At 41.2% G+C, this 229,468-nt stretch overlaps 2 protein-coding genes, 1 long non-coding RNA gene and 1 pseudogene across 8 annotated transcripts; 2 read left to right on the forward strand and 2 right to left on the reverse strand.

Moving 5' to 3' along the window:
* Positions 1-20,785: 20,785 nt before the first annotated feature.
* Positions 20,786-96,123, forward strand: IL1R1 (interleukin 1 receptor type 1). The gene is given in 8 exon segments (NM_001132407.1): positions 20,786-21,094; positions 70,175-70,251; positions 73,961-74,027; positions 81,004-81,238; positions 81,345-81,534; positions 93,456-93,457; positions 93,460-93,523; positions 93,526-96,123. Coding segments are annotated over 6 exon segments (561 nt in total). The 5' UTR covers positions 20,786-21,094; positions 70,175-70,251; positions 73,961-73,966; the 3' UTR covers positions 93,535-96,123.
* LOC129057521 (uncharacterized) lies at positions 88,658-98,372 on the reverse strand. The gene is made up of 3 exons (XR_008522100.2): positions 98,158-98,372; positions 96,170-96,259; positions 88,658-88,931 (listed from the first exon to the last, which is right to left on the reverse strand). It is a non-coding gene; the product is annotated as an uncharacterized LOC129057521 (long non-coding RNA).
* A 4,845-nt stretch (positions 98,373-103,217) lies between these two features.
* On the forward strand, positions 103,218-158,579 carry IL1RL2 (interleukin 1 receptor like 2). Of its 6 annotated transcripts, none has more exons than XM_024242013.3 (10): positions 104,018-104,164; positions 105,334-105,568; positions 108,034-108,229; positions 119,480-119,639; positions 130,016-130,090; positions 137,686-137,815; positions 138,611-138,747; positions 144,665-144,808; positions 151,719-151,880; positions 153,654-158,579. In XM_024242013.3, the coding sequence occupies exons 1-10, from the start codon at positions 104,107-104,109 to the stop codon at positions 154,142-154,144; spliced, it is 1,788 nt and encodes a 595-aa protein (XP_024097781.2). In that variant the 5' UTR covers positions 104,018-104,106; the 3' UTR covers positions 154,145-158,579. The 6 variants fall into 6 exon arrangements, with proteins under 6 accessions (XP_063569603.1, XP_054403376.1, XP_024097781.2 ...); XM_063713531.1 differs by having other exon boundaries at positions 130,019-130,090; XM_063713532.1 differs by lacking the exon at positions 104,018-104,164 and adding an exon at positions 104,329-104,371.
* A 9,966-nt stretch (positions 158,580-168,545) lies between these two features.
* On the reverse strand, positions 168,546-169,200 carry LOC129057515 (cilia- and flagella-associated protein 144-like; annotated as a pseudogene).
* Positions 169,201-229,468: the final 60,268 nt, after the last annotated feature.

Genomic DNA, 229,468 nt, shown 5'->3' on the forward strand with positions numbered 1-229,468 from the left:
AAATACAAAAATTAGCCAGGTGTGATGGCAGGTGCCTGTAATCCCAGCTACTCAGGAGGCTGAGGCAGTAGAATTGCTTGTACCTGGGAGGCAGAGGTTGCAGTGAGCTGAGATCATGCCACTGCACTCCAGCTTAAGCAACTGAGCGAGACTCCGCCTCAAAAAAAAAAAAAGTGGAAATAGCAACATGTGCTTTAGCTAAATATTAATTTTGTTTTTGCCCTGCCTTTTAGCTCTGTGGTCTTGACCAAGGCCTCATAGCGACTCTGAATCTCTCGTGACTCTGAATCTCTCGCAACTCTGAATCTCAATTTTCTTGTTTGCAAAACTAAGACATAGCAGTTATAACGTGAGGCACAAATGAGAAAGGCCATACAAAAACCCTAACTGAAAAATCCGTAAAATGAAGCTCAGTCAAACTAAAGACAGCCCGTTAACATCTTTTGTGCATTTCCTCCTTTGTTCCCAGGAATGCTGGAAAAAGAAGCATTTGTTCTAAACATGGAAATGCAGCAAAATAATGATTCTCATATGGCCTGGTGGTCTGGTTTGACACAATCAATAACTAAAATAAATACACACAGCATACAGCCCTGTAATAATAGAGGTTACTCAGAATCAACTGACGGTAGTAAAAATCCTGGTTGAGAAAGGATCCCCAAAGATGATATGATTTTATCACCCCGTACAAAGTTAACCAGTCTTATACATAACATGGATCCTTTCAAACTTTTAAATGAAGTATAATGTATACACAGAACAGTGAACTCATCATGGGCAACTAAATTAATTTTCACATAATCACGTTTTGTGAATATGCTATGATTTATTAATACGTTGTACTGCTGATGAACATTTGGGTAGTTTCTAGTTTTTGGCTAATAAATATAGGGCTGCTATGAGTATTTTTATATACATACTTTGGTTGACATTTCACTATTTTCTGTTGGTCTTGTACCTGCGAGTGAAATTACTGAGTCAAAAGATATGTATTTTTTCCTCAGCAGTAGTTACTGCCACACAGCATGGTTCTACTAATATATACTTCCAGTGGGAACGTTTGACAGTTCCAGTTGATGGAAATCTTTACCAACGTTTAATATTTTCTCTTATTCATTTTCACCATTCTGGTAAGAGTGTCCTGAAATTTCATTCTGGCTTTAATTGAATTTCTCCAATGGCTGATGAAATTGAACACTTTTTCAAATTATTTTTTGGCCATTTAAATATTTTCTTTTGTTAAGGATCGGTTCAACCTTTTGTTTATATTTCTATTGGGTTACCTAGATTTTTCTTATTGATTTGCAGTGGTTTTTAATGCATTCTGGGTAAGAACACTTTGTCAGCAGTATCTATTCCAAATACCTGCTTCAACTCTGTGGATTGCGTTTCATTTCCTTAATGGTGTCTTTGGATGAGCACACCTTGATTTATCAATAGTCTTTCTTTGATTATTAGAATATTTTGTGTCTGTTTTACAACTATTTGCCTACTCCAAAGTCATAAAAATTTTCTCCTGTGCGTTTCTTTAAAGGCTTTATTGTTTTACTTTTCACATTCAGATCTGCAGACCAACAATTAAGATTTGGATATGGTATTAAGCAGTGGCTCAAGGTTCAATTTTCATTTCTCCATTTGACTATCCAAATGATTCAGTGCCATTTAGAGAAATGAATACTCTTTTCTCTCTTCACTTCAGTGGCGTGTTGGGCATAAATCAGGTAATTATGTATGTGTGTATGAGTCTTTTTCTAGACTATTTATTCTATTGCATTGGCCAGTTTGTATAAATTTTCACTGAAATGCTGTCCTAATTACTATAGCCCTAATATAAAATGCTATCTGGTAGGGTAAGTCTTTACTATTCCTCAAGATTGCCATAGCTATTATTTGCATTTAATATTTTCATATGAATTTTAAAATCACCTGTCAATTCCCACAAAATACCAACAGGGATTTTTGATTGGGATTGCAATTAATTTATAAATCAATTTGGGAAGAACTGACATCTTTACAACATCAAATCTTTCAATTATTGAACATGCTACATTATATCTCTCCATTTATAAGATATTCTTTAACTTCTCTTGGCAATTTTTAAAAATTTTCAGTGTAGGGAACTTACATGTTTTTCATATTTTCAGAGGAATCACTGTCTGTGGAAACAATAGCTTTATTTTTAAGTGGTTACTATTTTTAGTGAGCTTGTACATGATGTAATTTTTGGAACATTTCATTTATGACTTGTTTGTTGATAGAAATAAAAGTGATTTTAATATTGACCTTTTATCCACTAGCACTGCTAAACTCGTTTACTGATTTTAATAATCTGTACGTGCTTGTGAATATTCCAGAAAAACAATCATGCCATCTGCAAATAACGGCATTAATTTTTGAAGGGTGGTTTCACTGGGTAAGATTTCTTAATTGACAGTTTAGTTTTCTTTAGATGCTTAGAGTATGTCGTTCCAATGCCTTTTGGCCTCCATACTTTCTCATGAGAATTCAGTTGCTAATCACTTCATTGTATTTCCTGTATGTGATGTGTCGTTTTTCTCTAGCTGCTCTCAGGATATTTTCTTTATCAATGGCTTTTAACAATTTGATTATGATGTGCTTTCTTTGTGATTATTCTTTGTTGGGTTGTATTGAGCTTGTTGAATATGTAAATTAATATTTTTCACTGTTTGAAAAGTTGTCAGTCATTATTCCTTTAAATATTGTCTATGCCTTTCTCCCTCTCTTTTCTTTTGGGGATTTTAATTACATATATTTTGGCAGAGCCAGGGGCTCTGTTTATTTTTCAACAGTCTTTTTTTCTTTGTGATCTTTCAACTGTGTAAAAAACTCAGTAGTTCTTTTTCTGTCACTAATCTGCTCTGGGAACCACCTCGTAAATTAAAAAATTCTAGTTACTGTTCTTTCCAGCTGTTTTTAAACGTTATCTAGCCTCCCTTTTTCTCTCAAAGATTTTATATTTGTTCACTCATCAATATCTTATTTAAAAATTATTTGAATATGTTTCTCTTTATTTTTTGGAGCATATTGATATACAACATGTGGACCTACTCAGAGTCACCTACATTTTTGAAGCCCATATTTTTTAAGATGTAGAATTCTAGTTTTGCAATTATTTTCCACTGACACATTAAATATATTATAGGTGTATCTCAGAGATATTGTGGATTTGCTTCCAAACCACTGCAGAAAAGTGAATATTGCAATAAAGCAAGTCACAATTTCTTTTTTTTGGTTACCCATTGCATGTAAAAGTTATGTTTACACTATACTGTAGTCTATTAAATGTATGGTAGCTTTATGTCTAAAAAACAACGTACATATCTTAATTAAAAATACTTTTTCACTTAAAAATGCTAACAATTATCTGAGGCTTCAGTAAGTTGTAATCTTTTTGCTAGTGGGAGGTCTAGCCTTGATGTTGATCGCTGCTGACTGACCAGAGTGGTGGTTGCCGAAGGTTGGGGTGGCTGTGGCAATTTCTAAAAATAAGACAACAATTAACCATGCCACAGCGATCAACTCTTCTCTTCTTGAAGGATTTCTCTGTAGCATGTGATGCTGTTTGACAGCATTTTACCCAAAGTAGAACTTCTTTCAAGATTGGAGTCAATCCTCTCAAATCCTGAGACTCCTTTCTCAATTCAGTTTAGGTAATATACATAATCCTTTTGATATGGTTTGGCTCTGTGTCCCCACCCAAATCTAATGTCAAATTGTAATTCTCATGCATCAGGGGAGGGACCTGGTGGGAGGTGATTGGATCATGGGAGCTGTTCTCATGATAGTGAGTGTGAGTTCTCTTGAGGTTTGATGGTTTAAAAGTGTGGCATGTTCCCCCTTGCTCTCTCTGTCTCTCCTGCCACCATGTAAGATGTGCCGTACTTCCTCTTCACCTTCTGCCATGATTGCAAGCTTCCTGAGGCTGCTCCAGCCATGTGGAACTGTGGGTCAATTAAACCTCTTTTCTTCGTAAATTATTCAGTTCTTTATAGCAGTGTGGAGATGGACTAATATACCCATGTTGTAATTTTGACAAATGTTCACAGCATCTTCACCAAGAGTGGATTCCATGTCAAGAAATCACTTTCTTTGCTCAACCATAAGAAACAACTCCTCATTCATCCAAATTTGGTCATGAGACTGCAGCAATTGATTCCACCTTCAGGCTCCACTTTCAATTCTAGTTCTCTTGCTATTTTCACCACATCTGCAGTTACTTCCTCTACTGAAGTCTTGAACCCCTTAAAGTCATCCATGAGGGTTGGAGTCAACTTCTAAACTCCTGTTAATGTTGATATGTTGACCTCCTCTCATTAACCATGAATGTTCTTAATGACATCTAGAATGGTGAATCCTTTCCAGAAAGTTTTCCATTTACTTTGCCAGTTCCATCAGAAAAATCACTATCTATGGCAGCTATAGCCTTACAAAATGTATTTCTTAAATAATAAGAATTGAAAGTCAAAATTACCTCTTGATCCGATGGAAATTGTGTTAGCAGGCATGAAAAAACATTAATCTTTTTTTACATCTTCATCAGAGCCCTTGGATGACCAGTTCCATTGCCAGTGAACAGTGATATTTTTACAGGAATCTTTTTTTTTTTTTTCCCCCGAGCACTAGCTCTCAAAAGTGGGCTTAAAATATTCAGTAAACCATGCTGTAAACAGATGTGCTGTCGTTCAGGCTTTGTTGTTAAGTTTATAGAGCATAGGTAGAGTAGATTTAGCCTAAGTTTTGAAATGAGAAATGGACGTTGGCTTCAACTTAAAGTCACCAGCTTTATTAGCTCCTAATAAGAAAGTCAGCTTGTCCCTTGGAGATTTGAAACCAGACATTGACTTCTTTTCTCCACTATAAAAGTCCTAGATGGCATATTCTTCCAACAGAAGGCTGTTTTGTCTACAATGCAAATCTGTTGTTTAGTGTAGCCACCTTCATCCATGATCTTACCTAGATCTGTGTAACTTGCTGCAGCTTCTACATTAACACTCGCTGCTTCATCTTGCACTTTTATGTTATGGAGATGGTGCCTTTCCTTCAACCTCATGAACCAACCTCTGCTAGCTTCCAACTTTTCTTCTGCAGCTTTCTCACCTCTCTCAGCCTTCCTAAAATTGAAGAGTTAGGGCCTTGCTCTGTGTTAGGCTTTGGATTAAGAGAATGTTGGGTCTGTTTTGATCTATTATTGACACTACTAAAACTTTCTCCATATCAACAATAAGGCTGTTTTGCTTTCTGATCATTTGTGTGTTCACTGGAGTAGCACTTTTAATGTCCTTCAAGTATTTTTACTTTGCACTCACAACTTTTCTAACCATCTGGTGCAAGAGGCCTAGCTTTCATCCCATCTTGGCTTTCAACATGCCTAAGCTTCATCATTTCTTGTTTTTTATTAAAGTGAGAGAATTTTAACTCTTCTTTGAATGCTTAGAGGTCTTTGTAGGGCTATTAATTGACCTAATTTCAATATTGTTGCATCTCAGAGAATAGGAAGGAGACAGAGAGATGGGGGAGTAGCTGGTCTGTGGGACAGTCAGAACACATACAACATTTACTAACTTTGCTGTCTTTTGAGTGTGGTTTGTGTCACCTCAAAACAATTACGATAGTAACATCAGATATTGCTGATTGCAGATCACCATAACATATAATAATAATAAAGTTTGAAATAGTGTGAGAATTACCAAAATGTGACACAGAGATATGAAGTTAGCACACGCTGTTGGAAAAATGGAGCTGATAGACCTGCCAGATGCAGGGTTGCCACAAACCTTCAATTTGTAAAACAAAACAAAAACCCCCACAATATCTGTGAGGCACAATAAAGCAAAGTGAAATAAAATGAGGTCTGTTTGTACCTCGTTGTCTTCTAGTTTTCACTGTTTCTATTAAGGAGGCAGTTGTAAGTCTTCCTCTGAATGCTTTCGTTTCTCTGACTGCTTTTAAATTGTTGTTATTTTGTCTGTGGTATTCAAGAGTTTGATTACGACGGGTTAAGGTGTAGTTATCTTTGGTTTATCTTTTTTTTTTTTTTTTTTTTTGAGACAGAGTCTCACTCTGTTGCCCAGGCTGCAGTGTAGTGGCGCGATCTCGGCTCACTGCTCCACCTCCAGGGTTCACGCCATTCTCCTGCCTCAGCCTCCTGAGTAGCTGGGACTACAGGTGCCTGCCACCAGGCCCAGCTAATTTTTTTGTATTTTTAGTAGAGACAGGGTTTCACTGTGTTAGCCAGGATGGTCTCGATCTCCTGACCTCATGATCCGCCTGCCTCAGCCTCCCGAAGGGCTGGGATTACAGGCATGAACCACTGTGCCCAGCCTATCCTTTTTTTTTCAATTTTTTTTTTTTTTTTTTGTAATTTGGCCTTCTAGTCATTTGTTCCCTCCTCATCACCACCACCACCTACCATGGGGAGTTTTGGGTGCAGGAACTTAAATGCCCACAAAGGTTCTATGTTGGGGGTATGTAATAACAAATAAGTCAATCACATCAAATATTATTTTCCCACCAACTTGGAAATTGCTAAGCCCCATGAAAATGTGGTTCACCAGTTTTGAAAAATGTTTGGCCACTATCTCTTCAGCTGTTGCTTCTGATTTGCTCTTTCTGTCTTCTTCTAAGATTAATTATACATATGTTAGACTTCTTGAGTATATCACACATAACTCTTATGCTCTTTTTATTATTTTTCTCTCTATGCATTGGTTTTGATATTTTCTGTTAAACTACCTCCACATTTGCTAAACCTGTGGTCTGCTGTGTTTAATCAGCTGTTAACCCATCAGCTGAATTTTCACTTCAGCTATTATATTTTTCAGTTCCAGATTGTCTATTAGATTCCTTTTTATAGATTTAAATCCATTGTTGGTATTTTTTATCCTTTTACCTATTTAGTTCACGTTTTTCTGCATCTTCTTGAGGGTATTAATCACAGTTATTTTACAGTCTTAGTTTGCTAACTATAATTTCTTGATTATATGTGAACTGCTTCCATATTCTGCTTTTTTTCTCTTAATTATTAGCCATATTTTCTCGTCTCTATGGTAAGTTTTTAATTTTGCCAAACAATGTGTATGAGAGGACAATAGAGGCTTCGGCTAATGTTATTAATGATCAGGGAGTTTCTTCTTTTCTGCTCAGCAGATGGAACGAGGTATTGGTAAACTCAATCCAACCAGAATTTTCCATTTTAGTAAAACACATTAGACCTTGGTTTACTTGTGTTTCTCGGTTGAGACTTTTCTGGGTTTTTCATAGAAAGCCTTGTGAGTCTCTGTTGCCTTAGTTCCAAAAAAATTGTGGGAGAACCAGATATACCCTCCAGAGATTCACAGCCCAGCTCTCAAGTGATCAGTCTCATAGAGATGAGAAATCTGGCAAATGTTTTGATGGAAAACAGGTTATGTGCTTGAGGCAGGGCTTCTTCTAGTAGTTTTTTTTTCTTTCTTTCTTTCTTTTTTTATCTATCAATCTTTAACAGCATCTTGGATAGCCTATGAGTGTATGTACTTGACAAACATTGCCTCTTTATGGTTCACAGTAGTTTCTAAAATACATTCACTTTATTGGCCATTATCCTTTGAAAGCTGATTTTGTAATCTTGATAAAGTGGAAGTGGATTTTATAGTCTTGATAAAGTGGAAATTAACAAAGCAGCTTCGTGGATAATGTATCCTTTTTTTCTTTCTGAAAATTATACATACTATTTTATATATTTATGGGGTACATGTGATATTTTGTTGCATTCATAGAATGTGTAATGATCAAGTCAGAGTATGTGGAGTATCTATCATTTTGAGTATTTACCATTTTTATACGTTGGGAATATTTCAAGTTCTGTCTTGTAACTACTTTGAAATAGACAACACACTGTTGCTAACTATAGTCACCCTACCTTGCTATCCAATAGAACTTATGCTTTCTATCTAACTGTATGTTTGTACCCATTGACCAAGCTCTCTTTATCCCTGTCTTTTACCCACACAGCCTTCCCAGCCTCTAGTATCTATTATTCTTCTCTCTACCTTCATGGGATTAACTTTTTAAGCTCCTATACAGAATAAGAACATGCAAAATTTGTCTTTCTGTGTCTGCCTTATTCCACTTAATGTAATGACTTCCAGTTCCATTCACGTTGCTGCAAATGACATAAAATCATTACTTTTTAATGGCTGAATAGAAGGTTTTTGATTTGTAATAACTTAAAGCTTCATGAGATTTTACTCTGCCATTTCCAAAGCTTCCACATCCGTTTCCAGTTACCTACACTATCCCAGAACTCAGGAAATCCCTATTTTGCAAACTCATCATTTGTTTGAGACCCCCTCAAGTTTCTGATTGTCAGAGTAGCCCCACATAACCATTAAAAACTTTGCTGCTTTCTCTTTTTCCAGCAGAGGTCCTCTGTGTGGGTCAAGCCAAGTCTTCAGCTTGCAGCCAAAATTGGTAATGTTTGCAGAGGGGCGGGAGGCTGGCAATCATCAATTCTCATCTTAATCATTGTCATTGTCTCTTTGAAAATTTTGTTTTTCCACTCCTAGTCATTTTCTTAGCTCTTTGATTCTTAAAAAAAATACAGCTTCTTCAATTTATCCATGTTTGTCCAATTATTGTAGCATTTTCTAGAATATCCTTTATCAATTAAATCCTCCCAAGAAGCAGAAGCTCTTGAAACTCTTATTTTGATATTCATTTCCTGACTAACTATAGAAATCTATGTTTCTTAAGTGCTCTTTAAACCAATTCTTTTTGGGATTTTTCCCTATTCATTTCCTCATTAATGAGCTAAATAACACTTGGGCCTGTTCTAAACATAACATTGAAAATTTTGCACACCTCATATAAACTCTGAGAACAGGGCAAAGGGAAGCATGTTTATGACACTAATTCTTCTAGCAGTGAACTCTTGCTGAATAGGTCTGGAATTTACTGGCAAAACAGGGGTGGTGGGAGGGCAGCAAGAGAAGAAAGGATGGGGGTGGAGCCGTGTCCAAAGGAAGATGCTTTTCCACTCTCTAGTTCCATGACTATGATTTTTTTTTTTTCCAGCCAGAGTAAGTGCATCTTGTCTATAGAGGTTTACTCAGGATTGAATGAAATTTTGCCAAGATGTACTTAGAGAAGAAAACTCAGAGGCCAGAAAGAGAGATTGCTCTACACCTAAACCAAAACTACATATAGACTTCTCCAAGACCTTGAGACCTGAAGGTGCTAATTAGCAGTTTTGGAATAAGAGGGTGATTATTAACTGGTTTCCACTTTTGTTCATAAAGAGTTGATAAGAAAATAATAGTTGCTTTAGTGGAATTGCCCGTTATTCAAGTAACTCATGTAGAACGTTTCTGGGGATTTAAGTTCCTATGGCCAAAACTCCCCAAGGTAGTTAGTGGTTGAAGTTGGTGAAGGAGAAAAAAAAGGGGTGGAGAATCAAATGAGGAGCAGTCATTTTAAGGGACAGAAAAGAAAATGTCATCAATCTAGCTCATGTTATTGAGAAAGCTAGCAAAAGTCCTTTCTGGAAAACCCTTGTGAGTCTTCATTTCTTTGGGGTATTTTGAAGTAGAATGTCTAGATTAGATAACAGGTATATGTTTAACTTTTGGGGAAAATGTAAAATTGTTTCCCAAAGCAGCTGTGCCATTTTACATTCCCTCCAGCAGTATTTGAGTTCCAGTTCCTCCACATCCTCCCTTGCACTTGGAATGGTTCAAACTTTTCATTATAGCCATCCTAACAGGTATGTAGTGGTACTGCATTCTGGATTAATTTGCATTTCCCCAAGGACTAGTGATATTGAGCATTTTTTCGTGTGCTTATTTGCCATCCATATATATCTTCCTTGGTGAAGGATCTGTTTATATTTCTTGCCCATTTTTCAATTCGCTTATTTATTTTCTTGTATTGCTTTTTAAGAGTTCTTTACATATTCTGGATACAAGTCTAGTGGTGTCAGCTGCCCCACTCCCCAGCACCTGGTCTGGCTCTACCTGCAGTGGGACCTCCGCGTGACCCTGGTCCCCTCCTCCTCTGAGTGTCCGAGGAGACACGCGCGGGGCAGCAGGCTCCCGGCAGCTGCAGTGGGGCATCCCCGCGGGACCAGTCCTCCTGCGGCAGTGTGGGGTCCAGCCACGCCCGGTCCCAGAACCTGCCTCCGTCCTGAGCTTCACCTGCAGCAGAAATACACCGTGATCTGCCCTGGGGAAAACAAAACAAAACAAAACAAACCAACCAACCAACCACACATATAAAACTTTAATAGGAAGTGGAATAGAAGTGACTACAAAATACTACCATTCAATTTTATCACGCAAATACTTCAATAGTTTCACTCACTGGCAAAATAAAGCACATGTAACTCTAAATGTGAAATAATTCTGAGTCTTTGACTAAATCTTCTAAAGAAAGAATAAAATGCTGGTGAAAACGTGAAATTGTGTAGTGAGGGATTTATGACCTTGTTTATTATTTTTCTATAGATGTTAAGATGATCATGATTAATACCAATTGAAGCATTTACAGAATACTATTTAGGCCCAATAATGATATATTAAATTACAGTATCAGAGAACCTGATAGATATGGGGTCTGGTTATAAAGAAACTTTATTCAAAATCATCTTTGTCAAAGTTTTAACACAGAAGCAAAAGTCAAATATGTTCCTACATGAGATACAAGCTATTCTTGCTAACAGTACAAATTCTGTCCTATGAGTATTAGTATTTTCAGGTTTTTTCCTTTCTATGAAATGGTTGAAAAGAAAACTTTAGTATGCTATAACTCACAGGCTACTGTGTGTATCTATCATTTTACAAACAAATGTCTTGACAATTAAGTTTTGTATGAAGGCCATAATCAAGTCATTATCTCTTATATCAAAACCTGTTATTATTCACTGATTTAGATAATTCAATTTATGTGTGTGTTACCAGGTTGCAGTCAGCCAACAGACACAGAACAGGTTAATAGAAATATATACATTTTTCTTATCAGGTTTTCTTTTATTGGAACAGGATGCATATATATACACACATATACACATATATGTGCATATATGTATGTATATTTCGATTGATATAATATTCTAGAAAATGCAGACTAATCACTAGTAACAGAAAAGCAGGTCAGTCGTGGCCTGGGGAGGGACAGGAGTGATGAATTACAAAGGGGTGTGAGAAAAATTTTAGGGTGGTGGACATATTCACTATTTTGGTGGTGATGGTTTCATGGGCTTATACATATGACAATACTTAACAAATACGCCACTTCACAGCTGTTTCCTAAGAGTTTAACCTTTCAGCTTTAGGCCCCTCCCCCAACACAGTGTCCTTTCTCATTGCCACATCATAAACCAGTCTTTCCCCTGAGTCACACACATACAATCCTTGCACAGCAAGTCATGATGGCGCCCTGTGTGTATGTGATAGTGATGGGAAAAGGATAAAACAAAACACTCAACTTGTGTTATGGCAAAAAGAGATTGCAGTGATGATAAAGAATGCAGGAAAGGAAGCCAATTTATCTGTTAGGAAAAAACTTCCACATGCTTATAAATTCTGTTTCCTCTGATGAAGTTTCACTATAAAGTGTTCTCTTTTTCTTTGAAAACAAGAAGATGAGAGGACATTGATTACTTAAAAATTTTTATGTTAAAGAATACTGGAAAGTTTCAAAGAGTAAATGTAAGGTATAAGGCCTGTATAAGGCCTTAGGTTGAAAACAACATGCACCCATGAACTTGCTAAGTAATTTGAGAAATAGAACATAATTGGCATCTTTGAAGTTTTCTGTATGCCTCTCATTCTACCTCCCTGCTTCCCCCCAGAGATAGCTACTCTCCCGAATGTCAGTGTTTCTGTAGTGTTAGCATTTATGTTTGCATGCAAAAAATACATTATTTTACTTCATTTAAAAATTTTTAGGCTGGGCGCGGTGGCTCACGCCTGAAATCTCAGCACTTTTGGAGGCCGAGGCGGGCGGATCACGAGGTTAGGAGATCGAGACCATCCTGGCCAACATGGTGAAACCCCATCTCTACTAAAAATACAAAAATTAGCTGGGCGTGGTGGTGCATGCCTGTAATCCCAGCTACTCGGGAGGCTGAGGCAGGAGAATCACTTGAACCCAGGAGGTGGAACTTGCAGTGAGCCGAGATGGCGCCACTGCACTCCAGCCTAGCGACATAGCCAGACTCTGTCTCAAAAAAAAAAAAGAAAAAAATTTATAAAAATAATGCACTATTCTTCCTTTTTCATTTTACGTTTTGTTTTTAAGCTATATTCCTGTCAATATATGTAGCACAACTTAGTTTTCACACTGTATCCTATTCAGCGTGTAAATATACTGTAATTGACGCATTCATTTTCCAATCAATGGATTTGGGGACTTTTACAGGATTTTTTGCTATTATGAAAAATGTTTCTCTGAGTGTTCCTCTGCTCGCCTCATAGGGTGTGTACTCGTGATATTCTTTAGACAAAGTATAAGCTGAATCTTCAGATAGGCACATGTTCAAATTGTTTTCCAAAGTGGTTGCAATGATTTATATCACATCAAGCAGAGTTTCTACTTGTTGCCAACATCTGGTTTGTTAGACTCTGAAAGTTTTTTGCCTACCTAGGAAATGTAAAATAGTTTCTCATTTGTGTTTCTAATTTCCTTGGGTTTTTAAGTTAGGTATCTTTTCATTTAGTTTTTTGGCCTTTCAGGTTTTCTCTTCCGTAAAATGCCTGTTTTTGTCTTTTTTGTCTATTTAATACTTTTTTTTCCTCTTCCTAACTGATTGTAGGCATTCTATATGTTTGTGTTACTAACTCTTTATAAGTTATTTGTGTTATAAATATCTTCCTCTTCTGGCTTGTCTTTTATTTTTTTAAATGATGTTTTTTGGTGAGTAGAAGTTTTTAATAATAATGTAGGCAAATATATTAATCTTTATATATTTTAAAGTCTTTTTAAAACTTTTAATTTTACCATCCTGATATTCTCTTAGATAAATATATTCTTTTGTATTTTATTCTTAAAGATGGGAAATTTTGCCTTAGTATGAGATTCATCTGAAGTGGATCTTTTTTTTTTTTTTTCCTGCATGGGATGAAATAAGGAACCAATTCTGTTTCCTCAGCATATGCTTTGCCAGTTGTCCCAGAAGTTGTTATTGAACAATGTGCATTGCCACCTCTGTCATGTACTAAATTTCCATACATATTTGTTAGGATAGGAAACATTACAACGAAGTTGCAAAGCTTGAAATCTCAGTGACTTAGCACAACAAAAGTTTACTTCTCAGAGTTGTTAAGTCTAAAGTTGGTCATTGGCTCTTTTTGGTGGTTCTTTTAGAATGGTGACTTTATCGGGGATCCGGGCTGCTTCCTTCCTGCAATCCTACAAGCTAGGAATTATTTTCTTCCATAGCTTCACATATAAGAGAAAGATAGGGATGATGGAACCTTACATGAGCTCTTAACTGCCTTGGACTAGTGGCTTGGTCTCAACCATAAACAAGGGAGGGTGTCAAATTTGGGGAGCATATATACATATTTAATGAGCATTAATTGTCTGTGCCATATCATCTAAGTGTGGACCTCTTTCTGGTTCCTCTATTCTGTTCCCGGTCTATTTGTATATCCTTGCAACAATCCCTTAGTTGCTAAAGCTTTGTAATAAGTTTTGATATTTGCTTGTACAAGTCCTTCATCTAGAAACATTGATGAAAGAAAAAAGACTATAAAATATTAGGAATGAACAGGGATGTATAACTATGGACATGGCAATATTTAAAGATAAGAGAATACCAAGAGTGACTTTAAGCCAAAACATTTGAAATTTTAGATAAAAAAACGAATTCCAGGAAAAACATAATGTATCAAAATTGACTAAAGAAAAAATAAAAAATCTGAATAGTCTCATATAATATTAAATATTTGATTCATATTATAACTATCCTACAAAGAATAGTTTGTATAAAGAAAATAGTATAGTTTCTACAAAGAAAATATTTTACCTAAATGATATTTGAGTGAGTCCTACCAAATATTCAAACAATAGATAATGTCAATCTCATACAAAATTTTTAGAGGACAAAAATTAAAAGAAACACATTCTAATATATTATATGATGCTGGAATACCATTGACACTAAAACTAGAAAATCCCAGTATAAGAAAATAAAATCTTATTTCAACTTAGAGGTACAAATCTTAAAATAAAATAAAATTATTAGTGTATAACCCGTGGAGATTTTAAAAAGATGAGAATCCATGACCATGTTACGATTATACCAGAAATATAAAGATGGCTTAATCTCAGGCAATCTATTAATATTATATATCATATATAGAGTAAGGGAAAAACTGATATTAATAGATGCAAAAGTAGTTTTTCATAGTATCCAATATCTATTCTTGATACTCTCTTGTGAAACCAGGAAGAGAGGAGGTCGTTCTTAACCTGATAAAAGATGTCTACTGAAAACCTAGAAGTAAATCTTGTACTCTATAAAACACTGGTTCTTTTTAAATCAGGAGCAATACAAGAATTACTATTATGAATTAGTTTATTTAATGTTTTGCTGGAGTTGCTGGCCAATGCAGCAAGATAAGAAAATAACAAAAGTAAAAAGCACTGTAATAAAATGAACAGAGCTATTATTATTTGAAGATAATATGACCTGTCCACATGGTAAACCAACAAAAAATGCTTGTTTTTTACTGTTGAGAAGCTGGGTCATATTCGACAGTCAAGAATTCTGGAATAAGTTGTGTTTCATCAAATCCCTATTTAATTGCATAGTACACCGCAGTGAAAGTATGATTATGAGAGCCATATAATAGCATAAAAACTATCTGTTAAGTCAAAAGAGATTACAAAGATGTATGTGCATAGGAAAAAAAAGAGTAGGTGGGAATATTGCTTAATGCTAAAGGGGGTTAGGTGGCAAGATCATGAATTAATTTTCCATCTATTCTTTATGTCCCACATCTTCTGTGCTTTGGCTATATTGTTTATAACAAAAGTATTTTTAAAATTTGTACTAATGAGAACCTTTGGAATCTTCCTGCACATTTAGTATTGCTTGTTGATTTGTATCAGAGAGCTGTTGAAGACAATACAGTTTCACCTAACATTTAACTGCACAATAAGTCAGATGCATTTATTGGGTTGTGACTCATACTTAGAACCTGACATATAATGAATACCAGTAAGACATCATCTTACCTTATTAAACACAATAACTTCCTTATTCACTAAAATAACTAAAAATGGCACCGTGCCCAAAGTTCACAGAAATGTACATCGAGGCATTGTGATAGAGTAAAAGAGAAGAAAAAGGAATTAAACAAAGTCTGTAGATCCAAATCCTAGTCTTGGCTTTCCCATACTAGGCTTGGTTTCCTATTTCAAAATGTGAATAGTGAGAAAGTGCCCTGTTTATCACATTGATTTGTCATGAGGGCAAAACAAAGAACCCCAAATTAGAGGGCCTAGAAGAGATGGTAGAAGCAGTTTCCACTGGATGTTCATACCCATCCAAGTGGCCTTTGTTTGAGTTCTTCCAGGGATGGGGCAAACACTGTCTCTGTATTGCTGAGTGCTTAGTCTATTGTTATGAAGATCTTTTTCACATTGGCCTCCTGGACATCTATCCCATTGCCTTTGTTCCATCTCTGGGTTAGGGTACCATGGCTCCTAGCATGGCCTGGTGGCTACCAGGTGTACAGATATCAATCCTCTTAGCCTAAGGGCCCGTGGGAGAGCCTAGCTTGTCTTCTTCGGCCACTAACAGCCTTTGTTATTGTTTTCTCCGCATGCCATGACAAGAGCGTGTCTGAGGGCATTCTCCAGTGATGACCTCCTTCGTATCAGAAGGTACACTTCCACCAGGGCAGCTACAGCCTCCTACCACACATCATTCACTGTGGACGTCTTAGTCAGTCAAGACTCTGGCATTTGTTTGGTTTTGTTTTCCACCAGTGCTTTGCTTTTTCATATGCCCTGTCCTGTACTTAATATGAGGTTAGGGAACTAGGAATGGGATTTTAGATTTGTCTGTGTTAAGTCTCACTATGTTAGATTTGGCCCATGGTTCTATCTTAATGGCGTCTTTTGGGACCCTGATTTGCTCTCTCAGTGAATTTGCAGTTCATTTTAACTCCAGGACTCCCAGAACGTGGTAAGCTTGCCTGCTCTGCTCTTCTGCTGTCGAAACCTGTTCTGCACCTCCCAGCTCCCTCCCCAACCCCTGGCTTGGCCTCAAGGCGTTCTCCTTTCCTGCGTTCAAGGCCTCCAGGAATATTACCACACACCATCTGCACATCATCTGGTTCTTTTGGCCAATGCTCATTTGATAACGTTTTTTTTGGCTTCAGTGTCCAGTTCTGCTTTCTAAACTTGTATTTGCTTCCTTTGGAAAATGTATTCCTTCTTTCTACCCTCCCTCCTTTCCTGCATTCCTCTGCTCTGTACTCTCCAAAATTGAAGAGTGCCACGACCATGTCCATGCCCAGCCTGGCTGCCTCTTTTCTGGGAGGAGAGGTCAGCTCCACACCTGAGAGCCAGGATGGAACCAAATACCTGGAACTGAGCTTGAGGCTTTCCAGTAGAGCACACTCTTCTGATTGACTCATTTACCATTGAGTATGGGTGTTTATACATGTATCCAACTCTACTAACCATATTCTTTGTTTTGCTCACAAGACAGATGTTTGCAGATACTTACATGAAATTCTGATTCACTAAGTTCACAGCATTTAACTGTGGTAATCTCACCATCTAACAACCCCATCAGACAAAAGACTGCATGAGCTTCACCAGACCTGGCCTGTTTTTAGTCATTTCATGCTTTCTCTTGGTGATCGTGGCTTCCTTAAGTGCTGAAAGGCTATCCCTGTAGTCATTCATCTAGAATCTTTCCCATTCCCTCATCTGTGCTTGCAAAATCCCTTAAACTAGGTAATGGATGTGGAAGCTGTCTGTCTGGAGGTATGAAGAATTAAGGGATGGCATTCTCCCCAGAGGTTTGATAGAAAGCTGAAGACACAGTGCAGTCTGGAAGAGTCATGGGGATGATATGAATTGTTCATGTATCATTGCCTGGAACAGGAGTATGATAAGTAGCCAGGCACTCAAGCCAGATCCTTAGGGCCTGACCACGAAGGTTACCAGTGGCCATCGGGTATGGCATGATTAATTCTCTAGTGTAAAGAGACAAAGGTTAAACTAACAGAATGTGTCACACTGGAAAGCATTTTGGAGATCAGGTCAATTAGCGCTCCCTGTGTTACTGTGCACACAAGTCACCCAGGAAGCTTAGTCAAATATAGGTTTGAAGTAAGTGGTTCTGGGGTGGGCCCTAATGTTCTGCATTTCCATCGTGCTCCTTGGTGATGCTCTTGGCTCGTGGGCCACACTTTGTGTCCCAAGAGTTTAGACTATACTGTTTTGTTTTGTTTTGTTTTGCTTTTTTTCAGATGTAGAAACTGAGATCCAGTGAGATGAAGTGATTTTTCCCAAAGATACCTAGATGAAGTTGAAGCTAACTCTTTAACCCAGGTCTGCTGGCGTCCAGGTTGGTGTCTCTCTAATTATAGAATTGCTGGACTTAGGAAAGCAGGTCTCCTGCCCTCTCTTAATGACCCGTAGCATGTTTTGAGGGGGAGCCAAGGTTAGATTCTAGGGTTGAACATACTTGCACACACATGCACACACATGCACACATGCTCATGCACACATGCACACACATACTGTACGTGCTTCTTCCTATTCTCCTTTTTCAATTGGGAGGTATAAGAAACACATGGATTACAGCCACATTAAAGATATTCATAAATGCAGATCAATTCTGAACGTGTAAACTTTTCCATAAGAATATTCTGGGAAAATACATGAGTTATTTCTGAACTTTTATGTATAAACACAGACATTCTTGAGTTCGGCAAAGACCATGTTACTGATAAAATTGTGTTAGAATGACGTCTTCTGATAGTTTAAATATTAAAAGCTCTGGGCTTGGCTCAGGGAATTCTATACTTTAGCATTCATAAAGGACCCTAGAGTTTGGGAGATTATCCATTAACTTCTGATATTGAATTTTTGTTGCCAACTATGACTATTTGTTCTCCCTGAACTCTGTAGGGGAACAACACAGCTGACAAAACCCAGGCAAAAGCGCTTGTGTGGGTGCGTGTGGGTGCATGTGTGTGACATGTGTGTGTTCACACACATTAACTAAACAGTGCAGATTCCTCCAATTTTTCTCCTTTTTGAGAAGTAGGAAGGAGGAAGAGAGAAGAAATCATCTGGAGTGGAAAAGAGGGCTGGAAAAGTCCTTGAATTAATAATCTGCCAGTTAATCCAGCTGCTTGGAAATAGCCTGGAATTGGAAGGTCTTTTGGGTGCTCTCTGGAAAGGGTGCCAGGAAGTATGAGACAATGGCTGCTAGGAACTTGCACTGTTCCTGAATAGATAAGACCTGTTGTCAAGTAAATTGCGGTGGATCCCTGGTAACACTTGAAGAGCAATGCAAGCCTGGGCTCCACCTGGGCTCTACCCCTGCCTGACTAAGGGAGCTTGGGGAAAGTACTTACATAATCTCAATCAGTTTCCTCACCTGTAAAATGGGCCTAAAGAATTTAAATTTCCATGCAAGTCAAAACCATAATGAGATATCATCTCGCACCAGTCAAAATGGCTATTACTAAAAAGTCAAAAAATAAGAGATGCCAACAAGGTTGCAGTGAAAAGGGAATGCTTATATTCTGCTAGTGGGAATGTAAATTAGTTCAGCCACTATGAAAAGCAGTTTGGTGATTTCTCAAAGAACTTAAAACACAATTACCATTCGACTCAGCCATCCCATTATTGGGTATATTCCCACAGGAATATTAATCATTCTACCGTAAGAACATGATGTTCATTACATCACTATTCTCAATAGCAAAGACATGGAATCAACCTAAATGTTCATCAGTAGTAGACTGGATAAAGAAAATGTGGTACATGTATACCACAGAATATTATGCAGCCATGAAAAAGAACAAGATCATGTCTTTTGCGGCAACATGGATATAACTGGAGGCCATTATTCTGAGAACTAACACAGAAACAGAAAATCAAATACTGCGTGGTCTCACTTATAAGTGAGAGTTAAACACTGAGTTCATATGGGCACGAAGAAAGGAACAACAGACACCAGGACCTACTTGAGGGTGGAGTGTGGGAGGAGGGTGAGGATTGAAACTACCTATAGGGTACCATACTTATTACCCGGGTTACAAAACAATCTGTAGACCAAGCCCCCTGAATACACAATTTGCCTATATAACAAAACTGCACAAGTACCCCTGAACCTAAAATAAAATTAAAGATAAATAAGTAAATGAATATATAATTTAAATTTCCTTGAAGAATGCCTGGCACCTGTAAGTGCTCACTTTTGCTATCTCCGTTATCATCACAGAGAGAAGGCACAGGTTCGGAGTCGGGAAAATCACCCCAGGATGCTTGAGTGGGGTCTGCTTGAGCGAATGGTGGTGAAAAATGGAAAGAAGGGGAAGGAGTAAAGAAGAGGTGGGCTGTGTGGTGCTGAGTGGTGTCAATTGACTAGGGTAAGGAGCGGCAGTGGCAGAATTGAGGCTGCAGAGCATTGAAGCAGAGGTTTGAGCAGTGCCTCTTAGGGTCAGCAGGCGGCCCATCCAGGTGAGCACAAAGCGTTCTTGGAAAGGGTAGTGGGAGCAATGGCAGGAAAGTGTGTGAGACCCAATGTCTGAAGGCCTTGAATGCTAGAATTGGAGGCTTGACTCTTTCTCCCTATGCTGAAAATTTTTGAGTAGCATTGTGATAGTCTGGACTCTGTGTCATGTTGAGAATGTTCATCTGAGTGCAGGGCGCAGGAGGGGCTATGAGAGAAATAGAAGAGGCAGGCCAGGTGTGGTGGCTCATGCCTGTAACCCCAGCACTTTGGGAGGCCAAGGGGGTGGATCATCTGAGGTCAGGAGTTTGAGACCAGCCTGACCAACATGGTGAAACCCCATGTCTACTAAAATTACAAACATTAGCCAGACATGGTGGCTCCGTAATCCCAGCTACTCAGGAGGCTGAGGCACGAGAATCGCTTGAACCTGGGAGGCAGAGGTTGCTGTGAGCCGAGATTGTGCCATTGCACTCCAGCCTGGGAGTCAGAGCAAGACTCTCTCTCAGAAAAAAAAAAAAAAAAAGAGGAGGCCTGGCAGCACCAGCTCTCCCAGGTGGATCTGGCTGCGTTTGTGGAAGCCGGAGGCTCCGGCTTTCATCTCCCTGAGCTGAGGGGTGATCAGTGGCCACCCCACCTCCAGGGTGTGATGAAGGGAGACTTCCAGAGTTCTCAGGGCACATGGCGGGGGTGGTGGCCACCATGAGAAGTGGGCCGGGATTTGGGACACGAACAGACCTGAATGAAGAGTCCTGCAGCACTGCCTGGGCTGCCTCTAGGGAGATTGCTGTAAGGATTGGGAGGTAGGCAGAGAGGGAAAGCTTAGGCCACCACAGGCCTGGGACTGACCGGTCAAGACTCTGATGATGGGAACATGATAATGAGCTTGATTCAGCCAGCAGGACTTGTCCAAGTTCAACACAAAGTCATGAGAGGAAAGCACCAGCTTCGGGAAACGTTAAAGATTACCGTGCAGTGGCGGGTGTTGGTGTTCCTTAAGGGTCTGGCACGTTTGCTGAGTGATTCTGGCTGTCTGCCTGGCTCTGAGCTTCCTGTTCATAGTTCCCCAGATGTGTCACGGCTGAGGGATTAAAGCCCTAAGAGGCTGTGACACAGCCATCTCCAAAACCCCACTTTCTCCTTCCTTTGAGCCTCCGTACCAGCTGGGGCGTCCGGCAAGATGTGAGCTGTCACTCTGCTGCGAGACAGACCTGAATTAACAACTCTAGCTAGGGCTGACTTCAAAACACGCTTTCGTTTTTAATAACCAACATCAGCTCAGCAGGCTTCATTTGGGAAAAGAAACCTTGTCAGGTTACCCTGACGTTCTCCACCTCCTGGGAGGCCAGCCATTCCCAAATGCCCCAAGGATGAAGAACGGAGACGGTAAGATGATTAATTGCACTGCAGGTTTTTTGTTTCTGTGTTTTTTTCCCTCCTTTTTTTGGGTTTACTTACACATTAATGAGGTATTTAGGAAAGACAAATGGAATCTGATAAAAGGTAATGTTATATTGTTTGTTGAAACAACAATTTAAGGATTCCTTGAAGTTATATGGCTCTGTAGGTGTGTTTAACTTTAAGATGTGTTTCTGAGTCATATTAAGAGATCAACTATGATTATCTATGGAAGATTAGCTATGAAATATATGGGAAATATACTTTTTAACTGTATATTACTTATAAACCATGAATAGTTACATCACTTTTGGTATGTGGTGAGAGATGTTAAGTGAAAGGTGGTGTAAATGAAGTTGTTTTATAAGACTGTTGTTACTGTAAGAATTGAGACTTATTTTATCACTTTCCATTAAACTTCTACAGTGTTAGAGAGGCATAACCTAATGTTTGAATGAAGGTGCTATGTTTTTTTTTAATTTATTTTTTATTTTGTTTGAGTTGGGGTCTCACTCTGTCACCCAGGCTGGAGTATAATGGCGTGATCTTAGCTCACTGCAACCTCCGCCTCCCAGGTTCAAGCGATTCTCCTGCCTCAGCCTCCGGAGTAGCTGGGACTATAGGCGCCCGCCACCACACCCAGCTAACTTTTTGTATTTTTAGTAGAGATGGGTTTTCACCGTGTTAGCCAGGATGGTCTCGATCTCCTGACCTCGTGATCCACCTGCCTGGGCCTCCCAAAGTGCTGGGATTACAGACGTGAGCCACCACGCCCGGCCTGAAGGTGCTATGTTATTAACAGCAGGCTCTATTGGTTTCATTTAAAGGTATAATGCATTGTATTGGCAAAACTTGTACACGCTTTCTTCAATAAGGACCTCAAAGGTAATCTTAAAAGCCTGATCATGTTTTTCTCCCCTTGCCAATGTTGCACCTATAGCTATAGGGAAGACCATGCACTCTCAGAGGGGGTTATAAACATTGTCTTGCATTTTTATCCTTGATCTCCATAATTTATCCTTGATCTCCATATATCCTTGATCCCCATAATTCCTACTGATAGTGTTGCTGTGCATAAGAGTGAGAAAATGGGACTGAACCTGAAAGATTAAGGAAAGAAAATAACAAAACAAAAAGGAAAACCAAATGAAGCTTATCATTCAATTCAATTTATAACTCCTTATTGCTTATGCAAAATGTGAATTTTTTGCTGTGTTGGTGAGGGTGTGAGGAGTGGATGGTGGGGAAGGATGCTTCAAAAAATACAGCTAAGGACCAACTGGTTTGGTGAGTCATGGGATTGACCCATGAGACAGCTGGAGAACAGTGACGTGTGCGTGTCTGTGTGTGTGTGTGTGTGTGTCTGTGTGTTTGTGCATTCGATGCCGGAGACTGGTGTTTACTGTAAATGTGTTGATTCATTAGGAAAAGGAAGAAGACAAAGTTGTCCAGAAAGAGCCAAGAAAACTTCTTGAGATGAATTTGATCTGCCTAATGGTAGTGATGAGTTTAAAAAGATTCTTACGGCCTTTCCTAACACTACATGCTGTTGTTAATCATTGAACTGACAAACCCGTTGGGCACAAGACGGTTAGTTTACTTAGAGGAAAACTTGACAGGAATGGTCAAAGAATAGCTAGGGTACACTTCTAAAATATGTCCTTGAAACATTTACACAAACAGCACAAGCTCACTGTTAAGAATAAAATTTTAAAAAATACATAGAGATAATAGTAAAAGATGAGAATTAAAAACACACCACTGTGAGATAAACACTGTTAACATTTTGGTAGGTATATTTGTCTCTGTATACATTTACATTTTGAAGAAATATATTTGTACTCTACATGCTTTTCGGTTATCTGCTTTTACCTCACAGCAATGTATTACGAGCATCTTGTCATGAGAATGAATTTTCTTTTACAAAAGCTTTTCCATTTCATTGCATAGATAGTTTATTAAATCCTGTTGGCAAGTAGTTGATTGTTTTTCTCTTATTAACAGTACTAAAACTAACACCCTTGCAGCTAAACCTTTGCATCTCCTCATGAGTTTTCCTTGAGATAAATCCCCAGAGGTAGAATTGTAGGGGTCAAAGGGCATGGGCATTTTAAAAACTCTAGATCCCTGCTGCTAAATTAATCCTAGGAAAGTTTTATTAATTTACATGCCCACCAGCACTGTATGAACATTTTCCAACTCTCTCATCGGCATTGGGTTTTATAATTTTTTGAAAAGTGTGCTACTCTGCAGGCATACGTATGTTTATTGCGGCACTATTCACAATAGCAAAGACTTGGAACCAACCCAAATGTCCATCAATGATAGACTGGATTAAGAAAATGTGGCACATATACACCATGGAATACTATGCAGCCATAAAAAAGGATGAGTTCATGTCCTTTGTAGGGACATGAATGAAGCTGGAAACCATCATTCTGAGCAAACTATCACAAGGACAGAAAACCAAACACCGCATGTTCTCACTCATAGGTTGGAACTGAACAATGAGAACACTTGGATACAGGGTGGGGAACATCACACACCGGGGCCTGTCATGGGGTAGGGGGAGGGGGGAGAGATAGCATTAGGAGATATACCTAATGTAAATGACAAGTTAACAGGTGCAGCACACCAACATGGCACATGTATGCATATGTAACAAACCTGCACGTTGTGCACGTGTACCCTAGATCTTAAAGTATAATAATAAAAAAACGAAAATTGTGCTACTCTGATAATAGGCAAAGGTATATTTTGTTGTCTTAATTTACCTTAAGGAAACCCTTTGCAAAATCTGCTGGCTTCCAATTCTGCCCCTTTGGGTTCAGCCTCTCATCTTTTTTGGTTACTCATTGCCAAAGCAGTCACCTCTTACAGTAACTTCTGCCAACCTAATTTCTGAGGACTTTGACCTCGTTTGATGTCTCTCAGACAGTCTGCTGAGAGAGCGAGATAACTGGATGCTTTTGCTCTGAATTTTTACCGATTGAGTAACTTGGGGTAAACCTCAGTCTTTGTGATTTTGTCTCATTTTTAGCTATAAAATTTAGAGAGAAGGCCTGTGCTAGCCACCTCACAAAATTGTACTGGGAATATAAAGAGGCAAGATAGAGGCAAGCTTTTTGAATAGAGGAAAAGTAAAAATGCAAAATGGTATTATTATTATGGTTGTTACTCTAAAGTTTAGTGATAAGTCTTGCCTTCTAAAATATATAGTTTCTGGAGAGCTGCATGCCGAAATTTTGATGTCTTCTAATTCTAGACTTGGGAAGTGTGTGTGTGTTTGTGTGTGTGTGTGGTGTATAACATATTTCTATGTTTCTTGGTTCTTAGATTCAGTAGCAGTGTTTGGTGTGTTACAGCAGTGCATGGATACATTTTAGATTACAAAGATTTCTATTTTGTTGCTTATTTATTCCATTCCTGTACAGGAAAACCAGCCATCCTCCTCCTATTGCATTCTCATCATCCATGGGCTTTGCTCATCTCCCCAGTGGACTGAGAGCTCCTCAAAGACAGGGTCCGGTTTCATGTGTCTACCTCTCTCCAGGGCCTGCTTTGGGGTCTGACACCCAGAGGGCAGATCAATCAATGTTTCTCAAATGACTCAATGTAAGGGAAGTAGAAACATATTTACCCAGTTCTGTGGAGAAAAGAATATTCCAAAAAGGCATCCCAGAAGATTGAAAAAACAACCTAAATGGAGCTTTTCTAGAGGCAACTGGTTATTTATTTAGTTTAGTTTGGGTGAGTCTCAGTTTCTATTGAGTAAATATTTAAAGCTCTGAAAGGATACTAAACAAATGAATGCTAGCCAAGGATAGGACCAGGAAAATGGAGAACACTGTCTTTATAGGTACAAGTGTCATGGACTCGGCATGAATATCAAAAACTTTAAGGAGTCATTGATTTTCACTCTGACTCCCAGCTCAGTGCTGGGCTGCAAAAATCAGGACCAAACTGACATTTAGTAATGGTTTTAACTTGGTACTGAATAATCATAATCATAATCATAATCATAATAAAAGCTAATATGTAATACAGCACTTGCTAGGTAGGAGACCTGGTTTTAGGTACCTCTCATATGAGATGATCAGTACTATTATTTTACTTTGCAGATTAAGAAATGGAGGCACAGAGAAGTGATTTGCTAGGGTTATATCAGTAGTTAGTGCAGAGCTGGAATTATGATGCAGACAGGCTCACTCTGGAGCCCATGGGTCAGTGAGCATAGATCGGACTGAACTTTAGAGACAATGTCACATGGTTTTAGGCCACTGGTGATGTTTGTGCTGTTTATTTGGGTATATGACTACCATTTATTGAGTCACCTACTAAAGGAACATGTACTCTTCTGGGTTCTTTAAGTATATTATCTTGAATCTTTCTCACAACCGTGAAATATTATTCCAACTCTAGGTCCAGACAAGCTGAGAGCCTGAGAAGTTGAGTAAGTTTCCCAAAGCCACAGACTAGTGAGGAGAGATCCATCAGCCTGCACGAAGTCTATCTGCCTTCTGAGTCCATGTGCCACGCTGGCCTGGACAACTGAGTGCTGATGTACTTGGTTCTTCCATCCAAAGGTGCTGAGAGTCCAGTTCTACTGCATTTGGAGGTGTTGAACCTGGAAACTCAGCCACAACAACCCCTCAACTTGGGGAACAGGCAGGGCTCAGCTTCAGCTTCTCTGAACCCACATGGGCCAATGTGAAATGGATTTGATTTTTCAGACCAGATCCTCCCTGGTAGGACCATCCAATTTATCACACCAACCTAGACTTGATGGCCGTTTAAAATATTGAGAGATATGTCCTTATATTTCCTCTCTATTGACCCCCCAAATCTGCACCAAGAAACTCCAGGGAATGGGATGGAGTATGGTGAGTGCTAGCTTGGGGGCCAAGGGCAGCTTCGTTTCTCCTGGGCAACTTACCTCCCTTTTCTTTGCTTAGTGTTTCCAGTTATAACATGAGGGAAAAGACTATAATTTAAAATGGAATATTACTTTTTTTGGTTAAACTTTTCCATATGATTTTGAAACTCTTTAATTTTTTTTGAGTGAATGACACATGGTTTACTTGCTTTTGAAGTGGTAACACAATTTAAAAGGTTCTTCAGTGAAGTCTCCTTCTCTTCCCTTTCTGCAGACGCTTCTTTCCCTCTTCCTCACAAATAGGTGAGTCTTGTTAATAATTTCTAGTTCTTTCTTCCACCTCTTTCACACTCATAGTGCGCACCATTCCGTACCTTGATCCATAGCTGTATCAAAGGAGGTGCATTTTCTGCCTCTCAGTGGACAGTTAGATTGTTTGCAATCTTTTGTTATTTCAGCCAATGTTGCAATGAGTAACAGCCTGCCCTTGTAATTTTGCAGAAGTGTTTACAAGTTGTTGGTTAAATTCCTGGAAGAAGAATTGTGGGGTCAGAGGCTGTGTACACTTGTGATTTCGATATATATTTCAGAATTACCTGCCCCACACCCCACCAGGTTATACCAATTAACACCCCTACTGGGAATGTTTGAAAGAATGCTTCTCCATGTGCTTGCCAACAGTGCCTGCTAACAAGCTGGTTTTTATTAGACTTTGGCAGTCTCAAAGGAGAAAGCTGCAAACTTAGTAAGTTTTCTAAATTTTCCTATCTCATATCACGACCCATGCAGTGTCAGCCTCATCGTGATCTCTTGTGGCAAATACAAGAAAGTCTGACAGGTACTTCGTTGACTCAGGTTGGGCATCTATTCAATTGGCTTAAAACCATTTGCGATCACAACTTTTTTCATTTGGCGATTGTGTTTTGAGGCCTTGCTGTGTGTCCAGTCATGGGATGGCACAGGGGTGAGTGGACCCTGCCAGGGTTGCATGAAACAGCTAGGCAGCCGCAGGACTCGGCACGTGTGTGCTGAGCACTGTGAAAGAAACACAGAGACAGAAGGCTGCAGAGACAGCGACTAGGGAGCCACAGTCCACATTAGCCTGGTGATTGGGACTGCTCGAGGTGAAGTGATGAGGTCTGAGGCATGAGAAGGAGGCAGCCAGACAGAGGGCAGAGGAAGCAGGGCATAAAAACCCAGCATGAGGAGCAGAAAGCAGCTCTATGTATGGCCAGTGAAGAGAGTGGAAGGCAGGCCAAGGTGAGCTGGAGACAGAGGCAGAGGCCAGAGCATGGTGGGTGTTTAGGGCTGTGGTAAGGAGTTTGGCTTTTATTGTGAGTTTCAGGTTGACTTTAGTCATGGGCTAGGGAAGATGGTGCCAAGGTCTGTAAACTCTTACCTTGTAGATGTAAATGCTCACCTGAATGACACCGGGGAGGCATGGTTCTATACACAAGCACCTGTCAGACTGTGTTGTATTTGCCACAAGAAATCACAGTGGGGCTGCCACTGCATATAGGGCTGGTGACCAGAACACTGTATCTCTTGGCCAGTCTTGTCCTCCGTGTGAGACAAGTGGAGACATTTTACAAAAATACGTTCTACGTCTCTCTGAAGTACAACTCAGTTTACAAAGGGCTTTCTCATTCATTATCTCATGCATTAATAGACTGACTGATAATTTTGACAGATTATTATTGCATGTCCAACCTGTGCTAAGCCCTGTGCTAGGTGCTGGGGATGATGAGAGGAAGAAGGAGTGGAAGGGGAAATAGAAAGATGAAGAAAATTCAGAGCAACTTACAGTCCATTTGCGAGATAGAATCAAATGTCAACAATGAGAAGGAAAGCAGGAAAGGGACAGTGAAGAGGACCCAGCCACCTCTAGGTTCTGGACCAGAACATGGGTAAATCTGCCCCAGGGGCCTGCTTGGTGTCAGGGAGCCCTTCAGGGATGGGGTCTCAGGAGAGAGCTGCAAGTAGGGCTTCTCTGACATCCTTTTCTCCAGGTGTAGGTAGGATTATCTTTCTAACTTTAGAAAGATAGAGGTGACCAACTAAGAGCTTTCCTCAGGACTTGTGAGTGGGCAAAGAGTAGAACTGGAACTTTTCCTCCCACCCCTGAAATCTGAGGCCATGGCTCTCTGTGCTCAGAATGGAACAAAATTCCTGAAGCCCAACCACCTGGGGAAGGCATTGAGGAGAGTGTCCCTATTACGCATCATCTTTCATGCTGGCCACCCTGGTTCCATGATGACGAGGCTGCTTTGTTTATGAGTCTGTAGTGTTGTCAGGGCTCTGGGGAAGGGGTGGGCTCTCTGCCAGTCTTAGGGTCTTGGTGGCTGTAAGCCCAGAGGTGCTTCCATTGTGTGAAGAAACACAGGAGACCGAGACAAAATATTGTTGATCAGACACTCAGGCCCATTTCGAAGGCAAAACTGTCCTAAGTAGTCATTTGTGGCCAGCGCAGGGTGGGGATTAATGTGTGTGTGTGTGTGTGAGTGTGAGTGTGTGTGTTGTGGGAGGTGTTTGGGGGAGGTCTCAGGAACTGCTGGCCCTGAGGTGGTACTAGTGGATCAGGTTTCCATGGACCCAGGAACACCTGGGCAGGAAGTAGGAAGACTGCAAAGTCAGCTCATCCCCTTCAGTGAGCTTCACCTCCCAGTCCAGGGAAAGGAGGGCAGTGCTTACTTCTGAGAAGGGACACCTGGTGAATTCCAGGTATTCAGCGCAGACAAAATTGCCCCAATCAGATGTAACATGGGATGGGGGTTGTCAAGGGCTAATGCCAGGTAAAAGAGGAAGCAAAATGTGTGTTTACCATAGAAAAGTCTAGAAATGTAGTTATAAAACTTGAAATGTGTCTGTGTTAATTGTAATGGAAATAAATACTTTAGTAGTTTTTTTTAGGCTTTGGGTTTTCCTTTATCTGTGTACATAGATTGAATGTCTATGTGTCCCCCAAGCCCACCACTAAATTCCTATGTTGAAACCCTAATTCCAGTGATGGTGTTAGGAGGTGGCATGCTTGGGAGATGGTTAGGTCATGAGGGTGGAGCCCTCATAAATGGGATTAGTGCCCCTGTAAGAAGAGGCCAGAGAACTAGCTAGCTCTCTTTCTACCATATGCGGATACGATGAGAAGTCAGCTGTCTGCAAACCAGAAAGTGGGCCCTCACCAGGCACTGGATCTGTCAGAACCGTGATCTTACACTTCCAGCCTCAGGAACTGTGAGACACAAATATTTGTTGTTTAAGCCACCCAATCTATGATAATTTGTTACAGCAGCCCAGGCTAAGACACTGTGTTCAATCAGCCTGTGACAATGGTATGACTATCTTTAAAGACTTTCAGTAAGGATTTTAGTAAGTTTCAGGTCTATTTCCTGAATCAATGAACAAGTGAATGAGCCATTGCTATAGAATAGGCTCAAAGCACATTTGTGTCTTTTGTGGAAGTTTGCCTTCTTTTATCCTTTGGTGAGAAATTATTAGCGGTGAATGTGCTTGTAAGTTATCCATCTTTTCTCCGAAAATGCTGAACGTCTTAACCATGAGTCTCTTCTTGTCTGAGGGAGGCGGTGTTGCTTTTGGTGACCAGAGCTGCTCAGTCATGTACGCCAATAACATATTCCAACATGGGCCACAAAACCAAAGCATTCCAAAGCCATGATTGTGCCCCCTGAATATTGATGTGGCTTCCCTCATTCTATTCCTGGAGTTAGTGAGAGGGTAGAACTTGACTGGAAATCCTGGAACAATTTTTTTAGACTTTTCATTACCTGCAATTTTATTTGCTGTCTCCTTGATCCTGCTTGCCCCGCTCTAGGCTGATTAGCAGCCAGTCTCAGAGGCTGCACCAATGATGCTCAGCCTCCTTGCCCTGGAGCCCGGGTACCCACCTCATCTGCTATTCTAGAACCAGCCAGGATCAGCAGCCATCCATCTCCTCCCCTTGATGTCTGGGAGCTTTTCACATTGCCTGTGTTCCTTACACAGGCTTTATGATTTTTGATTTGTCTCTAAGGAAACTGAGGCTTAAAAATAGCAGGTGAGTTTCTTCAGGTCGCGGCAGATCAATAACAGAGTCAGAATTTGAACATGGGTCTGTTGGATTCTCTCGGCTCTGTACACATCATTATGCTGAAATAGTAAGGAACATGAGGAAGGGAAACACTAGGTTATGGAAGAGCTCTTTCTCACGTGTCCTTCAAGCAGTCATATTTGGGCACTGGTTTTTGAGTCCATTCATATCAAGCATGCCATTCAGGCTCTCTTCTGCCACTTCTAAGAGTTATCCAAATTGGTGCATGGTACCCATAAACTAGTTTTTAAAAGAGATATGATTACTGAAATGATCAGTATATAATATTGAAGCCCAAATCAATACAAATGAAATGCATATCACAATAAAGTACAAATTCAAGTAAAGTAGGGACTTGGTAGATGTTTCTCTGGAATGGTTAAACACACTGCGTGGAGTGCATGGGGAAACCTGGTTTCACAAATAGTATCAGCTGTCTGCTAAAGAATCTGTAAAACCGCATGCGAAGGTTCACAGGGGTCCTTTCCTGTAGGGAAAATATGTGATTATTGTCAAGAGTGAAGGAATGTGTACTGGAACTTAATTGATTTAAAAAGTCTCATGTGAACCTGCCATGACAACGTCTTTGAATAAGTTTCCCTCAAGGTTTAAGCATTTCTCGAGATTAACATAGTGGGTTTCTGGGCTGACTCACAGGGAGAAGGGGAGGTTACATTTTTGCTATTGTGATAATGTGGGAAATTACACTCGGTATCACTCACTGTGGTTGAATCTTTATCATCAACCTCAAACTCTGGGATTTATGTAAGTGCAAGATCAGAACTCTAAGCTTCTGTTTTTCTCCAGTTGAAATTTATTTTAAGTTGGTAAGGAAATATGACATGTATCTGTAGAACCTAGGCTCATAGGAAGGTAAAAAATGCTTTGGATTGGAAGTAGAGGCAGACGTTTACTTTAGTCTGGAACTGATGTCCAGATTGTAAATTACTGTTCTAGGGAAACCCTAGTGTGTGTGAATATAAGCCCCTGGAGTTGAATCCCCTTTCTTGGCTGAGCCCCAGTCTGCCACGTCAGTGCTGAAAATGGACATTGCTGCTGCCTCGGTGACATACAAATAGGAGAAATGTCTCCTGAATGGAATTACTCTTTGTCATCTAGGCCAGTGGTTGTCAACCCCGGATGCATATTGGAATCACCTGGGAGCCTTTTAAACACTGATGCCTGGATCCTAACCCCAGAGGTTCTGATGTGATGGGACTGCATGTGGCCTGGCTTTTTAAACTCCTCAGGTGATCATACTGTGCAGTTAGTGTAATGTGGGTTGAGAACCACTGACCTGAGAAGTAGACAGTCACCGAGTCAGTAAATTACCCAAGTAAACAAGAAGCTGGTTAGACCAAGCCTGTCCATAGTGATTGCCAAATCCTGCCTGGTGGGGAAATTTAAGACCATTTCCTCAGAAAACTTTGTTACTGGAAGTTATCAAGGGCTCTCTACCTAGTAAGTGTGCTTTCAATTTTTTAAGGCACTGTGGATATAAGTTGTGTAAACACAGCCACTTTCGTTTATTTGGCAAATATTTAAACATCTGCTCTGTTCAAGCTATACTCAATCTCAGCCTACTTTTAAGCGTATTAACTGAGCAGCAGGGGAGAGAACTCAAACAATGCAAAGTAGGGGCTGCAAAGTGCCATCAGAGAGGGGGAGATGAAAAACCTGAAGGTTTCAGAGCAGGGAGAGATAGTTGCCTGTTTCTCCTGGTCGGAGGGATGGGAGAGCCCTAAAGAAGTGGTGCAGTGTTTGGGATAGGTCTTGGAGGGGGAGAAGAAGGAAGAAGAAGACTTGAGCTGGAGGAGAAAGAAGGGTTGTATTCTGGGTAGAGGAAACTGCACGAGCAAGAAAAGAGGCAGAGATTAGGGAAACTTGCAAGGAAACTGGTACATAGTAAACATGGGCACATCAAGGGCAAGGAGAGGAACACATTCCAAAAGGTAGGATCAAGGGAGATTGAGGAGCATTTGGAATGCTAGACTGAGTGGTCTGGGCTTTGTTTGGGAGGCAGTGGAGACTTGCATGGCAGGTTTTGACATCCAAGCTTGCAGCAAACGGCAGGTAGGAGCTTGCTCAGCAGTATTTATATGGCGAATCTGGATTATTTCAAAGGAAATTGTGTTTTTGTCTCACTGTGTGGCCCATGTAGGTTGCATAGTTGCAGTACCTCAACTTTGCATTGACAAGGTGGGTGCGTTGCACTGGGTTGGGATGGTTCAGATGTCCCCCAATGTATTGCTGCCTTCGACATCTCTCCATTTCTCTAGCTTCTAACACTTTGTTTGTCTCTCTTCAACCACCATGCTGAGAAAAAAGTTTAAGAGCTTTTCTTGTTCCCCCACATAATCTTGGCAAGTAATAACAGTGAACCCTGGAGATGGAAAGAAGTGTGGATGTTAGGAGACTGGATTGCTAGCATGGAATTAACAATTTTTGGCTGTGTTGACTCTCAAGTAAATATGGTAACTGCTTTTGCTTTTCCTTTTCAAAATACAAAGATAAAATTTAAGGGGAACCAGATTTTGGCATAAATGGCTGACTCTTCTGCAAATAGCATTTCTGGATTAATTTTATTACATCTAATTGCTCTTCCATGTATTCCAATAATTTTATTTGTAATAAAGTTCATAAGTGCTGTAGGTGATTAGCCAAAAAGAAGAGTAGAGGGAGGTCAACTTTCGTGTAGTTGAGATCACTTTTTCTAAGTCTGATTTTAAATTGGGTGGTTTGTACTGTGTTAGCAATGTTAGAGGATACAGACAACCATAACAACAAAACAGCAACAGCAGCAGGAAGGTCATCCACCTGTGCTGAAAACCTCCTTCCTCTTGGGTTCACTTTTCCTTCTAGCAGGGGAAATGGTGAAATCACGTTAGCACTTTCTACTCTTGGTCCTAGTGTCTTCTTTTTGACCTGGTAACATTTTCCTAGATAAAATTTGCATGTCTCTAACTTCTCAGTTCCACTTCTTACTGTTCTCATGTTCATTCATTATTCCATTGTGACGTGTTTGGCTGAGTTTGAAAGACTCTAATGATAAGTGGAGAAGGAAAAAATGACTTTTATAATAAAAGGTAACGCTTAATGACATGAATCTGAGACACATGACTAAGTAAGAAAATAAAATATTGACGTCTTAGTTTTAAATATTGGGCAACACCATCTCATGTTTATCCCTTTTCTCATCAAACCGCATGTCCAGTTTTGGATTAGGAAGACATTCTTACTCTACTTATGGTACGCCTGCAATCATGTTGCCTCCTCTGTCTATTTTTTGGTTGACCAAATAACAATGCAAAGCACTGAGTGCAAACCACCACAACAAGGACTTGGTCTGTATTCATCCATATGCTTGCACTTCCCCCAAGGTGGACATTGTCATCCCCATGAATGGATGAGGGAAGAGAAGCTGATAAAACACAGCTGGAAAGAGCAGGGTGAGAGGTCACCGTGGGCCTCTCCCATCAGTGATTTGGTGCTATTTGTGGCCTCTGCAGGCATGGACATATCCTGTTGACATTATAAAATAAAATGGATGCCAATATTATTGTTTAGTGTCTTCCAATTTCTTGGATCCTTAAATAGCTGCCAACATCGCTCTTCAGTTATTTATGTACACAAAGAGCTATTTCTGAATATCCGTCCTAACTTTCTTCTGGCCTGTTCCCTGCATATTTATTTATGCCGATGAATCCCACCCATTCCAAAGCGAACTGGAGCAAGCTTGTGGCTTGTTTAGATGTGGTCCAAGTCTGTGTGGTCCCCTCAGGGAGGTGTACTAAGGATTTCTCAGAAACGGTGTTTGCGTGTGAGGGAACCCTGCTGAGCAGAGAGCGTTTACATTGCCCGGTGTTCCGAGTGCTTGAGTTTCAATAGTCACCTTCGTTTATTGGGACCTTGGAAGAGTACCAAAGCTGTGAGTTCCTGGGAGTTTTCCGTCAAAATCAGTCCTCTGGCATGGTAAAGAATGTGTTTGTAAAGGAACAAGAAAAAAATATATAATTTTTCTAAATATATATATATAGGAAATATATATATAGGAAATGTATATATATATATACACATATAATATATATATAGACATAATAAAAATATATATTTGATCTCTGGCCCTGGTTCCCAGCACAGAACTCCTAACTTCTTGGAATTTCCTGGGTGATGGGAGTCTTTTGTTCTAATGAGGCTCTTGGGAGGAGACTGGTCACTAGAAAGAACAGATTAGAAGCTTGGGAATTTCAGTCCTACCCCCATCCTCTGGGAAGGCCTGGAGGCTGGAGGTTGAGTTAATGATCAGCGATGCTCAAGTAACAAAGTCTTGTAAGAATCCCTGGACTCTGGGGTTTGGGGAGCTCCAGGGCTGCTGAACATGTGGAGGGTAGCCCGTCCAGAGAGGGCAAGGAAGCACACTTCCCCTCCCATACAACTCGCCCTGCGTATCTCTTCATCTGGCTGTCTTCTGTATCCTTTATCATATTCTTTATTACATAATAAGCTGGGAAATGTGTTTCCCTGAGGTCTGTGAGCCATCCCAGCAAATTATCAAACCCAAGGAGGGGGTTGTAGGAACCCTGGTTTATAGCCGGTCGGTCAGACGTATAGGTGACAACCTGGCACTTGTATTTGCTATCTGAAATGGGGGGCAGTCTTGTGGGACTGAACCCTTAACCTGAGGTCTGTGCTAACTCCAGTTAGTATCAGAATTGAATTGAATTGTAGGACACACAGCTGGTGTCATTCAGCTGGTGTTAGAGTATTCCTTGACATCCCTTCAATCCCTGGTCACAGAAGTGTGTGGAGTGCAGGTATAGAAAAGGAAAAATAGGGCAGAGTGTGGTGGCTCACGCCTGTAATCAATACTTTGGGAGGCTGAGGTGGGCAGATCATGAGGTCAGGAGATCGAGACTATCCTGGCTAACACGGCGAAACTCTGTCTCTACTGAAAATAGAAAAAAATTAGCCGGGTGTGGTTATGGACACCTGTAGTCCTAGCTACTCGGGAGGCTGAGGCAGGAGAATGGTGTGAACCTGGGAGGCGGAGCTTGCAGTGAGCCGAGATTGCACCACTGCACTCCAGCCTGGGCAACAGAGTGAGACTCCATCTCAAAAAAAAAAAAAAAAGAAAAGGAAAAAAAGACAAGAAAAAATAGTTGGTTTTTATCTATCTCACATTTATTTTAGATTACTCAAAATAAGCACATCTGAGCTTATATCTGCTGTGCAGAGCAACAAAAACATTTATGGGAGGGTAATGATGGTAAACACTGTAACTTCATGCTGACGTTAAGTGGTAACTTCTCTTCGATAATTCAAGCTACCTAGTGATAATGTAAGTTCTTTATTGCACTTCAAAAATATTCCTCTGTCCATGGAGGGCATTTCTTCTCAAAACACTTTGTACTCCCTCATGAAGTTGGAATATTTGCTACGGAAACCAAATTGTACTTCCTTTGGCCTGCTGAAAATTAGAAAATAAATTTTGTGTGATCAGTAGGTTATTGCTTTAAACTTAACTATACGAGATTAACTTCCGGAACTGAGATGCCAATGATGCAATTTCAGAATGCAATTGTTGCACTCATTAAACACCACAGGTTGGGAAGGATCCCTGATCCACTTGGTGCTCAGTGGCTTTCTCAGCCTAACAGGGACATAGTTTGAAGAGACTTAAACGAAAGTTACATAAGAACTTCAGATGATTAGCTGTTGGTTCCATAGGTAGATTTTCTTTTATTATCTTAGTTTTTAGCTTTATTGAGGTACAACTGACAGACAGTAATTGTGTATATTTAAGGTATACAACATGAGGATTTGTTGTATGTACACATTATGGAATGATCACCACAATCAAGCTAACACATTCATCACCTTACATAGTTACCTGTTTTGTGTGTGCATGGTGAGAACAGCTAAAATCAACTCTCTTAGCAAACTTCAAGTGTACGATACAGTATTACTCACTATAGTCACCACATTGTCCATTAGGCCCTCAGAACTTATTCATTTCATGATGAAAAATGTATACATTTTGATACCATTTCCCCCTTCCCTCCTTGGCAGCCACCACTCTACTCTCTGTAAATCATTCTTGTGGTCATTAGTCTCCTGTTAGAACTCTGTCGTGGCGCCTTCCAAACCTCCCCCTGAGCTATCAAAGCTTTCATTTACTGCCTCGGTATAATTAACTTTCAGTGCTTATTTGGCCAGATCGGACCTACAGCCCGCAGTGGTCTTTAAAGTGAAAAAAGTGAAAAGTCTTTAGCGTGAAACCTTTGATGTGCGTGTTGTGTAAGTGTATGTGTTTGAGTGTGTGGGTGTTCATGTTTAGTTTTATGAATGTGTGTGTGGGTTTTCATGTGTGTTGAGTCAGTGTGTATCATATGTTGTATATGGGTGCTGTATGTATGGTGTGAATGTACGTGTTTGTTGTGTGTGTTTTTTGTGTGTTGCGTGTGCTCTGTGGGTGTGTGTTGCATGAATGTGTGTCGTGTGTGCATTGTGTGTGCATTGTGTGCACGTGCCAAGTACCTGGCATATATTTTACTAGGTGCTTAGTAAACATTTTTACATACAGGAAAGGCACAATTCCTGCCTCCATGAAGCTCACTGTGTAAACTCACAGGTGAATTGTCAATTCCTCAGGCACAGGGCCTGCGTTGTGTTCATTTTTCTGTCCTTCAGTGTCACACAGAGGCAGGCAACTCCGGCATAAAATGTGGGGCTCAGATGGGAAACAGGTATTGTATAACTAAACACAAATTTGCTGTCAATTCAGGTTTCCTGAAGCAGAAGCTTGTTTTCTTCAATTCACCTTTGCACACACTACACAATCCCATTTACTATTATGTTTGTCATGTATTATCCCTCCACGCTCTGCAGGTGGGTAGGGATTTGTTGGATTTATTCCTAGATACACCTCAAGTACCTGGAACACTGCCTAGTACATGGTGTGCGCACAATAAAATTGGTTTAATGATCAAATGTAAGAGTAAATGAGCTCCGGCACATTTGGTTCACATCCGGGTTTTTAGCAGAACATAGGTATTATGATGTCTGTCACAGTTCACTCTAAATCTCAGCTGGTCTTGGCAAGCAGCTGCTTGGGGACTCTTCCTCTTGCTCCTGTCAGGCCCTAGTGTTAATCTGCATCCTGCAGGGTTTCCCTCTTAGGCTGTCATCATGGAGCTGGCCTCCGGGAGATGGCTCATCCTGCTTGGTCAATGGCCATTCTGTGCCTTTGGGTCCTTGCTGTAGCCTGTGCACCGTATGCCATTGACCCAGGGGTCTGGGACATCCAGCCACCCGGTGCTGACCACCATGGACTTTGCTGTTGCCTGCAGATGTCCACCCCTCAAACCCCTGGTTTCTCTCCAGACATCTTCTGTTCCTCTGGTTTCTCTAGCAACTTCTATCCCCCTCCTCGGTGCCTAGGAATTCTTGTCAGCTTCCTCCGCTTTGCCAGAGGCAGCCCTTGCAGCTGTGGAGCCGGGTGTCACTGAGCACTGCCTTCTGGAAGGGGACTGCCGTTTCCAGGCTGCTCCTCCGCCAGCCCAGTGACTCAGTTTCTACTCCTTCTTCCAGAGTTGACCATCAGAGCTGAGCTCTTGCCTTCCTTCTTACTCATTCTGCAGATCTTCCCTCTAGCTCTACAGGAAGGGCCTCCCTGGCTGTGTGGTCAGAAGGTCTCCACTGTCCAAGTCCAGCCAGGCTTACTCTAGGGTTTATGGGTCCAGTCTTCCTCCATGACTCTTGAGATGTCAAGCCCAGTTTGGGGAGTTCAAAAAATACCCTTTTCTCTCTCTCAACAAAGCCTAGCACATTTTTTAAAACCACATTTTAACATTTCTGAAATTAGGATGCATCTTGCAATGGATAGTAGGTCCTAGTTATTCGGCAACATTTTTTTTCTTATTGTACATATTACAGCTAACGATATTTTTGCTTAGGCTATTGTCTTTCTATGGCTTTAAACTCTATACTGGAGTTTAAAGCCATGCAACACTTTTTTGTTCTCAGCCTTCATCTTCCTCACCTCAAGGTAATAGATGCCTCTCCTTTAAAGATGTGAAGCTGCCAGGCAACCAGAATCAAGAAAAGGGCAGCCCTGGAAGATATATGTTTGTTTCATACATTCAAAAATAGGATTCCCAGTACCTAAGATCACCCTTTGAATCAATACACATGGGGTTGGACCACCTCAAGGCTATGGACTGGTTTCCATGCTATACTTTGAAATAAGGTCAAAGAAAAAATGTGTCCATCTCACAGGGGCCTGGCCTTCCTGGAAGAAGAAAACATACTGGTCAGTAAATAAGAATAGCTGGGCCCTTTGGCAGGTATAGATGTAATTTTCCACGAATAAGGCAGAGTTGCATTCCACACCTCTGTCTCATGAGAACATTATGAGTGTGAGACATGCAGAGACTGCATTTCTGAGTCAGGCCTGCTGAGATCCAGGCCTAAAACTTTTATACTGAAGTCAGAGTTTTCTGTGTCAGTTCTCTCTCTCTCCCTGTCTCCTATGCACACATGCGCACAGAATAATGAATGAGTGGACATGAAATAAAGAAGTGCTGTACCTGGCAATAGCAACTGAATCTAAAAAAAAGTTTACTAACAGGTGTGAGTGAGGGGCGCTCAGTTATGAGTTGGTGATTTTAGGTACCAGGATCAGGTATGGGCCAGGTTTGTTCAAGCGAAAAATTGTAGTTAATGTTCAGAAGGGCCTCGCGAAACCCAAGAGCAAGGGCATAGCCATGTTTCTGGAAGAACTGGGACCAGCCAGGGAGGTTGTCTGCCAGGGTCTGAAGGAATCATTCTTCATTTCTTGTCTCCATTCCTTGCTTTTCTCTCTCTCTCTTTGAAAACCAGCTTTCCTTGTTTTCAGAAAACACAGTCACTCTGCATCTCCCAAGTGGTGTTCAGAGCTAAACACTTTGTTTTGACTCCATCTATAATACATAGGCATTAACTCCATGTATTTCCATTTCAATGTAAAATTCTTGGGGAGGGCATGTGAATTCTGTAGCTTTGGGTCTAGCAAATACTCTTGGCCCCATCAGTCATGGCCAAGGTGTCTTTTAGGCTCATGCCTGTAGACTGAAAGCAGGGATCGGGGAAATTGGTTTACTTTAGTAAGAAATATAGCCATGTTGAGCAGATATCAACTGAGTAAACATCAACCGAAAGACATAGAAATCATGAAAGATGGAATGCAGTGTACTCACTCTATTTCCTTAAGGTACTTCTGCATTCCGATGCAATGTTTGTTGATTTAAAGGATAATGTAATATAATGCCAAAGTTTTATCAATCAGAGACATTTTACTGCACATGTAATAATTCCATGCTATCTTTATTATCTGTGAAATTGTGTTTGTATCTTATGGGACAAGTGTCATGAAACTCATTTTGAGAAGCAAGCTGAGATTTTGTAATAAATACATTTAGCTTTTTTTTGGAATGCAGTACACCCAGAGGTCCATGTTTAAAACAAATTAGATAAATCAAAGCAGAATTTACCATAAATATTAATGGTAAATGAAAAGGCTAGGGGAAATCTTTTTAAATTATATCAAAATAATACTTTATTTATACATAGGGCAGCCACAGTAGCTTACGCTTGTAATCCCAGCACTTTGGGAGGCCAAGGCAGGCAGATCACCTGAGGTCAGGAGTTCCAGACCAGCTTGACCAACATGGCGAAACCCCGCCTCTACTAAAAATACAAAAATGTTAGTTGGTCGTGGTGGCGTGCACCTATAATCCCAGCTACTTGGGAGGCTGAGGCAGGAGAATCTCTTGAGCCCTAGAGGTGGAGTTTGCAGTTATCGAGATCACGCCACTGCACTCCAGCCTGGGTGACAGAGTGAGACTGTCTTAAAATAAAATAAAATAAAATAAAATAATGTAACATGAATTCAATTGTAAAAAAATTTAGAAATATGCCTACAGCTCCTCATATGGGTCTTTCTTGATTGATAGGAATGAGACTTGGCAGAGATTAGGAAGGAAATGGTGAACAAGAGGGAGAAGGAGAGAGGTGAAAGGGTTGGAAAGGGGAAGAGGGAAAGAAAAAGGGGTTTATCTGGTGAGATCACCTAAGTAAAGTACTCACACACTACCTCCTCTATTCTTGAGGCAGGGAAAGGTTAGACAAGGGTATTGTGGGAGCTGGCAGGGTGGCCACCTGTATTAGTCTGTTTCTGCACTGCTATAAAGAAATACCCGAGGCTAGGCACAGTGGCTCATACCTGTGGTCTCAGCATTTTGGGAGGCTGAGGTGGGCAGACTGCCCAAGGTCAGGAGTTCAGGACCAGCCTGGGCAACATGGTGAAACTCCATCTCTACTAAAAATAGAAAAATTAGCCAGGCATGGTGGCGCGCCTGTAATCCCAGCTACTCAGGAGGCTGAGGCAGGAGAATCGCTTGAACCCAGGAGGTGGAGGATGCAGTGAGCTGAGATTGCGCCACTGCACTCCAGCCTGGCTGACAGAACAAGACTCCATCTCCCCCCAAACAAAAAAAAAAAAAAAAAAAGAAAAAAAAAAGAAAAGAAATACCTGAGACTGGGTAATTTATAAGGAAAAGAGGTATAATTGGCTCACAGTTCCACATGGCTGGGGAAGCCTCAGGAAACTTATAATCATTGTGGAAGGGGAAGCAAGTGCATCTAACATGGTGGCAGGCGGGAGAAGTGAAGTGAGAGCACAGGAAAAACTGCCACTTTTAAAACCGTCAGATCTGGCCGGGTGTGGTGGCTCATGCCTGTAATCCCAGTACTTTGAGAGGCAGAGGCAAGTGAATCACTTAAGGTCAGGAGTTCGGGACCAGCCTGGCCAACATGGTGAAACCCTGTCTCTATTAAATACAAAAATTAGCTGGGTGTGGTGGCTGGCACTTGTAATGCCAGCTACTTCGGAGGTTGAGGTGGGAGAATCGCTTGAACCTGGGAGGCGGGGGTTGCAGTGAGCCGAGATTGTGCCATTGCACTCTAGTCTGGGTGACAGAGCAAGACTCTGTCTCAAAAAAAAAAAAAAAAAATCAGATCTCCTGAGACTCACCCACTATCATGAGAACAGCATGGGGGAAACCACCCCCATAATCCAATCATCTCCCATCAGGTTCCTCCCTTGACACATGGAGATTACAATCCAAGATGAGATTTGGGTGGGGACACAGAACCAAACCATATCCTCACCCTTGCGGCTTGCCAGGCTGGTGGCCCGGAGCCTCTCATGGTGGCTCTTCCTTGGCTACCACACAACCATCTAGAGTCCTTTGATTGTTTAGCACATGCTGCCTTTACTCTGTAGAATGTCTTTCTAGGAAAACCACAGGAGAGAACATATTCTTGCAACTCCCTTCATCATCTTTGCATCAAGAATAATTCTTGTCTCAACAACAAACAAACAAACAAAAGAAACCAATAACGAAAATTCTTCATCATATTAGCATCAAGAGTAATTCTAGCTTGGATTTAGACTGGCATAAACAATGTCTCCTGTTCTTCTTGGTCATAGCTCTTGATAAACTTATTATTGTTTCATGGACTGGGAGCTTCCTGAGGAAGTGAAGGAGAGATTTTCTGGCATGGGTTGAGGACAGTCATGAAGATATGTTCAGAATGAAGTCACATGTAGCAGTCAGGATAGAGAGGGTGGCACTCAGGCAAGATACAAGGAAGAAGTGGGGTATCTAAAAGGGAGAAAGAAACACAGAATGTTGGGCCTTGTTAGGCCCTTCCAGCCCCATTGTGGCACTCACTGCTGGGGTGTCAACTGACATGGTTAGGTGAAGTCCTCCTGGTGGTCTTAGGTGTAATATTTCAAAGCAGCACTCACATTAATAAAAACAAGGTCTAATTAGTTGTCTGTGCTTCTAAAAGAAGACTGAGGAATGCGAGGAGGGTCTGTAATACACAGTTTCCCAGGGGCCCATCCATGAACAAAAGTCTTTTGTGATGCCTGGGATGCAATAAGACACGGAATTTGAAATGGTTCTCCCCAGAAGACTTATTGCTGAGTAGGTCACAAACCATTGATGAGGAGTGGAATACAGTCAAGAGTGAATGAGCAGACAATCAGGAAAAATCACAGAAAATAGTGTCTTCAGCTCCAACCATTACCTTTATCAAGGGACTGATTAGAAGGTTTAGATCAGTGGTTCTGAACTTCAACATCCTTATAATGCTCTTTTTCTTAATAACTATTTCATAATATCCCCTAAGTGAAATTCATTGACAACATAACCTACTTATGCATGATATTAAAAATTTAAATGTATTACCTTAGCTATAATGTAAAGAAGATATAAAAGGTAGTCCATATTCAGTTTCATACATACATGTGTAGACACGACTGAGCTAGAAGACAGAAAGAAGCTGTCAGATGCTTGAGCTATATACAGAGAAGTCTTTAATGCAGCAGCTGCAAATGCAGGCTGAAACAGCTTGTGCCTCACTGGAGAGCCAAATAACATGAGTCGCATTGCTGTTGGGGATGTGATTTTTTTCCTCCCATGGTGAAAGATCTTTTATAAACTTTCAGAAGAAAATCAAGTTTAACTTGTCCTCAATTGACATGGTAGTTGCTTTTCTGGAAAATTTATACGTATTAAAACTGTGTGAAAAATACTTTGTGTTTATATGACAAACAGAGCTAGGCTTCAGACTCAGATTTTTATCTCCATTGAGTTCTGGTGAGATGTTTGAAAGGTTTTATTTTTTTAAGGATAGAGGACAATTTGTTGTGCTGTGCTGTCCTAGGTGTTGCAAAATGTCTAGTAGCCCCAACTTCTGCCTGGTAGATGCACACCCAACCAAAAATACTCCCGCTTGTATTTAAAACTCCCTTAGGTTATAGCTAATTCCCAGGCACTGTCTGTAGAGATTCTGCTCAGGTAGGGCTCTAGAATGTCCAAGAGGCTGCACAGCTAGGCATGGGAACCACTGATTCAAGTCATCCCTCTCTCTGACTCACCAGATCCCTCTGACATATCTTGGGCCAGTGGCTGTCCAGCCTGGGTTTGAAGGAGCTGGGTTTCAGTGAAGAATGTCAGTAGGTTCAGTTCTCTTCCCAGCCCTTTTAATGCAGAGGCCCCCTTGTCAGCCTAGAAGGCTGTTCTAAGCTCCTGTGCAAACCCCTCTTGTGAACCCTTGGGTGTGGCCGTCCTGGAGATGGTTGACTGGTGATCCAGATTTCAGCCTCTCCCTTCTCTGCTTTGCCCAGTGTCATGTTCAGGCCCCTTGCTTTGTCAAAAGAGGGAACACTTTGCCCTGGGTCTCAATCCTTTGAAGTTCCATTGGGTGAGTCAGCTCCCCACTTAGCTTCAGAAGGATCCAGGACAGGTTGTCCTAAAATTAATACCTGCACATTCATGGACAGTGCCTGATGAGAGGAGGCAAAGATGGCAGAGACAACTATAACTGGTTGTGGAAAAGAGTTGAGGGAGAGAAGAGAAAATATTATTAAATGGAAGAGATTGAAAAATACTGAAATCAAGTGCAAGAACCCTTAATGGGCAGAGTCAAATGACACATTTATTCATCCAATAAATATATAAAATGCATCTACCACCTACTAGGCTTCATTCAAGACAATGATAATACAACAGTGTATAAAACAGATCAAAACCTACCCTCATGAAGCTTACATTCTAGAGGGGATAGACAGTTAATTATCAAGAACAAGAAGTAATATATGTAGTAAGTCAGATGGTGACACATGCTAGGAAGCCCCAGTAGGGACTTCAGGTAAGACAGAGATGTGTGTGTGTGTGTGTGTGTGAGTGTGTGTGTGTGTATCCATGCAACATCCAATGATCTGGGATACCTATTTGGCAACAAGAGAGGAAAATCTCTTTGGCAATAGTGATTTGGATGTTAGTAGTGTAGGAGGAATGAGAAAGCCATACTGCAATTATCAGGACAGGAAATGATTCAAGTTTGGATAGAACTTTTTAACAATGAAAATTGAAGAGAAACAAAACCACTTTGACATGGCAATAATTAAATTTCTGAGTTTACGTAAAGAACCTTGTGAAACTTCTCATTGCAAGCCAACCTTTTGTTTCCTTTAAGTTCTTTATTATCTTTGAGTGTTTAGATTTCAATTCTCGACAGTTCTTCACATATTGACTGAGTTTGCTGTCCTATCACACAGAGATCAAGTTATTTATGCATTTTACACTTGGTTACTTTAGACTTGAGTATTCGTATCGAAATACCCTCCTTTTTAAATGTGGTTTTGGTTGGTGCTTTTGGAATGAGGAATTTATCAGCTGTGGTGACTCGTATATACTCTGTTGGCCAGAAATACTAGCTTACTCTTTACCCGAAAACTCCCTATCCCAAAATGACATCACACTATGAGTTTATGCCTAATGAAGCTCCAGTAACATTTGCTTATTTGCATAGTAGAAATGCTGTCAGGTACACGAATTTTCTCAATACCTCTATGGTATTACTGAATAGGTATATAGGTATATTATGCTCATTTTATAAGTTCAAAGAGGCTGAGTATATAAATACCCAAATATAATGAATGTTTGGCAGGTAGTGATCATCTCTATCACTGACTATGTTTAAATACTTTTTTATGTATTAACTTATTCTCTCAACAACCCAATAAGCTGGAGACTATTGATAACATTATTTTGCCACCAAGGGAATTGAGGCATAAGAGAAGTTAAGTGACTTGCTTAGTGCCACACAGATAGTATATTGTAGAGCTGGGATACATTTGTGGCAGTTGGGCTCCATTGCCTATGCTAATAACCATCAGTCTGCACTTCCTCTAGTTCTAGAGAGCAAATCTCAAACTCCTACACGTTTTAGGGTGATTTTTAACTTTACAAACAATGGCAGTGGTCAGTGGTAGAACAGTAAAAGGCAGCAATGTGAAGGTGGAAAACCATCAGTTTTGGAGAGTGTGTTGGATCCCGGTTCAGTTATTTTACTCATTGGGTAATCTTGGGCAAGTTCCTTAACTTCTCTAGGATGTCTGTTGCTATCTACAAAACAAGAGTAGTAGCCAGTGTGGTGGCTCACCCCTGTAATCTCATAGTTTTGGGAGGCTGATACAGGAAGATCACTTGAGGCTGGGAGTTTGTGCCCAGCTTGGGCCACATAGCAAGACCCTGTCTCTAAAAAATAAAAAAGTAAACAATAAATAAGCTGGGTGTGGTGGTCCAGGCCTGTAGTCCCAGCTACTTGGGAGGCTGAGGTGAGAGAAATACTTGAGCCCAGGAGATTGTGGCTGCAGTGAGCCAAGATGGTGCTACTGCACTCCAGCCTAGATGACAGAGTGAGACCTTGTCTCAACAACGAACAAACAAAAGAAATCAACAACGAAACCCCAAAAACCTACAACAACAACAACAACAAAAAACCAAAACAAAAACTCCTTCCCAAACAAAAGTAGTAGTACCATTCATGGTTATGAGCATTAAATGTGATGTCCTATTAAAGTGTCTAAATCATGGTCAGGAACCCGATAGGTGCTTGAAATCTAGAAATTTCCTTCCTACATAAGGGCCAATTATCAAGCATAGGTCAGATGAACAGTTAAGAAAGCTGCGGTGCAGTAAATTGAAAAGAGAATTGGTGATTTTGGGGAATTCAGGGCAGGATTTGTACCCCCTAAAGGAGCAGTTCAAATCTCAATGATGACTTAGGATCTAGGTCCTTATGGTGAACCTGACAGGGGCTGCTGTGCTGTGAAGTATTGCTTAGAAATCGGGGTCGGGGTGAAGCAGCTGTTGACGAGGGTGCCCCTGTCTTCTAATCTCTTGGTCTGCCCTTTCTTCTTGCTCCTAGGTAGACACTTTCATGAACTACACAGAGGTCTCAGAGGGCTGCAGAAGCCTTATGTAGAGCAGACGTTCTTGAACTTTCGGTCTAAAGACCCCTTCATACTCTTAAAAACTCTCCAGAACTTTAAAGAGCTTCTGTCTGCCTGGTTAATTCTATTGATATTAACCACATTAGACATTAAAACTGAGAAATTAAAAAAATAAATTTTTAACAATTATTTTAAAATGCCGATAAACTCATTGCCTGTTAACATAAATCTCTTTTATAAAAACAATTATTTTTAAAAAACGAAAGTATCAAAAAGAATTACCTTTTTTTACTTTGTTTACATTGTTCTAAAAATCTCTTTAATGCATTGCTCAACAGAATACAGATAAGTTCTCATATCTGCTTCTGCATTCAATGTTGGAGAAGTTATACATCATGCAGTCTCTGGAAAAGTCCACTGTACATGTGTATGAAAAAGACACATACCATGTTTGAATTATTATGAAAGTAGTTTTGACCTTGAGGGCTCTGAAAGGATCTCAGGAACCTTTGAGAACTGATAATATAACATATCTTTTTCTGGGTAATAATGTTTTTGAACATTCTCAGTATTCCCTCTGAGCTTCCTCCTGGTGCCTGTGTTCAAGCAATCACAATTGCTAATGATTCTTCTTGCAAAATTCTTACGTTTGGCAACCCTGGAAATAGTAGATTTGACCTTTAGCTGTCTCCCTCACTCTTACCTTTCCTCTTTCCTTGACAGCTGTTCTTTCCTTTTCGCTCTTGGTGGCGCAACCTTGGGAGGTTTTCCATCCAGGCTGGTGCCTCTTAACTTCTCTCTCTGCCTCTAGGGCCTGACAGCTGCCAGGCTGTCCTTTATCTGACATTGTTCACAGTTTACTTCCTTCCCCCAAAGTCTTGGTTTTGACTAAAATGTATTAATTCTTGGTTATGTTTTATAAAGATATCAAAAACTTTTTCAACCAAAGTTTAAAAAAGAATTTGCAGGGTTGGGGTGGGCATGTATAAAGAATCTCAGCCATCTTCACGGATGAACTTCAGAAACTATGTCAGTAGATTTCTGATGCCAGCCAGGATTGAGTAATAGGCCCTAGATTTACTTTCTCATAAGAAACAACTAAATTACTGTACAAAATATGCAAAACCAGGGTTTTTAAGAACTGGACATCAGCTAAGGAAGGACAGTGATCCCTGAGAGGCAGAAAACAAAGCCCTATGACTTCTCCTGCTTACTGATGTGAGAGTTTCCAGGCCATGGCACAGGGAAGGGTGACCCAGGCAGAGTCCAGTGAACTTCCTGACTTGATGAGACAGAGCTGAGAGCCAAGGGAAATCAAGGAAGCTACAGTTCACAGGACAGGAGACAGCTACAGAGAAGAAGAGCTTCAAAGCTCTTCAGTTCAGAGGGTCCCATTCAAGAATTCGGCACACCAGTGCATGTGAGAAGACTACCCAAAGTCAGAAAAAGCTCCTCCCTAAAAGATTAGATGAAATAGTGGACAAGAGGAGAAATAATTCCTATTCTCACCAGCCAGACTGGAAAGTCTCATAATTCATAGGGATTTGTTAGAGGACTTAGAAGGGTCAAGCTTCAGAAGTGGGATAAAATCAGTCCTAGAGTGAATGGTGCTGTGGTCCTGTCTGCCGAGTCTTAAAAGCAAGATCCAAAAGAATCAAACTATTCTCAATAATTCAAATGCATCCCAAGACACAAAAATATTCAGCATCTAACAAGTTAAAATCCACAATGTTTGGCATTCAATCAAAAAATTACCAGGTATGCAAATAAGGATGATAATAATGCAGAGGAAAATGAGTCAAAACCAACCAAGAACTAATAGAGATGTTAGAATTAGCAGACAAGGACATGGAAACAGTTGTTATGACTGTATTCCATAAACACAGAGGTAAGTAGAGAAACAAAAGATGTGAAAATGCCTGCGTCTAACTTCTAGAGATAACAACTACAATTTCTGAGGTAAAAAAAATGACTGGATGAGATTAATAGCAGATTAGATATTGCAGAAGAATAGATCAGTGAATCTAAAGACATAACAATAGAAACTATAAAAAAAAAACACAAAGGAGGAAAAACAAACAAGTAAAGAACAGAGCATCACCAAACAGTGGGAAAATTTCAAGTCACCAAATACACATGTAATTGGAGTCACTCAAGGGAAAAAGGGAGTGACAGAAAAAATATTTGAAGAAATAATGGCCAGGGCTTTTGCAAGCTGAACTGAAAATTACAAACCCACATACCCAAGAAGTTCAGTGAACCTTAAGAAACTTGAGGACAAACACATCATTTCATCATAATTAAATTTCTTAAAATCAGCGATAAAGAAAAAATCTTAGAAGCCTGAGGGAAATAATACGCCTACCAAGAAACAGTGGTGGCACAGATGGTAGCAGATTTCTCACAGAAACAGCGCAAGCTAGAAGAGTTTGGAGCATGATCTCTAACATACTAAAGGAAAAAACTGTCAACCAAGAATTTTATACACAGTGAAAATATCTTTCAAAAACAAAGACACAATAAAACCATTTCAGATATATAAAAGCTGAATTAATCACCAACAGACCTGCACTACAAAAATGTTAGAGGAAATCCTTCAGACAGAAGGAAAAGGATACTAGATGGAGATCTGGATCTATCCAAAGGATAGAGCACCAGAAATGCCAAATTATTATTTAAATATCTTTAAATGAAAATTATTTAAACAGAAGTAATAATGATGTAGTGCGAGGTTTATAGGATATGTAAAAGTAAAATGAATGACAAAATAGCACAAAAGTCACGCAAGGGAAAATGAAACTGTACTATTTATTGTAGGGTTCTTATATGTACGGTGATACAATATCATTTATAGGGACATTTTTAGCACTAAATACCTATTTTAGAAAGAAGAAAATTGTCAAATTGGTGACCATAGCCTCCACCTTAAGTAACTAGAAAAAGGAATAAATTACACACCAAACAAGCAAAAGATAAGACATAATAAAGATCAAAGCAGAAAGCAACTAAATAGAAAACAGAAATACAATCAATGACATCAATGACACCAAAGCTTTGATGTCATTTGATGACACCTTTGAGAAGATCAATAAAATTGATAAACCTTTAGCTGGATTGATTGTGGATTAAAAAGAGAAGACAGAACAATCAATGGTAGGAACTAGGTGATATCACTATACTACACCACAAGTAGTAAAAGAATAATAAGGGAATACTAGGAACAAAATTAGGCATAAAACATATACATTTAGATGAAATAGATAAATTCTTTGAAGGACCCAAGCTACCAGCTTCTTTCAAAAAGAAATCGATGACTCGACTAGCCCTCTATCTACTAAAGAAATTGAATTTGTAGTTAAAAATCTTCCCACAAGGCGCAGTGGCTCACACCTGTAATCCTAGCACTTTGGGAGGCTGAGGCAGGAGGATCATGAGGTCAGGAGATCAAGACCATCCTGGCTAACACGGTGAAACCCCATCTCTGCTAAAAATACAAAAAATTAGCTGGGCGTGGTGGCGGGCACCTGTAGTCCCAGCTACTAGGGAGGCTAAGGCAAGAGAATGGCGTGAACCCAGGAGGCAGAGCTTGCAGTGAGCCCAGATCGCGCCACTGCACTCCAGCCTGGGCAACAGAGCAAGACTCTGTCTCAAAAAAAAAAAAAAATCTTCCCACAAGGCAAATTCCAGGCCCAGATAACACGTTTTGTGAATTCTACCAAACATTTAAAGAAAATATAATAGTAATTCTACACAAACTCTTCCAGAAAATTGAATAGGAGTAAATGCTTCTCAACTCATGAGTTCTCCCCAACTCTGTGAGGCTAATATTACCTAGATATCAAAACCAAACAGGACATTACATGGAAAGTACAGACCAGTATTCCTCATGAGCATAGATATAAAATTCTAAACAAAGTAGTAAATCAAATCCAACAGTATATAAAAAAACTAATGCATCATGACCAAGTAGGTATTATCCCAAGAATGTAAGGTTGGCTTAGCATTGGAAAAATCCATAAATGTAATTCACTATATTAGTGAAACTAAAAAAAGAAAAACAATCATATAATTGTCTCAACAGATGCAGAAAAAGCACTTGGCAAAATCCAACACCTATTCCTGGTGAAAACTCTTAGCAAACTGAGAAGGAAACTTCTTCAATCCAATAAGGGATGTGTACGAAAGGTCTACAGCTAACGTCATACTTAATGAAAGCTTATAAGAACGTCCACTGTCCCCACTTCTATTTAACATCGTATTAAGGGATCTAGCTGGTGCAAAAAAAAAAAAAAAAAAAAAAAAGTCAAGATATGAAATAAAAGGTATCCAGATGTAAAAGAGAAGAAATTCTATTTGTAGACAACATAGTGTTCTATGTAGGAAACACTATGGAATCTATTAAAAATCTACTAGAACTAATAACTGAGTTTTGTAGGTTATAAGATCAATATACAAAAATCAGTCGTATACTTGTATACTAGCAATGAGCATTCAGGAATTGAAATTTAAAACAATAGGCTTCACAATAGCATCCAGTAATATGAAAAACAGGAATAAATCTGGCCAAAGATATGCAAGATCTGTATGTGAAGCGGTGGTGATGGCAGAGACTATTCTGCCCCCGAGCCCACGATGTGCCTGGCACTGCTCTTGTCGGTCTTCTCTGCACTCTACCCTTCCTGGCTTAGGCTGCTGTCTCTGCAGTCTGTTCAGGGTCTTTCCAAATTACCAGCTTTTCTGGGTCCTTCAGATACCTGCATCACTACTTTCTTTCTTTCTTTCTTTCTTTTTTTTTTTTGAGACAGAATTTCACTCTTCACTCTTGTTGCCCAGGCTGGAGTGCAATGGCACAGATTTCGGCTCACTGCAACCTCCGCCTCCCAGGTTCAAGGGATTCTTCTGCCTCAGCCTCCTGAGTAGCTGGGATTACAGGCATGTGCCACCACACCCAGCTAATTTTGTATTTTTAGTAGAGACAGGTTTTCTCCATGTTGGTCAGGCTGGTCTCGAACTCCCGACCTTAGGTGATCTGCCCACCTCAGCCTCCAAAAGTGCTAGGATTAAGACATGAGCCACCACGCCCGGCCTGCATCACTACTTTCAAGAAGATAGCAGAAAAAACAGAAAAAGCAATCAATACTTTCTCAATCACCATGTTCTTCCTGAGGGTCTCTCCTTCTCTTGAGACTGCAGAAGGAAGAAACTCTCATCCTAGTAAACTTGTGGCTTTCCTCTTCATTTAAACTTTTACATGCTGGGACTCATTCTTCATGCTCTTAGGAAAACCTGGGTTCTGGGTGCATACCTACACCTGTTTTTCACGGGAATCTTCTAACTTAGAGACTATTTCTCTGTGTCATTATTTTCATGCCCAGATTTAGCTGGGATATTGCTAGGTTATTTACAAGCAGACAGCTAATATGTCAAAGGAACAGGGCAGAGGACCATAACTCATTTTTTTTCTTGGAGAATAAACACAAAGGAATGACAAAAATGTAGAACATGGTAAGATTTTACAATTTTTTTGGCTAATGTAATGCTATCTAAAATCTGTTTTTTTTAAATCAAGAGGTAATAAACACTCTGTTGCTGATTTTATGACCCTATGCCTGGGAACCACAGTGTTTCCTCTGCTGGATATCACTGTGGGGGCAGCAGAACTTTGTGGGCAGTACCTACAATAAAAAATGCTTTACACTCTTCTTTGGAGCTGACTGCTTCTAACATTCTAAGCATTGATCGAGTTGCCTATGAATGTTTTGGGACAGGGGATGAAGACACTCCTCACCCCTACAAAGTACATGCATTCCTATCTCTGAAGCTCTTACATTTATTTTTACTAGAAAAATTAGAATATAGGCACGAACCCATGTATTTACAAAGTATTATGTTAATGAATATAACAATTATAATATTATTCAAACTGAGAACCTAATATACAGAGGACATGTGAGAACAGGTAGGATTTGATCAAGCAATGAAATACAGAATGAATGATCACCTGGTTGATCAATAGGAAAGAGGAAGAGTGTGAAGATTCTTGCTTGAGTATGGATTTAAAACGACCAGATTGTCCATTTTGGATGAAGACTGGCTTTCCAGAGAAGGACTTTTGTTCTAGAGTCCCTGAATTATCTAAACCTTAAGCAGCTATGTCCAATGAACATTTTGCAGTGAAGGAATGTCCTATATCTGTTCTAATATGATAGCCTCTAGCAATGTGTGGGTATTGAGCTCTTGAAATGTGGCTAGTGCAACTGAGGGATTACATTTTTTATTTCATTTAATTTAAAATAATTTAAATAGTCACATGTTTCCAGAGGCTACATGAATTGCACAGCACAGATCTAGAGGAATAAAAGGGAATCCAGTAGCCACCTTCTGAGACTCCATGCCTAAGTCACACTCAGGGGACCTCTGCCCAAAATCTTGTCCAGTTCTGGGTCCTAAGTCTTTCATGCCATTACTGGGGAATTCACATGATAGGCTTCTATTATTCTCTGTCTCAGGAGGACTCAACGTCAGTGGCTTTGGCCTCTGAGGACAAACAAGCTTATATTCTAGATGGTATGCTGAGCTTTTCAGCAGGTCTAACTATCCCAGAGTCGGAACAACTCAGCACTGCCATCCAGCCTCTTAAGACAGTAATTTACCCATGATAGTGCAAGAAACAAAGAAGGAATCAGTGGTCCTATCGCCTCTTCTCCCAACCCCTGGGCCCAAGGCAGAGAACTTCCCTAGCTCCCATTCTCCCTCAGGGCAGTCATGGATAAGAGTATTTTTTTTTTTTTTTTTTTTTTTTTGAGATGGAGTCTCACTCTGTCACCAAGGCTAGCATGCAGTGGCATGATCTTGGCTCATTGCAACCCCTGCCTCCCGGGTTCAAGCGATTCTTTTGCCCCAGCCTTCCAAGTAGCTGGGATTACAGGCGTGCACCACCATGCCAAGCTAATTTTTTGTATCTTTAGTAGAGACGGGGTTTCCCCATCTTGGCCAGGCTGGTCTCGAACCCCTGACCTCGTGATCTACCCTCCTCGGTCTCCCAAAGTGCTGGGATTACAGGTGTGAGCCACCGTGCCCGGCTGGATAACAGTAATTCTTGATGGAAAGCCATTCACCTATTGCTGAGCTGTTGCCAAGCTGTTTGTTCTGAAGAAATACAAGAGGAATGGTTGGATGTGAATGTAATAGTTGGACATTAGAGAAATGATTAAACAAATATGGCACTCCTGCGTCTGACCAGATTTTTCTTTTTCCTTTGCTGGTAGTGGCCTGCTTTTCACTCTTCCAAGTATCTTTACTAGTGGAGACTTACTTCTCATGGGCTGTGTTAGTTCCCAGAAAATCACTGAATAACAACACTAGAAACAAAATAATTCTAGTTAGCATTTCCTCAAAAGTACATAGTTATAGCTACTTCTTTTACTCAAAATAGTATATTCAAAACTAAATCTATTTAACCATCTCATAGCTCTCAGTTTTTGTTTGCTGGTCATAATAATAATCTTAAGGAAGCCCTTTGTAATTGGACATTGCTCAGAGGTGATGCTGGAGAAGGGAGGATAGGTGTTGTTTAATTCTGAGACACCTTGCATGCTAGACTGAAGTTATACGGTACAAGACAAGCCATGGAGAACTGTGACACATTCCTGAGTATAGTCATTGTTTTGATGATCTATTATTTTTCTACAATCTACCCTGAAACTTGATGACTCAAAACAACAGTGTATTATTATCTCTCATGATTTTGTGGGTTGATGAGGCTCAGCTAGGTAGTTCTCATTTGGGGCCTGTCATGCAGATGTAGCCAGACAGCCACTAACTAGAGTTGACTGGCCTAACATCCAAGATGGTGCACTCCATGGCTGGAATGTAGTTTGGCTGACAGTTGGGGCTGTGGATTGGAGCACCTGTACATGGTCTATATGTGGCTCGAGCTTCCTAACACTATGGTGGTCTCGAGACAGTCATGGTCCTTACCTGGCAGCTCTGGGCATCAAGACTGAGTGTTCTAAAAGGCCCAGGAAGAACCTGAAAGGCTTTTTATGATTGAGCTCAGAAATCCCAGAAAGTCAATTCCACCATATTCTATTGGTTGAAATTGTTTGAACAAGTCACTAAGCCAGTCCAGATTCAAGAGGAGGAAAATTAGACTTTACCTCTAAATTAGATGAGGAGCAAAGAATTTGCAGTTATCTTTAGTTTACTACATTGATCTTATTAAAAGGAAGCCACCTAGAGAAAATACATTGACAGTTATATTCAGAAAGATTAAAAGGTTGAAAGGCTTCAACACGAAAATCTAGATTTTGGAAATTGCTTGTGTAAAAGGAAAAGTGACAAAACTTAGAGACCAATTACAAAAAATTGCAGAAAATCAAAGATTGGTAGGACTGTGTGGAATTACAAGGGAAAGAGTACTACATTTAAGAATAAGTTTAAAAAGGGTTGTATTCTTCTTACATGTCTGGCATATGATGGAGCACAGAGGTTAGAACAGGCACTTCTTGGATGATGGGAAGGGCTGCCTTTTGGGCGACCATAGACAGCTCAGTTCCTGGTGCTTCAAATTTTATGTGTTAAAGCAATCAGAAGCCAGTGGCATGAGAGACAGAGGCCACCAATCTGGTTCTGTTAGGTGCAACAGTACTTGGATGTCGCCAAGTCTATTGGCCTCTGGAACTTACTCTACTGTATCTGTTAACATGAAAAACCAGGTGCAAGAAGCCTCTTTCAGTCATTTGCCTTCATTGAGCAAGATTCAAGCTGGAATTAGAACAAACAGTTGGCTGGTTTGCCTGTCACTTATGTCTTATCTTCTTCCTCTTATTAAGGAGGTTAAGAAATGGTTTATTGCCTATGACCGTCTTATGAAATATGTCACACTTTCTCATCAGCTCTTATTTCCTGTTCACATGTGGCTTTCTGGTTGGTAAAGGTCTTATTAAATCAGAGGAATTTGAATGGAAAGATGATCATAGTAGCCCACCACCAATTGCCTAGGGAAAGGGAGAGTGTTGAGTAGATTGAAACTGAGAAGTTGTAGTGAGAAAAAGTAAGGTGAAATGTAGATAACAAAATAGTTACTTGAAAGTCAGCAGATGGAAAATGTATGAGAGGAGCGAAAAAAAACCTAGGCTGTAGAAGGAAGTCCATCTAGGACAGTGGTTTCCAATCCGTGTTGTGGTTCTGTGAGAGTTTACCGGCAGTGCCATAAATAATAAAAATATGTGTAGCAAACTAAGAATCACAGAGGCCCTCCGTGCAAAAATGTAATTTTCTTTATTTCTTTACAATTGAAGTCAACTTGACTTAGGAATTCTCATTTCCACCTGATGGTAGAAAAAGATCTCGCTAATTTAGAGTTGTTTTGTCTCCACTGGTTCAAGACTCAGTCTCTCTGGGGGTAGTAACACAATCTCTTCAGAATTCTTTCCTTCCAAACCCTGCATTTGTTTTTTCTGCAGGATCAATGGAGTTCTTTGGGGGTGGTGGGGCTGAAGTGGACCGAACTGAAGAATGGTTGTCCTGGTGTCCCGGGAGGGCTTCTGGTCCATGAGTTATCCTCTGTTCTTGAAAACTTCAGCTAGGACCATGCTTATCCCATCAGACTAAGTCCAAGGGCTCTTTGGTCTTCTTAGCTTCTTCACTGCCCCCTTTGAGTGTCTGGGGACTCTCAGCTGCTTTACTTGAACACTCTGGGATGCACTGGACTTTGCTCAAGGCAGCCTGTCCTGAGGCCCAGGCATATCTGCTGCCAGGACTGCTCTTTGGGTCAGGCCATGTTGGACACGGGGCTTTGCTATGACCCTGGTGGTGTCCAGAACTAGGCTGGGAAGCCAAGTGGTATTCCTCTCCTCCAGTCTTCTCCATCAACCTCTTCACTCAGGAGGAGGCCAGATGATGCAGTTAGGATATTTGTCTCTGCCCAAATCTCATGTTAAAATGTAATCCCCAATGTTGGACGTGGGGGCTGGTGGGAGTTGTTTGGATCATGGGGGTAGATCCCTCATGAATGGCTTGGGCCATCCCCTTGGTGATAAGTGAGCTTTTGCTCTGAGTTCACATGAGATCTGGTCATTTAAAAGCGAGTGGCACCTCCCGCACCTCTCTTTCGCTTCCTCCTGCTCTGGCCATGTGACGTACCTGCACCTCCTTCACCTTCTGCCATGATTGTTAGTTTCCTGAGGCCTCCTCAGAAGCCCAACAGATGCCAGGGCCATGCTTCCTGTATAGCCTGCAGAACCATGAAAGAATTAAATCTCTTTTCTTATAAATTACCCAGTTTCAGGTATTTTTTATAGCAATGTAGGAATGGCCTAACACACCAGGATTTCTCTTCTTAGGTGGTGCTGAAGAGTGGAAGCTCTGAGTCACTCCTCAGAGACTTTTCAGGGTCTAGTAAACAGCAGCCTCCTCCCTCTGCTTCTCCCCTTCCCACCTGCTGGTCAACTCTCTTCCTTGGAGTGGGAACAAAAACAAATAGCTTTACATTACCATACATTCTTCTGTACTCTGTGGTTTATGATATAAACGTTATGGTCTAAGTTGTCCAATACTTTGGCTTTGGAGGTTCAAGGAAAAAAAGCATAAAATACTTCTTCTTTCAAGCCTAGCCTTAATGTTTATAATGGACAGTCTTTCAAAATGTCCTGCCCCATGGGCCATAGGAGATGTTTTATTTTTCAGGTGTTAGATTATGTTGTGTCGGTCAATATGATTTTGTTTCACGTGCATTATCAGAAACTCTTCCCAAAGAGGGCCCTGGGATCCGATCAGCTAGACAGGTGGAGGTGAAACTGGAAACCCTCAGGGGACAGGGTCTTAGTTAAGTCTCCTGAATGATAAGCATTTCAGAGGTGGGAGGGAGACACCCCGGAAGGTGTCCAGAGGCTAAGAATGCTATTTCTGTTTCTTGTAAGTTTTTGTCCAAGATGTGGACCACTGGACTGCATCACTAGTATACAATGTCAGTGTAAGCGGTAGGCTTTACACTAAAGCATGTTGATGTGCTCAGATCATTTTTGTGATGCTGAGACCAGAGCAGATAGGGATACAGGGATGACAGTCTCTACCTTACGGGAGCCTCCTACCCAGGGGATGGAGTGAGACAGGCAGGCACACCAGTTATCCAAGGAAAGGAAATAAAGGGAAGGAGAGAGTCAGTGAAAGTGGTCAGGATGGCTGAGTGAGGGAGAAGGTGACTTCAAGGTCCCAGATAGAACAGTGGTTATAAGGTGAGAAAGAGGAGGTCTTTCAGTTCCATTTCTGTGTTGGGCAGGTGTTTGAGAGTCCCACCTGGGTCTAGAGGTCTGTATGTCTAGCAGGACACTGGGTAGGAGTGGCTGAAAGCAGACAACACTTAAAAAAGACAAAAATTATGGATTTTATTTCTACAGGGTTGCACAAATCAATTTCACTTTCTATTTGTAAACTGCTTAAAAACCTTTATTATGAAAATGGAAAGACGAATTTATGTTCATCATCATAGTGCTTCTGGGCTGGTTCCACAGCATGGAGCCAGGCCCACCTACTGTAGCTTTCAGAACTGCCATTTGGACACGTGGTTGAAGTAGCCTTCAGTTGGAGGATTCACAGTAATGGCATCACTGTGGGAGCTTAGAGGAACAACTGCTTGCAACCCTAGCTGCACACTGGAATTACCTGGGAGCTTTAAAAACACTGCCTTTTGGGCCTCAGCCCCACAGACTCTGACGTGACTGATCTGAACACAGGAGTGTCATGTCCTCCCGTGATTCTGAGTGGAGTCAAGGCTGTGAGACCCTCTGCTGTATAAAGGAATATTGACAGCTGGGATTGTTAAGGAATTCTCATAATGCTACGTCACTGGCCTCTGATGTAAGCCTGCTTTCTCGAGAAAAAAGAACCATAAAAGCTTCTGGAAACAGATTGTTTAAGAATGAGAAATTGTCATCATGCCAGGTTGCAAGACAGCTTTTAGGGCAGAGGAGCTTCTGCTGCTCATTCCTTCATCTTTTCCTCCAGCCTGGATTTGTCCGGGGGCAGCTGAGGCTCAGGTTACCTCAATTCTTGAGTTTCTAAAGAGGCATATCCAGGGGTGGGTTAGGAGAACAAGAGCCTGCCCAGTCTGAAAGGGATGCAGGAAGGGGCGGTGTGTACTAGAAGGAAGGAAGCTATCATCATTTATTAAAACTCTTCTTGGAGGATGGCCCATGAAGACCTCCAAACAAGCTGGAGGGCCCAGTCACTTGCTGAAGACTAGCGAAGTGGAGGCGGAAAGCCCGAGGGCGCTGCAGACTCGACCACTGCGCCCTCCCCTCCTCTCCCTGCAAGGAGCCCAAGGTGTGATCCTGCCAGGCGTTCGCTGCATGACCTTGGCCATCCTTCCATTCCCCTGGGTGTGAATTCTCCTTGGCAAAGTGAGCTGGTGGGCTTAAGTGGGTTTTAAGTTTAAAATTTTAAAAACCCTGTCTGCCCCCAAGTGTAGTATCAAGATTTTATAGTATGACACTTAAATTGCTTTTTTCATCCGGGCGCGTAACAGCAACAATGAAACCAGCAGATAACGCGTGAGTAGTATCAGCTCTGGGCCTGGCACTATTTTATATGTATTAGCTCATTTTTTTTCTAAACTTTTCTCAGCCACTCCATGAGATGAGTGCTGTTATGATCCCTTTTCACAGAAGAGGAAACGGAGGTACAAAGAAATTAGTGCACAAAGCCAGTCGGAGAGAGCCCGGGGCCAGGCACCAAGCTCCAGAGGTCGCTCTGGCGAGCGTTTGCTTCGGGATCTGATGCCCTGCAGTCGCCACCTCAATTCGCGGGTCGCAGCCAGGCTCCAAGGGGGTAGTAGAGCCAGGTCGTGGTGGCTAGGTGAGTTGTCTCAACTAACTCTAGTGGAGCCGCCGCAGCCCTGGAGGAGCCAGGCCGCGACCTCGGGAGCGCGCGGCAGCTCTCCATTGCTTTGGAACCGGCGGGACCCCTGCGGGCTGCCCGCGGCAGGGCGGCGTCCGGAGGGGGTCTGTCCAGCTGCGCCTGCTCCTCCGGGTGGAGAGTTGGGACACCCGGCCAGCTCGCTCGCAGCCCGCGGACTGGCCCAGCCGAGCCGTCTCCGCCCGCTCCCCGCCCCCGCAGCGGCGGGGCTGGAGCCAGAGCCGCGCCCGGCAGTTCCCGGCCGCGAGGGCGGGCGCCGCTTGTGCCCGGCGGCCGGAGCCGACTCGGAGCGCGCGGCGCCGGCCGGGAAGAGCCGGAGCGCGGCCGGGCCGGGCAGTGGGGGCGCCGGCCTGCCCCGCGCGCCCCAGGGAGCGGCAGGAATGTGACAATCGCGCGCCCGCGCACCGAAGCACTCCTCGCTAGGCTCCTAGGGCTCTCGCCCCTCCGAGCTGAGCCGGGTTCCGCCCGGGGCTGGGATCTCATCACCCTCCACGGCCGTCCGTCCAGGTACGGGGAAGCTGGAGCATCCGGGGACTAGGTAGGGGTGAGACGACCACAGCCTTGACACCTTCGAGTCCTCCGCTCTGCAGGACGCCGTGAGCGTCCTCCCTAAGTTGCACTTGGTTGTCAGAGTGTGTTGTGTAAGAAGGGGATGGCGGTGAGGTCTGCGTGTGTGTGTTTCTTGTGTGGAGCAGGAGTTAAAGTTGTTCAGGTCGTTTGAAGGAACTTGCCGATTGTTCTGGAGGGAGGTTCTAGGTAGGTGTGTGACTTCCCGTGTGAATGGCTTTCAGGTTTTCTATCGGGCTACGTTCTACAGGTTCAGGAGAGTCCTTCTTAGAGATTAGGCTCAGGACCGTCAGTCTCCTTAACAAGGTAAGGGCTGAGGCCTTAACCACACTGGGGAGGGTAACTTGTTGCCCCTCCAGATAAAGGATGGTGCTAGGGAATGTAGCTACAAGCAAGTAGGCGCTGAGAAGACACTCATTATTTACAACAGGCGTGCCCAGTATTTTACAGTTTGTAAGGCCCTTTACAGCGACTGGTCTTTTATCCTCCGTACAGTCTTGTGAGGAGGGTGCTGTCATCACCCCTGTTTTACAGCAGGGGAAGCAGAAGTTTAGGTGACTAACTTGTTGGAGGGTGATGTCCTGAAGGAGGGTAAGACCTCTGCATCCAGCCCCCTCTGTCTTCCCTCCCACCCGTCCCTGCCTGCCAGCGCTTTCTCCTCTGCGCTGCTGGGAGGAAGGAAGGCCGCTGGGAAGGCACGCAGATGCTGGCTCCTGCTGGACTGTCTCTCCACTGCGTTATCTTTGGGGCAGGGTTGCTTCTCAGATGGCCACATTCCTGTGATTTAGCTTTACATTCTAGGAACTGAGGCAAGGGACACCATGAACTTGGGCTCCTGATGTCATGGAGCAAGGGTCCATTCGTCACGGGAATGTGTGGGATGTCTCAGTCGCTGCGGTTTGGTGCCAGGCTTCTGGACATTGAATGTATGAAACAGAACTCCGTGACTATTGATGAGCTGAGGAAAGCCAGAGGTGGCATGGGGACGTTCACTGTCCTTTTTGCCACCCAGTTTACCAAGCGGCTATTGGCATTGTTTTCTTTCTCAATCCCTTCTAATTTATTGTGTGATATCTCATTTGATATTTCATTTAATATTCTGTGTTCATATCCGACGTTAACTTTTATGCTAGACAGAAAGGTAGAGCCTTTGAGAATGGGGTTTGCTGGGGCAGGGGTGTGGAACTCTGATTTATTTTCAGTCTCTGGCTAGCTGCCAAGCTGCTGTGTGTGAAGCGTCTCCTGCACCCGTCCACCCTCATGTAGCCTCCATGCTGTTCAGGAAGGGATATTTGATCTGAATTCTCACATGACCTTGGCAGGCCCAGAGCAGCCCCCCCATTTCTAATAGGCCCTGCTTGTATGTCATAATGTGACATCAAGTTTTTTTTTATGGTTCTGAAACCTGTGACATCTTTTGAGTCAACCTCTCACCATTGGTGAAACACTGCTTAATAGTAGATTCACTAATTTATTAAAGATTTATTGACTATCTACTATGTGCCAGGCACTGTGGTGAGTGGTGGGGAGACAGCAGTGAATACAACAAGTGAAAACCTCTGTCCCCTCATGGACGTGAGTCTTCTTGGTAAGACATAGGATGTCAGCAGTCTCTCTTCAAAAGGGGGGTCTTTGAAATTCGCCCCTTTGTACAAGGGTGTGGATGCACTGGCTACCTAGAGGACACCACTGAGCAGCTCCAGTGGAGAGGACGAGGAGATGATGGGCACAGATGCAGCTCTGTGGTTCCCTAGAGAATCGCAGGACTGCTATTCTCCAAGTTTGTTGTGTCCCTTGCCTCAGTTCCTAGGATGTGGAGCTCTAGGAGGTGGAGCTACACTCTGTGGCTTGGCCATGCACAGGGACCAGGGCAGATGGAAACCCTGTGGCTGGGATGCATCAGTACGAGTTGACTGTCCACCTGCAAGCTGGGACATTATGGAGAAGACATCTCAGTAATAAGAGAGGCAAAGCTGGACAATTGCGGTGAAACTACCACAGCACAGTGGGTGGAGAAGTACAGAGATCCTTATATTCTTATGCTACATAATGGATATACTAGGTTCTTGTCATTTTAAAAGAAGTTGTCAGGGACACCTGTGGCTCACCTGCCATGGCACAGCTCCAAGATGCTACCCATCTGTTGCCGTGAGTGGGTGCTTGGTTTGCATATTCTTCTCCTTGAGGTTGTGAGGTGGGCTGGTGGCACAAGACAAGGATCTGCACTGTCAGCAGCCTTTTTCTCCTCTGGTTGTCTGCTGTGGGTCCAGGAAATGCTGCTGGAGCCTCCTGGCCATGCCTAGTGCAGGGAGCATGTGGGAAGCCCTGGCCCCGAGTTATCTCACCAGGTACTGAAAGGGGCTGGAGCTCTTTGAGGTCCCAGTTGCCTGCCTATTGGATTCTGTGCTGTCTCCTCTTCATGCACATCCAGGAGCTCACACGTGGCGGCATGATGGAGACACCTATCACTTCCCAAGAGGACTCATGCCCACGAGCGGACAGGGGTCCCAGAAATTAAAAGTAGGGTAAAAGGAAAATAAGAGTGGAGATGAAGTGGAGTCTGAAATGAGGCTTGACGTGTGCAGTGTAAACCCTGATGACCTAGATGCTGCTAAAGTTACTCAAGTGGGGCCGTGAATGTCGAGGGAAGCCTGGGTCTTAGCTCTGCCTTCACCTTGGCACTGCCTGAAGCACTCAGGGAAATGCCAGGAGTGGATGAAGAGCAAACAAACTAGCATTCTGGAGGCGTGCTGGGCATGGGTATTTTCCAAGCCCCCCAGGTAGCCAAGGTTGACAACATAAATACATAAATACTCTTTCGTGTAGGCAGTGGGAAAGAGGACACCCTGCAGGGCACAGCCAGCAGTGTCTTCAGGATGAAAGCAAAGTGCTCAGGAGAAAAAGCATTCTTGGCACACAGAAAAGTGGGGACTTTCTTTTAAAGATCCCTGAAAAAGAGGTGAGAAAGTGAGTTTTCGGTGGTCTCTTGAAATGACCCTTCCTGTAAGTGCAGTTCGGTAATCATGGTTCAGCGAGCTGCGAACAGGAAGAGTCTAGCCATGCTGATATCTGCACATTTGGCATCCCAAACATGAGAACTCGTAGATCCCTGAAAATACAGCCAATGACTAATGACCAAGAGTTAAATGAAAAGTTAGATGGTGTCACTTTCCATCAGTGGGTCTCACCTCATTAAAACCCAACACCTCCCTTAATGCAAATATTTTAAAATAGCCCTTTTATAATTTTGAAATGATATAATAAAACTTAGCTACAACATAACTTTAAAAAATCAATGTAATACTTAGATGTTAAGGAGAAATAAAAGCAATTTGTATTAAAATTATGCATTTCAGTGTGCAGATGCTTGAGCTAAGCTGAACTACAACCTAGTGAGATGAGCCGTTGCTTTCTATAGTCTGCAGGACAGCTGGCATGGGGTGGGAATAGGTGAGTCTCAGTGGCCATCCAAATGCCTCTGAAGGATGAATGACTCTTGGTCAAGGTCTCGATGGTAGCCAAAGGCCATTCTTCTCTCAATTTTCACAGTGATTGCACTCCTGAAAAATTTAGTGTGTATAAACTTGTGCCAACAATATATGTATTTTATATGAATGTGGAAGGAAGTTGGGGGGCTAGCCTTCAAACACTGTACATATGTTTCCATCAGTATGAACATCTGTGAGACCTCTGGAGGTCATGCAGCACAAGTCTTTACTGAGCAGAACTGCCTGGGTTGTTCCAGATGTCAAGCATCGATGGCCTCCAATGCTAAATGCATCCTGGTCACCCAGGGTCCCCTTCCCCACAGGTTCTGAAATGCTCCCTCAAGGGCCATACCCACTCCACTGAGAACCACTGCTTTCCCTGCATTGCTGGTTAGTAAGTGATTAAAGTGCCATTGCAGGCGTGGGTGCTGAGATAGCAGGGCACTGGACATGTCTAAGCCAGCCATCAGGAATGCACTTCCAGTACTTGCTATAGGATTGTAGAGGTAGAGTTAGAAATCAGAAAGGTTGGTGCTTTGTGTGTGGGGGCGAAGGGCCACAAGGGAACTTTGAGGGGTGGTGGAAATGGTCTACATCCTGATGAAGTATTCCTGGTGCACACAGTTGTTGCAATTTATGGAACTGTCCACTTAAGTTTTGTGTGTTTCACCATGCGCAATATGGTGAAAAATATTTACCCCAATAAAAAAATTATAGAAGTGAAAACAATGTAACGATTCTTGTAGAGAAGGCTTAGTCCTTTGAAACAGTCTGTGGATCCCAATCTGAGAAATAGCTGTTCTTGCCTGACTGGGAGGCAGTGCTCCAGGGAGAAAGGTCTCTGGTTCTCAGTCAACTTTTTGACAAGTCCAGTGCAATAGTGGCCTTGGCATCGTAGCCCCTGGTGGCTGGAGAGGAAGCGCAAGGCAGGGCATTTAGAAAGGGGACAAGGGACAGGAGATGAGGCCCATCCCTGTCTCTGGGTTCTGGTTCTGTTGTCCAGGAGCCCTAGGAGGTTTGTAGGGGTGAGATGGAAAAGTCAGACTTCAACCTAGAACCTAGTGGTCAGGAGGCTTGGGGTAGGTCCATCCCCATCTGTGGCATCTGGTGACAGTGATCCTGTCTTTCTGTGTCTCATTGCCCCTTTTGGCCTTAAAATCCACATGCCTTAGTTGAAACCACCAATCTTGTGGCTTTTCGCCTTATATTAGCTGAATAATTGAGATTTCATAGCGACACCTGAAACCTCTTGGGAAATTTTTACTTTACCTTCATATCCTTGTGCATCCTCAATGATAAAAATAAAACTTTCCTTCTCCCATTTATATGGGTAAATAAGCCATTGATAACTATGAGCGAGACTTTAGGATTCCTCTACTGATAGGAGCGTTGCCAGGCTTGGTGTTTCCTGGGCTTTCTGAGATGGTGAGTGAGCTTCTGTTTCCCTGCTGTGGGAGTGTTTACTCATAGTTTGGTAGAGCTGTTTCTCTGGGGGAAAATCAGAGGTGACCACATAGAACACACAGTTGGGTTTTTGGGTTGTGTGCATGTGATAGAGCGTGGGTGAGTAATCTCCACGAGATGGAAACCATTGTGTCACGTTTGGAACACCCTACAGTGGTCCCCAGCACGCTCTGTGGTTATTTCCACACTTTCCTGCTCTAGCTTGGGTAGGGAAGTTCCTGGGTGGGCTCTGTGATCATTAGGGGTAGGTCACTCCCTCTAATTTGCCCCACAGGTATGAGTGTGTGGGGCTCTGATGCTTCCATTTCTCATCAGAATTGCATAGAGATTATTATGGACATTTACTTAGGACGATGCCTCTTGGATTTTACCTCCCAGGGATTCCTTCTGGGAAATAAAAAACAAAGGCTCAACCTAGCACTCCAAAGCAGCCCACTGTAAGTGATGCTTCTTTGAAGCCTCATGTTTTATCTTAGATCGTGGAGATTTTTCTTTCTGCTTCATAATATAGCCATGTTTGCTCTAATAGAAAAATAATAACTCCCCTGAGAAAATCTATGGGTGAAATTAGTAACCTAGGGAGAAGGACTTCAGGCTCTCTGGCTGTCTGTAGCTTCTCCCTGGGAATTTGTGGATTCTAAGCCAGGGCTTGTATAAGTATGGAGGTCTAAAGTCTTTTCCATAAGTGTGTGGTTCTATGGCTTTGTAAGTCCCTTTTACCTTCTTTTTCAAATGGACATTTTTGTTTTTAACAATGATGGGGACTTTTTAATAGCTGTATGAATTCTTATAACAAAGGAATAACACAGGAGGTCAAGGCTGCAGTGAGCTGTAGTCACACCACTGCACTCCAGCCTGGGTAACAGAGCAAGACCCTATCTCAAAACAAACAAACAAACAAAGGGGTAACAGGAGGACATCATAATTATGGGCTTGGTTCCAGTACTGTAACACATTCCCTGTACATGTTTCCACTCATTTTCAGTAGAACACACGGGCTGTGACATTTCATGAACTAAAGAACCTGCTTTAGCCCTTGCTTTTTCAGGACTCATTCATGGTCACTTCTCAGTTATGGCAAATAAGTTGGAGCCTAATTTTCTCAGTAGTTCTTCATTACATCAGATCTACACATATGCACGTATTGGTTAATATTTGGGATGAGGGGCTGTATTAAATGATGCTGTAAATGCATTTGCTCATCACTCCATGGGAAGGTAGAAGAGTGTGTTGCTATCAGGTGGAAATGTAGAAAGTGCAGTGAGGATTTTCTTGCAAATCTCAGATTTGGGGCTTGGCTATGTCAGGTCCCTGGAAGAAGGAGGAGTCATCTACTGCTGTCTGTTCTCTCCTCTTGGGCCTCTGTAGAGATTTGGCCCTGTGCCTTGGAGGGCTCTGCTCTGCAGCTTGGCCAGACACATCCCTCAGCATGGCAAGAAGTGTGGAAGGTCAAGAGGATGTGCCCACTGGCCTAATCCTAACCCACCAGCACCCCTGTTCTTAACCGTGTCCCTCATGTACCTGGGACCCCTGAATTCCCTCCCCAAACACCCTGGGCCCTAATTCCAGGGCCTGTGTGGTCGTTCCCATGGACTCAACTGCCTGGTTCATAGACTGGCCAGGGCTGTACAGAGGGGGATAGACACAGGTAGACTTTGACATCTACCTGTGTGCATGCTCAGGGCCCCTCCCAATATGGAAGGGAGGTGGGGAGAGGCTAGAGACAGAGGAATGGAGATTAATGTAGCTAGACACAGCAGGAGCCATGTGGTGGGGCTGCTCCGTGCAGGTCTCATGGTGAGGACAGCGCAGCCTATGTTTTGACAGACATGGAATGCCAGGTGCCAGGATGAGCTTCCCCCAGCTCTAGGCACCTCTGCTGCCGCTGTCCCCAGAAGTGGACCTCCAGGAGGTTCTGATACTATCTGGGGTGCGTCTGCTGTGTGCCACCTTGCCTGTGCCTAGCTTCTATCCTAGAAGGCAGGGCTCACAATGTGGGGGAATTCCTCAGGAATAAGAATGGAATTCCTCAACATTGTGGGAAATTCCTCAAGAAAAAGAAGCTGTTTAATAAGTGCATTGTGGCTACACAGTAGGAAAAATGCCTGCTTCCCCTGCACTGGGCCCTAGGCCTTGAGGAAGAAACCTGGGTTCCTGTGACAGTCCCTCTCTCCCCAGCTGTCACTTTTCCTGTGTGTGCACTGGGTATGAAATTCCTTGTAGAGGGACAGGAAGGTGCTGTTGGATGAAGTCAGTATTTCCTGGAAGTGGGGCTTCTGTTGGGGGCCAGTATGCTCATTGTTAATTCTTGTACTTAATTTCTACTTTTGTAATTTGTTTCACATTACAGTTTCTCATTCTGGGACTAGTAGGAAATTACTTTATGCCTCAAATATGCATTTTCATTTTGTCTTTAAACAACAAGTAACTTTTTGTGTGTGTTGCACGTGCTGCTGTAGTCATGTTGTGATACGCCAGTGTTTCCAAATACGTCATGATCACCAAACAGCGATGGGGGCTGTATTCGGGAAGATCTTCACAATCGCAAGCTTTTGGATGTGATTGTCACATAAAGCTGTGGTGTGCTGCAGTGAATGGACAAGGCCTCCGGAAGTGGGGATGACCAGCCTAGGCCTTGGGTCACCCTAGGATCTGGCTGACTCCCTGTGTCTGGACATCAGCATCTCAGCACTGCCTGCTGTCTTTCCTGGAAGCTGCTATGGAGAGGATGTTAGCCAGTCCAGGAGTTTCACACATAACATAGGCATCCTTGCTTGAAGGTTGAACAGGGGGAACCATATGCTATGGCTTATTAATGTATTGAGTAAGTTAATCCTTTTCTCTTTCTTGTTTTATTTTATGTGGAAAATTAAATCTGAAAAATAACATAGTGGCATACACACATCTGTGACTTTTTATTGTTCCTGGTATTTTCTAAAGGTACGTTTTGAATCTTACTGTAAGTCATTTAAATAAATTACAACGGACTTTGATTAACTAGTTCTGAATAAGAGAGGTTTCTTTACCTAGTAGGCCTTCTGGCAGTAACATTTCTTAGTCTCTAGTCCTATTCCTGTAATTCCCTCTCCTCAGGGTCATCCCCAGCCCTCAACTCTTTTGACAGCCATCTGGGTGTGAACTCTTTATCTAACTCCTTATGTAGGATTCTACCCTCTCTTGTATGATTCCTGCCGTCTCCAGACCCCAGTGACGGTTCCCCTTGCAATCCTATTCTCTGACCTACACCCAGTACCCTTATTCCATCCTTTCTCTTCTTTGATTCTAGGCTGGGTTTTCATCCCTGTGTGTCTCATGCAAAAATGGTGGGTAGGTAGGTAGGTGGATTCCTTCCCTCCCTCCCTCTCTCCTTCCTTCCTTTCTTCCACAAGTATTTATTGAGCTGTTACGACAGACATGCAAGATGGGTAGGATGGGCCTCCCCATGGGTGTGGGAGACGGGAGGGTCTGCTCTGCACTGCTTTCTTCCCTGGCCCAGGTGGGGAAGGCCAACAACTAGGGGAGCTACCTAATGTTACCAGAGCCATGGGGCCCAGAGCCAGCAGTTCGAGGCACCTCGGTGCATTGCACCAGGGAGAGCCTGTGTCACTCATCACGCCTGGATTTGGAGGAGCGGATGTCTGCAAGGGTGCTGGGAGAAGCTTCTGATCAGAATCAGCTCTGAGATGCTCAGAAATCCCAGAAGCTTCTAGGCTAGGACTGGAAGAATTGAGTTCCAGACCCAGGAAGTGCCACAGAGGCACATGGAGGTGGAATGGCACGGTGCTTATAAACGGCAAGGCAGGGAGCCAGTACTGGACACAGAGCCAGCTGGAGAGTGAAGGCAGAAGAGTAGGGGGTGCTGACCCTCAACCCAGCGGTCAGGCAGAAGGGGGCAGTGGGATGGGTCAGGTGCTGCAGAGATGTCTAGTGGGATGGAGACAGAGGGGTCTTGGCATGGAGAGCCTAGGAGGGTAGTGGTCTGGGCAGTGCATCTCAGAGGAGCAGCAAGCTTAGAGGGCACATGTTGGTCGCTTCAGCAATGGATGAGTGGTGGAGACAGTGAGTATATAAATTCTTAAGTGAAGTTTCTGGGGCAAAAAAGGAGGGAAAATGAGGCCATTAGAAGAGTGTGGGGGCCAGGCGCAGTGGCTCACGCCTGTAATCCCAGCATTTTGGGAGGCCGAGGTGGGTGGATCATGAGGTCAGGAGATCGAGACCATCCTGGCTAACACAGTGAAACCCCGTCTCTACTAAAAATTCAAAAAATTAGCCGGGCTTCGTGGCGGGCACCTGTAGTCCCAGCTACTCGGGAGGCTGAGGCAGGAGAATGGCGTGAACCTGGGAGGCGGAGCTTGCAGTGAGCCGAGATGGCACCACTGCACTCCAGCCTGGGGGACAGAGCGAGACTCTGTCTCAAACAAAAAAAAAAAAAAAAAAAAAAAAAGAAGAGTGTGGGGAGTCACCTTCTCTGAAAGAAACTTCCTGGGCCTCCCAAATAAATCCATCCCTCCCTTCCTCCTCCCCCTCCCCCATTCCATACATTTTGGTGCCATTCACTATATAATTCTCAGCAGCTGCTGTCATATCTGGGGCACACTCACAGGGGTCAGTCAGGAGGGCACTGTCCTAGGACTGGGAGCGGGAGGATGTGGGGGTCTCCCTTTTGAGTTTCTGCTATGATATGATTCCAACTGATGGGCCAACACACCTCTGATACCTTGTGTTATGCTGTGTACTGCCTCAAAGTAAATAATAGCTTGGGATTTAGTTTGTGTAGTCTAAGGAAAATACTTTGTGTTGAATTAGTCAGGCTGTTTTATTGATGGCCATTAAAAGGCCTTGTGCTTAGGTCTTACAAGCTTTTCAAAGGCCCAAAGAAATGATTCAGACAAGAAAAAAAATTAGACTCTAAAATACTAAAAGAAAACTGCAAAAACAGGTGAATTAATGGTGAAAGATCTGTAGGACATAGCAGTAAGGCTACCACAACCCAGATTTTTGAGGTTGTGATATGGCGTGTAGGTATGTTAGCATGCTTGGTAATGGAAGAGTGAGGATACCTGCTTCTTAAACAGGGCCTGCTCATTTTTTTCTGGCCTCTGGTGCATTTCTCTCTGGCAAAACTCAAGCTCTATTTTTACTGAGATGATGCACTGAGCCATGACATCCCTAGAGGTGGTTTGATTCATTTCTGCACCCCTGTGTCTAGCAAAGTGCCACGTGCATGTGTTTAATCAAAATAGCTTGTGGTTGTCAAGCTCTTTGTATTCTTCCATCCCTGTGATTTGATTTCCTGAAAGTATACTGTCCCCAAGGATTATGGAACATACACTTAACTCTGGACTCATTTTCATGATCATTTAAATGTCATGACCTTTCTGACACTTTGATATGGTTTGGCTCTGTGTCCCCACCCAAATCTCATCTAAATTATAATCCCCATGTGTCCAGGAAGGGACCTGGTGGGAAGTGATTAGTTCATGGGGGCAGTTTTCCCTATGCTGTTCTCATGATAGTGAGTGAATTCTCAAGAGATCTGATGGTTTAAAAGTGTTTGGCACGTCCCCCCTTGCTCTCTCTCCTGCTGTCATGTAAGACGTGCCTGCTTCCACTTCCACCATGACTGTAAGTTTCCTGAGGCTTCCCCAGCCATGCGGAGCTGTGAGTCAATTAAATCCTCTTTCCTTTATAAATCACCCAGTCTCAGGTATTTCTTTATAGCAGCGTGAAAATGGACTAATACATGCCTCTTGAGATCCTCACAGCAATTGGTGCCTTTAGACCTCTTGATTGACACTTCACTCATGTGTTCTTCCTTCCCCAGGTAGACGCACCCTCTGAAGATGGTGACTTCCCCCTGAGAAGCTGGACCTCTTGGTAAAAGACAAGGCCTTCTCCAAGGTAACAGGGCTGAGTCACCCCAGGGTCCCACGGCCGGTCTTTTCTCACAAGCAGCTGAACTCCTCCACTCTCAGATCTGGGGGCCCTGGACTATCTCCCATTGTATGCAAAAATATTTTATTTCTGTTGACACATTACTCTTCGGGGCAGCTTGATGGTTTTATTAAATTTTGGAAGGAGGCTTCAGCCCCAGTAAGAGCCAATGCCTGTTTGCTTTCCCAGGTCACCTTGGCTGTGCTACAGTAGAGACCTGGGAAATGGTGGGTTCCAGTGCTGTGGCCAAGTTCTCCCCAATTTCAACCCCTTCCAGGCCTTGCTGTCCATTTTCACTCCACTGTCACCACATGTTCAAATTCTTGCTTTCTGCTTGAGTCAGTACTGCTCACCTCGTTCCAAGAGATCTAGGTCTATGACACTGTGGGTGACACCCTCTGAGCATCTTTTCTGAGCTGTCTGTGGGTACCTGAACCTGCCCCCCAACCTGGCTCTTGCCCTATGTGCCCCGACCTCAGTGAGTCTGGCCCAGTCTGTCCCTGCTTCTTCCCTCTGGCCCCAAGTGTTCTCAAATGTGCCCCCGCCTGCCTGTCTGTCACTGCAGCTGGCCCAGCCCTCATCCTCTCTCCCATGAACCTCTGTGGTGGCCTGCTCTCCCTGGCTCCCCTGTCTCCAGTTTATGTTCCACACAGGTGCCAAAATGTCTGCAAAAAATGGAGATCTAACATACACTAGCCCATGGCTTAAAACCTGTACCTGCTTTTCTGCCACCTGCAAATGACAGTCCCATTTCCTCAGCAAACCTCTGCATGTTGTGGGAACTTGTGGCTTCTCAGCCTCCCACTCGGAACCCACCTCTGGTTTATGCTCCAGAACATGATGTTGTTGGACCCTCCCCTCTGCCTCCTCCAGGCTGAGTTAGCCTCTGTCTCCCCTCCTGCCCTGGGCATGGCTCTTCCAGTAGACACCCCCACGTCACAGTCTAACTCTGTGTCCACATTTCCTGCAACTGCTGAGCTCCTGGAGCCAGGCCCTGGGAATCTTGTTCCTATTTTTGTTCCCAGAGCCAAATAGATATTTGATGTATGATTGTTGAATGCAGCAGTGAGTGAATAAAGACATGAATGGTTAACTGAAAACATTTTATCAAAACTGTTATTTGTCATCAGAGCATGGGCTGGTTTCCAACAGCTAACATTTGGGAGTGACCATTTGCCAGGCACTGTTCTAAGCCCTTTGCATGTGGCCATTCATTTCACCCACATAGCGCCATCAGTGACATGCTATCACTGCATTGCTTGTCAAAAGGGGGAACTGAGGCACGGAGGCTGAGCTTTTACTCAATGTGCCATCTATGTTGAGGGACTTCTGACTTGGATAGCCATTCGACTGCGAGCGCTATAGAGGCCAGTCAGGCCTGGCCCTGCCTTGGAATTTCTGTGTTATTCAGGGACATAATGGGGTTTGTGTTGATTTTTGTTGGGTGGGTGTGGGTTAATCTAGGTGCAACTCTCACCTTCTTCCCTTCTGATGTCCTCACTGCCTTTGGTCATGTGACCCTTAACGCCCTTCCCAAGCTCAGTGCCAATTCCTTGCTCCAGGGTCCTGGGGATGACATGGATCCCAAAAGCCTGCTGCTGAGAGGACAGGGCCACTCCCACCCCCCTGGCTGTTTCCCAGAGCAGCTCTGGGGCAGAAGTAAACTTGGACCCAGGGGGCATGACCTTTTGCCCTTTTATAGTCTATTAGAGGAGGATGAGGTCCGACATCAGCTGGTTCATTGCCCCTTGTGCAGATGAGCACACTGGGGCCCAGGGAGAGTCGCATCCCTGCCTTGTGGTACAGGGCACTGGCCCTGGACCTGTGATTAAACATTGTCCACAATTAATTTGGAATTATTATCTCATGATACACTCCATAAAGTTCAGTCACACGTCTTCTTTTTCTTCTTCCCTGCCTAATGATCAGACAAGCCAGATCTTGTGACTAAATGAACCGACAGCTGGCAGTGTTCAGCTGATTTTGCAATGCCCTTATTTTGTTGTTGATAAACTAATGCAAATAGCTGGTTGGCCTGGAACTGGTGATTGGGAAACATTTTAACCCTTCTTTCCTTCCTCTCTATCACAAAGACTTAAAACACACTTCATGCAGTCACAGAAAGAGCTCATAGACCAGGCTGCGGGGCTTCAAAGGCTTCTATCTTATTTAATCATCTGAAAATAGTTTAAAGGTAAATATGGTAATAATACTAGTGTTCTAGACTATTTTGGGAAGCCAGCTAATGTGAATAAAGGGTCAGAGTTAAAAGAAGTTGAAGGAATGCAGTTTTACTGCTCCGAGGTAGGTTTCAAGGCTTGAGCCAGGCTTAGAGATCTTCGTCCTGATACTGGGGATAAAGTAAAGAGAATATGAATGGGTATGCCTCGCATGGTTAGAAAATCTTTTCTTTTCCTGTATTTGTTTAAAAAGCATGTTGTAACTTAAAAAAAATACCTATACACCTTCTTCTTTTTTTTTTTTTTGAGATGGAGTCTCGCTCTGTCACTCAGGCTGGAGGGCAGTGGCACCATCTTGGATCACTGCAACCCCCGCCTCCTGGGTTCAAGCAATTCTCCTACCTCAGCCTCCCGAGTGGCTAGGATTACAGGCATGCACCACCACACCCAGCTAATTTTTGTACTTTTTGGTAGAGATGGGGTTTCATCATGTTAGCCAGGCTTGTCTTGAAGTCCTGGCCTCAAGTGATCTGCCTGCCTTGGGCTCCCAAAGTACTGGGATTACAGGGGTAAGCCACCACACCCGGCCATAATACATCTTAAATAGAACATTTTCCAGCTAATATTTAAATAACTGCATGTCATTAGAATCTGAATGAGTGTTGTGTTAAAATATTTTGTGTTTTCATATTTATTTACTTACTTATAGCTACAGATAAGAATATAGGCAAATTTAATAACCCGTAAAAATTAAAAAGCAGATGTTTTCAAAGCACAGAATTACATGGTCTACTCTAGACATTGCTCCTAAGGTTGAGCAGAAGGGATAGAGCTTTTTCTCTTTTTTTCTTTCCTCTTTTTTTCATACAGAGTTCGTTGCAGATATTTTAGAAAGTGTAGAAAGCCCCGACAAGGGGAAACCCACTCAACCCAATTTTAATATGTTGTTATCATTTCTTTTAGTTTTTTTGGGTGCATTTCTATGTAGCTATATCCTATTGTACAAGCAATTTAGGATCTTGCAATATAAAATGAAGGCATGACCTTTGAGCTGGCCAAAAGTATGGGCTGATTTTTGCAAATGGGTCCTGGCAGCAGGGGACATAAGTGGGGAACAAATCCCCATGCAAGCGGAGGTGAGCTGGCTTAGGGGCGAGTGCATAGCTAACTTTGGATGTAGACTAGATTTGGGGAAATTTAAATGGGATCCAAGACTGGAAATGTATAATGGGACAGAAGGTAGAAATGTTTAAAATCTTAAGTTGTTGAGTTTGTTCTCAATTTTGTGAAAACTCTTTATCCGTTTTTGTTCCCCACCCCATTTTCTAACCAGAAGTCAAATATGATAACATTCATGATGTAGAAAAGCCAATTCGTCAGTGTGACTTGGGGGTGAGAGTGGAGACAGGGCCAGTGTTGGTATATTTAGTTTTAGAGATTTGCTGGAAAAGTAACATTTTTGCTTTTGTCTTTCTTTCATTCCTCCATTTCTCCAGCAGAATATGAAAGTGTTACTCAGACTTGTTTGTTTCATAGCTCTACTGATTTCTTCTCTGGAGGCTGGTAAGTTAAGTATTTCTTTGTGTTCTTATCTGCTAAGAAAATCTGTTATTGAGAATACATGAAGTACCTTCCCTAACAGAGTCATTTCTCATACTCGTCTCTGTTGAATCCCTGGGCACAGAGCCTCCTGGTCTTAGACCTGTACTGCTGGAAGTTCCTCTCAGCATCTTCCTCTCATTCTCTCCCATATAGAGTGGGAAACTGAGGCCTAGTGAGGCTGAGAGCCCAAGGTCATGTAGCTAGTTTTGGAACGAAAACTAAAATCTAGGTCTCCAATCTAGGTCCAGGCTTCTTTCCACTTGGCTGCTGGTTGAAAGTGTGATATGGGAAATTCTGACTTTCATTTGGAGGAGATATTATGCATAGTCTTTATGAACCCACAGCTGGAAGTCATCAAGATACACTTCTTTTTCTTTTTCATTCCATTTCTTCATTTTCTCTAATCTCTTCTCTTTTTGCCAGGTGCTAGCTACTGGGGATATAGCAGGGAACAGTGCAGACAGAAATACCTGCCTGCATAGGGTTTATATTCTTGTAGAAGAGAGAGATAACAGATAAGTAGATATATATTGTGTCATATGATGGCAAGTAGAGGAAGGAAAAAAAGAGGAAAAAAAGAGTATAAGGTTTTGGCATTAGAGTGAGCAGAAGGTTAATTTCTTGAATGTGGCCAGAAAAAAACCTCCCTGAGAAGTTGACTTTTGAGTTGACCTTAAGGAAGGGGAAAAGAGAGCTATTTGGATATCAGATTGGGGTGTGGAAATATTCCAGGCAGCATGTGCAAAGGCCCAGAGGCCAAGAGTATTTGGCATGCTTTCAGAATAGAAATATCAGCGTGTCTGGAGCATAGTGAGAGATTAGGGAAGTCATAAGGGACCAGGCTGTCTGGGTAATGGGGGGATGGCGGAGGGTTGATTATATAGAATGTTGCACCCTTTCTTAGGGTCTTGGCTTGTAGTCTGGCTGAGATGGGAAGACTGCAGGGTTCTTTGTTCAAAACCAGAGAGGTGATCTGACTTACATTTTGATTCCTGTTTTGAGAATAGATCCGAGGGAGCCAAAGAGAGAAATAGAGAAGCCAGTGAAGAGGCAAGCCATGATGATGGCTTCATCTAGGCAAGAAATGTTGATGGCTTGTCAAAGGGTGGCAAGGAGAAGTGAGAAGTAGACAAATTTTGAAATATTTTGGGAACAGAACCAAGAGGGATTTGGAGTTGGGTCAGATGTGAGATGTGAGGGAAAGAGAAGAATCAAGAATTACCTCAGGGAATTTTGGCCTGAGCAAACGCAAGGTGAAATTGCCATTGATGAGATGGGGAAGATCAGGTTTTCAGACTGGACGTGTTAAGTTTAGCTGTCCATTAGATGTTTAAAAGGTGACTTTGACTAGGCAGTCTACAGCCTGAGGGAAAGGTCTGGGTTGAATATATAAAATTGGAGACCTCAGCAAGCGGCTGGTATGAGAACCATGAGACTGAATGGGATCATGGAGTGTAGTTAGGAAACATAAGAACTTTAAGGACTGAGCCAGAGATTGACTTAAATTCCTTGGTCTAGTAAGTTTTCTCCCCTTTGCTGAGGGGCTCCATGTGTGTTGGAGCATGCCTTCAACATTAAGGCTGTTTAAGGCCTTAGCCTTCACTTCCTGCTTGTGTATGACCTCAGAGTCATCCAGAAATGAGAGCCTGGTGCCTTCTGTGCAATTTCCTGGGCATGCACACAGCCCTGCATACATGGGCACCCTTCTGGGTTCCCCAAGAATGTGTCAGAGCTTTTCAAAGCCCTCTGGAGGTTATGGCTCTGGTATTGCAGCTTTAGGCAGTTGTAAAAAACAATTAACACTGAGTTTTTCCAGCAAACACCCTGGGGATAGTGCTTTTTCTGTGGAGCTCTTGGTGAGGTCAATAACACCACCACCCTATGAATGTGACTTTGAGGACCTGCCGGTCAAGTCAAAGAGTGGCAATGCTCTGGAAATGGGACTTTTTGAGGAGCTCCAAACCCTCTCTCTTCTTGCAAGCCTGCTGGCTTTCAAAGCCTTTGTGTCTGCAAAGCTCCTGATATTCATGGCTGTTTTAGAGCTGGGAAGAGTAGGATGGAATTCATTTAAGTTATAAAGCTACAAACCCTGCTGATCTGTGATTTGGCATGTTTCTGTTTGTTTCCTTATTTTCTAGTAAATGCTCTTCTTGTTATTGCAAGCCTTTGATTTTTGAAATTTTTTGCCAGTCTTTTTGTTGCCTTTATGGAGGAATGATTTATGAGAACCCCACTCCACCATATTGGAAATCCTACAAATTCAATTTCTTAGAATAGAAGATAGTATTAATAGATATAGGGCAATCCAGGCTATCTACTTCTTCTCAAGGGAGCCTTAATAGTCTGGAAAATTTGCTCATTTCATTTACGTTATTAAATTTATTGGCATAACATTGTTTATAATATTCCCTCACTACCCTTTACAAATTATTTAAAAAAGAGATGTCATCTCTTTTTTTTCCTGATTAGTCTGGCTAAAGATTTATCAATTTTATTGATTTTATGAAAGAATCGGCTTTTGGTATCTTTGATTTTTCTTCATTGTTCTTCTGTTTTCTATTTCATTGATTTCCTCTCTGATCTATATTACTATTTTCTTCTTACTTCTGCTATATTAATTATGTTTTTTATTTTCTGTATCTTACCATATTTTGACATTCTGGAAGGTGTTTCATATCTAGGGAGAGACTGCTCCACCAGGGGCTAAGCAGTTCCCAGGTGTGTTGTGGACAGCTTACAGCTTGCCCTTCATGTGAGACTGCTTGACCCAAGACTGTACCCCACTCACCTCCTTATCCAACTCTCACACACCCAAACCAATGTTACCCCAGCCTCAATCAACACAGGGCCAGGTACCAGAGAACTAGGGACAGCCTCTGTGCCCAAAGCCTGCAAAAATGGTTCAAACGGGCCAATCTGAAACTGTTTATGCTGCCCTGCCTTGCCTTTCCCATGGGAACCCCAGTAAAGACGCTGGCCTAGGCTTTCCTTTTGTTTCTGCTTCTGCCTCCTAACCCAATCTGGTGATTCTCCCTGTGGTTTTGCATGGTATGGCACACCCCTTCTGTCCGAACCACTAAGTAATACAAATCTTTCAATTGCATTAGTCTCTGTTTTGTCACTCAGTCACCTTTGTAAATGAAGACCCAGGCATAGAATCTCTGCTTGCTGCTTACTTTGGAATTATTTTGTTCTTTTTCTAGTTTCTTAAGGTAGAAGCTCAAGTCATCAATTTGAAATTTTTAAAAAATATTCAAAGGCTAGCAGTTTCCCTCTAAGTACTGCTTTCATTGAATGCCACAAGTTTTGATATGTTATGTTTTCCTTATCATTCAGATACAAATACTTTATATTCTTTTGATTTCTTTGACTCATGAGTTATTTAGGAGTATGTTAGTTTTCAAATATATAGGGATTCCTTAGATATCTTTCTATTATTGATTCCTAATCTAATTCCATTGTCACCAGAGAATAAGTTTTGTCTAATTTGAATCCTTTTAAATTTACTGAGTCTTGGGTTATGGGGAAGAATATGGAAAATTTGCTAAGTTTTATGTGTGCACTTAAAAAAGAATGTAATGTTCTACTGTTGTTGGTTGGAATTTTCTGCAAATATCAATTATGTCAAATTGGTTGATAGTGTTGTTCAAATCTTCTATATTGTTACTGATTATCCGTTTAATTTTACTGCTTGTTCTATCAGTCCTTGTGAGTGGGGTTTCTCTAGTTTCTTGCAGAACTAGTTTCTCTAGTTCTTGCAGTTCTATCAGTTTTTGCTTCATGTATTTTGAAGCACTGTTAGCAGCTACATAAACATTTGGTATTATTGTGTTCCTGTTGATTAATGACTTCTTTATTTTTTTAAAATTTATTTATTTATTTATTCATTTTTGAGACAAAGTCTTGCTGTGCTGCCCAGGCTGGAGTGCAGTGGTGCGATCTCGGCTCACAGCAACCTCTGCCTCCTGGGTTCAAGTGATTCTTGTGCCTCAGCCTCCCAAGTAGCTAGGATTATGGGTGCCCACCATCACACCTGGCTAATTTTTTTTTGTATTTTAGTAGAGACGGAGTTTCACCATGTTGGCCAGGCTGGTCTCAAACTCCTGACCTCAGGTGACTCACCCGCCTCAGCCTTGCAAAGTGCTGGGATTACATGCGTGAGCCACCACCCCCGGCTGACTTTATTTTTATGAAATGCCCCTTTTTTCTTGTAATATTTTTACTGTAAAATCTACTTTGATAATAATAGTCACTCAAGCTTTAATTAATTTTTATTAAGGTATAGTTGACAAAATCGTATATATTTACAACGTACAATGTGATGTTTTGGTACATGTATACATTGTGAAATGGTTAACCCTAGCTAATTAATCAAATTTTCTTTTCATGAGTGTTAGCATGGCAAATATTTTTCTTTTCTTTTTAATCTATTTTTACCTTTATTTATAAAATCTGTGTATGTAGGTGTATGTGTTTATGTTAGGCACCACATAGGTGGGCATTTCTTTAGCCAATCTGATCATTTCCACCTTTCAATGAGCGTGTTTAGACTATTTGAAATTTTAGTGTGATTATTCATATATTAGGGTTTAATTCTGAGATCTTGCTATTTGTTTTTCTATTTGTCCCATCAATTCTGTTGTTTTTTTCTCTTTTTTTGCTGCCTTTTAGATTAATTGGCATTTTTAGGATTCATTTTATTTCGCTTTTTGGCTTTTTAGTCATAACTATTTGTTGTGTATGTGTTTTTTAATGACTGCTCTGGGGCTTAAATAGCCATCTCTAAGTTATCTCTGTCTGCCTTCAAGTGACACTATACAGTTTCACATATAGTATACAAAGTTAAGACAGTATATACCCATTTCTCATTTCTTGAACTTTGCCCTATTATTTCCATATATGTTACTTCTTTGTTATAAACTTTATAGCATTTTATTATTTTTTATTTAAACACTCAGTTTTCTTTAAAGAGATTTAAATAATAAGAAAGATGATCTTATAATTACCTATTTTTGTTGCTATTCATTCTTTTGCGTAGATTCATTTTCATCTTAGAATATTGTGCTTTTTGAAGGACTTAAATATTTGTTGTAATGCAGGTCTACTGGTGATGACATTTTATAGCTTTGGCAAATCTGAAAAAGTCAGTATTTTTTCCTAAATTTTAAATATATTTTCACTGGATATGGAATTCTAGGTAGACTTTTTCTTTCAGTACTTTAATGATATTGTTTTACTCTCTTCTGGCTTGTATTGTTTTTGGAAAGAAGGCTGCATCATTTTTTGTCTTTGTCCTCTGCAATAATTGTGTCATTTCTCCCTGGCTACATAAAAGATTTTATCTTTGTCACTGGTTTTAAACAATTTGATTATTATGTGTTTGTAGTTTGCTTTATGTTTCTTTTGCTTGGGGTTCATTGTGATTTGGGGGCCTATGTATACATCATTTTTGTCGCATCTTGAAAAACTTCAAATATGTTTTCTGTTTTCCACATTTTTCTTCTTCAGTGATTCATATTACATGTATTGAAGTTGTCTTAAGTGAAATAATTCCCTGCCCATTTTATTCTGTTATTTTCTTCTCTGTGCTTAATTTTGGATAATTTCTAATGCTGTGTCTTCAAGTTCACTCATCTTTTTTTTCCTGCAATATCAAATCTGCCGTTAATCCCATCCATTGTTTTTTGTAACTCAACATTATTGTTTTCATCTCTAAAAGTTTTAAAAAATCTCTTTCATATCTTCACTAATCATGTTTGATCTCTCCTGTAGCATCTTGAATAAATGGAATACAATAGTAATAAACTATTTTAATTTTTAAATTTATTAAGCCTATTGTCTGTGTCATTTCTGGGTCAGTTTTGACTGATCGATTTTTTTCCTCCTTATCGTTGGTTGTATGTTACTGCTTCTTTGCATGCCTAATGATTTTTTTGGATGTTAGACATTGTGGATTTTACCATGTTGGGTGCTGGATATTTTCGTATTCCCCAAAATGTTCTTGAGCTTTGTTCTGCCACATGATTGTTACTTGGAAATGGTTTAATCCTTTCGGGTCTTGCTTTTAAGCTTTATTAGGATCAGGACAAAGTTTATTCTAGGCCTAATTTTCCCTAATGACTGAGTCAGAACCCTTCTGGGTACTCTGCCTGATGCCTTATCGTTAATGAGGCTTTCCACTATGGCTGTTGGGAAGAGCAACTGTTTCCAGCACTGGGTGTGCTCCATGTGTTACTCCCTCCAGTTCTTTTGGCAATCCTCCCTCTAGCCTTGGGTCATTTTCTTATATGCTTACACTGACTGATACTCAGCTGAAAACTTGGGGGAGACTCTCAGTTATCCCGAGACTCTCTCTCCCTGTCATTATGCAGCTCTAAGTACTTGGGTACTCTGCCCTGCAAACTTTTCTACCCAGGTTCTCAGCTCCATCTCCTCAACTCACTGGGCTTTGCCTGTGTTTTTTCTTGGCAATGTCATGGCCTAGCTGTAATTTTGGACACCTCCTTTCTTCTCCATCTTTCTGGGATTTCTCTTCTTTGTTTTCTGATGTTCGATGTCTTGAATACTGTTGTTTCATATATTTTGTCCATTTTTTAGTTGTTTATGTGGGAAGGTAAATCCAGTTTCTATTACTCCATCTTGTACTGAAAGGCATGTCTCTCCTCCTACATTATCCCCACTTTTTAGATGAGTGAAAAGGGGGTGAAGGATGTTAAATAACTTGCCAGGGGTACAGCACACAGGCAGTAAGTGATGCAGCTGGACTTGAATATGCTTCTCAGACTCCCCAGATAATGCTCTTATCACAAGGTTGTAAAGCTTTTATATGTAATGTGAATTGATGTATTTAATAATCAATGTATTTCTTCATAGATATTAAATCAAGACACACTGCAGATTTTTATGTAAATTGCTTCCACCCTTCTTCCTTTTAAAGATAAATGCAAGGAACGTGAAGAAAAAATAATTTTAGTGTCATCTGCAAATGAAATTGATGTTCGTCCCTGTCCTCTTAACCCAAATGAACACAAAGGCACTATAACTTGGTATAAAGATGACAGCAAGACACCTGTATCTACAGAACAAACCTCCAGGATTCATCAGCACAAAGAGAAACTTTGGTTTGTTCCTGCTAAGGTGGAGGATTCAGGACATTACTATTGTGTGGTAAGGTAAGAGAGGAATTAGTATGTTACAAACATGTTCTATTTTCCTGCAGTTGTTAAGGACAGAAATACTTTTAATAATGCTTAACTTATCTATTTTATTTTATTTTAGAAATTCATCTTACTGCCTCAGAATTAAAATAACTGCAAAATTTGTGGAGAATGAGCCTAACTTGTGTTATAATGCACAAGCCATATTTAAGCAGAAACTACCCGTTGCAGGAGACGGAGGACTTGTGTGCCCTTATATGGAGTTTTTTAAAAATGAAAATAATGAGTTACCTAAATTACAGTGGTATAAGGTAATTTTATTTTAAATATCACATTTCACTTTTCCAGAAAATAAAATAGTTCCCTGGACAATAGAACATATCTGCAAAGTACCTTTTTATTTTGCATATTGTTTTCTCTTTAATGGTGAAACTTGATAGGGAACCTAAAAAGAATTGTAAGACTGCAGTCACTTAATTTGAAGCTTAACTAGAAATTTGCTTGCTATTGTTTTTATTTAATTTAATAACATGTAATTGAGAAAAGTACTAGAAATAGATGTTTAAAGAGAAGGCTGATTATAAGCTTAAGGAATTGAAGATATAACTATTTATTATAAAACATACTATGTGTGTTTTATTGAAGATATGGTCTTCAAATAACCTGCTAGTTTCCATAACTGTCTTAAAAGTGGGTTGACTAGCTTTCCATGGAACACCCCATGTTTTGGTAACTTTAATCTACCTAGTCTGGTGGAACGTAAATGGGGAATCATCTTGTAGAGCTTAAGACGTACTAAATAAATAATATCATTGAAGTGCAGTATTGTTAAGAAACTGTATAGTGTTAACATTTTTTTCAAACATGTTTTTCTTGCAAAATAAATTGGCCTTCACTTCATAGTACAAGTCTCATAGACTTGAAAACTTAATGTCATAGGAATATAGTTAACTGTTTCCAAAAAAACCAATATTAAAACTTACTATATGTAAGGAACTCTTCCAGTCACTTTCTAAAAATATAACATTTGCTAAGGTGAAAAAAATGGAGTTCGTTTGACTGGTAGATTGGGGAAAGTTATTGGTTATTGGTTTTCAATGCTTCTCTCTCCCTTTATCTAGGATTGCAAACCTCTACTTCTTGACAATATACACTTTAGTGGAGTCAAAGATAGGCTCATCGTGATGAATGTGGCTGAAAAGCATAGAGGGAACTATACTTGTCGTGCATCCTACACATACTTGGGCAAGCAATATCCTATTACCCGGGTAATAGAATTTATTACTCTAGGTGAGTCATAGCTCCAGCCCTAAAAGGTTTAGATCTGGGAAGGCCCAGAGACTGTGGTTCTAATATTACTTTCATTATCCATGAAGAAACCAAATCCAAGACGACCTCAATGATACCACAAAAGTCACATGGCTTTAGTTTTGTTTTTTTGTTACTAAATACTATGTAATGTTTTTCCATTCCTGCTTCAGATGTAGTTCTAATTAAATAGAGACATTATGAGCTGTGTTTTCCAACTGATGTAAGAGGGTTGTTCTTTGGCATGGCTAAAAATGGTTCTTACTGAAAGCTCTGGGGCTCCCTCTGGCTGGTATATGGGAATGTTCTGAGAGCCTGCACTTGGGGAATCTCAGTGAGTCTCAGTGTCTAGCAGCAAGCATCGGTGTGGACACTAATGAGCTTTGGAATAAGTCACATTTCCAGAATCTACCTCCTGTTCATTCTGTGTTAGGTGTTAACCTCTCTAAGCCTGTTTCTTCTTATGTAACAAGATGATGCAATCTCCCAAGGTTATTGGGAAGATTAGAGATATTGGGTACACTAAACTTGTGTACCTGGTGCAAAGAAATGCTTGGTGCAAAGCAGCTATGCAATTAATAGGTGTATGATGATTGTTCTTGTTAATTTTCTTGTGTCTTTCAATTCTGCGTTAACCATGTTTCATATTGAAAACTATGTCACAACAAAATGAAACAAAATGCACAGATTACCTGGGGATAGTCAGAATGCTCAAACTTTTTGTAAATAATGAGATGTTGTAAGCTTTATGTAATATAAGAAGAGTTATTCTAACAGAACTTTTTTGCAGGTTAGAGGGGTATCTATTAGTAGTTATGCTGGGACAACAGGTATAAATTGGGACTATCCCAAGCAAACTCAGGACATGATCACCCTATAAATAGCTTCACTTTTCCAGTTATATAATACTTTATTTTCCTAGAAATATTTTTATTAAGTAAAAGTTAATTCCTTGCCATGGTCCCACAAGCGTCAGTGAATCCTAATTTTCAGTGGTCTTTGTATCAAACCATGTTCTTGAGTTTTTAGCAGCCTGTCATTGGGTAGCTCTGGTCTGTGTTTCCTGAAACATAGTAACCAAATCAGCAAGTAGAACTTGAGAGAACTGGGCACTGGGGAATATTTAAGCTAGGTTAAGTGTTTTTTTTTCTTTCTTTTTTTTTTTTTTTTTTGTTTTTTTGAGGCGGAGTCTCACTCTGTCGCCCAGGCTGGAGTGCAGTGTGAGATCTTGGCTCCCTGCAAGCTCTGTCTCCCGGGTTCACGCCATTTTCCTGCCTCAGCCTCCCGAGTAGCTGGAACTACAGGCGCCCGCCACCACGCCCAGCTAATTTTTTTGTATTTTTAGTAGAGACGGGGTTTCACCGTGTTAGCCAGGATGGTCTCGATCTCCTGACCTCGTGATCCGCCTGCCTCGGCCTCCCGAAGTGCTGGGATTACAGGCGTGAGCCACTGCGCCCGGCCAGGTTAAGTGTGTTTTTGATATTCTCTGTTTCCTTTTCTGATCCCATTTGTAGAAACAATATACTCTACTCGGAGTGAGGTAATATTTTGTTTTCTTCCCAAGGCCCACACCAATGATACTTAGCACTTTTTGTTCACTCAAGGATTCAAAAGTATTTATTGAGCATTTACTATGTTTCAGGAACTGTAATAGGTATACATTAGGGAACAAAACAGAGAATATCCTACCTTCATGGTGTTCACTTTTTTTTTGACTGGGGGAATACCAAGTGCTCAATTTTATAGTTTCTCATCGTTTCTTCATGGCCACAGATCAGCCCCTGAAGCCAATCTTTTCATAAATAAGTCAGATTAATTTCTGGGGCTCCTTGATACTTTTTTGCCTATTTTAATAAATTACAGCATTATTCCATAACCCTGTAGTTCTCACTATTGGGTCATTAACACAGTCATTAAATGCAAACAGGTCTAGTACTGACTAGCCCTTGTGGCCAATAACACCCAATTCAAGGAAGTGACTTTCCACTACTCTCGCCTTTCCTGACATGCTTTCACTTAAGAGAGGCACTTGTCTGGGGACCCAGGGTCCTGGTGATGTGTGTGTTTTTCAGTAGCACCCCACTCTATGGATTCAGAAGGTCTAGCTCTGCCCCGCGGTTCACAGTGTGCTGTGGCCTCTGCCTCAGCTTTCTTCCTTCACTTTCTGCCTCCTGTCTCCTGGCATATGTGCTTTGAACACTTGATGGAGTATCTGGCCAGAAGTCATTTAGTATATTTTGCTAAGTGTTGTCGTCACTTGAGATTCTGATCTATAAGAGACTGACAAACCTTATGGATGTTTTTCTTTCAGAGGAAAACAAACCCACAAGGCCTGTGATTGTGAGCCCAGCTAATGAGACAATGGAAGTAGACTTGGGTAAGTGGGCTCCAGTGAGGATATGCCGGAATCGGTTTTTTTTTTTTAAACATGAGTAAGATAAATTGTATCTTTACTATATATAATCTAAGCCATTTACTGAATATATATAATCTAAGCCATTTACTAAATATATCTATAAATAGAGGGAAAGTGACACAAATTACATCTTAATTTTTTGTATTGCTTGCCTCTGTGGCAAATATCTTGCCATGTCTGATATTTCCAGCCCTACTTTTCTGTGGACACTTACTACCATGAAAACACCAACCAGACACCAAGGTCAAAAGGCCTAGGAACCAGCAATGCCGTTGACTGGTACAGGATTGGATTTCTTTTTTTTTTTTTTTTTCACAGAGTTAAAATATTTAATGACAAAATTAGGGTTTGCTGTAAAAGCGAATCAATACAGCAGGTTTTACTTATCTCTGAATTAAACAAAAATTATATTTGACATCTTAAAGAACTTCTGAAGAATTAATCATTGTATGACAGACATCAGCAGTGTTACAATTTCAGGAATGGATTTCTTATGACCAGATCCAAGCTTTGAGTCAGAAGAGTAAGGCTACAGGCCCCAAAGATGGTAGTCATTCTAGAAAAGTACTTTTCCAAGTTAGTGAACATTGTTTATTCAAGAGTAAAGAAAGAACCCCACAAGCATCTAGCTCTGCACTGTTTAGTGCAGTAGTTACTAGCCACACGGAGTTATGGACATGTAAAATTAAATTAAGTCAATTGATTCATTTAGTTAAATTAAAAATTAGTTCCTCTGTCACATTAGCCATATTTCAAGGGCTTAATAGCCACATGTGACAAGTGACTACTGTACAGACAAGCACGAATATAGAACATTTCCATCATCACTGAAAGTTCTATTGGAAACCACTGATCCAGAGAGAAAAAGTGGTTCTTTGTATCAGAGGACCCCAAATAGGCTGGCCTTGGAATTGTCTTCTGTAATAGTAACTGCATGACAGCAGTCAAGAACCATACAGAGGTCAGAAGGTATATGCTTGTGATCTGCAAATTCAGTACTTGGCCAATTCTGTACTTGTTATTTATGGTGGAAGGTGGTAGAAAGACATTCTTAGATAGAAACAAAAATGTCAAAACTCAAAATTAAATCTGGGCCAATAGGCTCTAGAACAATGTTTCTCAACCATCTTTTTTGCTTTAAATTGTTCCCCTTTAGAGTCTAAAAAGTCTTCTTCCACCTAATTCTCTTTCCTGTCTTTAAATTTCAGTACCACAGTTATCTTTTATATCTGCTGATATACTGTGGCCCTTTGGAGTACCACAGACCATGTAATATCTAAGGTTTTCTTGCCTCTTCCCCAAGAACCAGTTTTTGCCTTGCTGGCCACAGCCCCTGTTGAAAATGCCTGTCCTAGAAGTGTGTAATTGAGAGCTCTGATGCCTAGGCTGCATTGATCTCTCAATCTACAAAAAAAGCTTCAAATTAGGAAATAATTATTTTAATGTATTATATTGACAGTGGATCAGAAGCATATAGTACCCTGTCATAGGATTATCCCGAAGGGTGTTAAACAGGAAATAAGATCCACTACCATTACTCTTAAAATGACTCAGAAAAATAGGAATTGAGAGATATTTCCTTAACTTAATAAATAACATCAATGCAAGCCAATAGTCACTAATATTCTTAATGATGAAATACTATAGACCTTCTCACTAAAGCCAAGAGCAAGACAAAGATGCCCATGTAACCACTATTACTGAGCACAGTCTAGAAGTGCCTACCAATGCAATTGAAGGAAAAAAACAAGGTATGCTTACCACAAGGGAAAAAGTACATTTTTATTATTGTTTCGTGAACATACAAATTCCAAGAAAATTCCTGGGAAAAACTAGAATTAATTCTATATAAAGTAGTCAGATAACAAATTAACATTTAGAATTAATGTTCTAAAATATAAGACTTATTTAGCAATAACCAGCTAGGAAACATAATAGGAAAACAGATGCCATTTGCACCAGTAAATGTCTTAGAAGTGTCCATAAAATGTCTTAGAAAAACTTTGAAAATATGTGGAATTTATAAGAGAGGAAAAAAACTAAAAAAACCAAAACCCTGAATATGAATATCAGAAAAACTGAAATTTAAAGCATGCATTCCAGCACTTTGGAAGGCTAAGGTGGACAGATCACTTGAGGCCAGGTGTTTGAGACCAGCCTGGCCAAGACGTTGAAACACCATCTCTACTAAAAATACAAAAATTAGCTGGGTGTGGTGGTGCACGCCTGTAGTTCCAGCTGCTCAAGAGGCTGAGGCATGAGAGTAGCTTGAACCCAGGAGGAGAAGGTTACAGTGAGCCGAGATTGCGCCACTGCACTTCCAGCCTGAGTGACAGAGCGAGACTGTGTCTCATTTTAAAAAATGGAATTAAATAATGGATAGAGGGATAACAGCTTTTAAAAAGGAAGGCCGATGAGCACCAAGCTAATGAAAAGCATGTTGATTCACCATGAATTCAAGAAATGTAGATGAAAACTTAAGTGACATTTTCTTCTCTCAAAAGGTAATGTCTAACCAAAAACACTTGTTATCTGGTGGTTTTGGGGAAAATCGTGCTCACATACACTATTAGAGAGAGTGTAGACTGATATAGCCTCACTAAAGAGAGGGGGTTAGCTTTTAAAATATGTTTCTTTAATTCAATCTTACTTCCAGATTTTAATACTTCAGGATGTGTACAAACAAGGATATTCATTAAAATATTAATCATAATCATGAAAAATTAGGAAATTGTGTTCATCAATAGGAAATAGTTAATCATAGTGTATATGTATTAGGGAGTGCTAAGCAGCCATGACAGAGTCTATTTTGGAAGACAAATCACGTGGGCCCAAATTCCCAATCCACAGTAATTACAAAATAGGCAAAAAGACCCCATTTCAAAAACTGCACATGTTCACAGAGAAGATAAGGAATGAGATACATAAAGTTACTAATGGTGGTTTTCTCTGGGTGGTGGGTTTAGGGTAATTTTCCTTTTTCTTTGTGCATTTCTGTATTTAAAATTTTAATTCAGTAGCCATTTATTAATCTAGATAGATCAGAAAAAATCAATTAATGTTACGATTAAAAATACATTCTTTGCAGGATCCCAGATACAATTGATCTGTAATGTCACTGGCCAGTTGAGTGACATTGCTTACTGGAAGTGGAATGGGTCAGTAATTGATGAAGATGACCCAGTACTAGGGGAAGACTATTACAGGTATGTATGCTAAGAGTTATTCACATTTTGATGTTAAATCTCACGTGATATTTTATATAACCTTGTCGTCTTAGTTTAAAAGCAAGTGTTAGTTGCTCCTAACCCTTTGCTGCCTTTTTTTTTTTTTTTTTGCTAAGCTAAGTAGAATTTATAAGATCTTGTACATTTAAGGTAAAAAATACATGCCATTGTGGTGCAAATTACAGACCACTTAGAAGCCTTTCTCTTACGTTATACATGTTGCAACATTTCAACGAAGCAATTGTCTTTCATTATTCTTCATATTCCTCAAGTAGCTTAGAAGAGACTCTTTAATGAGCTCAAGAATCAGGCAATCCACTGCTCTCAAAAGCCTCTACTGGTTTCCTACTGCTCATCTATGGGACAAAGATCTCCTGGCTTCCCATAACCTCTCCTTCACAACACCTGCAAAGCACTTTGTCATCTGCCCCAATCTCCTCTTGTTTAGCATCTCCTCTGTGCCCCATGGAGAACACAATGCATTTGTCTACATTTTTCTTCTTGGAAGTGGTTGGTAATTTTTTTGCTTTCTCTGCTACTGAGCCTGTTACTGACAGTGGTCTTGGGGTTGTAAAATCTCAGATTAGTGTTGCCAGCAGTCTGAATGTTGTGACTGTGATTGGGCAGGGTGATTATTTCAGCTGCAATTTTGTCACAAATAAGGAAATACACGGGGTATACAGGTCTTATTTGTAGTTGATGCAATTTACTTACACAAGTTTATTTACTTTCTCTCTCTCGAATAGTGTGGAAAATCCTGCAAACAAAAGAAGGAGTACCCTCATCACAGTGCTTAATATATCGGAAATTGAAAGTAGATTTTATAAACATCCATTTACCTGTTTTGCCAAGAATACACATGGTATAGATGCAGCTTATATCCAGTTAATATATCCAGGTAAACAACAAACTAATTGAAATGCAATTTTGTTTTACTGTAGTAAGATTCCATGACCTTGAAGTTTGAAATGCCATTTCCTCTGCTTAGAACACTCTTCACTTCCTCATTACTTGGGTAACTTTTTTTCTCTTTTACTCTTCTGCTGAACTCTCTCTTCTTGGAAGCTTTTCTGTCCTGCTGCCTACCCTTAACCCAGCTCTCGGCCCAAAGAGAGGAGGTTAGGGCCTCTGTATGTACTTCTGTAGCACCATATGTCACAGGATCTATGGTACTTAGTTTTCTATACTTAACTATAAATTCTGTGATGATGGCAACCATTTATCTTAGTAATCATTCTATTTCCACAGCTAATGGCAAGTTAGGTCTGGTACATTGTGGGTACCCAATGAATATTTTGAAGTAAATGACTACATTGATGATGCATAGGGTAAGACTAAATCTCCACTTTCAAAGAGGACATCAGAAGTCACTGGGTTTCATGAATTGGTATAATAAAACATAATATTGAAAGTATTTGTGAAACATTTTAAGGTAATTTGTGGTTTAATTAAACATAGGATATTATAATTGTGTGCATGGAAGAATATCTGCAAGACTCTATAAATTAACTTCTATATATGTTTAAATACTGGCAGCATACAAATAGAAATTACATTTAAAAGATAACATTTACGGTAGCATCAAAAATCATCAAATACTTAAGAATAAATCTAGCAAAAGCTGTTCAAGACCTCTGTAATACAAACTAAAAAATATTGAGATAAATTAGAGAAGAACTAAATGGATATACAATGTTCATAGAATGAAAGACTCGATATTATGAAGATGTCAGTTCTTCCCCAAATGAATCTATGGATTCCAAAAAAATTTCAATCAAAATCTCAGCAGTATTTGTGCAAGTGAGAGTCAGTGTTTGTATGGGTGTGTTTTTGTGGACACCTGTAAAAGTCATAGGGAACTGTAAAGGACCAAGTATAGTCATGGTGGTCTTAAATAAGAAAAATAAATCTGGAGGATTATTACTACAGACATCATGATCTTGTATGAAGCAACAGTACTTAAGACTGTAAATGTGAACTATCATTTGGGCCAGCTGGATATTTGTCTGGAAAATGGTATAACTTGATTTCTGTTTTACATCCAAATCATTTAAGTTGGAAAAGTAAATAAAGCTTTTAGATTCCCGTTTCTGGATGCTTACATGGTTCCTGATATTTAGAGGGTACTTTCTTTTTCTTCCCTTTCTTCTCTAGCCCCCTCCCCATCACCTACTCCATCTGCTCCCCAGCTTCCTCTGTAATTATTGGATAACTAAGTAGAGAAGGAGGCCAGGAGAATGTGGAAATCTGAAACTTCCCTAAGCCTCCACCTTATTCCCTTTCCACCAGTCTTTAGTTTTACCCAATGGACTCTCTGACCTCAGGGAACTTTTGTAGGCTTTTGAGTGATTTTAACTTTTCCCTCTTTTACTGTGGAATGCTCTATCTTGTGGTCTTTGGTATTTTTTTCCATGTTATTATGTATTATGCTATTTAGGTAGAAACTTCATAGAATGCACCTTAGTTTTATCATTGCTTTGTACATTAGTATCCATTACAAAGTGATAATAATGAATGAGTTAATACTGTCTGAATGCAGTCCATTCCCAGATATGGGCTCTCTGAGATGAAGATATTTAATTTGTTGCGCTCAAAGTTTTAATTCTTTTTGGTTCTAATATTTTTTTTCCTCTTTTTTTCTTTTTGCTATAGTCACTAATTTCCAGAAGCACATGATTGGTATATGTGTCACGTTGACAGTCATAATTGTGTGTTCTGTTTTCATCTATAAAATCTTCAAGATTGACATTGTGCTTTGGTATAGGGATTCCTGCTATGATTTTCTCCCAATAAAAGGTATAATTTTGTATTCCATGCAGTATTTCTTGTTGGAGGTAAGGGATAGTTAGGAGATGTAGAAGATGACTAAGAGGGTTTTTACTAAGAGGGTTTCTAAAATGAAAAGTGGCATATACAAGAATACTAGTTATTCTCACACAGAATTATAGTTTTATAACTCATTAGGCTGAATATCATTGTTTTCTAAGTTCCTGCCTCAACATTCATATTGGTAGAATAAACAGAATAAACAGGTATTTAGAGCATCTGCTTATAAATTCAGTTATGCACAAGCCATTGGGAGGCCTTGCTCTGTGATGAATAGGACAGACATAGATCATACCTTAATGAAAGAAATGAAATGACTAGATCTTCGTGCATCAGGGAGGTTCTCTCTCTCTCCTTTGTTTAAACTTTGCAAAAAAAAAAAAAAAGGAATACCACAATATCTAAAAAAAAAATGAATGTATAGAATTCAGGGCTGAGACCTTTGGGGAAGAAGATGAGGACAGGGAGACTTTAAGGATGGCTCTATACTAAGAGTATACGAGGCAGCCTCCAAATAGAAGAACAAATTTGCAGTAAAACACAAGAAATAGAAACCTTGTAAGAGAAGAACACTTTTTAAAGGGATTATATTTTTGGTATTGCTGCTTCAGTCATGCCATTGTACAAAAAAAGATGAATAGTTCACTATGTAATGAATGTTTGTGATACTGACTTTATTGAATCTCTTATTTTTGCCTTGTGGTTCTAAATACATTATGTTTTTCCTTTAGCTTCAGATGGAAAGACCTATGATGCATATATACTGTATCCAAAGACCGTTGGGGAAGGGTCTGCCTCTGACTGTGATATTTTTGTGTTTAAACTCTTGCCTGAGGTCTTGGAAAAACAGTGTGGATATAAGCTGTTCATTTATGGAAGGGATGACTACGTTGGGGAAGGTATGTGTGTAATGGAACAAAGTAAAGGCTTATTGTTGTAAAACTACTTAGTAAAATGTGGATTCCATCTTTCTAGAAGATCGTGGCATAGGGATATATGTTTCACAATTTTAAGAACCTCTTCAGAAGTGTATGATGATTTTTACATTTATTAAATGCATTTACTTCTCTCATATTTTGTCAGAGCAATAATTAAGTGATTTTCATTTAGTTTTGAAAAACTTAACGACTAGTTAAACCCAACAGTTGCTTTACAACTGATACAATTAAACAGCAGTGGTAGAGACCAAATGATTGAATAATAAGTTTTTAAAATTCCAACAAAGTTTTCTGAGTTCTAAATGAAATATTTGTCTTTTGAGGGCCAATTTTTGAGTTAGTCTATAAAATGGGAGGTTTGCAGTGGCTCACGCCTTTTATCTCAGCACAACCCTGGGATGCCAGGGTGAGAGGGTCGCTTGAGCCTAGGAGTTTGAGGCTGCAGTGATCCAAGATCACACCACTGCACTCCAGTGTGAGCAGCAGAACAAGAGCCTGTCTCTTAAAATTAATTAATTAAAAACATGGGAAACTCCTTTAATTTTAAGTAAGGCAAGAAAAAGGCATTAGGAGCCATACGGTTGTGAAAAGCCTTGTGTGGCTTTGGTTCAGGAGAGAATGATGATAAATAGAATTTTACTTACTATATTGTGCTTCCTGTTTTTCAGACATTGTTGAGGTCATTAACGAAAATGTAAAGAAAAGCAGAAGACTGATTATCATTTTAGTCAGAGAAACATCAGGCTTCAGCTGGCTGGGTGGTTCATCAGAAGAGCAAATAGCCATGTATAATGCTCTTGTTCAGGATGGAATTAAAGTTGTCCTGCTTGAGCTGGAGAAAATCCAAGACTATGAGAAAATGCCAGAATCGATTAAATTCATTAAGCAGAAACATGGGGCTATCCGCTGGTCAGGGGACTTTACACAGGGACCACAGTCTGCAAAGACAAGGTTCTGGAAGAATGTCAGGTACCACATGCCAGTCCAGCGACGGTCACCTTCATCTAAACACCAGTTACTGTCACCCACCACTAAGGAGAAACTGCAAAGAGAGGCTCACGTGCCTCTTGGGTAGCATGGAGAAGTTACCAAGAGTTCTTTAGGTGCCTCCTGTCTTATGGTGTTGCAGGCCAGGTTGTGCCTCATGCTGAATTGCAGAGTTCATGGAATGTAACTGTATCATCCTTTATCCCTGAGGTCACCTGGAATCAGATTATTAAGGGAATAAGCCATGACGTCAATAGCAGGCCAGGGCACTTCAGAGTAGAGGGCTTGGGAAGATCTTTTAAAAAGGCAATAGGCCCAGTGTGGTGGCTCACGCCTATAATCCCAGCACTTTGGGAGGCTGAAGTGGGTGGATCACCAGAGGTCAGGAGTTCGAGACCAGCCCAGCCAACATGGCAAAACCCCATCTCTACTAAAAATACAAAAATGAGCTAGGCATGGTGGCGCATGCCTGTAATCCCAGCTACACAGGCGGCTGAGGCAGGAGAATTGCTTGAACCGGGGAGACGGAGGTTGCAGTGAGCCGAGTTCGGGCCACTGCACTCTAGCCTGGCAACAGAGCAAGATTCCGTCTCAAAAAAAGGGCAATAAATGCCCTCTCTGAATGTTTGAACTGCCAACAAAAGGCATGGAGACAGCAAACTAGAGGAAAGGGCAAGAAGGAAATAGCCACCGTCTACAGATGGCTTTGTTAAGTCATCCACAGCCCAAGAGCGGGGCTATGCCTTGTCTGGGGACCCTGTAGAGTCACTGACCCTGGAGCGGCTCTCCTGAGAGGTGCTGCAGGCAAAGTGAGACTGACACCTCACTGAGGAAGGGAGACATGTTCTTGGAGAACTTTCCATCTGCTTGTATTTTCCATACACATCCCCAGCCAGAAGTTAGTTTCCAAAGACCAAATTTTATTTTACAGAGCTTGAAAACTCACTTCAGTGAACAAAGGGATTCTCCAGGATTCCAAAGTTTTGAAGTCATCTTAGCTTTCCACAGGAGAGAGAGAACTTAAAAAAGCAACAGTAGCAGGGAATTGATCCACTTCTTAATGCTTTCCTCCCTGGCATGACCATCCTGTCCTCTGTTATTATCCTGCATTTTACGTCTTTGGAGGGACAGCTCCCTAGTGGCTTCCTCCCTCTGCAATGTCCCTTGCACAGCCCACACATGAACCATCCTTCCCGTGATGCCACTCTTCTGTCATCCCGCTCCTGCTGAAACACCTCCTGGGGGCTCCACCTGTTCAGGAGCTGAAGCCCATGCTTTCCCACCAGCATGTCACTCCCAGCCCACCTCCCTGCCCTGTCCTCCAGCCTCCCCTCGCTGTCCCGCTGTGTGAATTCCCAGGTTGGCCTGGTGGCCATGGCACCTGCCCCCGGCACTCCTCTGTCTCTGCTCTTGCCTGCACCCTTCCTCCTCCTTTGCCTAGAAGGCCTTCTCGCATTTTCTCTAGCTGATCAGAATTTTACCAAAATTCAGAACATCCTCCAATTCCACAGTCTCTGGGAGACTTTCCCTAAGAGGTGACTTCCTCTCCAGCCTTCTCTCTCTGGTCAGGCCCACTGCAGTGATGGCGGTGAGCACATCAGGGAGGCTGGTCTCCCTCCAGCTGGAATTGCTGCTCTCTGAGGGAGAGGCTGTGGGTGGCTGTCTCTGTCCCTCACTGCCTTCCAGGAGCAATTTGCACATGTAACATAGATTTATATGATGCTTTATGTTTAAAAACATTCCCCAATTATCTTATTTAATTTTTGCAATTATTCTAATTTTATATATAGAGAAAGTGACCTATTTTTTAAAAAAATCACACTCTAAGTTCTATTGAACCTAGGACTTGAGCCTCCATTTCTGGCTTCTAGTCTGGTGTTCTGAGTACTTGATTTCAGGTCAATAATGGTCCCCCCTCACTCCACACTGGCACATTTGTGAGAAGAAATGACATTTTGCTAGGAAGTGACCGAGTCTAGGAATGCTTTTATTCAAGACACCAAATTCCAAACTTCTAAATGTTGGAATTTTCAAAAATTGTGTTTAGATTTTATGAAAAACTCTTCTACTTTCATCTATTCTTTCCCTAGAGGCAAACATTTCTTAAAATGTTTCATTTTCATTAAAAATGAAAGCCAAATTTATATGCCACCGATAGCAGGACACAAGCACAGTTTTAAGAGTTGTATGAACATGGAGAGGACTTTTGGTTTTTATATTTCTCGTATTTAATAAGGGTGAACACCAACTTTTATTTGGAATAATAATTTTCCTCCTAAACAAAAACACATTGAGTTTAAGTCTCTGACTCTTGCCTTTCCACCTGCTTTCTCCTGGGCCCGCTTTGCCTGCTTGAAGGAACAGTGCTGTTCTGGAGCTGCTGTTCCAACAGACAGGGCCTAGCTTTCATTTGGCACACAGACTACAGCCAGAAGCCCATGGAACAGGGATGTCACGTCCCGAAAAGCCTATTAGATGTTTTACAAATTTAATTTTGCAGATTATTTTAGTCTGTCATCTAGAAAATGTGTCAGCATGCATAGTGCCAAGAAAGCAAGCCAATTTGGAAACTTAGGTTAGTGACAAAATTGGCCAGAGAGTGGGGGTGATGATGACCAAGAATTACAAGTAGAATGGCAGCTGGAATTTAAGGAGGGACAAGAATCAATGGATAAGCGTGGGTGGAGGAGGATCCAAACAGAAAAGTGCAAAGTCATTCCCCATCTTCCAAGGGTTGAATTCTGGAGGAAGAAGACACATTCCTAGTTCCCCGTGAACTTCCTTTGACTTATTGTGCCCACTAAAACAAAACAAAAAACTTTTAATGCCTTCCACATTAATTAGATTTTCTTGCAGTTTTTTTATGGCATTTCTTAAAAGATGGCCTAAGTGTTGAAGAAGAGTTTGCAAATGCAACAAAATATTTAATTACCGGTCGTTAAAACTGGTTTAGCACAATTTATATTTTTCCTCTCTTGCCTTTCTTATTTGCAATAAAAGGTATTGAGCCATTTTTTAAATGACATTTTTGATAAATTATGTTTGTACTAGTTAATGATGAAGGAGTTTTTTTAACCTGTTTATATAATTTTGCAGCAGAAGCCAAATTTTTTATATATTAAAACACCAAATTCATGTACAGCATGCATCACGGATCAATAGACTGTACTTATTTTCCAATAAAATTTTCAAACTTTGTACTGTTATCCTTGAGAATCTGTTCTTTGTCCAGTCCACAGCTTACCTGCACATCTGCACATTCCCAGGCCTCAACAAGGTGAGGAGACCTTCTGCAGAGAGTTCTTCCTGTTGCGGGGAAGCAGGTGGGGAGGAGCTGGAGGAGTGGAGGGGAGTGGCGGTCAGAGGCTATTGGCTTAACAGTGAGCCCTAACTCCCTTCTTCTAGCTAAACTCTACTCCCTCTGCTCACTTGCTTCTAAAATGGATTAAAACGTGAGCCTTATCATTAACTGTTTATTAACTTCTTATCAATTTACTATTAACTTGTCACTTTGCCTGTCCAAAAAATGATAAAGGGAATATTTGTATAGACTTTTACATTTTACAAAGGGCTTTTATTTGTTTTTTCCTTTGACCCAGAAGGTGGGCAAAATTGGTGAACTTGCTGTCCAAAATGCATGCTCTAAAGCTTGGTAACTCTGTTGGTCAGAGATGACACCTAGTCAGTGCCTCCTTCTTACCTCACAGCAATGCTAAGGGGAAGGTGACTTTCTCAGTACCTGGGGAGAAGGGGCAGGTGGCAGGTTGGCTTAGAGTCTGAGTCCACTATGAACACTGCCTCCACCAGCTACCTGGAGTGAAACCTTAGGCAAAGTATTTGAGCCCCAATTTACTAATTATATAGGTATAATATCTAACTCATAGAGTTAAGATTAAAAAGATTAAATATATTATGACAAGCCTAATGCTTAGCATAAAGCAGGTTCTCAGAAAATGGTTGCTTTGTTAGTAGCAATTCTATGAATTGCTTATCTGAAGCCCTATTAGAATCTGCAAATGGAAGGGATAGAGAGGACTCATAAATTAAAAATGACAATTGACACTAAGGACAAAGTACACAATGTCAAACTGAAGTTGTATAACCACAGAGGCCAGGAACCCTGTCCAGCCCACAGCCCCTCCACCGGCCCCCAACCTGAAAGAATGTTTCTCACTGGAAGAGTTCAGGGAGCTTTGCACCACATTTTGGTTATGATACCAGTTAATGTGCAAACCATTAGGAATATCAGTGCTAACCACCACTTAAAAGTCACACTTTTTCCTCTCCTTGTCAGACAACTTTTCCCCAGTAAATGCAAAATAGGTTTTTAGGGAGTCTCTGGAATTATTTTACAACAGGAATGCCATCTGGTGGGAAAAGACCTGGGACTAAATTCTTGCACTGTCACAGCTTTGAAACCACAACAAAGCACCTGGTTGTATGGAACCCCCATTTTCTCATGTGTAAAACAGGACTTCCTATGTTACAAGATGTTTATGTGTGGAAAGCCTCTGTCGAGTATATGGGATAGAATCTCAAAATATATTTTCTTAGTTTTATCACTTGATGAGTAAAGATAAAACAAAAAACTTATTCATCCAAAATGTATATTTTTCAAATTCTAGGGTTTTAGGTGTGTGCAGGGGTTGGGGAGTGATATAATGCTGGTGCTAACTTTTTAAAATGATCACAGCTGCTACTTAATCCCATTTTAGCAAGTCAGGATCTGGTTTAGCATTTTTAATATAGTATGTTCCCCAAGTAGTAATTGAAGGACTTCTAAGTATAAATACCATGCAATTATAAAATCAGAGATTTCCTCCAGCTTATTTGTCAAAAAAACTTTTCGCCTTTGACGTGAGGCTCTAGGAGTGTGGTGAGGTTGGCTTAGCGTGCAGGGCATAGAGAGTGTAGCAGGTGGGGAAGAATGTGGATTGGGCTGGAAGGGAAAAATTGTTCCTCTGTTACTAAAATAAAATACATGAATGAATCACCATAGTGGCAATAATTCATAAAATGGAGTATACATGAAAAAAATGTATGTAGGAAGACAGAGGAAAGGGATAACTTTTTGATGTGATAACATTCATTTTACAACCAAAGATTGTGTGTGTGTGTGGGGCGGGGGGTGGGGAGGGTGTTTAAATTTTAAGGAGAGGAAGAGTTATAGGAATAGGTGGTACTATTTAAAATGAGTATTAATCATTCAAAACAAAAACATGCTTATCTTACCACATGCCGCTCAGGTTTCTTCTGAAGAAGGCTTGGCTGCTCAAAGTATGTAAATCCTACCTATACCTTAAATCTGAGCCCCAAACATTAGCACAGCAGTCTCTCAAAATTTGCAGCTGTTAGACCAGTTGAGCCTGTACCACTTGACTCTAGACTCATAGGAGGCTGTTGACATCTCTAAAGCTGTGTTCAACCAGTTGAGAGATTAATTTACCTACAGGGTGAAGTTGATGAAGCTTGTTTTTCTTAGAACCTTTGACCTGGAAGTGATCCCAAGTGTCATTTGGTTTCTGCTTCCAGGTCTGGGAAGGGCTACAATGATACCATTCTACAGTGTTCATTGGTTTTCCTGTCAATCTACACGTCCTGAGAATGAGATTCCTTAGGCTTCTTTAGTGAAAGGGTATTGCATGTTTCACAGCCTGTGTGGGGATCCACTCCTGCTTTGGTTCATGTAGTTAATCCTTCCCTGGCTAACACTGCATTTTCCCTCCTCAGCCATGTTACATCACTTACCCTGCTTAGCCAGGGACAGACTGCAGCTTCTCATTTGCTTTCAAGGCTGTGGACAGCGGCCATCTTTTTCAACAGTTTTTATCGTCAGATGCTATTCCGTAGCCCTGCCTTCCACACTGTACTTGATTGCTTCTGAATTCTTGTCTTTCCTAAAACTGGACCCATGTCCTCTCTCAAATTCAAAAACACAGGGGAAATATTTGTGTTCTCAAGCCTACTTTTAGATTTTTAAAAAGTGCTAACCATGTGGTTAACATTATGCTAGACACTGAGAAAATTACAAAGTAAGAAAAAACAGAAATCTAGCCAGAGAAGAAGACTGTGAAGAGAAAGTTGTTCAGGAAACAATCTCATATGACAGAGGGTCTTAAACCCATGACTGAAGTATTTGGACTTTACCACTAGGAGTAGGTATATGGGAGATATTGGAGGCAACAGGTTGGAAGAACTTTAGACATAAAAAAACACATTGATAGGGCACTGTTGTGCAGCAGATTGGGAGGAGGTAAAAGGTTACATAGGGAGGTTGTTAGGAAGGTGGTATAGTAATCCCCTTGGGAGTCAATTATATTTAAGACACTTTATAAAATAAATTAGGAGAAACTTCTTTTTATTACGAAAGCAATAATGGTTTGAGAGAATGTGGAAATTTCTAAAACATATAAGGAAGAAAAATGTCACCCATAACTTCACAATCTAAAGATAATTATTGATATTTTATAACCTTTCTGTGGATATAACTGAGACCATATAATACATGGAGTTTAACACTCTTTTTAAAACTTAGCATAAATATTTGCCCACATTATATGAAATACAATCTATAAGTAGTCACTAAGTCTATCAAATGGATGGTCCATAATCTGATAGCTTTGCTGCCTTCATTGGATATCCAGATTATTTCTAGTTTTAGCTATCAGTAGTCGAAGTGCAATAGTTATCCTTTCTCAAATATTTTTACTTCCCTAATCATTTGCTTAGCATATATTCAGAGGGCAAGGTTCCTTTTCAGGTCCTTGATGTTCCATAGAGACATTTGCTCCTCTTACACAAGCAGTGTGTGGCGCTAAGAATACTCATTATTAAATCATTGCTAATTTGATAGGCAAGAAAGGTTATCCTTTGCCAGTTAACTATTAACATGGTTGAATGTTTCACTTAACAATTACAGTCGGAGGCGGGCGGATCACTTGAAGCCAGGAGTTTGAGACCAGCCTGGTCAACATGGTGAAACCCCATCTCTACCAAAAACACACAAAAAGCAAAAAACAAAAATTAACTGGGCGTGGTGGTGCACGCCTGTAATGCCAGCTACTCAGGAGGCTGAGGCAGCTAAGGCTATTGGCTTCATCCATGTTATTTTGGAATTTACAAACTGTTTCCTCCTTTGTGATTTTGCACTAGCTGTTTCCTACTTTGGGGAAAGCCCTTCTCCCAGACCTCCACATGCAGGACTCCTTGCCTTGACAAGGGCCTCTGCTGCACCATAGTCCCTTCTGAAGGGAGGACTTCCCCAACACCCTCCCCATCACTTCATCATAATTGCTTTCAGGGTTCTCACCAGCCTGAAATCATCCTTCAAAATTTTCTTATTTACTTGACACTAGAATGACTGTAAACTCTAAGAGGGTCTGTCTTCTGTACAGCTGTATTTCTGGCACTCAGAATATCACCTGGAACACAGTGGGAACTGTATAAATATTTGATGAGGGACTGAGCGAACTAATGAATGGAGCTCGAGGGAGTGATTAAGCCCAGGACTGCAGGAAACCAAGTGCTTTAAGGACCTCCTTCTAGTCTCCCTGGCTGCTTCTTCCCTTTCTGGAAGTCCATTTCATCCCAACAATAGCAGTCTACTACAGAAATGCTGCTATATATTCCCAAGCCTCACAGAGGGGAAATATGAGAACTTAAGGGCCTTAAAGGTATAAAGATTTTGGTGGAGCCCCAAACCCCCACCCCAACCTAATACTGGGTTTTGGAAAGTTCAATTGTTGCATGTGAATATATTTCTGTTTCATTCTCATTGGGAAACATTATCTGTGGGATATGGCCAACGGGAAATTATCAGATATTTAGTTAGAACAAATAAAAGGTAGTATGCATCATGTAAAATATAAATTTGTATATGAAATCTTTAATCCAAATTGTTGCCCTGCTATCCTTCTGAACAGCCGTCATATCCTAGTCTGAGGGTCAAATAGACTGAAGGTAAAATTCATCCAAGCAGAATTCTGTAATGCTTTCATCACACACAGATTTGTTGCTTTTTGCCTGCTCTCAGAATGAAGTAATGAGTCTCTAGAGGAAGTTGATTTACTTCATAAAAAAAACCAACTGAAAATATATTTCCTATGGCCACTCACTAATGCTAGAAAACATTAAGAATATTCTCATTGCAAAAATATCTGCAAGTGGGAGAGAATTAGACAAGGTGGGGTTGGTAGGGGGATGGTGATAAGCATCTATTACATATTATACACCCTGTTATGGAGGCTTTACAACTGCCACCTCTGAAATTGGGCATAACCTCCCTATCTAAATGTATATAAAATAAAATCACAGGATAGCTTTACATCAGAGCAGTAAAACTGGCAAAATTTAAAAGTCTAACATTACCAAATATTGGTAAGAACATGAAGCAATGAAATTCTTTTCCTCTAAAGGACATAGTTATGGAAAAAAAATAGGGCTTTTCTAATACAATTGAGGATGTACCTACCCAAAGATTCTGCAATTCCGTTCACTAAATGGCCTCTGAAATACTCGCACAAAAGGACATTACTAGAATCTTTGCAGCAGCACCGTTTATAAGAGCAAAATATAAATTTGGAAAAACTTAAATGTTCGAAGGAGATGAATACATTTAAGTTTTTTTTTTCAAGGTAATTGAGAACCTGCAGCAAATATTATGGTTTCCTGTTATTTTTAATTGCTAAGTTTACAATGCCCGGAATCAGTTCTGCCTTCAAAGCCAAGTGTTCATTTTCCACGTATCAGGAAACACATTTGGCATAGAGACCACCCCAGGAAGTTAAATTTCAGATTCACAGATTTAGTAGCAAAGTGCAATGTCAGAAGTGTCCAGTGAGAGGCACTGCAGGGCACTGGGATGGCCTGTCTTAACTTCATACATTTTGAGGCAACCATACCCGTTAAACTTGGCATATATACTAGTCCTCAGGCTAAGAAACAAGATACGACACAAATGCATCTATTCATAAAGTGAAAATGAAAAAAGATAGCGTAAATAAAGATTTAGAAATACCTTTCAACACTGCTCATAGCAATAATTCTGAATGCAAATCATATGACTTTTATAAAAATAGTAACGTCTTTGTTTTGTTTTGGATGAGGACATAAACGCTGAAGAATATACATATACAGAGGAACCTCGTTTACTGCTGATAGTAGGGGAAATAAATAATAATCTCTATTTATAGCTTAAGAAAGAGGTCCTCAAAGAGTGGGAGCCCCATGGGTCCCTGAGAGACCCTTCAAAAAGATCTGTGAAATCAAAACTATGTTCATCATAATATTAAGACCTTATATTCCTTTTTTATTCTCATTCTCTCATTAGTGTATGGTGGACCTTTTCAGAAGCTATATGACATATTATATCATGACACTGATTGCAGAAGCAAATATGAGAATCCAGTCATCTTCTAGTAAGCCAGACATCAAAGAGATCTGCATCTGTGTAGAACAATGCCACTTTTCTCAATAAGCCTGTTTTAGAAAGTAGAGTTATTTTTCATAAATTGTATGATATTTGCGTTAACATGTAATGGGTTTATTGTTACTTAAATAAGAAAGTAAATGTTTACAAATTCTCCCTTTAACTTCTAATGTAGTAATATGGACAGGCATAACCTACATAGACAAAAGCACTTTGGAATCCTCAATACTTTTTTTAAGAGTGTAGAAATCTACAAACCACTGACCTTCAGCCTATCACAGGAAGCTTTGCTATTAGCACAATTATTGCATCTCTGCTCCTATGGTTGCTTTTGTCTCACTGTCTCCGATCTTTCAAAGACCATCGGGAAGAGCTTAATCAGTAATCTATTGAATGGAGATTACATTTTGAATCTTTTCCTACATCTCAGTGCCCTGTGGGATGACTCTGGGATGTCTCCTGATGGCTAGGGCAACAGGTCCCTGTTGACATCACCTTATCGGGAAGTTTTAGACAGGAACAGTCTTCAGGCTCTGAAGTGCTTGAACACCATGGGATGCCTGTCTTACAGAAGTTAATGAGCACGACTCAGGCAGATTCATAATTCTCCTTAGAATTTGGGATGGCTTCCACTTTGGGGTCATTCCACATAGGCCAATGCAGAGCATGCAGTAACTGCTCAAATGGGATTTGGAAAGGAATGAATAATTCATTTAGACGTTCAGCTTGGAATAGACTTAAGCAGACACTCCTAGTGATGAAGAACTTAGACGCCAGAAAATCAGGCTCAAAGATTTTCAAGCCACTTCCTAGTGTGATGTCACATTCCTTCCTACGCTCCACTGGGGAAGGCAGGTCTGCCCCGCCCACGGTGGCGGGGAAATACCTAGGCATGGAAGTGGCATGACAGGGCTCGGGTCCTTGTCATATTTTCCACTCTCCACGAGGTCCTGCACGCTTCAATCCTGCAGGCAGGTAGACACCGGGCCGGGAATCTGGCTGAGCCAGGCATGGGTGGGGCCCTGACAGTAGGAGAGGTGTGCAGAAAAAGACGTGGCAACAATGTGTGCCACTGCAGGCCAGGGATCAGGCCCCCCAGGCGGGCCCCCACCGGCTAGGTGACCATGGGGGAGCCGACTCCGTCTCTGGGTCGAGGAGTGGAGCTCGCGGCTACTTTCAGCTCCAGCGGCTCCCTGCCTTCCTTTCTCCTTTCCCGCCGGCCCTTGCCAGGTAGGCCTGCCCTGGCTGCTCCCCAGTGAGCGGTTGTTTGGGGTTTCTGCTTAGACCGCCAGGCTCGGGTGGATCCCGAGGACACAGGCGCGCAGGGGAGGCTCCGTGCGCCGCGGGCGGGGATGGGGTCCCACGTCTGGAACCCAGGCCGCAGGCTGCGCTGGGGGCGCCCTGGCCCTCGCGGGGGCTCTGGACACCAGCCTGCTTCGCTGTCAGGTGGCAGAAGCAGCTCCCACGCGGTCCCCACCGCGGCCGCCGCCCACTCCTCGCCCATTCTCCTCTGCTGCGGGGCGAGCTCCCTGCCCTGGATCCTGGTCGGGCGCCCAGACGAAGGAGAGAGGGGAAGAACAGTCTTTGGGGAAACGTGGGGCCAAAGTCGGAGGGCTCCCTAGGAAAAAGGGAAGGTCAGCGGCCTGGGCGGTTGTCTTTGAGATTCCGAGGTCGCCCACGCCGGCGCCTCGGGCCCGCCCTACTGCGTCCTCCCCTCCCACCCTCTTCTCCCTTCCTTGCAGCCCGGTTTGGGGATGTGGTCCTTGCTGCTCTGCGGGTTGTCCATCGCCCTTCCACCGTCTGTCACAACAGGTACGTTCCGTGGGTCCTCCGTTCCCAGGGGCCGCCCTAGTCCACAGGCTCCTGGCCTCTCATTGGGAGCCCCCGGGGATCGCGTCAGCCCGAGCGCGGCTCCTTCCGCTCCCCAGACCGCCAGGCGGAGTTCCGCGGAAGAGGAAACAGCGAACCAGCTCCACGTGCTCGGATGCTCAGCCCTGAATGTCGCCTTTGAGGTTGGAGGTGACTTTGGGGAGGGGAAGGAGTTAGGCAAATTGCAAGTGAAGACTTGAGTAAAAACGCTCAAATGGAATTACCACTGGCTATTTTATAAGATAAAGGGTTATTTTATGACACAAGGTGAAAGCAAGGAAACCGTCAATAGAACAAATTTCTTCTAAGAAATTTGGTATGGCCGGGCGCAGTGGCTCATGCCTGTAATCCCAGTACTTTGGGAGGCCAAGGCGGGCGGATCATGAGGTCAGGAGATCGAGACCATCCTGGCCAACACGGTGAAACCTTGTCTCTGCTAAAAATACAAAAAAAAAAAATTAGCTGGGCATGGTGGCGGGCGCCTGTAGCCCTAGCTACTCAGGAGGCTGAGGCAGGAGAATGGCGTGAACCCGGGAGGCGGAGCTTGCAGTGAGCCGAGATTGAGCCTCTGCACTCCAGCCTGGGCAACAGAGCGAGACTCTGTCTCAAAAAAAAAAAAAAAAAAAAAAAAGGAAATTTGGTAGAAATGAACTTTAAAAGTGAACCAATTTTTTTTTTTTTAAACAATCGTTTTGGGATGAAATACCTTTTACTCAAGACAGAGTAAAATAACTGGATGGCAGAGCAGAAACAGAAAAGACAAGAAGGGTTGCTTTACTCTGTAGATGAGTACAGGGTAAAGAACTCTGTGGATGAAAAGAACTAAGGGTCGTAGAATAGAAGGGAAAGAGGGAAATCACTCCCGATGGGGAAGAGGTTTGTGAGGAGGGAACGGAGTAAATTCTGTTTTATGGATACATTTAAAGAACTTGGAATTATACTTTATAATCAGAAGGCTATTTTTAGGAAACTTCCAGACTCAAGAAACTCCCAAATAAAATTTCAAATTGGCTGGAAAATTGAAGAGGCATTTAAAAAAACTAACAGTAAATAAAACTGAAGTTTTCTTTCATGGATAATTGTATTGTTTTGTTTTGTTTTTCTTTCCCTAGCTGGATGCAAGGACATTTTTACGAAAAATGAGATGCTTTCAGCAAGCCAGCCTTTTGCTTTTAATTGTACATTCCCTCCCATAACATCTGGGGAAGTCAGTGTAACATGGCATAAAAATTCTAGCAAAATCCCAGTGTCCAAAAACATACAGTCTAGAATTCACCAGGATGAGACTTGGATTTTGTTTCTCCCCATGGAATGGGGGGACTCAGGAGTCTACCAATGTGTTATAAAGTAAGTTCCTAATTTAAAATATAACTAACCCATGTGTGTGTATGTATAAATTATTTTAGGAAAATTCTTAATGAACATAGAAAACTCTTGAGAAGAATTATGTTGTTGTATGTTTTTATAATTGTTACAAGACAATTTCCAGTGAACACATTTTTAAACAGAACAGATTTGTAAATCATTTTTGGAACCTGATATTCATCTTTCCCTATGGAAATGGCACCTCAGACCAGACCCACTCACAAAGTGTGTTTGTCCCAGTATTATTATTATTTTTTTTTTGAGATGCAGTCTCGCTCCGTCACCAGGCTGGAGTGCAGTGGCGGCGATCTCCGCTCACTGCAACCTCCTCCTCCCAGGTTCAAGTGATTCTCCTGCCTCAGCTTCCCAAGTAGCTGGGACTATAGGCGCATGCCACCACGCTTGGCTAATCTTTTGTATTTTTAGTAGAGATGGGGTTTCACCGTGTTAGCTAGGATGATCTCGAGCTACTGAACTCATGATCCGCCCGTCTTGGCCTCCCAAAGTGCTGGGATTACAGGCCTGAGCCACCTAGCCCAGCCGCTGCCATCTTTCTTGAAATGCCAAAAGTTTTTGTGGGAAATGGCACATCCAGATAGGAATGAGCCTCCTATGAGCCCTTTTCACAAGGAATCTGCTTAAGGCAGGGAGTAAGCATCGAGTATGTTCCAGACCTCACTGTGCTAAGAAATATGAATAACACAGGCCTGCTGGTGACTGTGGTCAACTGGAAAGCTACTCAAAGGTAGCTGTCTATTCAGGTCAAGCCCATCTTCTCACTTTTCAAGGGAATATGGAAATCGGAATTTGTGTGCGCAACTTTTTATAATTTGTAAAGCTTTGTGGGGCCTGAATAAAACACATCTGTAGACCAAATTTAGCCTGAGGGCCCAATTTCGTGACTCTCCCACACTGGCTTGCATGACCTTAACAAATTACTTGATTTCTCTGAGCCTTAGTTTTTTCTGTAAAATGGAAGTAATGCTGGCCTGATAGGCTTGAGGTGCAAATTAACTGAGATCAGGTGTGAAGTAGGTACTCCATTCTCTCTCTCTTGTTTTGATTCCATGATATTTGCCAGCCACTTTCTGTGTCCCAGCATGGCCCGTGTCTCACTCTGATTCCTGTTAGATTCCTCATTTCTATACACCAGACAGACTAAATGCACAAAATTGAGTGGTTCACAAGTGGAAGTGGTCGTTAGCTCTGCCTGGCTCCTTTCCACAGATTTAGTTGCTAATAAACCGCTCAGAGCACCTGGAGGTCTGCTTTCCTATTTTAGCCTAGGCTGTGAATTATTAACTAGACTTGAAGATCATACATCACATAAATGAATCTGGATGTCGAAGCTAGATTTAAACTATTTAAATCTGGGAGCTGTGAAATGAGGAAAAATAATTTTTAATAGAAATTGACAAAGATATTATCTGCCATGAAAGAAAATGAAAATGAATTCTCCAAGACTTTTATTACTAACATCCAGATAGGATATGTGTTTAGGAAACTGTATATTTTTACTTTTTGCTTTGAAATAATTTTAAATTTAAATAAATTTTGCAGGAATAGTATCAAGAACTTCCTTCTACCCTTTATCTAGATTCCTCATTTTTAAGAATATATTTTTACATTTATCTTATAATTTTCTCTTTCACCATACATATGATATAAATTATAAACAATATTTTTCTCCTAAACCATTTTTTAAACCATTTCAGCTGTATACATCATACCCTCTTAGCCCTTAATATTTCAATGTATATTTCCTATCAACAGTGTATATTTCCTATTTCCTTTCAATGTATATTTATTTATTTCTTACATAATCATAGTATAGTTATCAAATTCAGGAAACTTAAACATCATATAATACCTTAATCTATAATCTATATTCTAATCTTATCAATGGTCTCATTGAAGACCTTTTATAGTGTTTTTCTTTCTTTTCCAGTACAGTTACCAATCTGGGATCATGCATTGCCTTTGGTTGCCATGAATATTTAATTTCTTTTAATCTGAAACAGTTCCTCAGTCTTTGTTTTTCATGATACTGACATTTTTAAGAACTATAAGCAATTATTTTGTATTATCTCCTTCATTGGGGTTTGTCAGGTATTTCTTCATGATTAGGTTCAGCCATTTTGGCTGGAATGCTAGGTGAGTGCTTTGTGTCCTCTTCAGAATATTACTCAGAGGCATGTGGCGTCCACTTGCCCCTAGTTGGTGATGTCCATTTTGATCACTCAGTTAAGGTGTTGTCCAGTTCCTCCACTGTACGAATACCATTTGTCCTTTTGTGATGAATCATTTGTGGGTGCTTAGTGCTTTATTAGAGGCAGAGGGTTTGCACAGTGCTGTGAAAATGATTTGAAGACATTTGAAAATGGGCTGAATTATTTGATTTTGTGATTTGTTTTAAAGAGTTTATGAGGTCTCAATCTGTCTTACAGGGGTAGAGACAGCTGTCATAGAATACATGTAAACCTAACTGTTTTTGAAAAACATTGGTGTGACACTTCCATAAGTGGTTTACCAAATTTATCAGATGAGTACAAGCAAATATTACATCTTGGAAAAGATGATAGTCTCACATGTCATCTGCACTTCCCGAAGAGTTGCGTTTTGGGTCCAATAAAGTGGTATAAGGTAAAAAAAAAAATTTTTCTTATTGATATTTTTCTCCTTTTCTTTAAAGCCCACTGTTTGTTATAGGTTAAGTTGTATTTTTTAAGGCAGAATTGGTAAAGAAAGTTGTGTGCCTAAGATACATTAGCTAGCTAGCAGTCATTGATAACGTTACCTTCTTAATTACTGTTTTTTAAAATTTTTGGTTATTATAGCTTTGTAATATTTTATTATTTGGATCCACCACCTTCCTCCAGTTATTCTTATTTTTCAGGCTATTCTTTTTTTTCTAACATTAATTATGTTTGTTTAAATGCATACTATGTGCACATGGTTCAATAATCACAAATTCTAAGAGGTCACCCCCTGGAAAACCTCATTCTTGCTACCTTTCCATATTTTCTCTGGGCTCATCACACCTTCCTCAGCTGTGGCTACCATGATTAGTGCCCTGTGATTATTCTTGTATAATGCTATACTAGCAAATAAAAAAATATAGTCTAGCTCTTTCTAGCCCTTCCTTTTTTATGCTCATCTTTCTGCACTTTGTGTTTTCATCTTCAAAAGTTCTCTTTTCTTGATGATCCTGGCATATGTTGACATAAAAGGTAACTCTTGGCATGGAGGAGAACGGGCTAGTTATTTGAGATTGGAATTAGTTTTTCCTGCTTGTTAACCCTTGCCAGCACACCCCTCTGGGTCATGAGTTTTCTTTACGGGAAGATTTTCATCTATTGATTCAATTTCTTTAATGGTGAAAGAATTATGCAAGTTTCTTACTTTCTCTTGTGTGAGTTTGGTAAGATTTTGTGTCTTAGGAAGTTTCTCATTTCATTAAAGGTTTCATATATTCTGGAAAATTGTTTAGCAGCTCTTCTCTTTTAATGTCTGCAGACATCAAAACCTTCAAAGTAAGGTTCACCTTCAGTCATTATTCATTCTTTCTTACACACACACACACACACACATGCACACACACACTTACTTGATTAGTTTCATCAGAGACTTGTCAGTTCTAGTACTCTTTTCAAAAGCTAACTTTTGACTTTGTTGATCCTTTCTGTTGTATGTTTCATGTTCATTTAGGTTGTTTAGTTTCCCTCTTTTACAAGAAATGTGGAAGTGAATGTCCTTATACCTGTCTTTTAAGGCACGTTTGCAGGTGAATGCATTTCTCTAAGATTACTAGCCCTAGAATTGTTCATTTGTAGGGCATGCAGATGAACAAAATATTCAACTTTGTTGATGTTACACAAATTGCTTCACAGAATTTTGTATCAGTTTATGCTTTTGCCAGGAGAATTTTATTTTACTTTATTTTATGACAGAGTCTCACTCTTGTCCAGGCTGGAGTGCAGTGGTGTGATCATGGCTCACTGCAGCCTAACTCCTGGGCTCAAGTGGAAGCCCAGGTAATTTTAAAAATTTTTTGCGGCGACAGAATCTTGCTATGATGCCCAGACTGGTGTCGAACTCCTGGCCTCAAGTGGTCCTCCAGCCTTGGCCTCCCAAAGTGGTGGGATTATAGGCATGAACCACCGTGCATGGCTCACCAGGAGTATTCTAGATTTCCTACAACCTTGTGTTGAACTTTGTATTATAAGCCTTTGATTTTTAAAATCAATTTGGTGAGTATAAAATGTACCTTTTTATTTTATTTTGCTTTTCCTTAATTATTAGTGAGATTGACCACTTTTTTCATGTTTATTGGCCATTTCTGGATCTGAACTGCCCACTCATATCTTTTGGTATATTTCTTATTTTACTTTTTGGTATATTTCTTATTTTACTTTTCATGCCATTTTCTTGTGACTTATAGGAGATTTTATATATTTATATATCCTGGGTATGATTGTTTGCAATACATTAAAAAACCCCTTTTCATTGAAGTATAACATATACATATAAAACGCAGAAATCATAAATGGACAAACTTGTTGGATTATCAGAAAGTGAACATACCTTTTAATTACCATTTCCCATGAAAGTTAAGAAAGAAACATTACTAGCACCTCCGAAGGCCCACCTCTTCCATCTTGCAAAAACTATGCCTCCCTAGTCCCCCAAATAACCACTTCCCTGATTTATGCTGTCATAGATTGGATTTACCAGTTTTTGAATTTTATTTAATTTGAATAAAAGCATATGTAGTATTTATGTCTAGCTTCCTTGGCTCAATAGCAAATCAGTGGGAATCATCTATGCTGTTTCATGTGGCTATATTTCATCCATTTGCATTGCTGTGTACTATTTCATTATTATTATTGTTAGACTCTTGAGTCATTTCCAATTTCTGGGTCTTAGAAACAAAGCTGGTATGAACACTTTCCTCACTTATGAATGCAATTTTGTGGGACATATTACATGAGAGTGAAATAGTTGGGTCATAAGGGTATGTAGAAAATGCCAAACCATTTTCCAAATTGGTGCCAATTTACAGTTCCAGCAGCAGTGTATAAGAGTTATTTATGCCCCTATACCTGACAACACATGGTACTATTAGTCTTTTTAATTTTTGCTATTCGGATAAATGAGTAATTGTGTCTCATTTCAGCTTTAATTAACACTTCCCCGATAACTGATAATGTTGATCTTCTTTAAATTTTCTTATTGGCACTTGGATGTCTGTGTGTGTGTGTGTAATTTTTTTCTTTGAGTGCTTGCTTGTGAAAATTTTTTTTGAGACAAGCTCTTGCTCTGTTGCCCAGGCTGGAGTGCGGTAGTGCAATCATAGTTCACTGTAACCTTGAACCCCTGGGCTCAAGTGACCCTTCTGCCTCAGCCTCCTGAGTGGCTGCGGGTTACCTTGTCCAGGGGGTATCATTTTTTTTTTTCTGTGAAAAGCCAAATAATAAATATTTTAGGCATTGTAGGCCAGATGGTCTCTGTTTCACCCACTCAACTCTGTTTTGGAAGCACAAAAACAGTTGTAGACAATGTAGAAATGAAGGAGTGTGGTTGTGTTTCAATAACATTTTATTTACAAAAACAGGTGGTTAGCCACATTTGGCCAGTTGTGTGGTTTGCTAGCCTCTTGTCTATTTCTCATTGATTCGTAGTAGTTCTTTATCGATCTGGATATCAGTAACTGTTACAATGTGTCCTTCTAAGCAATGGCTAGGCTTTCTACTCTGGTAATGAGGTCTCAGACTTCCTAGTTTTAATGCAGTCTGATGTATTGATTTTCCTTTGTGATTAGTACTTTCTGTGACTTGTTTAAGAATCTTTTTCCGGTTACATGGATAAGTTCTTTAGTGGTACTTTCTGACATCTTAGTGGATCATCACCCAAGCAGTATACATTGTACCCAATATGCGGTGTTTATCCCTCACCTCCACCCCAACCTTCCTCTCTGCCCTGTTCCCAAAGTCCATTATATTATTATTATTATGCCTTTGTATCCTCATATCTTAACTCGCACTTATAAATGAGAACATATAACATTTGGTTTTCCATTCCTGCGTTGCCTCACTTAGAATAATGGCTCCAGCTCCATCCAAGTTGCTGCAAAAGACATTATTTCATTCCTTTTTATGGATGAGTAGTATTCCATGGTGTATATATACCACATTTTCTTTATCCACTCATTAGTTGATGGACACTTAAGTTGGTTCCATAAGTTTGCAATTGTACTGCCATAAACGTGCATGTGCATGTGTCTTTTTCATATAATCGCTTATTTTCCACTGGGTAGATACCCAATAGTGGGATTGCTGGATCAAATGGTAGTTCTTTTTTTTTTTTTCTTTTTATTATTATTATTCTTATTATTCTTATTATACTTTAGGCTCTATGGTACATGTGCGCAATGTGCAGGTAAGTTACATATGTATACATGTGCCATGCTGGTGCGCTGCACCCACCAACTCGTCATCTAGCATTAGGTATATCTCCCAATGCTATCCCTCCCCCCTCCCCCCACCCCACAACAGTCCCCGAAGTGTGATGTTCCCCTTCCTGTGTCCATGTGTTCTCATTGTTCAATTCCCACCTATGAGTGAGAATATGAGGTGTTTGGTTTTTTGTTCTTGCGATAGTTTACTGAGAATGATGATTTCCAATTTCATCCATGTCCCTACAAAGGACATGAACTCATCATTTTTTATGGCTGCATAGTATTCCATGGTGTATATGTGCCACATTTTCTTAATCCAGTCTATCATTGTTGGACATTTGGGTTGGTTCCAAGTCTTTGCTATTGTGAATAATGCCGCAATAAACATACGTGTGCATGTGTCTTTATAGCAGCATGATTTATAGTCCTTTGGGTATATACCCAGTAATGGGATGGCTGGGTCGAATGGAATTTCTAGTTCTAGATCCCTGAGGAATCGCCACACTGACTTCCACAAGGGTTGAACTAGTTTACAGTCCCACCAACAGTGTAAAAGTGTTCCTATTTCTCCACATCCTCTCCAGCACCTGTTGTTTCCTGACTTTTTAATGATTGCCATTCTAACTGGTGTGAGATGGTATCTCATTGTGGTTTTGATTTGCATTTCTCTGATGGCCAGTGATGGTGAGCATTTTTTCATGTGTTTTTTGGCTGCATAAATATCTTCTTTTGAGAAGTGTCTGTTCATGTCCTTCGCCCACTTTTTGATGGGGTTGTTTGTTTTTTTCTTGTAAATTTGTTGGAGTTCATTGTAGATTCTGGATATTAGCCCTTTGTCAGATGAGTAGGTTGCGAAAATTTTATCCCATTTTGTAGGTTGCCTGTTCACTCTGATGGTAGTTTCCTTTGCTGTGCAGCAGCTCTTTAGTTTAATTAGATCCTATTTGTCAATTTTGGCTTTTGTTGCCATTGCTTTTGGTGTTTTAGACATGAAGTCCTTGCCCATGCCTATGTCCTGAATGGTAATGGCTAGGTTTTCTTCTAGGGTTTTTATGGTTTTAGGTCTAACATTTAAGTCTTTAATCCGTCTTGAATTGATTTTTGTAAAATATTTTTTTCTGAAAAAAAAAAAAAAAAAAGAATCTTTTTCCTACCCCAAAGTAAAAAGACCTTTTTTCCTATATTTTCTTCTTGAAGTTTCATTGTTTTTCTTTTTCCACTGATTTTTAAGTTTGTAGTGTTGGTAGGGTCAAATGTAATTTTTTTCTCTGTGGACTTATAGTTTACCTGTTCTTTTCACGTTGCTTTGCATGCCACCTCTGACGTAAATCATATTGGTCTTTGTGTGTAGATCTGTTTCAGAACCCTCTGTAGCGTTCCCTTATTCTATTTCTTTCTCCCTTCCTTCCTTCCTTCCTTCCTTCCTTCCTTCCTTCCTTCCTTCCTTCCTTTCTTTCTTTCTTTCTTTCTTTCTTTCTTTCTTTCTTTCTTTCTTTCTTTCTTTCTTTCTTTCTTTCTTTCTTTCTTTCTTTCTTCTTTCCTTTCTTTCTTTCTTTCTTTCTTCTTTCCTTTCTTTCTTTTCTTTCTTTTCTTTTTTCAGATGGAGTCTCAGTCTCTCTCCTAGGCTAGAGGGCAGTGGTGTGGTCTTGACTGACTGCAACCTCTGCCTCCTGGGTTCAAGCCATTCTCCTGCCTCAGCCTCCAGAGTAGTTGGGATTACAGGTGCACACCACTATGACTGGCTAATTTTTGGTATTTTTACTAGAGACAGGATTTCACCATGTTGGGCAGGCTGTCTCAAACTACTGACCTCAGATGATCCACTTGTCTCAGTCTCCCAAAGTACTGGGATTACAGGTGTAGGCCAGCGCATCGGGCCCTTATCCTTGTTAATTATTATGGCTTTAGATAAGTCTTAAGTTTTGTAGAAGTCCTCTGCTTTTCCTTTTTCTGAAATGTTGCCTTGGCTATTCTAACTTCTGTTTCTGCAGCACTTGGAGATGGACTCAGGGCTGTGACTAGCAATCCTAAGTGAGCATCGGATTTGATCCTCTGGATCTATTAAGAATTCTGATGTTCAGCCTCACCCTCTGCTAACTGAAGCAGGTCACCCATGGGTGGGGCTTAGATGTCTTTGTTTTAAAAACAACCCCTGGGCTTGCAAATGTAGGCAAAAGCTGAGGGTCAGCAGTGTAAGCAGGAGGGGTCACCTGATACTATACCACCTGCTCAGATTTGGTGATCCAGGTATGGCTGTTTCTGCCACTACCATGTGCTCAGAACTGGAATCATTCTTTGGGCCTCAGTGTTGTCTTCTGTAAAACCAGAGGGTTGGAATCAATTCTGCAAGTATCTGGAGTCTGTGATCTTCTTGGTGCTGTGCCAAGGGATGTCATATGTCTTCAAAGAAGTTACAATTTATCAGAGGAAGCAGACAAGTAAACTAAGAATTTTATTACAGCATGAGGTGAACATAACTAGAGCAGACCCTGGGAATGTCCGTGGCTATGCTTCCTGGAAAAAGTGACTTTGAACTGTGCTTGAAGAGTGAACACAGTTAGCCTGGTGGGTACGGCAAGGAAGGTCAGTAATTAGAAGGAAGCAGCAGGTGCAAAGGCATTGGGTGAGAAAGAGAATGGTGTTTGGGAGCCTTGGTTAGAGTTTAGGGCACATGTAGAAAGATGGTGCTAGAAAATAAACACCATTTATGCCAACCTAAAGCATTTCAACAGTGAATCCTACCAGCAGGAGAATGGCATGAGCAAATTCACATTTGAGAAAAGTCCTTCTGTAGGGGCTGTAGTGAATACATTGGAAGGCCTTGAGAATGGTGGCATGCTGATCATTTGGACTATCCTAGAAATCAAGTTAAGTGCGGTTCATTTCAGAAAGTTATAAAGTAGAACTGAAAAATGAGGGAAAAGGAGGAACTCATGTCTGAGGGCCCCTAATTTTTCTAATTGTAAGGAGATGTTATGGGGAAAATTTGAAAGAGTAATGTAAGTAAATAGATGGAGATGCAAAGAATTTCTAAGGTGAAGACCATTAATTTGTAGTGGTACTAAGACGCCTGTTTATGTGATTATCTCCTATAGTGCTCTGCTCTCTGGTTGAAGCGTTGTAGGAGAGGGATGAAGGGATCCATCAGAATGGGGGCTTTGCAGGTGAAGATGCTGGAAGGACGGAGGGCTGCAGAGTTGAGGTATTGGAAGGGAAGTGATTGAAGTGATGGACATGTGAATTCAAGATGGACAGGAAAGGAAATGATACCTGAAAGAGCTTGGAAATTAGACAAAAGTAGAGAGGTCAGGTGGGCTAATTCCAGTTAAGATAGAAAAGTGAGTTGAATGGATAGAAAGTTCAGGAGGAAAAGTGTGATGCCCATGGTGAGTCTTTTTATCCTGTAGAGGCCATAAAACTAAAAAGACACAGGAACAAAATGACCATACCACCTTACATTTTGCTGAGTCACCTACTGCTAAGGCTCTGGATGGAATTCCATGTCTCCAGCTGGCTTTGCTGAGAGGTAAAGGTGAGGATGGAGGATCTTCCTGCTCTTTCTACTGGAAAGCACAGCCCTGGAGACACGGAAATTTCTCCAGCAGTATTGAAGTGTCCAGTCTCCAGTTCTGTGGGAGCTGAGTATTCCACTTTATTTGTTGGGGTGGCTCTTCCTGATGTGGCATTACTTGACACACTGGAGTTGCATAAGTGGCAACTCCTGGTCTCTGAATTGCAGGTGGTGTATTTCAGAGTTGATTCCCCACTTTCCAGGTTGTGGTAGGGGTAGTGGCTCTCGGGGTGAGCTACTTCTGCAGTGTGGTTCTGGCCTCGATGCCACTTCCTGAGTACTTTCACAGATTTAGCAAAGCACCTAGTATCTTGTCTTGAATCCTTTTCTGCATAAAATATAGAATAATTTTTGTTTGCTAAATCCAGACAGAGATATGTGGCCTCATGGCCCTGTTTCAAAGATTAAATGATCTAATCTATCCACGAAGCATTTAGTTCAGCATGAGTATATAATAAGTACCTAATAAATAAATATTAGAGATTATTATTTAGTTTCAATAAAGGAATGAATGAGCTGGAATAGGGAATCAGTCAGAAAGTAATATATTTAATTTTAAGAATTTGGAGACAGAGGTTCGGGATGATGGCAAATCCCTATGAAAATCCTGGCTTATGTCTGGGAGAATTGAAAACTGAGAGAAGTCCCCAGGAAGTCTTTGAAATTGAAGAGCTTACAGAGAACAAGGTTTGGGTATTAAGACATCTGTCTACATCTGGAAAACTGGTAATGTCTCCAATTTGTTGTTTCAATCCCAAATTACTCCTCAGCACAGTGGTTTTGGGTCCCTATCACTGTGCTCAATCTGAACTTGCTAAAGTTACTTCGCACTCTCCAGTTGCTAAATTGACATTCATTTTCAACCTGATTGTGGCATTCAACATTGCTGGGCACTCCCATCAGCTGGGAACTCCTTTCTCATTTCCTTCTAAGACTTATTCTTTGTCTCTGTTTATCTTTTTTATTTTTATTTTTTTTCTGGCGCTTCCTTTGTAATCATCATGGAGTTCTTTTCCTCTATATTTGGGTCTTAGGATTTGAGGTTCCCCATGGTTTCAGCCGTGGTCATCTTCTGTGCTTGCTTTTGCTTACATTCAAGTGGATGATTTATAGAACCATCTGTTTGGCTCTATATTCTCCATATGGCTCCCAATTCTCTTCCACTTGGACCTTTCTTCCAACCTCTGGATTTCTTTGTCCAGTCGTCTAATATACAATCTCCTTAGACCCTCCCATCCCCACCACTCACCCTATGCACCATGGTTAGAGTTATTTTTTAATCTTACCCCAAATAGGATCATTTTCTTCATTTCTTTGCATTCCTTCTTCTTCCTAGTAACACCTTTGCTTACCTAAGCTAAGACTGTAGAAGTCCTGCTCCCTCTGCGTATTCCAAGTTTGTCACTAAATTCTGTGGACTGGAACTGCTTAAAATAATTGTTTTTTGTTTTTTACTTGCTATCCCTACTTCCCTGCCTTAGTTTAGGTTCCATTTGATCTCAGTTTATGGAAATAAAATCTCAATGGTCTTTAGCATTGCACTATTTTAATCCTTTAAACTACATGGCAACTAAAGGATCTTTCTCAAAAGAAAATCTGATTGTCTTATTCTCTTGCTCAGAAAGCTTCTGATGCTCATCTCCTCTTCATGGTTTTCTGTGACAGGTCTCCTGACTGCCTCACCAGTTTTATCTCCATCACTATTCTGTACCCACTGCATCTTAGTAAGAATTCTCAAGGCTATTTTGTGTTTCTGAAATATTGTACATGCTGGGTCAGGAGTTTTCTTCATGATGCCTGGAATATATAAGGCATTCAAAAGTGGACGCTATTGTTCTTAATATTTTAATTTTAAATCTTGTTAGTGAAACATTACCCTAAAGATTTTAAATTTAAATCCAAGCTTATTGAGAGTTTAAACTTTGAAATAATGTTCCAGTGGATCAGAATAGAGGCAGTCCAAGTTATAGCAAAGCGACAGAATGGCCCTCAGCTGCAAGGCTGAACTTTAAGATAGATGATTAAACTATATATATCTTGAAAGAAAGAATGAATCCATCAGAAAGAGGACTGCTCAGCCATAGAAGCACAGAAAGGGAGGCCCAGAGACTGTGCCTAGCCACAGACTATGCAGGGCAGTCTGTCCAGGGAAGAGGTTTATGAAGTGCGAGGACTAGACATTGTGCTTTGTTTGGACTGAGTGCAGTGGCTTACTCCTGTAATCCTAGCACTTTGGGAGGCTGAGGTGGGCAGACTCCTTGAGCCCAGGTGTTCGAGACCAGCCTGGGCTTCATGGTGAAACCCCATCTGTACTAAAAAAACAAAAAATTGGGGTGTGGTGGCGCGTACCTGTAGTCCCAGCTACTCAGGAGGCTGGAGTGGGAGGGTCCCCCGAGCTCAGGAAGTGGGCGACAGAGCTAAGACCCTGTCTCAGAAAACAAGAAAAAACGTGCTTGACTGTATCCTAAAGAAGGATACATCACAATATCAGAGTCTGATCCCTTTATACATCTAACTCTGATTAGTAATTCCCATTTTGTTTGATAAGCAGTTGTTAGATTATGAGTTGGTTTCCCATATCAGGTATTTATAGGGAAATAATGTAAGCCTTCTAGGAAGTAACGTTTCACATTATAAATAAGCCAATGCTTGTTTGGCATTAATTATTTACTGCATCCTGCTGGGCGGCTCTAGTCATGCTGTTCCAGGGGTGGAGAATGAAGTGTGACTCTGAACCCTGCCTAAGTGAGGAGAGAGCTTAACACTTGGGCAGGTAAATATTTATTTAATTAGGGGTTTGCATGTTGATTTTATCTTTTAGATTGTGCACTTCCTGAGTAGAGGGATTGCATCTTAGTCCTGCGTGGCCAGGCCTGTCACAGTGCAGGCAAACTGCAGGAACTCAAATGTTTGAATGAACAAATGGACTCAATTAGCTAAGCAGTCACTCTGTGGACTGCAGCTTCTTGAAGGACAGGGAACAGGTTTGGGAGAATTCAGAAGTGGGCCCAAGGGGTGAAAGAAGTGGTGATTAGCATGAGAATGTGAGCCTAGGACAGGACAGAGGAATGGTGAGGCTTGCCCTCTGGGTGGTTGCTGGGAGAGACAGCATTCCTAAGACTCACTGGCCTTCTGGTTGGTTGGGTGTGAGGTTGTTGCCTTGTCCATGGAGGAGGAATGGGGAGTGGGAGAAGTGATGTGACATCTGCCCCCCATAAACCTGGCCGGCATCCTTTGCTCACTGTTGAGACCTTCAAATTGGATGTTGGTGAAGAATTATTTTGGACTTCTATAAAGTCCAATGCTTGATAAGTGCAGAAAGTGTAATTGGGCCCACAAGGCAGTGGGAGCAGTCATTATTCACCTGGGTTTCCAGTCTTGGCAGAGGGACTTGGGCCATTAAGTGGGAGTCCACTGGCAGACATGGGCCCCTGAAGGTGGAGGACGTTCCTGCCTGTTCATGTCCTCCTGCGAAAAACTGACCCAGGCTCAGTTTTCCTCCATGAAGTCCTCCTTCGAACTCACGTAGGCCACTCTCCTCTCAACTTCTACTAGACTTAATGTTTGTATCATTCACTTCAGCCTGTAAAATATCCTTTGTCAAATCTGTGTTTATCTATATACACACACATGCACATATATATGTACACACACACACATATATACACATTATATACAGACTGGGCAAGGAATTCTGCTGCCTATCTATCCATCTATCATCAATCTATCATCTACCTATTTTTCTATTTACCTAGCTAGCTAGCTATCTGTTGTCTTCCAGTTAGACTGTAAATTACCTAAATTCTAGGGATCACACAGGTTTCTGAGTATTCATTGAATTGAATTTTGTTTTTATTTGTATTAGGACTGTAACGAGATTAAAGGGGAGCGGTTTACTGTTTTGGAAACCAGGCTTTTGGTGAGCAATGTCTCGGCGGAGGACAGAGGGAACTACGCGTGTCAAGCCATACTGACACACTCAGGAAAACAGTACGAGGTTTTAAATGGCATCACTGTGAGCATCAGTAAGTATGCTCATGTATGCCTGTCACCTTGTATTCTCTTGGCTTTGTGTGAACTGGCTTCTGGCTTTGGGCTTTGGGCTTTTGGCAGGAGTGATTCTAGGTCCTGGTTTCCCTGAAGGCTAGCAGGCTCTCAGACCTGCCACTGTTAGAATCAGAAGGTGGGAAGAGTGAGGCAGAAGGGCATGAGCAGCTTAGTTTCCTCTTCTGAACAACAGAACACTCAAAACTCTTGGTTGATTTGTGAAAACTAAATGAGATCATGCACATAGACTAGCTGCTGGGGTGCCTGATGAAACACAGGTATCTAGAAAATGGTAGATGTGATGAACATGACTGTCATTCACCTCAGCCTTCATTGTCATGAATATTCCTGCGGGCCTTCCAGCTGAGGCCTCCCCTGCCTTGAATGCTGCAGAGCTCAGAGTTCTGGACATGGTCCTGGGATATCCTGCTGCCATGAGACCTGTGTTCTCAGCCCAGAGCAGCCAGCTCTCTTGAACATATGCCTGGAGGTTTGAAAGTAGAACCTTAGGAGAAGAAGAAACCCTAAAAGTAATTTAGCTCAAGCCACTAATTTAATTTTTTCAATTTTCAATTTTTGTGGGTACATAATAGGTGTATATATTTATGTGTATATAATATATACACCTAATAGGTGTATATATGTATATATAATATGTGTATACATTACATAATAATAGGTATATTATATATAATACTGGGCATATTATATATTATACACATAATAGGTGTATATATTACATAATATGTGTATATTTATATTTATAATCCATGAACATAGAATATTTTTTCATTTTTTTGTGTCCTCTTCAGTTTCTTTCATCAGTGTTTTATAGTTTTCATTATAGAGATCTTTCACTCCTTTGGTTAATTCCTATGTATTTTAATATTTTTGAAATGGTCATATGGTTTTATGTGTGGCTACTGTAAATGGGATTACTTGCAAAATTTCTTTTCACATTGTTCACTGTTGGCATATAGAAATGCTACTGATTTTTGTATACTGATTTTGTATCCAGCAACTTCACTGAATTTATTCGTTCTAATAGTTTTCTTGTGGAGTCTTTAGGTTTTCCCAAATATAAGATCGTATCATTTGCCAACAATGATAATTTGAATTCTTCTTTTCTAATTTGAATGCCGTTTATATCTTTCTCTTGTCTGATTTCTCTAGCTAGGACTTCCAGTACTATGTTGAATAACAGTGGTGACAGCGGGCATCCTCGTCGTGCTCCAGAACCTAGAGGAAAGGCTTTCAGTTTTTCCCCATTCAGTATGATACTAGCTGTGGGTCTGTCACATATGGCTTTTATTACACTGAGACATGTTCTTTCTACTTCCAGTTTTTTGAGGGTTTTTATCATGACCTGTTGAATTTTATCAAATGCTTTTTCAGCATCAATTGCAATGATCGTATGGTTTTTAGCTTTTATTCTGTTGATACGATGTATTACATTGATTGATTTGCAAATGTTAAACCATCCTTGCATCCCAGGGATAAATCCTTTTTGGTCATGATGAATGATCTTTCTAATGTATTGATGAATTATGTTTGCTAGTACTTTGTTGAGGATTTTTGCATCAATATTCATCAGAGATACTTGCCTATAGTTTTCTCTCTCTCTTTTTTTTTGATGTGTCTTTGTCTGGTTTTGGTATCAGGGTAATAACTGGACTCATAGAATGAATTTGGTAGTATCATCTCATCCTCTATTTTTTTGAATAGTTTGAGTAAGATTGGTATTAGTCCTTCTTTAAATGTTTGTTAGAATTCAGCGGTGAAGCCATCGAGTCCCAGACTTTTCTTTAATAAAGAGACTTCTTTCTCTTTAATAAAGATACTTTATTAAAATTTCTATATTGTTACTTGTTATTTGTCTGTTTAGATTTTGGATTTCTTCCTGGTTCAATCTTGGTAGGTTGTATTTGTCTAGGAATTTGCCCATTTCTTCTAGATTTTCCAATTCATTGGCATAGAGTTGCTCATAGTAGCCATTAATAATCTTTTGGATTTCTGCAATATCAATTGTAATGTCTCCTTATTCATTTCTGATTTTATTTATTTGTATCTCCTCTCTTTTTTTTCTTAGTCTGGCTAAAGGTTTGTCTATTTTGTTTCCCTTTTCAAAGAACCAACTTTTTGTTTCATTGATCTTCTGTGTTTTTTTCATTTCAATTTCATTTATTTCTTCTACTAATTTTGGGCCTGGTTTGCTCTTGCTTTTCTAGTTCTTTAAGATACATCATTAGATTGTTTGTTTGAAGTTTTTCCTATTTTTTAATGTAGGCACTTATAGCTATAAACTTTTCTCTGAGTACTGCTTTTGCTGTATCCCATATGTTTTAGTATGTTGTGTTTCCATTATTTGTTTCAAGAAATTTTTCAATTTCCTTCTTAATTTCTTCATTGACTCACTGGTCATTCAGAAGCATACTGTTTAATTTCCTTGTATTTGTATAGTTTCCAAAATTCCTCTCATTATTGATTTCTAGTTTTATTCCATTGTGGTCAGAGAAGATGCTTGATATTATTCCAGTTTTTTCCGTGTCTTAAGACTTGTTTTGTGACCTAACATATGGTCTGTCCTTGAGAACAATCCATGTGCTAAGGAAAAGAATATGTATTCTACAGCCATTGGATGAAACGTTCTGTAAATGGATCTATTAGATCCATTTGGTCTATAGTGCAGATTAAGTCAGATGTTTCTTTGTTGATTTTCTGTCTGGAAGATCTGTCCAATGCTGAAAGTGGGATATTGAAGTCTCCAGCTATTATTGTATTGGAGCCTATCTCTCTCTTTAGCTCCAATAATATTTGTTTTTATATCTGGGTGCTTCAGTGTTGGGTGTTATATCCTCTTGCTGAATTGACCTTTTTATCATTACATAGTGACTTGCTTTGTCTTTTTTTTATAGTTTTTGTCTTGAAATCTATTTTCTCTAAGCATAGCTACTCCTGCTCTTTTTTTTGTTTTTGATTGTCATGGAATATCTTTTTCCATACCTTTATTTTCAGTCTATGTGTGTCTTTATAGGTGAAGGGTGCAAACAATCAATGGGTCTTGTTTTTTCATTCATTCAGCCATTCTATGTCTCTTTATTGGAGAGTTTAGTCCATTTACATTTAATGTTATTATTGATAGGTAGAACTTACTCCTGTCATTTTGTTATTTGTTTTCTGCTTGTTTTGTGGTCTTCTCTTCCTCCTTTCTTTCCTTCCTGTCTTCTTTTAGTGAAGGTGATTTTGTCTGGTGATATGATTTGGTTTCTTGCTTTTTATTTTTTTATGACTCTATTGTATTTTTTCCGGTTTGAGGTTTCCACGAGGCTTGAAAATACCATTTTATAACCCATTATTTTAACCTGATAACAACTTAATATTGTTTGCATAAACAAACCAGCAAAAAGAAAACTAATAAAAATTCTACACCTTAACTTTATTCCCCTGCTTTTTAACTTTTTATTGCTTCTATTTATATCTTGTACTCACTACACCTTGCAAAGTTGTTGTAGTTATTATTTTTGATTGGTTCATCATTCAGTCTTTCTAGGATAAGAACAGTTTCACACCACAGTTACAGTGTTAAAATATTCTGTGTTTTTCTGTGTACTTATTATAACCAGTGAGTTTTGTACCTTTGGGTGATTACTTATTGCTCATTAATGTCCTTTTCTTTCTGATTGAAGTACTCTCTTTAACATTTCTTGTAGGACAGGTCAGTAGACGAAATCCTTCAGCTTTTGTTTGTCTGGGAAAGTCTATTTCTTCTTCATGTTTGAAGGTTATTTTTGTGGATATACTATTCTAGGGTAAACGTTTTTAAAATGTGTCATGCCACTCTCTCCTGGCCTATAAGGTTTCCACTGAAAAGTCTGCTGCTAGATATGTTAGAGCTCTATTGTATGTTATTTGTTCCTTTTCTCTTGCTGCTTTTAGAACCCTTTCTTTGTCCTTGACCTTTGGGAGTATGATTATTAAATGCCTTGAGGTAGTCTCCTTTGGATTAAATCTGCTGGGTGTTCTATAACCTTCTTGTATTTGGGGACTGATATCTTTCTCTAGGTTTGGGAAGTTCTCTGTTATCCCTTTGAATAAACTTTCTACTCTTTTCTGTTTCTCTACCTCCTCTTTAAAGCCAATAACTTTTAGATTTACCCTTTTGAGGCTATCTTCTAGATTCTGTGTGCAATGCTTCATTGTTTTTTATTCTTTTTTCTTTTGTCTCCTTTGACTGTGTATTTTCAGATAGCCTGTCTTCCAGCCTGCTAATTCTTTCTTCTGCTTGATACATTCCTCTATTAAAGGACTCTGATGCATTTTTCAATATGCCAATTGCATTTTTTCATTTCCAGAATTTCTGCTTGATTTAAAAAACCTTATTTCAATCTCCTTGTTAAATTTATCTGATAGAATTCTGAGTTCCTTTTCTATGTTATCTTGAATTTCTTTGCGTTTCCTCAACAAAGCTATTTTGAATTCTCTGACTGAAACATCACATATCTCTGTTCCTCCAGGATTGGCCCCTCGTGCCTCATTTAATTCATTTGAGGAGGTCATGTTTTCCTGGATGGTGTTGATGCTAGTAAATGTTCTTCAGTGTCTGGGCATTTAAAAGTTAGATATTTATTGTAGTCTTCACTCTCTGGACTTATTTGTACTTGTCCTCCTTGGGAAGGCCTTCCAAAGGATTTGAGTGTTTTGATCGAAGCTGTATTTGCTTTAGGGGGCACCCTAAGCCCAGTAATGCTGTGGTTCTTGCAGACCTGTAGAGGTACCACCTTGATGATCTCGGACAATATCTGGGAGAATTCTCTGGATATCTCTTCTGTTACTTTCTCCCAAACAAACAGAGTCTGTGTGTCTGTTCTGAGCCACCTGAAGCTGACGGTGGAGTGACACAGGCACCCCTGTGGCCACGACCACTACAACTGCTGGGTCAGACCTGAAGCCAGCACAGTGCTGGGTCTTGCCCAAGGCCTGCTTTACCCACTCCCTGGCTACTGCTTATGTTTGCTTTAGGCCCTGGTGCTCTACAATCAGCCGGTGGCAAAGCCAGCCAGGCCTGTGTCCCTCCCATCAGAGCTGATTGCCACTGGCGAGGTCTCTCAGGCCCTGGGTGGATCCAGAGGTGCCGTCTAGTAGTCAGGGATTAGAGTAAACAAACCTTAGAAGTCTACCAAGTGTTTTTTTTGTACCGCAGCTGAGCTGGCAGTCAAACCACAAGACGTAGTCCTTCCCACTCTTCCCTCCCCTTTCCAAAGGCAGAGGAGCCTCACCATCCATAGCCAGTGCCACAGCCGGCCACAAGGAATACTGCCAGACTACCGCAGATTTTCCCTTAAGGCCCAAGAGCTCTTAAGTCAGCTTGTGGCAAGTGCTGCCTTCCTGGGACTCACTCTTCAGGGCATTGGGCTCCCTTCTGGCCCAGGGCATGTGCAGAAGTGCCATCCAAGATTCAAGTCCTAGAATCAGGGACCTCAAGAGCCTGCTTCATGACCTACCCTCCCCTGTGGCTATGCTAGTACTTAAAGTGCAAGACAAACTTTTCCTTCTGCTTTTCTCAAGCAAAAGGAGTTTTGCCCTATAATCACTGCAGCTAGTAATGTGCTCAGTCTCACCTAAAGCCAGCAAGTTTCAGATGCTCACCCTAGGCATTCAATGTAATACCTGGATAATTGCTACTGATTATTCATGGCACAAGGGCTCTTAAGTTAGCAGGTGATGAATGCTGCAAGGAATGAATCCTTTCTGTCAAGGCAGCAGGTCCCCTTCTGGCCCATGGTATGTCTATAAATGTTATCTGGGAGGCCTGGAACAGGGGCTTCATGACTCTGATCATTGTCCTCTCTTGCTGTGGCTGAGCTGGCATCCAAGATGCAAGTGAAGTCCTCTCCACTCTTCCCTCTCCTCTCCTTAAGCAGAAGGAAAGCATCTCTTTTAGAGCTGCAAGGTGTGCAGTCTGGGGTGATAAAGAGGGATGATGCCCACACTCCCTTGGCTGCCCTAGATGGGAATACTGAGGTATATTGCATGTCCCACTCCAGTCCACCGTCTCTGGGCAGCACTAGGACTCACCTAAGAGTTGCAGTCCCTGTGGCCCAGACTGCCTCTCAAGTTTACTTAGAGACCCAGAGCACTTTAGCCTGTGGTGGTAAGATTTACAGGAACTCAAGTTCTGATCACTGGGATTAGCTATTCCCTCTGTCTGGGGCTGGTTTAAATGTTCCCTCCATGAGCCGGTGGCAGCTGAGTTTGGTCCGGTTTTCCTTTCTGTTCTAACAAGACAGCATTGAGTTCAGTGCCTCACAATTGCTGTGTTCTTTCTCCTTCAGCAACCAGAGACACTCTCAGTACCATGCCGCCACTGTCGGGGGCTGGCGAGAGTGGCGTTAGTGATTGAGGACTGTTTTTTCTATCTCATTAGTGTCCTTTTCTGTGACACAGATTTAAAACCAGATACTATGAGTGATTTTTGGTTCTTATGAAGGTGTTTCTTCTGTGTAGATGGTTGTTAACTTGATGTCCTTGTAGAGGAGACAATTGGTGGATTCTTCTATTCTGCCAACTTGCTCCACATTCTCTCCCCAAGCTATTCATTTTACAGAGTTCCAGGAGGGGAGCAACTTATTGAAGGTCATAAAGCTGGTTATTGTCAGAAACAGAGCCAGAGCTCGGCATTCAATGCCCAGGCCAGCACTGGTTTTTCCAAACACACTGGACAAGGAGTTCCTGCTGTGGTGGCTTTTACTCTTTCTTTAGTAGAAAGTTGTTTTCTATATTTACTCATCTAGATGAGAAGAACTAAAGGCTGGATACTTCTTTGATGTAGACCTTCCTATTTGTCACTAGTTTCCATCACACTTCAGAGTACTGGGGGAGACTGAGCTATTTCTGGAAGGTGTGGATCCCTAGGGGGATCTGGTCAGCATGGGTGGCTCCCTGCTGCCTATGCAGGACAGGGCCCTTTACTCTGTACAGTCCAGTGACTCCCTGCATTCCAGCTGTTCTTCTAGAGAGCCCGTTCTAGTCCTCCTATGTTCTTTGCAACAACTGCTCATTTGATTTAAATATTTTTGGGTGGTTTTCAATTTTAATTGTTCATGCTAAAAGCACAGTCATTAAGAAAATTAATTGTACAAGGTTTTTTTTTTGATTTTCATGCTCTTGGGTTTTCTGCTGACCATTATCTTTCTGAAAGAAAGCACCTGCCTCATCTTGTTCACAGCTGAATCCCTGGCACTGAGCCCAGTGCCTGGCCTAGACTAGACACAGATCTATTTATTAAGCAAATGATTGACTACTATAATGCATTAATTTTACATTGGTAACTGAGGGGAAATTTTATAAGGTGAAATTGCTCAGGTAAAATGAAGAATCCCTTAATAAGTAACTGGGTTAAGTAGTCACTACTTCATGTTCAATAAACATTTATTTATGATCTGTTATATGCCAGTATTATGGAAGGTCCTGATAATTCAAAAGTGAAAAGCATTGTTTCTTCTACTGTGAAACTGTCAGACTGGTGGTAATGGTGAATCTAGGGGTTAAATGGATCATTTTAACATCATGTGCTAAGGGTAGAGTCACAGACAGTGTTTGCAGAGCAGGAAAAGAATAAGAAGAGTCCATGGGTGGCAAGCAAATGGTCTGGGAAGGCTTCCAAGAGGAAAGGAGTTCTCAGCTGAATTTTGAAGAATAAATAGGATTCACAAAAGTAAAGGAGGGTGAGGAGGGGTGTCTAGGCAGAGAGAACAGAGGGAATAGTATAGGACAAAGCATGGAAGTGTTAAGCATTATGTTTATGTTGGATTTAAAATGACTTTCATTAGAGCCCATGTGAGTATGGGGTGGGAAGGGTGGGAGCTGAGTCTATGGAGTTAAGCAGGGGCAAGGTCAAGGGGACTGCTTATGCATAGGCTTTACCATGCGGCCACTGAAGGGCCCTGGGATGGTGCAAATGTAGAGTCATTGGGCTGCATTTGTGATGGGAGATGTCAGTATTGAGATGGTTTGAAGCCAGAGTTGAAGAGGGCCTGGCAGCTTGGAGACCACTTAGGAAGCTGATAAAATATCCAAAAGAGCACTGATAGTCACAACTTGGGAAGAGGCCATTTAAGAACTTTTTGCTGAGTACTGAACAAAGCTAGGTTCTGCGCCAAGCAGAGAGAACTTGGTGGTGAAGAAAACAGCTACCACCACTGCTCTGATGAAGCTTGAAGGCTGAGAGGAAGGAAGGCAGAGATTAATCAGATAATTCACTAATAAGATGTGTAATTATAGGGAAGATGAAAGCAATGAAGGAAAGGAAAAATCTGAGATCAAACAGACCAGGGCCTGGTGAGAAGGCAGTGGCTCAGGGAAAACTTTCTGATAATAGTTATGCTGATTGTCAGGAAGCATTATGTGGATGATGGAGTTGGGGAGATTTTTTCCAGACTGAGGAAGTAGCAAATGTGAAGACCCTGGCACAAGAGGGAACTTGGAGTATCTGAACAGTAGAAAGCAGGGCTAGAGTGATCCTGGATGAGAGAAATTATGGTAGGTGATGAGGCTGAGTAAGTAGTGAGGGGCCAAGATCAAGCAGGAACCAGCAATTCAGAGCAAGTAGTATGAATTTTATTCTGAGAACAATGACAAGCAGCCAGACAGATTGAAAGCAGGAGAGTAGCATGAGTTGATTTTCATTTCTGAAACAGCAGACTGGCTGCTGTGCACAGAATGATCCATTCCAGGGTGGATCAGAAGTGCAGGTGCAGAAGTGCAGGTAAGGCATGAAGGCACAGGTAACATGATGTCACTGAAGATGGAGAGATGTGGATGGGTTCAAGGCACCTTAAGAGGTAAAATCCACAGATTTAGTGTTGGACTGAATATGGGGAGAAATATGGCAAGGTCAAAAAAGTTAACCAGGCTTTTTGACATGCACTATTGACTGGATGGTGATGCTGTTCAGTGAAATAAAATGGCTCTGGAGGAAAACCAGATTTAGGAGTGAGATCATGAGTTTGGTCATTGCTACGTTGAGTATGAAGTATCTTTGGATGGTGGAGGTCCAGAGTAGGTCATGGCCTGTATGGGTGTGGAGCTTAGAGGAAGGACTGGAGACATGACCTTCAAAGTCATTGGCCTTGAAATGATATTTGAAAAAGTGGGTGTGAATGAGATTGCCTAGGAAAATAATGGAAAATAGAAGGCTTAGAAGTGAAGAAAAAGACAGACTGAGAAATGAGGAGGTAAAAGTAGTTGAATTTGGTGATTGATAAGTTGAAGACGGTGAAAGAAAAGCTGTTGCCTAGAATGGCTTCTGGATTTTACATGTGTGTGATCTAGTGGGTGATGATACATTAACTAGCTGGGGATAACTTTTGTTTGGGACATGTTGCATTTAAATAGTTTGTGGAATGCACAATTATTATTGCCATCGTAAAAGATATGTATTTTTGCATTTCTCTTAGCTCCTCTCTTACAACTTTTCCATATCCCACCCCAAACATGTAGGAGGAATAATGGAACTAAGTAGGTGATCGCTAAATTTTGGCAGACAAATGGGAGAGGGAAGAAGTAGAGAAAAACTCAGGGGCAGGGAGTCCAGGGAGTCAATTCAGGGAGATAATGCTAAAGTTTGGTGGTAGGATGAAAGAGTTAGAAGAATAGTAGAAGAGGATGGTATATAAAAGAATATGGAAATGCAGAGTTGGAGGAGGAAGAGCAAAACTGAAGATATGGTGAACCCTCATGGATCCCTTACCCAACTTTGACAATTATCAACTTCTGGTTAGACTTTTTTCATCTTTACCTCTACCCACTCCCACCAGTTCCCAAGATTATTTTAAAGTAATTCAAAAACATGATATTATGTATTTTTCCATCTATATAACATTCTTGAAAGGACAAAACTATAGAAATAGAAAACAGATTAATGGTTGCCATGGAACAGGAACTGCATGAGGGAGTTTTTTGAAGGTAAAACAAGAGGGTTACTATTTCTCTCAAGCTAGCATCTAAGCCAGGCCTTTGCTTATAGCCACTGCCTGAAAAGTGTTTTTGGATTATTAAGTATTGAGATTTTATTATAAAAGCTTATTAGTTTGTATTATAAACAATATAGTTTATGGTTTATACCAAAATATAATGGCCAAAGTGAACTCTCTTGATAGCTCAGCTTCTAGCTTATTTTTTTTTTCTTTTTTGGCAATTCAGTTACTTCTGTTTGAAAATGTGTATTTATGGAGTGAGATTTTGACCAGAGCTTATTGATGGTCTGCTCTGTTGGGCTTCATGCTATTACATCAGAGTACTTGGGAATGTATCATACATGATTCTAATGCAATTTCCTGTGGGTATGATTTCTTAGCAGAAAGAGCTGGATATGGAGGAAGTGTCCCTAAAATCATTTATCCAAAAAATAATTCAATTGAAGTACAGCTTGGTGAGTAAAATCATTGACGCCATTGAAATCACCAGGGGAAGAGCTCATTATGTTTGCATATTCTGGTGAATATTTTGAATGTTAAGGATGAAGATAAATCCTATACACACCTAGTTTCCGGCTTTGGATATACTATACCTGAGCTCATGGGGAGAGGAATCAAAATAAAACACCAGAGAGCCGAAGCGTGGAAAAGTTGTGGTAGCAGAGAAGTCTGGCAATGAGGACTGTTGGCCCAAAATGATTATTATAAATCTGTTTATGCAAAGGCAATGAAAATGCAAATAATTCTTCAGACAATACTTAATATAATATAAAACTACTATTAAATAATGTTGACCAGGATTTCTGGATTATATTACCTCACAATGCAAGGTATATTAAAGGAGTGAAAAAAATTATGATGTTATATTCCTTAATCTACATGGAAAAGGATCAATAAGCATTGCCTTAATTTGTGATCTAAGTAGATAAAAAGGCATCAAATTATTTTTTTAAATTAAAAAATAATCACTAGTGGCCAGGCATGGTGGCTCACGCCTGTAATCCCAGCACTTTGGGAGGCCGAGGCAGGCAGATCATGAGGTCAGGAGATCAAGACTATCCTGGCTAACACGGTGAAACCCTGTCTCTACTAAAAAATACAAAAAATTAGCCGGGCATGGTGGCGGGCGCCTGTAGTCCCAGCTACTTGGGAGGGTGAGGCAGGAGAATGGCGTGAACCCGGGAGGCGGAGCTTGCAGTGAGCCGAGATCGCGCCACTGCACTCCAGTGACGATAGAGAGAGACTCCGTCTCAAAACAAAACAAAACAAATCACTAGTAAAATAAATATGTTGTATTACATCTGAAGAAAAAGCAAATTAGACAAAACTCTCAACATCTCACAAAATAGAAAGTTTTATGTGTCAAATAGTAGTGTATCAAAATATATAATGCTAAAAGTCTCAGAAATACAATACAATAAAACAACACAATTGTTTCAGTTGTGGGGGAGATTTTAACATACTCTTGCTTTGAGAAATTTACTAGGAAAGTAAGAGTCTACATGGTTCGAGGAATATAGTAAAAGTAATATGTCTAATACATAGATCACTCTCAGAAACATCTATGAAAACACCAGAGTCCAAAAGAGGAAATTGTACAGATCATGGGGTATAATAACGATACAGTAAATGTAAAAATTTATATCTAAACCAAAACAATAAAATAATCGCACTCATTAAGTATGTGAAGTGATGGATTTGTTAATTAGCTTGATTTAATTATTCTACAATATAAACATGTATCAAAACATCACATTGTACCCATAAATATATGTAATTATTATTTGTCTATTAAAACTAAAAAAAATTTAAAAACGTAAACAACAACAAAAAAACTCTTAATTATTTGCATTTTTTATTAGAGAGCCAAAGCCGTAGTTAAAGAATATTTAGAAAATAATGATAGTGAGAATACTTCATATCAAATTTCATAGCATATGACCAACTCTAAACAAGTTTATATCTTTAAATAACATTATTATTAATAAGTGTGGAAATAATTAAAATATACAACTAACCATTTGACTCTATAAAAGGACCAACTAAACAACAAGAATAAAAGTAGAAAATAATGAATTTATTAAAGGAAAATAAACTAATAGAATCTGTCCCAGAGTTGGTTAAGGACAGAAGAGTTGAGGTGGGGGTTGGGGAGAAAGATAAACTTCCAGCAAATCTAATCCCCTAAGTGCAGAGACACCCAAATATAAAAAAATTAGAAATATGGGAAAGCTTATATAAAACAACAAATGGTAAGAGATAAAATCTGTTTAAATGCCTCTAGGCCCATATGTTTTTAGGATAATTCTTTTAAACTTTCAAGGAAATAATAATACCTATAATAAAGGATAATTGTCTACACATTACTCATTATGTGAATAGTCTTAAAAGACAAATTTGGCTGTTTTATCTCTCTTAATTGACTTTCTTCCTCTACTCCTGTCTTTGGAAATTCTAGCCAATGTATTTAGACAATTAAAAGGCAAGAGAAGGAGTTTTGGAAGTCTTGGAGGGAGGAAGATAAACATGATTTTTAAAACATGATCTACTGGTTTATACTTAGAAATTTTAAGAAAATTAAGTAAAAAACTATAATCACTAGCATTTTCTTATTAATGTTATTTTAATACAAAATAAACATTCAAAGCTAATAGCATTTTTACATGCCTGAAATAGCATATATTATGTAATCAGGAAAAACGGCATTCACAATTGCAACACAAGAAATAAAACAGTAAGGAACAGCTGAACAAGAAATTAGGAAGACTTGCCTACATGATTAAAAATGCAGCATTTTATCATTTTATAGATGGAACATAAAAGAATATGTGTTTTAGTGAAATTTCAAAAGATGTTCCTAAATAGAAACACTCAGTATTAAAAATGTTACTTCTCCTAGATTAATATACAAGTTTAATATAATACCAATTAAATTACCGAATATCTTTTGTTTTGTTTTGTTTTTGTTTTTTTTAAATAAAAATAAAATAAAATAAAAAAAAGAATGTTATAGGGTGAAATAATTGCTCTGAGAAGGTTACTCTGGTAGTGTTCTACATCATGGCATGAGAGAACTGTGAAAGGAAGGCATGGCAATAACTCAGTTCTAAAAGGATGAAGGCTCAGACTAGTAGATTGCTAAGGGGAGTGGAAAACAAAGGAAAACCAACAGAGGCAGTTTAATGTATTCACATCTCCTTTTGTCCACAAAAGGTTTGGTATCTCTTTGAGAAAATACAGAAGGAAAAATGGAAATAGTAAGAGGGGATTCTATAAAGAGAAAAAAGCAAAATTGTTGATCTCATGGTTCTATGGTTTCTGGCTGGCAGTACAAATATAAAGATGTTGCACCAAGTCTCCTCCTCAAGGGCAGTACATTTTTTTTTCTAGAAACAAATTCTAAAAAGGGGTCTCCTATTCATGTTCATCAGTGGTTCTTCAGTGGAGGCTATTTGCCTCTTTAGAGATATGTGTCATCATTCAGAGACATTTTTTATTGTCACACTGGGTAGGAGGAGGGTGTGCTACTGGTACCTAATGGCTAGAGGTAAAAGACGCTGTTAACATAGCCTACAGTGCACTGGGTGGCCCCCACAACAAATAATTATCTGGCCTGAAATGTTAATTATGCTGAGGTTGTGAAATCTAATATACGTCAATGTAATGGACTTTGCTCTCACAGCTGTTTCTTAAAGAAATAAAATACATGCTTAATGTGGTTATTATGTATAGACACATTCATGTATTCAGTCGATTTGGGACATTAAACAATCCACTGTAAAAAAAAAAAATTACTGAATATCCTAAAACTTGTCAAAACATTTCTAAAATTTCTGTCAAAAATGCTGGAAACAGCCAAGAAAAAATTGAATGGAAGAAAAAAGAGCCATTTCCTTATAAGTATTAAAATGTATTATAAAGATAGAGATTATTAGTATGTCAACAAAATTGCTGACTAGGGGTTCCTAGCACTAATTCCCCTACAAAAGGGCCAAAATATAAAATAAATAGCTACATTTTGACTAGCGTGTCTGAAGGAGGGCACTGGAGTGCAGCATAGAAATGATGGAATCCCTGTGGAGCATAGAAACTCAGGATGGCAGCATAGAGAGAGGAGGAAATCACCCTTTCTCTGTCACTCTCTTTCCCCCACCAAGATTGACTTGGAGCCAAGAGAAACTTCTCCTTGCAGGGAAAAGGTAAGCAGAAGGTCCCTGCAACCTTCATTATTACCACAGACACCTGCAGTTCTTGTTACAGAAGAAACCTGCAGTCCTCACAGGTCCTGAGCCTAGTTTGGGGAGCAGCCTGGAGTTCTCATGGCTATATTGCTCCAGTGCAGGAAACTACCTTGTGCATACCCTTATCCCCTATGACCCACGCTGCTACGTTGTGGCACTATCTTGGAATTATAGCTACTGCTAGAGTGAGTCCTGTTCTGGGGGCCAGTAGCCACTGCATCTCTCCATCCCCAATGCTTTCCCCTCATTCCACCAAGTTCATACAGGTGGCTACAACTCCACAATCCTGGTTACTTAGAGTATGGGTCCTGTGAAATTACTGTGATCCTGGTGCCCAAACGCACATGATGCCCTGCTTCCTGTATGGACAGGCAGTCCTGCACACTGGGGAAGCTTCCCCTAGCCAGCAGACCTACTCTGCTCACCCTCATACCCATGAGGGTGTACATACTCACCCTCAGCCTGAGAACCAGCCCAGTAGCCCTGCACCTGGCAAGACCACACCCCTTTTCCATTGGACCTACTGTGTGTGCACACACACCCTTGGCCTGAGAACCAACCTGGTAGCCCAGCACGCTGCAAAGCCATGCCACTTCCAGTACAAACTCCTGCAGCCTAGGCCACTGAGACACTCAAAGATATTGCAGATGTGGATTGTAGCTGAAGAAACTGCATGAAGACTACACTTCTGTCTCTATCTAGAACCAAAGCCAACATACCCTATCCAACTGACATGCTAGGATGCATCTACGGAAAAAGTCTTTCTCTAATAAAGCTACTTCATAAAATTAGAAGAGGTGACTGTTGCACCAGAAGTGCAGCTATCAACACAAGAAACATGAAAAAACAGGAAACATGATACCTCAAAGGAGCACACTAATTCTCCAGTAACAAACCTCAGAGAAAATAAGATTTACTAAATGCCTGAAAAGGAATCCAAAATAATGATCTTAAGGAAACCCAGCTAGATACAAGAGAATACAAGCAAATAATTTAATGAAATCAGAAAAACAATTTATGATCTGAATAAGAAAGTCAACAGATAGATATTATAAAAAAGAACCAAAGAGAAACCTGAGCTTAATAATTCCATGAATGAAATAAATGCAATTGAGAATTCAACAATGGAATTCAACAATCTAGCGATCATTGTATAATGACCTTCTTTGTCTCTTCTTATAATTTTTAACTTGAAGTCTATTTTATCTGATGTACGTGTAGCTATTCCTGCTTGCTTTTGTTTTCCATTTGCATGGAATATCTTTTTTTTCATCTCTTCACTTTCCATGTATATGTATCCTTACTGGACCTACTGTGAGTCAGTGAGTAAAGTGAGTCTCTTTTAGGTAGCACATAGTTGGTTCTTGTTTTTTCCTTTTAATCCATTTTCCCACTGTATGTCTTTGAATTAGAGAATTTAATCCATTTACATTCAAGATTATTATTGATTGGTAATAACGTGACTCCTGACATTTTGTTAATTGTATTCTGGTTGTTTTGCAGATCCTTTGCTTCTTTCTTTCTCTCTTGTTTACTTTTGTGGTTTGGTGGTTTTCTGTAGTCCTAAGCTTTGATTCCTTTCTCTTTTTATTTGTGTATCTGCTGCAGTTTCTATCATTGTGACTACCATGAGGCTAACATAAAGACTTTTATAGTTATAATAGACTATTTTAATCTGATTACAATTTAACTTTGGTCACATAAAAATACTCTAGACTTTTATCCTCCCCCTAACAGTTTATACTTTAGTTGCCTTAATTCACATCATTATACATTGCATGTTCTTTAATAACCAATTGTGTCTGTAGTTATTTTTGACCATTTTGACCTTTAAACTTATTACTAGAGGCTTGAAAGATTTACATAGCACCATTTCAGAATTGAGATATTCTGAATTTGATTTTGAATTTACCTCTACTGGTTACTTTTCACATGTTTTTATGATGGTAATTATCACCCTTTCACTTTCAGTTGCAGCATTTCCTTAGGGATTTCTTGTAAGGCTGGTCTAGCAGCAATGAATTCCCTTAGTTTTTGCTTGTCTGGAAGGGACTTTATTTTTCTTACATTTCTGAAAGATAGCTTTGCTGGGTTTAGTATTCTTGAATAGCAGTTTTTATTTTTGTTCAGCACTGAATATAATATCCTTTGTTTATGAATTGGAAGAATTAATATTGTTCAAATGTCCATCCTACTGAAAGCAACTTACAGATTCAATGCAATCCCTACTAAAATACCAATGACATTATTTTGACAGAAAGAGAAGGAACAGTCCTAAAATTTGTATAAGATCGTAAAACACCCTGAATAGCCAAAGCAATCTTGAGAAAAAGACCAAAAGGCCCAAAACCAAAAACAAAGCTGGAGGTATCACACTACCTGACTTCAAAATATACTAAAAAGCTATAGTAATCAAAACAGCATGATATTAGCATGAAAACAGACACATAGATCAATGGAACAGAATAGAGAGTCCAGAAATAAGTCCACAAATCAACAGCCAACTGATATTTGACAAAAGTGCCAGGAACACACATTAAACAAGTAACAGTCGCTTCAATAAATGGTGATAGGAAAATTGGATATCCACATGCAGAAGAATGAAACTAGACCCCTATCTTTTAACATATTCAAAACTCAAATTGAAATGGATTAAAGACTTAAATATAAGACCTGAAACTATGAAACTACTAGAAGAAAACATAAAGCAAGTGCTCATGACATTGGACTGGGCAAGATGTTTTGGATAAGATCTCAAAAGCACAGACAGCGAAAGTTAAAATAGACAAATGGAATTACATCAAACCAAAAAGCTTCTGAACAATAAAAGAAACAATCAACAGAGTGAAAACACAATCTACAGAATGGGAGAAAATATTTGTAAACTGTGCATCTGACAAGGGGTTAATATCCAGAATATAGAAGGAACTCAAACAGCTGAACAACAAACAAAACAAAAAACAAAAAATGGAACAACAAATAATTTGATTAAAAAATGGACAAAAGACATTGCTTCTGGGATTCAGACAATATCTTGTTTTCTTGATGGGGTGAAAGTGTTACAGATATTTGCTTTATGATAATTCATTAACTTGATATTTCTATTCTATACTCTTTGGTATATGTGCATTATATTTCAAAATCATTTTTTTTTAAAAATATCATTTAGAATAAAGAACACTCCTTGAATGTTAGAATTTACTAGACTCATGGGAGAAAGTCCATTGAGACTATAAATTGGTGAAATTTGTGAATGTGTGTAGAGGCAAGATAAGGGAAAGAGAGGGAAAGGGTGGGGTTACATATGGTGAAGCAGAAATATCACTGGATTTGGTGTTAGAAATCTAGAGTTCATATTTCATTTCTTCCTCTAATTAATTTGGGCAAGTCACTCTATCTATCTGAACTTCAGTTTTTGCATCCTTAACATGAGGATAATAGCCCCTCCCCTTTTCCTTTTAAGATTGTTTTGAAGATACAAAGACTGAAGGATAAAATGCATAAAATACTTTGTGAACTGTCAAGTTCTTTGCTAGTGTTACTAGGAGTAGAAATAGCATTTGTGTACCTAATGATGTTTGGTAATGTATGTGTGTCCCTTTACAATGGATGTCCTGGAAGGCCACTTGCCCCTCGTGGTCTCTCTCCAGGGAAAGAAAAAAGTAGATTAACTTTAGCCTAGGGGGGTATTTCTGGTAATCAAAAGGTATTCGAGGCTCGAGAGTAAGATGCACTTGTAATCCAGGTGTTAACAAATTTGAAAGTTTGTAGAATTTTCATTGAACACTGATGATATTGGTTTTTTTTAGGTACCACCCTGATTGTGGACTGCAATGTAACAGACACGAAGGATAATACAAATCTACGATGCTGGAGAGTCAATAACACTTTGGTGGATGATTACTATGATGAATCCAAACGAATCAGAGAAGGGGTGGAGTAGGTGTTTTGCTTTTTTGACTTCTCTAAAAGCTAGCAAGGATTTCTCCATCTAAGTGAATCTGGTATCACTACTGCCTTCTCTTGTTTTTGCCTCTCAATGATTCATGTTATCAATCCCACCTACCACATAGTTAGGGAGATATGGTAAAAGACCAAGTATCCCTGAGAGCAGTAAGATCCATTTCTCTTAGCTACTAGTCAAAATTAGTCCCATTTCCATTCAGTTATATCACGAGCCATCGGCCTTCAAAGCTTAATGCCCTGGGCATACAAAGCAAACACTGGAAATGACACAAATGTGTATATTGCAACAGTAGAAGAAAGAAATAGTAGTATAGTTCTTTGCTATACTAAACAAGCACCAATGGGGACTCTTAGGGAAGACAGTGCATAATTATTAGCTAATTGAATGGGTATAAACTCAAGTTATGGTGGTATAAATGGAGTAGTGTAAATAAAACTAATGAAGTCAGAGGGCAGGAGAGCTTGTGTTGGGCCTTGCAGTATGGATAGGTTAGGATACGTGGAGAGGAATAGGGGAAGGGCCTTTGGGGCTGAGAATGATGTCTGTAGCTAACAGAACCATACTTCCTTGTCACCATGCAGAAGAAAATGCAAATTTGGAAATATACAATCTACAAACCTCACTGGGCCAGTCAGCAAAGTATTTTTAGGATAACATGATGGCCCAAAGTGTTCTCAAAGAAAACATTTTATCTCCAGAAAACAGATTATAAAATATGTTGGGTAAATCTGACTCATGTATTAATGACTTGCTCTTTTCTTTTATAGAACCCATGTCTCTTTTCGGGAACATAATTTGTACACGGTAAACATCACCTTCTTGGAAGTGAAAATGGAAGATTATGGCCTTCCTTTCATGTGCCACGCTGGAGTGTCCGCAGCATACGTTATATTACAGCTCCCAGGTAATACTCCAGTGGGTTACACACTGTTCAGAGTGTTCAAAACGATGGCCAGGAAACACATCTGAAGGAGCAGTGACCCTAAATGCTCAGTGTGAGGCATGAGGGTGATATTAAAGGGACAAACTCAGTATGAAATCTAGGGAAAAGCTCATGCAATGGCTCATAATGTTGTTGGAGTGAGGCTGTGATTTTATTGCGGTATATTTTGAAAGTGCCATATTTTCAATACATCGAGATTTTATACATCTAAACAGAAAGAAAACAAAAGCTTTTCTTTATTAAGCGTGATTGCCAAATGTTTTACTTTTGATTTTCAACTTTTAGATTTATTATAAATAATTTGATATAAAGCCAAAATGCCTATGTGTATTTTTACTATGTAATTTTGTAAAATTATCTGTAGAGGCTGAATTCTGATATTTAAGCAGGAGGGCTTCCAACTCAATGTGTGTATACAAATTGCACTCTGAGCACTGTACAGAACTAATTGATTATCCATTGGAAGTAATAAAGTCAGTGAATAGATAGTGGAGGGTGAAGCCAGAATCTTGAGAACAACTTTAAATTCGTAACCTATCAGGGGAGGTGTATGAAATACCTTGCAAAATGCTGTGTGGTTTACCAAGACAGTTGTTCTTCATGATTCTATTAATATCATTAGTATATGTGTGTGTGTGTGAGTGTGTGTGTGTGTGTGCGTGCGCACGTGTGTGGCTAGCTATATGCAAGAGAGAGGACTTGAATTTGCTGGTGTCCTTTAATGATCAGTTAAACCTATGCTTGCGTACATCAAGCTAAAGCCCCACCAAATATTTTTCTAGAACCTAACAGAAAACACAGTGGTTGCTGTATGGAGTTAGCAATTGTGCCTTTGCCCCTGCCAAGCTCCTGGCCTCCTAAGTGTCCGTGACCTCCCTTAGAATTGCAGTGAATAGGGATCTGTGCATGGCAGCTTGCAGCTCTGGGTGTGCACGTTCTCTGCTTCACTTCTGTGTCCTGAAGGCCAGTGTCGTTCTGGCCTCAGCTGCCTTAACTGTGAGTGAGCACAGCACCCTCTCCTCACCTTGAGCACATGGGGAATCCTTCTTGGGTTGCGTCATGTGGAAGGACCCTTGGGTTCATCTGTCACCACTGCCCATTTTTTCTCTTCTCAATGGCTTTTCCTTGTCATAAAGTGTCCTTTTCCATCACTTCCCCCCAGGCAGTCTTGTGTTTGCCATCTCTCTCTCTGGTACCTCTATGAGGTTCATCATCTGTGCTGCTTTTCTTTCTGTGTCCTCGTCCCTGAAATCTCTTTCCTGTTTATGGCATCAACTGTCATTCCTGGGCAGGTGCAAACAGGTTCCATATATCCAGCTGTATACTATCTTCCCCCGTGACAGCTATGTGTTTCCAGCTGCGTAAGGGACTGCAGATACACTGGCTGATGTCAGAAAGCATGTTTAAACTCTCCAACCTCCTGGTTCTGTTTTTCTTAATTTTGTGAATGGAACCCCTGTATTTTCCACGTTGTTCAGGCTCAAAATCTGGGGTCATTTTGATGCCTTCCCTTATCCTCCCTCATGCCAATGCCCAATGAGTTGCCAAGTTCTGTGGATTCCTCCCCTCCTGCCCATTCCCACTAACAAGCTGGATGGTAGGGTGACTCCTGCCCTGGACTTTAAGGTCAGGTTTTCAGGCTCAGATCCTATTTTGTCCACTTAGGAGCTGTGTGAGTACAGCACTGTCACTCAACCTCCCTGTGCCCGTGTCTCCTCATCTGTGAAATGAGGATAGCAACTTCCTTCCACGACTGTTGTTAAGAATCAGCTGGAATTTTCTTTTATACTTTTCTTCTTTTTTATTTCTTTTTTATTGTGGAATATAATGTATATATATGTTATAACATATGCACACATATGGTAAAAGAACACAGAATATCTGCATCCCATAACAAGTCATTGTATAGTAAACACTCATGAAGCTACCACCCGGATTAAGAAAAATGCATTGCCTGAAAAACCCCTGGTGTTCTTCCTGATCCTCTCCTCTTGATAATCATCCCCCTACCTTTTAGGAAAGTCATTTCTTTGATTTTCTATCTATGCTGGTAGTCCTAATAATACAATTTATTTTTGCCTGTTTTTGAGTTTTATATTAAGAGAGTTATATAGTATGTTTTATTTTCTTAGGTGTGGGGTCTTATCAGTTTATCACTGATATAGCATGTAGCTTAGTTCATTAATTTACATTGCCATATCCTAGTCCATTGAATAACTAGGTCACAATTTATCCACTGGGCTATAAATATGTGGTTTGCATTGTTTTGAGTTTGGAACTCTTAACAAAGAGTACTGCTATGGAAATTCCTGTTTGTGTGTCTGTGTACCCATGTAGAGGCATCCCTCCAGGATATATCATGAGGAGTAGAATTGCCAGGTGAGAGTCTGTTGTTAACATTTCTATATAATGCCATACTGTTCTACAATGTGATTCACCGATATTTACTGCTAGGCGATGAAATGGAAACTCCCGGCTTGGCATTCAGGGCCTCCCTGATCTACTTGTTCCCACTCATTTCCCAGTTGTCACCTTCATCTGCCCCACAGAACAGAGAGCCAGATCAGAGACAAAGGTGGGTCTTTTGTGAGTTCATATTGTGATGAAGGAGGTGACTTTGAGACAAGTGCAGAAATGTGTGGTAGGTCAGTGAGGACAGGTTGAAAACCTGTTTTCACCCAAGCAGAGCCTGCTGGCGTTTCCTCCCTTCTGACTCTCCATTGGCTTACAGCAGAAATGCAGTCTGGCTTAGGCCAGAGAGAGAGACTCAGGGTCCACCCCAGAGAAAAGAGGAGATGCTGTTGTAAGAAGCCTTGGAGAGTCCATGACACCTGAAGTGGTTACAACTTAAATCTGTCCCAACCTAGAAGTTTGAGTTCTTTACTGGATAATATAGACTGAAGCTGACCAATAGTGATTTCCATCCCAATACTGACTTGTTGAACTTTTTGAAAGCACTGTGTTCCAAAGGATTCTGAGGCCAAGTCCAAGCTCAGAGGAGCTAATGCTGTGACCAGTTAGTTAACACTTGTCAAGCTTGTGGAGGGATGGAGTCCTTTATCCCCTTTGTTTTAAGCTCATGCTTCTTAAACCTCTTAGTTCCTGGCAATGCTCATTTTATCTCAAATGTACAGTATTTTGGTTCTGCTGACTTAGTTTTGTTTGTCCTGAGTTCCTAGGAACTTCACCCTCTTAAATCCAAACCTCTTGTTGGTTTACTTGGGAACAGAGCTAAGGTTATAGCTTCTCCATTTGACTTCCTTATGTTTGTTAAAGACACCTCCAGATTTGAATCTTATTTGGTTTTTCTGAAGCAGGGTCTCTAGTAAGTTGTTTAAATTGGGTGTGCTCTTCTGTGAATTCGCATATTACTTATGCTCACCCACCATCTCAGTTGAAGGCTGGTAGTAGTGAAATGACTCAGATGGTGAATACCACCATTAACCTTTAACAGGACATCTAGTACATCAACAACGGGCCCCCCACTTATTTCTATTTCAAAGCCCCAAGTCCCTCTGAATGTATTCATTGATGTCCTGTTTCCAATTTTCTTCTCTTTTAGCTTGTTTACAGAGCAGAGGGCATCAGCACTCCTGAAGGCAATGAGTGAAGAGCCCGAGAATTTTAGAGTATCACTCCTGTCTATGTGCCAGAGGCTTTCTGAGCCTCGTTAGTATTGTGGGCATGGTCTTCTTATCAGGACAGTTAACAAAACCAAGATCTCTGAACTAGACACTAAATATTTCCAGACACGAGTCATCCCAAAGGGAGTGGTGGCAATGTTACCCCTAGAAAGAATTATAACGAGAGCTGGGAAAGGGCAAAGAGGAGTATAGGATGGGGAAGCAGGAAGGATCTGTCTTATGATTGAAGTGAGAGGTTCTCACAAGTGCCCAGGATTGGATTGGGCACCGGTGTGTAGTGCAGTGTGTCTATACTGGCTGCATTGGGACTTACTCAATGAATTAATTTTTTTGGCACCAAATGGGTTCTTAGTTATTGTGCCATGTATTTAAAGATGTGCAATAGTAAATGAGAAATCTTGGGCCTCAAGATGTTTATGACATGGCGTGGCCTAGGGCAGGTGGCAATAAACTCTTTAATGAGTATTTTATAGCCACTGTGGAAAACATTATAGTGGTTCCTCAAAAAACTAAAAATGCAACTACCATATGATCCAGCAATCCCACTGCTGGTTATATACCCCAAAGAAAGGACATTAGCATATTAAAGAGATATGTGCACTCCCATGTTTATTGCAGCACTGTTTATAATAGCCAAGATGTAGAATCAACCTAAGTGTCCATCAATGGATGAATGGATAAATAAATTCTGTCATAGATGCGCAATGGAATATTATTCAGCCATAAAAGAGAATGAAATTCTGTCATTTGCAGCAAAGTGGATGGAACTGGAGGCCATTATGTTAAGTGAAATAAGCCAGGCACAGAAAGACACATATTGCATATTTTTACTCATATGTGAGAACTAAAAAAATTGATCTTATGAAGGTAGAGAGAAGAATGGTGGTTACCAGAGGCTGGGAAGGGTAGCGGTGAAGCGGGGATAAAGAGAGGTTGGTTAATGGGTAAAAGAAAAAAATACAGTTTGATAGTAGGAATGAGATCTAGTGTTTGGTAGCACAACAAAATGACTATAGATAACAATAATTTATTGTGTAATTCAGTATAACTAGAGGAATGGATTTGGAATATTCCCAGCACAAAGAAATGATGAATGTTTGAGGAGATGGTTATCCTAATTACCTCGATTTGATCATTACACATTGTATGCCTGTGTCAAAATATTACACATACACTATAAATATGTGCAACTATTATGTACCTATAAAATTTTTAAAAAATTAAAGTGCTCTAGAGGCTCAGAAAAAAAGAAAACCTCTTCCTCCCCTCCTCTGCGCACCCCAACATCCAGTGAGGACTGGAGGATGAGGAAGGCGCTGAAGAAGGAAGTGGTGTGTGAGGTGGGTTTTAAGAATGGGGAGGACCTTTCTTCCTGTCTCCCTCTTCCCCTTTTCTAATTCTTTCCTTCCTAGAGGGTCTTCTTTGGTGGTATGGGTTTGGGCTGTGGTGAGGCAGAAGCCATGCTGTTCCTTTTCTTGGATGTGTAGGAACATATTTTCAGGGACTTGAGGTTCCAGAGGAGCTGGTTCTGCTCCTTGGCCATCTCCTGCCCATCACTTAGGCTCATAATTGCTCTGCAATGTACTCATGAAGCAGGCTAGGGTGTAAACATTCTTCCTGAGACTGTGCCTCTCGCACAGGCACCCAGCCTGGAAATCAATGGCACAGAAAGGATGAGGTGAGAGTTTGGCTCTTGGCCTGTCTTGTGGAGCCAGCCATGCTGGCTTCCAGAGGGGACAACTGTTGGCTCTTTAAGGATGATGGGAGTCCAGCTGTTCAACTTTGAATGGCTGGGAAAGCAGATGCAATAGGATTGTAATCAAGAACGGGCAGCAGAACCAGCTGGAGAAGGTGCCCCATGAACATACTCAGGCGCCACCTCTGGACAGTCTCATGTTGACTCAGCAGAACCTGGACATGTGTGTTTTGAAAGCAGTCCTCGTCCAGTTGGGTCCATGCTGCGTCTACCACCGGAAACTAGGGCTCTGCAGACTTTTACTCTCATAAGTTCCCAGGAGCTGACTTGTTTCCTAACAATCATGGTCCAGATGAGATTATTCTGCTCCCATACCACTTTTTTGACTTTAAAGAAATGTTTAAGCAGTGCCCTCATTGACATCCAAAACCTTTCCATTTGGCATTCATAATGTGATCTGTATTAGTAAAGTATATAACGGATTCTTTGTTTCATTATTATAATTATAATTATTATTTTGTTTTGCTGTCATTTGTAGCTCCAGATTTTCGAGCTTACTTGATAGGAGGGCTTATCGCCTTGGTGGCTGTGGCTGTGTCTGTTGTGTACATATACAACATTTTTAAGATCGACATTGTTCTTTGGTATCGAAGTGCCTTCCATTCTACAGAGACCATAGAAGGTAAGTGTGTGTAATCACCGAAAAATGCCTCAAAATTGGTATCCTCTTATACATATACAATGATTTCAAATATACTTTGTCATATTTTACTATGTTGTTGGCAAACTTAGGGAAAGGAATCTCCTTGGAGCTGCCTATGCTTTAGAGAAATGATTTGTCCCTAATCACCAGCATCATTTGGTCAGATAAGGCTTTCAGGCTCATAATGATTGAGGAAATATTTGCTAAGCTGCAGGAGGAGATCATCTTCTAAGTCCTGCCGCAACCATGTTACAAACGTTTCCACGTCCATCCTCCGTCCACTGCAGGAAAGTTTCTCCGAGAGCAAAGTGCTCTCCATCCATGATGTGTGCTCAGCACAGTGGGTACTTTCTCAGAATCTGGGTCATGGAGAGGGATGAGCTGCCTGCAGTTGGAGCTCTCTCTAGGCCCTGTACTTGGTGCCTGAAAGGATTTAAGTCTTCAACTCTCAGATATGGAGAGAGATCGAACCAAGTTTGAATGTGATTTCTCCGCTTACTCCCTATGTAAACTTAGAAAGATGTTTAACTTTCTTCTATTTCTCAGCTATAGAAAGGAATAGAGGAAGGAAGGAAGGAGACAGGGAGGGAGGAAAGAAAGAGAGAGAGAGGGAGGAAGGAAAGGAGAGAGGGAGGGAGGGAGGGAAAACGGAGGGAAGAAGGGAGTTTCGTAGAAAAGAAACTAAAGAAAACGGGAGAGAGAGGGAGAAGGGAGGAAGGGAAAAAAGAAGGAAGGAAAGAAAAAAGAAAGAAACAAAGAAAGGGAAAGTGATTAAATCCTGCTTTTTGACAGTGGGAATAACTGAGTTGAAGTACAGGGAAGCATTCAGCTGGGGCTTGGGGCACAGGGAGGCCTCTGCTGCGTGTCTGGAGGTCAAAACAAATCCCCAACACCACAGCTGTGGGTTTTAGTCTGTGGGCCTGTGTCCTTCCAGTGCTGTTTGGCACAGAAATGCCTCAGTGTGATCCTGACTCTCTGAGAGCCTGGCATTTCCTACCATGGTGCTTGTGACTCTTTATGCTACTTTTGTTTTGTTTTGTTTTGTCTCAGAACAAATACAATCTATTAAGGCCTTGCAAAAGTAATAAATCTGCTCTAATGTCCCCTAATTAGATGAAAAAAATTAATAGAAGCCTAAAGAAGCCTGGTGCAGCTGATCTGTGTGGAGACGCATGAATTTATACCTTTTAAGTCCAGAGGCCTGAGTGAAAAGAGCAGGAATGGGAGGGAAACTGGTTGTCCGAGAATGTTTTATGGGCCAGCTAAAACATAAAAGAGGTCACTGGCATCAAGTGCTTGCTTCGCACATAAAATACACAGCACAGTTGTTGTCCACATGTTTGATAAAACATAGCTATCCTAACTTGGATTTTTTCCAAATTAAATTCCAGAATTCAGAATTAGCAACCCTGCGCAATGTAGAAAGCAATAAACTCCTTTTTAATGACAGAAGTCATCTGAACCTTAAGTGTCCAGTGCAACCTGAAGTGCTGCTAGTACTGTGGATAGTCCGACTGGGATGGGGAGGGGGTCTCTGGTTTTGGCTCTGGCATCTGCAGAGGCCGCCCCGTCTAAGCACACCCATGACTGCTCTATCCTGCTTGCGTCTTTGAGAAGAAGACAGTTCAGTCCCCCACCACTGATTGTTTTCTGACACAGAGTTGAGTGGTTCAGTTGCTTTCTACTTTTTGACTAACAGAAGCCTGCGTCACTTTACGTGTTCTTCCTGGAAGCTCAGGCCCCGTGGCGTGTCTCTCTCACTGTCTCTCTCTCTCACTGAGTCATTGCGACTCCCAGGAGCGTGACTACAGCTGTGACTTATGGGTGTTGTGCAGAGTGTGTGGGGAAGCTGCTAGTGAGGTCGAGTTTAGCAGGAAGAGAAAACAGGAATAGTGACTCACACGGAGTAGCGGGGGCTGGGCAGATGAGAGAGTTAGGCAGCTCCGCCCTCTGCCAAGACCGGGACGCAGCCCAGATTCTGCACCAGTGGGCAGAGGATTTGGCGATGGAGGCCGACAGGCAGCCAGAGGTCCTTTTTTTCTTTATTTTTATTTTGCTTAATTCAGAAAAGTATGCGTGCATTTTGTGATGAAATTCTCTACAGCTCCGTCTACGAGAACTGCCCTGTAATATCTGTGTGTTGGCTTTAACAGTGAGCTACTGATGAGATTCTGAGATTAGTCCCAGATCCTGTTTATGTCCTTGTTCCCCTTGAGGATATTTTCTGAGTTAAATCAGGAAATAGCAATTAATGGATGAAAATGAGAGAGAAATAATGTCCTTCGTAGGATAAGTCATTTACCCTGACTAGGTTAGCTAAGCTGTATCACTCAATTAATAATTAGGTGTGTATGATTCACGATTTTAGGAGGAGCCATTGACAGCCCTGGCTGAAGTCAGCAAGTTCTGTATCTTCTCTAGCAAGCCACTGGAGCTTTAAAAATTCTCCTGGCAGGGGCGCATGTGTGTACGAGGATGGAAGGGTCTGTGTACAGATCTCCTAGAGAGATTTGAAAATGCCTCCAATGCAACTTTGGAGAATGTGGATGTAGGATAGAATGGTTAAAACGAAGACAAGCCAAACAGAGTGATCAAAGGGAAACCAAGGGGACAATGGGAAAACAAGTCGGGGTAGAGTTAATGACACCTTTAACAATTATTAAAGATGTATTTGCTTTTCAAGCTAAAGCAAAGGCAATGACAAGATCCACTGTGTGGTGTTCACAACAACCTTTCAGATTTTCATGAGAGAACATGGCTTTTTCTGAGACTAATTTCCAAAGGCAGATTTTTTTTTTTTTTTTTTTTTAACATAGGGAGTCCTCATTTCAAACAGGCGTGGTGTAGGGAAGCTTGACTGCAACAACTTTCCCATGGTAAATGTCATAGCGTGTTTCGTGTGGCTTTTCTTCTAGTGTTTTCTATGCATATTGGGGCTAAACCCACCAAACCTCCTGCAGTTCAGTAAAAGCATTTGCGTGGAGGCCAGATTGAATCTGAATTTTCCACCGTTCTGGTTTGATCGGGCCTAAAATTTAGCAATATCATATTGAGAGAAAGTAGGGAATTGAATAATCTTTAGATAATATTTCCTAGATATTAATTTATGTGAATGAGCTTTTATATATTTTTGCCAAGACCAAGAAGGACATAACAATTTTAAGGGAGTGGAAATAGACTCTGATTCTTTGTGAGGGTGTGGCAAAGTTCTGGAAGAACACGTGGGACTGGAAATATTGCTGGGGCTACTTTTGGAAAATTTAGACTGACACAGCTGCACAGGACTAATCAGGGATAAGTTTTGTGAAATTTCCTGCTCCCATTTCTCATTTTAGTCACAGCAAAAGGAGCGGTGGACCTGGGTTTACATCAAGGCTATGCACTCACCAGCTGGGAGACTTTGGAGAGATCGCGCAGTCTTGCTGGTCTCAGCTTCCTTACTCATAATTTGAGGATAGAACCATATCCCACACGGTTGATCATGAGAAGCAAAGCCGGGAAATGCTGAGGTGCTGTTGCCCGGCAAGGCTGTTCAAAACCAGCGGCCTGATGCAAAAAGCAAAAGACTACAACTTGATCTTTTGCTATTAATGTATTGGTCAGTAAATTATGAATTAGTCATTTGAAAGTGATGAAAACTCACTACATTTTGAGAACATCAGCAAGTTCTATTTCTACTCAAAAGCTTAGTCAGACAGAAAGAAAAAAAAGATGACCAAAAAATTGGGCACATTTGTACATTTTGAATTTTTAAAAGGTGTGAGACTTTCTTCCTACTCAAATGTCTTCTGATCCTGAAGTTGGAGAGCAACAAGTACCTATATCCTCAGACACCTTGTTTAGAAACAGGGAACAGGGAACATTCGCAAAAGAGAGAATACACTTAGCACACATGGTTTGTTTGTTTGTTTTAAAAATCAGAAACAGTAGGAAAAAAGAGAAACAGATTGAGAGAAGAGAGATAACTAGTGGCAGGGACTGGGACAAGTGGCAATAAGCCTGCATGTCTGCTGTAGTTTAGAATAGACCAGGAAATACTGTATTTACCAGAAAGGTTATTCTCTGTGGTGAACCGAGCATCAACTCACCCAGCCCTTCATCGGAAACCAAAGGATTAATGTGATCACATTTTTAAATGGGAAAATCGAATTCCTTCTCCAAAAGTTCAGAAACATAAGAACCTTATGAAATGTTTCTTTTCTCATTTTCTATCTACAGAAAAAAATTCCTCTGGCTTTGGAAAGTCAAATGTGTGCTATGAAATTTTACACAGAAAAGTATCCACTTATTTGAGCGGTGGCCCTGATCAGTGACCTGTATGATTCCACAAGGAGTTTCAGCTATGTTGGGTTTTTGCCAATTCAAGACACAAATTAGTTATCCCTTTTGTACCTGCCCTGTGATCCCACTTTAAAAAGCTGACTCTGATCTCAGCTTCGTCCCCAACATAGATATAAGCTCTTTGAGCCTCCGTAAAATCAAGCTTCATCTGGATATTTGGTGAGAACTGATGAAGGCTTCCTCTGCACCTGGTCCTGCTCCAGGGGCTGAGGGTAGGGCAGGGAGCCAACAAAGTCTCCACTCTTACACAGCTTCCTTTCATGATGGGGTGGGGAGGCAGACAAGGAGTGTGCACATGTGTGTGTGCATGCATGTGTATGACTACATGTGCACGCATGGGTGTGCATGCATGTGTGTGTGTTACCATTCTCCATAAGAGATGGCCAAGAATGGTGAGCAGGGACCCGAAGGTCAGCAGTGGTTTGTGTGAGAACTGATGGAATGAGAAACGATGATATGTAAACTGTCAAGATCTGTGCACATTTTCATTACTATTATTTGGACGAAAACTAGAAGAATACAAGGTTTTCCTTTCCCTTATTAATCTTAAAATCACCTCTTTCTGCAAGTCTACTCATCCAACAAACTCTCATATAAAGGGAATAGAAAAGGACACCACCCCTGTCTAGTACCTACTAGGCTGTCTGAATTTCTAAACAGCCCAAAGCTCGAAATCGCGTTTTCCAATGAGACGCCCACACTTACCTCTTCTTCCCCTCAAGCCCTCTGGCCCTGCTGAAGTTCCTTATTCATTCACACGATTCCTGAGTAAGGAATTAGTCCTCCTTCCATGCCCTTCTGAAGCTGCTCCCCTGCAAGCCTGTTTACCATCCACTCTTAGACCCTCACTTTTTTCCCCTCAACTCTCCCACCCTTTAAAATCCAGGAGCTCCAGCCTGGCCAACATGGCGAAACCCCGTCTCTGCTAAAAGTACAAAAATTAGCCGGGCCTGGTGGCGGGCGCCTATAATCCCAGCTACTCAGGAGGCTGAGGCAGGAGAATCGCTTGAACCTGTGAGGCGGAGGTTGCAGTGAACCAAGATGGCGCCACTGCACTCCAGCCTGAGAGACACGAGCGAGGCTCCATCTAAAAATAAATTAAAAAAAAAAAAATCCAGGAGCGTTCCCATGTTCATTGTGAATTTTTTTTCAAGAACTCCAGACCATGGGGATTTTTGTTTCTTGCTGTCTTTTCTGTTCGTTTGACTCTCGTCGCCTCGTAGTGTCCTGCGTTGTTTAATTTCTGTGCATGTGAATGGTCTGCCCAGTGAGGTCTGTGTCTTGTTCATCTCTGCATTGGCCAATGCAGGGGCTGCTTTTGAGGTTGCTCAATAAATACTGACGATGATGACATGCGCCATTGGGTTTGACCTTTTTCAGGGGCACTGCAGATTATTAGAGTCTGCTCAATTGCTTTTTCTCTTGTTTCACAGATGTGAGTCTGTGGGTTTGTAGTGATGGAATTCACTGGTGGGCCTGAATCAGGAGGGAGTCATCCAGTTTTGCCTGGTGCAGTTAGGACAGTGCTCTGTCACACAGGACACACTGAGGATAACATGGGTAAATGGCTAGAGTTTCCTGCTTTTTTGTTTGTTTATTTTAGAGATCCTCTTTTTGTTTGTTGTAGAGATGTGGTCTTGGATTCTGTCATCCAGGCTGGAGTGCAGTGGCGTGATCATAGCTCACTGCATCCTTGAACTCTTTTTTTTTTTTTTTTTCGAGACAGAGTTTTGCTCTTGTTGCCCAGGCTGGAGTGCAATGGTGTGATCTCGGCTCACTGAAACCTTCGCCTCCCAGGTTCAAGCGATTCTCCTGCCTCAGCCTCCTGAGTAGCTGGGATTGCAGGTGCCCACCACCAAGTCTGGCTAATTTTTTGTATTTTTAGTAGAAACAGGGTTTCACCATGTTGGCCAGGCTGGACTTGAACTCCTGACCTCAGGTGATCCACCTGCCTTGGCCTCCCAAAGTGCTGGGATAATAGGCATGAGCCACCATGCCTGGCCACATCCTTGAACTCCTAAGCTCCCATTTCAGCCTCCTGAGTAGCTGGGATTTCAGGCCTGAGCCATCATGCCTGGCTAACTTTTTAAAAATTATTTTCTTTGGAGAGTCTTGTTATGTTGCTGAGGGTAGTCTTGAATTCCTGGCCTCAAGCTATCCTCCTGCTTCAGCTTGTTTATTACAGCCATGCACCACTGCGCTGGACAAGTCTCCTGCCTTTAATTGTCATTTCTGGCCACATCACAGGGAGTGGTGGACTTAGAATCAAAAGATGTGGGGTAGAGTTAGGGATTGCAGGTGTGATGCAGCCTACCCAGCCTCAGCTTCACTCTTGCGCTTTGGGGATAAGACCACTTCCCTCAGGGGTCCATTTGTGAGAGGAGATGATGTCCCTTGGCAGCCCCTGGCACCAAGTCAGCCAACTGGGCACTCAGAAGTCATGGAACCCAGGCCAAAGGACACCATGGTAGCCGCTCAGGCTTCCGGTTTGTTAACATGAGAGAATTTGGTAGCAACAATTCCACGAGCTTGTCTAATTCCTTTTCAGACGGGAAGCTGTATGACGCCTATGTCTTATACCCCAAGCCCCACAAGGAAAGCCAGAGGCATGCTGTGGATGCCCTGGTGTTGAAGATCCTGCCCGAGGTGCTGGAGAGACAATGTGGATATAAGTTGTTTATATTCGGCAGAGATGAATTCCCTGGACAAGGTGTGTTTTAAGTGAGGTATAAAAATAAGAAATAAAAGAAGGAAAGCGACCCCTCTGTTCCTCCACTTTACTAATGGCAGTGACTCTGCCTGCCTTCCCCATGGAACCACAGAAAGTCTATGACCAGCGCCCCCTGCCCGCCAGCCCCCAGCCCCCAGCCCCCAGCCAAGGAGGTTAGGCCCAAGCTTGCTGCCTGCTCTAGGCTCCTCCCTGCCCTGCAGTGCCTGAGATTCCTGCTTGCAGCAGCACGCATCTCACTTTGAGTGAGGATATGGTTAAGCCATTCACAGAAACAGGTGGCCAGTGATGTAGTGGTGGCTAAAGGACTGAAAGGTGGTGAGAGGTCATTTGCCTTCACGTTCCTGAGATGAACTGCTGGGTGTTTTCCATGGGTTTGAACAATGTAAATCAGGTCGTGCTTAAAGCTGATTTTATAAACCTCAACCCTGCTTGCCCCTCCCCTCCCTAAATACAATGGAAATTTTAGTATACTTTTCCCATTTGATAGGAAGGTGGCTTTGGACAGTTCAGTTAACTTCTCTCAACCTCAGTTGTCTCATCTGTAAAATGGGGATGGGGTGCTTCCCTGACTCAGATGAGAGAACTGAATGAGAAAACCTGAGAAGGGGCCCCCGGCATGGAGCTCAGCACACTTTGGACACTCACACAACAGTACTTTCCTGTCCCTTTGTTCTCCTTCTTGGAAGGCTATACAGCAAAATGGCTGAAATCTGAAATAAACATTCTTTTCTAGTCACCAGTAAATACCAGTTCACTCACTTATTCAACAAATATTTACTGAAAACCTCTATGTGATGGACAGTATTCTAGGCACTAGAAATACGAAAATCAGCCAAGTAGAAGGGCCTGTCCTCAGGGAGGTTCCAGTCTATTCTTACTTCCTATGAGAGGCAACTGTAGACTAAATAGCATCTGCAGAGCTGGGTATTTAGAGAACCCTCCCTTTCCCAAGCAATCATCAGGGCATGTTATTTGGTTTCTAAATTAGTCACATAAATCCTGGTCATTTAAATAACTATAAAGAACAAAAGGAAAACACAGATTCAAGATTAATGCAACATTTCAGCTAACTACATTTTCCTATCCTTTTAAAATCTATTTTTAAAAATGTGTTCATCTGCTAATATACACCAGACCTTCAGCTAGTCTGGGGATACAGAGTTAGGCACCATCAGATACTTGTTGGCCAGGGAAAGTGACATACAAAGAAACCACATGCAAAACATGATTCATGACTATAGAGGACCAAGGCTTCAGGGAAAGCCACAAAGGCTTCACAGAAGAGGTGACACATGTTAAAAAAAAGAAAAAAAACCCAAAACTTGTATCAATCCATTCCTAAGTCATGTTTATTTTAAAGTCCATTTTTGGCCAGGCACGGTGGCTCACACCTGTAACCCCAGCACCTTGCGAGGCCGAGGTGGGCGGATCACTTGAGGTCAGGAGTTCGACACCACCTTGTGGTAAAACCCTGTTTCTACTAAAAATGCAAAAATTAGCTGGGCGTGGTGGTACGTGTCTGTAATCCCAGGTACTTAGGAGGCTGAGGCAGGAGAATCGCTTGAACCTGGGAGGTGGAGGTTGCAGTGAGCTGAGATTGCATCCCTGCACTCCAACCTGGGCAACACAGTGAGACTTCATTTAAAAAAAAAAGTCAATTTTCTCCCGGCCTGTTTCAAATATTCTCACTAGCATTAAGACCCGGGCTGTTTTAATTGTGAGATCTTCTGAGCCTTCTTTCTTTATTTCCAGCCGTGGCCAATGTCATCGATGAAAACGTTAAGCTGTGCAGGAGGCTGATTGTCATTGTGGTCCCTGAATCACTGGGCTTTGGCCTTTTGAAGAATCTGTCGGAAGAACAAATCATAGTCTACAATGCCCTGATCCAGGACGGGATGAAGGTTATTCTCATTGAGCTGGAGAAAATCGAGGACTACACAGTCATGCCGGAGTCAATTCAGTACATCAAACAGAAGCACGGTGCCATCCGGTGGCATGGGGACTTCACGGAGCAGTCACAGTGTGTGAAGACCAAGTTTTGGAAGACAGTGAGATACCACATGCCGCCCAGAAGGTGTCGGCCATCTCCTCCCGTCCAGCTGCCGCAGCACACACCTTGCTACCGCACCGCAGGTGAGCAGGTGGGAGGACACGAGGTTCGTCACACACTGATGGAGGGTCTATCGTTGTGTGGTGGCTCACAGCTGGAGGAGGACACATTTCATCGGGGTCGTCCGCTCTGAAGCTGGCAGTTGCGTACTAGTGAGAGGGACTGTTGTGTTTGTTGTCATTTGTTTGCTTCGATCAGAGCTGCTTCTTCAGGGAAAGACACGGCTTCTGCAGAAGGCCCTCTTTAGCCTATGGGCTTATTGACACATGCCCACTCACTGAGGCCTGGATGGATACAGCACATGGGCCCCTTGAGAACAGGACATGGAGGGTTTTAGAAATGGCAGTGGACATGCCTGGAAGTTTGCCCATGATGTGGCACCCACAGAGTCTGAGATGGGAGCCTGTGCTGTTGGGGGACCACAGGAGGGCAGTCTAGCGCCAGGAGAGGGTTGGCAAGGAACGCAGTATTTGTCCACGCCTGTCCAGTGTCCGCAGGGCCCGGTGCTCAGGGGTCATTTGCTGTGTCTGCGTCTCTCTCACTCTGCCAGTGCAGACAAAGAGCTGAGACCACGGCCTTAGCACTTTGCTTCCAGAGGCGAGTTAAAAGTCACCTAGACCAGTGGGGACCCACAGGTGTGGCCATGACTACCTCTTGGTCACCCTTCCATGCTTTGAGTGGCTTTATCTGTCAAACGAAAGCAAGCAGGAATTCCTTTCCTTTCCCTTTTAGACACATGTCAGTCAGAATTCTGAGCAGCCTGTGAGAGACGCAATTAGCACACAGATGACAGAATTCTAGTCCAAGCAAGGCAAAGTCAGTTTTCAATGAGCCAGTGTGCCCTTGTTACAGGCCAATTTATAACTTAATTATTCACAAAGTTTTTTAATACTAAAAATTAGCTGTAAACCCTCATCACTTTTTTCCAAGACCCTGGGCTGAGGGAATTAGGCATAGCTCAACCCTCTGAAGCTGTGGGTTGTTGACACTGAGACTTAGTAAGCAGTCAGTGGGGGCTGGAAGGGAGTCAGCCCTGAGAGCCAGCCGGCAGGGGCGAAAGCGGGAGCCAGAGGGTGTCAGGAGGCCTGTGGCCCTGGGATGGCATGGGGAGCAGGGTGGGTTGGGAGGCGCTGTGCCCTCATTCACAGGCGGTGTGTGGTGCCCAGTGTGGGATGGACTTTCAGGTGCTAAGGAGCCCACTCCTGTCTTTGAAGAATTTATGTTCCAAGGTGACCTCAACATGACACATTTGTTTAGCATCCTACGGAGGCCTCGACTTGACATTGGTCCATTCTTTATTTAACATTTGCTTTTTAAAATTTTTATTTTGGTAAACTTTATGAACATAAAATTTACCATTTTAACAATTTTTAAGTGTATATTTCAGTGGCATTAAGTACATTCACACTGTTGTGTAGCCATCACCACCATCCATTCCAGAATTGTTTCATCCTCTCAAGCTGAAATTCTGTGCCCATTAAGCTATGCCTCCCCATTGCCTTCCCATTGCTCTGAGGTAGGACGTAAAGTACATTTTAAGAATAACAGCATTAAAAAATGGCTACTATAATTCACTACTATTACATTTTTGATACTTTTCAATAAAAAGAAAGCAGAGACACATACTGGAAAGCGGGAAGCTTTTTGACTTATAAAACTCCAGTTAAAGAATTCACCAACAGTGCTGGTCTCCAGGAAGTCAGAGGTTTCCAGAAAATACATTTTCTTCCGACGGGTCAGCTTTCTATTTTGCTGACACCTCGGCTGATGTCCTGTGAGTGTGGTCATTCACTTATAAATAATTAATTGCTAGAGAATCCATTTTCTAAAATTCACAGGCACACCCTTCAGAGAGGACACGTCCCTGCACCTCTCCCACTCTCCCCACACTGTGACTGCCTCTGGCTCCCTCCATCCTGCGGAGGGAAATGGCTGGGAAGGAAGGGGGAAGGGTGCTGAGATGCCCTCAAATCTGATTGGGGTGGGGGTATTCCCTAAATCCTCACCAAATCACGAGCCAGTGACCACTCACCCATTTCGGTCCAGATCTTACTGTGCCGGGGTTAGTCAAGTGGCCAGAGGTGGTGCCCACCGCCCTCAGGGGTTTCCTGGCGTGGCCTGATCTCATATGCACTCCACAGAAGGAAGGGCAAAGCGTCCTCAGCCAGCCCACAGCCACCCTGCCCGCTCCAGCACTGCAGGCAGCCTCCAGAGACCAGCCCAGAGAAGAGAACAGCAGCGAGTGAGGGGACAGAGTGTGGAACAGATCAGTAATGCCCATTTTCCTCTTGGGTGCAACAGGACAAACAGCCTGTTTTAATTAAACTAGCAAATCCTCCATGAGGAATGACAACTCCCATGTTGGAGAGAGAAATCGAGATGCAAAGAAACTTTTTAAAGTTCCACTAATTCCTAATGAAATAATAGGGATGCAATGCAGCAAGAATACAAATAATTAAGGCAAGTAGCCTGGCATCACCGCTGACATGTAGGCAGGTTGGCAGGTAACAGCTCCGCTCATGGTCTCAAGTCCAAATTTGTATAATAAAGGAGGTTTAAGAGTTCAATGGCTAAGGGACAAAAAGGTAGTTTATAGGAAAGCTGAAGGCCACCCTCAATTCTCTCCTGTTTCTCCAGCTGGGCTTGGTGCAAATATGAGGTCAATGGGGTCCTATCCCTAGTCCTTGGGGGTGGGCTCCAGAATTCTACTCCAAGCAAAGTGAAGTCAGTTTCCAATGAGCCAGTGTGCCTTCATCACAGGCCAATTTATAATTGAATGATTCACAAAGTTTTGTAATACTATGAATTAGCTGTAAACCTTCATCACTCCTTTCCAAGACCCTGGCTTGAGGGAATTAGAGACTCCCCTGGGCATCCCCAGGGACTGACCTGGAGGTAGGGCTGAGAGAGGAGATTGGACCAGAGAGGTGAAATACAGATGCTGAGTCACTGTATTTACATTCACCTTCCTATAATGACTGAGTCAGCCACAAAACCCACTACCTTTGGTATCTCCCCTCAAATACCCTGAGTCGGCTCATGAGAGAGGCCCTAGGAAAGACCCAGTCACATTAAATAAAGGGCCCTGGAAGGTGTGGTCTTTCCCCGGAGGACCAAGCGAGATGAAGATATACATGCGAAAAGTGCTTGGCAAACTGTGAGATGCCGTGAGGAGCTGGCCTGCCAAAATATGCAATGTGCTCAGGGAGCCTCAGCCCCCAGGGCCCCCCACACCCATCAGCACCCCATAGTGACGCAGATCACTTCCTGCCACGTCACAGTTGGTTGACCTTTCCTCGGCACTTGGTCCTGTTTTTTATTTATAAACATCCCTTCAACACATGCTTGTTTGGTATTGATCTGGGGCTGTGTAAAGTGGAAAATTCCTTCCTGGTTTCCTTGAAGAACAGAGGCTGTTCCAGATGAGGTCTGGAGTGAGCTACAGAGGGTGATGCTGGCTCTAGGAGCCGTGGCTGCTGGGTCTAAATGTTAGAGGCCACACATCTCCAGTAGTATTATTCTGGGAGATGGGAACTCTGTGTGTGGATGTCCCCTCCCATACACCCAGGGACTTCTGAGAAATGCTGCTGTTCACTAATACAATTCCAACCTCATCTCCCAGGCTGTCCCTGGAGAGGGGCTCTCCACTTGAGAAGGACCTCAGAGCCCCGGCTCTTGTCATCCAAATTCACCTTTCCTCTGGGGCTCTTATAGGAAAGGTGAGAGTTGCCACTGCTCATCTATGATGCTCTGGCATAACCACCTTGCGAAGATAACCCAAGAGAAATGGAAGCCTCAGGGATATACCACCAGATGAGCTGACGGCAAGGTAGAGGTTTTCGCATTCCCATGGCAGGTTTCCTCCTCAGCCCCTATCTCCCACCACATCAGAAAAGGAGTAAATAGATCTTTCCTGATTTCAGGCCCAAAACTAGGCTCAAGAAGAAAGAATTGTACTCTCACGACTGGCTAAGACTTGCTGGACTGACACCTATGGCTGGAAGATGACTTGTTTTGCTCCATATCTCCTCATTCTTACACCTATTTTCTGCTGCAGGATGAGGCTAGGGTTAGCATTCTAGACACCCAGTTGAGCTCAGGCTTAGAGAGGAGGAGGATGGGATAAGAGCTGGGGCCATCCCCATGTCATGGTGGGTGAGAGCTGGGGCCATCCCCATGGTCATGGAGGGTGAGGGCTGGTGGGGGGAGGCATCCCCATGTCATGGTGGGTGAGAGCTCGGAGCATCCCCATGTCACGGTGGGTGAGAGCTCGGAGCATCCCCATGTCACAGTGGGTGAGATCTGGGGGTATCCCTGTGTCATGGTGGGTGAGATCTGGGGGTATCCCTGTGTCATGGTGGGTGAGATCTGGGGGTATCCCTGTGTCATGGTGGGTTAGAGCTGGGGGTCATTCCCATGTCGTGGACAGTGAGGGTGGGGGGTCATCCACATGGTCATAGTGGATGAGAGCTGGGGGTATCCCCACATCATGGTGGGTGAGAGCTGGGAGCATCCCCATGTCATGGTGGGTGAGATCTGGGGCGTATCCCCATGTCATGGTGGATGAGAGCTGGGGGAATCACCATGTCATGGTGGGTGAGATCTTGGGGGATCACCTGTCATGGTGGGTGAGAGCTGGGGCACATCACCATGTCATGGTGGGTGAGAGCTGGGGTTCATCCCCATGTCATGGTGGGCTAAGCCCACATGGAAGCCTGTGCTTGGATAGCGTATGCCCTTTCCTCTGTTTTTCCACAATGAACAATTAAACTGTAAATGTTAAAAATATCTGTAATTTGTGAAATAAGTTTTATTCTCATTTGAGCAACATAAATCACAATTTTGTTTGTTTACCATGCCTGTCAAAATCACAAACATTTTCTTATCAGTTTAAATAATGAACACTGATTTCTGCTAAAATCATCTGACAATTAGCTTGTCAACATTCAAATATTTTTCATCTTAGATCCACTACCTTTGTGGTGTGGTCCACTGAAAAGTTGGGCAAAACCCAATCTGTGATTGAGGCTATAGAGAAACATGAGGTTCATGCGCAATAGCTTTTTTTCCCCACACTTAGTAGATGGACTGTTTCTCAGTCTGACAGCCACCAAAGCTTTATGTCCTGATGAGTATTTTTGTCCTCTCATCCTCTCTGATGGCCTCGTTTCTCCAAATTTCTTCTTTTGTCACCGAGGCTGGGATTACAAGCATGAGCCACCGAGCCCGGTCAAGGCTTTCATATTTTTTTAAAACTTTGAAGTTCAATGAGAAACATAATTTAGTAAGCAACTCAGTATGCACACACGGAATGGAAAAAGTTCTGTCCTGTGTTATTTGTTCTATTTTGTTCAAGTCTAGCTCAATTTTTCAAAATGCTGGTCACATCTCGCCAACTTGTTTTAATAACCAACTTATGCCTTTCCACTGCAATCTGGAGAGCTCAGCCTCTCAGGCTTCTGGTTCCCTTGTCAATCACGATACTTTGGCTACTTTGCTTTCTTCAATCAGCAAGGCTTTATCAAGAATTTACGCTCTTTTAATTATCTGACTTCCTGGTCAGTCAGCTTTGTTTGTGGTTTTAAATGACCACAGGATAGTAGAAGTGAACATAATTTCCTGCCTGTGTAAAAGGATGACATCAAGAGGAAAAGAAAGCAGCCCACTGGGTGAAGAACCTTGAGAAAGAGATGAACATTTCCTCTCTTGAGACACAGGACAAACAAGGTCACGCCTGAGCTCGGCAAACAAGGACTTCGGTGGCTGCCTACGGCGCCGTTGCGCCCTCTGGTGGCTGCTGAGGAACCTCTGTCCAGCCCGAAGCTCACAGAGCCCCGTTCAGGCTGCCGCAACCTACCTAGGCGGCCAGAATGGAGACTTACAGGTGGGCGGGCACCCCGGGGTGCACACATTAGCCTCTCGGGGCTCTCCAACTTAAGGCCAGGGATCTCTTTCTTCTTTTTAGGCTGCGGAGAAGGCGGAGATAGTGCCATTTTCGAATGTGTTCCTAACTCTTGAGCTTCTGAGACTACCGCAGTCTGTCCAAGGGTGGTGAGTGGGGATCAGCAGGCCCTGTTTACTGTGTACTCGCAAGAGAGGACTGCGGTCATAGGGATTTCAGAGAGGTGGCCCTGGCATCGGGCCGCCTGGACCCCAGTCACAACTCAACCACTTGCTGATGGAGTATGCTAGCTAAATCCCTCGTGCAAGTCAAAAACCCTGTGCCCCAGTTACTTCCTCTGTAAAAAAGGGATAATACAATGTTGGTATCCTTATTGCCCACTACAAAAAGGGCCAGAGAATATGAACAGGACATTTGCAAAGTAAGGATTAATTCATACAAAAGCCTGGTGAACGGAAAATGTGTGTAACATCACAAATGATCTGATGCCGCCAGGTAGGGGGGCATTTACCATGTGCCAGACCCTAAGCTAAGCTCTTTAAGTACATTATCTCATTAACAGTCAATTATCCTACATCCTCTCCATTTTAAAATGAAGAAAGTAAGTGTGTAAGAGATTAGATAACCCACCCAGGGGTAACACAGTTGTTAGACATGGCCCCAGGGAAGTGTATCACTGGCTGGGTATTTCACGATGTTACAGCATTCCTGTTAAATTGTTAGGTATGATAATGGTAGCATTGCTATGTTTCTAAAAGCATCTTATGTGTTAGAGGTGACATACTGAAACATTTGTGAATGAAATACTATGATATCTCAGATTTACTTCACAATAAGCCAGTGCAGGGAGTGGTGGAGGACATGAGTTTGTGAAACAAGACTGGCCATGAGTGAAGTTCATTCATGAAAAAATAGAGCAGTTGAAAAGATTTTTAAAAACAAAGAAACTCTCAACCCTCAGACACTTACACAAGTCTGCTGTGAAATAAGACATCCTGGCTATTCTGAACAGCCGGATGAAACTAGGGATGGAGATATTTTGTTTTGTTTTCAAAATATAAACAGCTTTTTCCTCCCTGATTATTTTCTCATTGGGTAAATTTATGAAAACAGGAAGTTATAAAAATATTCATTATCCTTTTGGTATATGTATGAATATTCACATAGATTTGATCTTGCAATACCAATCTTAGATTTATGAATTGCATTAGTCAGGGTTTTCTAGAGAAACAGAACCAATATGACTTTTATATATATACAAAATTAAGAACTGTCTCCCATGATCATGGAGGCTGAAAAGACCCACAATCCGCGCTCTGCGGGCTGGAGACCCAGGAAGGCCAGTGAAATATTTCTTTAGTTGGAGTCCAACACCCTGAGAACCAGTGGCGCTGATGATTTAAATCCCAGTCTGAAGGCAGAAAATGAGATGGTTCAGCTCAAGCAGTGAGTGAGGCAGATTTTGAAAAGGGGTGGAGAAGAATTTCTCCTTCTTCTGCTTTGTGTTCTATTCAGGCCTTCAAGGGATTTGGATGATGCCCACCTGCTCTGGGGAAGGCTCTCTGTCTTACTGAGTCCATTGATTCCAGTGCTAATCTCCGCTGGAAACACCCTTACAGACACGTCCATAAATAATGTTTAATCTGGACATCCTTCAGCCCAGACAAGTTGACATGTAAGATGAACCATCACATGGATGTTTAGGTTTGTTCCATTTGTTACTTTTACAAACAAAGTGCATTCATCTGATCATTTGCCTTAGATAAATTACTGGAAATAGAAGAATTTATCTATTAAATAGATTTATATCTGATCATTTGATGCATTCTTCCAAATTTCCCTCCGGAAAGCTTGTACCAGTTGTGACTCCCGCCAATGCTGGCTGAAGATGTCAGAAGGCAAAACGTATTCTAAGGTGTCCCAGGCTCAAGCCTGAGTTCCTAGTTTGGTAATGACACTGGGGAATTTCTTGTTTTATATATTTTTTGTGCATTTCAAAAGAAATGATCAACAGGCTATGATGGGATGTTTTTGGTCTTGAAGGACCTAGTTATACACTTCTCTGTTTCAGGGTGTGGCTGTGCAATTCCCAGCCCCGCTAGTCCCCTGTCTTGTATGTTTATCCATTGCACTTGCTCTGCTGCTGGTGATTCTCAGTAGGGCACTTTCTCAAGCAGGCCTCCCTAGGGGTGGCAAAGGCACGCCTGCAGAGTCAGACTCTGCCATTGCTTCCATCCAGTTGGATGGATCCTAAAAAGTTAACAGGCCATAACACAGGGGTGGAGAAAGCTCAGAGCTCCAAACAAAAGGGGAGAACCATCTGGCCTTTCCCAGTACCTACTCTAGTAGAGCAGGTTAATTAAAAACAGTAGCAGCCATAAAACCTGACTGGTGTTATCTCTTTTCCCAGCCCCAACCAAGGCAAAACAACAAAAAAAGCCCATAGTGAGTCTCAGGGTGTTTTGTGTTTATGATTCCCATGTGTGTGGTCCCAGAGAGAAAGAGGATGGAGGAGGCGGGGGCTTGAGGTCAGCAGGCTGCAGTGGAGAGCTGCTCTCCTGTGAGGAGGCTGAAGTCCCCTAAAATGAAGAGAAAGCTTGGGATGTTGGGCTATTCCCGACCCTGCTTTCATGTCACTCTCTCTGATTTCATTTCACATATCACAGTTGACAGGGCATAGATACTCTCGAGACTTTTTTTTTTTTTTTTTGAGATGGAGTCTCGCTCTGTCACTCAGGCTGGGGTGCCGTGGCATAATCTCGGCTCACTGCAACCTCCACCTCCTGGGTTCAAGTGATTCTACTGCCGTAGCCTCCCAAGTAGCTGGGACTACAGGTGCATGCCACCATATCCGGCTAATTTTTGTATTTTTAGTAGAGGCGGGGGTTTCACCATGTTTGCCAGGCTGGTCTCAAACTCCTGACCTCAGGTGATCTGCCCACCTTGGCCTCCCAAAGTGCTAGGATTACAGGTATGAGCCACCACACCAGGCTCTAGAGACATTTCTAAAGGGGATGCTTGGAATCTTGAGAAGACTGTAGGTCTTCTTGTGGGCAATCAATTATCTGCTCATTGAAGTAAGAAAGCCAAGTACTTGATTGGGCGCAGGTGGGTGGGCAATGGTAGGACATTTACTCCCAGCCCCCATGCTTGAAAATCAATTCTTTTTCCAGTTTTCCAACTTTTCTGTTTCAAGCAAAATCAGTCAGGTGTCAGAATGCCCACAAAGCTTTTCTGATTGAATGAGTAATAGGTAGGCTCTATTTTATTCTGTGTGAAAATTAAGGGTCTTTATCTCTCAGCTCTTACCATGGCCAATAAATAAATGCTTTGGAAGGTACAGCCATGGCCTTCTCTGGAATTGAGGACCCTCAGAACACTGCTGGCACCCCAGACCTTCCACAGAGCTTGGCCCAGTGGATGAATGATGGGAACTTGGACGCAAGAGCAATGATGAGATTTGCTCGGGTCTCTCCTGCCAAAGTTAATTTTCATATCTGTAGTATGGCTTCCAAGCAAGGTAAGGATGGTTTGGCCTAATTTTATTTGTATCTATAATCCAACCTAGGGGTTTGAAGGACAACTATCAAACAGTGGTGGATTTCTGTTTCAGTGTTGAGCACCGGGTATCCCTTCAGGCCTTGTTCAAGGCAGCTCCCAAGAGTCCAGTGGGCAACCTTGTGTTAGGAGGGTGCCTGTCCCACCTCTCTAGGGTGTGAGACCAAAAGGTGGGCTTTGTTTGGTTTCCTGGAATCCTCACCTCTGTGAAAGAGCATTTAGGGATCTCAAAGGACCAATCTTGTACTTCCCTCCACGCCACCTGTCTACCTTCCAAGCCAAAGGTGCATGGTAACCACTTTAGGGGGAAATGAGAGAACTCAGGTAGTCATTTAGCCATGCTATTACATAAGTCCCATACTGGCCTTTTGCAGTTTTATTGTCACCTTCTGCCACTCATTGAACACATGGGCCTCCTCTATGGATACAGAGGTGAGCATAGAGGCATGTCTCTGCCCTGATGGCATGCATGATCTAATGGATGGAGGAGACAGCCACAAGGAAGGCGTGGAAAGATGGCTGGGGGTCGGGGAGTGAGGAGATGCAGAGAGAGAGCAGGAAGAAAATCATGGAAGAAAGTCATTTGATGAGAGAGTCTTTTTTTCTCTTTCTTTTTAAAAAATGCAACACTAATCACAAGGGGTTGTGGCTGACCTGACTGTGACACCCCCAGCACCCACCTGAGGAAGAGGCAACAGCTCCAGCACCTGTTTCTGACCTAGGGGCCAGGTGATGGCCCTGCTCCACACCACATCAGGCCTGAGTGTGGGAAAGCGTTGCGGCCAGGAGCCATCTAGGAGCTTGAAACAGAGTTGTGCTCTCCTCCAAGCTGTGGTTTCAATTAAACCCATGGCTAAAACCTTCACCAGGCGTGTCCATTTGGGACGTTGTTTTGGTTTATTTAGAATAAATAATCTATAGTGGTTTTCCCTCGATACTCGGGGAAATTGTCATCAGGTGAAACCAGCCTGAAATAAGTACTGAGATCATGCTTGGAGGTCCCGTTGGCCCGTGGGGAGGGGTGGCGGTGCCGGTGGCACGGGGTGGAGAGAGGGTCGGTCCCGCTTTGCTGAGGACGGAGCGGCCTGGGAAAGAATGGCCAGTCCTCAGGGCTCGTCCTCACCTCGCTCTGTCTGCCCCTGAGGGTCTGTCCGCCACAACACGAACCCTGTGGATGTTCCAGGGAGGTATCTGGTAGTCTGACCTCAGTGACAAAGAAGGGACCTTACAACCCAGGCAGATGAGCAGCGTTAAGTCCCAAACCCAAGTGAGGGCTCCCGCGATTGCTCCACGCATCCTGCAGGGAGTGCCCTGGTGTTTTTCCTCGACTTCCTAAAGGGATTCTAAAAAGAACATGCAACTTGATTTGACAGGAAGCAATAGAAACGCATGCAGAGAGCTGACTGGAGCCCGGATTCTACATGCCTCCTTCTTGCCTCAGAAACACAGAGGAATGAATGAATTAAAGACACAACACTCAGCCCTAGGCTTCAGGATTGGATGGGTGAACATTTTGGGGTAGCCTTTTCTAGAGATGTGCGATCAAGGTAGGAAGAGTGTCAAATGAAATGTCACTTTATAATCACAACAGCCCCATAGGCTGTTGTGGCAGGTGGAAGACAGGTGTAGCCAGGTAATTGAGTTCAAGGCAGCATGGTAGAAACATGATTTTTTCCCCCAGTCAAGCCCTTTTTTTCCATTAGGTAGAAGCTCCCTTCAGTTATTTCTGCTAGGTTCCATAGTTTTGCAGTCACTTCTGGTGCTTTGAAGAGTCATTTGGGGTTTATCAGATTCAGCTCTGGTTCATGTTAAAACTTTAATCATTTGATTCCAAGCTTTTCTTTTCCTCTACTCCACTCATGGGAGATGGGAGCTGAGACTAGTGGGTAGAATAAAGGTGGTGATGGGCTGCTGTCACACACCTGTCCTCTTCCTCCATCTCTCCCACCTCATTTGGAGCAGTGAGAGATGGGGGAAAAAACCATGTCTACATCTTTGACTACATATGATGGCTCTGCCTGGGGTACCACAACTGCCATCGCTGCTCATTGCCCAAGGGCATCAAGTGGATGGATGGTGACACCTTCATGTCCTACAAGGGGCTCACATCTGAGGAGAGGACCCAGCTGTGCTTTCAGGCTGCCATGCAGTGGGTGGCCTCACACGCACACCTGTGGGGCCTGTGCTGCTTTGTGCCTGGAGCTTCTATCTCAGCTTCCCGCCACGGTCTACCTTCAGGTCTGCAGGTGCGCTGGGGCTCCATTTCCCTACTTCTTAGGAATCAGAATCTCTCGTGGCATGTGCCCAACTTTGAGGGGAGCATGCATTCATGGCCCACTCCATTGGGCAGGGCCTCACTACACCACCTCTTCTCAAGTCTATTTTTCTCTAGTTCAGGGACTCAGGGACAGACAGTACAGTGAATCTATCAGCTAATCAGGTGCACAGCAGGAATCAAAATCCAGTCCCACTTCATTGATGGCACTCAAAGTTTTGGAATAATTCTCTTGGGGATCTCCCCTCGCCCTGGTAGAGTGAGGAAGAAATAAGCTCTTTTCATGAACCAAACACAAAGGCCCAAAGACAACCCGTGAGCTCTCCTCATATGTGGAGTGGTTGTTCATTGGGGTGGGGGTGTGGGTGGGACCAGTTCCTAGGGAACGTCTGTCTCAGTGGGCTTGTGGCTGGCGCTCAGCATGTTCTGTCTTCAGCCTCAGCCTCTGCTGAAGATCTTGAACAAGAGGAAAGATACTGTGTGGCATCTGACACCATATTTTCTAAAAGAACTTCTGAAAACCAAAGAAAAAAGACAATAGAAAAATGGACAAACAATATAAACAGGAAATTCAAAGCCACAGGACACCAAATAATCAAGACCCATAGGAGAGCCCAACCTCACTAATAATAAGGGATGTGTCATTACACATAGTTACTGCTTTATGTCTTACAGATTAGCAAAGTTTAAAGGGCCTGGCAATGTTGGTGAGGTCATGGGGCAGTAGGGATGCTTCTCTGTTGAACTTACTGCACGTTGGTAGAATCACTGTGGAGAGAGCATTTAGCCATAATGCTCATAGCTGTTCTAGGCACATAGCCTAAAGAAGCTCTCATTCATGCAAACAAGGGCATGTGCATAAGAATATTTATTGATGTGTTATTTGTAACTGTGGAAATTTGGAAGCAGACTAAATATGTCTGTGGATAGGAGTACAGAGAAGCTGTGTACATCCCCCAAATCCACTATTATCTGCAGTTTAAAAACAATGAACTTCAGCTACATGTATGAACATGGGTAAACTTCAAGCCATGTTGATAAAAAGTTTCAGAATAATATGCACAATATTTATGTTAGTTATATATAGCAAAATATAACATACGAAACAATCTAAGATTGTCTCACAAGGTTACTTGTGAGTTTATCATAATCTTATTCACTTCCAGCTTTAATGTAGGATGCTTTTGTTACCTTATTCTGGGCTCAAGCTTTTGGGAACAGCTTATGTCTGAAACACCAAAGGCCATTGATTCTATGTCCCGAATAAAAGCCTGCTATTGGCTTGAATGACAATAACAGACTTTTATTATTGACAAAAATAATAAAATTGATGCCTATTGCTTGATACTGTGTCTCAGTTAGACCTGGCTTTCTATATAGGCAGTTACCTACCCAGTAACATTTTAGAGATGCTGGAAAGCTGTGTTGCTCTAAAACATCTCTGGTGGAGACCAGTCTACTACTACATACATTTCTAGAATTAAGATTTTAAAATAGTTAATGTGTGCAATCAGCAATAGTATTTTATTAATGTCTCCAACAGCTTCATTCACACACTTGCAAGGGTACATTTATTTGATTGCATTTCAATTTGATGGCTGAGATAGAAAGGAGACAAAATGGAAGCTTTGTTATAGGAAAGGAGTACAGAATTGACATTTAGTGTGGGCTGCTGTGGGGAGAAGGCATAAGTGGGCACCACTCTGGGGATGATGTTACAATGTTCTTTGGACAAAAGGACAAGGCAGGACAACGTTGAATGAATGCAGGTGTCTTGTCTAAACATATAAACAAGTCACAGCAAACTACACTCAGCATCATGAAATGGTGCTGCTGACCACTCTAAGGATTCATGTTTTGTTGAGCATTTAGTATGTGCCAGGCAGTTGCTGTACAAGCCTTTACAAGAACCTGCTGAGGTATATTTTGCACATGCCTACATCAGGCTTCAGAGAGTTTTGACCGCTTTTCCTAGTACTCCATAGTATTTGAACCCAGGGCTGGCTGACTCCGAAATTCAATAAGCCATAGTGCCCCTAAGTGACAGTTTCCCTCCTACTCTATAGTTTATTCCTGGAGAATATGTAAGTTTGTAATAGACTACACTTTGGGTGTGAGCAGTACGTTTTCTCACCCTTCCTTTGATTCCAGTAGGAAGCTTCTTGTGTGCATTTGGGTCCCGTGAGTCCATGCCCAGGCTTGGTCAACCCTAACATGGTATGGTTTGCACAGTTTGCAGGCAGCTTTGTAACACAGCATAGATGAACCTAAATCCTCAGACATTCTTTTCAGCTGGATTAGGTGGGAAAATTTGTCTCTGTCTCTTGCTCCCTCTCCTACTCTGTCTCTGAAATGTGGGTATAGCTTTGCTGGTAGCAGTCTTTCCTTCCACAAGGATAGATATTGTTAGCGTCAAGAATGAATCATGTCAAAAGTGAAGAGTCAGAGATAAGCAGAATCAGAGAAGCAAAGAGAGACCAAGAGAGATCTGTGACATTGTTTGAGTCCCTGGATCCTGTCATGCCTGAATTCCTTGGAACTCTGAAGTTTAGGAGTTAACTATTTCTCTTTTCTGCTTAAATTTGGTTTCTGTTTCTCACAATGGAAAGAATCCTAACAAATACAAGCCTCAATATGTTAGTCTTTTCCTGCAGACCTCTTTCTGATTGATATCACCATAGCAGTATGAATTTTTCTATGAAATCATGTAAGTTTTTCTCCTTGGAAAAGAGATAAAAAAGCCATACTAGGTTTGGGGTTCCTATCATGAGTGTGTTTTGGTATAAATTATACAATGGCTCAAAAGTAACATAAAAAATTTATTTTTTGGGGCAGTGCACACTTAGGGCATGAAATCCAGGGCCTCAGTCCACTGCTGGGATGCCACTGGTGGCCATCATCTCCTCCCAGGCTCCATATCTGAGCCTTGTACAGAGCAATGTCATTGCAGACCCTGCAGTGGTTCAGCCTGCGATCTGGGCAGTCTGGGTTGAGGGTGGGCTCTGAGTCCCATGCAGTTTCCTGGTTTTCGGTCTGTGTCTGGGTCCCTCTTCCTTGGTCCCTGGGCAGCGTGGCGAATAAGATTCCGAAACCTGGCGTCTCCAGGCTCCTCCAGGTTACCATGCCAAGACGTGGGCTTCCTGGTGATCTGTGGACCTCGTGGAGGGGTTCACGTGATACCGCGCATAGACGTTCTGGGCTGGTAGTTCTTTGAGGTACAGCTCCTGCAAGATCTGGTTCTGACGGACCTCATCCTGGATCACCTTCTCCCTGGGGTGTCCCCCCATGGCCTTGGCGTTGCTCCATCTGGTTCGATGCGCTCTCTGCTCCCTGGTGCCTCTCTCCCTGGCCCCGGGCATCTGCCGTCTCCAGGCAACGGTGTCCCACGCAGTCTCCAGGCAACAGCGCTCCCACAGCCCCAGCTCCTGGCGACCCAGCCCTTACCCCAACCGCCCGTGGACACCTCCAGGAAAGGGCTTCCTGTCACAGGACAGACCCGGAGGTCATGGGCATGTGGTTAGGCCTCACCTTGGCCAGTCGTTTCCCTCCCAGCGAGCAGAGGCGCTGCTTCCTCGTGCTCTCCCTTCTCCGTCTCGGGCCTGCAGTTTGCTCGGTGGTTCCAGACCAAGGCCCACGGGGAAGCCATTGCCAAATGCAGAGGCTGGCGCGGCTGGCTGAGCAGGCAGCGGAGGCCGAGGGTGGGTGTCCGTGGTCCTGCGTCCCCGTGTCCACAGCCAGGCCGCGGGGACCCCAGGTTCCGCTCCTTCGCTGCCCGAGCACGGTGCCTGCAGGGTCCTCTCCGCGGGATCCTGGATCGTCAGGGCCGCGTGGGTGGCTGGGTGGGAGCGGGCTGCAGGCAGGCTCTAAAAGCAGGGGCTGGGCGGGGGCGTGGGGGGATAGGGAGGGACGTAGTGGAAGTTGGGTCCCCAACGGACATGCGGGCGGCAGATGCAGCCCTTGTGAAGACTCAGGCAGGAAGAGCTCGGCAGGGCGATGCCCACGACGGGGTAGTGGACGGGGACGAATTGGTTGAGAGACGGGTAGCAGATGGGGCAGAAGGACGAGTAGGTGGGATGGAACAGGAGCGTAGTCTGCGGGTCCAGAAACGGGCGACGGATGGGAGGAAAGAAGAGCTGACTGCCAGGGCGCTGCGGGGTGGCGCCGAGCGGGCGCCGGGGTTGGAAGGCGGAGAGGCGGGGCAGCTTTCGAGTCATTTTGAGCGAGTGCAGCGCTCCCTCGTCGGAACTGTCGGAGTGCGCGGCGAGCGCGGGGCCTGCGCGGCTTTTATCTCCTCCGGGCGTTCCAGGGCGGAACGCGCTTTGTGACCCGCGCCCCACCCGAAGCCGGGAGCGCCCCGCCGGTCGGCACAGGGCCCCATCTCCGGGTTTAGGACTGAACAGGGGAAATGGAAGACAGAGGAAATGGGACGACATAGCAACCCCTGTTCTTGTACCCTGTAGTTTTGCCCTCAGCAGGCAAAGGCTGATCAGGGGGCTAGAATACAGTTAGAGGCCGGGGGCCTGGGAGAGCGGCTCTGAGCAGGATCTGGGAAAAGATGACGAAGTCAGTGCCCCAGGCGCCTTCCCTTAGGACAGCGCGGCGTTGAAAGCCCTTCAGTCCCTCACATCACTGCGGGAACATGCGCAATTAGACATGCTAGGTCCATTTTACCCATGGGACACGAAGGACCAGAGAGGGAACCTTCATAGGCTGGCGGTGGGTGACAAAGCAGGTGGGGCTAGAACTTGGGGCAGGAGGGGAAATAAGAGAGAAGGCAAAACGGCCCCAAGCGCGCACCAGCGGCCTTGCCTCTGCTGCATGTCTGGAGGGGATCCTGCAGGGGGCGCGTCAGAGCAGATCTGGGCGTTTCCTAGCTTACCCTTGGCCCCCGTGTTCCTTGGTTTGATGTTTTACTCTTTAAAATAATTTTTAAAAATCTTTAAATATTTATTTTATTTCATTTTAAATTCCTGGGTACATGTGCATGTTTGTTACGTGGATATATTGCATAATGGTGAAGATTTAGCTTCTAGTGTACCCATCACCAAAATATGAACATTGTAACCAACAGGTATTTTTTATCCCTCACTACCATCCCATCCTCCTCCATTTTGGAGTTCCCAATGTCTGTTACTTCCATCTTTATGTTCATATGTACTCATTGTTTAGCTCCCACTTTTAAGTGAGAACATGTAGTGCTGTACTTTCTGTTTCTGAGTTATTTTACTTAGTATGATGGCGTCCAGCTCCATCCATGTTGCTTCAAAGGACACGATTTCATTCTTTTTTATGGCTATATACTATTCCTTACCATATTTTCTTTATCCAATCAACTGTGGATGGACATTTAGGTTGGTTCCATGATTTTGCTATTGTGAATAGTGCTGCAATAAACATCTGAGTACAAGTGTCTTTTTTAATGTAATGATTTCATTTCCTTTGGGCAGATTCCCAATAGTGGGATTGCTGGGTCAAATGGTAGTTCTATTTTTAGTTAATTGAGAAATCTCCACACTGTTTTCCATAGAGGTTGAACTAATTTACATTCCCACCAACAGTGTATAAGCATTCCTTTTTCTCTGTGTCCTTGCGTTGTTTTTTTGACTTTTTATTAACAGCCATTCTGACTGGTGCAAGACGATATCATTGTGGTTTTAATTGGTATATCTCTGATGATGAGTGATGTTGAGCATTTTTTCATGTGTTTGTTGGCCGAGAAACAACTTTTACTATATCTACTTGGCATAACCTAGCCAGACAAATGCTTTCTATAGTTATGAAAGCAGAATTAAATTTGAACCAATAAATGTCATAATCCTCTACTACTCCATCACTTCTCCCCACTCCTAGACACACAAACTTTAGGAATAAGTGAAAGAGTGAGGGCTGATCCCTAATGAGGCAGTGTGGAGCAGATGGGCTGTCGGTGGGTCTCTTCAGGCGATTGGCTGGTGCTAGAGAGGAAGGGCACACCCAGGAAGGGACTGGGGCTGTCACTGGTACACTTGGGTTGTTCCGATGGTGCTTCAAAACACAAGAACAAGCCAAGCAACTATACAAATGGGGGCTAAGCACAGCCATGCTTTGGGTTAAGTGGGCATATTGTCATCAAAGAACTCTCCACCTTTCTCTGTCCTGAAGAAGTTTGCCCAGATTGTGAGCCCAGCCCGTCCTGGTTCCATCTGGGGAGTTTGGGATGCTTAGAAAATTTCCTTTTCATACCTGACATGCCCAAATAAAGAGAGATCTCTTCCTTTTTCTCTTTTTAAAAGGCCTGATTTACAGACTGCTTAAATCAACATAGATGAATTAGATAAGTCATTATGCAACAATGCGTTTTCCATAATGACTCAATTTCTGAACATGGTGTGATTTGGTGGGTTGCATTTTGCTCTGGTTGTTCTAAGGAGGGGAGCTTAGGGCAATGACCTGGGACAGCTCTAAAATTTTGCGTTTTCTTTTAGCTGGAACCATGTGCTAGAACTATCAGAGTATGACGAAGTTTTCCTTTTTGTCTTGGTTTGATATTGGTGCCTAAGATAAGACATCTTAGGCACCAAGATTGTGTGTTTCTACAGGCTGTAGAAACACACAAAAATTTTGCTGATAATACACACTTGTTTCTATGGCCAGGTAGCCCTGATTTGCTCACCTCCTCACCACCATGACCAGGTGTGAATTCACAGCTAAAAGGGCAAGTTTGTTTACTCCTAGTTGCTCTTGAATAGAGAGTTGACTTTTTCACCCCCTTGGCTTGTAACTGCTGAGTTCACTAATAAACCCTTCCTTTTAAAAGGGGGAAAATAAAACTAATGAGAAAATATCGTAGGAGATAAAGAAGAATCATAAGAACCCATTGTGGAAGTTCAAAAAGAAACCATTGAAGGTCTAAAAGCTCAGAAAAATATTTAGATCACTGATGCTATAATAGATATAAGTAAAACAGACAGGGGCCACAACGGGTAACATTCTAGAATATTTTGAACAATAAAATTTAGTGTAAGCCACTTGAGGGTACCCTTTCTGCTCTGGATATCTCAATAGAGGCTCTACTTGTAAACGCTTTTTAAAATCTCTGGGCTTTAAATTTCTTTATGCCAATTTTCAAACAGATTATTGAAATCTGACTGAAGAATAAGCTTATAAACATCCCTAGTAATATATCTAATTTGTGTTTAAAAAGTATTTTTGAGTTGAGATCAATAAACTGGTTTGAAGTCTGTTTCAAACATGAGTAAGACATGAATCTTGAAAGTAACTCAATTAAGAAATAAGTAGAAGAGATTTCAGCAAAGACAATAAAAGACACCCCCCTTCCATAGCGAAATATCACCTTCAACCAAAGTTTCTTTTTCTTGAATCAATTTTATTATGTTTAATTTTCATATTGTGTAGGAAGGGCAAGGGAAATGGGGCATGGGAGGTCAGAGAGAACTTTCTGGAGAATGTGAACCCCACATAAAGGAATGTCGGCTGGAAAAGATGGATGGGGTGGAGGTGGATGTGACCAAAGACCTTGTCTCACACAAAGAAGCAGCATAAAATCATGAGAAGTGTTCAGAGCCCCCACAAAGACTTCAATTTCTCAAAGCATGAAGTCAAGAATGAAGGGGGGACTAGAAGGTGGAGGTTGGGGTGAAGAACTCAAGAACGAGGAGAAGGAGAAGGGTGTGGGACCCCTGAACAGGCACAGCTGGAGAAAGACTTAGTGGTATTACATTTTTAAAGATTTCTCTGCTCATAAATACTTGAAAAAAAACTTGAAAATGCAAAAAGCACAAAGAAGTCATCCCCAATCCTGGAACATAGGCATAAACACAGACCATTTTTATTTTATAATGTATTTTAACATCTGGCAATACCAGCCACCTTTATCGTTATACTTTTGTCTGCACTTTCTTGACTCTTCTTGTTCATTCATTAGTGTCTTAAGTTTCTATTGGTATTTTGATTTTAATTGTTTTGAATATATGCTAACTTACACTTTTATGCCTCTCTAGAAGCAAGTACTATCTCTTAATACAATATTTCTCTAATATCTCTTAATATAACAGTACTTTTTCACATAGATCCTGGCTTAAGTTTCTTTAAAAGTTTCTTCTCAGAAATTGTTTTGTTGTTGGTATTGGGAATTTTTTTTTCCTTTTTTTTTCTCATAGTTAATTCCCGGCTGATGAAATTCTGGTTTTTCTACTTTTATTTTAACTTGTCAACTGCTGTTTATTTTATTTTATTGGCAGATTTATTTTGTTTATATAGATAGTCATAACCGGAAATAGTAATAAACTTGTCTTTTTGTTTCCATTATTTGTGGCGTTTGTTTCTTTTTCCTGTCTAATTGTTAGACTGTCTAAAATTTTGCTTAATAGGAATGAGAGGGGACATGTCTCTGTGGTTTTACTCTTAGTTATGATGTTGGCTGTTTTCATTTTCTTTAAAAATTTTAATTATTTTACATTTAAATTGTTTTAAATTAAATGATCTTCTAGGCTTCTTAGTTGACTAAAAGCTTTAAATTTTGAAAATTTGTATTGAATTTTGTCATAGGAGTCTTTGGCATCTATTAAGATGATTATATGATTTTTCTTCTTTGACTTTTTGGTATAATGAAGGGTATTGATACATTTCCTGATATTAAGCCATCTTTGAATTCCTGAGTATACAGTGTACTTATATTTGTTAATGTGCTTCATTTATCTAATTTTATTTGGAATTTTCATTTATATTTGCAAATGAAATTACGAATGAATCTTTACATTTACTAACTCCGTCCTGTAGAAATTATGCTGGCTTGCTGGGCGTGGTGACTCACACCTGTAATCCCAGCATTTTGGGAGGCTGAGGTGGGTGGATCACCTGAGGTCAGGAGTTCGAGACCAGCCTGGCCAACATGGTGAAACCCCCTCTCTACTAAACAAAACAAAACAAAAACAACAAAGAAACAACAACAACAAAGTAGCCAGGCATGGTGGCAGGCACCTGTAATCCCAGCTACTTGGGAGGCTGAGACAGGAAAATCACTTGAACCCAGGAGGTGGAGGTTGCAGTGAGCTGAGAAAGCACCATTGCACTCCAGCCTAGGTGACAAGAGTGAAACTCTGTGTCAAAAAAAAAAAAAAAAAAAAAGAAAAGAAATTATGCTGGCTTTATAAAGCAAATTACAAACCTTTTCCTCTTTTAATAGGCTCTGGCAGTGTTAATATAGGCTGGAAATGATTTCTTCTTTACAGATGTGAAGGCAACTATCTGAGTCAGGTACTACTTTGGTGATTATTCTTAAATTGTGTTTGTCATTTCTAACACATTTATTGATTTGATTCTTTTTTGTTTCTTTAGTTTGGTAATTTACTCTTATCTAGAAACAATGCACATATAATTTTCTAATTAATTACTATATGGAGATATAAAGTAATCTTTCTAAAAGCAGTCAATGTTCTGAATGTTTGAAGTATTGTTCTTTGTTTCATCTCTAACTTTGTTTACTTTCACTTTCACTTCTCCCTCCTGTGACTTAACTATGCAGAGATGCTTATTTTACCATCTACCCTCTATTCCACTTGAATTTATCAATGGAAACATTTTCTCTTAACCAATTAATTTTATCTTTAAGTCTTTCTCCCTCTTTTTTTTTCAAGTTTATTTGTGACTCTCATGATTGTCTTCTAAATTCTCAGAATAAGTACTTAGCAACTTCATTCAAATACTTTATTTTTTTAAGAATTAAACAATTGCCCTCCCAGTACAGCTTTGGCTGTATTCCAGAAGTTTGCTATGCAGCATTCTTCTGGGTATTTTATTAATAATAAATAATAATATTAATATTAATTAAGATACTTAAGTTTTGATTTTTGATTTTTGAGTTTCATTTTAAACAATGTTGTTGCCTTTCTTTTTTCCTAGCAGTTCAGTTTGTTTGCATGTAACATTGTTAATTATTTCTAGCTTTGTTTCATGGTAATCAGAAAACAGAGTCTTTACCAATCATAATATAATGTTAAGTAACCTCTTGGCATAACTACTGTACTTCTACTGGCATTAGAAGCAAGGTGATAATTTTCCTATTATAACTTTAGTGTCCAATTTTCACATTCTCACATTGCTTTACTCACCAATTTTTAACTGTACAGGACAATGTTGAGCCAAGTATGACGGGGACATAATTGAGGACTGCAGTTAATGTGCTGTTGCCAGAGAGCAAATGTAAAAGGGACCTTTGCCACTAGCCTGTCTCACCCTTTGCCCCTCCCTGCTTAGGGGCTGGTAAGGGTACTGTCACCTCAGGGGCAAGAGATGATGAGGATTTGGGCTATAGGTGATGAGGATTTGGGGCTCTGTTGTAAGCAGAAGCTGGCTAGGATGGCTGAGGGCTCAATCTCCTTGGTGGAAGACCCAGGGAGACTGTGGCAGTGAGGGGTGAGTCTCAGGGAGGTGAGTTGCTACCCACACAAGCAAAACTGCCTCTGGAGGGCACACTCAGGATATCACGGAGGAGGCTGGGGTCCCTGTCTTGGCATCTGGAATGAGCACTGGGTCAGGAGCCGATCTAGTGTATGCCTCTGTCTGCCCTGGTCTTGCTGGCCATTAGCAATGCCGCTATGTGGAGTCACTCTGTTTCCTCAGGGCAATCAGCACTTTTTCCCTTTTTCCCCCAAACCTATCTTTCTAAGGAAGACACTGTCGGTGCTTCAGAGGTGGTGTGACTTTCTAAATGAGGATGGCCTCTTGAGAAAACCCATGTGATTTTTTATCCTAACATCTTACATCATAGTAGAAACTTCTCTCATTTTAAAGGACTGCTGCCAGCACACAAACTCAAGTTCAATTTCTGGGTAGTGTCCCTCTGGTAGGGTCACTCATTACAAAAGAATAAAGAAATATTTCCTGCATCTTTATTTTCTCTTATGTTGGGGCCAGAACATAATAATCACATTTATGCCTTTAAGCTTCTAACTGCACCCTAGTTGATTTGCTATTTACATATTCTTCTCTAATATTGTCTGTGCCTGTTTAACCATCTCTGAGCACTCTTTTCCTAAAATGTACATTCCTACACAAAGCTAATATCCCATTGCCTATTAAAAAGTATCCAAAATGTATTGAGAAGAATGTCATTTGCATTTAAAAAGTCAACTCCTTGCCCAGCAATCTAAGACCCTTCTCCCTTATCTTGCTCATAATTCTACTGTCTATCATTAGTTCTTTTGAGCTAATCATGCTCCAGGGGACATGATGACATTTGGCAACTGGAGATCAGTTTCATGGAGGTCAGGGTCCTGTTACATATCCCACAATGTGCAGAACAGCTGCCGCCCACAGCAAAGAAGTGCCAGACCCCAATGTTAATCGTTCTGAGGCTGAGAAAACCTGCTCTAGACAATGAGGGAAAGGGATGCCCTCAGAACCACCTGGGGGATTCCCACCAAATGATTCTGATGTGCCCCATTCCTGGTTTAGCATAACTGTCCTGGAACAGAGTAAGATCATCTCCTGAATGAAGTTACTCTCGTTTCTCCAAACACCATTAACTGCTCTTTCCTTTGGCTTAATTATATCATATATTTTCATTATATCATATATCATATATTTATATCATTTCATTATATCATATATCATATATCATATATGGTTTCCAGGAATGGCAATTTTCTTTGATTCTCTCCTACATGTGCGCTCTTTCCATTGGAGGGTCTCCTTTGGGAAGTTTAAGTGATGTGAGAAGCATGCAGAGCGCCTGCCTCATCACCCGGAGTGTGAGATCCTCCATGAAAGGGAGTCTACTCTCCTTCCTTTTTCTGTAGTTTAAGCACTTTGGAATCGAGGCCATGCCTCATGCAGCTCACAGCAATGCAGGGAGGCACTCATTTACAGAGTCACCCACTGAGTCATTCATACTATAGTAATATGTCTTTTCATTTCACCATCAGGAGTAGTAATGTGGATTCAGTAACAGGCAAGTAACACTCTCAAAACCACAAGTATCTCCTGAGAGCAGCAAATAACAGAGTAAAAAACTTTCCTTTCTGAGAACATTGCCTTTCTCAGAAATGAAGGTGCTAAAATCACTTTTTCTTGTAAAGTGGTGATTGGAAGTAACCATTGATCACAACTGCTAATTCAGCTGCTCTAAAAGACATGTCATCTCAGACATGGTCTCTAGGCTATTGTACCCTTCCTCTCACCAAACACACATGCAGGTAATCCTCTCCATGTGTTCAAGTCGGGAGAAATGACATATCTCACACAAGTTTACACCTTTTCTTTAATCTGAAATAAATGTAACCTGAAATCAACGCAAAATCCAACCATGTCTTACTGTTATTCACTAAAGGTTCTTAGAGCCACAAGATTACAGTATTTTGTGGCTACTGGGAGGTATTTTCATTTCTTTTTCACACAAAAAAACAGTTATTTGACTGGTACCATCAGGGTTGATTTTTGTGTAAAATTGTGTTTTAGTGTCTCTTACACCCCACACATACATAGTTAATTTATCAGGGTCCATGTTATTATCTCCTCTTCTTTGTAAAGTTAGACTTAAAAATATACAAGTTTTGAAATGAACAAATGGCTGTGAATTGATTGGCTGAGAATGGTTTCTTCATGGAATAGAAGAAAGACAAGCGCTGTTTTCACTCTGTATTCTTAAACAGTCTGCAGGCTTACAATATGATTTTAAATATAAATACCTAGTTCTCCTATCCATAATTAACTTGAAATGATTACTACTTAATTTTCTACCTGAATACATCATTTTCTTTTCCTTTATCTTTTGGATACATTTTTATTTGTGTACCTTCCATGGGTCAATTTAGGAAAGTTATGTACCTTCTTTGGCCCTTAGTTTCCTCAAATCTAGAGTGAGGGGTTTTGACTACATTAGTGGTTCTCAAACCTGGCTGCACAGAATAATTAACTGAGGAGCTTAAGAAAATACATAATGCCCAGTTGATTCTGAGTGAGACCCATGGGGCAGATAAACTCCTAGATTATTTCCAACCTTAAAATTCTGTGCTCTGAAAATACCCATTTTGGCGAGGCTGGTGAAATTGGCGAGCCATTGATCTCAAATGGAATGGTTAGCTTGGTATGGTGTTTCCAAGGGCCCGTTTCATTACAGGTATCAAAAAATCTTTAAAAAGTACCTAACTTTGGGCCAGATATGGTGGCTCACAGCTGTAATCCCAGCACTTTGGGAGCCTAAGGCAGGAAGATTGCTTGAGCCCAGGAGTTCGAGACCAGCCTGAGCAATATAGTGGGACCCTGTCTCTACAAAAAGTTTAAGTTAACCAGGTGTGATGGAGTCCGGGGGATCAAGGCTATAGTGAGCCATGATTGCACCATTGCACTCCAACCTGGGTGACAGACAGAGTGGCACCCTGTCTCAAAAAAAAAAAAAAAAAAAAAAAAAAAGAGAAAGAAAGAAAAAGAAAAAGAAAAGAAAACGGCACCTAATTTTTGACCCTGCAGTTCTACTTCTAGGCATTTATTCTTAAGAGATTATTAATGGTGTGCCAGATATCTAGTTATAATGATGTTGACTCCAGTGTTATATAAAACAGAAAAAATGAAATTCAGGTAATATTTAAATAAATTATGGTACAAGCATACAATAAAATATGACACAGACATTAAAATAATGTTAAAGAAAAGTATTTATGTCATGGGAAACTATAGTATAACACATGAAAAAGTTTGTAATTTATTTTAAAAGTTAAATATTATGGCCAGGAACAGTGGCTCACGCCTGTAATCCCTGCACTTTAGGAGGCCAGGATGGGCAGATCACCTGAGGTCAAGAGTTTGAGACCAGCTTGGCCAACAGGATGAGACCTCATCTCTACTAAAAATACAAAAAATTAGCCGGCTGTGGTGGCAAGCGCCTGTAATCCCAACTACTCAGGAGGCTGAGGTGGAAGAATCTCTTGAACCTGGGAGGCGGAGGTTGCAGTGAGCCAAGATCACGCCACTGCACTCCAACTGGGACAACAAGAGTGAAACTCCATCTCAAAAAAAAAAAAAAAAAGTATATGTAGAATAACATTTGTAAGGTTATAGAGCAAAATGATGACAATGGTTTGAGTGGTGGGATTACAAGTAATTTTGATATCTCTCTTTTTTGTTTATGTTTTCTATGACTACTATTATTGCCTTACTTAGGGTTATCTTAAAATCATTCTCTAATCTAGCTCTTTCTAGATAAGCATGTTTAAGCCTTAAACTCTTCTCTACACCTTTGTGTCCCAAACTGCACCTTTATAGTGCTTAGCTACAATCCCAGGTTTACAAGAGGTACTGAGCTCAAACCAGCAAACATGGGTGGGCTCCACTCAGGGTCCTGACCTAAGGTCATCCAACACAAATGGAGGAGGCAGATTCCTTATCAAGAGTACAATCCAAGACAAAGTGACATAAGTGCTCTATAAATGTGTAACCAGGATGCGGGACTCAAAGGGAAGTCCCAAGCCAGGAGGAATGCACAGAGCCCTCCAAAACCAAGTGACATTGGAGAATGAGAAGGTTTCCCCTGGCAGAGAATGGGAGGACAAAGTGCTGTAGAGATAATGGGAACATAAACACTGATTTCTTAATGTACACGGCATATTTGGGAAAAATAGAAGATTTGGGCTTGAGTGTCAAGTATGAGGATAAAATGCATGTGTTGAAGAAGAAATCTGGGGAAGTCCCAGCCCTTGCTGTACCTTTGTGTGAAAAGAAAGGTACCTCCTTTGCAGAGAAAAGTGCCTCCTTCTCTGAGCAGACTCAAGCTCAGCTCAGGTCGTGGAACGGACTTAGTGATTGGAGGATGGGTTGGGTTTTAGTTGCCACTTGCTCCATCAGCTGAACACACTCCTGCAGTGTCAACCTGAACAACGGTTCCTACCACAATGCTGTGAGGTAAGGATACGGAGCTCAAAGAAGGTAAATAATTTGCCCATATTTTGAGCAAGGACATGCATCCAGAGTGAAGACTCTTAAGCAATGGATGTGGACATGATTCCATGGGCTGTGGGAACCATTGCTGGTTATTGAGGAGGAAATGAAATTGAATGCACGAAGACTAGGGCACACATGGAGAATAAACAGGAATCTATTGAACACTCCTGGTGAGACATGATGAGACCTGAATTTGGACAGTGGTAGTGAGTAATGAAAGAAGTGAAGAAGTGTGATGGGTATTTTGTAGGTAGCATGAGTGAATTTGCAGGTGAGGTGAAATGAGGAAGGGGAGAAGGAAGACCGGCTTGATATGGGTCTTGAAGCCATCAGCATTTGCTGATAGTTGAAATTATGAGAATTTATGAGAGTCTTTAGAAAGAGAAGGAAAGACAGATCTTTAGAAAATGCCTACATTTAAGAGGAATCAGTGAATGAACCCAAAAATAGCAATCAGGAGGGACACAAAGAAGAAAGTAGGGTGTCATGGAGGCCAAGAGTAGAGTGTCAAAGAGGAAGTGGTCAAAGTGTCAAATGGCACTAGTGTAGAACAGATGAGAGCTGAGAAGATTTCATTAGCAAGTCAGTCAGAAGGCAATCCGTTACCTTCAATGAGCAGTTCAAACCCTAAGGTTCCAGGGGGTAGGTGTGTGGTGGGGGTGGTGAAGGCTGGAGTAGAGCTCTTTTGTAAGAGTTTGGGTAGAGAAAGGAAGGAGAGAGGTAGGGCAGTGGTTTCATAGGAAACTGAAGATCAGGGAAGGCTTTAGTTATAGGCGCATGTGTGTCTAGAATATGCTTAGAGAACGAGTGATACAGACGTCACTATCTGAAGCTGATAGATACAGACATCAGAACTGAGACATAGAAGAACGCTTTGAAAGGTGAGACTGCATTGGGAGCTGGGAGGATTGAGAAATCAAACCTAGAACACAAGTGGAGGGGCTGAGTTTGGAAAAGAGGCATGCTTTTCTTAAGGAGGAGGAGTGGGGATGAGGGAGGAGATGGGTGAAGGTTCTGGGAAATGTTGAGTTGTGCAAGAGAGGTGGTGATGGTGCACCAGCAAGAGTCCCTTTTCTCAATGGTTAGGAAATGAAAGCAATGGCTTATAGCAATGGACATGATGATGCATTTTCACATCTGAGCCAAATAGAACATCTGAAAAGATGCTGTTGGAATGGAAAGGAAAGAAGCTTTGGGTGAGTAGAAGGGTCAATCAGAAGCATGGCAGGCACTCTGACTGCAGTTGGATAACTTGAGGTTGTTAGATTTGTGAGGAGAAAAGTCATCTTTATCTTGTTCACCATTCCATTCCCATGATATAACACAGTGCCTCGCCAGAGCAGATATTCAATAAATATTTGTTTAATGGATGCCTTCTGTACTTGTGCTAATCAGTAAAATGAGGTAAATTTCACCAGCACATATTTCGTACCCAATGGAGAAAACAAAATTAGGGAAAGAGAAGACAGGGGCCATCACAAAGGCAGGGTCATTTTGCTGTTGATGCTGGTTAACTTCCCCCCTTATCACTTTCAAGAGATATGTCACTCTGGGTTCAAAGACATTTTCCACTTCAGTCCTTGTGTCAGTTTCCTGTTCTCAAACCTGTACACCAAGCTCAGTGCAGTCCATTATATGCACAGACAATTTCTCTTACTTGGTGGTGGGGGTGCATGACCAGCACGGGCTACCTTGGGCTGGGATGAAGCATGGGCAGGGGACCTCCCACCAGCTCAGCAGACCTGTGAGGCCCATCCATAGCCCCAGTCCTGGGACTGCTCTTCATTAGGGGCTGCCCTTGACTATCCTCTTTGCAAATAAGATTTTTCTCTTTTAGTTTTCAGTTCACCTTTAATTTCTATCCTGTAATTCTATACCTATCTCTTCTCTTTGGCATCATCGCTGCTCCTCCACTCAACCCCCATTTCTCTTCTGGTCTTTGAAGCATGAAGACTTTTCCCCTGCCTTTGGTCTACACTGGCTTGTGGTCGAAACATTTGCCCCAGGGACCCATGGCTTCACCAAGGTAGCTGATGTTCCCTTGAGCTCATCTTATATGAAAATGTGTGAATCTCATTTCCATAAGGGGTATTCTCACCCTTGTTCAGTTTTCCTATGCTGAGTTAAACATTTCCAAAATGACTTTTAGGGCATGATTCTCCTGATTGAATTTCCTGGGAGGCCCCACTGATACTCTTCTAGCAAGTGAGTGATTCTCCCAGCCCCTTTTCTTAATGCCAGGCTGGATGTCTCTCCAGCATTCTCTGGACTCACACCTCCACCCCCAGCCTTCTGCATACTTTTGAACTCCTTTCAGGTCATCAGCTTTTCTGTTCCATCTTGAAGGCTACATTTTAGAATGTCCGATGTGTCTTAGAATGGAAAAAGACAATGGCTGATTTTTCTACTTGTTTTTCCGAAAAGCAATCATTATATATAGATTATGGCACCCACAAATGACAATGTTCAACACAAAGACATGTGGAAGAATTCCTCTGTATTTGAGGTCAGAGTGTCTTGCAATTTTAATAAGGAGCCTGGTGACTTCCAGGTGGTGGAAGCTCATTTATTGGGTCATGTCACTCACTCTGTGAGTCTTTTTCCTCTCCTAGTTCCATAAAGCAGCAGGCTAGAGAGAAGTGAGTCACATAGTTGGTGAAGACATTACATTTTTATGGTGCTGCTGGGTATGAGAGTTTGTGTAGCTTGGTTAGAATAAGGTGAGGCCAGGTGCGGTGGCTCATGCTTGTAATCCCAGCACTTTGGGAGGCCGAGGTGGGTGGATTATGAGGTCAAGAGATCGAGACCATCCTGGCCAACATGGTAAATCCTGTCCCTGCTAAAAATACAAAAAATTAGCCAGGCATGGTGGTGCGTGCCTGTAGTCCCAGCTACTTGGGAGGCTGAGGCAGGAGAATTGCTTGAACCCGGGAGGCAGAGGCTGCAGTGAGCTGAGATCACACCACTGCACTCCAGCCTGGTGACAGAGCGAGACTCCGTTTCAAAGAAAAAAAAAAGAATAAGGTAAATTGGGCCAAGGAAACCACAGACATGCCAGTTGTAGTGTTGTGTTAGTGGAAACTCAAAATGTTGAAAGAACGTCCTTTGCCTGTCCTCATGGTGGCCTCTCTCTGTACGGTACATAAATATAGACCGCCAGTGACTACTGTCCTCCTTGCCACAAATAAGACTGAAAAGGCATTACTGCCAGTGGGAGAGGCCAGTATGTGACAGTTCATCCTATCTTGTGACACAGAGATCCCGGTCTGTATTAATCCACTCAGGCTGCCATAACAAAATACCACAGTCTTTGTTGTGTAAATAACAGTTTGGTTTCTCCTGAGGCGTCTCTCCTTGGCCTGCAGACAGCTGCCTTCTTGCTGTGTCCTCATGTTGTCTTTCCTCTGTGTGTTCCCATCCCTAGTGTCTTGCCGTCTTATGAGGACACAAGTCCTATTGGGTTAGGATTCATCCACATAAGCTTATTTTACCTTACTTACATCTTGAAAGGCACTATCTCCAAATACATTCATATCCATATATACTGGGGGTTAGGATTCCAACATGTGAACTTGGGGGGACACAGTTCAGTCTTCACACTGCCCTTAGTGGAATCAAGAGTGTAGGCCTAAGTAGCAGAGTGGCACAGAGGAAAAACACCAGCCCCACAACCCAGTGGTCATGGCATTGAAAACATTCTCTCGCATGACTCTGCCTTACCTTGAGGACATTCTGTTAAGTGAAATAAGCTGGTCACAAAAAGACAAATACCATATGATTCCACTTGCGTGAGGTCCCTAGAGTAGTCAGATTCAGAGACAGGAAATAGAATGGTGGGTGCCTGGGCCAGTGAAGTGTATAAGGAATGGACGTTACTGTTCAATGGGTGCAGAGTTTCAGTTTAGGAAAATGAAAAAGTTTTAGACATGGATGGTGGTGATGGTTGCACAACAGTGTGAATGTACTTAATGCTACTGAGCTGTCCACTTACAAATGGTTAAGAGGGTCAATTTTATATTATGTATATTCGTCCCTCACAAATTTTTAAACAGGTTATGAGCTGCGGAATCAGACCTGAGTTTTAGCTCCTTGTCCTCCTTCAACAATATGCACAACTCTTTATTTTTCTCTATTAAGCCTCAGGTTTTTGAACTGCAAAATGGGAATAATGTTTCCTCCCTGGGGACTAAAGGAGATTGTGAAGCTAAGATGTTTAGTAAAGTCTTTTGTCATATAACTAGCATTCAGCCAGTGATAGCTAATAATAGTAACAATGATAGAAGAGGAGAAAATGCAGGGTTCAAGCAGATGATGGCATTCGCTTTTGAGTGATTTGTCTCTTCATGGGGTCAAAGTAAACTGGAACTTTGCCTGGGCTCAGAGAACTAGGATCAGCCTCCTTGTCACATCAGGGGCCCCTGGGACTAAGACTAACAGTCTCTGGCAAAACTTCAAGGGAGGCTTTTCAGCATTCTCAAAAGAGTATGTTGCTTAATCATGCAGGCAGTAAATCCAAGAAGATGCAGGAAGAGTTTGCCAGTCATGGATGACATTCTAGCTGCAGTCTGATCTCTCTGCTTCTGGCTTCCACAGCTGCTCACTGGATCCTCTGCTGGCTCCAAGGCCAGTCCTGCCAGGCCACCGTACATGAAGAACTTGGCCTCCTGCTGGGACATGTTGTCTGCCAGTACAGTGGGTTTTGAGGCCCCAGATCTGGGCCCATGGAAGCTTCAAAGTCCTGGCTCTCTCCATAACTTCCTTTTCCCTCTTCCCTTGCCATGGTGGACCACCTTCTGAGCCCTCAGCTGCCTCAGCATCCCAGGTCTTTGCTATGGACTCTTACTGCCACCCTGCCCACAGTTTCTAAGAGCCAGCCCAGAACCTGACACAATTCACTCAGTAAGGAGTTTATTGGGATATTAAGAAATGCAAATATTCTTGATAAGAATGCAACCCAGAACTTCCACTTGATACTAGAGGAATGGCTTTCAAACACTGGTGCAGAGCAGAATTAAGCATCTTTGGGTCCTTTTCCTCCTTCCCATATGAGGTTAGGTCCTGAGAGAGGGGGTTTGGTGGCTCCTGAGAGGAAACTGTCCTGGGGGAGGCAAGGTGGGAGAAGGGCTGGATAGCTGGACTGGGCTGGGCTGTTCCTGAGAACATATTGCCATGGGGTTCCTTCTTTATTGTGGGCACCACCCTTTAATGCCATACTGCTCCTCCAGGTCTCCAGCCATGGCATGCCTCCTGAGAAGTCCAGATGGGCCCTGGTCCCTGCCCTGGGGTAAGGCGTCCTTCCCCTACTCCCATCCATGCAGGCCCAGCTCAGTTTTGCAAAGGTTACAGCTCCAGTGACTGGCCAGGACTGCTAATGGTGCAACTGCCTTGAGGACACCATGGGAGGCTGCATTTGGGAATGATCCCTGAATGCCTCCCCTGTGGCCCTGACAGTTCCTTGCACCATGTGTGGGGCAACCTTTATAGGCCCTCCAGCTTCCTGAGCTCCTTGGCTCAAGAGCAACTGAGCCCAGCATAGTTAGAAGAAAAGCCTCCTCCCAGGCCTGCTGACCTCCATTCACAGGGGCATGGAGGGTCCCTTGGGCTTGGAGTAAGATGGTTGCTCCTGCCTCCAAGCCTTCTATGAGGGGTCTGACTCCTACTCTCCTTCCCCTGTGCTCACGCCCTCACCACCGTGGTCTTCCTTGGACCTCAAGTCTAAGCTTATGATCCCTTTTATCCCTGGAATGCCATGCACCTCCGGATCACCCCTCATCTCCCACTCATTACATTACCCTGCTCTCAAAATCTCCATAACACTCTGGAAATACACAATTCCATTTCTGTCCTCCTTCCCTTCCTCATTCTCAGAAACCTTCTCCAGTTTCTCAAGAACTCACCCTGCATCCTGGCAAAATCCCCTGCATCTCATACTCTTCTGTGCACAGTTTCCCTTTTGCTGGGTCTTCCCTAGGTGCTATGCCCTGTTGCCCTCTCAGAAGGGCTTTTCTCCCCAGTCCTCCCACCATGGGGGCTGGAGGTGCTGCTGATGTTGTCCCTGCTGCTTTTGGTCACAGATGAGTCTCCTGGCATTGGGCAGCAGCACCCCAGCCCCACTCTGCCTGGCATCGCTCCTCTTCAGCTCTCAAAGGCTCTGGCCCTGGGTCACGGCCACTCCACTTGACATTCACTCATTTTTTGACTTTAAAAGCCACATGGATGATCCCCTTCATGTGACCTGTGTCCTGTGACCTGCGCCACTGATCTCACCCTCCATCCGGTCTCAGGCAGGCCCTGGATCTCCACAACCCCTGCCATCATCTCAGCTTCCAGCCTTGCTCTCTTCTACCTGTCTCTTTCCCTCCTGGCCCTTTCCTCTGCTACCTCAACTCCAACAGTCAACAGAAAATCCTCTGACCCACACATCTCTTCACTGTCATTCCCCATTTCATGTTTTTAAGTGAAATTCCATCCTCCTAAACCCCCGTTGCACAAACCCCAACTCCCTCACCCGTCTCTTGCTTTCTGCTGCCCCTGGCTGAGATATCACCTGGTGATACCCAACTCCCACCTCCGTGTCTGCAGCTTCATGGCTGATGGGCCTGGAGGGAACCACGCATTCACCCTGAGGGTCGTAACTTCAAATTCATGCCCACGGACCTCCAGGGCATCCCTGCTGTGGCATGACTGACCTCCTGCATGGACTGAATTCTTTTTCACTCCCAGCGTCCTAGAGGATGATTTCACTACCACTCTTTCTCTCTTTTCAAACTGCCAGCACCTCCCATCCTCACCCTGAGCCGATGACCTTCTGAGAAAGCAGAAGCCACTGGAAAAGTGCTTCTGCAAACTCCCACCAGCATCTGCACCAGCTCCCAGCATCTGTGCACCCTTGCTCAGCCTTCTCATCACTTACCAAGGATGATCCAAGCACATTTCTGCCCAGGCTCAGCTCTTCCCTTGTGCACCAGATTGAGGCCCTGCTCACCTGCTCCAGCACTTCTCCCTTGCCTCTGGGGCATCCTCTTGAGTGAACACATTGATTGCCATTTCTTCCACTAAAAGCAAACATTGCCTTCTGTTCCTATTTCCTACCAGATTTTCCTTCATTTCTTTCTTATCCTTTACAATAAAATTCCCTAAAATAGTTCTATTTACTCATTATCTTTAATTCCTCTCCCCCTACATTTTCTTGAAACCACTCTAAACAGGCTTTCATTCCTACCATTCCAGAAACACTAACTTCTCAAGTTTCCCATGGTATGGTGTTGCTAAATCCAGTGATTTATTCCCAGTCCTCATCCTACTGGCTGATAGCATTTAATGTGGCTGGTCATTCCTTCCTTTTTAAAAGATTCCTTACTTTGTTTTTAGATTCTGCAAACTCCTGGGTTTCTTTCTATCTAACTGATCTCTCTGTCTCCGTTTCTGGTTCCTTTTTTTCCTACCCAACTTCTTAATGTAGGAGGGCTCATTTCTTGTTTCTCTATCTTGGTGATCTCATCTAGTTTCATGGCTTTAAATAAAATCAATATGCTTATGATGTCCTTTTTTTTTTTTTTTTTTTTTTTTTTTGACACAGAGTCTCGCTCTGTCACCCAGGCTGGAGTGGAGTGCAGTGGTGTGATCTCAGCTCACAGCAGCCTCCACCTCCCGGATTCCAGTGATTCTTCTGCCTCAGCCTCCCGGGTGGCCGGGATTACAGGCACACACCACCATGCCCAGCTAATTTTTGTACTTTTAGTAGAGATGGGGTTTCACTGTGTTGGCCAGGCTGGTCTCGAACTCCTGACTTCAGATGATCCACCCACCTCGGTCTCCCAAAGTGCTGGGATTACAGGCATGAGCCACCACCCCTGGCCATGATGTCCAAATTTATATCTCTTGCCTGTACCTGTCCCGTGAGCTCTAAATAGCCCATTTAACCCACCACTTGGATATTTAAAAAACTCCTCAGACTTAATATATTCCAAATAGAGCCCTATGCCAAATCTCCTCTACCTACAACCTTTCTTTTCTCAGTAAATGCCAGTTCCATCCTTTCAGGTGTTCAGGCCTGAGATCTCCCTTTCCTCCTTCTTTCTCACCAAAACCCAATTCAATGACAAATTTCATCAGCTTTACTTTCAAATTATATCCAGAATGTTACCACTTCTTAGGACCCTACCTCTATCACCCTGGTCCCAATCTGTTGTTCGGATGACACAATAGTTCCCAAATTCCCCCCTTCCATTTTTGACACCCTCCCCAAACCAACCAGCCAGAGGAAACTTTTAAAGACCTGTCTCAGGTTTTAGGTCACACTCCTCAAGCCTCCAAAGGCTCCCATCTCTGCTACAGGAAAAGCTAAATCAAATCCTTACAACAACCGACGAAGCCTTCTCATTGCGTCCCCTTCAGCTTCTGACACAGGTCCTACTTGCCTCTCCCTCCCTCTCTCTGCTCCTGCCTCACCTGATTCCTGCCTGCATCCTAAACATGCCAGGGACTTGAACATTCAAGACCTCTGCATCAGCCGTTCCTTCTGCCTGGCATGCTCACCTCTAGTCAATTTTTATGATGTGCTTCCTTACATTCTTTGTCCTGCTCAAATGTCACCTTCTCAGTGAGCTTTTCTCTGGCTCTTTAATCTCAAGTTTGTCATCCACCCTCCTCAGGTTCAACACACACACACACCTCACTCTTCTTCACTGTTTGACTCATCTCAGCACTCATCATCTTCCATTATTCCATTTTATCTTATTTATTGCCTCTCTACCAATCCATGAGGGGAGGTTTTGTCTCTTTTGCACCCTAGGGTATCATTAATACTTAGAAAAATGCCTAGCCCTCAATAAGATTTGAAGAGTGGACACTTAGATAGATGACTGGATGAATGGATGCATGGGTGGGTGAATGGACAGGTGGATGGATGTACAGATGGATGGGTGGATGAAGAGACAGGTGGGTGGATGTACAGATAGATGGGTGGATGAAAGGACAGGTGGGTGGATGTAGAGATGGATGGGTGGATGAAAGGACAGGTGGGTGAATGTACAGACGGATGGGTGGGTGAAGGGACAGGTGGGTGGCTGTACAGATGGATGGGTGGATGGAGGGACAGGTGGGTGGATATACAGATGGATGGGTGGATGAAGGGACAGATGAACACGTGGACAGATACATGGATGGATGGGTGGATGGATAGACAGATGGACCTTAACTTGCTACCCTTTAGCAAGGTCTGAACTTAATTACCAATATTGTGTTTGAAAATCTGGGCAAAGACCCTGGGACACCATTTGTACCATGATTAGTGAACATCATCCAATGCTGGATATTACTTGAAATCTTTGAAAGTATCAACACAGAACTTTCTTCAGACTGGAATTATAGGTAGAGTGCTGAAACTAGTTAATACCTTTGTGTCTCCCATCCAAGTTCTTCTTCATCCCAAACTAAATTCCATGTCCCTCTGAGTCACCCACTTTATCCTACTCCCATTCCAATACCTTATTTTGCTCACCCACCCACTCATTCTCCCACTGGTGCCCCTTGGACCAACCACGTGCACTCTGCTCTCTGGAATCCCTATGGATTGATTAATTCATGTATTCATTCCATAAATTATTTACTGAGTTACCATCATGTGGGGATACAATAGTGAATGCAGTAAATTCATTTCCTCGTCTCACCGGGCTCATAGCCTAGAAGAAAAGAGATATTGAACAAATATATGAGTGAAAAGTGGCACAATAGGAGACTATCCTGGGTTATTGGAACACACAAAAAAGGAAATGCTTTGAGCCCAGAGAGTTCCTGAGGAAGTCATTTCAGCAGAACTTTGAAGGATCAGTAGGAATTAACTAGCATGGGGTACTTGGGAAGCAGGGCTGAGGGCAGAAGGAACACTTACTGTTCCATTGATAATGGGCTTCCTTCGCCCCTACATTCTTCAGAGAGAACACTCTTGACTTCGCTGAGACCTGCATCTCCTCTGAGGACTTGGCGCCTGCTGCAGGGATTGCTACTTCTGCCCTTTTTTATGCTTCTGAGGCGTGGTTGGAGACACCAGCAGTCTTTTTCATTTCATTGTCATTTTCCAAAAAGCATGGAACTTTCTGTTTTCACTTTTTCTAAAATTCATTTCCAATCCCTGTGTCCTGCCCACACCACCCTCCATATCTCTGAAATAACTGAAAAGTCATTAGTGACTGTATTTATGGCTGATGGAAACTTCCTTGTCCTTTTCAAACTTCACCACTTGGAGGCATTACCATTACTGTAGTTATCACTGCCTCTTATACCAGCTCTCTCTGCCCTCTCTTTGTGCTCCTTCATGTCACATCGGCAATATTTTTACTTTCCTTTGTGGGTACATTTTCTCCTCTGGCCTCTGAAAAGTTTCTGATCTGAGGGCTCCATTCTCGTCCCTCGTGTTTCTTGCTCTGTTCTCTCTGCCTGAGTGACCTCAACTTTAACTGTAGTTTTTGTATATTGAAAAAATTGATATATTGGCAAATTATTAATGAATGGGTCTAGCCTAGAATTTAGCTGACATGTATTTCTAAGGGTATAATGTCAAGACAGCCCCTTAACATCATCACATTCAAAGCTGAACTCACCATGCCTTTTCCCTTTCCTACCAGGTGTTCCTCCTCCAATATTTGGTATCTCTGGGAATGACTTTTTATTTTTATTTTTATTTTTATTTATTATTATTATTATTTTTGAGTTGGCGTCTTGCTCTGTTGCCCAGGCTGGAGTGCAGTGGTGTGATCTTGGCTCACTGCAACCTCTGCCTCCCAGGCTCTAGCAATTCTCCTGCCTCAGCCTCCCAAGTAGCTGGGACTACAGGTGCACACAGCCACGCCCGGCTAATTTTTTGTATTTTAGTAGAGATGGGGTTTCACTGTGTTGCCCCAGGCTGGTCTCAAACTCCTGAGCTCAGGCAATCCACCTGCCTCGGCCTCCCAAAGTGCTAGGATTACAGGCGTGAGCCACCACGTCCGGCCGGGAATGATTCTTTACTACCCCAATTTGAGAGCTGTCCTAAACTCCTGCTCTTCTTTCCATTCCAATGCAAAATAAGTAAATGCATCCAACTGATTCCCCTTTTAAGCATAGAAATACAATATGTTCTTCCTTCCTTCTTTATTCTAACATTCCTTTTCTAAATTCTAGCCCTTATCATTTATTGATAGGGTTACTGAGGAAGCCTCCTAACATGGTATCCCAACTTCTTGTTGGTCACTTCTGATCATCTATGCTATTAACATAAGAATCTAGGACCTAAACTGACTCTTGCATTTAATTAGAATGAAGATTGGGTTGCATAGGGTTATGGTGTAAAAGGAAAACTTGCCTCTATTTGTCTTCCTTCATCTTCATCTCTTTTCTCTATACAAATTCCTATCAACTGCAGTTCCTTGGATCACTATTAATCCTCAAATATTCTTCTGAGTTCTTTCATAGACAAACAAACAATGCCATGGATATGATTTCTGTGAAATATACTTAAGATCAAATTAAAATAAAGAGGTTAAACCTCATTTATATATTTCTCTTCATTTTAGAAAATCTACCTTTAAAGAATGGTGAGTCATACCTGAACCTGCTAGGATTTTCAATGGGGATCCTGTCCTGCACAAATGTTCAGATGTCCCTCATCCCATTTCCCAACATATTGTTTCCTTCATGTAGGTCTTTGTTTGAAGATCCACAGATTGTGTCGTACTTTTTATCATATAATTTCAACATGTAGTATGATATTTTGTTCTTTTAACAAAACTATGATTTAATTCATCTATTTTTAAAATGTTCTTTTACTGGAAAAACTTTATACATTAATTTTTAATATTTTTTCTTATAATAATTCATCTGTAAGATCTTCTTTGCTTTATACTTGATTCTAAATGTAAAATGTCTCATAATCTCTTATAGTATTAGGTCAATGTGTTATTATTTTAAAGTGTTCTGTGTTCAACGAGGCTCAGAAAATCCTGACCTCAAGACCTCTGAGGACCTCTGTCATTTCCAGAAACATGTGGACTTTTTGCTTCAAAAAGCATTTCTTGAGTAGTCTGTTCTGTGGGGTACATGACATTTATACTTCTCTAAGAATATGGTGTTTGTTTTGAAATGCCTTATCTGTCTCTGCAAATGCTGTCAATACATCTGTGTTAGCACAGGACGTTCTAGAAGACAGGAAGCTTACATGTGATCTGTTCTCGTAATATGTCTAGGTCTATGACGTATTCAGTGCTAATGGACCTCAGTTACAGCACAAGGAGACAAGGTGGAGCAATAACATTTCGTTAATTGGAACTAGCCTACACTTACTTCCTTATGCACAACCAGAAGCATCCACCTAAAGAATGATGCAAAATAGACAATAAACACAGAAATTAGGGAGACACCATCATTCTAAGAGCAGGTGTTGGAGTCGCCTTGATTAGACTTTGGATCCTGGCTTTCCCTCTTACTATGTGACCCTCATATCTCTGTGCCTCAGTTTCCTATCTGATAAGAATAATTATGCCATAATCTCAGGTTGTTTACTTCATCCAAATGGCTAATATAGGAGCTTAGCTCAGGGCCAGACACAGAGAAAGATCTCAGTAAATGGCAACTACTGTGATTAGAACCACGGTAGTCTGTTAACCAAAATGAGAGACTGAGGCAAGAGTCTTAGTTAATTGAGACTTATTGAGCCAGAGCTTGAAGATGCACCCAGGAAAAACACAAGTGTAAACCAAAAATAAAATTTGGAGGTGCCTCACGCCCCAGCCCCAACCATCTGAATGGACTCCCTCCTCGGCCAGGGCACTCCAAATTTAACCTGAAAGACTGGTTCAGGCCATGACAGAAAGAGGGGTGGTCAGACATGCCTCATTATGTCCTCTTCCCTTTTGGAATTGAGGAAAAGCTGACCAGCATTAACATCAACACAGACCTTAGGTCTGATAAAAGATATTTACAATCTATTTTCTCCGAAGACTGCCAACTGGAGACTTCATCTGCAGACAAAACTTTGGTCTCCACAAGCTCTTATTGTCACCCATGATATAAAGTTAAGAAGAGATTATTTAAGCAGATAGTCAGGGTATGGAAGTCCTTGATAAGGTTTTCCTTTTAATGAAAAGTGGCCCCCAAATCATTTTCTTTTTTTAATGAAGAGCAGCCTGTAAAATTGAGCTGCAAACATAGACAAGCAATCTAGAAGCTTGCATGGGTGAATACCAGCAGTTGTGCTAATAGGAAGAGGCTACCTGGGACTAGGCATGCTCAAAATGGAAGCTCCAACTTCCTTTCTCTTTGTCAGCCACATGTGCAGCAGACAATATGGTGCTGGCCAAATGGAAAGCCTATTTCCATAATAAGATTAGGGTGGGGCGACCAGCCTTCCCCGCACATTATGTAAATGTCAAACCTGGTCCAACCAATCTGTGGGCCCTATATAAATCAGACACCACCTCCTCAAGCCTGCCTATAAAATCCAGTGCACTCCCATTCTGGGCTGGAATTCCCATTTGGGAGCCCCTCTCTCTCACGAGAGAGAGAGAGCTGTTCTCTCTCTTTTTTTTGTCTATTAACTGTCCACTCCCAGACTTACTCCCTGTATGTGTCTGTGTCCTTAATCTTCTTGGCATGAGACAATAAACCCCAGGTATTTACCTCAGACAGTGACGCTGCTTCACCAAGACATTCCTTTCTATTGATAACTCTTTCAACCAATTGCCAATCAGAAAATTTTTAAATCTACCTATAACCTGGAAGCCCTCCTACTTCAAGTTGTCCCGCCTTTCTGGACTGTACCAATGTATATCTTAAATGTGTTTGACTGATATCTCAAGTCGCCCTAAAATGTATAAAACCAACCACCACCCCTACCGCCTTGGGCACATGTTCTTAGGGTCTCCTGAAGACTGTGTTATGAGCCATGGCTTGTCTCAGAATAAATATTTTCAAATATTTTACAGAGTTTGACTCCTTTTGTCAACACAAGTCACAGAAAACATCTGTGGCTTGTGCTCTCTGAAGAGGTTTTCGGGAGCTTAGTATTCATACAGTTCCCTAAAGGAGAGAAGGCTATAGGAAGAGGGGAGAGCACGTGTGAAGCAAATGGTTACATTTTTGCGAGGCTTTAGTTAGTGCTCAGTAAGTCTATATTTTATATAAGGTAAGGTGAATGCTTGAAGAAAAAGGGTAAATAAAGACTCAATTATGCCGATGTCTCAGGGTAGGTGGAGGAATGATTAATCTCATCTTGTCTTCATTCTGTACCTGGAACAGAAAATCCTGTACCTGGAAGAGAACAAAGACAAGGTGATGTTCTGGTATCTGGAAGATAAACTTGTAATCCACATTGTCAGTGTGAAATCTAACAGACTTTAGTTTTAGGAGCTAGACTTAGATTGCAGACCTAAAATTACAATTGACATGTCCTTGTTTTATGAGAGGATATACATCTGGAAAAGTTTCAACGCCAGCAAAGAACAATCTGTGAGGGCAGCCATCTGGCCATGCTTGAGGCCTTTTGCGTTTCCATGGGGGGTCTGGCTAATGTACAATGTTTTGACGCCAGTTTGTGCAATAATAGTTACTCACTTGGGAAAAGGATGGAGGTGTTCGGTGACTCCATGTGCAGGCTTAACTCTCCCTTTAGCATAATAAGTTTGAGGATCTTGAGATTTTTAATTTTTTTACAGCTCCTTGTCAAATATAACATTCTCCTTCGCTGCCCTGACTTAGTTTTGCATAAAGTGGTGGAACGCCAAATGTGGTGGCTCATGCATGTCATCCCAGCACTTTGGGAGGTCGAGGCAGGAGGATCCCTTGAGCTCAGGAGTCCAAGACCAGCTGGGCAACATAGGAAGACCCTACCTCTACAAAAAATAAAAAAATTAGCCAGTCATGGTGGTGCACGCCTGTGGTTCCAGCTACTCAGGAGCCTGAGGTGGGAGGATTGCTTGAGCCCAGGAGGTCGAAGGCTGCAGTGAGTTGTGTTCATGCCATTGCATTCCAGCTTGCATGGCAGAGCAAGAACCTGTCTCAAAAAAAAGTGTGGAACTGTCTCTTTGTTATACTAATACATGTAGAAATATTGAGTATCTTGAATTAAGCAGCTGCTGTGATCATTAAAAAAATGTTAGTTTTTTGGATCTCTGTTGAGATAATGTCTGGTTCTAGAGGAAGTGCTGCCTATAGTTGTGGTTCTTCTCAACTTTTCCTGTAAGGTACATGACATGGTTGTCAATGTCAATGAACATCAGCTGAACACCTGTCCTTTTATGTCAGGGTTTCTCACCCCAAAGAAGGTGTCAGGAAACCACTGGTCCAATTCTCCAGTTCCTAGAAAGACCACTTCCTAGGGTGTAATGACTAAAAAATGGGCATAGAAAAAAATCTACACTCACCTTTTACCTTTTTAAACTTTCAGCTGAGTTTGAATCAATATAGGTGAATTGAATTTCTGACCCATTAATAAGTCTCTGGGACTGACCTCTCTTGTTGAATGCGAGGATTTCCTCTCATGTCAAAACATGTGAAGTGGGAACAGTCTTGTTGTGTGTTTGCTAGGAGCTGTCCACTCAGGGATGCTGCAGTCATTTTCCCAGTGCTTTCAGCTGGATAGGTCTCTCTGGGGTTGGTGAGGAAGAGTAATCTTCGCTGAAGTTGAATGTTGGTCTGCACATGCTACATGCAAATGAGGAGCCACTGTCAACAGGGATTGCTCCAGTAATCTGACAATAGGTGCAAGACTATGACTGCTGCAGTAGATCTGAAATGAGCCTGGGAGCACAATGAGCCATTGTAAGAGGGAATTCTCCTCAATGGCATTCCCGTTGAATGGCCCTGCAAAATAAATGTGGATTTTTGCCTTTAGGTTAAAATTAGGTCCTTATATAACAGTACATGTTTCTCCATTAAAAAAATTCTTTCACAATTATTATAGATACTACCTGCTTCATCAACTCAGGGAGCTCAGGAGTGTTGCAACTGCTCTTCCCCACTACATGGGTCGTAATGGGAAATGGCCATTGCTGCCACGAGGCACTCATAGCCTTGGAGGTTCTCTCTTTTTGGTTTGCACTTCCAGATGAGGTTTCCATTATTTTTCAATGGACCACAACTGTGCTGGGGACTCTGGTGACCAGTCCACACTCATAATTGAGGGACTTGGGTGGTGTCACCCTCCTGCCTTGTAATGTGCCTTCACTAACTTGGAATCCCTGGGAACAGTCTCTCTCTATCAAGATACCCCTAGGCTGTGTAGCACACAAGCAGCTTTCACTAAGCCCATCAAAATGAAATGTTCAGTTGTATTCTTCTCTGGGCAAGGAATGCCAACTCACCTAAGAAGGTTTCTGCTGTTGTTTCACGAGCCTCAGGGTAGTTGTTTTACATAGGCAGAGCAAGCCTTCTTTTAGAGCTCTTTTTTCCTTTTCCTTTCTTTTGTTTTAAATGAACACCATTTCTTCTTTAGTGTCTAATCTAACAGCATTCTTAGAAACAGTGCGTATCTATTCCCTGGGAAAGGTGACGCATGCCTGTAGTCCCAGCTGCTCAGGAGGCTGAGGCTGGAGAATCACTTGAACCCAGGAAGTGGAGGTTGCAGTGAGCTTAGATCGTGTCACTGCACTCTAGCCTGGGCGAAAGAGTGAGACTCCATCTCAAAAAACAAATAAATAAATAAATAAATAAAAAAGAAAAAAACCCCAGTAAAACAGTGCATATCTTTTGAAATTTCCTTTATATTTCTTTTGAGTTATTTTTTTTTTGTCTCTACCCAAAAGAATTGCTGACTTACTATGTGATAAGGTCATCCATTCTCTCTATCTGTTCTGGTCTGTGATAAAAATCAACCATCCCTAGTTGTTGAACCCACAGGTTAAGTACTTGAGATCCACAATCTTAATCAGAAGTTATACAATTAGTGATCCATAGTTAACATAAAGCCACTAAGCAGAGAATGATTGTCTCTGCTGGAGGGATTGTGTACAGGCCTCCTGAACCCAAAGGGAGTTCCTCCAACAATACGACTCTCCTTCGTATTATAAAGAGGAACAGAATGTGGGCAGCTAACCTCCTGTTGCCAGCCCTCACCCCTGCCTCACCCTACAGCTTAAGAATCCTAGAACAAAAAGTCTCAAGCACACATGCCCTGCAGCTTTTACAATTCACACTCCTAGAAGAGACACAGAATAAGGAGAGAAAAAGATGAATTTCTGCCTAAAATCTCACACACTAGTGACTCCCATCCTTGTTTTCCGATGGGGGTAGAAGAGTACAGCCTTTAAGGCACTTATAGGTCAACCTAGTGTTTTGAAGTCTGCAGACTCACATGCTGAAATTCAGAGGTGACACCTCTAAGAGATGATTCCCAGTGAACTACTCACCCAGAGAGTAGGAATGCCGCTCAGCTGAGAGCACAGGAGACCAGCTGCTGCCACTCGCATGAGTCAGGGGATTTGGTTTCTCCTTTTAGGACTCTGCCCCTCAGATGTCACTATTGTCACTTGCCTGGCAGTCTCCCAGCTAAGGCAGTGCATGTTGGACGTTTGGAAATGTTATCTGCATCTCTCCTCCCTAAAAAACCTCCCTGAGTAAGGAAAGAGGGTATAGAAGGGGATAAGTTTCCTCCAGGACATGACAAGCATAGAACCACAATTATCCTTAAGAGGAAATATTTCATCCAAATGTGATGATCAGAGGCTGAGGACATTGTGCAAGAATCACAGACTAGTTGGGGTCTTGGCAAGGCTAATGTGAGATGTTCTTTTCTTTGCATTTTCTGTCTATGCTCCCTCCTCTAGGCAAATTAGACTCTTTCTGTGGTCTTTGGATGACAACACACAACATGGGTCTGGAATGTGCTGTGTCCTGGGCTTTGAGAACATATAGCCGACCCTCTTTATTCACAGATTCCATCTGCAAATTTGTAAAATTTATTTATAATTCTAAAATCAATAGAGGGAAACTTTTTTGGTCATGTATGGACATGAACAGAATGGCCAAAAAAATTTACTTGACCAACATGCACCTCCCCAGCTGAGGTGGAACAAGGCTGGAATTGAGATATTATTATATTGTCTTTTGGGTTTATTGTTCAATTTCTGCTGGTCGATTTGGATATTGTAATTGGGCATAACAATATGAGAATATTAGGCCATGAATTTTTGTCCCAGTTGCAGAAATGTATTTAACATCCCTTGGCGACCCATTGTGGAGTTATTTGGGAGCCAAAGCTGAACTCTCCCTTCCGAACATAGGAGTAGTGAGTGCTTTTTTAAGGAGCAGCCTCAAAATGTGGGAGCAGGGCTTTGCCAACTAGCTACTGCTCTCCTCCCTCAAAGGAGACAGTCAAGTTAAATCTACACACAATTTAATTCACAAAGAATCCAGCTTGCAGGGTAGGTGGGGCAGCTTCAAAACTTCCGGCCTCCTGCTTTATCTTCTTCAAGTGGGCACCTAGTTTAGTGCTTCGTGGATACCTGAGAAATAGGACCCGATGCTGGAGAAGTGGGCAGATGGTGTGAGGCGCATCTCAGACTCTGCGGCCTGATCAGTGAGTTGAGAATGAGGCTTCATCTGCAGGGGGCACCTGAGGCAGGCAGGCACCTTGTCGGAAGGTGCCGTGAAGGGGTGCGGTGCTGTAGGAACTTCAGCTTGATGCTCACATGCACACCCAAGGAGTTGCTTCCAACCAGCTCATTGTGCATGAGAGCAGAGGTAATTTCTAGATTCTCCCTGTTAGGGAAGAGGGGCCTCTTCACAGCCAAGGGTCTCACCATTCCAGTTCCTCTTCCATAAGTTGACGAACTCCTGTCTCTTTGAAGAGGCTGAGCTGGGGCAAATAGATGGATTCCATGATCAACCTCTTCTCAGACATGCGTTAACACGTGGCAGGATGAGAAGTGGTTTTTATTTCTTCTTTGCATTTTTCATTTGTGTATATGATACATTAGAGATTACAGATATCATTTTATATTAAGATACATATGTTATAAATTATATTACGTATTTTAACATATTATGATTTTTATTCATTAAAAATACTTAATGCATTATACATACCATTTTGTATTCAGGAAAAACACATTTAATTTAAAAATAAATAGAGTACAGCATCTGCGATTCTGCAAAAGGTAGAGTTGGCATGAAGTTCTGAAGCATTTCATGGGCAATAGAAATTTAAAATTAGGGGGCTAAAGTTTTCAAAGAGTGATCAATGTTTAGTCTCTGCATGGGTCCACTGAAATCAAACTGGAATTAAACCAAGCCTTGTTCCACAACAGCCTCCTTCCAGATCCCACTGCAACATATAATCTTCTAGAACATTCCAAAACCCACTAGTCCACTCAAACCCACAAGCCATCCCTTTATTTCTGTGAACATTACAGGTTTGACTGCTTTTTATTCAGCCCTCTTCAAACAGTGGGTACAATTCTTAAGATCACTCTTCACTTTCTTATTCTGCTTCTACTGCGCTGTCCTCAGCCTTGTTTCTGTCTGATTCCACTTACTTTCAATGCTTGGCTGAGACAGTCTGTGCAAGCCAATGGATAGATGTGAGTGTTGTCAGGAAGTGTGGTAAAGTGTTGAAAATGAAGTTTGGAGCTAGGCTGTTTGGTTTTATACCCCAGCTCCATTCTTTACTAACTTCATGACATTGGGCAAATTATCTGTATGTAAGTTTCCTTGTACTACAAAGTGTCTACAATGCCTACCTACAGGTAGGACTAATCTGAAGAAAGCAGATAATGCCTGTAATATGCTTGGCAAAGAGTCTGTCCTACAGCAAGCTCCTAAGCTTTGGTCCTTCTCATATATTTAACTGGGACAGAAGAATAATTGATGAGTGATTCTAGCTTTAGTAAACGGCAGAAATTTTTTAAAAAGAGCATATATTTTTTATGCACAAATATTTGGGCACCTCATATGGGCCATGCAACTTGTGCTTCCTATAATACTCAAAGAAAGCTTTGGGAAATCTGCTGAAAAGTTTTCATAGGTAAGCTATTCCAGCAAGACTAATCACCAGTGGGTGAAACCAAGAGGCCACTGTATGCTTTCAGGGGTACCTAGTGTTTTACTGAAGCAGCTATTGCTCCGTGGGCAACAGGAGTTGAGTTAATGCCTGTACAAGGAAAGATTGTACATTAGTATCATTAACCTTGAGTGTAAGTCTTTAAAAATTCACGCGGAATGTTTTTATAACCAAATTTGGGTTGATAGTATCACTGTGAGTTAGCATCTATCATGCACCCAAAATGATGTTGCAGAATTATAGTCCCTAGAAACACCCTGTCACAATTACCTGACTGTGAATCTCAAATCCTTCTCTCTTCTGCTTTGTACATAAACATGATTGCCGGCTGAAAAGTGTTTGGAGCTGCTAAGAGAGTTTGCTTCTCAAAGGGTGTGTTTTCTCAAGGTGGCTCTTCTTTTAGAAGATTCAATGTATATACTACTGTTTGCGTGGGCAAAAAGGGTAACATCAGAACCCAAGGAGGTATTGGTGGGATAATTGATTCATCCATTCAAATGTTCTAGGTCAGGCATTCCTTTTCAAACTCTTTTCTTTTAATCAAAAATAGCTCTAAAAGGCAAACATAGCTATACCAAGGACACAAACTAATAACTTAAAAGGTGCAAAGGAATAAAATTTGAAGCATATCATTTCCTAATATAAATTAGCAAAATCACAATTATGGAATTTTTAGAATTTCTATGGAATTTCCTAGCTCTTTCATTGGGATTAAAATAGAGGCTTTTTGATATTTGGTCTAATGTTCTTACCAAGGATTGCATCTGTCTTGCTATTTAGGCTTCCAATTCCATCCCCTATCTTACAGCAAATAGCACCAATCAATCATGGAACTCTAACACTAAGCCTGAATGGATTTTCAGTATCCCTTTCAACAGCGCTTCAGGGAGTCCTTGCCAAAGGATCAGAGTTGGCAACAAGTGAATCTATTAGTCATTTTGATTTTTCTTTTATCTTCCCTTTTCTATTTTAATCAGCCGACCACATATTAGTGTAGCAACATGTTAAGAAGATGATTTTGAGAAACTGTTATCAGGGAACTTGGTATGTGGCTCTTGGAGTGACAGAGGTCTGACACTGAATGCGGTTATTGCTGTGAAAATGGAGACGACTGGGAATCCAGGAAATTTCTGGCCTGGGTGTGTGTGCGCTTGAGAGGCTGGAGAGCAGGGTGGGTGCAGAAAGCAGGGAGGTAACAAGAAGAAGATGACATCAGAATGTGAGATATAGGGAACTTGAAATAGACAACAATGGCAAAGAGAGCATATAGGAATGATTTACTTTAACTTTGGATATGATAAGTTAATAGCTTCAGCAAGAAACTCATCTGTATTTGGATTTCAAAATAACCAGCAATAAAAGCTTAGGTAGAGGAAAAAGCACTTGGATGGGCTGGAGAAGTGCATTGGGAAGCCATCTGCCAGGCGGATATGAAATCACGAGGTAAGTGAGACTGTGAGTGGGAACGGCCAGCCTGCAAAGGGGAGACCTGAGCTGGAAAGGTGAGACCCATGGCTCTGATTGAGTCCTGAGGGATGTCCACAGGGAAATGCTGGGTGGAGGAAGACAGTCAGCAAAATGAAGCAGAGGAGAGTTTTCTGAGAAGTATTAGCTGCTGAGGAATATATGCAAAAATAGAGTTACTCTCTTTAGTAAATAGATATTATAGAGTTAGTGTGATTAAAAGTGTCCATATCAGAGAAATCAACAGAAGAGAGAGATCAGACAAATCAGTCACTGGATTTGGCCAAGTTCAGATCGTTGGTGGTCATAGAATGAAAGACTTGGGTTGCTTTCCATCTTCTTTTCAGACAAGCTGCCTCCATGTTCTCATTTTTCCTGATGTACCTGTTAACTCCATAGAAACCATCTCATGGTAGGCAATAATCACCTCCCTGCACTAGATCCTTAGGCCTCTTCTCATCTAGCCTTTCATCAGCATTTGACACTGTTGACACTCTTTTTAACCTCTTTCTTTCTTGGCCTCTGAGCTGCAAAATCTCCTTGTTTTTCTGTTAACTGCTTGGCTGCTCTTCCATGCATCTTTGGCCTCTCCGTGGCAGTTCTGTGTTAAAGCTGTCCAAAGCTTTAGGTGCATCCTTCTTCTCACCTTATATTCTCTGTTTGACACCATCTACATCTGGGTTTAATATCACCATTTAAATACTAATAACTCCTGTATTTGTATCTCCAGTCCTAATTTCTCTTTGAGTCCATTCAGCTGCCTACTCACCTTTTTGCTTGGATGCTTCAAAGTGTCTCTCAATTCAACATTCTCAAAGGCAAGTTTAAGTTATCCTTTCCACAAAACCCAGTGAGCAAATTGGTTCACTTCCTCTGTCTTGTAGCTTAGTAAGTGGCACTGGCATCCATTCTGTTGCATAAGCCAAGAACCCAGTAGTCATCTTCACCATCTCTTTTTTTGTCTTATATCAATTTTATCAGGAAGTCTCACTAATTTTATCTCTTACCTATCTTTTCTCCACCTCGACTACTACCACCTTCATTCAAGCTATGCTTATTTCTCACTATTGCTACTACAATAACCTTATTACTGATTTTGCTCTTTCAAACATTGTTGTCAAGTTCTTTGATACATTTCTCATTGATCCGTGAAGTCTATGTTCTAATCCCATGAATCTGCATGCACTTGGGACTGCACTGATCAAGAGTATCATTAAAGTAGCACCACGTGACTTTGGAGCTTGGTCATAAAAAGCAATGCAGCTTTATCTTGCTTGCTGGAACATTCATGTTAGGACCCCTGAGATCACCACGCCATCAGAAAACCAAGCCATATGGAGAGTTCATGTGTAGGCATTTTGGTTGGCAGTTCTAGTCTTTGTGTTGTCTTAGCCAAGGCCTAGACAAGTGAGTAAGCAAGCTTTTTGATAATTCCAGTTCCTGGCCTTCAAGTCACTCCCCAGTTTTTGATTTTTCCCATCTCAAAGCCCCAGACATTATAGAGCAGCTTTCCACTTTCTCTTTCTACCTTCCACCCTCATGGCCTGTCCAAATTCCAGAAGCATAGAGTCGCTTTGCATAATAATAAAGTTGCTCTAAGCCGATGTATTTTGAAGTAACTAGTTATGCAGCAACAGTAAGTGAAACACTGATATATCTTATTTATCTTTGTACATTTCTATTCCTCTCAATAACTACCCTACTTAAAACTCTTCAATTATGTCCCACTGCTCTTAGGCTAAAGATCAAAATTCTGAACTTAGGCTATAGGACTCCATAAGGCTTCACCGTCCCCATCTTGCAGCACATACTATTTTCCAGCCACACTGGTCTGCTTTTGAGTTTTCTGAATTTGCCATACTCCTTCCTGTTATAGCGCTTTGCACCATTCAATGCTCTTTGCTCCTCTCTCATGCTATTAATGGAAATTCATCTTTAGCTCATGGATTAATTTGGCTTCCTTGGGGAGACTTCCCTTGACCACACAGTCTAGGTCAACAGAATCTAAAATGAATTGAAATGAGAAGCATGAATACATTTTACATGTTTTTTTTGTGTGTGTGTGTGTTGTTGTTTGTTTGGTTTGTGTCTCTTTCTCATGCAAAACTGCCTTATTCTACTAGGGCAGATATCATGTCTGCTTTTGCTTCCAGTAATATTCTTGCTGCATTGCATGGAGCTAAATACATAACGCATGACACAAACTCAGTATATATGTATTTGTAGAATGAAGGAACAAACCTTTGTGGTCTGTTTCCAAGGCCAACATCTTTAACCATTGAACTCTATTTAATAGACTGAGGTTGTGGGAAAGATAGAGAGATGAATCAGTCATAAATCCACTCTTGAGGAAATTGCCGGCCAGTTGGAGAATTAGAAAAGGTGCATAAATACCCCTGATGGTTAAGCTTCTATTATATAACAGAGTCTATGCTGAGTGCTTTATATAAACTATTCTATTTATGCTTTAAAATCCCTGCAAGGTAGGTATTGATATAACTCTATTTTACAGATTAGAGAACCAAAGCTCAGAGAGACTAAATAACTAGTCCAAGGTTACATAGTTAGTAAGTGACTCAGGTAGGATTCAAAACAAATCTCTGGTTCTAATAACTGGGCTGAAAACATTGGTTTTTTTTTTTTTTTTTTTTTTAATAGAGGATACTTTGAAAGAGCAGAAGTAGGAGACAAAGTAGGTTGGATCCAATTTTCAAGCTAAGGAATTTTGATTTTATTCTGCAAACAGTAGTAATCTATTAAATGATTTTGAGCAGGAAACGGTCATAATCGAAACTGATTCTTCAGCACCATGATAGAATATCTGAGGTTAGACTAGACTTCTCACCATAAACAACTGGGAAACTGAACAGCACACATGAAAAATCTACCAGACTTTGGACAACAGGCACTGTATTCCTTGAAAGGAAGGAAGTAGGTAACTCCCACATTACCCCAGCTTTTTGCCTGGAGGCACTTTCTGAATTGTGCAGGGCAAGGAGCACAAGCATTACAGTGGTCATGCTTATCAGAGAGGACAGCGATCTGAGTTTGAGATTATGGAGGTAGCTTATATTTTTAGGAAAGGATACCAGAGAGAAGAAAACTAAGACAAGTACCAGGTAAGTACCAGAAATCTGCATAAGAGTCCTTTTGGGGATTTGGACAAATATTAAGCTGTATATGCACAGGGTGAGACTTCACGATGCTAGGCAAAATCCCACTATCAAGCAAAGAACAATGACAAGGAAGCTGTGAGCTGAAAATAGAGTCTAGTGCTCTCCCAAAAGTAGAATACATTCAAGTTCTAGCAAACCAGAGTAGAGAGACATTATTGAAATTTTGAGTATTCAGAGGAGACCCTGAAAGGGACATACATTAAGAGAACAGTTAATGTACCATGAATAAAGCTTGCTCCAGACTCATCCTAGTAAAGCTATATAAAAAGCTTTCAAAGGATTAAATTGATCCACAAGTAAATTACTCCTTACTAGGATAAGATTCAAAATTCAAGGAAAATAACAAACTTCAAACACACAATAACATAGCATCTAAAATGTCCAACAAACAAAAAGTACTAGACCCTCAAAAAAGCAGGAAAATATAACCCAAAACCAAGAGAAAAAATCAGTAAATGGGAATAGACACAGATAGAGATGATGAAATTAGCAGACAAAGATTTTTTAAACAGATATTTTAATCATGTTCAAAGATTTAAGGAAAATATGATCACAGTAGGGGATCACATAAGTCATCTAAACAGAGAAATAGAAAGACCAAACTAAAAGAAGCAGGTGAAAATTTTATAACCAAAAAATGACAATATCTGCAATGAAAAAGTTGCTGAATGTGCTTAACAGCAGAATAAACCACATAGAATTAAAAAAAATCAGTGGACTTGAAGAAAGGGTAATTGAAAATAAGAGACTGTAGTGTACAGAGGGGGAAGAAAGGCTGGAAAACTGAATAAAAGAGATCCAAGGACTTGTAGGACAATATTAAGGAGTTTAACGCACCTGCAATTAGAGTCTCAGAAGGAATAATGAAAGATTAAGGCACAAACAAATTTTTTTGGAGAAATGATCAAGGAAAAATTTCAAAATTTAGGCTGGACATGATGGCTCATGAGTGTAATCCCAGCACTTTGCAAGGCCGAGGCGGGTGGATCACCAGAGGTCAGGAGTTCCAGAGCAGCTTGGCCAACATGGTGAAACCCCATCTCTACTAAAAATGCAAAAGTTAGCCGAGAGTGGCGGCGCATGCCTGTAGTCCCAGCTACTTGGGAGGCTGAGTCAGGAGAATCACTTGAACCCAGGAGGCAGAGGTTGCAGTGAGCTGAGATTATACCACAGCACTCCAGCCTGGGCAATAGAGCAACACTCCGTCTCAAAAAAATATATATATTGATTAAAAAATCCTCCACAGTTTCAAGAAGCTCAGCAATCATACGTAGATTAAAAACAAAAAAGTTGCAGCATAATCAAATTGTTGAAAACCAGTGATTAACAGAAAATTTAGGCCTGAAAGGAGGAAAATACATTGCATGCAACAGAAGAATGATAAGATTGATTACTGCATTGTTACCAGAAACAATACCAGCCAGAAAACAATGGAACAACATCTTTAATATACTAAAAAACAAAGAAATGAAAACATCAGTAAACATATAATTTTACATTCAGAGAAAAAATATTTTTAAAATTAAGGTAAAATAAAAACATTTGTGCAAATCAAAGATGAGAAAATTTATTACTAGCAAAACTTCAGATAAGAGAAGTTAAAGGAATTTCTTCAGGGTAAAGTAAAATGATGCCAAGTGGAAACTCAAGCCTCCATGAAGAAATGAAGAGTACAGGAAATGGGAAGTAAGTAAGAAAATATAAAATAAATTTTGTCTGTTTATAGTTGATTTAAAACATAAGTGACTATTTAAAGTAAAAAAACAACTAGCCATGCACTGTGAAATCTTAACATATGTAGAAGTAAAATGTGTGATAATAGCACAATGAGGAGGATGAAATATATTGTTTTAATGTTCATTCAGTTTATTTATGTGGCATAATACTTACATAGTATAATACTATCTGAAGGAAGATTATGATGACTTACAAATGCGTGTTGTAAACCCTAGCAACCAGTAAGAACAATACAAATAAAACAATGGAGTTGAGATAATAAGCCCAATAGAGGAGAAAAACAGAATGTAAAAATAGTTAATCCAAAAGAAGTCAGGAACTGATGAATAAAAAAACAAAAACAGAAGACAAATGGGAAACCACAGCAAGATGGCAGACAGAGGCCAACAATATCAATATTTGCATTACAAGTAAATGGATTAAATAGCCCAATTAAAGACAGAAATTGCCAGACTGGATAATAAAAGCAAGTTCCAACTGTATACTGTTTTTGAGACATACATTCAATAAAAAGACATAATTAAAAATAGAAAGATGGTAAAAATATACAATGTATACCACATAAACTCTATTTGTTAGAAAGCTGGAGAGGCTATATTAATAGCAGACAATGTGGATTTTAGGACAAGCAGTACTGTCCTGTCAGACAAAAAGGAAGACATTTTATAATGTTAAATCAGGGCGATTCGTTAAAACAGGAGCAATTCTGTTGAGTACATGTACTTAATAACAGCTTCAAAATACAAGATATGAAGTGAGAAATAGACAAATTGCAATTATAATTAGATATAATTTAAATTTTCTTTCAGTAATAATACACAAAAAACTCTGCCTAATATAGAAAACTTAATAGACATGGATAATTGACTCAAACTAATTGACATTTACAGAACACTTTACCCAACAACCATATAATACATATTCAAGTGCACATGGGCCTTCTCCCTCACACCCCTCGCCCCCACGACTCTCATCACCCACTTTGGGGGAAGCCATGCCATGAGCGTCTATACTGAAGCACAACATGACCATCAAGCAAATGAGCTTGGGAGTGAATCCTCCAGTTCCAACCAAGTCCTTTGAGACTGTGGCTCTGGCCACCAGCTGGACTAACAGCTTATGAGACAGCCAGATCCAGAACCACCCACCTCGGCTACTCTCAGATTCCTGACCCTCAGGAGCCATGTGAGATAATGAAGCAAAATGCACACTGTTTCAAATATCTAAGTTTTGAAAGATAATTTGTCATTCAGCAATATATAACTAATATAGGTAGTCACAGGGGAACCTTTGGGAATAATGGAAATGCTGTATATTTTAACAGAGGCATTGGTTCTACAGGTTTTTGTCTTTGTCAAAAAATCATAGATCTGTGAATTTCACTGTATGTAAATTGTAACTCGATACCATAAAATCTATATATTAAAATATTTAGATTTGGAAAATTTCATCCAGTGGAAAAGTTCATGAAAAGGTGAGCACTGGGTTTTTAGAGACAAATTTGTGGAAAGTTTGGCATATTTCAGAAATTTCCCAGAATTATGCATGAGTGATTTTTCAAAAAATATAGGTGCAGGATTTGTATGTAAGTATCCAACAGACAACACCTGGGGTGATCCTGTGAATGTAGAGGAAGACGTGATCTTAAATGGACCAGGGAAGTAAGACCTTAGCATGTACCAGCCAGCTGAGTGGCAGGTAATATTGATTCTCATGTTTCACCCCATGTTCGGTCACTTGTGAGCAGACTCTTCAGTTCAATTCTCTGGCTAGTTAATTTGGTCTGGGAGTCACACCAGGAAATGTTTCTGAAAATAAGTACCTATTGTGAAAGTATAATCCTCTTTGCTATTGTGAGTAGTGCTGCAATAAACATACATGTGCATGTGTCTCTATAGCAGCATGATTTATATTCCTTTGGGTATATACTCAGTAATGGGATGGCTGGGTCAAATGATATTTCTAGTTCTAGATCCCTGAAGGGAGGGGGGAGGGATAGCATTAGGAGATATACCTAATGTAAATGACAAGTTAATGGGTGCAGCACACCAACATGGCACATGTATACATATGTAACAAAGCTGCACGTTATGTACATGTACCCTAGAACTTAAAGTATAATAAATATATATATATATAAAGTATAATCATCAAATTGTTAAAATCATGATTCTCATGAAGTAGATAGTGTCTGTCGAAGTTTAATTAATGAAGGAAACAACAGGATGTCAGGACTGAGTCCATAAGGATCTGAGAAACTGGTATTTCCATAAGATGTTAAGATAATATTGATAACTGGGATACAAAACTGCTTAATGTCCTACAATGTAATAAAACAATTTCTGTTGTGTTTTGCATGAGATAGAAGCAAAAATACCTCCCACTGATCAGTTTTCTACAAGATAATCTTTAACTTTACAGGGTTGTAAAATAGCTATATCTGAATTGTTAGTTAAAACTCCATTTTTTTTTTTAGAGAAAACAATGATCCTTAGACTCGCTTACTAGAAATATGTTCTAGTATTTTTTTTGCCTTATTTAAAATATTTTTTTCAAGCATCAGTATACCTTATGCTTGTTCAACTTGGGGAATAGCCTTATTCAAATTGGGAATCCTCAGCTCATCTTTGTCTTTGGCATTCCAGAGAATGAATGTGTTTGGGAAATTGTGTCAGCTGAGCAGGGTATACAGAAAGGGACAGGAGACCACTGAAATGGTCCAGGTTATAGTTAGATAGTTCCTGCCACTGGTTAAATCAGGAGAGTTAGATAGTTATAGTTAGATAGTTCTTCATGCTGGCAGTGGGAAACAAGAGAAGAGGACATTATGAGGGAGATGTTCGTGTTATTGGGAACAATATTTGGCTCCTGGTAGAATGTTAGGGGCAAGGGAGAAGATTCCAACGTGTTGAGTTAGGGAGCCACTGCGCCATTAATAAAACCAGAAACCTGCTACAGTGCTCCAGGTGGGAGCCATTAGCATCAAAGGCGATTCTAAAATCAGTCCTGAAACCTATTCTATCCCTTGTTCTGCATGCAGAACAGCTCCTGAGGGCCTGTTGAGGGCCCAGGGAAACTTTGGCCCAGGGCCAAGGAAGGACTGGTGTTCCCTTTTGGTTTAGCTCTGCTCACAGAGAACTGCCCAGAAGGTCCAGGATTCCAAGTCACTGTGCAAGCTGACACATGTGAGACATAGGAAGCTGTTGGGACTACAGAACCCAGGGATTCCAAACCCTGTTTAACTACCACACCTGAGGGGAAGAAGACCCTGCTTCCCAATTAGTCATCTGGGTAGAAGGCTGAGGACTTTTGAAAAGAGGTAGTTGGTTTAGCCTCAGCTTTAGAACAATATTGTGGTTTGAAAGTGTGCAACCTCCTAGTGTCATCATTTCCTTTTGTCCCTGACAGAACTGTCTTCACGCTGGAAATAAAAGTATGGGACAGCCTTGAAGCAGAGTTGTGAAGTAGAAGTTTGCTAGGAATCCATTTTTTATCGAAAGCCCCAGGAAACTCTGATTAATTTGGTCTGGGAGTCATACATAGAGAAATACTATTCTAGGAGCTCATTCAGCTAACACCTCTCTCACCTAGAGGTCGTGCGGGGAAAGAAATGTGTATTGCATTATAATTCATAGTAGACTGTGAATGACTAATAGGAAAAGATTCCTTTCAGCCTCTCATGTCTAGTTAAGTTTCAGCAGGCACACACTTTTAGCTCAAAGGAATGCATTTTAGTGGTGATGGTGGTGGTGGTGGTGGTGGTGGTGTGTCTTCCCACGTCCTCTCAAATCACATCATATGGTGGAGGGATAAAGAGAGGCAGGTAAAGAACAGCGTTTGTTCTACAATTGATGAATGACTAAATGTCCTCTTGAACATAAAGAGTTTATATTGGTAAAAGCTTCTCTGCTATGTGCATTAGTAAAAACAACATCGTGCTGGGAGCGGTGGCTCATGCCTGTAATTCCAGCACTTTGGGAGGCCAAGGCGGGTGGATCACGAGGTCAGGAGATCGAGACCATCCTGGCTAACATGGTGAAATTCCGTCTCTACTAAAAATACAAAAAATTAGCCGGCGTGCTGGCAGGCGCCTGTAGTCCCAGCTACTCGGGAGGCTGAGGCAGGAGAATGGTGTAAGTGAACCCGGGAGGCGGAGCCTGCAATGAGCCGAGATCAGGCCACTGCACTCCAGCCTGGGAGACAGAGCAAGACTCCGTCTCAAAAAAAAAAAAAAAAAAAAGAAAAAAAAATCGTTTGCTGATTTAGAACTCTTCTTAAAGAGCCTCCAGATGTTTAAAGAGCCATGCCTTATGACTGTATGACTATAATTTTATAAAGTGCTTTCCCTACAGTATCTTACTAAATCCTTTCAGCAATCCTGGAAGTATCATCATTATCTTTATTTTGCATATTTAAGTTCGGAAAGCCTGGTTTGCTCCAGTAAGTAGTAGAGCTAGGACCAAAACCCAAGTTTTGATTGGGTTTTCAGCCCTGAATCTTTCAGCCCTGAACCTTTCCATAGCTGCCTCTGACTTCACAGCTCACTGCATAAAGCCTTCTTCAGACCCATCCTCTGTCAGCATGGTCTAGTCTAGCCTGTCAGGTATTTTGGCCTCCACAGGAGACCCTATTCTCAATGTGTATAAATATTTAGCTAAATCTGTAGCAGACATCTGGTTTCATAATGAGAAAGAACATTTTTTTTTCCATTAGGGAAAAAGATCATGACTGGGCGCAATAACAGCAGTTTTCATTGTGGAGGAAAAGAGAGTGAGACTTGAACCTGAAAAAGTGAAGCCAAGCAGTGCAGTTGGCAGGTGGAGGGTGGGGATGAGGGAGAATAAACACAAGTCAGGAGGAGAGAGAGGAAAATGATGCACAGAGAAAGAGGGAAGAGGCAAAGAGAAAGGAAGGGAGCCTGGACTGCAGAGGGGTCTCCTTCAGGAAACAGAGTTGAAGTGAAATAGTGTAATCCCCAGGTGGCAGGTACAACATTTCTCAGCACAGTGACTCTAACAACTTAATTCTTTCTTAGAGGAAGTAGTTACACGGGAACTGTAATGTGTGCTGCACATTTGCAGTTGTGATACCATCAGAAAGAGGCACTTGCTGTGGAAAGAACTTCTCAACCCCTACACGTAATGACCCTTGGAGAATGCATTATTAAAGCAGAGAGTCCTGCAGCCTGAAAGTAAACAGCATCTACTTAGAAATACAGTGAAATGCAAACTTTCCCCAAATCAACAGTGAAACCAGTAGCAATTACTTTAATGAAACAAAGGGGGCATTGCTGAGCTGTCAGGACACAACAGAACACAACAGAACAGCCCCAGGTAAATATTGGTAAATTAGGTTTATCTGTGTATTCTTAGTCATGGGAAGTTGGGGCAGATAACCAAACTTGTACATGTCCTTTATAGCTCTGTCTGATGAGTTTGGGCGATGGAGTCTTGCTCTGTCACCCAGGCTAGAGTGCAATGGCGTGATCTCAGCTCACTGCAACCTCTGCCTCCCTAATTCAAGTGATTCTCCTGCCTCAGCCTCCTGAGTAGCTGGGATTACAGGCACGTGCCGCCACGCCAGGCTAATTTTTGTATTTTTAGTAGAGACAGGGTTTCACCATGTTGGTCAGGCTGGTCTCCAACTCCTGAACTCATGGTCTGCCCACCTCAACCTCCTGAAGTGCTGGGATTACAGGCATGAGCCACCGTGCCCAGCCTTTTTTTTTTTTTTTTAAAGTGATTTTGAGGGTAGTCCTTTTTTTTTTTTTTAAGTGATTTTAAGGGCAGTTGTATGGGCAGAAAAGACTCTTCGTGAATTGATTTTGATTTTAAAATTACTATTCAATTTTTCAAAGTTAAAAATGTAAAAAATCTAGTTTATTATAAATTGAAGACCAGCTTAAAAGTCATATAATACCATTTATATGTCTAGCACATTTTAACAAACTTCAACACTAGGTTACTCCACTTACAAATTTGGCAAACTAAATATTTTCAGGTATTTTAAACTTCATTTATACATTTACTGTATTTGATTTTTCTTCTTAAGAACTTTGGCTAAAACCTTCCCAAGTAATGAATTAATTCTTATAAATTTAAGTTCTCTTAGAAATTTTGATGCTACATATAAGCTTAAATATTGGATATAAACTTAGTAAGGATTTCACTTAAAATCGTAAATCTAAACAATTTCCAATTATACCTTTTTAAAAAAGAGTTACATGACTATTATTCTAATGGGTCACTATTTTAGGCATCACAAATACATAATTGCAAATATATAGATTCCTTAAATTATACCATGGTCTTGATTCTTATTACATAGATGCGTACGTACCTTTCTACCCGGGTCTAAATACCACTGAATTCAAAATGAGTCTTGCATTCTAAGTACTTCAAAATTCTTAATGGGTATTAAAAAGTGACCCAGTTGCTTATGGATAGACCTCATAATTTGCCTTGATACTTGGTCACAAATTAAAGGTCATTCTACTGACAAATTACTTGTATACAATCTACAAAACAAATAGAATGCAATTCTCATTACAGCACACGTGTTCAGACTTTAACAAAGCTGTTTGAAGTCTACATCATGTCCTGAGTTAGAGAAGCCCCAGTTGCCACATACAGATACTTAGTACTGTCATACAGTCATGTATCTGCTGGATTCTACCTGGATCTTAGGATCAAGATGCTTGTACTCAGACAAACAAATTAGGAAAGTAGCCTCCTTTGCAGAGTGGTCTGGGGGTGTTACAAGCCAAAAAATCATTCACGGTTTTATGGTTAAGAAGTGAGATGATCTGTAATGAAACCTCACAGAGATTCTGTTAAATAACAAGTGCCCAAAAGCTACTTGGAAAAGGAGTAGACTGAACAGAAAATGAGAGAATCAAAAATAGTTTTAATTTCCTGTTAGAATCATCTCCTTTACTCTTGCATGTGTAACTGTGGAGGAGATTGTAAACATTCCCTTAGCTAACTCTACTTGTTACTCTTGATCAACATCCCTTAGTAACTGTGTGTATGTGATGCTTCATGCATTAGTCAGAATTGAGAACAAAAATAGAGTAGCTCAAACAAAACATAGGTTTATCTCTCCCTCATGTAACAACACATGGGTAGCCAGGTGCTCTAGGGATGGTAGATGGATCTGCTTCATGAAGTCACTCAGAATCCCCAATTCCTCCTACCTTGCTGCTCTGCCCTGTGTGGTCCTCATCTGTCTCACCGCTGAAGCCACCTTGCAGTTCACCTAGAAGAGAATATGTACTGTTTCTGCCAAATCTGTGCTATAGATACTAGATGCTTTTAATGGAGAGGTTAGCCAAGAACCTTGACATTTCTCTTATAGGTAATATAATACTTCTCTCTAAAGAAATACTTAGTTTAAAATTTTATTCTGCTATAGTTTTAGCAGTAGGATAAAAGCTTAGTTTGCGGAAGCAGAAATTATCCTATATTTAGGCAAAGTGAGCTATCTGTGTGCTATGATTAGAGAGGATACCAAGAAGTGATTTCCTTCCCTAAAATAACTTCTCCAAATTTCCACCATTAACTACCCATTCTTCAACTCTCTCAATTTTTCTTATTCCTCCCATGGAGGGAGTGCATGTATTTAATTACTAACTTTACTAGTATTATATAATCTATGCTCCAAAATGGTTAGTCTACAATTAGTAGAGGGATAAGTCTTTAGGGTTGGAAAGAAAATCAACAGTTATTAAGGATCTACTATTGCTGGACTTCATACTAACTCTTCTTACTTATTACGTTATTTATACCACCTAACAGTTTGATAATATTACCCACACCCCCCCCCCCCGCTTTTTTTTTTTTTTAACAGATAAGGCATCTATGACTTATATAGAATTTAGGGGATTTTCCTCAAGATTAGACAGTTAGAAGTCTCTTGGGTGGGAGAGCAGTTCTGGGGGAAAAGGAAACATCAGAAAGACAACTACTTTGAGTAAAGACCTCTGGCTGAGCAGGTCATTGTGTATTCCCAGAATTTGTCACCAACTAGTTGTGTGGTTTTGGACAAACCCCTTCACATCACCTCAATGTCACCTTTGGTAAAGTGAAAGAATTGGTTGTAGATATTCTTTAAATTATCTTTTATTCAGGCTTTCTACAGCCCAATTCTCTCAATTGTTGACTTTTACTTAGAATTTTGGGCAAACACTAGCTGATACAATCCATTTACCAAGATGTTTATCTGATGACATTTTCATCAAGTTTCTAAAGATGCCATATTGTCTTTCTGGCAGGCTTTTGGAAAGTGTTCAAGATCTCCTGCTTTATTTTCACAGTTGGTCCCTGAGCCTCAAGTGTAAACAGAGCTGGGCTGAGAGGCTCAGGCCCTCCTGGCTGATGTCACTAGGCTGAGGGGCCTTAGGGAAGAAAACAAATTTCTCCCAGATTCAACCCTCCAACCAACTGCAGGTCCTGGAACAGTGAGTAACTCCTTTACTCAGAAGCTGAACATTAAAAGTCTTTTCTGATTCTTACCAACTTGGCACATAAGAAATACAGTCATTTCCTCAAATACATTTTTATTATGAGGGTACTGAACATTGTATTTATGGGTCATTTGCATTTTTTGTAAATTGTAGATTTTTAAAAACCTCTTTGTCTGGGTGCGGTGGCTCACACCTGTAATCCCAGCACTTTGGGAGGCCGAGGAAGGTGGATCACCTGAGGTCAGGAGTTTGAGACCAGCCTGACCAACATGGTGAAACCCCATCTCTACTAAAAATACAAAAATTAGCTGTGTGTGGTGGCATGTGCCTGTAATCCCAGTTACTCCGGAGGCTGAGGCAGAAGAATAGCTTGAACCCGAGAGGAGAAGGTTGCAGTGAGCCAAGATCGCGCCACTGCACTCCAGCCTGGGCAAAAAGAGGGAAACTCCGTCTCAAAAAACAAAACAAAACAAAAAAAACCAAAAACAAACAAACAAACAAAAACATTTTTATATTAACTAGTAAAGTCTCCTGATATATTAAGAATATTAAAGACTGGCATATAGTGAGGTTTTTTTTTTAGTTTCCATATGCCTTTTAGTTTGTTTAAGGATATAGTCATTTATTTAGGCTATAGATAAGGAATAGTTATATCTTTTGTTCCAGAAAGTTTCAGATTTTGGGGGAATATTACTATTCCTAAGGTTTTATTGACATATAAATTTTAAAAATATTATGTAATGAGAGCTACATATATTCTTTTTTTGTGCATTTTATCATGGTTACTAGGTTAAGTGTCTGTTTTTATGAACATACGACTTACTTAACATATGACTTGGAAACAGAACATGCATAGTAAATGTTTCTCAAGTAAATAAGTAAAAGTGCTATTTACATGTTGTCATGGGAGTCATCTTAGCACTAAATGGATAATTAGGATCCAGGTTCATCCTTGGGCTTGGCACAAATGGGCTTGGACAACCTGAAATATGGGTAGTTGATAACAGGTAATTAGTTTTAAATTATACCAGGAAACTGAAGAACATTCAAAAAATGGTTACACATAATTACAGAAGGTTGCATTACAGAGGAAAAATTTCTCACAATGAGAGACAATTGGCCTCACATGCCTTTACTGAGGCATACGTTATGTCATAATTTCCTTTTATTGCACCTTCAACGTTTTGAAGGGAATTCATTGTCTGAATTAGGCTAGATGTCATTTTTTTCTTGGAATTAGAAGAAAGATTGAGTAACCCCTTATGTTTATCTGGAACATGTCTTTCTGTGCATTTAAAAATCTCAGAGCCCTTCAGAACCTTGCCCGTGACCCGTCATTGGGAATGTCTTAAAAATGTGTGTGTGTGTGGGTGTGTGTGTGTGAACATAGGAATGAGGGAACACTGTGTTGTACACAGATATATCTGAAGCTTATCTTTTGGTTTAGGGAATTTGGTCTTGCATCACCTTTTAAGTCTTATGCTATCCTTGACTTTTGAACAGAACAAACTTCTAGACTTTTATATGTTCTAAGTCCTGCCTTTGCAGTATTAGAGGTCTATTTTCCCAGACTAGGGACTGGAGTGTTTAATCATCACTGTCATGTAGACCAAATATAGAAATACAAATGCAATAAGACAAATGCTGAGAAATTAAAGTCAGAAACATATTTGTTGTGATACATGTTCAAAAGTAATATATTTCATTGCAGGAAATAGCAAATCCAGAGAAATAAAAAGAAAGAAAAAAATAATCTGCAATTCTACGCATGCAGCTAACCATTGCTGAGATTTTGGAGTCCTTGTTTCCTAGACATGTTTTCCTATGTCTGTGTGCACACATGTATGGGATGTTGCATATGTGTATATGTGCATGTGTTTACACATGTATTTGCAGGTATGTGTTGATTATTATACATTGAGTCATAATGTATATTACATTAAAAATTTCCTGTTTTTACGGCTTTATTAAGGTATAATTGAGATATGAAAAATTGCATACACTTAAATTGTACAATCTAAGTTTTGTCATATGTATACACACCAGTGAAACCCTTATCACAATCAAGATAATGAACATACCCATCCCCCCTAAAGCTTCTACACCCCTTTCGAAGTCCATCCTTCAACTTCTCCCCCCAAATCCACAGGCATCCACTGACCTGATTTCTGTTACTATAAGTTAGTTCACATTTTCTAGAAATTGATATAAATGGAATAATACAGCATGTGCTTGTTTCTCTCTGGCTTCTTCTAGTCTGCATAATTATTTTGAAATTCATCCATATGATTGCATTTATCAGTACATCCATACTATTGCATTTATCAGTAAGTCATTCTTGTTGATTGTTTATCATATTCCCCTATTATCTTCTTAACATCTATAGAAACTTAGTGGTGTCAACTCTCTTTTTCTTGATATTAGTAATTTGTGTCTTCTTTCTTTTTTCCTCAGTCAGTGTGATTAGAGAGTTATCAGCTTTATTAATCTTCTCAACAAACCAGCTTTTGGCATCATTGATTTTTCTTTATTGTTTTTCTGTTCCATTTCACGGTTTTCTGCATTGATTTGTATTATTTCATTTTCTTCTGTTTTCTGTGCTTTCTTTGCTCTTCTGTTTCTAGTTTTTTAAGGTGGTAACCGATATTGATTTATGACTTTTATTATTTTCTAATGTACGCCTTTAGTGTTGTAAATTTCCCTCTTTAGTGGCATATCCCAAATTTTGATATGTAGTGTTTTTGTTTCCATTTAGTTCACAATACTTTCTAACTGCCCTATTGATTTTTTGTTTGCACCATGGGTTATTTAAAAGTGTATTTTTTAGTTTTTGCACATTTACACAGTGTCTATATATTTCTTGTATTGATTTTGTGATTTAATTCCATTGTTGTCAAATAACACACTTTGTATGCCTTGATCCATTTAACTTATTGAGACTTGGTTTTGGGACTGGAATATGCTCTCTCATGGTAAATGATCCTTGTATACTTAAGAAGAGTGCTTACTCCAGTGCTGTCAGGTGGAGAGTTCTGTAAATATCAATTAGGTCTAATTGCTTAACCATGGTTTTCAAATTTTCTATATCTTTACAGATTTTTCTGTTTCCTCTATCAATTACTGAAAGAAGAATATTGACATCTCTGATTGTAACTCAAGATTTCTCTATTTCTCCTTTCATTTTTATCAGTTTTTTCCTCATGTATTTTGAAGCTCAATTATTAGAAGCATAAACAGTATTGTTATATTCTTTAGATAAATTGACCCATTTATCATTATGGAATAACTCCCTTTATTCCTGGTTATATATAATATGTGGAATAACTCTCTTTATTCCTGGTTATATATAATATATGGAATAACTCCCTTTATTCCTGGTTATATATAATATATGGAATAACTCCCTTTATTCCTGGTTATATATAATATATAGAATAACTCTCTTTATTCCTGGTTATGTATAATTTTAGAGCAATATATAATATGCATATTTTTGTCTAATCTTATTATAGCCACTCCAGCCATGCTTTGATTGGCATTAATATGGAATATCTTTTTTCTTTCTTTTGCTTGGAACCTTGTTGTGTCTTTGTATTTAAAGTTGAATTCTTGTTGGCAAAATGTTGTTGGGTTTTCCTTTTTAAATCCAATCTGAGAATCTCTAGCTTTTAGTTGGGGTGTTCGGAGATCATTTACATTAATGTGATTGATAGTTTGGGCTTAAAATTCTTCTCTTGCTATTTGTTTTCTATTTGTCCCATCTGTTCTTCATTCCTCATTTATCCTTTTTGTGTCTTATTTTGGATTACTTGTATTTTTTTTTATGATTCCAAATTTTCTCCTTTGTAAGATCATTCTCTATAGCTCTTTGTTGTGATATTGTAGTGGTTTCTCTAGGGTTATTTGGAGTTAGTATACATCTTTAAATAGCACAGTCCACCTTCAAGTGATATTGTACCAATTCATTGATAATTTAAGAGCTTTACAACAGTGAACTTCCATTTCTCTTCTCTGACCTTTGTGCTGTTGCTGTCATACATGTTGCTTCTGCACCCCTATTATAAAACCCACATTATATTGTCATTACTTTTGCTTTGAACAATCAATTATCTTTTAAATAATTTAAACAATAAGAAATAAAAGTCTTTTATTTACCCCATAGTTACCATTTCTGGTGCTCTGCATCCCTTTCTGTGGATCAGATCTCTCTCTGGTATCAGATCTCTCTCTGGTATCAGTTCTTTCTACTTGGAGGACGTTCCTTTAACATGTCTTGTAGTACTTGTCTGTTACTGACAAATTGCTTCAGCTGTTGTATGTCTGAAAAAGTTTTTATTTCATCTTTACTTTTGAACAATATTTTTATTAAGTAAAAAATTCTAAGGTGACTTTTTCTTTCAGTCATTTAAAGATTTTATTCTGCTTGCATTGTTTCTGATGAGAAATCTGATGTCACCCTCTCCCTAGTTCCTCTGTAGTAACATGGTTTTTTCTTTTCTCACTTTTAAGAGTTTTTCTTTATCACTATTTTTAGTGTTTGAGTTTCTGGGTACTTCAGGGTTTTATACTTTTCATCAAATTTGCAATATTTTGGCATTATTTCTTCACATAACTTTTTTTCTGTCCTTTTGTTCACTCCTTTCCTCCTGGAACTTCAATTACACTTACATTAGATGACTCGAAATTTCCCCACAATGCACAGATGCTGTGTTTTTTTCAGATCTTTTTTCTTTCTGTATTTTATTTTGTGTAGTTTCTATTCCATACAATATATTTTTCATCTGAAATGTAGCTTTTATCTGTAGATGTTTTATTTAGGTCTTTTTTTAATCTGCCATATCTCTGCTTCACATGATATTTCATCTAGTTTTTTTTCACATATAGAATTTAGATATAATAGCTGTTTTCATGTCCTTTTCTACTAATTATATTATCTATGTTAATTCTTTGCTAGTTTTGATTGATTGATTCTTCTCTTTATTAAGGGTAGTATATTTCTGCTCCTTTTTATGCTTGAAAATTTTTTATTGTATTCCAGACAATGTTAATTTTAACATACTGAGTGCTGAATATTTTTGTATTTCTATGAATATTTGAGCTATGCTCTGAATTACTGTTATGTTGCCCTGAAACAAGTTTGACCTTTTTGGGTCTTCCTTTTAAGTTTTTTTATGTGTAACCAGAGTGACATTTAGTCTGTGGTTAATTTATACTACTATTGAGACAAAACTCATGAGTTATGTCATTTTCCATTTTGAATAGTGTGCACATTTACTATTTCTGACCCTATAAGAGTTGTGGTAATTGTTCCCTCTGATCGTTTTGGGTGGTTCTTTTTTTGACCACAGATCACTTCCTCAGAAGCATGAACTCATCAGTACTGAGTTGAGTAACTGAAGAGGATGCTGCAGATATCTCTGTAGTGATCGCCTCCTCAGTACTCTGTGAACTCAAGTTACCTTAGCCTTTCCAGAGTCCCAGCTCTGATTCCTCATCTCAGAGAGACCACTGGACTTCATCTCTCTTCCTCTTCTCTTTGCCAGAGTTCAGAAACTCTCCAGGCAGTAACCAGGGCAATTGTCAGGCTCTTTTTTTCTTCCCATCTCTCAAGGTCCACCATCGTCCATTGCCTAATGTTTGTATCTTGAGAGCCGTTGATTCATATGTTTTGTTCAGTGTTTAGTTATTTAAGTCAGGAGGGTAAATCTTATTCCTGTTACTCTATCTTGGCTGGAAGTAGAAATCACAAAACTTGCCCTCTAAACAAAGTATATCACAAACATTTTCTATTTATTTAAATATTATTACTCTACATCATTTTAGATGACTGCAAAGTATTTTATTATTTTAAAGTACCATATATTAATTCTTTATTTTTTATATTTGGTTTTTTCCTGCTATTGTTACAACGTTGTGAATGAGCAGCTAAATATTTTTGAACATCCATGATTATCTCAACTGTATTAATAGAAGAGAAATTGCTGAGTTAAGGGGTATTTTGATGCAGATTTCCAAATTATCATCTAAAAAGGTTGCAGCAGTTTATATACTTATTATCTCTCCAAATATCTGGGTATTATTATTATAATTTTTTTAAACCTCCAAGCTTCATAAGTAAAAGTGGCACATTTATTGATTTTAATTTGTATTTTTATTTCTTTTGATGTATAATATTTTAATTAGTTTATTGAAAATCTCTGTACTTCCTTTTTGAATTTAGTTTATATCTTTTGCATATTTTAAAGTTTAGATTGTTGTCTTTTCTGTTATTAATTTATAAAATATTTGTGTTGAGTGTGTGTGTGCATGTGTATGCATATGTGTGTGTTTGTAACATTTTCATCAGTTTTTTGCTTGCCCTCTATGATGGTATTTTCAGATGTGATCAGATTTATTTGGTCTTTGACATTATGATTCCAGTCTCTATCACTGAGTTTAGAAGGCCAATATTATTCCTACCTCATTACCAAATAAATACTTAATTCTATCTGCTTACAGATTTAACTTTTTTCTTTTTCCTTTTAAATCTCTAATACATTTGGAATTTAATTTTCTTACTGATTAAACTTTACTTTTATATGTTTATATTTTATAATGATAATATTAAACCATTTGTAATGCTTAAATTAAATATAAAATGGTCATAACACCATTTATTTAAAGCCTATTCTTTCTCTAAGGTTTGATATACTGACTTTTTCAACATGTTGAATCTTGTGATAAATTCCTATTAATGCTCCATTGGTTTCTAGATGTTTTATTCTGTTCTTATAAGTTGTCTCTCTCCTCCTGTGGCTGTTCTATATTATTTTAATTACTGAGACTTTACTGGACAACAGTAGGCTCAAAAGAGAATATCTGTAGGAATATCTACAGAGGAATATCTGTAGGACAACAGTAGGCTCAAGGAGAAATCATCCATTCTCCTAATCTTTTACTATTTTTCATATTTTCCTGACTGATCTTAAGTATTTCTGGAAAATTGACAAGCAATGCAGATTTTGGATAATAGTGCAGGCTTCACTTTCATTGTGCCTGGGTTCAAATCCCAGCTTCTTAGCTGACTGGCAATGTGACCCAGCAAATTTATTTACTTTGGTGCGGCTCAGTTTTCTTATCTGTATAGTAAGGGTAATAGTAGTCCCTATATTATAAGTTTATTATGATGAGTGTGTGGGTGGAACACGTGTGTGGCACACACAGGCACTTAGTGAGAAGTTAGCTTTGCCATTTTCCTTTATGCTTCATTTTGGTTTTAGAATTATTTCGTCAACTTCCAAAAAAGTTCATTATGAATCTTATTACTGAGTCTTCTCTAGAAGCATGACATGACTCTTCATTCACTTGTTTCCTTTTGTGTCTCTCGGAAAGTTTTGCATTTCTATTGTGTATATATAATATTTGTACATATATACATATATATATATCTTGCACAATTATATCCACATACACTCTAAGAAATAAGGCCAGCAGAAAATATGTGGGTATGTTAGACTATAATTATCTCTGAGTATTAGGGTATGAGAATTTTTTCATTTGTAGTATTCTATACATTTTAAAACTTATTAACTGAGCATTACTGATATAAATCAATAATTTTTAAGTGACTTTTGTGCCCCACTACTCTGGTGCTGTGTGCTTCAGACTGAAGGGCAGTGCCTGTTAGATCTTATGTGCTACATGTTACACAAGTACTTTGGAAAATAAGCTATTGTTTTAAAAATGTGTCATCAATTTCTAGAGAACTGGACATAACTTTGAAGCAAAACAGTTTTAAGTGGATGACTAAAATCCTTCCTGAAAACGCATGCCTGTGGTCCCTGTGAAATCACCTTTTTTCCCCCTTTCCTAATCTCCTTTCCCTCCTAAATCCAAATTTTCTTGTAATGCTTCAAAATATCTGGACTTGATCTCAGAGGATATTCTGTCATGCATATTGACAGGACTGGGTAATTTCAGCAAAACCAAGGACATCTTTAAATTTTTACCAGCCCCAGATAGAAGTTTCTAAGGTTCTAGGTTTTAGAAGAAATATAGCCATGAAGGAAAATGTTGACATTTATTTCAACATTTCAACAGGAGGAAAGAGTGAGAACACGATCTACAGATCAGCCTTTCCTCTCATGTTCTTACAATGGGAGAAGCAGAGAGGATATTTGAGACACCAAAGCATGAAAGTCACCACACAGGGAAAACACTGAGAATGTAACCTACAGATCAGATTTTCCTTTTATGCTCTTACCATGTCATAAGGCAAAGTGCTTGTTTGAGATTTCAGGGCACAAGAGCCACTACAGCAGGAAGGCATTGCATCATCGGAACATTTCTGATCAAAGAGAAGACTGTCTGCACAAAGCATGGACTGCTGCCCAAGGGGTCCGTCCTTCACCCACTGTTCTTACAAATGCTTGCCTTTGCTAACACAACCGCTATTGCCTGCAGGACGCTGAGTGTCCCCTCAGGGTTCATAGAGATCTGTCTCCCTGAGGTCTCTTAGACGCTGCTGCTGACCAGTGGTAACTTGGAGAAGACCCCCGATTGTGAGGGCATTGTGGTGAAATGTTGCTTTCTTGACAAAACAAATGTGTTTCCTTCTGATCCATGAACAAAGATCTGTTGAATAAACAGCATGACCGTGTAGAACGGAGAGACTTTATCTGATCAGACTAGGGAAAGGGTACTTTTAATATCTGTGGAACAATCTGTAAGATTGGACGTTTCCTCTGATAACAGAAACTCCAGAGTTACAAGAGAAATGGCTTCCTGACATCACAGACACTAAAAGGCCTTCTGAGTAGGAGTAGCAGTTGAATTTTTGCTTACTTTGTAAGGGAAATACAGTACCAAAAAAAAACCCCATGGAGATCAAGTCATTTCTTACTAGCAAGTACCCCTGACTTCTACGTATTTGCTGTTAGATCCACAAAGAATGTAGTATAACTTCATTTTCCAGGAACTATTAGGGATCTATCGTGCCATAACAAATCACTCTAAAATTTATCAGCTTAAACAGTAAACCTTTGTTGTCTCACATGGTTCCTGAGGGTCAGGAATCTGACAGTGACCTAGCTTGGTGGTTCTCCCTCGGGGTTGCTCATGAAGTTGTGGTCAAGCTGTTGACTACACTTTGTCATCTCTGAAGACTTGACTGCAACTGAGGGACTTGCTGGTAGGGTCACTCATGTGGCTGTTGGCAGGAGGCTTCAGGACCTGCCCGTGTGGAGCACTCTCTGGGGCTGCCCTCGAGATGGCTTCTCTCAGAGGGGGTGATTCAAGAGACAGAGTCCCAGACGAGTACAGGATGCCTTTCATAATCTAATCTTGGAAATGGCATGCGATCACTTATTCCATATTATATTGATGACATAGACCTGATCTGGTACAGTGAGGGAAAAGACTACACAAGGATGTTAACGCCAGGGTGCAGAGATCATGGGGCCATCTTGGAGGCTGCCTGCCACAGCTATTAAAGGTATTTTTTGTGACAACTCACAATTTCTAGCTACCCAGTTGCTCATTCTTTTGCTTAAACTATTCAAGGCTGATGGGGGACATGTGAATCCTGTTAAAACGTGGAAAGATCTAAATGTGTTTTATAGAAACCATTGAGTAAACTTTTTTTTTTGCTTAATGAGCAAAAGAAGGATGAGGAAGGAAGGGGCAATTGTGTGTGTGTGTGTGTGTGTGTGTGTGAGAGAGAGAGAGAGAGAGAATATAAAAATCTAATTCTTTACCAAAATTATTTTTTTTTCTTCCGGGTGAATATGTGGCTTTAACATAACTTCTATTCCACAAACTCAAAATCAAGCACCTCTGTTAACTCTTAACTAAACATTGACTTTTTCTGAACTTTGGAATAGGCGTAAGGGGGAAGAGTGAAACACACTAGCTTTCATGCCTTGTTTAATTTTTAACTTCTCAAAGAGTGGACAAGAAAGAGAATGAATACAGCAAAGTCTTTGATCCCTACAGTTCATATTCAGACAAATAGGAGCCAATTATTAAGGCTAACTGCCTCAGTAAAATAAAAAACAGCCAATTTAACTTCTGAACGCAGGAAGATTTTTTACCCATTATAGAATCATGAAAGATCTGAATGCACATAGTATGGTGTAACCATAAAATAAGGTTGAGTTTTTGCTTCCTGTTGAATCTCATGAGAACAAGCATTCTGAGTGAGGGGTGTGGTAAAGACACACAGGGCTAATCTTAAGAGAAGGTAAAGTTTCTGGCTATGTATTAGGTTTGATTAGAATTTTCTGGGTTAAAACGCATTCTCCTTCAGTTTTGTTTCTTTCATAGATGCTAGAATTCCTGTATAAGCCATTCAGACATTTGTATTTATGACTTTTCTACTTTTTAAAAAACTATACTCCTCAAGAGAATAAAGGAGTAGGTTTTACTAGACACCATATTTAATGGGTTAAAGCAACCAAATAAGAAGAGGGAATGTTCTAGAAGTGAGGGAAAGGCGACTCATGCAGACATGAAGGTGAAGCAAAGGTAAATGTGACAGAGAAAAATGGATTTGCCATCTCTTTTTCTTTCTTCCTTCCCTTCCCTTCCCTTCCCTTCCCTTCCCTTCCCTTCCCTTCCCTTCCCTTCCCTTCCCTTCCCTTCTTCCCTTCCCTTCCCTTCCCTTCCCTTCCCTTCCCTTCCCTTCCCTTCCCTTCCCTTCCCTTCCCTTTCCTTTCCTTCTTTCCTTTCTTTTTTTTAGCCAGAGTTTCACTCTTGTTGCCCAGGCTGGAGTACAATGGCAGGATCTTGGCTCACTGCAACCTCCGCCTCCCAGGTTCAAGCAATTCTCCTGCCTCAGCCTCCTGAGTAGCTGGGATAACAGGCATCTGCCACTACACCCGGTTCATTTTTGTATTTTTAGTAAAGACAGGATTTCACCATCTTGGTCAGGCTGGTCTTGAACTCCTGACCTCAGGTTATCCACCCACCTCGGCCTCCCAAAGTGCTGGCATTGCAGGCATGAGCCACCACACCTGGACTATCTGCCTTCTTTCTAAAAGAGATAAAGCTTTCTAGCTGCCTAGTACCTTGGTGAATTTGGGCTGAGGCCATTCAGTGACAAGCACTGGAAAGAACTCAAGTGCTCCCAAGTACCTCTGCAAGGGAAGAGGGGTGATAAGCAGGGGAGAGGAGAGGAGGAAGAGGACCTGCTGGATGGTAGGAGGCCATCAGGTCTTCCATGTGATGTGCGAATCTTTAGCTAGGTACACCATATTTTAGAAATGTTTGGTGTAAATGGATGTCTTTTGCAAACTGGAGAGGGGACTGAGATTTGGGCTGATGCTGAGTGGAACAGAGATGGGACTCCTGGAGCTTGAGACACAGGATCTTGGAGAAAATGAGCCCCAGAAATCAGCAGATGTCATGAGGGGACTCTGGGTTGTCATAAGCTGTGGAATTGGTATTGGACCTGAACTTGTTTCTTCAAAGTGCAAGGAAGACCAGCTAATCTTTTGGTTTTGCCGATTTAGGACAATTTTCAACATTACGAAAATTCATTTAGTTTGGGTGCAGAGCTCAGATGTCCTCTCCATGTGGACACAACCCTCTGTGTGCACACACAAACAAGTACTTGAGCACACATGTGTGTGCACAAACCCCATTTTTCTGCTTTTCCAGGAGCATGGTATGTTATTCTCATTTCAGTCAAATAAGTTTGGCTAACTTTGATCTTTCCTTTCAGGTCATTGATTGATGAATTGTCGCAGATGGTGTTCTGCCCTCCTTAGGTTCTAGGGCACTTTCATTAAGGAGAGTTGCCTCCAAGAGGGGTCATGGCCTGTGAGCAAACCATACTTGGGGTGCACCATTAAAGATCTCCACCCCTGGGGAGCGATCCTTACAGCGGAGCAGGACTTGGCCCCTTACAGGCTTGCCTAGTCTCTCCCTGACAGGTGGGTACAGCAGCAGGAGTCTGAATTCCACATTTTGCAGAACCCTAGCATAGAGGGATCATTCAAGAGAAACTTCATCAAGCTGCCCATGGCTGCTCAGGTCCTCATGCCTGCATTCGGATGTGGCCTTTTTTATTACTAATTCAGGAGGACCTTGATGGATGTTAGTCTCCCTGGATTTGATAACTATTTATGGGAACACTGAAAATGGCATTATTCATTTTGATGGCAATCAAGTATGTAAATGCCAATGATAGAGACTGAAGGATAAGTTCCACAGTGGATATGGTTCAAGTTTCTAAATACTGCTGCCATGATTCTCATGTAATGTGAAGGATATTAAGAAATCTAGAACTAGGATAGAACTGTATCTCAACCATGCTAGAAAAAAAAAAGTTTTAAGTTCCACTCTATTTAAAAATTTTTGTGTAGAGACAAAATCTCACTGTGTTGCCCAGGCTGGTCTCAAACTCCTGGCCTCAAGTGATCCTCCTGCCTTGGCCTCCCAAAGTGCCAGAAGCCCCTGTGCCAGGCCAAAAAGCTATACTCCTGAGTAAAGACTACTTTATAGTCTCTTGATAACATACCATAATTTAAAAAATATTCTGATTGCTGTAAATTTCTGTATAATTTAAATCTTAAGGACGGGGCAGTGGCTCATGCCTGTAATCCTGGCACTTTGGGAGGCCAAGGCCGGTGGATCATCTGAGGTCGTGAGTTTGAAACCAGCCTGACCAACATGGAGAAACTCCGTCTCTACTAAAAATACAAAATTAGCGGGGAGTGGTGGCAGGTGCCTGTAATCTCAGCTACTAGGGAGGCTGAGGCAGGAGAATCACTTGAACCTGGGAGGCGGAGGTTGCGGTGAGCTGAGATTGTGCCATTGCACTCCAGCCTGGGCAACAAGAGTGAAACTCCATCTCAAAAAAAACCAAAAAATCTTAAATTTGCAGATTTGTAAAATCCTACATCCCTGTCCCCACCCCTCTTTTCCCATGGTTTTTAGTTTAGTTCTTCGAGGTCAGGAATGAGTCTCATCTTCTCTTGCACCTCTCACAGTGCCTGACACAATATTGGGGACATCAATAAGTATTGTTTTGTGTATTACTTAGGCATATTTTCTCTGGGTCTCTAGCAGTGGAGAATAAATGATTGATGATCTTATGAAGTCATAATCCACCTAAAGACTGCATAGTACGCAAATGAGTCTACCATTATCTCCTCGATGTAGATTTTCATCTTTTATGTATAGTGACCCTAGGTAAGGAGAAAACGTGATCTAGCTCACCTGGTGGGATGAGCATCTTGACACAAATCCACAAAAAAAGGAGAGTATACACAGCTGTTCATTTGTCTGTGTGTTGAGGCGGGGGTGGGGGAGGTGAGGTTGTATTCACACAGAGAAGACATCTTAGCTCTGCACTCAAACCAAAATGAGCTTCAGAGATGTTAAAGATTGAATGTCAGGTGCTACCCAGGTTTTGTTAGTCTCTTGACATAAACATGGTGTTTAGATATGGTACATATTATGAATCATTCCATCTTTTCAAATACATTTTAAAGGGTTTTTTGTTTGTTTTTGAGACAGAGTCTCACTCTGTCACCAAGGCTGGAGTGCAGTGGTGCAATCTTGGCTCACTGCAACCTTTGACTCCCAGGTTCAAGCAATTCTCATGCCTTAGCCTCCTGAGTAGCTGGGATTACAGGTGTGCACCATCACACATAGCTAATTTTTGTACTTTAGTAGAGACGGGGTTTCACCATGTTGGCCAGACTGTTGGGATTATAGGCGTGAGCTACCATACTCGGCCAGAAGGTTTGTTTTTATTTTAAACAGAATTGCACTGGGTGTGATAGGATGGGTATATGATAGAGCAGAAAATCACTAGTATTTCATTAATATGGATGACACCATCTGTAGGTTATTGATTTAATATTGACAACAATACCCTTCACACGAGAGAGAGGTTAGAGAATTTGCCCAAAGTCAAGCAGCTGGGAAGAGG

The sequence above is a fragment of the Pongo abelii genome, chromosome 12 (genome assembly GCF_028885655.2).
Source record: "Pongo abelii isolate AG06213 chromosome 12, NHGRI_mPonAbe1-v2.0_pri, whole genome shotgun sequence".
Classification (NCBI taxonomy): Eukaryota; Metazoa; Chordata; class Mammalia; order Primates; family Hominidae; genus Pongo; species Pongo abelii.

What these genes read in the sequence shown, in the direction of transcription:
- IL1RL2 (XM_024242013.3), top strand. Translation starts at nt 104,107, where the DNA reads ATGTGGTCCTTGCTGCTCTGCGGGTTGTCCATCGCCCTTCCACCGTCT. An exon ending in TCCACCGTCTGTCACAACAG is followed by an intron (nt 104,165 to 105,333) that starts GTACGTTCCGTG and finishes TTCTTTCCCTAG; the next exon opens with CTGGATGCAAGGACATTTTT. An exon ending in CGAATCAGAGAAGGGGTGGA is followed by an intron (nt 137,816 to 138,610) that starts GTAGGTGTTTTG and finishes TTTCTTTTATAG; the next exon opens with AACCCATGTCTCTTTTCGGG.